At 38.3% G+C, this 288,358-nt stretch overlaps 4 protein-coding genes across 8 annotated transcripts; 1 reads left to right on the forward strand and 3 right to left on the reverse strand.

The window, feature by feature from the left end:
* Positions 1–1,071: 1,071 nt before the first annotated feature.
* Positions 1,072–43,145, reverse strand: Galt (Galactose-1-phosphate uridylyltransferase). Its single transcript, XM_083125179.1, has 7 exons — positions 42,999–43,145; positions 35,408–35,577; positions 32,873–33,078; positions 28,031–28,259; positions 19,882–20,098; positions 15,741–15,849; positions 1,072–1,562 (listed from the first exon to the last, which is right to left on the reverse strand). The coding sequence occupies exons 1-7, from the start codon at positions 43,030–43,032 to the stop codon at positions 1,463–1,465; spliced, it is 1,065 nt and encodes a 354-aa protein (XP_082981305.1). The 5' UTR covers positions 43,033–43,145; the 3' UTR covers positions 1,072–1,462.
* A 13,272-nt stretch (positions 43,146–56,417) lies between these two features.
* Positions 56,418–192,470, reverse strand: Gel (Gelsolin). 2 transcript variants are annotated; one of them, XM_083125181.1, is made up of 19 exons: positions 192,314–192,470; positions 128,700–128,774; positions 127,864–127,929; positions 124,877–125,000; positions 120,549–120,661; positions 117,261–117,438; positions 111,506–111,624; positions 106,806–106,904; positions 99,146–99,283; positions 98,735–98,852; positions 96,198–96,457; positions 91,438–91,576; positions 90,251–90,345; positions 86,305–86,427; positions 85,153–85,401; positions 82,672–82,782; positions 78,227–78,352; positions 67,309–67,355; positions 56,418–59,716 (listed from the first exon to the last, which is right to left on the reverse strand). In XM_083125181.1, the coding sequence occupies exons 1-18, from the start codon at positions 192,365–192,367 to the stop codon at positions 67,353–67,355; spliced, it is 2,190 nt and encodes a 729-aa protein (XP_082981307.1). In that variant the 5' UTR covers positions 192,368–192,470; the 3' UTR covers positions 56,418–59,716; positions 67,309–67,352. The 2 variants fall into 2 exon arrangements, with proteins under 2 accessions (XP_082981307.1, XP_082981306.1); XM_083125180.1 differs by lacking the exon at positions 67,309–67,355.
* A 52,819-nt stretch (positions 192,471–245,289) lies between these two features.
* LOC145990202 (heat shock factor 2-binding protein-like) lies at positions 245,290–260,861 on the forward strand. 4 transcript variants are annotated; one of them, XM_083125868.1, is made up of 7 exons: positions 245,290–245,583; positions 246,306–246,406; positions 249,757–249,937; positions 250,574–250,806; positions 253,906–254,162; positions 258,006–258,214; positions 260,583–260,861. In XM_083125868.1, exons 2-7 carry the CDS (start codon positions 246,326–246,328, stop codon positions 260,603–260,605), a joined length of 984 nt encoding a protein of 327 aa, XP_082981994.1. In that variant the 5' UTR covers positions 245,290–245,583; positions 246,306–246,325; the 3' UTR covers positions 260,606–260,861. The 4 variants fall into 4 exon arrangements, with proteins under 4 accessions (XP_082981994.1, XP_082981991.1, XP_082981993.1 ...); XM_083125865.1 differs by having other exon boundaries at positions 258,006–258,210; XM_083125867.1 differs by having other exon boundaries at positions 250,577–250,806; positions 258,006–258,210.
* Positions 260,862–272,353: 11,492 nt separating this feature from the next.
* Positions 272,354–272,731, reverse strand: LOC145990431 (uncharacterized). The gene has a single exon (XM_083126124.1). The coding sequence runs from the start codon at positions 272,729–272,731 to the stop codon at positions 272,354–272,356; it is 378 nt and encodes a 125-aa protein (XP_082982250.1).
* Positions 272,732–288,358: the final 15,627 nt, after the last annotated feature.

A 288,358-nucleotide genomic window follows, 5' to 3' on the forward strand; every position in this document is an offset into this window, starting at 1 on the left:
TCATTGCTGCGGCTGATTGGCCCTCCAGCAGCCCCGACCTCAGCCCATTGGACTACAGGTTGTGGTCTGTTTTGGAGGACATGGTCTGTAGGAAGAGTCTCAAGTGTTCTCTTGTGAAGGCAGTGGCAGACATTCCCCTCGAGACCATGCGTGCTGCGATCGATGACTGGCCTCAGAGACTTCGGGCCTGTGTGAAGGCCAGAGGTGGCCATTTTGAACAGTGAGTGTTGGCAAGACCTGTACCTTTGTAAGATCCAAATATTAATACATTAGCTTGCTCACTGTGCCTGTAGTTCATTATTAACTTTGTAACAGAATTTATGATATGACTAGGTACTAGAAGGAAAATTAAGTTACTGCAGCTTGTGTAAATCAAAAAAATCTGCTTGACAAGCAGCTCTAGAGTGCTTGTTGAAGTTAGAAGCATGTTGCATGAATCTATATTTTTACACCACTTTTGTACCCACTTTTGGCTAATCATGATGATGAGGGTAAGTGATGATTAGATGAAATTGTTGAAGTGACTCTCATAAAGACGCCCATGCCAAGACTGGGATTTGAATCTAGAAACTTCATTGGCGAGATCAAAAGTCAGCCATATCATGTTGCATAAATCAATCATGCCATGTATCTGAGAGCAGTTTTATTTCCAGCAGGACTGAGCACCTTTCCATGGTGTGAGAGGCCATCTTAAAGAAAATTTTATGATCAGTTGCATTGGGTGAAAAGGTTATTAAACATCACTGAAGGCTTTTTTTTTTAATAGGGGCACATCCATAATGATGTTTACGGCATAAAACAGAACAGCCATTAATTGAAAGCCGCCATCAAATAAGAACCCAAATTACAAGCAAAAATCATTCATGATATTCATAATTTTACTGCTTGTATTATTATGCCTGTATCAAAATGGTTATCAGTTTGAACATTTGCACACCTGATTTTTCATTAATTTAGATCCTAAAACCTAGGTGTGTTTTCATAAGCATTCTCGTTATAATTATTCAAAGTATATGTACATTTTATTTTGGAACACACGTGTTTATATAATGAGAAAGCAACAAATCCCTCACAAAAATCAATATTTATTATGAACACATAATTACAATTTGAAGGCATGCTGTAGACCTTCTGTATATAACATAATTCAACAACATTTTCCCTATACATAAAATAAGCAGTGCACATAATGATTGTCGTTGCACTTCTGCAATCAAAGTATATTCATACTCCCAATTAAAGAATAATTCCATTGATTTTTTTGAGACAAATCAAACCCTTCAGTTTCTTATATATGTACCTAATTAGAGATCAACCTGACTTTCATGTACCTTCATCATGTATAAAATACAACAATGAATATTATGTATGAAGGTAACTCACATTTTCTCAATGAATTTCTTTCTGCACTTCATTAGCAACTTTCACAAGAACCCAACTTTAGTTTTCTCACCTTGGTGTACTATTTTGATAATTTGTAGTGAACTTCTGGTAAATTCCTCAGTCTATCAGCAGCCTGCTCTGCAGTTAAGTCCCTTTGACTTTGGGCTAGCATCTCATACCTGAAAAATAACATACATTACACTCTTTTTTCCAGGTCAGAAGAATTAGTTAGCTCACACTTCTTCCAACATTTCTAAACCATGTTCAGGTTGTATCTCAAGGAATTTCATTACTATTGTTTAAGTAAAACAAGTTAAAGATTGTAAGTAAAATAAGTAAAAGATACTAACTGAAATTACCTGGCAAACCGTAAATATTGGAAACCACATCACTTCATATTCATATTTGAAATTTCAACACATTTCATATGCATATTTTCATCAAGTATGTGGAATGAATGCAGTGATTTGTGATCTTACACCCTTGTTCACATCAAATACAATACCCTGACAAATAATAGTGTTTAAATAATACTAATGAACAACCAAACTTCAAATAACAATACGGAAGTAACCAGGGAAACAATAAGGACACATAGTGCATATTTGACATCACAGTCTTCTAAATATCAACATTGCATCAATGGCATATTAAAAAGGTAAGTAATATTTAAATTAAGTTATATTTGGGATAAAAATTATGAATAAGCATAATGTGACTGGAACTACTGTATAGATTTGCATGAAGTAAAACTGATCTTTGTAAAATATTTCAAGGTTTGTTTTGAGTCCACTTTATGTTCGGATAGAGGAACAGACCTACAGTTTAAAGTGGAATTCAAACTACTGTGCAATGTGTCTCCACCAGGGATTGAACCTGGTACCTCTTGATTACAAGGTGATAGTTTTACCACTACACAATTGCAGAAGCCTTCAAAATGTTTCAACTTTGAAAAACTTAGTACCATTATAAAGACATAGATACCATAAGCATGGTATTGTGTGAAAATGATTAGATCACAGAAGGAAGATTTGCCTAATATGTTCCATTCAAGTAGTTAAAAAACAAAGCAAAATATTGAACTTCTGCATTGGGATAAAGGTAACCAAAAAATACATTTATTGTGGTCATGTAGCAGCCAGCAGTGTTGCCACCTCAATACAAACTTGTGTTTTTAAACGGAACGTGTATAATTTTATGACAGTTTTCAAATCTACTGACAAAAAGTAGTACTGGAAAGTCACAGTAGTTTTACATAGTTTAGAAGTTACTGGAGTCTAAATGTTGTTACAAAAACACTAAATATTAACCTACTGAAGCAAGATAGAAATGGCAGGTTTATGTAGGAACACATTTTAATGCATTGACTATTGCACTACATACTACAGCACAATATATTAGGTTGAAGTAAGACTTGAATCTTTCCTGGCGATGAATGATGAATAGATTCTCTTGGGCTATAGAGCAGGTGAGTTATGGAAAATATTCCAAGCTTTCGAGAGCCAACGTCACTCTCATTTTCAGGGTAGAAGTGCAGTTCTGAGCATCAACCCGGTGTATATACGTTCATGGAGAGGGGATTCTGGTAAAGATGGCAGACCAATCAGGAGGCTCATCTGCTGAGTGCATGCTTCTGGTTAACAAACACTAACCAAGCTGGGTCCAGTTCGAGCCCCGTGTTGCGATTAAGATTATCTTTTTCCTCACGAATGGCTATTGCTTCCTTGATAATGCGGTCCCAGAAGTTTGAAGTTTTGGCTATGATTTCTGTGATGCTGAAATCTGGTCTATGTCCCTTGATTGAATGTTCTGCTAGTCCTGACTTTCCAGGGTGGAAGTACTTGATGTTGCTTTGGTGTTCTTTACAGTGCTGTTCTATTGTCCTATTGTCCTAAAACACAGAAACATCACTCATTTGTCCTTCCGTTGCACTAGGAAGATCTGCCCAAGGCTAATCTGTCACATTTTGATGTACCTCGTAGGAAACTTTTCCCCATCTTGCTACTGCCCTGTTTGGTACTGCAGATTTCTCTCTAGAAGTTCCTGATAAACCTGTCATGCAATCTGACATTTTGAATTTTTATCCAACATCTCTGCTCTGGTTAAAAAAAATATTGCAAATAGACTGGTGTGCAGGGACAGCTCACATCCTTCTCATTACTGCACAGGCGTATGTAAGGGTTTGCCCTGAGATATGGTAGGTATCGAACCATCATATGGTGTAATGTACCAGTATGAGAAAGTATCAGTGGTGTATGCTGGGTTCAAAACCTGGGCTATCTCTTTTTATCATAATGTTCAAATGGGAGATTCTTTTTCGTTCAATTGCTTGGATTTTAAGGTGATGTGACATTGCGATTAAAATACATACATTACAATTTACTAATAATTATAAAAATATCACTGTTTCATTAATATAAAAACAATAAGGAAAATATTTCATGGTTATTTATAAAACATAGAGGCCCATATTGTGAAATATTTATGTAGGCGTACGTGCGAGAATAAAATATACGCGTATAATAAACTTCTTACCTTGAATATTTAATTTGAACAGGAACTCCATTCTTCTCTTGGCAACCTCTGTGGTAAAATGGTTATTAGCACAGCGCACTATGATGCCAGGGGTCCCAGGTTCAAATGCAGGCATGGACATGGATATTCTTTTTGAATGTCCCTTCATGAATTTCATCGTATCGTCACTCATCCTCATCGTCACGATTAGCTAAAGTGGCACAAAAGCAACGCAAAATAACAAATCAAATCCACTCTTCTTCTCTTTGTGATGCCAGAGGCCTGCATATCTTCACGATTTGAAGTTTATCCTCATGCAAAAGCCGAGTAAATTGTTTTGTCAATTTGCAAATAAAATTACCACCTGAGAGCTAGTGTGTTTCCAATATGGCCGCTCTATGTAGGATAAATCTTTGTTTACATTCAGCAGTAGTACGAAATGGCAGCATGTTGTCATGGTTGGTTTGGTAGAAACGTTTAAATTACACGATATTTTTATATATTGCGAATGCGAGGTGAATTGCAGGAACTCTAATGAAGGTGAAGTTGTGCTGAGAATGAAGGGTTTAATTATGATAGGCAAAAATAACACGGAAAATGCAGATGAAACTAATGTATACGCACTGGTTCTTCAAAGTAGTTAGCAAACTTTTTGCTAGGCATCCCCCACCTGTCTCACTGCTACCATGTCAAAGCATTGTTACATTATTGTCTAACATGTGGTATAGGCCGACCATGGCAGAGTAGTTAGCACAGTGCACTATGATGACAGGGGTTGAAATCCTAGCCTGGGCATGGGTGTTTTCGTGTATTCCTTCTTCATAACATAATTCAGGCTCAGTTTTGCAATTAGCCAAAAGTGACAGAAAAGCAAAGTAAAATAAATCAAATCAAACAACAAATTGGAGACAAATTTGTGCACCCATTAGGAGACATTCTATCCCCTCAAAATTCTCTTATACAGATGTTTCAACCTTGCAGAAAACTGAACAAGAATACCCAATGTAACACACAGGTTGATGCCATCAGAGACCTGGTGCAAGTGGAGCTACCAAGCAGAGAGTACAGAAGCCAAGACACAACTTGAGCTCAGTAGTTGTGGCCAAGATCCAACTGGAAATCAGAGATTCAGGCCATCAGAGACCTAATTCAAATGGAGCTCACAAGTAGAGGTCATAAGAAACCAGGGACCAATTGAAGCTCACAAATAGAGGCCAAGGTCCAACTAGAGTTGAGAGGGTGAGGCCATCAGACACCTTGTGCAACTGGAGTTCACAAGTAGAGGACTTCAGGGGCCAAGGTGCAATTGAGGTCAGAAGTTGAGGTCATGAGATACCTGGTGCAACTCGAGCTCACAAGTAGAGGTTATTAGAGGGCAAGGTGCAATTGGAGTTTGGAGGCTGAGGATATCAGAGACCAGGTAGAATTGCAGCTCACAAGTTGAGGCACACAACGTGAAGAAGCAACTGGAGTTCAGGTGCTGAGGCCATGAGAGAACTGGTGAAACTGCGAGTTCACAAGTGGAGGCCAAAATGCAACTGGAGTTTAGAGGTTGTTGCCATGAGATACTTGGTGCAACTGGAGCTCACAAGTAGAGATCATAAAACCTCAGGGACCGGGACCAACTTTAGGTCACAAATAGACGCGAAGGTCCAACTGGAGGTGAGAGAATGAGGCCATCAGAGATCTGGTGCAACTGCAGTTTTGAGGCTGAGGCCATCAGGGACTTTGTGCAACTGGAGTACACAGGTAAGGGCCATCAGATGGCAAGTTCCAACTAGAGTGGGAGGCGGAAGCCATCAGAGATCTGGTGCAACTTGAGCTCACAAGTAGATGTCATAACTTATAAGACACCAGGGGCCAACTGGAGTTCAGAGACCAAAGTCATCAGATACATGGTGGAACTGTAGCTCACAAGTAGAAGCTATCAGATGGCAAGGTACAACTGGAGTTGAGAGGCGGAAGCCATCAGAGACCTGGTGCAACTGGCGATCATAGGTAGAGGCCATCAGAGGCCAAGGTGGAACTGGAGTTCAGATGCTGAGGCCATCAGAGACCTTGTGCAACTGGAGTTCACAAGTAGAGACCATCAGATGATCAATTCCAGCTGGAGTTCAGAGGCTAAAGCCATAAGAGACCAAGTGTAACTGAAGCTCACAAATAGAGGCCAAGGTGCAACTGGAGTTCAGAGGATGATACTACAAGACACTTGGTGAATGGGAGGTCGCAAGTAGAGGTCATCAGATGGTGATATCCAACTGGAGTTCAGAAGACAAAGCCAGCAGACACCTGGTGTAACTGAAACTCAAAGATAGAGGCCAAGTTACAACCAGAGTTCAGAGGTGGTGAGAGGCCAACAGAGACCTTGTGCAATTGAAGCTCACAAATAGAGGTCATCAGATGGAGACATCCAACTGGAGTTCAGAAGCGAAAGCCATCAGAAACCTAGTGTAACTGATGCTCAGAAATAGAGACCAAGGTCTAATTGGAGTGGAGAGGCTGAGACCATCACAGACCTGGTGCAACTGGAACTCACAAGTAGTGGTCATAAGAAACCAGGGACCAACTGGATCTCATAAATAGAGACCAAGTTCCAACTGGAGTTGAGATGCTGAGGCCAACAGAGACCTTGTGCAATTGAAGCTCACAAATAGAGGTCATTAGATGGAGACATCCAACTGGAGTTCAGAAGCGAAAGCCATCAGAGACCTAGTGTAACTGATGCTCAGAAATAGAGACCAAGGTCTAATTGGAGTGGAGAGGCTGAGACCATCACAGACCTGGTGCAACTGGAACTCACAAGTAGTGGTCATAAGAAACCAGGGACCAACTGGATCTCATAAATAGAGACCAAGTTCCAACTGGAGTTGAGATGCTGAGGCCAACAGAGACCTTGTGCAATTGAAGCTCACAAATAGAGGTCATCAGATGGAGACATCCAACTGGAGTTCAGAAGCGAAAGCCATCAGAGACCTAGTGTAACTGATGCTCAGAAATAGAGATCAAGGTCTAATTGGAGTGGAGAGGCTGAGACCATCACAGACCTGGTGCAACTGGAACTCACAAGTAGTGGTCATAAGAAACCAGGGACCAACTGGATCTCATAAATAGAGACCAAGTTCCAACTGGAGTTGAGATGCTGAGGCCAACAGAGACCTTGTGCAATTGAAGCTCACAAATAGAGGTCATCAGATGGAGACATCCCACTGGAGTTCAGAAGCGAAAGCCATCAGATACCTAGTGTAACTGATGCTCAGAAATAGAGACCAAGGTCTAATTGGAGTGGAGAGGCTGAGACCATCACAGACCTGGTGCAACTGGAACTCACAAGTAGTGGTCATAAGAAACCAGGGACCAACTGGATCTCATAAATAGAGACCAAGTTCCAACTGGAGTTGAGATGCTGAGGCCAACAGAGACCTTGTGCAATTGAAGCTCACAAATAGAGGTCATCAGATGGAGACATCCAACTGGAGTTCAGAAGCGAAAGCCATCAGAGACCTAGTGTAACTGATGCTCAGAAATAGAGACCAAGGTCTAATTGGAGTGGAGAGGCTGAGACCATCACAGACCTGGTGCAACTGGAACTCACAAGTAGTTGTCATAAGAAACCAGGGACCAACTGGATCTCATAAATAGAGACCAAGTTCCAACTGGAGTTGAGATGCTGAGGCCAACAGAGACCTTGTGCAATTGAAGCTCACAAATAGAGGTTATCAGATGGAGACATCCAACTGGAGTTCAGAAGCCAAAGCCATCAGAAACCTAGTGTAACTAGAGCTCAGAAATAGAGGCCAAGGTCTAACTGGAGGTTTGAGGCTGAGGCCATCAGAGACTTTGTGCAACTGGAGTTCACAAGTAGAGACCATCAGATGATAACATCCAGCTGGAGTTCAGTGGACAAAGCCATCAGAGACCTGGTGTAACTGAAGCTCACAAATAGAGGCCAAGGTGCAACTGGAGTTCAGAGGATGATATCACAAGATACTTGGTGAATGGGAGGTCGCAAGTAGAGGTCATCAGATTGTGATATCCAACTGGAGTTTAGAAGACAAAGCCATCAGACACCTGGTACAACTGAAGCTCCCAAATGGAGGCTATCAGACAGTGACAATAGCTGGAGTTCAGATGACAAAGCCAGCAGACACCTGTTGTATCTGAAACTCAAAGATAGAGGCCAAGTTACAACCAGAGTTCAGAGGTGGTGGCCACAAGATGCTTGGTTCAACTGGAGTTCAGGAGCTGAGGTCACCAGAAACCTGGTGAAATTGAAGCTCACAAATAGAGGTCATCAGATGGAGACATCCAACTGGAGTTGAGAAGCCAAAGCCATCACACACCTGGTAGAACTGAAGCTCCCAAATGGAGGCTATCAGACAGTGACATCCAGCTGGAGTTCAGAAGACAAAGCCAGCAGACACCTGTTGTAACTGAAACTCAAAGATAGAGGCCAAGTTACAACCAGAGGTCAGAGGTGGTGGCCACAAGATGCTTGGTGCAACTGGAGTTAAGGAGCTGAGGTCACCAGAGACCTGGTGAAATTGAAGCTCACAAATAGGGGTCATCAGATGGAGACATCCAACTGGGGTTCAGAAGCGAAAGCCATCACAGACCTAGTGTAACTGATGCTAAGAAATAGAGGCCAAGGTCTAACTGGAGTTGAGAGGCTGAGGCCATCACAGACCTGGTGCAACTGGAACTCACAAGTAGTGATCATAAGAAACCAGGGACCAACTGGAGCTCACAAATAGAGGCCAAGTTCCAACTGGAGTTGAGAGGCTGAGGCCATCAGAGACCTGGTGCAACTGAAGCTCAGAAGTAGAGGATATTGAGGCCAAGGTGCAATTGGTTCAAAAGTTTGAGGTCATGAGATACCTAGTGCAACCCGAGCTCACAAGTAGAGGTTAATAGAGGTCAAGGTTCAACTGGAGTTCAGTGGCTGAGTACATCAGAGACCTGGTAGAATTGCAACTCACAAGTAGAGACCATCAGAGGGAAAGGTGCAACAGGAGTTTGAGGCCATCAGACTCCTGGTGCAACTAAAGCTGACAAGTGCAGAAGGTTGTTCGCTTTATATCCGACCATTTTCGATTCAGTGCTGCCACCTGGCATATCATGCTGGAACTATGGGTCTGCTGACGGGAGCAATGTTGTGTCTCACCTTGTAGGTGCGTGAGTTTTGTTAGTGAATGTTATCAAATGGTGCCGAAAATCAACCGGTATTGGGAGGGTTACGTAATGGCCCTTTTCCATGATAAGTTTACATACGTACGCATTGTGAAACAGTGTCGGGAGAATGGGTTAACACTTGGGGCGACTACTGCGAAAGCTATTGTGGCCCGTTACACACAACAAGCTCTCCTTGCGAAACATTCACCCACAAAAACCACCAGGAGAAGGGCTGCAAGCAAAGTGTCACTGCTGGTGGTCACATTCAGGTGATCACATACCGTGACATTGAAGGCAAGGAGCGCAGAAACTTTGTTCATCAGTGCAGGGATAGTTTCCATTGTGGCTTTACGGTTGTGACGGGATTCGGATATGAGGGTAAGGTGGATAAAAATGTGAAGGTGAATGCCAGATACTTCCAAGACTCCATTCTGACAACTATCTATTGAAGAGACATCCCACAATTGTATGGAATTGACGCGAACCAGGTGATGAACCATATGGACAAGGCTTCGAGTCATACCACCAGAACATCACTACGTGTTTATCAGGAAATGGCAGAGGAATTAGAAATTCGTGTCATTCCATTTGAAGACATTCCTGTGAAAAGCCCAGATACCAGTCCAATGGATTTTTGCGCATTTGGACTGTTGAAACGACGTCTTCAACATCACCGCCCACGCACCCTGGATGGTCTATGGAACGCTTGCAGGGAGGAGTGGGACAGAATTCCCATGCCTGTCCTGCGCCGGAGCTTGCTGCAATGGAAACTGCGATGCCGGGCAATAGTCCATAATGCTGGGGGTCCAATAGAACATGATCGGTGGCGGCGCGGTATCTCTTAAGGTGAGTACCCGTCAAAAATGGTTGGATATAAAGCGAACAACCCCGTAGAAGCCATCAGATGTCAATGTGGTTGAGACAGTCAGAGGATAAGAACTAAGTAGATGCTGAGGGCTGGAACCATGCCAAAGTAAAGCTGGAGACCACACACTGAAGCTTTAAGAATCCAAGATTCAACTGGAAGTAGGAGACAAGTAGGAAGTAGCCAAAATCTACCTGTCCAGAACTGATGTCTTGAGCATGTCACTGTCGTTGAAATGCTTCGATGCAAGCCACTTTTTTAGGTGAAGAAAAAGAAAGAAATCGCTGGGGGGCAAAGTCAGAGCTGTAAGGGGGATGATTGAATAGTTCCCATCGAAATCGTTGAATTGTCTCAACAGTATGAGCAGCTGTGTGTGGGCGAGCGTTGTCATGGATCAGAAAAAATCCACAGCATAGCATTCATTCCTCTCTGCCGATTTTGGATGTCACGTCACAGATAATTCAGTGTTTCGCAATACACCTCTGCTGTAATTGTTCGTCCTGGTTCCAAGAATTCCACAAAAATCACACCGTTTTGATCCCAAAACACGGTTGCCATGATTTTGTGAGCTGATGGTGTTTGTTTGAATTTTTTTGCTTTAGGAGAACCAGAGTGCCGCCATTAAATTGACTGTTGCTTCGACTCCCCAGTGACGTACGATATCCATGTTTCATCCCCCGTCACTATGTGCGAAAAGAGGTCATCCCCATCCTCCCTGAAGCGGGCCAAAAAATCACGTGCAGCTGTCCTCCTTTGCTTTTTGCGAGCGTCTGTCAGCATTTTTGGTACCCACCTTGCACACAGTTTGTGATACCCCAGGTTGTCAGTCACAATTCGATGCACTGTTTTTGCAGATATATATTGTGAACCGGCGATTGGAACACACTTTCTTGTTAACACGTTCCACCAGATCGTCCATCTGAACATGACAGCCATTTCACCTTACTGCTACTTGCACATACACAACCCCACTCTGATGATTCTATCTCTGTTGCAAGCACAGAATACTAGGGCATGCTCCTGTGCATGCTCAACTTCATCAGTGTTGCCAACCCCACATAAAAAATTATTGGCCCTTTTTTTTTTACATGAACTTTTGTATTAATTTAAAGCATGATTTGAACAAAAAATAAACCTGGTCTGCTTAGATAATACCAGGGACCTGTAACGTAACGCAATTCATTGGTATTTGTCACCGTTCCGCGTTATTTCCGTACCGGGTACCGCATACCAGCCCAAGTGCTATGGACCGTTCCAAGGAAAATACCAGAACCTCTTGGTAAGGCGAACAGTAACGCTTCTGCTATACCGTTCTGTTCGTACCCGAGAGTGCTTTGGGGACGACAGCTTTGGGTACACAGAGTGGAACGTTAAAATACCCGTACCAGAAAGCATGGAACTTGTTCCTTATCTGAATGCCGGTTCTGTTACGGTACATACCTCTCCTTAGAATCATACCGGTACAAATTCATGATGGGTATATCTGAACTTTAGGATCGGGTACAATTGTAACAAAACCTTTTTTCAACAAATCAAATGGGTATTGAATGGATCAGAAAATATATGTCACGTAACTCTTCATTTTAAAACTTTCATTGTTGAATTCTTGAAAAATCGATAAGAACTAATATTAATTGAGGTTGTAGGCAATAAAATATAAATTGTATATATATAAATAAATATGGAATCATGAGATTTGTTACTAATAATGTTACTTTTATATAACCAATACACGTAATATTAGGGTGCAAGGTGAACATATTTAAAAAAAATCTTTTCAAGCAAGATATTGAAAGTTCGACATGATGATAGTTTATGTAATTAGAATATTACCTACTAATACATGTGGAAAAAAGGGAAAGTTAATGTACGACATATTGAAAAATGTTACCATCTAAGTCACAGATCTTAAATTCGGGTTGACCTGGCATTGCCAATCAATATGATTTTGGTAAAACTGGAAATTAGATGCCATATTGAAAAATGTTACTTCTTAAGATAGAGAAGTGAAACTCGGTTTGGTGGTAGATCTTGCAAATTAGTGCATGTTAAATCAACATGATTGTGGAAAACCGGAAGTTCATGGATGACATATTGAAAAATGTCGCTTCTTAAGATAGAGAAGTGAAATTCGGTTTGACGGTAGCTTATGTGAATTAGAGCATGGCAAATTGACATGATTGTGGAAAACCGGAAGTTCATGGACGCCATATTGACAAACGATACTTCTTAATACAGCACCTAGAATAACGTAGTGTGGAAAACGGCATGCTTCTGCGCTCTCTGGATGGTTCCACTAGAAAATGATCCACTAGAGGTGCTGGTGCTTATAATGGAAGTAAATGGAGTTTTCGCTGCACCGTCTGATTCTTTTACATGAAGCATTTCTATGAATGTGATAATTGCTATGATATTTGGTACAGTGGTCGCGAAGATATTAACGAACATTATAGACAGTCGACCATGTCCTGTTATAGTCATACTTTCGTTAATAATACGGGAGAAAAAATACGCGTGGAATGCTCTTGGCAACTAAATTTTTGTGTATGAATTAGGTTCATTATTATGATCATCATCATCATTTCTTTTAAAGATATACACACTGAAGCATTTGTATTTTTTTGGATATTTACTGTCTCTTTTCTTCCGCTTTAAACTAATAGCGGCGATGATGATAATGATGATTGCATGAAACGACAAGGGGAACCCCACAAAACTTTCTTAGTGCCATCGACATGAGTGTAAGGCAACTTTCAAACCAATGGGACAAGCGACACGGGATGTTCACACTGTCACACTAGTGACACACACTTCCAGACTGTAAAATAGCATTCATTGCACATGAGGGATCCAAACAGCAAACGACACGTTCATATGGCGTATTCGCGTGCTACTTGTTACTTCGGTCGGAAAGCTCCTTAAAGGAAGGGTGCTGAGACCGAAGCGACGCGCTACAGGGGGAGTTCCCAACTAAGTGACAAGCGACATGGTGCTTCAGTCTATTAGCAAGCGTTGCTTGCGAACAACAGATAGGCGACACGATAAACCGCACATTACAACTACAGATCTAGGCGACACGATAGGCAACACGTGTCGCTTTGTCGCTTGTGCGTCGCTCAAACTGGGCCATTTCCTCAATACCTTGCAACATGTTTGTTGTTCGCACACGCGATGCAATGAGTGTCTTGCTTTAGTGAGATTGCGCACCAAAGCGACAAGCGGCAAGCGACACTTATCGCTTGAGGATTTCACCAACCGAACGCTGGCCTGCGCTTCCCGTCATGCCGCTACGATGTGAAATGTTGCTTTTGATTGGCTCCTTTCCAAGCAACATGTGTCGCTTCGGTGTGAAAGTTGCCTTGGACCAAAGGACCCGTGTCGCTTTGGTGTGAAATCCTTGTATCGTTTGTCGCGTGTCGCTTTGGTGTAAACTCTCCTTGAGGAAACGGTGCAGTCAGAGCTTGTGTCCCTACGGTTCGAAAGGCTGCATTGATTTCCGACTGCTCGCTTTCAAGCGACATTTGTGGTTTGTCGCCTCGGTATGAAATATCTCTCAGGATACTATTTATATTCTAATAACATAGAAAAATAAACTCTAATACACAGTCCAAGACCTGACGTCCGGAATCACTTTGCGATGTTTCTTCTTGTGTTACACATGCTATTTATTTATTAATTTTATTTTACTTTTCTTTCCAAATTAATGCCATTTCGTGACAGCAAATCACTCCACAAATATAACTGTTTCCATCAATTCACTTACCGCCTTTCTAGAGAAACAAATCTACACAATATATTCCAAAAACTAACTAATCCGCATTACTTTCATAACAAAATTAGCACCTGGGTCGATCGCACTGCCATCTACTTGTCATCGTCTCGGGGAACCAGTTTCTTGGGTCGTTTTCCACACTACGTTATTCAAGGTGCTGTACTACCATCAAGCCGAGTTTCACTCCTCTATCTTAAGAATTAACGTATTTCAATATGGCGTCCATCAACTTCCGGTTTTCCACAATCATGTTGATTTGCCATACTCTAATTCCCATAAGCTACCTTCAAGCCGAATTTCACTTCTCTGTCTTAGAAAATAACATTTTTCAATATGGCGTCCATCAACTTCCGGTTTTCCGGAATCACGTCGATTTGCCATGCTCTAATTCCCATAAGCTACCTTCAAGCCGAATTTCACTTCTCTATCTTAAGAAGTAACATTTTTCAATATGGCGTCCATCAACTTCCGGTTTTCCACAATCATGTTAATTTGCCATGCTCTAATTCCCATAAGCTACCTTCAAGCCAAATTTCACTTCTCTATCTTAAGAAGTAACATTTTTCAATATGGCGTCCACCAACTTCCGGTTTTCCGGAATCACGTTGATTTGCCATGCTCTAATTCCCATAAGCTACCTTCAAGCCGAATTTCACTTCTCTATCTTAAGAAGTAACATTTTTCAATATGGCGTCCATCAACTTCCGGTTTTCCACAATCATGTTAATTTGTCATGCTCTAATTCCCATAAGCTACCTTCAAGCCGAATTTCACTTCTCTATCTTAAGAAGTAACATTTTTCAATATGGTGTCCACCAACTTCCGGTTTTCCGGAATCACGTTGATTTGCCATGCTCTAATTCCCATAAGCTACCTTCAAGCCGAATTTCACTTCTATATCTTAAGAAGTAACATTTTTCAATATGGCATCCATCAACTTCCGGTTTTCCACAATCATGTTAATTTGCCATGCTCTAATTCCCATAAGCTACCTTCAAACTCAATTTCACTTCTCTACCTATTTTAAAAGTAATGGGGCCTACTTACTGCACATGCCTCCTAGTAACAGGTTGCCTGAATGATGAATATCTACCTTCTGCGCAGGTCGTTGTAATTAGTATATTATACATGAGCTTGTTGAAACTAATTGTTTCTATTGTTAATAGTTTGCCAGAGTGACGGTCTTCAAAATTTTTGCATAGCTGATACCATTATTAACAAATTAATGAAAGATAAACTAGATAGCATTTATACATATTTTTCGGATAAATAATATCCAGAAAGATCACGAATTACTTTTTTCTAAAGTTACTATAATTAGTTTTAAACAAAGAAGTGTATATTTATCGGTATTCCATTTGCTGCTGTGGAATTTTGATTGACAGTAAACTGTTATGATACATACTGTAAGTTCACTGTTATGATACATACTGTAAGTTCCTGTTACAAATGTTACCCGCTTCATCCATTTCTATCCACGTACCGGTATTTTAATAACAAGCGCTGGTCATAGTGCTTCAGTACCGGTTACCAACTTGTGGTTCCATTTCGTACCCGGTAGCTACCGTTCAGGTACAGTATGTACGGGTACGATCGTACCCGTTCCATCCGAGACCCGTTCCACTCAGTACCTGAAGCAAATGGGTCGTTGAGTAACGGTACGCCTAATTTACCCAGGTTGTAGGTAGGTCCAATCTGTCCGGTACTGTGTGGAACGCCAATGGCATTGTAACGCATATCGATAGTTCCGTTCGTAACTTGACAGCGTTACAAGTTGGGTTACGTTACAGGTCCCTGGATAATACTTCAGATTGTTTGATTGATTAACTTTATTTTACTTTGCCTTTTGTGCCCCTTTTGGCTTTTTGAAAAGATCGGGATGAGTGAAATTGATGAATGGACACTCACAAACATCCATGCCCAGGCCAGGATTCGAACCCAGAACCCCTGGCATTGTAGCACAATCTGCTAACCACTCAACCACAGATAATACTTCAGATAAAATATTTGTGATAAAAATGGATGCTTATTACTTACCCAACCATGAACTTTTTGATGGTTGCTGATCTTAATAAGGGAGGGTAATATATCCCGTGGAACACCCAATGGCTATTGTCTGCATTTAATCTGTCCCCAGTAGGGGCACCTGGAAACAGAAAAGAATTTCTAACTTAATGCTGCATGTAAGGCAGCTTTCAGACCAAAGTGACAGGTGACACATGACACAAGTAACATGTCTCACTTATAAATAAGCCTTTAAAAATAAAAATGCAAGCTTTTTGTACTGAAGTGAGACAATAAGATGCACATGTTGCTTGTCGCTTGCATGTCCCTCAAATGGGCCAATCTTTTTAATATTGTGCATCATGTAGCATTCACAGGGAATGCTTTTTACAATCAGGAGGTGCCCTTTTTGCTTATCACTTTGGTATCAAACCCTAATGATGCATGTCATTTGTCGCTTTAGACTGAAACTACATTAATAGTATCCAACAACTTCAATAGATTCCCAGATGTTGTAATATTGAAACTGGTTTGGTGTGAAGATGTTGTGGTCAGCACTGAGAGGTAGCAAATCTAGCAATGATACATAGCTTTTATAAGCTTTGAATCACAATATTTGTTGTCTTGTCGAAGTTACAGTTTCACTTGCTTTTTCACATATGGGTCAATCCATATGAAGTGGTACAACATGGTTGCTTGACATTTTTAAAAAAAATTATTTTTTGTGTGGTGTGAGCCTCATATGTTGACAGTTCAGAACCACTGTTATTTTATTTTTACCAACACCAATTTGAAGATGGCGGGCATTTTTTTATCATGGCACGCGTCATTTTCTCCATTCGTAAGCATCAGCGGCAATTTTTTTTATCTCAGCTCTGGTAAGCCCTACAACAATGATTTTGGTTGGTTGATTTAGTGTTTAAGTCCACTTTATGCACAGTAAGGCTAATCGGGACTGGACCTACAGTTTAAAGTGGAATCCGAACCACTATGTGCCTCCACCGGGTATTGAACCCGGGACCCCTTGATTACAAGGCGACGATGCAACCACTGCGCCATCGGGGAGGCCCCCTATGACAATGAGACAAAATCTGTGATGTTAAGCACATTATAGGTTACAATTATATTTGTATATAATATTCTAAATATTATTAATTCATAATAAATTTTAAGGTCAAAATTATGTATTTTAATTGCTCAAAATGACATTTTTGGACATTTTTTTGTGGGGAAACGCAGTTTGTTTGACACTTGAATTTTTTTGTGCAAGTACCTGTGTACCAATAGTGTGTGTCAAAATTATTTGAAGCTTGAGACTTTAATCCTTTTTTTCTACAGGGTCATAAACATGTACTTTTTGTTAAAAAAATCCAAGTTCAGTGTTAAATATCTCTGGTGGACAGTTGTTTAAAAATCTGAAATTTGTACACAATACAGTACTACATGATAAGTAACTTCAGTAAAAATTTTGAGTTTGAGATTCAATTGGTTTAAGAGACACAAAACTCATGAAAAAATAAATATTTTGCATTAAATATGGTATGCCTAATTTCATTTCTTATTAACATTTTGTATTAAAATTCTGCAAACTGTAATTTGCAATGTAAGTCAACAACATTATAGTCCTGAAATGCATCTGCAATAAAGTATATATACGAGGGCATGCTGAAAAGTAAAGCTTCCTATGTTTTTTTGTTTTTGTTACCTTGTAAACGCATTTTGGATTTTGAGTAACCAATTGCACTTATAAGACTTTCCCACTTCTCCTTTGAAGGTTTCAAACTTCTATCGCCAGGGGGTGCTGAACTATAGCGAGGAAAACAGCAGCATGTAACCATGCAATGTCGGTGGAGCGCCTGAAGTAGTGTGCCGTGATCGAGTTTCTAACCACAGAAAATGTGCTACAAATTGACATTCTTCTGAGACTGAAGGCATTTTATGAGGATGAATGCATACACATCAGTACTGTGCAATCTTGGACTGTTCATGCTTGTAAAGAAAACCCAAGCTGAAGAACTCTCAGCGTATCTAAGAGAATGGAGTGGAAACCAGCGTACTGCAACTGAGTAGGGTCATCGGAATCGTGTTCAGCTGGGGTTTTCTTTATGAGCATGAAAAGCCCAAGATCGCACAGTACTGATGTCTACACATTCATCCCCATAAAATGCCTTCAGTTGCAGATGAATGTCAATTTATAGCACATTTTCTGCGGTTAGAAACTCGATCACGGCACGCTATGTCTACCCTGATTAGAAGGAGATTCTCTAGAAGCTTTTCCAACTGGATGACTGACTGAGTGGATATAAACTATCATCGGGAAGCTTGAGGGGAACTTTTAAGAACATACACCTTTCATTGTCTAGCAATACACCAAAATTCCACTTTCTGACAACTTTTCAATGACTGCAGGCAATCAGATACCACTTAGGCATAGAAACCAGATATGTATTGTAGTGATCACATTCTTTGTTTGGCCAAATATTTTCTGTTTGATTCTGAAGACCATATTAGACATGCAGTGAGGATGACAATTCATATTGCTTCTAAAGAAAATAACAATTATATTTACTTCGATTGAATAACAACAATAGGATTCTATTCAAGAGTAAGTAATATCAATTAGATTCAAAATATTTACACAGCTTTTCAGATACAATGCAAACATGTTTTGAGGTAAAAGAGCATGTGTTAAATCCTTCAACCACAGTTGTGGTGAAATAAATTGTATCTTTCAAGCATGTCTTGAAGCTTCAGCATAAGGAAAAATAAAAGACATTTGTTGAATTCTACACCGAATTAATTATTACAAACAAAATTATTTAAGTTATTTACAACACTTCAAACTCAACAAATCTAATGCCCTACTTAAAAAAAATAAAAAAGAGAAAATTGGAGGTTTAAATTTGAACCCACAACATCTAGTTCTTTGGGGGGGGGGGGGAGAAAAAACAGACTCAAGTATTTTACCAACTCCTCTACATCATCACTGATAGCAATTGTCTTGAAACATGACTTTATGATTGCACAAGCAATCACTTTCCCATGTTACGATCATATTTTTGGTGCAAATTGTGGCAAATATTAATTTTTGCGCATTACACAGTACTTTGAAAGGTGTTGTTAAATATATTTAATTTAAACTATTTGTAATTATGCCTCTCTGTGTTTAGACTTGACAGTGATATCCCCCAGCTGGAATCTCTTACCTTGCACCCAAGGTTTATTGAAGCATTCTCACTCACTATGAACACTCACAGCAATATAATGTCACTATTGTCATATACAATACTAACACAACCTCAATTCAACAATCTTTTTTTAAAAATAGTCATTTCCATAAACTTATCATCTTCTCCTATATCTCAATCTTAGTTCTGTGTAATCATCACCTGTTGTCTTGGATACTGACTCAACAATAGATTGTCTCATTGTCAGACTCGGGATATTTCTATAAGCTTCTGGATACCAGAATAGGGTCAACCTCTGGTGCAGATGCCCTAGGATCGTAGACAACTCCATTGTTGGCGCAACAAAGATTCAAAGGGCGATATGGATTTGTGGACCATGTTGTGGCTTCTAGAGTGCTGCAGGAAGAGGATTTTGCTCAAACGACAAATAGTTTGCACAGATAACACTAGATAGTGTAGGAATTGAGAGCTTCTTTGCTTGAGCGAAAAATGCTCACACAGGCAAAACGAGTGGTATACACCAGAAGCCCAGCAGTACATGTATAACTGTAATTTGCCCATGGTGGTGGGACCTCAAATATGGATTGTGAAGTGAAACATGCAGTGAAATTGAAACTTAGCGAACATAGTCACCATATCTATGTTAAAATATAGTTTATCTTAGCAATACAAAGTGATACATGAAAATGAAACAGATGATTGTGTGCTGAAAATTAAAGTATTTTATATATGTATATGTATCTACGATTACTGTTACATTAAAATAATATTCCATTGTGTATGCTTGAGGGTAGGAGACTCAAAGGAGTACGAGAAAAGGATAGTAATCCCATGCAGTAGTTTAATGGCAACCTTTATGCTCTCCCCAGGGTTGTCCCCACGTACTCACTTATTAGAGGCTGGGTGAAACCTAGAGCAAAATAAATTCACTGCATATCAATTCAAAGGTGAAAGAAACCAAGGAATGTAGGTTTGATGTAACTTACCATGCCAGCCCATTGAGTATGGAAATGAAGTTTGAAATAAATTGTCATATTTTGTTGTTATCTTCTTGATCACATCAGCCAGGCTATTTTTCTGGTCGTCAGACAAGTCTGTGAATCGCTGGACATGTTTCTTTGGTAACACCATGGTTTCAAATGGCCACACTGCCCAGAATGGAACCACCACCAACCAATCATCATTTTGCACAACTATTCTCTCCTACAATAAGGAAACAATGTGAATAAAATCAAAGAAGGAGAAAACTAGGCACAAATATTTTCTCAATAACTTTCCTCCAGAAACATGTTAGATGAAATGAATGATCACCCTTTTAGTGCTGCAATAAATGGATACTGTTTGAACAGGTATGTACGAGAGACAGTCAAATGAAAACCTTAATTTGTTTTCGTTTCTATTGTGACATTTTTCTACGCAGATCAGTAATAAAAGTATTATGTCATATTATCACGTAGAAAAACCTCACATTCTTCCTCATCACTTCGGTACACCTTGCATCAGCCTTTTATTAGGGCTAGTTGGTCGAATTGCCGCTAGAGGCCCTCAGTGGCATTTCTTGTTTTACGCGATTATGCATCGAAGAAAAGTTCAGTTGCGAAGGAGCAGTCTCGACTTGATGGAAGCCTGGACACGTTTGGCAAGACATACATCTTCCTACTCCGTTGACCTTCGGTAGCAGTGTGCTATCTTTATCTCTCGAACTCGACAAGAAGCTGTTCTTTTTTAGACTGCATGGTGAACAATACGAGAGAGTGTTGGTGTTCGAGAAATGGGAAGCAAGTAGTGGTGAGGACTACGCGAAGCCCTTTTGACTGTTGACGAATTTGATCCTTGTTCTTTCGTGGACGAAGTGGGATACGCACGATGAAGACGCAATTGAAGAAGTTCGAGGAAAATGACACAAGGCACAGTCCTAGATGTTTGGACGTATTTGGATAAGGACGCGGAGGAAGGCGACGTTTGGCTCTCTAGGTTGCCACCATCAAGAAACCGGACAGTCCAATCGATTCATTATTGAGGTATGTACTTTTATGGCCATTGGATAGTGAATAGTGAAGTGTCGTCGGACGAATGTACATGTTACGTTGGATCATATTGCAAGTCGAAATACCAAGAAATATTGTAAAAGAACGCAAACAAAAAAAAAAGGATTACAGTTGTTTCCTTCGCAATTTCACGACGACGTCACGGTTGCCCCCAGAGTAATGTGATGTGACGTTCGGTTCCTTTTCTTGTTTACGCAAGGCGGATTGGGCTCTAATCGGCACTAATTTGGCACAAAAAAAAAGGAACGCACTTACGTAGCACCAAAAAATAGGGTTTTTCTAAAATGTCATGTGTATGCCAATATCAATGATTAGGCGTTTCTAACTTTAAAAAAAAAAAGAAAATTTTTTACAGAATTGTGTATAATATAATTTGTCAAATTATAATTGGTTAAATGGGGGAATGCGTTGATGTTGTTTTATATTAGGTGTAATGTTAACAATTTGGTCTAGTCTATTGGAGTACCTTCGGGGAGAGTTAGACCATTGAATAGACGCTGGTTTCGTCAAAAAATGTTATGTCGATGTATTTGTTGTACATAAGAGAATATTAGCCATTTCTACATTGCGTGGGCTAATATAATAAATTTGACCACGTGTCGCAAAATATAGATTGCAGTACATATTTATCCTAAGAAAAATCTATACCTTAAATTAAAATTGGGTAAACGAGATTGTAGTTATTTGGACACGGAACCATGGCAGAATTTCAGTTCTAGTTTAAGGAGCTTTTGTCGTGATAAAAAGCAACATCTTCGACATTAGTACGAACGGTATCCCTTTTGTTAAATAGATCGGGTTATCCCGATTGGTTGGTTCTCTCACGAGACTGAGGTGACAGTACAAAATACACGTCATTAGCCTCAAACAAACGACTTTTGTAACTGTTAGGTTTGGGTATGTTTAACCTTGGTTCCACGGCCTCGTTTCACGTCTTCCCTTTTCACCATTATTTGGGTACTCACCTAATCAGTTACACTATCTAGTAGATTTCTGCATTTAGAGTTGCACAATTGATTGATTGAATTTGTGTTCTAAGTGCACTCTATGGACAGTAAGGCTAATCGGGACTGGACCTACAGTTTAACCTTTAGACCGCCGGGCGAGTTTTACAGAAGTAAAATTTCGCCGAGGCTTTTCCAAGCGAATTTTAAATTTGTACACTTTTTGGAGAAAAATCGTAAGAACTCGGGCACTATGAGAGCAATCTACTTCGGATAACTTTTGTTTTGCAGCTAAAAGATCAGGGCATGCAACCATATACAATTTAGAATGCCGAACCATGAGGGGGGGGGGGGGGGGAAGGTCGCGACCACCGAATTTCAATGAAAACCATAAAAATCTAGAGTTTGTCCCCTCTTCCCCCACTATTTTGGGAAGAGAACGTGAACTTGAGTCTTCTTTTCAAAGAATGGACGTTTCCCAAGAGAATGAAACTTGTTTCATATTCCTGGGTGCCATACAAGTTTGAATAATGAGCCAAAATGAGAAACTCTGTTTTTTAACCAAAAATAGCTAATTTTCATATTGCTCAGAAAATAGCTAATTTGCATATTGCTCAGAAAATAGCTAATTTGCATATTGCTCAGAAAATTGTTATAACTTGCGCACTATGGGAGCAATCTACTTCGGATAACTTTTGTTTTGCAGCTAAAACATCAGGGCATGGAACCGTGTACAATTCATGCCAAACCGAGTGGGGTTTGGAGGGAGCACGACCGCCGAATTTCAATTCAATGTGTTTGTTTTGCAGCTGTCAAGGCAAACCTAAGAAATGTGGCATGGATGTGTTGCAGAGGGGTAGGGGGGGGGGTTCATACATGTGACTTTCCCAAGCTTGCTCTAAACTTGTGTCAGTGTTTCAAACCAAACATAAAAGTATCAAGGTCCAAAAAGCACATTAATTTCGTAATCAGCAAAATTATACAAAAACGTATCAAAATCCAAGAGAAGGTTCAAGTGAGATCCAAACCACTTGTGCCTGAACTGGGTACCGAAACCGGGACCCCTTGATTACAAGACAACGACATTATCCCTACGCCATCCTATTAGAGTACAGTTGCACAAGTTTACTGCATTTTAATATATATCCATTGTGATCCACACATATTTTCAAATCTTTTTTTTTTTTTTTTGGAGGGATTAGAGAAGTTGGAGCAACAAAGAGCCAAGTGTGTTGACCTTTGGGGAGAATACGAGCCCGAGTACGAGCCTGAAACTTTCGTACCTGTAGCTAAAGTCCTTCTGGGTTGGGCCGAGAACTTACCAGCCCCCCCCCCCCCTCATTTTTGATATCTAAATGGTGTCCTAAAAAGTTATAAAATAATAAAAAACTTCCCTGTTATCCATATAATGATAGGAAAATGTTCACAATATGCTCCAATCTAGTCAATAAAATATCCTGAAAAGATCCTTTTTAAACATCCAGAAAATGTTAAAAACAAGTCCAAAAATTGTTCTTTTCATATCTAAATAATAACACCATTAAGCCTTGTTTCCATGATATAAAAATTCAATATGCTGACCAAGCCAGTAATTTAATTTTATTATAAAACATAAACTAAACGTAACGTTTCAACCTTATAACAAGGTCTTCTTCAGACTCTGCACCAAGTACAAATGTAACAAGATACAGAAAAAGGACGATTTATATACACAAACATTACTCCCCTCCAGACTATTAGAAAGTTGTTCCAGAACAGGTGGCTAGCAGGTGGCTTTCCCTTGTCAACTGTACTTTCACCTAAAAGGCTATATATAGTATACAAGTATACTTATTAACTTCCATATAGAATGTGGTTGGACTCTTTTATCTCACGCTCTTTTTTTCTTCATTCTTCTTTCCTCTTTCTCTCTTGTCCTTTCCACTCTTTCTAACACCTTTTTCCATTCTTTGTTTAACTTCAGTCCCCCATTCCAGTTCATTGTGTCTTCTTCACCTTTCTTCTCTATTTCCTTGGTCTCCTTCCATTTTCTCACTAGCATTCTCTTCTCCCTTCCTATCTGCATAGCTTCATCCCACTCTATGTCATGTCCTCTTTCTCTCGTGTGTTTAAATATCACATTTCTCTCTCTCTTAAGTCGTACATCATCCCTATGTCGTTTCAACCTGTCTTTCAGCCTCTTCTTTGTTTCTCCTATGTACACACTCTGACATTCTTTACATTTCACTTCGTAGATAATCCCTTCCTCTTCCTCTTCTCTGTTTTCCTTTTTCTTGTTTGCGTTCTTCGCTATTCTTAAGATGCTTCTCCCTCCCTTCCTGCAAGTTTTAATGCCCGCTTTCCTAAGCACTTTGCATATCTTTTCTGTGGTCTTCCCCATACTCCTTATTCCAAACCTCCTCTCATTTTCTTTCTCTTCCTCTTCTTCTTTCTCTTCCAATTCTCCCCTGCCACTTTTCTTCCTTCTTCTTCTGTTTATGTCCAGTCTATCCTCCTTTTCATAGTCATTCTTTTCCAGCTTTTTCCATAGGCTATTTATTTTGCCTTCTTTTTAATATTCTTTCGTGCATATTTTCTTGATTCTGTCCTCCATATTCTTTATAAAATTTCTTTTTGTCACCTCACTTACATCACTTCTTTTGTGGCAGAATATCCCTGCTGCACACTTCTTCTGATGACAAGCGGTTTCAATTTCTTGTCCTCTCTTCTTTTTCATCAATATATCTAGGCAGCTTAACTTGTCTTCTTCTTCTATTTCAAGTTCCAATAATATCCCTCTTTCTTCATCTTGTATTTCTTTGGCAAAAATGTCAAGCTGCCTCTTCGTTCCCTTCCATATGGCAAAACAATCGTCCACATATCTGCAAAACAGAATCACTTTGTCACCTCCTTTTTCTATCACTTTCTTTTCCCATTCATTCATAACCAATTCAGCCAATGCTGGGCTTAGGCTAGAACCTATATTCAGTCCTTCACTCATTAACATTATTTTATCCCCCATTATATTGTAACTGTTATTCCAAATTGTTTCCAGCGCCTCACTACCCTTTCACTATCCCATTCTCCTATAATTTATTTTCCCATTCTCTTTTTAATAATGTCCAAAACGTCCCTCTTGATGCTCGGGAACATACTTTTCATGTCTAAGCTAAACATTGTTGTCTTCATCTCATTCAACTTAAGACCTATTATGAGGTCCACCACTTGTTCACTGTTCTTAACTGCTCTGCTTTCTTGCTGTGTAACTAACACTTCAATAACTTTCTTTAATTTCTTTTCCAAGGGTTCCAAAATATTGTTTCTGCAGTCCATTACTGGTCTCAACTTTATCTCCTCTTTGTGTATCTTTGGAAAGCCTTTCAAACTTGGTAGTCTTCCTGTCTCCTCTATGCACTTCTTGAATCCTTTCCTCCTACAGTCTTGTATGACCCTTTCTCTTATAGTTTGTTCTTCTTCTGTTCCACAAATCTCCTCATATCCATTCTCTTTTAGGTATTCATACTTCCTCTCGTACCATTCTCTTTCCATCACCACAATTGCTCCTCCTTTATCTGCCTGCTCTATCACCACATCACTTCATATATGACATTGAAGAAGTAGTGCTCCATATAAAAGAAGAGCCAGAAAGAGACAAGATTAGAAGAAGAACAGCAGCCATACTGAAGAAAGAAATGGAAAAGCAAGGAAAAGTAGATAATTTGAGTCAAAAAGAAAGGGAAGGGATGAAGAAAATCAAGACAAGAAGTGATGTGGTGTCACAGTACTTTCACAGAAGAAAAAGGGCCCATAAATCTTTTCATTGGAAATGGCACAAAAGGCATTCACTTTGGGAGAATCGCGTTCGTGTTCCACAAATTCATGGGGGTTAGCAGTTCCCCAAATCCTTAAGTTGTGTCTATTCAATTTCCCTGAAAGGTGAAAAGTTGCTTCATCACTGTAAATTAACCTCTCAGAGAACCCATCCGTTTTCATTAATGCGAGGAAATTAGCTCAGAAGGACTCGCGCAAAGCATAATCAGTGTCTTTTAAGGCTTGAACTAGTTGCAAGCAGTAAGGTTTCATTTGTAAACGTTTCCGCAGAACCCGCCAGACAGTTTTCTGTGGAAGTTGAAGTTCTCTTGCTGCCCGGTAGGTGGACTTCTGTGGACTCCGCATGAAACATGTGCGCACTCGTTCCACTGTCTCTTCCCCAGTCGACGGACGGCCAGTCAATTTTCGTTTACAGATGCAGCCCGAAATGTTCATACCACTTACGAATGGCATTCCCCGTAGGTGGTTCTCTCCAATATTTGGTACGGAAATGCCATTGCACACTAATCACAGACTTGTTCACATGATAATCAAGCACACAGAAAGATCTCTGTTCTCCAGTTAACGCCATTTTCCTGCTCGCTGCTGACTCCTAGTGGTAGAAAGTGGAAACACTGAGTGGAAACTAAACTTTGAAAGTTAACCTTTCGAAGCGCATGTCTCAAAATAACATATGTTTATTAGGTTTCACAGAATAAATTTCTGTAATCGGGTCCATCATTTTAACTTAACCTGTAGTTTGATAGATTCAAGATGATGTTAAAAAAATCTCGATTTTAGTAGTTAATAGCAAAAAGTGTCTGTTGTCCATATTGTATCCAAAAGAATTAAAACCAGTGTGAACCTATAATACATTGTAGTACTAATTATTTATCTCACTTGATCAAATGTTATAAGGAAGTAAAAACTATGTAGAAAGTTTGGCAAAAAATGCAAGCTCGACAAGGACTCAAACCAAGGTCTCTCGGATACCATGCCATTGCTCCACCAACTGAACTACTGAGCCAGCCATAGCTTCACCCAATTTTTTGCTATCACTGCTTTACCTGTGTGGAGTTGTCTGTTCTACACAATACATATCCTGTGTGTGTCAAATCATAAAATAAAAACTGTTTGAAATTAGTACAAAATGATGGAATGGAGCCTAAAGCTTTGTCTCTTTTAGAATTGTACAGGGTATTTAATTTGCTCTTGACCCCTGATTTTTGCTTATAAAAATTAAACTATTGGTCATAATGTAATGAAATTTGCTACAGACATACTTTGGTGTATGAGAAGCATGGTGACGCCACATCGAGTGTTGGAAGAGTTGCCATTAGCATCAGTGCATGCCTATACACAGTGGCGTGCCCAAGGGATGGTTGAAAAAAAAAAAAAAGAAAGTCAAATTTAGGAAAATATAACAAAATGAGGGCTGACTACCAAGAAAAAGTATACGTAACCCCTCCCTTTCCAAAATCCTGGGCATGCCACTGCCTACACACACACCTCTCCATGTTACAGAAGGCAGCCACCAACACATCAGGACTCACAGCATCAACTTCCCACCAAATGTTGTCTTGTTGTTCCTTGATAGTCCGTGGCTTGTTGTGATAGACCTTCCCTTTCAGCATGGCCCATAGGAAGAAATCACACACTGTTCCCCTGAGTTCAGACTCGTACTGTACTGCTTTGTTACTGTACTGTAATCATGAACCACTGATTGTAAACATGAACTTTCAACTGAACCTGAACAAACATAAATCACTATCAGGTTCATCACAACAGCAGGGTCAAGAACTGACTGAAAGCACACGCCCATACGATTAGCATTAATGGCATAATGGCCCAGACACATGCCTACGCAAGGACTAGAGAGACTGTGGCGCCATCTCCAATGACATTACCATGCTTCTCATACACCAAGGCATGTCCGCAGCAAATTTCATTACATTATGAACAATAATTTGATTTTTATAAGCAAAAATCAGGGGCCGAAAGTGAGTGAAACATCCTGAACATATTTTAAAAACAACCTTCAAAATAGCCACACATTTTTTTCAAAAATAGAAAAATATTGAACCTTTTTGTAAATATTGCTTTTTTATTGGTAGTACAAATTATGCAAATTTTAGTTAAAATATTGGAAGCTGTGTGGTGTGCATGGATGTGTATGTTCAGAGGTTGAACTTCATAACTCCCAGTTACAAAATATGTTCCAACACCACTGACCACAAGATTCAAAACAAAACTTTGAAACTTGCTGTTCAAAATTTAGGGGGGCATAGGTTAATACATGCCAGTTATGTTCCGAAAATGCTCTGTTCTTTTGTTATTTTATGTGAGAATATTACCTGCTTTGCAATTTCCTTTTCAACATAATCCATAAGTAGTGGTCTTCCATATTTCTCATAATATGATTTCTGGTGATGGTCCTTGATCCTAGGCTCATTGGGTAAGAATGATGATGCCCATATCTGGCAATGAGGATGGGGATTTGAGCAACCCATAATAGCTCCCTTGTTTTCAAAAATTTGGACCCACACAAACTTCTTTCCAAGATCTCTTGCTTCTTCTATCCATCTACAAAAAATATTGAAATTCAAATTTTAAATTGGAAACAGTAATTTTGAAGTACACTTTTGAAAGATCAACAAAGAAACATACAGTAGAGGGATATGGCCACTCTTTTTCTATTTGTCAGTTGAATGGTTAGCATGCTCTCCTTGGGTGCAAGCAGTCCAGGTTTAATCCCTGGTGAGAGCTCCAAAATTTTGGTGATGACCCAGAATCATGAGGACAATTGAGGAGCTACTTGAAACACATGGTGACAATCTCCAATCTGAAAAGCCAAGAGTGATGACAATAATACTGACTGCATTACCCAATGAAAGCAGCTTGGCAGTCCTTAGTCTTTACAGGGATGTAGCAGTAGATGGGAGGAGGTATTTTATTCCCATAAACCCCACTTGGATATGCTTCTGCTTTGTTGCTAGTATACGGTGGAAAATAAATAATACATTTTTAAATACAGTTGTCAATAACTTATTTATTTACTAATTATTTTAATAAAGCCACCCTTTGAAAAATATAGACTGGGACAATTCTCAAAAATTCTAAATGTAGGAAGCACTTTTGAGGAGAAGCAAACAACATTTTCCAAAAGAATTTGGTGTATTGATTCTAAATATTTTATTTGTTACTTGATTTTGACATTACATGAAAAAAAAAGTGACTATGTAAAATGTAATATTAATAACTTCTGAACTAAGAGGATTAATATAACAACCTAGGTGGCAAACAGTAAGCAAATTGATGTGAAAATTCTAAAATTTCATTTTCCAGTCTTGATTTTGATGCTATTTTCAACAAACTGCTAAAGAAACAAAATGGTGGACATACAAAATTTGAAATAACATATTTTTCCATGTATGAAACATTACATAAGGAAATTGGTGAATGGGCTTAACTCTTAAATGGTAGTGTGGGGTCTGGCAGACCCTAGTAGAATTTCATTGGCTGGGCATTTGTGCTACAAAGAGCCACACTACTCTTCCTCCTCGAAAATTATAAAGTTGTTAGAAGTGGGAATGTTATTCTGGGCTCTCTCAAATAAGTTACTGAGCTTGATTTGGGAGTGGGGGCTGTCAGAAAACATGCCACCAACTGTGTTCTAGTATTGGTCTCTCTTTAACACATTCGGGTCTGGCCTCATAATACAGCATTTTTACCTCTGGACTGCGGTTTTTGGTTGTTTTTCAAAAAATCATAGAAAAAATATTTTTAATTTGTTTTTATCTACCACACATTTCTTAAATCTACAAAACTTCCTCTTTTCAATGAACAAAAATTTGTTAAATTTTATTTTCATTTTCAGACATTTTGGAATATTTTTTTCAGCAATGTTTTGTGAAGAAGAAAAAAGTACAACATTGTAACAAATGTTAATATAGAGATATTTTAAGTTCGTAATCTGGAAATTTCAATAATTAACTACATAAACTATCAATACATCTTTTGAATCTTGCATAAGAATACTTCTTATGTAAACGTAACAAAAAATAATTACAAAAATAATTACAAATTACAGGTAATTAGCTTTTGTATGAAAAAGTGGCTGCAGGACAGGACCAGATGATGTATCAGTTGGTTCTGTGTCATCTGTAAAAATTAAACAAATAAATAAATAAACTAAATAAATAAAATAAATTTTCATTTGACATACACTATACAAAATAATAAATGGAAAAACTAAAAATACATCAGTGCATGTAGGAGAATCAAGCAAGAGGCAAGATGAATAGACCCAAAAAAATTACCTCTTCTCACTTCATTCATAAAATACTAGAGTTTGCAACACTGTTTATATTGTCACCAATTAATTATTACGAATATAACCTACCTTCCAAATCTTCAAATTCATCTGCATCATCAAAATCGTTGCTAACTTCAAACTCTGAGGTGGAATTTCCGCTATACAGTCTGGATCTAACGATGCCATTCTAAACAATGCAACGTACATCAACCCGAAAACAAACAGTCGCAGGTGCGAAATAAAAATAGCACATGAGTCACCTAGCGGTCAGAATTTCAACAGAGTGTCTTGAATGAACACGCACATGAGACGAAGTACGAACATAGCCCGTAGTTAATCGGCAAAGTGATTGCATACTGCAGGACAGGCTATGCCCGTCGTTCGTCCACATTGACTTTAAGTGCACTGCAGGCTATGTCCGCCATGAGACCCCAATATGTTAAGAAGAAACATATTTAATTTTAACTTAACAGAATTGGAATTATTATCTATAATTTTACTTTACTTGGTATATAAAGTAAAACACTTCTTATTTAATATATTCTGTGTTTCTTGCAAAAGACATCTAATTATATATGTAAGTAAGAAATTAATTTTAACCACATTTATGCTATGAATTTAAAGTAAAACAAGTTAGTAAAAAGATGCTGAACAAAAATATGTATGTGAACAAAGAAAAAAGGAGATCATTTAGATGGGAACTCAGGAATTAAAGGGATAGAACAAATACAAAAATATTAAATTTAGGTAAAGATAGAACATTTTCAAGCACCTGATAATATAATGAACTTTAGAGTAAGTAAAATAAAAACAGTATCATCCTACTGAAAATTCTGTCTACTGTTTTCAGTAGATCAATGGGTGTTTTGAACATCTACTGTTTTCAGTAGATGAATTGTAATGCTACTGTCTTCTACTGTTTTTAGTAGACTACTGTTTTCAGTAGCTGAATTGTTCTGCTAATGTTTTCTACTATTTTTAGTAGCCCAACTGTTTCTACTGTTTTCAGTAGATGAACTGTACTGCAAATGTTTTCTACTGTTTTTGGTAGTCCAAATATCTTAAGTAGTTGAACTGTACTCTTAACGTTTGCAGTAATATAATTGTTATAATTTATAAAAATTGGACAAAAAAGTGGAGAACTAAAGTAAACCCACTATTCTATTCATGAAGAAAAGGAAACACAGTGCATTAAACTTAAGACTTGGAGGACACAACATCTCTTAACAATCAGAGGCAACATATTTAGGATTAGTGTTCACTGAAGGTCTTACTTTTCGCGAACGCATACATAATATAGTACATAAAGGAAATATGAGACTAAGCCAACTTTATCCATTATTCAGAAATTCTGCATTAACGATTAAAAACAGATTATCGCTATTTAATGTACTAGTAAGATCAATGCCAACTTACACATGTGTTGTGTGGGAACACAGTGACTCATCTTACCAAAAATAGCTGGAAAGTATACAAAACAAAAACTTAAGTATAATAGCTAATGCCGATAGATATGTTTCTAATATACAAATCAGGGAAATGTTAGATCAGAAAACATCATTTTATGATAAGAGAAAAGATCAAATTCTAGAATGAACAACATCATCATCCTAATCCTACTACAAATAATATAGAACAATGGGATTAAGAAGAATTCACAAAATGTCACGAATTAATTACTTAAAATTGCAGTTTAAATATCAAAAGAACAAGATGGGTGTGGAAACAAGCAAATTAAGCAACACAAATCAAGCTGTAGTGGGGATCATCTGACCATCTCCCTCTCTAAAAGAACAAAGGAAAAATAAAAGTAAATCAGGTCGTCTAGTAGCTACCTAGCCTGGTTCAACATATAAGTAAATCATAGCCCATAGGTACAATGTCATATGCTCACTTTGCATGACAGTTGTGCAAAATGGATGACTGTGCCAAAATAGTGAAGAAAACAAGACATGATAATAGGCTGAATTAACAAATAAGAAGGCATGGCAACAAATCTTGCCAAAACTTCAATATGTAAGGGAAACCGCAAGCATTGCAGATGAGATGGGTGAGCTACAATTTTGATGTTTCTACATCAGTTTGGTATGTGCTCAGTGTGATACTGTGAAGTGAAGTGAAGTGCAATGTTGCGATATTTCTACAACTACAAATCCGAATTCAACTTCAATCTTATTGTGCTCATTTTATACAAGCAATGAACACCTTCAGATCTTTTGATCAAGACTGCCACATCCCCGGCAATGAGGGTCACAAAGAAGAAGAAGAAGATGCTCTTAAAGGGTAGAAGACATAACTTTGTTGCCTTCCTGCCACAGCTGCAGAAAACAGAATGGAAGGGGAGGGTATAACTGAAAAACTACATTAGTGCACCAGCAACCATCATTGCCAAAGCTTGCAATAAAAATCTTCACAACCTTGGTAAATTACTGTACAATTGGCAGCTGAGATAACAGCAGGCAAATTGTTCATCGTTGTTTTTTGTTTTCTTCCACATGCTATGTTATTTAAGGAATAGAATTGTGCTGATACTGAATCTGATGTCCTCTACTTGTTGGAATTGTTATTTCATGACCCTCACATTGTGAAAAAACAACAAAAGAAACAAACAAAAAAAACTAAATGAACATGGTGATGGATTATTCGTCTACTGTTACATTTGCTACCAGCTGCAAATGATGTAATCTGGAAATAATTTTGTAAGCAAAATTTCAGTAGTTTTAAACATTTTAAGTTATTTCATGAAACCAAAAAAAAAAACGAGCTCTAACTATGGAGCTTTAGTCCATTCCTGCTAACATAAGTAATCAAGAATTTCTGTAATCTGACTTCCAAACAAGAATGGAACACAGGACACTGGAATAGTTGATTTAAAGATTACCTGTCAATCACTGCCCTGATCTCTGCAAGTGCCATCAGAGGTAGAGTCACATTAGATTTTGGGTGGAAACACATCACTCTACAAGTTCCTTGTGCACCTCCGATTTGGAAAAGCGGATCTTCACTCTCAGGTGGATTTGGTACATCTTCAAGCAATGCAGGGAAGTCATTTGTGAATACAAATGTAGAGTCATATTGAGGGTTTACCTGTAAAATAATTAGTATTTGTATTTTTGTATTTGTAATTTTCTTACTTTACATCATGCTTGAGGTAATTTTGGCCAAACATGACAATAATATGGTATGTAGAATTTTAAGCAAAAGGTGTATGCTCGACCAGGACTTGAACCAGGGACTCTGCCATACTGTGCCATTGCTATTGTGACTAATTAGGTGGGTACTTAAAAATAAGCAAAAAGGGAAGACGCGTAAAGAGGCCGTGGAATCAAAGTTACACGTACCCAAACCTAACAGTTACAAAAGTCGTTTGTTTCAGGTTAATGACAAGTATTTTGTACCGTCACCTCAGTCTCGTGAGAGAACCAACTAATCAGAGTAATCCGATCTATTTAACAAAGGGATACCGTTCGTACTAAAGTCAAAAGATGTTGCTTTTTTTTACACGACAAAAGACTCCTTAAACTAGAACGGAAATTCTGCCATGCTTCCGTGTCCAAATAACTATGATCTCGTTTGCCCAATTTTAATTTTAGGTACAGTTTTTTCTAAGATAAATATGTACTGCAATCTTTAATTTGCAACACGTGGTCAAATTTATGATATTAACCCACGAAACGTTGAGATGGCTAATATTTTCTTATGAATAACAAATACATCGATATAACATTTCTTTTTGACGAAACCAACGTCTATTCAATGGTTTAAAACTCTCCCAGAAAGTATTACAATAGACTAAATCAATCTGTTAACATTTATACCCAATATAAAACAGCTTCAATGCATTTTTCCCATTTAACCAATCCTAATTTGACAAATTATGTTATATACAATTCTGTACAAATGTTACTTTTAAAAGTTAGAAACGTCTAATCATTGACATTGGCTTACACATGACATTTTAGAGAAAACCCTATTTTCTGGTGCTCTTACATGTTTTGCTAAGGTATGTAGTGTACCTATTTAACCCCAACAGTGTAGACTCGAAATTACGTAAGTGCATTTATTTTTTCTTGTGCCAAATTAGTACCAATTATAGCCCAATGCGCCTTGCATAAAACAAAAGTGGAACCGAACGTCACACCACATTACTATGAGGGCAACCGCGACGTTGTCGTGAAATTGCGAAGGAAACAACTAAAATCCCTTTTTGTTTGCGTTCTTTTTACAATCTCTCTTGATATTTCGACTTGCAATTTTTAATCCAGCGTAACAAGTACATTCGTCCGACGACACTTCACTATTCACTATCGAATGGCCATAAAAGTACATACCTCAATAATGAATTAATTGGACTGCGTGGTTTCTTGGTGGTGGCGACCTAGAGAGCCAAACGTCGCCTTCCTACTGGCCCTTATCCACATACGTCCAAACTTCCTGTACTGCGACTTGTGTCCTTTTCCTCGAACTTCTCCAATTGCGTCTTCATCGTACGTGTTCCACTTCGTCCGCGAAAGAACAAGGATCAAAATCGCCAACAGTCAAAAAGGGCTTCACGTAGTCATCACCGCTACTTGCTACCATCTCTCGAAACACCAACTCTCTCACATATTGTTCACATGCAGTCCCAAAAAGGCAAGTTCTTGTCGAGTTCGAGAGATAAAGATAGCCACTGCTACCGAAGGTCAACGGAGTAGGAGGAGGTATGTCTTGCCAAACGTGCCCATGCTTCCATCAAGTCGAGACTGCTCCTTCGCAACTGCTCCTTCGAAACTGACCTTTCCTTTGATGCGTAATCGCGTAAACCAAGAAATGCCACTGAGGGCCTCTAGCAGCAATTCGACCAACTAGCCCTAATAAAAGGCTGACGCAAGGCGTACCGAAGTGATGAGGAAGAATGTGAGGCTTTTCTACGCGATAATATAACGTAATACTTTTATTACTGATCTGCGTAGAAAAACGTCACACTATACCACATGAGCTACTGAACCAGCTCTGGTTTCAATCAATCAATCAACCTGTTCATCCCTTGTGCTGTTTTTCTGTGTGGAATTGTCACCTTCAGTGATGCTACAACGGATTCTGCACATCTCCCATGTGTGTGAAATTATAAGGTAATATACAGTTCCACACTAAGAGATATAAGGCACTATTGGCATCATCAGTGTCTCAAAGAGAATCCATTGCAGTATCACTGACAGAGACGATTCCGCACAGGTAAACAGCGCAAGTGTAAAAATCAGATGAGAGCTATCTTGGTAGCTCAGTTGGTATGGCAATTATGCAGTATGCCGGAGACCCAAGTCAGAGTTCTGGCTGAACCTGCATTTTTCACTTAAAATTCTACATGTTCATCTACTGTGTATGCCAAATTATGAGGTAATAAGATGGTAAGATGGAAATGACAAGATTAACTTACTTTACCATTTGCTCTTGCAACACCCGGACACAGAGGATTGTCAGGATCAAATTCTGGACATTCTTCTTCAGGAACACGTTCTACTTGTCCGCTCCAGGGTCGCTTCATTCTATGTGGAGAAACTAACACCCATTCACCCTTTAATGGGTTGTAGCGCACATGCTGGTGGTCTACAGGGGAAGGAAATTAAATTACACAAATCACACACAAAAAATCATTATAATGCTAAAAAACAAAAACAAAAAACAGGAATACTTATCAAAAGTGCTAAAGCTGGGCTCTTTTGGTGCCAGCATAGCCATAATTTTTAACATTAAAAATAAATAAAATCAATTAATATAACTGGCAATTACATGAGTTTCTTTTCATTTTCATCACTTTGGTTATTTATCAGCCCTTTCTTGTGCCCTCAAGCAATTAGAAACATTGCTTAGAAAAAGTAAAAATCAAGAAAAGATTGTCTGTAGCAACAGAAATAACGTTTCATCTTTTTATAGGACTTTGTATCATTGCATTAGGACACTATCAATGGTTGAAAACTCTGCTGAAAAAATGTATATAGTGGAAGTAATATAGGGGCAAAACTAAAGAAAGGTGAATATTTACTATTCCCCAGGCACAGACCTTTGAGGCTGACAAAACCTTTTTGTATGTACTGTATGTCTGCATATCTTCCTTAAATGGAGGAGCAGGAAGGTGGATGTCTTTGCTTCAGGAACCTAGTTATGCTCTTGTCCCTTTGGTTGATTGATTTGGTTTATTTTACTTCCATTTTCTGCCACTGTTGGCTAATCGGCAAGATGAGGATGAATAGTGATGAGATGAGATGGATGAAGGGACAAACATATTGCGGTGACAAAACACAAGCCTCACACATGATCATACTGGCTTGAGTGAGTGTCTTCAGAAAGGATTACCCCTTACACCCTGTTTCTTTTGTGTGTTACTTCTAAAGAACTGATTATAATAGAGATTGATTGAGCTTGGGGAAGAAATTGTTTGGCTTTCATAATTCCAAATCATAAACAATGAAAGAGATTCTTTCAGATTACTGACCAGTCGAGTTCTGTAAAGCATCATCATGTCTAAAATATATCTTGAAGTTCTCCTGACAAATGACAGCTTAATAAAGACATTTTCTGGTTATGGACCTTGTGTTTTTCAAGAATTTGAGAGCTCACACCACAGTCTCTTTCAAAGATTAATTGAGAGAATAAGAGTGGGGGGATGATCCCAGAGTAGGTGGCAGCCCAGGCAAGTGCTATGTCTGGTTGGTAGCCCACACAAGTCAACATTGCCAGCCAGTCGGGATTAAGTTCAAACCCAGTATTTTTTAAAAAACTTATGTAATAGAAAAACTGAAGAAATCTCTTTATTATTCATCAGAAAAGCTTCAAGACTTATTTCTTTATATTGTACGTAAACCTTAGAGAGTGACTACATAAGGAGTTAAGTAACAGGCTTGTATTCCAAATGTCATGGATTCAAACTCCAGGAGCCAGGCCATCCTATAACAAGTTTATTTGTGGTCACTCCACATGAATGCTCTTCTCGGTCACTTTTCCCACAATTTCTGTACATAATTCTTAAATGTTAAGAATTGGAAAGATTAAAATTGCACCTCCCTGTCCCAGTAATCTAGCGACAAGACTGATGCCTTCAAATCAAGGAATTCCAGGTTCGATCCCCGGTGGAGGCACATTTCATTAAGTAGCTCGGATTCCACTATAAGCTGTAGGTCTTCTCCCAATTAGCCTCTGTGCATATAGTGGACCTTAATATAAATTCACGCAACCAAACATTGCAATACGATGCAAAAACGGCATGCATGAACAATTTTATTGTTTACAGGCCTAGGCCTACATGTTGATTAATTATGATTTGTGAGAGAATCAAATTAATTATGATTTGTGAGAGAATCAATCTTTCAAGCATATCTACAACTAACTATTGATCCATTGCTGATCAGTCTTTATGCGTAACATATTCTGAAATAAAATTATAATCTGTAGTAGTTATTTTCACTAATCAAATGCCCAGTGCAAGAGTTGCAACTGTATTCATTGATTTTATGTCATCTGCTGGTGGAGGTGAATTTGTAGTGAAAATACGCTTGTTCTTTGTTGTTTTAGTGTGACAACCTCATTCTTCAGAAAGGTTACTGTAGGGTGGTATTTTTCACACACACCCTTTTCTAGTTCTAAGTTCTGAATTCTAGTCCTTGAACAAGAAAACGAAAGATACTTCATCTTGGCAGAGAAAATTATATGATTAACTCACTTTCTATTCGAGGATGGTATTGCTTAGTTAATACCTCATCTATTAAGTTAGTGCCAATTTTCTGAAGCACAAAAAACTACAATCTCTCGCCGCTTACTATTGTAATTTGGACAGCGAGAGTTAAAGCTGAATCCAAGTTATGGCACGCTACGAGGCAGAAAGGAAAGTTAAATAAGGACCCCTCAGTAGCTGCTTGCAATGGCTGAAATATTCAAAGTTGCCTTTTACGAACTTCATAAGCTTTGTGGTATTGAAATGAGCAACTCCTTGCGGCAAATCACGTGTTACCTTCAAATTGGTAACAACAGGTTAAGTGCTCTATCTATTCTGTCTTTTGAGAAGAAGTTTGCAAAATCTTTAGATTTAATCAAGTTTGTAGATAATTTTCCAGCTGCTCATAGAAACAGATGTATCTTGTTGTAGTTTCTTGCCATGTTTCTTTTTCTTATTTCAGCAAAAAAGCATCCAGAATCTTTACACGGGTGCCTGATAATGTTCGCATGAGCACGTGAACACTCATGTATATGTTTTAAATTACGTACATATTAAATGCACACACACACACACACACACACACACACACATATATTTATTCGAGAAAATCCTTCTTTGATGACCAAGTATACACACACAATTTACTCTGACACGTCGTCTTGCACGTCTGATAACTTTTTTTAGATAGTTGGTAACACTAACTCCCACGGTGTTCCATGGATTGCATTGTACACAATTGCTGTGCGTGTTGAATCAAACTGGCAGCTAAGAGACTGTTGGCCACTATACACCGAAATAGTTCACTGCGCTGTGCAAACACATCTTGGTGCGAGCCCTGATGCAAGCAGCAATATTTCTTGCATTCGGCACCAGAATGCAGCATTATACAAGGCATGTCTAGGGGGACTCAAGACGGTCTGCACTACCAGTGGTGCAGAAACGTTTTTCATTTGGGGGGTACAAAATTCAGCCTCCCATACACATGCACGCACAACACACACACACACAGACACACACACACACACACATTTTCTACTTCACAGTTGCCTATACCTAGGTATAATGTGAAGGTATGGAAAATTTTACATTTTAGAGCAGTACACATGAATTTCGTGGTTTTTTTTTTTTTTAATGCATAAATATTTTGTATTTCTTTGTTTTTCTTAGAATTTATGCTTACTTTAAAAACAGCTCTTAAGACTAGATAACAATTCCAAAACTCTCAAAGTTCTGGACCTTATTCTGGGCTCATTTTGAATTTAACGGAACGGAAAACCAAGAGTTCGAAATGTGAAAATTGGGAACAAAGATACATCTATTAATTTTAATGCAGAGTGAGATGAAAGGGGCTAAGGAGGATTCCCTCATCCTTTATCTTGATGGATCCCAACCAGGAATAATCATCCTCCACCCACTGAATATAGAAACCATATTATTGAATATATCACACTTATAGAGTTCCATTCAGTTCAGTTCATTTTAATTTGAAAGTCCCATAGCTACACATAAGATATTTAAACCATTTTTGGCTGATGTGTACCACATCCAATGCTTTTTAGAAGCCGGTATTTTCTCAGACATCTAGAGGACGTTGTATTATAAAACAAAACAAAAAGTGAGTTTAGATGGTTACTGATCAACTCGTAAGAGGTCTAACTTTGGAATATTTGTAGAACATTTGACAAAGCATTTAATCATAATAGCTGTACCTAATGATGCTCTCAAGCACTGAAAGTACTACCAGTGGTGTGCCCAGGATTTTCGAAAGGGAGGGGTTATGTATACTTTTTCTTGGTAGTCAACTCTCATTTTGTCATATTTTCCTATCTTTGACGTTCTTTTTTTTAGGAATACTGGGCAAAATGGGGGGTTATAACGCCCATCAACTCCTCTTGGACACATCACTGAGTACTACAGTATCATTCATTTCATGTACAAAACAGAAATCCTTCAGATCTCAGAGCAAGCAAGGAAAACCACACGCTCGAAAGATTTTTCTTCTCAATTTTTGGTGGACAATATGAAGAACCGGCCAAAGTTTATTTTTGTATGTAGTGGTATTAAATGCAGATACATGAGTCTGTTTTAGGCTGACAAGAGTTTCAATCTTCCTCGTATACAGCGCCACCGCTATTCGGGCAATTTCGTGCAGTTTGCAACTTCGTAACTCGTTTGAACATGCACGCGCACTCCCCGTCAAGTGGAATGCTGGTGTAGGTATTGTTGTAGGCCTATCGTCTCTATCAGCGCGTTCGAAATTGGCAAGGTGAAGGAACTTAGTTCCGATCTGAAGGATGTTATTATAAATTTGGCCCTTAGAGGTTATTCTTTAAGAAAAATTGGACAAACAGTCGATAAATCACACTCCACAGTTCAATATATAGTAAACAAATTTAGAGAGGAATTTTTAAAACAGAATGTGCCGAGAAAACCAAAAGAGAGACAGCTGAATAAACTTGATGAATGCTTTATTTTAAAAAGAGTGCGAGAAAAACCCCGACTAAGGCTTCCTCAGTTACAACTGTTAGTAGAAAATGTTGCTGGCAAGATGATGTCCGATCAAACTGTCCTACGTGCCTTGTCGAAGCATGGATCTCATGGCAGAATACCACGAAAGAGGCCATATGTAAATAATATGAATTGCAGGAATATACTTTCATTCGCGAAAGAGCGCATCCACAAGGACCAGGAATTTTGGGATAGTGTCATATGGTCAGACGAGTCCAAGATTAATATATACAGGTCAGATGGGATAAATACGTTCTGGAGAAAATCAAATAAAGACAATGATCACATTAACACAGTTCCAACAGTTAAACACGGTGGTGGGTCATTAATGATTTGGGGCTGTATGTCGTCCAAACGTGTAGGACGACATACGTGCACGACATACGTGTAGGTATCATGGATGCATATGTCTATTTGGACATATTGAAGAACAATGTAAAGCAGAGTGCCCAAAAAATGGACATGCCCCCTATATACAGATTCCAACAAGACAATGACAGTAAGCATAAGGCGCAAGTTAACATGAATTGGCTAATATGGAATGTGCCCAAACTACTACAAACACCAGCTCAAAGTCCAGACTTAAATCCCATTGAGCATTTATGGGCAATTTTGAAGAGGCGAGTCCATAAAGCAGGCGTCAAGTCCAAACAAGAGTTGAAAACTGTTGTGCAAGCCGAATGGAATAAAATAAGCTCTGAAACATGTCGGAAACAGGTTAAATCTATGAAGAACAGGTGTCAAGAAGTAATTAAAGCCATAGGATACTCATCAAAGTATTAGAACTGTCACTCAATTTGCTCTGAATATACCTTTTTATTTTATATTATTAAGTGTACGAATAGAAAAGTTGTACAAAAAATGGCATGTTTCTCTTTCAATTTCATTAACGGCAAGAGGAATAGCTGACATCGTTACACTTTAACAAGATGGCGCTCCACCACATTTTGCTGTGAGTGTCCCCAAACGGCTAAATGAACTGTTTCCAAACCACTGGATTGGACGTGGATCACGAGACCTTCTAGCATCGTTGCCATGGCCTCCACGAAGCCCAGACCTCACCACACTGGACAATGCACTTTGGGGCATAATAAAAGAAGACGTTCGTAAACGACGATCAACTGAAAGACTGAGTTCGTATGGCATTTTAAAGGATCACCCCTGATATGCTGCAGCGGATGCATACAAGAACGTGGTGACGCATCAACCTTTGCATCGAACATGGTGGAGTGCATACTGACGTTGTTGATCAATGAACCTTGAACCTTTGTAACAATGTTAATATTATGTTATTCACAATAAATGTTAATGTTAACCAGAAATTGTTTATTCAAAATAAATGTTGAAATTTTAAAAAAATATACTGTTTTGTATTCATAATATGTCTTACTGTATTATGCTATTAACATGTAAAGGGACTTTTCGCCCACCCTGTACTGTATGCCAGCATTCCGCTTGACGGGGAGCGCGCCTGCATGTTCAAAATTGTTACGAAGTTGCAAACTGCGCGAAATTGCCCGAATAGCGGTGGTGCTGTATGCGAGGAAGATTGAAACTCTTGCCTGTACGAATAACAATGTTGCATGAAACAGCGTGTTTTTCTCTTTTCACACAAATTATATGCTCTGTTTATACACTTTGAACATACATTTTTGTTGACATTTGTTGGTGAAACCTTCATTCTAATTTAGTTTGGGTGGGTGGGTGACATATTAACAATAAGACCGAGTCTGCTGCCACGCACGTGTCAGCAGTAAGAATAAGCGTCAAATTTGCTGCTGCCACGTAATTCGTCTGCTAAGAGGATGTTACAAATCTTAAGAACAGATGAAGAGGAGAAAAATGCAAGTTTGTGATTAGTGTGAATGAATGTATATGTAATTTAGAACCTTTTTCTTTAGAAAGTATTTAGCGATATTATTTTAATGCTAACAGAACCTAACCTAACTACGAGAACATTTAGGTTTATATTAGAAGAATGCTAAGGGACATAATCTTAAAACATTTTTTGTGAAAGTAATCGCTACAACTTCACAGTATGTGTTACAGACGTAATTGCATACATAGCATGATGAAATCACGATAAGACAAAAACCGAGTCTGCTGCCACGCGCATCTTTTTTGAGGTTCCAGCAGAAAAAGAACGTGGCAGCAGAGGATGGGGATGGTTCTAATTGTCCCATAGCGAATGACAAAGACACACTTCTGAAGTATTTCACGTTATTCTTGTTATAGAAGTAAATATTGGCTACGAATATTTTCGCATTGAGTGACACGAAGATATGCTGCTGCTAGAAAGAACATTTTTATATCTCCACAGCTATATTTTCTTCGTCTTTTTTAATATTCGTAATTTGATGCGTATTGCCATCCGGTAATGGATAATTTGTGATAGCTATTATTTCCGTTAGAAAGTAATGTAATATGCAGGGAAGAAAGTATTTTTGTTTATTGCTATTTCTTACGAAATTTAATAAAATAAGCTGTGATTTGATTTAAAGGATTTGTTATTTAACAATATCAGACAGTCTTGCATTTATCTGCGTTTTAACTTAAATGAAGTTGCTTTTACAGAAACTGGTCACCATTACGGATAGGCACTAATGCTATTTACCACATGAAACAAATGTGCATGCATATGTCAAATAAATAAATATGATGTGGTATGCAAATGTGTAGCTATTAGGAAAATTATTTCCTGCTCGATATTCGGAATCGGAATGACGTAAGTTAAGTTTTGTTAATTATGTATTTTCGTAAGCTTACTATAATTATAATAGTTTATGTTTTTTAGTTCTTCATATCATACCTGTCGCATTGAAAAAATTCCCACCTTCCTGCATGATGATGACAAATGCAATGAAAGTAAATGTTGTGGGACGACCTCTTACTGTGTTGTTATTCCGTCTGAAATTTTATCTCCGATTCCGCAGTGAATTGAGCATCTACTCATAGGACCTAACAGTTACATAATCAGATTTGATTATTATCTGAAATATTGTATCTCCTTTTGTATGTGAATGAAAAGCGGGTGGATATTGTTATTACCACGAAAGTGTTACATCAAATGAGTGTAATTTGCCCAGTGCTACATCAAATCAGTGTCATTTGGCCAGTTTTACATCAAACGAGTGTAATTTGGCCATACATACAGACGCAAACACTTGCAACGCCACGGATACAAGACAACACATTGGAAAACGGCCTGTTTACATATTTTTCGTAACCGTGGTATGGAATCAACCACTTTTGATCGCATAAACCAATGCAATTTTTTTCTCAAGAAGAAAAAGCGCTATTGTCGAATGTCCGTTAAGAAAAATCAGAATTACTGTGGGGAACACATGTGTTTCGCGGAAGAAAACTGCAAAACCAAGGAAAACGATTCTGCCGAATCACCACTAAAACGAGTTTCTTGTCCATTCGACAACACTCACACGTGCTATACAAGATACTTGCACAAACATATCAAAAAATGTAACTCAAGGCCCAAAGAGAAACCTTTATTTTATGCCTTGGACATTAATCGTGGTGGTGCTGAGGAACGATCCGAAAAACAAAGATTGTCTGATATAAGTGATGATGAGCTTCTAGACATAATCAATAAGGTGGAACAGGTGTATCGAGATGCTAAACCCAAAATAAAAGAGGAAATACTGAATCATCCAGCATTATCAGAAGAACTAGTAAATCCTGACTATGGTGTCAAAACATTAAAACATTTAAAGCAGAATTCCTCTCTACTTGGCCATATGTCAAAAGCAGGATGGTTGTCTGATGAAACTTGTTTTATTGAGTTCGGAGCTGGAAGAGGTCAGTTGACATACTGGTTGATCCAGGCTATTGAAAATCCGCATACTTGCAAATTCATTCTTGTAGACCGAGCTAGTCCTCGTCATAAACATGAAAACAAATTGAATATGATGGATTCCGTAGTTAGAATTAGGATGGATATTGCTGATTTGAATTTAAGTGCCATAGAGGAAATTAAAAACTTCCAGAAAGTTGTTGCAACGGGCAAGCATTTGTGTGGTGTAGCAACAGATTTAGCCTTACGATGTTTGGTAAACAGCCAAGCTAAAGAAAGGGATGGTTTAAAAGTAACTGGACTTATTTTGTCTTTTTGTTGCCATCATAGGTGTGAATGGGAGAGCTATGTTGGAAAAGAATTCTTACTGGAGTGTAGATTTACGTCATCAGAGTTTCGTGTAATGAAGAACATTGTTAGCTGGGCAACATGTGGAACAGGAAACTGTAGACAGCATGAAAGTGATCAAAAGACTGACACCCCACTTCAAAATAATTCTGCAAATGACAGTACTGCTCATAGCACAAAACTAGAAACTGAAAATAAGTATGATAGATATGTAAGATTGAATTTAGATAAACAACAAAGAGAAGGGATAGGAAGAAAGTGCAAACATATTTTGGATTGGGGAAGACTTCAATATTTGCAGAAACATGGATTTAATGGAAACCTAATTTATTATGTAACATCAGATGTATCTCTTGAAAACGTGTGTGTACTTGCTGAATTGCATAATACATCTAGAAGCTAGCAGTTGTTAGACAGAGATTTATGAATTAATTGTTTCAGTGTTATCAACCAGGTATTAATTAAATATGTGTTACTATTTTAATCAGTCAGATATTTATGTATTAAATACTGCTATGTTAATTCCAAACAAAGACTTTAAATGTGAAGTGATGCATTTTTGAAAATACTTTCAAAAGAGTTGTAGTGTAGCTTTTGTAAAAGTAATGCATTTTATAAAATATCATCATCAAATCTGTTTGTTATTTTGATATTCAACATTGTCTCAGTAATGATATTTTAGGCAACGCAAAACTCCAATACCTTCCTTTGCATATGCACAGAATGATTCACTTGATATCCACTCGGAAATATTTTTAAAAATGAAAAATACTTTGATACTGTGTTAGCATGAAAGTGATCACTGATGACATGAGAGGACATGTAAAATAAAACATGGGTAACAGTTTCATATGGGCACAATATATCTCACTCTTTTATTTCGGCATTTTTAACATTCGTACTTACGTATTCTGCATTGTGAAAGATTCTTCAAGGTTGCATGTTGCTTTTTCCATGAAAATAATTTCAATTTTTCACATTAACAGTAATTATTGTTCTTCCTTTTTTCGCTTGCGTAACACACAATATGGCAGGCTTCACTTGAGTCGCGTTGTGCATTATCAGTGGGTATGCAGTGTTTCCAACTTTCTTCACCAAAATATACCTACTTTCGTGTTCGCCACGTGTGCAAATTGTACACTATGCACCGATTTTTTTTTTTAATTTTAAATATGCTTGCCTAACCTAACCTTACCGGAAATGGTTCGTGAGGCTATCTGTGAATGGTTTTTGGGCTAGCCCCACAAACCATTTCCGGTAAGGTTAGGTTAGGTTGAGTTATGTTAGGCAAGCATAGTTAAGGTGAACATAGTTAAAAATCTTGTTCCAAAACAACAAAAACAATGGTGTGGTTGGAAACACTGACAGGGAGTTACATCATCAAAGGTACGCAACATGCGGTACACGTAGAGGAAGCAAATAAAAGAAACATATATTGTGCATCGGAGAGATATTTTTCTTGAAAAACACATGAATTCCCGGTCACATAGATTGTAAGACGAAAGAAAACACCTCCACGAATTGTCAACATGCTACAGAAACTCATTTCCGTAAGTAGTTTCTTCTGTAAAAATGAGGAAATACGTTGTGCCCATACAAAACTGTTACCAAAACACAAATTTTAGTGGGAGAGTAAAGCTCCAAATCAGTCCTTGAAACAACAAAGGAAGATAACATAGTAGAGGGAGTAGTGATCATGCTATTTAACTCCCCACCTGTGTTCCCATTTTCCTCTACCCTAACCCAGATTTCTTGTTATACTGTATAATCTCTTGCACTTTCAGTTTGTTACTGTGTTCTTCCTTCCTGCCATGTCACTCTCTTGAGTAGAAACAGTGCTTAGCAATTTGGTGATCAGTACTTAACATTTAGGTGTCAAAGCTGATAATTTAATCACTAATTGATTTTCCTTACTTTACTGCCATTTTTGGCTAATCACGAAGAATGATGATAAGGTGAAATTGATGAAAGTAACAGGTGCGGCAGTGAAACGGGCAATTTGGCAACCCTGGAAATAGCAAGTTACATAAGGAATCAGATAACGGGAGTGGTGCCATCTGGACAACAAACCTTTGCCATTGACACTGATATCAGTGTTCAGTCGAGATGGCGTCGTAGACTGGTGAACAACGTGCTTTTGCTGTAAAGGCGTTTCACAAAAATGCTGCGCGGCCACGTAGCTGTCGTTGTTTTTGTGAAACGCCTTTACGGCAAAAGCGCGTTGTTCACCGGTCCATGATGCCATCTCGACTGAACACCGATATTAGTGTCAATGGCAAAGGTTTGTTGTCCAGATGGCACCACTCCCGTTATCTGATTCCTTATGTAACTTGCTATTTCCAGGGTTGCCAAATCGCCTGTTTCACTGCCGCACCTGTTACAATCACAAACAATCAAGGACAAGTCTCTGCGCAAGTAGAGATGTGAGACAGCTCCACCAATGAACACAGAGTGAATGGGATTATAGTTGTGGTAGTGAAATATATAGTTAAATGCAAAATTGAACTTTGCTGCTGCTTAGATTGCGTTTGGAATGTTGTGTTTTCTCCATGCTGCATGGGAGTAATAATTCAAATTATTATTATTGTTATTACTGTCACAGACCTTTGACTCTGATAAATTAGCCATTTTAAAATTTTTCTACAGCATTTTCCATAATATTTCAAATCTCAAAAGGGGGGGGAGGGTTTAAACCCAGTAACCCTGCCCTCCTTGCGTAGGCCACTGGCTATAGAGATAAACTTTCATGGACTGATAGTAGCTTAAAGCAGTGCAAATTAACTGCTTGTGAGAGTCAACAATGTACCATTGCTACGTACTACATTTTTTTTCTGTGTCTATTGTTATGGCCACTGGCATGCCGAATGTGGACGGTAATTTTTGTGGAAGGAGGATGATTGAAAAGATTTTGAGAAATTATGAGATAGAAACGAGGTTGAAAACGTCGTGGCAATTTTTTGCCTTGACTTTTAAAGGTAAGGTAAAAAAAGGTAAAGTGTTCCCCTGTGCATAGCACCACGCCATGAAGGCGTATAGGGGGTGTGGGGGTAACGCCCCACACTTTCTTGATCCGGTCGTGAGTGGGGGTGATGTGATCAGCATCACGCCCCTGACCGCCTTTACCCCCCAGGGTTTCCCCCAGGTACCCATGTTATTCGACGCTGGGTGGGCGCCGGGGCCGCTTTCACCGTTAGCTTTGTATGACTTTTAAAGAAAACTACTTTTTTTTTTTTTGGTGAAATTTTGCCCTACATATTTGTTAGAACATACTGAATTATAAGCTCTTTACTTCACTAGTAAAAATGACTGTAGATTTGAGTTGGTGTGTCATGCTCCACGGAATATCTAGTTATGAAGTGAACCTATCCACAAATACCATTATAAAAAGCTGTGTTAGTGTTGTACAGTGGGATGCATAAGTAATACCAAGCAAAAGTTGACCATCACTATATTTAATCTCTTGTTTTTGAAAATGAGAGCCTCAATAATTCAAACAAAATGCCAAACAAGATGATGATGATGCATATCTACATACGTAAACATTTCTTTAAAATCGCGTAAAAAGCAAGAGAAACGTGAATTAAAATAGTAGTGGACAATTTGCCAAGCAATACTTATGCATCCCACTGTACTTTCGTGCACACGTTTGCACCATGCCATGAGGCATATATAGGAGTAGTGTGGGGTTAGGGTCCCACACATTCTATTGATCTCTGCCATGTTGGAGGTGGTGATCAGCACCATGCTCCAGCTACCTTTACTCCCCTCCCTCTTCAGGGTTGCCCATTTAATTGAGGCTCTGGGAGCCCCAGAGATGTTTAGGCCAGATAAATTTTGATTAGATATTCCATCCTGGGAAGCGAACTCGATCTCTAGCGTGGCAGTCAGATCGACTACAGACTAGAACACCACGGCTCCATTGTACTATATGCATATGACATAGCAAACAGAAGTGGTTTTTATCGAAGTTGCTTTTTCTTAGTCACATATCATGAACTTGTTTGTTTATCTTTCACTAAACGTAATACTTAGAATTTTCTTTTTGTGCATTATGTATGTATTCACGTGTTGAATACAAGGCTCATTCAATATATGTATAACCGGAAATATGTTGTAACAAATATTTATTACAAGCACCAGAAGAACTAGAGGAACTAGAGTACTATGTTTCAACATAGTCCCCCCCCCCCTGTTGATAAGGGCATCGATTCCACAGGAAAAATAATATTTTGGACATGTGCGTAACCAAACCACTTGTGCACCGCTGACTGGACTTTGTCAGTGGGCCAAAGGTGTGGAAATTGGAAGGTGCGAGATCGGGCAGATATGGAGGGTGGGGTAAGCACTCAAACTTTAGGTCCTCTGTGGTAGACAATGTGACACTGGCAGTGTGTGGTCTCGCATTGTCATGGAGGAAAAGCACACCAGACCACGTCGTCTCTGCAGAATGTCTGGTTTCAGTTTTTTGTGCAAAAGGTTGGAGTAGGTGGTACTGTTTACATTATGACCTCTGGGAATGTAATGTTAAAAATTGGCACCTTGTGGTCCCAAAACAAAGTTAACATAACCTTCCTGGCTCTCCGTTGAGCACGCACATTCTTCGGTCTGGGAGACGAAGGATGTCGCCATTCCATTGTCCTCTTACATTCTGGTTCATAGAAATGAACCCAACTTTCATCTTCAGTGACAATACGATGAAGAAATGTGTCACCGTCAGCTTCATAACGGCGCAAAAGCTCCCTGCACACATCAACATGCCTCTCCTTCATTTCCAGTGTCAAATGTTTCGGAACCCACCTCGCACACACTTTCCTGAACCTTAGTATGTCATGATTGATATGATGGTCTGATCCTTCACTTATTTCCATCTGGGAAGCAATTTCACTGACAGTAATAAGCCGGTTCTCCCCAGTGACATAGCAACCTGGACGCGGAGAATCTTCAACACTGGTTATGCCCTGTTTGAACTTCCGCCCACCCGTACACTTGCGATCGACTCCTACAGTTGTCACCGTACTGAACTGTCATGTGGCAATGAATTTCTATCGGATTCATGCCTTCACTCAACAAAAATCTCATGAAACTTTGCTGCTCCAGCTTGGAGCACTCCTGTAAGGGTGCCTCCTCTTTTGTAACTAGAACCAGCTATGACAATAAATTCCTTAGTCATCAGACTTCCTTGGCGTGTGTTAGCTAGCCATGTGAGACAGTTCTGAGTAACTGGTTTAAACTATAGTTTTAATTGGAACCATGCATAAATTTTAGGATATTTAGATGTGCTCACAGTGTAGTATATCCTTTTTGCAGACCCTGTAGGAAGAGTATCTGCCAGTATTTCAGATGAAATTTGAACCTTTACTTTCAGATTCCATTCTACTGATATTGGCTAGTGTTTATAATTCAGCATTGTTAATCCTCTCAGTCCTAAAACCAATTACAAAAGAGATGCAACAGTGTTTTTCAAGGTAGATTATAATTGGGTACCTATATCCAGGGCCGGTCCAGAAGGCCCCAAAGGTACCAAAAGGGATTTTTCGGAGGGAAATTTCCCAAATTATCCCCGATTAGTATCCAATAGTATTGTCAAACAGGATTGTGAAATATTTTTTCCCTCATCCATCATACCTATTGAAGATATTGCAATGAAACTTGGTGGACGCATTACGTATAGACCATAGTATTTTTCAAAGTAGATTATAATCTAGTACCTATATCCAGGGCTGGTCCAGAGGGCCCCAAAGTTACCAAAAGGGATTTTTCGGAGGGAAATTTCCCGATTTCCCTTCCCTCATTCTTGATGTACACATGTGCGTGGTACCATTTGAAGGCCTGTTCTATTCTGAAGAGAGAGACATATGAACCATGATACTCTAATGAATTGTGCTTAAACATTAGCTACTTAAAAATATTACTATGCAAACTCAGAAAAAAAAATACACAGAATGGGAAAGCATTTTGTCAGAAAATTAGACAGGGAAGGGGTTGTCCAAGTCTCTACTCCATACATAATTATTGGTACATAGTATTTGTTATACAGGGTGGCTCAATAAGTCACTTAACACCCTCAGTACAAAGCCACTGCGGCATGGAATGTGAAAATGGCGATGACCAATCATTGCCTGGCCAAGGGGGAACCACATTGACGCCACCCACACAGTCGGCGGCCATCTTGATGTACGCCATCTTGAATTCAACTTCAGAATTTTAAATGGGAAGGGGGTCGTGCGACATATCAAAATGGGCTAGAATTTCACGAGAAATGCAATGGTGAAGGTTTTTTCGACGTATCTTTAACCAGTAAAAAGTTATGACTGAATTCTTGTACCAATTTGCTCCTTTTCGAGGTGTTAGAAAAATGCCTTAAAATTTGTTTAGCGCATCGGTAATGCATCGAGATCAAAGTGACGTCTAGGGAGAGAAGTTCGCATGCCATTGCACACGATTTTAATCTGATACATCCATGAAGAGCTGCACATTATAAATGGTTGTCGCGAACAATTTACAGTGTGACGCTTCCATTGAATTAAAAGTCCTTCACAGTGACAAGGCTAATGTTTATGTTCATAAGGAAGTTCCCCCTTGGCCAGGCAATGATTGGTCATCGCCATTTTCACATTCCATGCTGCAGTGGCCTTGTACTGAGGGTGTTAAGTGACTTATTGAGCCACCCTGTATATTATCTTCTTGCATTTCATAGGTACATACTATGCATTTTATATTATCTTCTTGCATTTCATAGGTACATAGTATAACTAACTAACTCTCTAGCCTTCTTAAACCCGAAGGTTCATGGCTGCAGCAACACAGGCCTTCCATCTGTCCCTATCTTGAGCAAGATCTATATACTCTTTTCCATCCCTACCGATTTCCCTTAGGTCCATCTCAACGTTGTCCCTCCATCTTCGTCTTGGCCTTCCTACTGGTCTCTTACCATCAGGTTTCCCAACAAGAATCCTGAAAACTCCTCTTTCCTCTCCCATTCGTGCCACATGGCCTGCCCATCTAAGTCTTCTTGATTTAATTATTCTAATAATGTCTGGACATGAATACAAATTATGTAGTTCTAAATTATGTAACCTTCTCCACTCACCTGTCTCCTCATCCCTTTTAGGTCCAAATATTTTCCTAAGGATCCTATTTTCAAATACTCTCAATTTATGTTCCTCTTTCAATGTAAGGGACCAAGTTTCACACCCATATAATACTACAGGCAAAATTACTGTTTTGTATATTTTAACTTTTAGATTCTTAGATATTAAACGAGAAGACAAAAGTTTATGAAGAGAGAAGTAACATGCATTTCCTGAATTAAGCCTACTTTTTATTTCCTCTTTAATATAATTTTCATTTGTTAATATTACTCCTAAGTATTTGAATTTGGAAACTGTTTCAAACGAGTTGTTATCAATAATTAGATTTTGATTATTACCTAACACTTGGTTTCGGCCTGTAAGCATATATTTAGTTTTCTCTTTGTTAACTTCCAAACCTATCTCTTTAGCAGTTGTGAAAAATATTTTAGCATTATTCTTAATTGTATTCACATCATCCCCCAGTAAGTCTACATCATCTGCATATGCTAACAACTGAGTCACACCATTTAATTTTAGTCCTTCTTTAGTTTCTTTTACCTTCCTTACAGCATATTCTAAGGCAAAATTAAAGAGCAATGGAGATAATGCATCTCCTTGTTTTAACCCATCATGAATTGTAAATTTGTCAGACATATTAATACCCACACGAATTTTACTTTCTGTTTCACTGGTGCATATTTTTATCATACTAACAAGCTTCTTAGGTATTCCAAACTCTACTAATATATTATATAATTTATCTCTTTTGACCGAATCATATGCTTTTTTGAAATCAATGAATAGCTGATGGACATTTTGATTATATTCCCACTTTTTTTCAAGTGTCTGTCTGATGTGAAAAATTTGATCTGTAGTTGATCTGTTACGTTTAAATCCACATTGATAATCACCTATAATTTCATTAGCATATGGGGTTAGTCTTGTTAAAAGAATGTTAGATAATATTTTATATGTTGTTGAGAGTAGAGAAATTCCACGGTAATTATTGCAGTTCATTTTATCACCTTTTTTAAACACAGGAACAATTATGGATTCTTTCCACTGTTGAGGGATTTCTTCTTTATTCCATATTAAACAAATTAATTTATGAATTTGACAAATTAATGAATTTCCACCATATTTAATTAACTCAGCTGGTATTAAATCAATGCCAGGTGCCTTGTTATTCTTTAGCCTTTTAATAGCATCTTTAACTTCAGTCAAGTTAGGTTCTGGGACTAAAGGTTCTGCTGTGTGTACTTCATTCACTTCTGATTTATCTCCTACATGGACATTTAAAAGGTCATTAAAGTAGTTCTTCCATCTATTTAGAATATCGCTTGGGTCAGCTAGAAAATCACCGTCTTTATCTTTTATCAAGTTTACTTTAGGTTGCCACCCCTTTCTAAACTCATTTACACCTTTATATAAATCTCTGATATTTTTATTTTTGCTGTTTGTTTCAATTTCGTTAATTTTGATTTTCAACTAATCTCTTTTTTTACTTCTAAACGTGCGCTTAACTTCTCGCTTTATTCTATTATAATTGTTTAGATTTGTATCATCAGAGTTATTTAACCACCTAAGTCTAGCCTGATTTCTTATTTCTATTAGATTATGACATTCATTATCAAACCATGGCTTACTTTTTCTCGGTTTATGGTATCCTATACTTTCTTTAGCTGCTGATTCTATTGCATTACGTATGTGCTCCCAATTCTTATTTACGTCTGTTTCATTTATATTTTCATCATCATTTAAATCCTGCAAAACATCAAATCTATTTGACAGTTTAATTTGGTAATCTTTCTTAATTCTTTCATCAGTAAACTTTCCTGTATCAAATTTTAGAACTTTTAGATTTTGTTGCTTATGATTTATCACTGAGAGTCTTTCTCTTATTTTAGCAATTACTAAATAATGGTCACTGGCACAGTCAGCACCTCTATGTGTACGAACGTCAATTATACTAGTATGCCTTCTCTTATCAATGAGAATATGATCTATCTGATTATGAGTTTTACCATCTGGAGAAGACCAGGTATATTTATGGATATCTTTATGTTTAAAAGTGGTACTTTTCACAATTAAATTCTTTGAGGTTGCAAAAGTAATCAATCTTATACCATTATCATTACTTAATTCATGAAGACTTTCTTTACCAATCGTGGGTTTAAATGTCTCTTCTTTCCCAATCTGTGCATTACAGTCACCTAACAGAATTTTCATATCATACTGAGAAAATTTATCAAAGACCTGTTCTAACTCTGTATAAAAATCATCTTTAGTATTATCATCATTATCTTCCGTTGGTGCATGTATGTTTATTAAAATAATTTTACACCACCTACCCTGTAAAACTGCATATGATATCCTATCATTAATAAATTCTATTGTTTTAAGAGCCGAGATAATTCTATTATTTATGAAAAAGCCTGTTCCAAAATTATGATTTTCAGTACCACCATAGAAAAAAGTATAATTTTTAGTTTTACAATTCCCTTCTCCTGGCCACCTAACTTCCTGGACAGCTACTACATCTAATTTATACTTGACTATCTCATTAACTGTACACTGAAATGCCCCAGGCCGGTAAAGGCTCAGAACATTCCAGGTGCCTAATTTAATATTTTTCTTATTCCTAATGTAGATCTTATCCTTAGTCCAGGGACCTCCCAAAGTAGTCCCCACCCGGAGATCCGAACGGGGGACTATTTTACCTCCGGAATATTTTACCTTGGGAACATCCATGGCCTTATATTGCTGATTCTTGACATGGCCTTTTACAGTGCAGAGTTGTCAGCTCTACGCCTAACCCCCAATATGAATGGAGGAACTACTACACAAGACAAACACAAACACATTAGACAGCACAACTACTACACAAGACACACACAAACACTTCACAACTATAACACAATATAAACACAAACACACCACAACTACTACACAAGACAAACACAAACAAATTAGACTTTCAGAAAACTCTGTGAAATATACCTTCATCAATTTAATCTAATCATTACTCATCCTCATCATCTATATTATCTTCTTGCATTTCATAGGTACATAGTATGCATTTTATATTACCTTCTTGCATTTTGTAGGTTCGTTCCTGTTCCATATTAAACTTCGAATGCTTTGATAGAGTCCACCACCCATTTGTCCTCTTCTGTTTACTTCATCTATTCTTACCCTTCTCACAATTATGCTTCCTAGATAGTTGAAGCTCTCCACTACCCTCAACTCTTCAGTGTCCATCTTTATTCTTGGTACATTTTTGGCTCTGTTTCTTGCTGTTAGTAGCACCTCACTCTTTTCTGCATTGAATTTCATTCCTGCTCTTCTGATTTCCTCATTCTTCTTCCCTGTTTCCCCATATTACTAAGTCATCAGCGAACAACAGACAGGGCCTTCATCTGTTCCTCTCCTATCTTCTTCCCCACTTCTTCGTTAATTGCATCCATTGTAATTATTAAGAGCAGTGGGGAAAGAGCACTTCAGTTTTAGTCCATTACTTACACTGAACCACTGTTCTTTCCACTGGTGTCTTCACACAGCTCTGGTTGGACTTGTATGTGCTCTGCACTGTACACACTCTCAGAGCCTAACAATAGATATATAGTTTTGTAATTCTAGTATGTCATACCTTTATATGTATAATAATGAACAAGAGAGGAAACTGAAATATCATGTGTAGTTTTCAAGAAATGATATGTTAATTCCTGCCACGTGGTGCAAGCAAATTTTGAAAATCAGGCCTTTTCCCCTGCATCTCCCCTCCCCCACCCCTTAATGGTTGCACGTTGTTCATTATTGTTGCTCATTATTACATGCAAAATTGAAAATTATCAGAATAAAACAGTGGTTTAGGAGTTACAATCCTTTTTATAAAATATTACAGGAGTAACTTCTTCCAGAGCTCTAAATGGACAATAGGAGACTGGAAAGGCATTCTGGTTCATTATTATTATTTTTTTTAAATATATATTTCACTACATTTTCCTTTTAAGTGTGAACTAAATTGTTAATACTAAGTACATATTATATCATTCATATACGCTTCCCCTTTACATGGACATGTGTTGTTGCCGTGAAGAGATTTAGCAGAGTACGATGATGTATGTTGCCCAAGTTGGATTCAAGTACAGAACCTTGGAATTGCAACTAGCACACTGTCAGCAGTATTTCCTCTTTGGTTGACTTTCCCTTTCTCAGTACCTTTCAGTTGTCATTTTTTCTTTACCCTAATTAACCCAACAGTAAAATTGCAAGTCAGTCATAAAATAAATCAAATCCTTGATGACACGTAAAATAACAATGTGGAAATATTTTTCACTTGTACAAAATATTGAGGATATGTACACTTAATTCAATTTTTACTTGTTTTGGGCAAGCTGACTAGCATTCATGTTTTACGTCAGTCTAAATTTCAAAAAGAAAAAAATTCCAGAAGCATTGTATCCAATGTATTTTGCATTATTTGGTGTTTATATAGATATTTTAATATTAACCATTATTAATTGTAATGCAGAACATCCTTTCACCATGTTAATGAAAGAAACTATTTTTCAGTTTCATGTAAATTTCCATTTCGTCAATCTGCACGTGTTAATAATAGTTACAATGGATATGTTGTTTTCTAATTAGTATACATATGAAGGTATGACATACTGTAATCAACAAAAAAGACCTAACTGAAATATTGCAAGTAGTTCGCATGTTAATTGCTGCCTCTCAGTGTTGGTCGATATTAACCATCTCTCCTCAACAGAAATATCTGTTTGGTCAACATACCAATCATCTGTCTGCTAAAGGTTAACACAGTAATTTTTACCTTTTGACTAGTGTCCACCCCCGTACATGTACTGTATTATTTCTACTGAATCATCTTACATAAATGTGGAGATATTTAGAAACAATTATCAATGCAATGAAATTATGTATACCTTTATAATATTCAAATATGTTGAAAGACATTTGATTAAAACAAATGAAAAACATGGATGGATCTTTATTGGACTTATCATATGCAGAATGAATACAAAATTTTATGCAAGAACAACTTGAATTTTCAATGAACAAGATAATGTTAACCATAAATATACTGTTACTTAAATTTATAAATACAATAAATAGATGTAAAAGGTTTATTGATTTACCAAGGAAATTAGGAATTTTCTGGGACCATTCTTATATCCATTGTAGCATCAGATGATTCTGGCCTGAAATGTCAATGTTCTTTTTTATGGGAAAAGTGAAGGTTTTGTAAATTGAATGCTGATAGAATTAATACAATCCACAAAACTAGCATTGCCTATACAATTGGTTGACATTTTTGGTGCAAGCTTATGATTTTGCACCAAGGGTATAAGAAACAATAGTTACATTTCAAACAAAGAAGTATAACTGCTATGTGCAACATGCAGTTATCTTGGTTGCATAAGTACTGTAGTTAGCACATTTTCTTGAAAAAAAAAAAGGCTGATCAGAAGAGATAGAGTAGCAATATCATGGAGGATTGAACTTTATATTATGTACTGCAGCAGATGTTAAATTCATTCAACCACCTTATATTTCTTCTAAAAGGCACCTTGTTATGGCAGCAAGGAAGAATAGGAATTAATAATAATTGCAGCATATGAGAAACACTTTTAAAAAATAGTTAATATAGTAATTTTAAAGCCATAGTTTTCAGCTGAAAATTTATAATTTGACAAGGCCTGATGCCACGCTGCCAACTACGAGAAATATACTCACATTGTGCATCTGTGAATAAACAACTAATGACCTTGATCCATTCTTATTGCCTTAATTCAAACTCAAGATATTCCTACAATCAGCTACATTTTAAGCTTGTTGCTCATCAAGCAAGATTTGGTTGATACAAGGTACCTATCGACCTGGAAGTGTCAGGCTTTGTATAAAAATATGAGTGCATCAGCACTGAAGCTATTTGCACCCCCTTCTCTTAATTGGAAAAGTCTGGGAAATCAACTGAGAAGTGCAAAAAAGTCAAGGAATTTTGTAAGCATGTTCAAAAACCTCCAAATATGTAAATTGAATAAATTTTTTCTTTTTTTGCTTGCTAGGATTGGAAACTCTTATCACATTTCATTTTTTCCTTCCAATTTGCTCCCCTTTTGGGGATTTTTTTATTTTATAAAATGCCATTTTCTTTTTCATCATATATTTTCAAACTCTTCTCCTTTGATTAACATGCAAACACATTTTTTATTAATATGTTAAAGCATTATAGAGGGATTTGGAAAGTTATGTAAAAGCATCAGGAAAAGTCACGAAATTTGGTTTTGCAAAATGGGTGGGAAGATACAAAATTATTTGTCAACTATTTTTTGTTGAACATGCAACTTGATGCAGCAATAGTTTGTTCGTACACGTGTAAATCATTTCTTTGTAATGTATTTCAAAAATGCAATTTGTACACTTAAATATGGGTTAAACAGTGTGTTTGAATGTAGACCTTGTTGAAGAAAAAAAATTCCTAGTTTGACAGCTAGAATGACGTTCTAGTAGGAAATTAGCTCAGTAGGCAATGGACTTTATTCTAACCTGCACATACAAAAATAGAATATTTTTAATTACATTTAGCTAATCTAGTTATTTACAAAAGCATATATTTTAATGACTAATAAAAAATTAAACAATGGAAAACCATTACTAGTAATAAGTGTGACAAGTTGCTATTAATGCTAATGTGACCATTTTTAATACACAATTTTTACACAAAAACTATAGCATGACAAAGTTAATGTAGCACTTAGCATTTTTGTAGAACTATTATAATTCAAGCAAAAAAAAAAAAAGTGTTTTTTGATTTCTTAGCAAACAACTTTATATAAATAGTTGTTATGAATGGTTAAAATTCTCAAATACTGACTGTAGACGATCCAATTTATTGTCCATAATACAATATAATTTGCTAAACAGTGCAAGGTTAATGAACTCAATTTCTATGTAGTATCTCGCATTGAGAACAATCAGTTGCATTGAAATTTGTCAGGAGTGTTTATATATGTACATTGTAAATTCACTAGCATATCTGATGTGCTGGATAGAGCATGTGCTTTATGTTTTCGGCCAAGACAAGAGAGTATATGTAAAATACACACATTTGATTCAATGCCACCTAGTTACACACCCCCTCAACCTTGAAGAAAAAATGTTCAATGCTCTGCATCTCTTCAAGCAATTAAGAACAAGGTAAGTATAAATTCCAAGCAATTGAAACAATTTCCAATGAGAAACAATATCCATCAATAGTAATTATCAAATTTACAGCCTCTTTCTTTACTGTTTGCCACATGTTATATTCTTTAAAAATAAACAAACTAGAAACCATGATATAACATCTGCAGACAGTCCTGTAGCTATGTGCATATTTCATTAATATGAAATAATGTCATTACATAGTTTGCTAATTGAAGACAATATATTACCTAAAACTACTATGCTCACTATTTCAAGCGTATTACCTCTCTAAACTGTTTAATACCATCTTATAATACAAATATAACTAGAATGTATAAATGAAATGGGTTTAGAAATTAGAAAAACTAAGTACAATGCATAAATTTTACCAAAACCATGCAGGCAGTTCAATTTATGACAAAACTCTTTCTCAAAGGGAAATTCATATACTAATCAAAATTCAAAATTAGCTTCTGCACAAAAACTTTTCTTTGGTACAAAATTTCTTATTTAACAATATAACAAATTAAAATCCTCCCTTCTATGTTTTACTGATATGAAAGGTTTACACATGTTAAACATATAATACCTAATGTAACAATAATAAAAAAAATGCAAAACAGTAGAAAGTTGAATTAATCTAAGCAAATGTAGCTTCATAATAATTATAAAATCCTTAACATACCTTCGCTGACACTGTAGGAGGATGACATAGAATAACAATAATTTATAAACTTTTGCCAAAACATTAGGAGAATAACTGGTTTCCTTTGTATGAGTGTTAGTCCAATTTATGAATAAATAGGCTATTGGGACTGGACCTATGGAGGGGAATAACCAGAAATTAGCTTTGTTCATTTTAAGTATTTCCCAACGTGGTGTAGAAATATATATTTATTACATTCATACCTAAACAACACAATAAAATACTACACTCAAAATAAACCTATCATGCTTTCATCACAAAATCTGTTTCTTTTTGGATGGAAGTGAATTTTCAAACGTCTCAGTCTTATCCCTTTAGGCATCAATATTAGAGTTCCCTTCCAGAATCTCATTCTTGACATCTTCATATGAAGGAAGAGACTGCAATGTAGGAAAAAGGGGAAGAGTATTAGATTTATAAATAACTGGTTCTGAAACAAAAAGTTTATGCAGTGTTAAGATCATGATGTGCATAACATGAAATTTTAACATATATCAATTTCTTGATACACCACAAGAATCAAGGTGAAATATAACATAAGAATAACAAATCATATTTTCAACAGAATTTTCACTTTTCCAGCTCTCAATCCCACTCCCCTCCCTTCCCTCAGTCCCTCTATAAAATGGGGACACTATGTTAAGTTTTCATGGATTAGCAGGTGGGTTACAAGGTAGCTAAGTTATATCCCTTGTGCCATAACTTACTAATTTACATGCTCTGCTTATGAAAACATTATTGCATAACCGAATAATGATTACCCAGAATACTCTCCGAATAATCACAACCATGATAACTTTTTTGATAAGTGATGATGCACAAGGATGTGTGTACCCAAGTTGTCCATTACTCCATGCACTATGTTCTGTGAAATGTGAGGTTCAAGAGCTGAATAATCAACAAAGCATGTGATAGAGTACAACACACATATCATTGCCGTTGCGTAGATACCAATTTTCGTTTCGTCTCCCTCTCTCTTAGCATCACGTGTTCTACCATGCTCGCCAACCTTTGCCATTGTTGCCATATTGTCATTCCATTCCTGGACACACTCGAGAAACATCATTGAAAACAATTGAATAGCGCTCCAGCTCGCGGTTCACACCGTTCGGCAGGGACAGTAATGTGGCAATATAGCACGGCGTAGTGGTTGCTTCTTTTATGCAGTGCATGTTCATTGGCTAGCTAGTAACTAGTGTTGCCAACTGTAATAATCAAGCACTATTTCTGTCACAGAAGGGGAAAGGCAGGTAAAGTGACGGTGAGTTTTGTTGGATTGGAAGCACCATATTTTTATTTTATACTAAGTATTTGACCGGTTTGACATTGTGTGCGAATGCTTCTGAACTGTAGACAATTTACCGAACCCATAGCTGTGTTCAATGTTATCTACTGGTTATAATCAGGGCTAGGATTTATAGGTAAATACATACTTTTAGTTTGACGAAATATCGCTGAATTTTTGTGATATCTTTGCGAATAGTAATGTTTGTAGTGATTTAAGGTACATTTTATTGTCAATATTTTTCCATATTTCAAACTTTAATAAATACTTACTTTTACATATTTAAGGAAAATATACTTAATTTTACATATTTCAACAGGTTTAATTCACAAATTGTTCATATTTCATAATATTGGAATTGTTTAAAATAAATAAATTATGTGGCTCCAACAGCATTTCAACTCTTGGCTCCGGCACGTGTTCTTGTAGAAATGGCTGTCATTTTTGCTGCTTAATGCGATGCATATTGTTTTCTGTGTTAAAATTGCCATGCTTTTGATGGGTGACCAAGTTCATAGCAGGGCCGGTGGAAGGGGAGGGAGCCCGAACCATGCCAAACCCCCCCCCCCCCCCGAGTGGCAAATTTTCAGGGCGGGAAAATTTGAAGAGAAGAAAAAAATAAGCCTATTGAAAACTGTGGTCAAGCGAGATATTCTTTTGTGCTTAATAGTATTGAAATAGCATAAGAAGTCTCATTATTTATTTTATATTTTGATGTTTTACTTAGGAATATATTGATTTTCAATTTCCCGTTCCTGAGTAATGACAGGGGGGGGGGGGGCCGAAATGGAGCGGCATCTGCCGCCACCGCCCAGGGAGGCAAAATGACTAGCGCCGGCCCTGTTTCATAGCAAAAGAAAAAGACGCACAGCTTATCGTCTAGTGGCAGTATATGTTGTTATTGTTTTGGAAGCCGGCATCGTTTGTAAATGTACAACAAAGGCAACCGACTGTCGCCGATCACAGAGAGGAAATAATAATAATACTGCTTGAGGCGGAGTGTTGTGGTCCAATTGTCACGGTTTAAGACGTTGGCATGTTATTATCTGTTGTTGCAGTTCCGTACCAGTGTATACGGGTTTTGGGAGTGAACAGTTAGAATGCCACCAGTGCAATAATGCAATGGAAAATAATATTTTTTTATTTTGTTTGAAGTCACTCAAATAAGGGATCGTATGAAGAAGTCTTCTTTGCTGCATTTTTGGTAATTTTACGTATGTGTTAGTTCATATTTTGCGAATTTTTAGTCCATATGTATGTAGCTACATACAAAGCCACTTGTTAGTACATATTAATCCTAGTTTTGGTATAATGCATGACATTTAAACCTCAACGTTAGATAGACCTGAATTCTCTAATTTTCTTGTTGTACGTAACAGCTGTGCATCGGTGCACTGCAGCGATTTTTCTATCTGCTCATTAGCAACACTGCTTCTTGAGTTGTGTCGCACATCGCACGGCAGAAATATCTGTGCTGGACTCTAACTTCACTATCACCACCATTACAAAACAATGCCTGATAAACATTCTGCACATACAAGAAATATGGATGGAAATTTTGGACAATTTGCTTCCATGTGTCTTTGCACCACATGTGATGTAATGTCAACATATCCATGAGAAGAAAACAGTATGATATGTAGAGAGATTCATAAGCATTACCAAATAAATTGTTCATCGCCAGCTTATTCTCTCTGTTTTATGCAATGAGATCTTCAAGAATTGAAACAGAATGCCGAACAAGCTGTTTGCAACAGCATATGTAAAAATCCAGCCCTTAAAAGCAAAGAATAAAAGAGAAAACTTAATGAAAACAATTTGCCAATAATACTTGTGCATCCTAGTGTACACCTTAATAATTGAATCATTCACACTCAATGTGAAAATTCTTTTCAATTTTCAAGTGGGGGATGAATGGAAGCAAAAATTTTACCACACCACCAATTACGATCTGTGGAAAACATGTAGAAAAAACAAACTTATTACCTTCATACTTCATTACCAATGAGAAAAAAAAGAGTCACTTCTTTGAGGGTGAACAAAAATGGACTAATAAAATATCCACAAAACTAGAAATATTCAAAACATAGGATTACTTTTCAGTTATTCATTCACTTACGAAAAGTATAAACTAAAATTCCCAACAACAGGTTAATGAAACATGCATTCCCTGGAAGAGCATTGCATCATGCACATGCATGTAACAATTCACTTGCAATTATGTGCACTATATCACCTCAAATACCAAACATGTTTATTTGTAATGAATCCTCAAAAATAGCAAGAAGCTGTAATTTTAGTTCCAAAAATCTATTATGTTAAATCCATGTATGTAATAAGTGAATAATTTTCACAAGAAAATAAAAAATGTATTCATAATTTACTTTTTTTTTCTTTTGTGATAAGCATCTTGAATTTTTACTTGCATTGGCTTTTAGGTTCAACGATAGTTTTGTAATGCATCTATTCTTAAAAACAGGCCTGATCAATGTGCTGTAATTGTGGAAGAGCACTCTTGTATACACATGTGGACTGCAGAATGAGCAGGGGTACTGTAGCTTTGCAAGACTTGTAGAAAGAAGTGAGTGAGGCTTCGCCTGTCTTTAGACTTAAAGTAACAGCACACTGTAGCATAGTAATCAAGGGAGAAGAAACAGGAGGAGGAGGGCTTCTCCTGCAGTATTTTCTTTACCTCTGCCACTCCTGCTCTGTTGCTTACTGACCTGGAGATGCATGTACAGGTGAGAAGCTCACACTGCACAGTGTACTCGCTGGCCTCCACAAATGTGAGGTACTCAAATCGGCTTTAAAACATATTCCTAAAAGCAAATATACTAACTGGGCAAAAACAGTAAAAGATGAAAGTGTTCTTAATCTGATAATTAAGAAGTTATATATACAGGGTAAGTCAATAAGAACTTTACACAGTTCTTATGATGTAACTATTTATGATAGAAAATCAAACATGCCGTCAATATAAAGACAAACTCTTGACAGTTGTATTAGCACTTGGCATGCTTATGCTGCTTTGCCACTGCTCCACCAGGATCGCTAGTGTAGCAAAATTTGTTGTTTCATTCTTTTTGACTTACCCTGTATATATTAGTCCCTAAAATAGGGTCTTTTTCAGGATCGATTGATGGACTACTTTTCAAAAACAAAATTTGTGCATCTACACTGAGGCTATTTGTAACCTTGTAATATGGGCTCTCATGACAACAACAGCTAACTTGAGTTATCTAATTAAAACAGCAAGAGTTTTGACTACATTATGAAAATAACTTGTGTCAAGAGAAATGAAAGGTAGAATCACAATGCCTTTGATAATTGATGTTTGAAGTCCACTTTATGCACAGTAAGGCTAATTGGGACTGGACCTACAGTTTAAAGTGGAATCCAAACCATTATGTGCCTCCCCCGGGAATCAAACCCGGGACCCCTTGATTACAAGGCGACGACGCTACCACTGCACCATCGGGGAGAGGGGAGAGGCCTCATTAGCTTACATTATGTCCTTATAAGAAATCCAGTCACTAAAGCACTGAATACTGAGGAGAGGGAAGTTTAGCTCACACAAACAGAGGTAAGATTTACGTAGAAGGTTAAGGAAGCACAGTTGCTAGAGACAGTATGGCTTCAGACAAACCAGAAGTCTTCGCTATGTCAACATAATCTTCAACAGTCTTTGGTATGATTTGAAGGCATCCAAACCCCATGTTGTTGTCTATATGCTTCACAGTTAAGATTGATAAACCTGTGTCCTGCATATTTTAGGTCAACTCCGATGACGAGGGTGAATGATGATTACATGATGAAGAGACTCACAAAATTGAACATCCACATGCACGCTGGAGCTCAAATCCAGAATATTTGAGTCCAACTTGCTTGGCCTAGGAGACAGAAAACGGTGATTATAGTACTGTACACCAGAGAGCAAGAATGAGTTCCAAGTGCATAATGGCGTAACTGTGATTCAAGAATATATCAAGATATCCACCTGCTTGCTTTGAAACTGCACTCTACAATCATAAAGGGAAGAACTGCATTCATTGATGTCTGGTTTTTATTCTTGTTATCTTTAATCATTCATTGTTTCTTTATTTACAACATGGGTACAAGCAATTTTATGAAACCTGTGAACTAAGTATCGAATAATCCTAAACAACTATGTGTATGTATATGAGGAATATAAATATATACAGGGTGCAGCAGAAATAATAAACTGGTTTTAATCATTCATGGTTTCGTTTGTTGCAGTGAAGGGACAGGCATGTAGCGGGTACTTTCGAAAGTAGGTGGCAAGGTTATGTTCCATTAGTGACGTGTGCAGTTAGCCATGGAGTGCTGAACAGTGGTGAAGCGTATTTGTGCTGTAGAGTGCTTTATTAGGAGCGTCTCTCTCACCAACACACAGAACATTTCGACTACAACTGAATCGTTCTGCTTATTAACTGTTCCTGTTAGATGAAAGTGCGCTTCATCACTCATCATCAACGTGTCTAGCAATGTCGGATGTTGCCTTATTAATGCCAGCATCCGCTGACAGCATTCCACAAGGACACCTTATGGCGATCTGACAGACGTGGCACAACTTTCATCTTGCAACGTTGAAAGTTAAGGTCTGCGTGCAACATTCGCCGAATGCTTCAGTCCAATATCTGCAACGCTAAAGCATGTTTACATGCTGATCTGCATGGACTCCGCACTGCAGAGACACGGATGCGTGCCAAGTTTTGTTCTGTTAGCACTGACCGTGATCGGCCAGGTGGTGATTTATTCTTCACACCATTGTCTTACCCAACAACGTATAGCAACAGGAGAAAGTGCACCACGTCGATTCAGTTGTCGTCGAAATGTTCTCTTTATTAGGAGACACACTCCTAATAAAGCACTCTACAGCACAAATACGCTCCGCCACTGTTCAGCGCTCCATTGCTAACTGCACACGTCACTGACAGAACACACACTTGCCACCTACTTTCCAAGATACCCGCTACATGCCTGTCCCTTCTCTGCAACAAATGAAACCATGGATTATTAAAACCAGTTTACTATTTCTGCCGCACCCTGTATATTCCACATGTTCCAACATTTTGAAAACAAGATAAAGTCACAACACGCACCTTGTTTTCTCTTCCAAATTTTCAGTCTGCCCTACATCCTTCAAGAATAGGAGAAAATGGGTAATGGAAAGATTAAAACACTGTTATAATAACCCATGATGCAACAGTCCTTGTGGGATATGGCCTACGTGGGGAAAAGCATAAATTTTCTCCTGAGATTTCTGCCAGTGTATGAGACCAGTGGCCACCCTCCATCGTCAAGAAATTGGGAAGCTATGAATGAGTCATGGAAACACATTTGGTATGTTTGGACCATCAAGATTGAATGTATAATGTGGGAAAATGTAAAATCTTGGAACATAAAATCGGGGTTCTACTGTATAGTTAAAAATGATTGAAAGTATAAAAATGTTGTGGCCTATTCATGCTGCTAAAGGGGTCAGCTAGTCCTTGGCAGTCATATTTTAACTGTTCCATGACACTTTCTTTCCCATCCCTGAAGAAGTATCTAGGTCAGTGAAAATTTGGGCAACAAAACAAGATGTGTGTTGTGATTTTATCTAATTTTCAGATTTCAAGTAGGAGAAAGTGCTGGGAGGCATTAATATATCAAAACCACACATACTTATCTATGAATCTAATCAGTTATGCTCTTAATTTTGGTGTTCACTGCCAATATCCACTTCAGAACTTGTTGCTTTACTGCTTGGTAGGCTGCCAGTTCGCAATTTTCACAAGAGTTGCTGGTGCACTGTAGCCAGGTCATCTATCGAGCACATCTGCAGAGTTTAATTGTCGCAGTAAAGGTATCCTAAATGGTCGAGCGTATCACATTTTGATACTGTTTCTACAACGATTAAAAATCCACCAGTGCAGACTGCCCAGGAGACAACCTAGCAGCTGTTTGGAAAAAGGCTTTGCCAACTGGAAGCCCATCAGACAGGATAGGAACAAGTTCCAAGGTGAAGGTGGCAGCGACAACTAAATTAATTTATCAAAACTAGAGCTGAGCCGATACCACTTTCAACTGATACCCATACCACTGCTTATACTCTTAGTGATTTCCACCTATACCGACACTTGAAAATTGTAACAATTTAAAGCACAATTTAATGTAAAATTTTTCCACTGAACTATATCATAGCAGAGTTTTGTTTTATTATGTATATTCATAATTTCATGTGTGTTATTCAGGAAATCAATTTCTCTCCACAATGTTGAAAAAAAAGTTTAAATGTGCATTTTGCATAATTTACAAGGTGTTTAGACTCCACAAAAGTGCTGTGTGGCATATTTGCAAACCCTGACACACCAGAAAAGTATATGCAAGTATCAGTGATTAAATTCCGACCAATACTTTGTGATTTATCAGCATCTGCTCAGTCCTAATCAAAACTAATAAGATTATGATTAAAGTAAACCTGTTTTAGATATATTAATTTGAATATTTTGTTACAAACTTTGCCAAGTATTGAACAAAAATATTAATTATATTCTGTTTAGATGACAGTTTCCTTAGTTATGCTGATATTTTTAAAATGTCTATTTTAATTATAATAGCATGCTTTTATTTATTGATTATTAATTAAATGGAGGTTTATAAAAATCTTTTAGAACTTCTTACCTTGCACATATTTTCTTCTTGAGCACCTCATAGAACAAAAATTATTACTAAAATGAAAATAAAGGATTCTGTGAGTATGTCGTATTTAAGTGTTGCTAAAAAAATCAAAATAGAGCAAGAGCAGACTAAAATTAAATTTATGAAAACTTCAAGTTACTGTACTATGAACCAATATTTTACGAGTGGTGCACTCAACAGAGCAAGCTTTAATTGCAGAAGCAGGCAGTAAAGCAAAGCAAGGCAAGTAGGTGCTAACCAAAGATCACATTTACAGTGAGGAGTGCCTCAATTAATAAAAATTGCTGAACTCTGTAATATTTGATGAGTCTGAAGATAAATAAAGGCTATCCACCATTTTAATGATCTTCAGCACAAGGAAAAGAGGGTCTTTTATGTAGTAATCATTAGTTCCTTAACCTGAAATCAAATTGCGTACTCCAGAAATTTACAATAAGACTGGTAGAAATCTTGGGAGGGGGGGGGAAACAGTTGTTTTCAAACTAATAGGTGAATCTGTATTTTGAATGCTGATCACGGAAATGACATCAATTTCTTTCCATTGCATCAGGATTTTTCCTAGGCCAGGAATTTTCTCCATGTTACAAAGATCAATCAACCTACCATATTATAATATTAAGTATTGGGAATTTTGTGAAGGAAATTTTTACGAGTGATTTCGAGAGTAAAATTTATGTAATCAAAGTCCATACAATTTTTATACCAATTGGTTATGTGAAGGTGGAAGGTACATGAAATGCTTACAATTATATATGCATTTGCATTTCAAAATTGGAGGATTTGAACTGTAGAAAACCAAAATTTCACCATAATCTAAACAGAACCATTTATTGGAAAAATAATGGAACTACACATTTTATTGTGAAATTATGGCAGTTAATATATTGCTGTTTTCTGTAAAAACTAGATGTGATGGGTAGAAATGGATTTCATATTTGAAATCAACATGCTGAAATTATTCAGAGACAACAGTCATCTGCGAGACATCCAAACCAGTGTAATTAATCACTATTTTGAAGCAAATTGGCATTAACAATTCGATTGTTCAAAATAGAATATTGAGTATAGAAAACCAATTCTTAGCCGTTCTATGCACTGAAAAACATGAAATACTGATTAATGTGTTTGCTGTGGACAGCACTGATAGACACTTGCATGCTGTTGCACAATATGTGGCAGATGCTTTTTAGTGTTTTGTACAGCATTCATTTTAGCAACAAACAAGCACAACAGTCTTATTGCTCCTGTTGTAAGATCACATAAGACAGAAGATCTGGCGAAGTTTCAATTAACCATTGCATCCATTCGCAAGTGCTGAAATTTTCATGTCGAATATTATTATCACAGAATGTTGATATTGGAACATAACCAAAATTATTCTGGATCGTAAATAACTGTAATTACTATCCCTAAAATAATTTTAGAGGCAATACTGATGCCAGTGACATCAGTTTTGGTAAGTATTGGTTTGAATTTATTCAATGATAGCAGGTGATACATTTCCAAAGTTCGACTATTTTGCAGTCTACAAAAAAGCCACATGCCACTTGCAGTGTAAGTTACGCATAATTCAGGGTTTGCATTTATTTTGCACCAGTATTGTGTGGAGAAAATGAATTTTGTGATTAAATGACAGTTATTTTAATAATTAGTTTTAATTCTTGAATATTTTAAAGCAAAACTTTGGTAAATTGATGCATATAATTGCAGTGGAATATGTATTAATGATAATAGATTATCACTTTTTAATAGAATATTGAAGTATCAGTAGGAATCATTAAAAAAAGATTGACATCCATCATAACTTTTATAATATTACTTGGAAATGTAGCCATGTATACTATGGAGGACAACACCAGCAAAAGCACCGAAGACAGCACAAAAAAGTGTAGTGCTAACGGCATTTATATTAATGTTAACTTTTAGTGCATAAAAGATTTGTTTTTCATTGACTGTAGTCAACAACAGATCGTAATAGTACCTAGTCATATCATAAATTCTGTTACAAAGTTAATAATGAACTACAGGCACAGTGAGCAAGCTAATGTATTAATACCAATCACCAATCACTGTTCAAAATGGCCACCTTTGGTCTTTACACAGGCCTGAAGTCTCTGAGGCCAGTCATCGATCGCAGCACACACGGTCTCGAGGGGAAAGTCCACCACTGCCTTCACAAGAGAACGTTTGAGACTCGCAAGGTTTGAATGCCTCTTCCTACAGACCATGCCCTCCAAAATGGACCACAACCTGTAGCCCAATGGGCTGCTGGAGGGCCAATCAGCTGGAGCAATGAAATCAGGCACATTCCTCTGAAGCCACTCCTGTGTGGTCTTTGCCTCGTGGGCCGGTGCTGAGACCTGCTGGAAGCTCCACGGCTCATTGTTGAACATGGTGCGGGTTGACGATTAACAAGTGGCTCCAACACTGTCGCTTGGTACACTTTTGCAGATGTTTTCACACCATGTTCACAGAAGTGGAGGTCAGTTGTGCCATCGTACGAAACCCCCCACCAAACCATCACTGAGGCAGGATGATGGCCTCTGAGGATCCGTGGCATGTTTTCACGAGCTTGCTGGGATGTCGAGGCAAAAACACTGTCGTTTTGACGATTGTAAGACTCTTCAATTGTGAAGATTTTTTCGTCCGTGAAAAGGATCCTCCTGTGGTCACCATTTGCATAACGCTGAAGGTCTTTTTGTTTTCTGCTCTCTCTGGACCTTAAGCTGTGGAGTGAGGAAGTGACCAGTACTTCGCCGATAAGCAGAGTCCTAGGTCACTTCGGAGCACACGCGACATTGACATTCTCGAAATGTTCAGCTCTCGAGCCATCACTGCTTGTTTCTGGACAGAATTTTATCGAAACCGCACCGCCACTGCTTTAACAAGCTTCTGGCTTCTCACGCTGCGCGGTCTACCTTTTCTGGGGCGGTCATCAATTGTCCCTGTGTCACAGTATCTGTTGATGGTCCGATGCACGAACATCCTGCTGATATTCAGATTTATCAGGGTGTTGAAAATGTCCGATGTTTATTTGCCAACTTCGTGCAGTGTGATTACTGCCACACTGTTCTCGTATACACCCCACTCCATTCTACTCGCAGTGAAATTCAGCCAAACACACGATGATACTGGTTGTTGTTTGATCCAACATTGTGGGGTTACCTTGCCAACCAGTGTTGCCATCCCTGTCTAAACTTTGTAACAGAATTTATGATATGACTAGGTATATAGTGTTTAAAATTTTCAACACCTTGAGAAGTATTCAGTTTTTGATCAGCAGCAAGCATGCAACCAAAACTGATAGATGATACAAATAATTTTCATAAATTATGTCTCGAAATTAAATAATGGAAAAGCTAATGAAATAAATTAAATATCAAGACTTTTCACAACGGCATGGTGGCCGCGGTGGCTCAGTTGGTAACGCGTCTGACTACCATGCTCAAGGTCCCGGATTCGATCCCCGGCCGGTTCAAATCCGGGAACTTTTCTAACGTTGGGAGCGGTCTCGGTGCCCACCAGCATCGAATGACATTGGTACCTGGGTGAAACCCTGGGGGGTAAAGGTGGTCAGGGGCGTGATGCTGATCACATCACCCCCTCCCATGACCGGATCAAGAAAGTGTGGGGCGCTACCCCCTATATGCCTTCATGGCATAGTGCTAAGCACACAACGGCATGATCATACTTTCTGGTGATTTGGGTCATGTTGAAGTGTGTGTGGGAACAATGATTATGAAAAATAGTTTTAGTGGAGTATTATCTCGCCTGGGAATACTGCAAGTTAAATAAATGACTTCAGATATATGAAATACGTTCCTACATATTGACAATATATTTGTAGGGAAAATACAGAATTTTACACTGCAATTTCTAGCTTACAAAATGACTATTACTAGAGGCATGCATATTCAGTTTTTGACAAAAACACGAAATTTGAAATAACACTTTGTAATCTTAATTTTTCATGTTTGTGAAAGGTGTGAGGTGCATTTTCCTACCTTGTTTTGTTATGAAATGATGCGAAATGAACTGCAAAATGCTAAATAGACTCAAACACGAAATTTAGAGTTTATTTACTGATGCGACACTTTCTGAAGTCTGAAGTATCCTGTGAGTTATGCAATTCACGGAAAATTGATTAATTCTGCTGTAAATATTTGAGAAGCAAAAATGGAACCCTTTATACAGGAATAAACTTAATACTCTGGTATCTACATAAATGTGCTATTAGAAGGAATATGTTTATTTTGTGTAATAAGGGCATTTTTTTAAATCAAATTTAGGATTATATTCACAATATTAAAACCAAAAAGTAATTTTATATAGCACTTTTAATCTAATTTTTCACCGCTATAGCACAGAAATTTTATTTTATTTTGAACCTGAAGTTGACTGTTCTTGTACTGAAATTTTGCTTTTTTTTTTTTATTTACCAAAAAATTGTGCCTCTATTATTATATTTTTCCTATTTAGTAGTGGTTATAATTAAACTGACTGTGTTCAGGGTGGTACAGCATGGGTTGTAATGAGCGTAGTAGTCTGAAACTTCGTAGATATGCTAATGAAGCAATATGCTTGCGAATTATGAAGAAAGAAAAAAAAATGTTCTAATTCTTGCCACCAGGTTAAAATATGGTGCTGTAAGCAGTCAGAATGTGGTATGGGTACAGGAAAAAGGCAGGAATGATCAAACACATGATAACAGTGGTTCTGGCACATTTATTAGGAACTATGGTTACAGGAACTGTTCAATATGGCCTCCCAACTCGGCAACATGCTGCATCGGTAACACGGCATTGCTCACAGCATGTCTGGTGAAATCTGAGCGACATGTCGTTTTATGCTAGCCTTCAGATCAGGCAGACCGGATATGTCCCTGATAGACACGATCTTTTAAATATCCGCACAACCAGAAGTCGCATGGATTTAGGTTGTGGGACCTGGAAGGCCACACATCTGGAAATTGCTTAGAGATGATGGGGTTGGTCATTAGTGAAGGTTTCTCGCAGCAAATCTTTCACTTGACGAGCGACATGTGGTGTTGCCCCATCTTGCATGAAAATGGTGGTGTGGTCACAGTTCCGTTCTTGCAAAGCTGAAATCACGTGTTGCACAAGGAGGTCCCTATAACGTGCAGATGTCAATGTATAGCCAACAGGCTCTAGAGGTGTCATCTCCTCAAAGAAAAACAGACCAAGAATGAAGGAGTTAGGGAACCCACACCAAACAGTCACGTAAACTGAGTGCAATGGTTGTTCCTGCAGAACATGTGGATGAGTGGAATTCTATATGCGACAGTTCTGTGTATTCACTGCACCGTCCAGAGTAAAATGTGCTTCGTCAGTCCACATAATATTCCCCAGCCACATCCACTTCCATGCATGCCAAAAACCGATGGGCAAACTCACGGCATTCTGGAATATCTTGGGGTGTCAATTGGTGCAAAGTATGAATCTTGTAGAGATACTAGTGTAAAATGCACCGCAAAACGTTGTGAACTGTTGACCAGGGAAGAGACAATTCACGTGCCACAGCTCGAGCACTGCTTGCAGAAGTTGAGGCATGTGCTGCATGGTCAGCTACAGCAACTTCGTCCACAATTTCCATGGGGATGGGCCGCCTTCCTCTCCCTGGTGCAACACCCAATTCACCTGTTTCCTCGAATATTTTCATCATGTTCTTTAGCCCATTAATTGACATGGGCCCTCTTCCCAGCCTTTTCTGTCTGCGATATTCCCGCAATGCAGCGTTGCTATTGCTCACATTCTGGTAAAACAACTTCACTAGCAGGGCACGGTCTTTCTTCGCAATAGCCATTGTGTTTTACATGAACAAATTCAACCTTTTTAATTTTCAAAGAACATTCACATCACAAAAGGAATCATCAACAAGTGTCACCAACAACAACCAGGGAGCTCTCACAACTGTTAGGCAATGTCATCGATGTCGGAATAACATACTGATGTCAGAGTTATGGAAATATCCACGTTCTAACTGCTTACAGTGCCATATTTTAACCTGGTGGCGAGAATTGGAACTACTACTTTTTTATATTAATTTTATATATAATTCGCGAGCGCATTGCTTCATTAGCATATCTACGAAGTTTCAGACTCTTACGCTCATTACAGCCTGTGCTGTACCACTCTGAACACAGTTTAATCATAACCACCTGGTACAAGAGAAATGTAGGACATTTATTTCATATACTTGGCCGATATAATTTCTATTGTGTGAAGCAATGGTATCAAGAGATCTGTTGTGTTGGAAGGGCTCATTGAATCACCATAAGTGAAAGAACACAAGCATTTTTAAAAACAGCAGTATCAGAAAAAAAAAGTGAAGATTCATGCATAGGAGTAACTAATTGTGATAAAGCAACCAGAGAGGTTACAATGGCGATGAGTCATACCTGCACAAAATTGCCCATACATAATAGTACATATGTTGGTTTTCACATGTGATTCATTCACAGCAATTGCTGCAATAGCAACTGCATTTTTTCATGCAGATTCCATTGCATTTGTCTAGCAGAGTTGGTGCACTGCTATCCCATTCTGTTGCAAACATAACCTTAAATATTGCTCACATGTACATCCTAGGGGTGTGGGATATTTAAATATTGATAATGAGTCTGCTATATTGAGTATCAAAACTGAAGGTTGTGTTACCCATTGAATAGGTGAAAAAAAAATGGGAGTCCAAAATCACAATTGAGTACAGTGGTTCACTCTGCACTTTAGTTCTCAACCCCTCCTCCTCCCCTTAAATTATTGAGTAACTAAAAAAAGGGTTGTTACAATCATCATGTACAAGTCAAGCACAAAGTTTTTGCGAGGGCCATTGTCGATCTTTATAATATTGGAACCGTCAATAATAATTATTAATATCATTGATATCAATCTGGAACTCAATGCTAATAATTCACACATATTTTTGAGGTTATTTGTCCACTATTTTAGTTATTTCAAAGTGAATATATTTATAGTAAAGAGAAACAACTGCTTAACATTAAAAACATAGAAGGGAGACCACAGATGGGCTATGAAGTCACATTTTTCTCCCAACTGAGTCAGCCTTAAAAACATAAAACGAAATATTTTGTACAGAGAATGTACTCCATGCTAGTTACTAAAACAAACATGTTTACACATAAATTAACTGGTATTGACACAAAGGGGGGATAAAAAGGTTGACCTAATATGGAACAACATTCTGGATGTAACAGAAGCATGCAGTCCACAGACATAAATTTGTACTTACTGCTGACATTTCCACTATAAATGGGTAATAATTATGTTGATCAAGCTTATAGTAGGTATAATTGATATTCAGATACCAGGTGGGAAAATATACTTAGTGATTCAAGAGTAATTTTTTTGTACATGGGAGGTCACACTAGTTGCCAGCAGATGAAGATAGCTGTGGAAACAGTAAACATTGCCAGTATCATCCATAGAATATAATTTTCAAAATAAGGTACAAGAAGATGCACACTGTATTTTCATCAATATTGAAGTATAAAGCCCAAACCATTACTTTTCTCTTCATATTTCATTCTGAAAACTCCATTAACATTAATGTATAATCATGCACTTAATCTATGTTTACAAAATATAACAGTTGCCAGTTAAGAAGTTTCATTCTTCATGCTGGATAAATACACTGCTTCAAAGGGCATGGTTGTTGGAAATAGTTGTGGAAAGAACATTCTGCACTTTGAAGTTGTTATAGGAATGCTTAAATGTCATTGTTACAGGTTTGTATGTTCAAGAGAATATTGCCGTTGTTAGGGACTTATTGTTACAACTTACACCCTATCTTAAAAAGTGTGTGTGTGTGTATAAAAGCAAGGAGGGCCAAAAGGCATAAGTAAAAATCAAAGAAGGTAAAAGGAAACACTCACCGGACAGTAGAAAAATTCAAAATTTTTCGCTAACTTCGTAGCATCATCGGTGTGAGGAGAAAGAGACGGAACCGGAAGTTGGGGCCCTGCAGAGTTGGCAGGTCCCCATCTAAGAAGAAGCAGTGCGTAGAACGAAAACAACACTGTTTCGTCACCAGGCTCATCGTAAACTGTGAGTGTGTGGGATGAGTTGCGAGGGAGGGCGGGAGGGATGGGATGGCTTGGGAGGGATGGTCTGTGAGGGATGGGCATTACTGGGTGGCCTTGTTCAGGCCAGGTGGAGTGGTTGCACTCATGGCCGATATATAGGCCCTCTCCAATCTTCTGGGAACAAAGGTGTTGGCTGGATGGGGTAGGAGATGGATGATCGCTACCCGGAAGCAGTCGTTGAAACTGATGTTGTGGTGGTTGGTGTGGATGGCGACAGTGAAGTCCAGGTTGTGGGTGGAGGAGCGGTGGTTATTCATGCGGAGGTTAAGGGCCGTTGATGTTTCCCCCAGGTAAAAATCACCACAGATGTTGCAGGTGAGGATGTAGATAAGGTTTGAGGTATGGCAGGTCCCTTTGGGATGGAGGGTAAATTTGCCAGTGGTCGTGTGCACCTGGTGGGTGTGAGAAGTAATGAGGATGGAGCAGGTCTTGCACCTGGGGCAGTTGCATTTATGGGCCGGGGGGTATTGGATGTGTGGTGAAGGAGTGTTGTGGACCAGGATGTTTAGGAGGTTGGGGGCCCGTTTGAAACCCACTCTGGGTTTGTCGGGAAATATGTTTTTAGTTTCAGGATCACTGTGGAGAATTGGGAGAAGAGTGTGCAGTGTGTTCCTGATTTTGTTGAGGTGGGGATGATATTGGGTGATGAGTGCAGGTGGGTTGGTTGCAGCAGGTTTCTTGGTGTTAGTGGTGTGTGAGGCAGCTCGCGATATTTGCTTGGTGACCAGGATGGAGGGATATCCATGGTTGACCAGGGCCTGGTGTAGGCGGAGGATATAGTTCTGGCGGGAGGTGGGTGAAGTGTTCAGGCGCTGTCCCCTGAGGGCCAGAGAGAATGGAATGGCTTTTTTTGGTGTGGAACAGGTGGGAGCTGGAGAAGTGTAGGTATTGCATGTGGTTGGTGGGTTTTATGTGGATGGAGGTAGTCAGGTGTCCTACCTCGATGTGCACGTTCACATCCAGGAAGGTGATCTGGTTGGGGGAGTGCGTCCAGGTGAATTTTAGGGAACGGAAGTGGTTAAGTTGGTCCAGGAAAGCTGACAAGGATGGTTCTCCATGTGTCCAGAGCATGAAGATGTCGAAGCGGAGCCAGAGGAGGGGTTGGGTAGCCAAAAACTCTTGCTCAAGTTTGCCCATGAAGAGGTTTGCATAGGATGGGGCCATTCTGGTACCCATGGCTGTACCTCAGAACAACAGTTTGAAATGATCCAGTCAGTATCCCTTACTCACAAAATGTATACCTAATCATTGTCTACAATCAGAATTCATTCTGACCTGGTGGGAAAAACTGGTTGGGTGACATGTAATAGTTTTGATATTTGGTTTTTCTTAGCTTTCCTTTTTTCCTCATTTACAATAGCTAATAAAAACTCTTACTGGAATTCGCATTATCATTCATAAAAGACATGCTTGTCTAAATGTTTAGTGGAGAAATTTGATGTGTATATTTGTTTAAAAAGCCTTAAGCAAACGATTTTAAGAGAAGCAAATTTGTTTCCAAGTCCATGCATGTGAAGCAAAGCTTATGAAAGTAAGCAAGTGTACCATATATGAAGCAATAAAGCAGCACCAATATTTATCAATGCAATTCATATCTTAACCCAAAATTCACAACTACAAAAACAATATACAGTAATTTTGTGTTAATGCTAATATCATGCAATTGAACAAATTAAAATAATTGTTAATAACCAGGATAAATTACATGCTTATTCAACCCTTTGTAGAAATTTCTAATAAATGGTTTTATACATACTTTCACCATGTGCCAGAAATACAAAAATGTTGTTTCCAATGTTATATCAAAATAATGTAAAAAAAAATATCGCTGCATGTTGAATTTACAATACTCGCCATTGAAATTTCATGCATTAAACAATAACATTAATTTAAACAGAATTCTAATACATAATATTACACATTCAGTTCATGCCACATAGCAGAAGGTATAGCAGGCAGATTTCACAACCTCAGCAGAAAAGATTTAAACATTCCAATGTTTCATCTAACATTAGTTTTATGAATTTATATGAGATCTAATAGTTTGACTAGTAATTATTTGTTACATGTTATTCATCTTTGATGTATAAGAAACTACTCTCTCTACCTTACGAAGACAATCTGCATGACATGAAAACTGGCATCAGGAGTCCGGTCAGATATTAGTTAAATGAAATATAGCAATGGCTCATGGGTTATGTGGCTCAAACCATCTTCCAGCAATCACCAGAAAAAATGTGAGATATCAATGAAGAAGCATACTGTTATGTTTAATAATGATTACTCACGCTAAAAATAGAAGTGTAGTATATAATTCACCAAAAATGATAATTTCAAGAAATGCATTTCAGATGCGAACTCTTACTCTAAAGACAATTGTGTTTTCAAGGGTTTGACCTGAAACTGCTTCTTTGAAGCAAAATGCGTGTCTAAGACAATACTTCCCTTTTTTTGCATAAACACATGATCTCATGGCATTATTGAAAGAAAATGCAGTCTTCACCAAGACTCAAACCCAAGTATGACATACTCTGCCATTGCTCTAGCATGTCAGCCATGGCATGGATTAATTTTTCTGCAGTGACAATGGTACAGTATGCTAGAGACCCAGATTCAAGTCCTCGAACCAGCATATTTCATTATATTTCTGTGGCAATACATATCCTGCATAAATGTAATCTTACTAGCTCTCTCAAAGACATTCACTGGAAAGAAAAGAAATTTGCATATTAAACTATGCAAATGGACTTCGTGCAATTTTAAACTACATATACTCACATCCCATAAATCTGGATTCCAGCTCGGAAATATTGATTTGAAACTCTCTGGCTCTTCTCCTTGTTTCACAGCAAAAATCAGTGTTAAGTCAGCACTGCGTGGGCTTGGATCAGTTTCCAAATATTTCTGTTGAAATAAAACAAAATAAATAAACAAGAGAATTCACTAAAGAGAAGAACCAGTGTGTTGTGACAAATACTGTTTCAATAAAATTTAAACTTTTGTGCATTATGATGCATACACAATAATTATTTAACATTATGGAAGGACAAATATAAAATTTCAACAAGGCTGACAAAGTACTGATACAATATTTAATACCTACATTCTTTTGTACTTACTTACCCGATACAGTTCTGGGTGAACCTTGGCCTACCCAATTACACCTCTCCTTCTCTATTCTTTTGCTGTCACCTTATAATCAAAGTACTGGGTGGAAACACATTGTACAGTGATCCATATATCACTTTCAACTGTAGGCCCAGTACTGATAGCCTATCTGTTCATGCGCACCAACTATGTGGGTGCTCTGGGGCTCGAGCACCCACATAAATAATCAAGATTTTTAGTTTGATAAAAACAAAATAAAATAAATATTTCTCACTTGCCATTATCAAAAAATAATAAGCAATTAAAACATTGAGATGGAAGTTAAAATTTCTAACCTCTAAAACATAATTGTTTCAAATGTGTTTGTGCAAAGGCAACCAAGCAACACATTCCCCCCTTCCTTGCCTGTCTCTGGCCAAGTCAAAGGCAGTCCCCACAATAACAATGGAAGTATATTGTATTGTGAATAGAATCCCGTCTTTTCGGCTTGCTTTGATGTTTCCTTACAAGTGACACACTACAATACGCCCACTCCATTTGTCAACAATTGTTTTAAAATAACTACTTGCCGATATTGAGCACTAATAAAAAATAAACCGAAACACAAGGAAGACGATTGTGACCGACTACCTCAATGGTTGATTTTTTTCTTCTTTTGTTTGTTTCAATCAGGTAAATAGTGGCGTGGTTTACGATTTCAGTGAAGTTGTTTTAATGTAATCTGGATTGTTATCGTTTTGTTTGTTCTCCAAGAGACAATGGCTTGGAAGGATGCGGGAACTTAGATTGTAGACTAGGAAGTTCTCATTTTCAAAAAAAGGGGTGTTTCCATGTTAATAGTTAGTACAAAGAAGAGGGTCTACTGACCGGATGCGTGGAGCAAAGGCTCTTCGCTGGGCAAAAATTTTCGCAATTTTCAAACGTGGCACTGGACGCATGTGGAAAGGTGAAACACAATATTGAGTATTGCTTCTTTACATACTTTCGAATTCGAACAGTAGGTTTGCTAGTCGCTATGGATAAATTCGTCATACGTTTGTCGTCGTCATCACAGGTGGATATTACTGACACTGAACATAGTGAAAAGCATGTTCAGTCAAAAAATAAGGAACCCGAGAATGTGTCTTCTGCCAATTCCTGTAGTACATTAGCAACAAATGTCAAGAAATCGTCAGGCAGGTCATACCATGAAGGATGGAAAAAAGACATTTCCTTGGATTTATTAGGACAAAGATTTGGACAAAGTGTTCTGTAGTGTGTGTAAAAATGCTTTTGATTCCAGTATAGTGCTTCCGTCGGCAACTGCTACTTCTGCAGACAGGGATTCGTGTAATGCATTTGTTCGAAATGGATTTTCCCAGTGGCAATGTTGATAATATCATTGCCTCTTGCAATCATTGTGCATGTAAGTTGTTTAAAGTATACAATACATATCTAACCGCCATTGATATGCACCCACAGAAATTTTGGAAAGTCTGTGCCCTTGTATCTGTGCATGAAGTGGACTTAAAACTTATCTTTTCTTTGCAGCATTTCTCCAAGTTCTACTCCTAGGGTTTTCAGATCATTCTCCAATTCATCCAGCTAACAGTTCCATACCCTCTATTCTACCAATATCTTATTAAATAGTAAACATTTCACGAAGACCTTGAATGGTTCCAAGTTTGGCAATATTTGTTTTAGTCCATTTGATGCTGAGATAGGATAATTAGGACTGGACCTACAGTTTAAATGGAATAACCTCCAGTGGGATAAGAAACCAGGACAGCTTGCTTGTAACTATTAATAATAACTGGGTGAGTGCAATGATTTTGCATTTTGAACAAGCTTTCTAGTGATATATAACAAGCCTACCTTTGGATAAAAATATAATTTTGCCACGTGACCTTGGCCTATGACCTTGAATATCTCAAAATATGTCATCACCAAAAATCATGAAAAAAATATATTTGGTCCCTCATGCCATACTACAAAACATATCAAAAAATCATTCTGGGACTGCAATGGGATCAGAAGATACAAAATAATATGTGTAACTATGTGACTGATAAAAGCCTCATTACATGAACTATGACGAGTGAAAAGTATTTTAACACCCACTACAAAATGTAAAGGAGTTATCCTGGTCATGAAAGAAATAGGTTGGGTACAGGGAGATCTCTAGCTGTGTGTGTCAAGCGCAGGTCCGGCATACTGTTGACCGCCATATTGAATTCAACGCAAAAATTTCAAAGGAAAGGGAGTAATGTGAAATATCAAATCAGGCTAGAATTTCACAAGAAATGAAGCGGCAAAGGTTTTTCCAACTTATCTTTAGCCAGCAAAAAGTTATACGCATATCTTTCACTTACGATATATGCACATTATAATGTTGTCAATATACCTGTGAGCACCCTTGTTGATGTCTCTCACACTCACATAGAACATTTGGCAATGTAGCAGGTGCAACATCATTGCAAGCAGTAACTATGCCTTCTCTCAGATGTTCAATATCATGGACTTTTAGTGCATGCATGCATTTTAGTCAAATGTTTCTGAAGGTAAAAGTCCTCCTAAGATGTTAGATCTGGGGAATGTGCAGGCCTTTTAATAGATCCCCGTCTGCCCATCAATCTATCTAGAAATTTACCATGAAGAAATTGCCAAAATGTCCACATAATGTGGTCATACCTTGTCCTGTTTCAAAACTCTGGAAAAAGTGCCATATCCCGTAAGCAAGGATGAAAAACCTGTTCACTTAACAAATCCAAGAAGCCCTCACCATTTAAGGTTCCTTGTTGAATATGGACCAACCATTCCCGTTCTCCATATACTATACCACATCATTAGCTTACCAGCAACAACCGTTCGGCTGGGATCTGTCTACTGTAGATTATCAAATCACAGGTATTGCATATTATTTTTATTAACTTCACCGTGAACATAAAAAATAGCCTCATCACTGAAGAATTTTTCATTCCAAAGGAAGTGTCACGTAATTGTTTGAGATATTTTTCCCACTATTCTTCACTATTCAACTATTTGATGAATGTTGCTGATTAAAATCATATGCAATGGTGCGTATACTTCTTTCTCTCACAAGATGTCAGCATGATCTCGATGAGTTCCTAACACGTTAGGAGCATTCTAATGCTTTCTCCTCGAAAAGGAGAAAATAGTTACAAGCATGCAGTAATAACTTTTTGCCGCTTCATTTCTCGTGAAATTCTAGCCTGATTTGATATTTCACATCACCCCCTTTCCTTTGAAACTTTTGCGTTGAATTCAATATGGCGGTCAACAGTATGCCGGACCTGCGCTTGACACACACAGCAAGAGATCTCCCTGTACCCAACCTATTTTTTTCATGACCAGGATAACTCGTTTACATTTTGTAGAGGGTGTTAAAAGACTATTCACTCGTCATAGTTCATGTAATGAGGCTTTTATCAGTCACATAGTTACACATATTATTTTGTATCTTCTGATCCCATTGCAGTCCCAGAATGATTTTTTGATATGTTTTGTAGTATGGCATGAGAGACCAAATATATTTTTTTTCATGATTTTTGGTGATGACATGTTTTGAGATATTCAAGTTCATAGGCCAAGGTCACGTGGCAAAATTATATTTTTATCCAAAGGTAGGCTTGTTATATATCACTTGAAAACTTGTTCAATTCCCTGTACAATAAGCTTTATTTGAGCTTCCTAGGTGAAATAGGGGCGGAGGTACAGCACATTTAATTTAGCTAAGGGGGCTCAAAAAGAGCAATTTCTGCTAACTTTGACCTTGAATAATTTAACAATTACAAGACGCACAAAACTAAAAATTTTCATAGTTACTAAGTTCCATGCATAGTTTCAACTCCCCAAATTTCATGAAAATCGGAGATGGTCAGGTTGGAAATTGCACATTTCTGTGTTGATTTGGCATGGAATGACTTATATGTTATTATTCAAATCAAGTAATGTTTTTTTCAGTAGGGTTCAAATATTGTTACATAAAATTGACTTTTTTAACTTCGTACACATGACATTTCACACTTATTCAGCAAAAGTGTTCTATATATTTACTAAGTATGAAATTTGAATTATGTATTTGTAACATGATATATAAATGTTGTAACACTTACCGTTGCCATCTTCAAACCATGTTCTTTTTCTTCTGATGTAGCATCATTGCCAATCCAAACATATATTTCATCTCCAGAATCTAAGACCATGATGTCATCTGTGTCAAGATCCTTAAAATAAACAAAGTTATTAAACATCACCATATGTTTGGCTGAATGCTAGTGACAATAGATCTTTATTGACATTTAGGTTTCACCGACATAGCGAGGCATAGGCTCACTAGGACCAGGTCCCTTCCAATTTTGCCAAATAATCTAGAATAATTGGGCAATGAATTGCGAACGTTAGGAAAATACTTTATAACACAGTGTCAAACTTTAAAACCATGCTTTCATTTTTTTGCGCTAAAATTTCAGTTTGGAAGCAAACAATGGAAAAAATTACAATGGGGCGACAAACTAATGTTACACAAGAACTTAATTAGTGCAACAAACAATTTTTTACTAAATGTCAAAGAATAACACCTGGATGGTAGACGACGAGAACTGTGTACAAGGACTTACAGATCACACCACAAAAAGTGTTAAATGTGTTTCTATGAGCAAAGATGCATATGTAAGGGACAATTTTGAAACATCGACAATTACAATTAACATTTCATCTGATTGTACTAATGTTTTAACCAAATCAATCATATCATTATCCCACTACATAAGAAGGGCAGTAGCTATGACTGTAATAACTACAGAGCAATTTGCCTCTCATCAGTCGCTTATAAATTATACACAAGGATACTAGAAAGACGTCTCAGAAAAGTGGTGGAGGAAGATATGGAGGAGGAGCAGGCAGCATTCCGCCCTAAAAGGCAAACACAAGATCATATATATACTATAAGAACGATTATGGAAAAAAGAATTGTCAAGAACAAGGACACACATCTAGCTTTTATAGACCTAAAAGCTGCTTTTGATTCAGTCCCTAGGCAATATGTATGGGAAGCATTGGAGTCAAAGAAAGTACCAGTAAGATTATTGAATGCAATAAAAATTGTATATAATAATCCTGTAGGAACAATTAGAGTAGATGGCGAACACTCAGGTAAATTTGACATTGAGAAAGGCATAAAACAAGGAGACAGCCTCAGTCCAATCCTATTTAATGTATTTTTAGACGAAATTGCTAAAATATGCAAACGACGAACACACAGAATGAAGATAGGCATGTGGAGATTAAGGCCAGTATATATCCAAGCACTATTATATGCCGATGATATCGTACTGATATCAGATACACCTGAGAGACTTCAGCAAGCAGTGGAAGAATGGTATGAAGAACTTAAAAGGAAAGGCATGAAGATTAATATAGGAAAGAGTAAGATCATGCGGGTGACTAAAGAGGACAAGGAAAATGAAGCCCTGAATATAATATGCGAAGGGAAACAACTAGAGAAAGTAGAAACATATGAATACTTAGGAACTATCATAAGTAGCAGTAGGAAAATTGATCAAGAGATAATGAATAGGACAAAGAAGGCAGCATATTATCAAATGAGTAATACTTTAGTGGGAAAAAGAGAGATCAGTATAAAAACAAAAATGCAACTCTACAACTCAATTGTAGTTCCCATCATGGGCTATGGCACAGAAAGCTTAGCACTCCAAGATAAACATCTAAGTAAATTTCAAGCAATAGAGATGAAATATCTTAGAAGAACAGTGGGGAAAACTCGAAGAGACAGAATAAGAAATGAAAGAATAAGAGAAGAGGTAAAACAAAAGAAGACAATGACTGAAGTAGTAGAGGAATGCCAGCTGAAGTGGTATGGACATGTAAATAGAATGAATGAGGATAGGAAAGTCAAGCAAGTGATGGAGATGAGGGTTGAGGGAAGAGTAGGAAGAGGCAGGCCAAGAAATACATGGGAAGATAGAATAGAAAAGATAGGATTAAAATATGGAAAAACTAAGAACGAAATGAGAAGAATGAGTCGAGACCGGACGGAGTGGATGAGATGGACAGAACGAGGTACCCGACGCTTAACGGCATAAGGGAATGGAAGAGAAGAAGAAGAAGAAGTACTAATGTTTAGATTTAGCATTTTATCAATACAGTAGTCACGATTGTCATGTTAAGTGACAGGTACCTTGTGCATTTAAAAAAAAAAAATGAAAGGTGGGTCTCACCTGAAGAAAAATGCTGGCTAGAACAATGGCAGTTTTAATAGGACATTAGCCACTGTCCATTTGTCTCTTGAAACATTGAGATCACATTCTCATATTTTAAAATTCTTAGTTACAAATAAATGTAAATGTAAGATTTACTGATACTGATAACCAATAGTACCTATCCGATATAAAATTCCAAATGTTGTATAAAGAGCCTGAAGGGCTTATCCACATCTTTATTTAATGTATTAACAGGAGAGAACAGTAATTTTGCCAATTACAATCAAACTGCTGATTGTACATGTATCTTTGTACTTGACTGTACTAGAAATGTGATATTTACAAAACCAAGACAATGAATGAGAAAAAGCTTACATCTTGCTTGAAGTCTGGGATTTCTTCCACTCGTAGCCTTCCAGCTGCTGTGAGCAGGCAGTGGAAGAGACGAGGCAGGAGCAGTGGATTGCTGTCTGCATTGAAGCTCTTTGGATAATCTCCCTGTCCTCCAATAGCACTCCAGAATTCATCAGGTTCCTCCCCTTCAATTACATCCTGGGACTCTCTCTCTGGTGAGAGAATGGCTGCAGCGTTACGAGCCATTTCCTTCTCATCGTCAGAAGCTCCCTGTGTAACAGAAAATCAGTTAAATAACTTACTGAAGATCTACAGTGTTTATAATGGTACAGTATTTATGCTATTGTATTGACGCTCTGCAGTACATGAAGATTATTTTTGTTTGTTAAAACATGATGAACCTCTTGTGTGATAAAAGTATTAGCTCTTTATTGAAAACTTGTGCCTGTTGTTAAAAGATATAAAGTGCCCTTAGTGGGATATGGGCCTGCCAAAGAGACATGGTAAGTGAGCATCAGTCACATTTGCTAGTCTATTATTTCCTGTATTTAATCTAGGCTTCGGAGATAGCCTAGCTAGCCTAGAATATACATGCCTGGTGCCCTCCCCAACACATAAGAAAAGCCTCACTTCCACGTTGTACACCCTGGACTGCAGACTAATGAGGCTCTGGCGACTGGCCCCCTGGCCAGTATAATTCTGTCTCGTCCTGTGTTTTGTCCTTATTTGTGCTGAGCGCCCTTTTTAGCCTCAGCTTTTAACTAAGGTAAGGACATTTTAGTTTTCAGATACATTTTTATTTTTGTTATGATATGAGGCTGGAGCCTCAGTGCTGACGCACCCAAAAAATTTTAATTCAAAATTCACAAATTCAAACATAAGAAAAGCTACATAAATACAGGTTTTTTTCTAACCAAAATATGCATTTTTGTAACATATTTGGGGGTATATCAAATATGACACCCCAGAAATGATGCTCCCACTCTGCCTTCACACTTTTTTAAAATAATTTTTTGGTGACATCTCTCTCTCCCTAAGTGGTCAACAAATTATTAGAGATTGAACAGAGAACAACAATCGGGAACAAGGATACACACATAATGGAGGATCCAAAAGTCTAACAAACAGTCATGTCTATAATAACAGTGAGAGATATGGATCATGAAAATTTACCTGTCCAAACCACAGATACGTTGCAGACGGAGTCTCCAAAACAAAAACATCATCAGAATTAAGAGAGGCAGCTACTTCTGGCACTTGAAGAGCCCTCACGTCATCTTCACATGTACCACGAACCTAAGAAAATAAAGAATGTAATATACAACCATACAGTTTCCACAATCAGTGTGGAAACAGTGATAAGATTTGAAAATGAGGTAACCAAACATAACTTTAAAGCATAGATTACACCTTGTGCAAACAGTATTATTAGAGACTGGATTTTAAAGGGAAAAATTTTACTCTAAAAAGGACAAAAAAAAGGGGGAAATTATTGCCAAAAAAGGAAATAAAAAAGGACTACAGTTTATTTTTGCACTCCACTAAAATATTATTTTAAATGAGAGCACAATATATATCATTCATATGTAAAAAGGGATACATTAAATTTCGTATGAAGCAAAGTAAAAAAATGCAAGAAATTTAATGCTTTTGTTACTGCTTAAGCCCAGATTGCAACAATCGCTGCAACGTACTCCCAACACTCATGGAGGGAAGGTAAGGTAGAAACCCCTTGTTCTTTCTTTCCTCTAAGCTGGACCAAATAGACAACTGTTGAATATTTTGTTTAGGGGAAAATACAGTCTTTCAAAATATTTGATATCTTGATAATAAAAGGACCAAAGAAGATTTTTTTTTTTAAAAAAAAAAAGGGGGAGGAAGGAATGTAGGCTGAAAAACTACTATCAGTGACAAAAATATTGAGCCCTTGGTTTACGCGCTTGTAAAATTGTACTCCGTGGGAGGAAAAAGTCAAATATACCTCATTGGATACCGCTTCAGGTATCTACTTTTTAATAAGTTATCTGAATTTTTTTTAAACTTAGTTTTCTTGCTATAATGAAAAATTCACTGAAAAGTGTAGTTTTTCCTTCCAATTTTCACGAATGGGGAACTTAACACCATACAGTTCATAATCGACTGTACATAAAATTTTAAGATTTTGTGTACTTGAAGTTTGATTATTTTTGCACCTCTGTAGAAAAAAATCAAATGCGCATTTTTACTAGTAACTTCAAAAATTGACATTTTAGGGAAACTTGCAAACTTTAAATACATAATTACAAATTCAATTAAATTGCAAAAAGCTGTTGATATAAAGCATTTGATCAAATTCCAGAAGTTTGGTGTCTGTACATCAAATATGGTTCCAGATATTAATTATTCTTTTGCACGCCTAATATGGTAAACAGGTGCATGACGTATGGCAGAGTGCGGCCAATCTCAGACTCTGCCGGCAGCAGGAGACTTCCACAGCGTTGCCGCTTCACTGCAAGAATTGCGCAAGTGCGTTCCGTCGAGCCGGTCCAAAGTATTGTCATTTTCCCAGTATTATTTTATGTCGCACATTTAAACAGATATATTGAGTAAAACGATGTTCGATGAGGACGATTTGAATGAAGTCTATGAGAGATCCCGTCTTATCTGTATACAATAATAATCCACCTGCTGTGTACAGCGATTTCATAAGAAAGGGAAACAGAGTGAGGTGCATACTAGCGATAGCAACACATATAAATTATATTTAAAAAATTGCGCATTTGAAGCCTTCACGCCAACTAACATTTTAAGAAAATATATTTCGAGCAAAAACGCATGTAAATTGTGTTTATCTCATAAAATTCACTTAATCATCGTATCGAGTAGTGGTGGTGGTTTCAGCATTTAATGCACCTGAAATATTGCTTTTATATTTTGGTCTGTTTCACAGCTGCAACTCTTGTAATAAGCAAGGAGTTGTGGTTTAATTAAGAGAGACAAAAGACTAAAAACATTAATGAATTTTCAATAAATATGAGTGAAAGGTAAAAGTAGAAAATGCTGTTCATAATGGATTCTGTTGAACTGGATAATTAAAATAAAAGTCGTGTATCTTTCTTCTCACCACACCTTGGAAAAACTCTCCCAATAAAATATTGGGTCGATGCAAATTTTTGTTGTTCTTTTTCTTTACATACTTTTTTCACTGTGCTGACGTAACCCCCAAACACTCAGACGTGCACTTGACACCTTGGTTTATGTCATTAGATGCGTCTATTCGTTTCCCCTGGTCGAAATATCTCTTGGCACTGACTATAATTTCTTTTGCACCACTATGATATTACCGTCTTGCCATTTTCACGCAACAAAAAAATCACTTCACAGAACCGCCATCACTCAATACAGTGCGTACGAACAAACACGTAAACTTGTGAGAGACCGATTACCTGGATAGAATGCACGTAATTATTATGGCTATGTGGGAGTTCAGGCAATAATTCAGAAATGCAGAAATGTAAACACAAAAGTGGCAAAAGAAAATTTCGGCATCTCTACAATGCTTTCCTTTGCGCAACACATTGTTTCGGCTCATGTCCAGTGTCAAAGCTGCTTGGACGTGGAGCGGCGATGCTTGGCAACGCTCTACATGCATACTTAGCAACGATGTGAATTGCGCGGGAACTGGTTGCCAAGAAAAACAATTCTCTCTGTTGTTTTCAATTCGCACAGTGTACAAGAATGACATACGAAACTTTAATTTTTATTCCACGGCCATCATTTTGATATGCATTTCATGACCATTGGGCTGACAATTACCAACATTGCAACATCATAATTAATCATTAATTGTGACTGTTCCACAGATGATAGTACCATTATATTTGGCTCAGATGTTTCCACATAAACAAGGTTCAATCGCAAAAATAAATCATATTTTTACGACTGTTTTACACGAAGCTACACACAATTGAATTTGACTTACGTAAAAAACACCCGAAAAAACTACACTTTTACAAACATTTTTGTCTGAATAGAAAACAGACAGAGCTAAAATCACTGTCTTGCTTTTGTCTAAAAGCAGACACTTGTAGCTTTCCAATGAGATATATTTGACTTTTTTCCTCCCACGGAGTACAATTTTACAAGCACGCGAACCGAGGGCTCAATATTTTTGTCATGGATAGTAGTCAATAAAGGGACCAGAAAGGAAAATGTATTTAAAAAATGGGAATGTGTGCTCAAAAAGGGAAATCAAAACCATGTAATCTTGTTGGTGAAAGATAATTATCAACTCTGTTGTTATTTTTTCCATGGTCAGTGTTGAAAAATAAGAAAAGGAATTCCCTTTAAAATCCAGCCTATAATTTTTTATGGATAAAGAATATACACGATTAGATTTATTATGTTAGTGAGTGGAAACTAATCACTTGTATTATTTATTCTTATAACAAGTAAGATATTTTGACAAGTTAGGAAAACATTTAAAGACAACTTATCCTAACTCTTTGAAATAGACTAGTTGCTACGAATAATAAAGAAATGTGTGTGTGTAATGATCAGCAGAGATTGTGTGCTCTATATTCATCTGGGGGTATTATTGTAAAAGGTGCATTTACTCTGATATATATCAAACTTAAGTTAATAATTTATCAATAAGAGTTTTTTTTTTAAAAAAAAGCATGGCTTCAAAAAATTAATTATCCTCAATATTGATGATTCTCCTGTTTCATTAACATTTCAAATAAAAGAAAACCCCATTTTGGAAACAATCATGTGATTTCATGGTTTGGTGTGGTAAGCACAGTTAAGGTATTGTGTAAATAAAGTTTCACATTTCCGCATTGCCATTGTTATTTGTCCCAGTGATGTGATACAATCTCCACTATGAACATCATAACCTGTGTTATTGAAAGCAGTGATCCTTTACAATTAATCAGACAATCAATAAAGACTGGAATGTGGAAATACAAAACTTAATCCACACAAAACCAGGTGATCGTTCATGCTTTCTCTAAAATTTCCAAAAATAATTTCAGTCGAATGATACGGGCATTTTAATATTGCACAGCCTATGGCAAGCAAGTAACTATGAAAAGAAATATTAAATATATACAAAAATTGAATATATTTATCCACTTACTTGGAACATTCTGGTTCCATCAACATCATAAGTATCATGATCATGGATGTTACGGAAGCCACTGGCATGTCCACCCATGAATATTATTAACTTGCCTGTAAAATATTACCAAATGCAAATGAGAGATAAGTCAAGAAAAATATTGTAATTTTAGCATAGACGAAACAAATACACAGTGGCGTAAATAACACCTCCTCAACCCCCGCAGCATGGCAGTAATAATGAAAAATTAAGAAAGACTGATAGTTCAGAAAAGTTTACCTTTCGGCGTTAAAATATATTTTCAATCCAACACATTATATATTTATGCCCCTCAAACTGCAAACAGAAAATGTTCATCACTAGAAAAGTAGAAAGTGAATTTCCAGGTTAGAAGAAAACCTTCATTAGCTGAATACTTCAAGCCCTAAATTATGTCGCCAAAGAAAATGTGCTGGAATTGTTTTCGCCCGCGATTTAGCAAGGTTTGGTGAAATTGTGCTGCTGTTAAGTTTCTTTTGTAATTGTTGTAGGGGAATCTGCTACAAATTTCTGGGAGAAGTATGAACAAGATCTTGCACTATAGCTAAATTGTTTCATTTCAGAATGTAGTGTCAACTGAAATCTTAAGAAGAACGCTGCTAAGCATTGAAAGCGATCATGCTCAAAAACTGGACTTGAAGAAACTTAGCACAAGAATTTGCTCCCATCAAAAAACGCAGAGGACTGGTAATGGGCATTTATCAATATCATAATTTTTGTAGTAACAGTGTATTTTCATTTGTAATTGTAACACAATTTTTAGTTTGTCTTTTAAAACCTTCCATACCAGTTTTTAAATAAATTAAAATTACATGTTATGTATTTTCATATTTGAAAATACCTAATAGAAATGCAGAAGTGAATTCATATTTTAGAAAAGAAAGATTTTTTTTAAAAAAAATACATAGGGGCGCACAACTAAGTTGCAGGGAGGTGCAGAACATGTTAGTTACGCTACTGCAAATACAGTTAAAATTTAAGATCTTAAGAAACTATTTTATGTGTTTGAAATAAGCTTGTTTAAGCATGTACATGTTATATTCCTTAAATTAAGAAAAAATAATTTCGACAGAAGAAAGAATTCAAACTAATGAAGTTAACAGATGTGAAATTGCTGCATCCAGTCTCTAAGATTTAAAAACATAATCACTATGTATATCACATACCTTTGAAAATCCTCAAGAAGTGTCGTGGTTCATTACCCTGGGTTACCCTGACCTGCACGGCTTTACCTCCTACCTCATCATCAAGCTTCACAGCATTAATGGCTGATGCTGCCTTCTCATCCTGGGTGCTGTTATTGCCCTAGGGGGAAACATGCCTAGGTTAATTATTTTTATTATAGTCTTACAATTTATTATATCATTTGTCCAAGTGTAATAAATACTAATTATTATGGATGTACAGTCACGGACAGTGATCAGAATGCTACAGCTACATTTACCAAAAAGTAGCCTCGCTACAGCTACATTTCCCAAAAAAGTAGCCTCGCTACAGCTACATTTCCCAAAAAAGTAGCCTCGCTACAGCTACATTTCCCAAAAAAGTAGCCTCGCTACAGCTACATTTCCCAAAAAAGTAGCCTCGCTACAGCTACATTTCCCAAAAAAGTAGCCTCGCTACAGCTACATTTCCCAAAAAAGTAGCCTCGCTACAGCTACATTTCCCAAAAAAGTAGCCTCGCTACAGCTACATTTCCCAAAAAAGTAGCCTCGCTACAGCTACATTTCCCAAAAAAGTAGCCTCGCTACAGCTACATTTCCCAAAAAAGTAGCCTCGCTACAGCTACATTTCCCAAAAAAGTAGCCTCGCTACGCTACTCCTGTTCGATACTCGCTACTTTTTGTGCTACTTCTGCATAAAAAGAAACAACCATATGGGTATTAAAAAATCTCCTACTACTGGTATTTATTATCATGATTCCAGTCATTCAATAATGTTGATAGCAGTGTTACTTCGGTTACTTATTTTTACTATAGTTTTTGAGAATACCATACCTATGCAAGTGGCATATCAATTCAAATTTGATATATGAATATTGCAATTAGGGTGTTACCCAAATTAATTATTACAACTATACACAAATAAAATTTGGTAGGATTACGTATTTATGTTCACATCAACATATTTTTCTTGAGAATAAATATTTCATTTTTTATAGACTGATATGAAGACAGCATTTTGAATGGAAAGTACCTGAAGCCCTTTGACTACAAAAGGGCCCCAGGTTCGATTCCCAGTGGAGGCACAAAGTGGTTCGGATCCAGTCTCGATCAGCTTATCTATGCTTAAAATGGACTCAAAACAAAAACTAGGAAAGATGCCAAGTTGGGAGGATGGGATCCTCCTGCTCCTCCATTCCCCACACTGCCCATCATTCATCATTCTTCCTCGTTCTCACAATTAGCCGAAAGTGGCAGAAAGTGACTATAGATAATAGAATATTTAAATAAACCATTCATCCTCATTGTCATGATTGAGAGAAGTGGAAGAATAGATGAGGAGGTAAACAGAAGAGGACAAATGGGTGGTGGACTATATCAAAGCATTTGAAGATTAATATGCAACAGGGATGTACCTATGAAACCCATACTATGTGCCAATAATTACGTAAGGAACAGAGACTTGGACAATGACAGAGAGAGACAAAAGATAGATACAGGCAGTGGAGATAAATTTTTTAAGGATTATATTGGGGAAGACTAGAAGGGATAGAATAAGGAATGAGGAGATCCGACACACAGTGGGTGTAGTGAAGCTTCAGGACAGAATAGATAAGGCACAGATGAGATGGTTCGGACACATGAAGAGGATGGATGCAGAAAGACTACCAGTAAGAGCTTAGAATGCACAAAGAGTGGAAATAAGGTCAAGGGGGAGACCAAGATGTTGGTGGAAAGAGCAGATAGCGGCGAGTGTTAAGAGAAGAGGACAAGATTGGAACACCGTGGAAAGAGGGGAGTGGTGGAAGACCAGGAAAAAATGGAGAGGCTTGACTTTTATGCCGACCCAGCCAGAGGCAGGAAACAGTGAAGGACTATGATGATGATGTCATGATTAGCAAAAGTTACAGAAAAGTGACGCAAAAGTAGGAGAAATACATAAATTTGAAAACTATGTATACATGTTAACTAAGGAAAATTGTCGTTTCTGTAGGAAAGTCAATAACTCGTACATACTTTTTGCAATATTCTAACATTATTGAGGAAACTGTCGTGTAAATCTGACTGTTCTAAACATATTGTAATTTTAAAATTTGTGAACAAATACTATCGTGAAAATAATTGTAATTTCAGAAATTCTTATCATTCTTGTAACAATAATTTCCTGCTGGTGAGATCCTATATACTGACGATGATCAATGACCGTATTAATAAAGATAAGCTGGTGCTCATATGATAATTCAGTAATTGCTCAAACAGTCCTCTACTTTCATATGAATAAAGTCCTTCCTTGCACAGTTTTCAATCTAGGGACTTCTCACATACATCAATATTTTTAACAGGGTTGAGCTAATACAAAACCAATGTATGAGCTTCCAAAAGTTTTGGTTGAAATACTTTTGGCTGATACTTTTCCAGCTTTTTGGCATTTCACAGGTTCCATAAAAATGTGCAACACTTTTGCAGAGTTACTTATCCTGGAAATTGTGCCAAATTTGAAGTTTTGAGTTATATTGCACTAGTATTATGGGGGGAAAATGGATTTTGAGATTACATAACAAGTATTGTAGTATCCTGATGTAATTCTTCGATACTTTAAAGCTACATGAAGAATTTCTGCATATAAGAACCTGACAATTATAGTTAATAATTATTTTATAAGGAGTGATTGCCCTTTGATTTTCCATTTATCCAATTTTGAGTCTGTCATATAATTTGTGCAAGTTGTAAAAAAGTAGTCAAAGAATTACTGTAAAAAATAATAACTTAAGCAAAGGAAAATATATGGCTAAAAAATTAGAACAAGAGGCAGCTTTATTGTTTTGGAAAATAGGCTTGACACTGTTAGTAGGTTGAGCATTAGCAGTTTTTTGCTGCAATGCCTGCTTATCTATTACTACTACTTGTTTTTGTGGTAGCTGAGGTAAAATAGCTTGTACCAGTATTTTAAGCTTCAATGTAGATCTTGCAGTTTGCATAACATTTTACTATTCATTTCTTAGTTTGTTGATTTCGGAACTCTGGTAAATTAATGCATATAATTGGAGCGAAATACTTACACAATAATACTGATCAATATTTTTAACTCTTACAATTTTCAAAAATTGGTATTCATGGAAATAAAAAAAGAGTATCAGTATCGGTATTGGTTCAAAGTGGTATCACTCAGCTGAAATTTTTATGACCTTGCAACATATGTACATATGTATGCACTTGCACATGGAAGCTCTAGATAAAGAGAAACGTTAAAAAGATCAAAGATCAATTACTTACGTGTGTTTGTATGAAAGGTCTATCAAAACAACGTTTCAGAGGTCATGACTGCCTCCTTCAGGTTAATGCGTATTCTTAGACACCTGACATGGTGTCACGTTAAGAAAGTGTTAGTTGAGGATACAGGTTAAAGGTTATGGTAAAAACACTTATGGAAAAAAAACCGCATTGTAGCTGTAAAAAACCTTCACACTAATAAAACTCATATCTAAAACCGCAAGTTTCCTAATTTAAAAACACTTAAAAGAAACGTCCTAAGCGGCTGTTAGAAGCCACCTGGCCAGTGCTTGGGAGAAGCAAATGTGCAGCGTATGCTCAATACTGAGAAGGAAGCTCCTCCATAGTTTTTTCCCCTTGAAACTGGTGTCACCAGTTCAAAGTGAACTCAATTTCGACCTTGGCGGCCCTCTTGACCTCGGATGTAACATGGAAACCCATCTTTGCATTATTACTTACAGCTTTATCCCATTTTTTTGAAAAATGCAATCCATCAGTCTTCCAAATTGCCATCGTCTCTTAAGTTTATTCCAATTATCTGTGCATATACAGGATGTTTCATAGACATTCCTATCCAATTTGTTGTTCACTTTCCTGATAACTTCCCTTGTTGCGATCTTACGTCAACTAACTAATATGTGCTCTGATAGTCCTGTTTTGGGTATGCCCTCCTTTATATCCTTGTCGTGTTCACCCCACATAACGCACATGCTTCTCTCCGTCTGTCCCACGTATTCTTTCCAGCATTCGCATCCAATCTTATAAACTCCCTTTTGCCCTTCTGGGTTATCATGCTTATCCCCTCCCCCTTCTTTATATCCTGTGAAATGTTTTTCAATGCTCCGAGGTTCTTTCATCCCGCATTTTACACCATATTCTCTCACTGTTTTTTCAATTCTTTTGGAAACACCTTTCCGATAGGGGATTCTGACAAAATGAGTTTCATATTCGCCCTTTCCTACCCCGGTTTCCATAAGTGTGTTTTTTTTTGTTTTTTTTTACCATAACCTTTAACCTGTATCCTCAACTAACACTTTCTTAACGTGACACCATGTCAGGTGTCTAAGAATACGCATTAACCTGAAGAAGGCAGTCATGACCTCTGAAACGTTGTTTTGATCGACATTTCGTACTCACACATGTAAGTAATTGATCTTTGATCTTTTTAAAGTTTCTCTTTATTTAGCTGTGAGTAATACGCACATCACAATATGTTTGTAAGCTCTAGGTGAAAGCTTCAATGTTTCATGGAGAGCTTCCATACGGCATTCAGCAAGAACCAGCGCCTATGGTAGAAATAATCTATATTGCAATGTTATTCTTTACTTTAATCACATTTGCAGAACATTGTATTTTTTTCAACAGTGCACTTTGAAGCATCCATGCTTGTATATCATCTGCAATGGTACAAGAATGAACTTCACAATCTTAACTCTTGAGAGTTTTGGAACATGCCCAAAATAAGAAAAATGCACGAGTAGAATGTTTCTAACCTGCCAAAAGTAAACTATATAATGTTCACGGCCTTCCTTTTCATATGTATACTTCATCACATATGAATCTCCTCCAAAAAACCTGCCATAGGTGGCCTCATCAACCGGGCTCAATTCGAAGTTCTCCACACGGAATATCTCGAGAGATCCAGAGCCATCATCTGGCATAAACCCAAAAGCTTTTCCACCACTCTTTGCCAAGGAGCGTAACTTGTCTCCATGAAGAGAACTAACATCAAAGTCTCCCTCTGGTGCACTTGCTGTAACATTAAAAGAAGGGAATAAATTTCATTATTATAGGTAAAGTTATTTTTCAATAGTTTGGAAAAATTAAGTAAAATCATTTTGAGTGATTGATGCATTACTGCTGACCTCTGTACATAAGGATCAGCCCTGGTTGGTCCTTAAGGAGAAGTGAAATTTTGTCTTCATTTAGTATATGTGGGTAGAGTATTGCAACAATTTTGCATGCAAATGTTAATGCCCAAATACATGAGAAATATTCATGATGGTTGCGGTAAACGCGGTTTAAAATTACTTACGTGAAATTTACAAGATTTCACACTTCCGCATGACACGGTACCATCTCCACTTCAAACGCCGTACCCTTTTGTGAATGAAGACAGTGGATCTTCGAAATTAATAGGATTGAACCATTAAATTGTGCAACGCAGAAGTGTGAAATCTTCTAAATTTCACGTAGGTAACATGAGAAAGAGTTGTTACTTTCAAACACATGCACATATTGCCCAATTGAAAAAAACAGAATTATCTTAAGTGAGAAAGTAAATCAGGAAATGGGAATTTGTGTTCAATTGTGACATTTCTTTACATTTGCATAGTGCAACATAGTCACACAGATTTCTGCAGCAGTTTACCTTACAACCAGAAAATATTGTCAGAACAACAAAAAATTGATCTTTTTACTTCTGACATCCTTGATATGCCTGGACTGCAACAATGTACTTCAAGATAAGAACCATAACAATTAAATTCAGAAGCACTTAACAACTAACAACTCTATGGCAACAATTTCAAAGAGCTGGTAGATGAAGAAATCTGAAATTTTAAAAATTTGTGTCCATGTAATTTCATTGCATCAAAATTGTGAAGCTGATTGTCTAAGCATGCCTATGTGTATTTCTTTGAAGTTTCATTATGTCGAACAAGGACAACAGAAGAATCTGGAAAGTAAGTTCATTCCTTTTTATGTATCATATAATGACAGCTCGAAGAACATTCAGAATATCTTAGTGAACCTGCACACATTACACAACTGCTAAATAAACTTTACGATAAATCCATCTTTGGTATTATTGCAGGGGACCTTATATATGTATTTCTAAACAATTCAGCTACATACATACATGTCTACAGACACATGTAAAAAAATACTATACCTTTAACAATAAAATAAACAAAAAACATATATTTCCCAAAGAAATTGAAGAAAAACAATTTGTATTAACGAAAATAATTTACAGTTATTAAAAAATAGAAACTTCAATATCCAAAAATTAAAGGAAAATCATAATTACGGATGAAAACATGAAATGAAGAACATTGAACCCTAGTGGAAATTTGCATACAAATCCACATTGAAAACCAAATTTCGACCTGGCAATACTGTGTGTTTGCAACATGGATTTCGATACAGGAAAGCAGCTAACGTAAGTAATGTAAGAAAGTTTTTGTTATTTCACAAACAGGAACTTCTAAGTGAAAAATGCACAGTGCCAATTCAAAGCATGAATTAAGTACTACTGATGAACATAATTTTCTTTTACGCCGAAAGAGTAAAAAACAAGGGTCGCTTGTGCAGTAGAGCCACAACTAGAATTCAGGTAACATCATTGGCCCATCTCTCTCAGTGCCTCTCTGAGCCGGCACACCCATTGGCTATCATGTGGCAAGCTGTATAGTACCCTAAAATTCATTATTTTTATTGGTATGTGACTGTCAACATCAAGATTTAGTTCCATGCAAGAATAAGGATGATTCTAGAGTATCTGAATTTTTGTTTCTCCCTACTAAGGGGGTGCAATCGCATGTAAGCAGACCATGAAACGATGAAAGATTAACTCAAGAAAGTTTTACATTGCATTATGTGTAGAATCAACATTGAAAAATGTTAAATAACTTCAACTTCACGGAGCAGAAGTAGTTCTGCTAAGTACTTTCAATTTATGTTTCTTTATGGTGCTGGATGCTACCAGTCTCTTAAAATCGCTTTTTGTAATGTCAGGTAATTTTATCAGAAGGTGGATCTTTCCTGTACAGAGTTCTGTAAGGACACTGCTTTGTGATACATTATTTGAAAATCTTATATTGCTTTCTCTTGAATGGTCGCCATGTTGTAGTATGGCAGCATAATCTGCCAGACAGCACTGCCAAATAAAATTTTCCAAGTTATATTATGTTGGCAGTTTTATTATGTCATTTCAGGCTTGCAAATTATATGCTATGGAAATCCCAGTAATAATTTTGAAACACTGTAGTATAATGTAATATTATAGTCATTCAAGACATCCACTCACCTGCAATCTGTTCCATGGTGTAAACCCTGCCTAAGGCAATCTGGTCTTGTGCTTCCCTCCAGCCCTTGAAGTATTGCTTGAATGTTGAGGGTTCACCATCTTCAACTATTCTTTGGATCTGAAAAAGACAATAGAATTTATGTTTAGGGAATAATTTGAAGTAAAAATAGCTTCAAAGTAATTCTGCAGAACACTGCCATGGCAATATATTTACCGTCTTATGTTCCATGTCCAGTCTGGGATTTGAACCCTGGACCTCGGGCATCATGCTGTGCTATGTTAACCACTCGGCCACAGATGTTGGCAATAGTTCTAATTCTAAAATAATATGAATCATAGCTGTTTGGAGACTACAGGGAACAATTAGAAATGAAAAATTTGATCTTTTCTTTCCAAGTTAAGTGAACTTACTGTAGTCCATTCTGGGTAGTTCTTCGTATCAATGAACTTTTGAGCAGTCTTCATTGCTGCAACCTTCTCATCCTTAGTGCATTGTTTTCCAATCCAAACATAGAGTCCAGACGTCACAGTATCCAGGATGAAGCAATCCTATGAATGAAGATAAAATTTATTTAAAATATGTACAAAAGGAAAGCAACATAAACATGTCCAAATACTTCGTTATAAGCCTTTCGAAAATGCCATTACTGTTTTCACAGGTAAATAAATCATTAAGGACAACTTCTAACAATAACTACATACTTATATGATGGAAAGATACAACTACAAATACAACCACCAGGAAATACTGTCAGCATGAAAATATATGGATTGTTGAAATGGAAAAGGTGAATGATTCACTAATTGTGATCAGCAGCAAAAGTCAAGTCTCCCCAAAATGGAAAGGTACAAAATTAGTTATGTATAATAAAAAAATTATGAATATGGCAATAGAAGTATCGTTTTAACGGTGGCAATGATAGGGTAGTAATGCTGCACCAATACCAGCCATGCTGCAGCAACATAGTAGTGCTGCAAGCATGGCAGCAACTTAGATAGTAGTGCTGCAAGCATGGCAGCAACATAGATAGTAGTGCTGAAAAGCATGACAGCAACATAGATAGTAGTGCTGCAAGCATGACAGCAACATAGATAGTAGTGCTGCAAGCATGGCAGCAACATAGATAGTAGTGCTGAAAAGCATGACAGCAACATAGATAGTAGTGCTGCAAGCATGACAGCAACATAGATAGTAATGCTGCAAATGTGGCAGCAATATAGATAGCAGTGCTGCAAATGTGGCAGCAATATAGATAGCAGTGCTGCAAATGTGGCAGCAATATAGATAGCAGTGCTGCAAATGTGGCAGCAATATAGATAGCAGTGCTGCAAATGTGGCAGCAATATAGATAGCAGTGCTGCAAATGTGGCAGCAATATAGATAGCAGTGCTGCAAATGTGGCAGCAATATAGATAGCAGTGCTGCAAATGTGGCAGCAATATAGATAGTAGTGCTGCAAATGTGGCAGCAATATAGATAGTAGTGCTGCAAATGTGGCAGCAATATAGATAGTAGTGCTGCAAGCAGACAGTAGTGCTGCAAGCATAGCACCAATATACACAGTAGTGCTGCAAGCAGACAGTAGTGCTGCAAGCATAGCAGCAATACATACAGTAGTGCTGCAAGTATAGCAGCAATACATACAGTAGTGCTGCAAGTATAGCAGCAATACAGACAGTAGTGCTGCAAGTATAGCAGCAATACAGACAGTAGTGCTGCAAGTATAGCAGCAATACAGACAGTAGTGCTGCAAGTATAGCAGCAATACAGACAGTAGTGCTGCAAGCATAGCAGCAATACAGACAGTAGTGCTGCAAGCATAGCAGCAATATAGACAGTAGTGCTGCAAGCATAGCAGCAATATAGACAGTAGTGCTGCAAGCATAGCAGCAATATAGACAGTAGTGCTGCAAGCATAGCAGCAATATAGACAGTAGTGTTGCAAGCATAGCAGCAATATAGACAGTAGTGCTGCAAGCATAGCAGCAATATAGACAGTAGTGCAATGGAGAAGAGAGAGAAGATGGTAGTGCTGCAGGCACTGCAGCGATGGAGAAGACAGTGATGCCTGTACTGCACCGATGGAGAAGACAGTGATGCCTGTACTGCACCGATGGAGAAGACAGTGATGCCTGTACTGCACCGATGGAGAAGACATAGAAGATGGTAGGGCTGCAAGCTCTGTAGCGAAGGAGATGGTAGGGCTGCAAGCACTGCATCAAGCACTGCAGCAATGGAGATCGTAGGGTAGTGTGCAAGCACTGCATCAGTGGGGATGGTAGGGCTGCCTACACTGCAGCAGTGGGGATGGTAAGGCTGCCTACATTGAAGCGGTGGAGAAGACAGTCCTGCAAGCACTGCATCGATGGAGATGGTAGGGCTACAAGCACTGCAGCGATGGAGATGGTAGGGCTGCAAGCACTGCAGCGATGGAGATGGTAGGTCTGCAAGCACTGCAGCGATGGAGATGGTAGGTCTGCAAGCACTGCAGCGATGGAGATGGTAGGTCTGCAAGCACTGCAGCGATGGAGATGGTAGGTCTGCAAGCACTGCAGCGATGGAGATGGTAGGTCTGCAAGCACTGCAGCGATGGAGATGGTAGGTCTGCAAGCACTGCAGCGATGGAGATGGTAGGTCTGCAAGCACTGCAGCAATGGAGATGGTAGGTCTGCAAGCACTGCAGCAATGGAGATGGTAGGTCTGCAAGCACTGCAGCAATGGAGATTGTAGGTCTGCAAGCACTGCAGCGATGGAGAAGACAGAGAAGATGGTAGGTCTGCAAGCACTGCAGCGATGGAGAAGACAGAAGATGGTAGGGCTGCAAGCACTGCAGCAATGGAGATGGTAGGGCTGCAAGCACTGCAGCAATGGAGATGGTAGGGCTGCAAGCACTGCAGCAATGGAGATGGTAGGGCTGCAAGCACTGCAGCGATTGAGATGGTAGGGCTGCAAGCACTGCAGCGATTGAGATGGTAGGGCTGCAAGCACTGCAGCGATTGAGATGGTAGGGCTGCAAGCACTGCAGCGATTGAGATGGTAGGGCTGCAAGCACTGCAGCGATTGAGATGGTAGGGCTGCAAGCACTGCAGCGATTGAGATGGTAGGGCTGCAAGCACTGCAGCGATTGAGATGGTAGGGCTGCAAGCACTGCAGCGATTGAGATGGTAGGGCTGCAAGCACTGCAGCGATTGAGATGGTAGGGCTGCAAGCACTGCAGCGATTGAGATGGTAGGGCTGCAAGCACTGCAGCGATTGAGATGGTAGGGCTGCAAGCACTGCAGCGATTGAGATGGTAGGGCTGCAAGCACTGCAGCGATTGAGATGGTAGGGCTGCAAGCACTGCAGCGATTGAGATGGTAGGGCTGCAAGCACTGCAGCGATTGAGATGGTAGGGCTGCAAGCACTGCAGCGATTGAGATGGTAGGGCTGCAAGCACTGCAGCGATTGAGATGGTAGGGCTGCAAGCACTGCAGCGATTGAGATGGTAGGGCTGCAAGCACTGCAGCGATTGAGATGGTAGGGCTGCCAGCACTGCAGCGATTGAGATGGTAGGGCTGCCAGCACTGCAGCGATTGAGATGGTAGGGCTGCCAGCACTGCAGCGATTGAGATGGTAGGGCTGCCAGCACTGCAGCGATTGAGATGGTAGGGCTGCCAGCACTGCAGCGATTGAGATGGTAGGGCTGCCAGCACTGCAGCGATTGAGATCGGGAGCTGCAACCACTGCAGCGATTGAGATCGGGAGCTGCAACCACTGCAGCGATTGAGATCGGGAGCTGCAACCACTGCAGCCATTGAGATCGGGAGCTGCAACCACTGCAGCCATTGAGATCGGGAGCTGCAACCACTGCAGCAATTGAGATCGGGAGCTGCAACCACTGCAGCAATTGAGATCGGGAGCTGCAACCACTGCAGCAATTGAGATAGGGAGCAGCAACCACTGCAGCAATTGAGATAGGGAGCTGCAACCACTGCAGCAATTGAGATAGGGAGCTGCAACCACTGCAGCAATTGAGATAGGGAGCTGCAACCACTGCAGCAATTGAGATCGGGAGCTGCAACCACTGCAGCAATTGAGATCGGGAGCTGCAACCACTGCAGCAATTGAGATTGGGAGCTGCAACCACTGCAGCAATTGAGATTGGGAGCTGCAACCACTGCAGCGATTGAGATCGGGAGCTGCAACCACTGCAGCGATTGAGATCGGGAGCTGCAACCACTGCAGCGATTGAGATCGGGAGCTGCAACCACTGCAGCGATTGAGATGGTGGAGCTGCAACCACTGCAGCGATTGAGATGGTGGAGCTGCAACCACTGCAGCGATTGAGATGGTGGAGCTGCAAGCACTGCAGTGATGGAGGTAGTAGTGCTACAAGCATTGCAGCAATAGAGGTAGTAGTGCTACAAGCATTGCAGCAATATAGGTAGTACTGCTGCAAGCATGGCAATAGTTACTAAAAAAACATTCTGAATGGAATGTGAATAAAATTAATGAGTGAACAAGTACTCCTTTGTAGTCCCCTGGTGATGCTGAAGTGAAATCTAAAATATACTGGTTCTCTGTATTGATATGTAATATAATCCAAATCATAGACTCCAACAGCCAATTGAATGGTGACAGATTATAAAAAGAACCCAGAGAATTAATTAATTTGACATAACGTTTGAATTTTTGTTTTAAGATTATTCTGAACCTTTGCCCTCCACCAGCAAAGTAATTTTTCAAAAATTTTCCTTTTAGAAAACTGCTATGGTGTTCCAAATTCTCATAAATAAATAAACCTGTTCAAAATTCCTACTACAGCTTTCAAGTGAATTCTCGTGTGGTTTGCTTTTCCTGTTGTCTAGGTATTTGTGACAGAAAATATAGGCTTGTGCTGCCATGTAACTATTGCAGATATCTCAACAATAGTATAAGCAAACTACATGATGGTACACTAAGAATGCTCTAGAAGGAATTCTAATGAGACGTAATTTTTCAGAATTTAGAATATCATAGTAGTTATTCAAAAGGAGAGGAATTTTCAAAAATGTTTTTGCTGGAAGGCAAATGCCCAGTGCAGCCATAAAAGTACGATCACCATAAATAGAAATCATACTTACCCTGTAATATCAATAAATTAGAATTAATTTTATATTTTGAATTATGAAGTTTATATGAGCAAAGCAAGAATAGGACATTGCTTTAAGAAGTCACAGCCATTAATTATATTTTGCCAATACAGTAAGCTTTGAAGAAAACAACAAATACACAAGAACCAAGCACAAGCAACAGAAAACAATTAAAAAACTAAATTCTTCTGGCAAAATTAACTGAAAAGTGTAAAAAGTGAATCAGTGAAAAGAGATAAATGCAGTTTGCTGTGCAAATGATTCATGAAAAACAAGTTTATGTGAAGACAATTAGTGTATAGAAGATTTAAGACAAATATAAGATTTTGATTGCGATATGAAGTGTCACAGTCAATAGTGCACAAGAAATTCCACAGACAGCAACCTGATTGCAATATTTACACCTTAACAGACTTTCTGAAAAATAAATGTGAATATTAAAAGGAGGGGAAAAAAGCATTGTGTAGCTGCATTAAAAATTATTTTACGGAAGAAGAATTTCCTAACAGCTCTCCAATCACCATGAAGCTACTATTTAAGATAATTACCTGTCCACTTCCTTCCTGTATTAATAAAAATAAATATAATAATTAGTACATTAGCTATACTTATAATTTCACAAGTTTTAAATTACCAATAATTTTTCTTAAGTATTAAGTCTTTCAGTTAATAACTAACAACAGCATAAATCATACTAAAATTATGCTATTTTTGTTAGTGATGCAAGCACTAGCACTATTTTAATAAAAAACAATTGCATTTGACATATTTTAGATTTCAAGAAACACTTTAATGACAAGCAGGTGGGACTAGAAAACCATATTAAATAATGAAATCTATCTATATGTATAATTTGAATTGCATATATAATCAATTTCGATAAACACACACACACACACAAGCAAATGAATCTGTAGTAAATGAACACAAATTACTATTCTGTAATATTATTATTTTTAATATACAAGTTCAGTGCTGTAAATTACGTATTTCAAAAACTAATCTACATTGTTGACAATTTGAACCTCAGCAATACTAATCTAATAGATTGTATAGCATATTGATTCTGAATTGTATAATCATGATTTGTGTGGTAAAGTACTTTATAGTGATCAAGAATATATGAATCTGATTAAATACTTTGAACTATAAATTTGTAGGGCTTGGAAAAAAACTGTCATGTGCAATGATGACAGAGGTGAAGTGAAAAGCTAGGACACACTTTTAAAGTGTTTCATATTGTATTCATTTGTTTTGAGTGGTTTTGTTTTTAACAAGAATATACATTTTTAGTTATTATTTTTTAGAGAAATTAAAGATAAGATTGTTATCTTAAAATTTTACATGTGAATCTTGCTGTGCATCATGGCCGTAGGCAAGAAAAATTTTCGGGGGGGGGTTCATTCATAATTGTTCCCATGGGCGTCGCCAGAAATTTGAATAATAGAAATAATAACAATAATTATACAATAATAATTAAAATTTCATAATAATAAAACAATTTTATTCGAAAATAATAATAATAATAATAATTATTATTATTATTATATCCTTAAGAGGGCTTACTCAATTCAGCAGATGAGTGAATATCGAGCACAAGTTTTTTTTTGTTTTTGTTTTGTTTTTTTTACGTTTCGTACAGTGTGTACTGAAATGCACAATTATTATACTTTGTTATCAAATTTTAAGATACCTTCAAGAAAAAGCTCTAAAATTTAGATAGAAATTTTAGTCATAAAGTTTTTGTTGTTTAACCTTATAACTTAATTTTTGGAATTTGAAAAGTGTGGAACCAGTTACTCTCTTTAAAAACAGCCTGGTGCATGGATTGTAACCTCAATCGCGTAATGCGCTACGAAACTGGAGATCCTAGGTTTGAACTCCTATCAAGGGGGATTTTCAACTTTATCGGACAGGGAATTTAAAAGTTGGAAAGGGAATTTTGGGACAATCATAAGGGAATTTTCAGTGTATATTCCTTGTGACGCAGGAACTAAACTGGAAAGAGGACAGCATAAATGAAAATGGAGGGGTCATGGGTAGACTGCAATTCCGAGAATAAATCCTGTTTCACTCAACTTTCAGAATTCCAAATGTATGAAAATTCTAGCTCTATCGTTTCAACATTGTCTCCTTGTATTTGTGTGATTCTTCGAAAAAAAAATTGAAAATACAGATTTTGGTTTCTGAACTTCCATTAATCCAACATGTCAGATGTTTCGGGGGGGGTTTGAACCCTAGAAACCCCCCCTCTAAATACGGCCATGCTGTGCATGTTATTGACAAATCCATGTGAAAATTAGTAAACACTGAAAATTAATGGACCCCAGCTCGAGTCGAGTTGACCACCAACCTTTCAAGATTTTCTAATAGGTATTTCTGGTTGTATTATTTGCTTCATAGCTGTCACTATTCTTACATGTGAACAATAGGACAATGGCAGTGGGAAATTGCAACATTTCTGGACTGGATATAATTGAAACAGTGGGAACGGTTTACTTGGTTTAGAATACTGGCACAGAATATTGAAGAGACAGATAAAAACCTTTGTCCAGTCACAATTTCCTTTTTCCCTAAATTCTCAATCAATTGTATTTTGCTCACTGTAATCTTTCTTATCTATGTTGAGGCAGTTAAAGGGTTGTTTATTTTGCATATTTTCTGATAGAGAAAAATCTTTAAAGATTACCAAATGAGAATATGTAGCATTTGCAAAGAAACCTTAATTACTGTGTTACAGAGAAGCAATTTTTAACAAAATTTGCACATCAAATTCTATTACTATTCCAAAACATGTACATAAATCTTACATGAATATACAAAGTGCTGAAATATGAAATAGGTCCTATTTAAATTTATGAAATTGATCCTATTTAAATGGATGAAATAAATTCTATATCCAAAGTATATTTGGGTAGCTGTCTATAGCAAATGAGATTCAGAGCAAAATAATACTTACTTCTGGAACTAGCATCACCTGGTGCAGTGGCTTCTCACCAACTTTGTCGACAGTAATTTCTCCACTTGCATCACTGACCTTGTACAAAGTAACAACTTCCTGAAATAATAATATATATTTTAGGGATGGAACAGATTAATCAATATCAACTGATATTGTTGTGTTATAGTTTATCAGTAAAATTGTTTATAATTGTACCCATTCAATATTTATCTAAACAACCTGTTATTTCATGTAATGCGCTACAATATTATTTTTAGTGAACATAAAAGTGTAATTCATGTACCCTGGTTTATAAACTAAATGTGTGAATACAGAGTTCATTTTTACAAGGCAAACCAAATTGCAGATCCTTCTCTATTTCTCTCCTTCCTTTAGGTTACGTGTATTAACCCACAGTATATTCTAAAATTAGGCCTTTTTTGCAGAGCATCTATATATAGATGGTATTTCAAAATTAACAGTTCTTGTATTGCTGCAAGTCATTTTTATAGACACCACTTTCTTGTGCTATTATTAGTCTATGTGGGCTACTGGCTATCAAATAGCCCATTGTTGATGTTTTGAGAGTTCCTGAAAAATATTTTTTTGCAATATGGAATTAGAGCCATGGTGTCTAGTTGGTAGGGTGTCTGACTGGAGACCCAGGTTTAATTTGTGGGGTGGGTCTTCCGAGGTCGGAATTTTACTGGCCTAGTCCCTGCATAAAGTGGCTCTGGAGCTCACCCAGCCTCAAATCAATGTGTACTTTGGGGCAACCCTGGAGGGTAAAGGCATCTAAAAAATTGCTGAGATCGATAATATGTAGTGGGGGTGTTGGGCCCTACTCCCACATCCCCTAAATGTACCTTCAAGGCATGGTACTACATGCAGGGAGAACCTTACCTTTGACCTTACCTAATGTCGACAGAGTCTATATATAGATTGTTTTCCTTAGCTTCATTTTGCGGCAAGACTTTTTTCAAGTTCATTTTTGCAATATTTATTACGACATGAATTGCGGTTGCATTTATATATAGATATATTTTTTTTGGTCGTACTTCCCTTAACCCCAGGGAAGGGGTTAAGGAGGTAAATGGACAATTTGAGTTATTCGCAGAATTTTCATAATTTTGTATCAGATTGGTAAGCTACAGCATACCAAATTCCCTCTGGAGATTTTACACACTATTTCATCATTTTTGCTAGAAATAACCATTTCTCAGTAACTGGTGTCTTTGCACTTTAAAGCCTTCTGATATCCCTTAAAAACACCTGTTCTATATGTCAGGTAAATATTTTCGAGAAATTCGAAGAGGGGAGTTTTGTATACTGGTCCTAAATATCTGTTATTGGGAAGTTTTGTAGTGGAAATTTCATATCTTAAAGTAATTTTGCCCACATTACTTCTAGATGGTTACATGAATGTATGTCTACTGTTCTCTGTAGTCTACAAAATAATGAACATTCATGTTTCAAGAAGAGGTAATTGCTCTTGAAATATTATAAACATGAAGCATAAACTTATGTTATCCACATGTTTATTATTTGGAATTTTATCAATTCCAGTGCATTTGCTGCCATCCAAATTGGAACTCTAATTTCTCAATGGCACAAAAGGAACAAATAACCAACCATAACACAACAACAATGTTTACATCTCCGAAAATATATTAAAGAATTATTTTCAAAATTCACTTGCTTTTCTGTATTAAACTTGCATTCAATTTACACAGTCAATGCTCTCAAGGAGACAACTCCACTTAACCATGGGGAGGTACATCATTCAATGCTCATCACACCTCATCAAGAATTATCTACCTTATTTTGCATATTTACATTGACTAATTTGACATTATTTTGTTTTTAAAGAGCATACCATTTAAACTGCCAAGAAACAAACTTGACATGTCCAGTCAAAAAATGTTGCAGGATTCTACAAAGCACGTGTACTTTTGTTGCTATAGATATTCCAACAATATGTTTTATTAAATCATTGTTAACAGAAAGAAGTTTCATATCTAACCATTTCTTTGAAGTATTGAAGAATGTAAGAATGTTTTGATAATTCATTTGTTAACACACGTTCTACACAGAAACAGTTATTTGAGGAAGAAAATGTTTTCTGCAACCATTTTATATAACAAATACAAATTATGTGTATTCAACTGTTCTCCAGATTTTTAAAAATGTACTGAATTGATCTCATACTAACCCTCCTACTGAAATATTACTTTCAATTGATGTAATAAAATTTGAATTTAACACTGATTTTAGTTATTCTAGTATTTTATGCAAGATTCTATCTAGGCTAGCTCCTGCTCTCCAGAAGTCATATAGTACCTTAAAATTGGTTCTCCAAAACTGAATACTATGTTTCAACTTATGGGCCTGTTCAAAAAGTGTGATGTAAAAAAAGGCCTGTAACCAACCATTCAAAGAACGAAATTTTTGCCCCAAAAAACTGTGCGTGTGTGTTACCCATATCATAGAACAATTTTAACAGCTAACATGAAACCACACATGTTTTCATTAACACTGTGATAGTTGAGTATCAACAGACCCATGAGTTTTCCAACATTCGCAACTTCATTAAAAATTGCTTCCACAGTGTAAAATTTTACTATCAGGCGTTTCTACCTTTATTCTTCAGAATTTTATGCATATAGATTAGGGAAGCCAGCCAAATTGAGTTTCTTTAGCAATAATCTACATATATTTTTTTAGGGCTGAGCTGATACCAATGTATCAGTATCAGCCAATACTGGTGGTATCAGCATCAGTAAGTATCCATTGATTTTTATCTACCAATACCATCCAATAGCAAAGATTTTCAGTGGCTAGAAAAGCAGGCAAACAACAGCTCTTCTCAACATTTGTCCTTTTTTGTTCACCTTTCCTTGCGACAGATTGGGAGACCAGCACTAGAAGTTCCATAGATTTTCCTAGAAACACTGGGTAATAAACCCCCACCCTCATGGAAGCAGATGACAAGCTGAACCCAAACATGACCATGAAGGCATGTAACTGCTTACTTAATAAATCATTCATTACCAATTCTTGCTTGAAAGCTCATGGGGGTAAGATAGGTGGATGTTTTCAAACCACACACTGCGCTAATGCCGGGTCAGGTAGTTGCAGAGTTCTTGGAAAAGAGGGACAAAGTCGTTAAATTAGCTTATTTTATCTACATTCAAGTCTGAAGTGGATTCAGTAATTTCTTGTATTCTTCCCTTCTATGTAAGTCTTTCATAGTTATTGCTGCTATCAGCCAATTAAGGATTATTTATTTAAGCAGAGATTAGATTGGGACCCTATGGCTTTGAATGACAGTACTAAAGAACAATGACTTCGAGTTTGAGTTATAAATCCACTTCATACACAGATAGGCTAATCAGGACTGTACCTACAGTTTAAAGTGGGATTTGAACCACTTTTTGCCTCCACCGGGTATCGAATCTTTGATTTGAATTTGAATTTTATTTTCTTCTGTTGACCCTTGATTAAAAGGGCATGGAAAACGTCAAGATACATAATGAAATAATAATTAGTTTAGTACACGATGATAAAAAAGATGAAACATTGTGTAGCACATTACATCACTACACCAAAGTAAAAATTGAAAAATACACTTCATTACACTACAATAAAAATAAAAACACATTATCTTTGTTGCATGATTGAAATAAAAATACAATTACAATAGGCTACATATTGTTTAGTACATGGCCTTGTATTGTCTTGTTCCATGAATTCTCTGATAGATCTCTGTCAAATATTTTTTTATTGTTTGTATTTGTTTATTTTTTGGAGATATCAGTTTTATGTCATGAGGCAGCTGGTTGTAGAATATTTTCCCGCCATTCATTGGTGATTGTTTTGAGATATTGAGTCTGTGTTGGTTCTGGTAATAATTATCTTTATTAATTACAAGGTGATGACGTTACCACTATGCCATCGTGGAGGCCCCTCTAAAGATTTATGTACATTACTACTTATAATAATGTACAAAAATTATTAATCAGGAAGTTGACTTTTCATGAACTGGATGTGACATAATTTTTTTTTTGTTATTCAATAAATATTTAATTTTTTTACTTTTCTGACATTAATTTCCATGCCAGGACAGTTGTAAACAGATTTTAACAGTCTTAACTACACGTAAGCTAGATAACAAATACATGCTATTATATATCTATTCTTAAGCATCTTTTTACGTATTCATGCAATAATACCAACAACAATAACAATACTTTTAGTCAAGAAACAAAGAACAAAATAGGTATTAGCATTGTCTATCCTCCGATTCTTAGTCTGTGGTTACATACAATATTACTCCATATGCATTGCAGTAATTAAGTACCAATTAATTAATTTACATATTAGTATTACAAATAGATCAATATATATTATATTAACGAATTAAATAGAAACACTTATTATTGTATTTCTGAGACACTTTGCTCCGACAGGCTCCCCAAATTATATTTGTAGGTATCTGTCTGGATATGTGACGAGTTAGTATGACTTGGTAACTAGCCTTTGTTATTATGTACTGGAAAAATTATACAAGTATCGTTATTGGCAACAGTATCGGTAGGAATTGGTCAGGGTATTGGATTGGCTCAGCTCTAATTATATTAAATGTATAAAAGTGAAATAGCTGTTTATCATGATTTTTCACCTCCTATTGTTGAATCTTAACGTAAATACGTGCTTACCTCTCGTTTCTTCTCAAATTCCTCATCATCCTCAGTGCTTTCCTCAGGCACTTCTCCAGGAGATCCTGATCCAAGAGCTTCAAAGAACTTGGCATGCTCTTGGACATTGCTGTATTCATCTAAAAATAATAATAATAATAGCAAGAATAAGAACAAAGCACTCAAATTTTAACAATATTTAATAGCAATAGATATGACAATAGTAACCATAACAACAATAATGATAATTTAATTCAATATTTTTTAAAATAAAACAGTATATCGGACAAACTGGAAGAAGCATGCATATAAGATGGGGGAAACATGAGGATGACATTAGAGACCGCAAACATTTGCACTGGGAGAAATATAAAACTTAACAGGGATGATGGTAATTTAGAGAAAGGATGGGTAAAACTTTTTAAAAAAAATGGGACAGAGCAATGAAAAAAGAACGAAAGATAGGATTCCATGTTACTCCGGAAGTTGTCAGAGCGGCCGGGAGTTCAAATTGGAATGGTGACATAATGGAGGGAAAGGTGGAACAGCGATGGAGGGGAAATAACCTTCATGACTTCTCGAACTGGAGTTGATCGCCAGTGCTGGCTGTGCAACTGAACGTGTTTTACAGATTTTATAAGACTCCGGGTCTAAGAGGTCTCATGGGAAATGGGGAATTTTTTAAAACTGGATTTTTAACTGGTTGTTTTTAGACAGGAATGTTGGCAGTGATTGGTTCAAGTGTTTCTTAACCAAACCTCTAGCCTAATCCTTTTTTAACACTTAGTGACGCAGCATTATGATTAGTGCCTAGAGAAAATATGAACCTGTCCCAGTAGTACCCTGAAACATTGTTTTCTAAACATCATACTCACTCACGTAAGTAAGTTCAATTTTAATCTAAGTTAGTATTACTTATTTTTAAAATAATTTTTAGTGCTAAAAACAACTATGTAACAGAATAATGAACTCTTACCAGCTCCTGTGATGATTCTTCCATTCCAATTCTGAATATATTTAAATCTGGCCACATACAACAGTGTGTGGTGCTGCTATACTTTAGTATTATCCTATACCAGCTAACTGTAGACCAGGCGAACGAGAACAAGTCTCTGCACAAGTAGTGACACGAGACGGCTCAACCAATGAACAGTGAGGGGAACGGGATTGTGTAATGGGCGACGGGAGTTTTCCCGATTTCCTCCTGACTTCCTCCTTCGATATGCAGCATTGCAAACTTTGAAAAGTATAATACCAAACATACATGGCAAACGGACCGTATTTTTGTCTCCAGGTCTGTACAATTGGTTTAAGAATTTCTTAGGGAAATATTAAGGATAAAATTGCAAGAGCAAATTTTGACAAGCCTTTCATTTAGCGTACGGACTAAGGTCTGGACTGTACATGTATGGTTAGGACCGTACGGTTGGCAATGCTGCACTTTCACCACATGATTTTCCTCCTCTGCCGATATGCACGGCCCTGCTCTACAGTTAGCTGGGACAGGGTATACACAGGTGTTTGTGATGAAATTCCATTTTACTGCTTTGTAAGTGTTTAATCTTTTTATTGAAAGCACCTGGCTCTTCAAGATGGGATATAGTTTTCTCATGCGCTGTGAAGCTTTGTTGACTGTGCCTTAGATGTATTGCCTGAAGGTTAATCGTCTGTCAAGAGTAATGTCCAAGTAACATATGGTTTCCTGAAGCAGATCACTACACCAGTTCAGTACAACTGCATGAGGACTTGGAAACACTATACAAGTTCATGCTACGACAGAAGATATAAAGTTTTGGATTTCCCAAACCTTACAGTAAATCTCGTCAGACAAGAATCGCACAGACGAATGTCCAGATTACCTAGACTATAGCGAAGAAAGAACAATCGTCGATAACCCTATCATCCTTCTAATGACTGGCTCAAATAGACATTTTCAGGTGAGTCACCTCAATAATAAAACCCTACACTCACTCTTACAACAGCAGTAAGAAGATATCACTAAATGGCAGAGAAAAGGGGCTTCGTGCATGAAGAAAATAAACCTCGATCCAAGAGAAATAAGTCTGCAAAAGAGCAAAAATCCTATAAGGGTAAATTGTAGTGGAAATTTTCGACAATGATGGAAAAACTAGCACAATTGTGCTGAACAGCTTAATTCTGATATTTTATAATATATAAATATTACACTGACATAAGTAAGTCACCCTTCTATCTTGTTTGCGACATTCCAATGATGACAAAAATGTCTGAAACATTCTCGCATGAAGTACAACTTCAGCTGATTGAAGCTGCCTCAGCAGAATGGAAATGCACTTATTTGTCTTCTAGCAGAACTGTTTTCCACTGTCTCTACATAAATTTTCTTGGACAAAAGATGGTATATTTCCAATTTCCATCACGTACAATCACCCAAAATTCGTTGTTTTAAACTATGAGAATAAAACTTCTAGTTATGGGAAGTACATTACTGTTTTTGTTTCTGTTATGATTATTATTATTATTTTTCCAAGTGGACAAGTAGACAAGTGGTACTTATTTTTTTGTAATTTCTTGATTCTTTCCAAGCTTGGGGGATGTTGCGCTTTTTGGAGACTTCAAGCTGTCTGTTGACTGGCAAGACCCTGGTAATGGAATCGCAAATTGTGCAAATGACTTATGGTTCATTGAAACTTTCATTTCTGGTTTAAAGCTAAAGCAGCACAATTTGTTCAACACCAGGAAGGACAGTAACCTGGATTATGTTGTGTCCACATTGGACAATATAAACAGTACGTTGCATAAGAACCTCCTGAGCTCCAACCACGATAGTTTGGATGTGTCTATTTCCATCCTCCCACCTACTAGAAGAGGTAATCACCCCTCGATCGAGAAGCTCTACCTGTGGAACCAAGCACCATGGGAGGAGATAAAGACTTTCCCTCGACTCCTTCCCCTGGGGCCTTCTGAAAGATGGAACCATCATCGATACAGCTGTCATTCATGCAACAGTGAACAACCTCGTCCCTACGGGAAAAACAGCATCTCACAGATTTCCATGTTGGTTCGACTCCGAAGTGTGAGATGTACTGGCTAACAAGAACCGAGCCTGGCAACTTTGGAAGGACTTCCTGAGTGAACACACTTACAATACTTTCACTGCTCGTCAAAGGCACTCAAAGTATCTTCTTCGAAACAAATACAAAGAATACATAAACAATATCTGCAACAATCCAGGAAAATCCTAAGAACTTCTTCAGTCTAATAAACTCGAGAAGAAACAACAGCAGAATTCCTCTTGAAATTACACACAATAGTGAAAGTGTGATAGGTGACATTTCCACAGTAACTTCTGTCTGCAATGTTGCCAAACGTAAGATCAGTCTGTTCTTTCTAACAAAGCTTGCCACTACAACCGATGAAGTGAAAAATCTATTGTCTCTCCCAGTTCACTGTGCATCAGGGCCAGACAATATCAACACCATGTTCCTAAGGAAAAGTGAGGAATCCCTGTCTTATCCACTCTACATTCTTCTGAATAGATGTTTCTTGGAAGGCATTTTTCCTCCCCATTCACAACAGTGGCAACAAAAACCTTGCTTCTTCCTATAGGCCAATCTCCTTACTCTCTCCTCTGTCCATCATTTGAGAAAAAATCATCAAAGACAGGCTATATAAATTTGTTTCGCTGTACCTAAGCTCAAAATCAACATGGTTTTCTTTATGGTAGTTCCTGTCTTACGAACCTATCTATCTTTCTCTCACATGGTATGAAATGTATTTCAAACAATCCACAACTGGACGTAATATATTTTGATCTAGCCAAAGCTTTCGATACTGTTAGTCATTGTCTTTTGGTTCACAAATTATACAATAGATTCAACATTCATGGCAACTTTCATAACTTGCTCACAGATTACCTTAGCAATTGCCAACAACATGTAGTCCTTCCAGGAGCTATATCCAACTTTCTTTATGTCCTTCTGGAGTACCACCAGGCAGTGTTCTAGGACTCCTCTTATTCATATTATTCGTATATGACCTTGCTGACCATCTCACAGCTGGCTATAGTAACTACCTTCTTTTCGGAGATGACTAAAATTTTCAGAGAAATCTCCACTTCCAACTATACTCATCTTCTCCAGAATGACAAAACATTTATTTCATATTGCCTGACATGGAACCTTACATTAAATCCTGAAAAATGTACTACTCTCACCATCTCTCTCAAAAAAAAACCTATTAAAGTTATCTTACTCCATCTTTGGCAATAACATCAAAGCAGTATCCTCTCACAAAGACGTAGGCATTGTTTTAGACCAAAAACTCACATTTGAAGAACATATTAGAAGCACCAAAAAAAGGAAAGGCATCTCATTTACTGTATAGTTTCACTGAAATTAGTGCCTCTTAGCCCTCACCTTATACTTCAAGTCATTAAGACCCCAATAATGGAATACTGCTCTTCAATATGGTCCATGGCAGCTATCTAGAATCAATTCTGTTCTTCACTTTTTCCTGGCTTTGTTACAGGGTTCACTCATTATGAAATTTTTCAACACTGCATCTCCTGTCCTATTACACTTACAGACTCCCTATCAGCACCATTTACTGAATGATTTCAGTTATCTTTACAAAATTGTCAATGGCAAAATCCGTTGCAACACGGTCCTCCACGAATTCCATTTTTGAGTGCCTATGCAGACAGCACTTAATACGAATCTATTTTACACAGAAAATCCTAGACTGGAAATTAAAAAAAGATCGCTCTTCCACAGACTTCCCACTCAATATAACGACCTTCCATCAATTGCTGATGTATTTTCCACAGAGTACGCCTTTCGGTCTACCATCAGAACATATGTTGCTAAATAATATTTAATTGTGCCATCTTGACTTATTTATGTAAATGCTTTTGTGTTATTTTTATTTTTATTCTTTTCATTGTTGATGATTACAGTATAAAATAACTACGTGCTGGATCTGAAATTTTCTCAATAAATAAATTTAATAGGGGAGCATTCCCTTACATTATTAGAGCTTTGCAGTGATCATGTCAACAAATCGTCAGATGTTAGTATGACGCTCATGTGTCGACCAATCGTGGGACTGTTTTTTTTTTCCATTTGTTTATTTTTTGTTTTCGTGAATTGTATTGGTCTTGGGTTTAAGTGACTTTCTTCATGATTGACAATATTCATATATTGCAATGGTTAATGGACGATACAGACTATGAAAGTGTATGTGAGGAGCAGAGCGATATACTTTATTCAGAAGATAGTGATCATGATAGTAACAGTAAAGTATCAGCTGTGAAAGATGACAAATTCAAAGAAATGTTCACAGGCCACAGTACACTGAGCGTGATGAAAGAACAATGTGTAATATTCACATAACGAAGTAAAAATGATATTGAGAACCAAGAAAGATCAACGGAATTTTAAAAATGTAGGTGTTAGTGTCAACCATCGGCATTGCTCTGAGATAGTCGACAAGTGCCAGGTTAAAAAAAATAACTAGTTTGTTTTTGAACACCTAACTGTGTATTTTCTGTACTGTATTAAAAGATATAAGTTATACTTGTAAAGAAATCCGAATGGGAGTTGCATTTAATCTTATCCTAATTACACAATAATAAGTGAGAGAAATTTCTATTTAATATATTTTGTAAACAGATTCTCAGTATGAATCTTAATTAAAGTCAAATCCTTAAAGAAATAAAAAAAAATTGAAAACATTATAAAATCCTTTAAGAAGATATTAGAACATTACATTATTTAGAATAAATCTTTGCACTCACCAATAATATGTACACGTGCTCTCCCAGCATGGTCCTGATCTCTGATTTGATTGGCAGCTGTGATGCCTTTTAGCCTCTCCACACGCTTGCTTTTTTGCCCAACATATACATAAATGTCTTTCCCACAATCCAGAATAAAGCAATCACCTTTGTTCATTGAAGACACATCAGTGGCAACCTGTAAGGGAGGTAAGTAATTCATTCATGCGATTTCCATGAAATATTTCTAGTAATTTCGCACACATTTTGAAAATAAATAAATACTTTTTTCGAGTGGCTTCAAGGGCTATTTTTACAACAGGACCTTGATTATGATGAAACTAACATAACAATACATGAAAAATAACAAAACCTTACAAAATCAACATTTAATATCTAAGAAACTAAAAGTTAAAATATACAAAACAGTAATTTTGCCTGTAGTATTGTGAAACTTGGTCCCTTACATTGAAAGAGGAACATACATTGAGAGTATTTGAAAATAAGATCCTTAGGAAAATATTTGGACCTAAAAGGGATGAGGAGACAGGTGAGTGGAGAAGGTTACATAATTTAGAACTACATAATTTGTATTCATGTCCAGATATTATCAGAATAATTAAATCAAGAAGACTTAGGTGGGCAGGCCATGTGGCATGAATGGGAGAGGAAAGAGGAGTTTACAGGATTCTTGTTGGGAAACCTGATGGTAAGAGACCAGTAGGAAAGCCAAGATAGGGACAACGTTGAGATGGACCTAAGGGAAATCGGTAGGGATGGAAAAGAGTATATAGATATTGCTCAAGATAGGGACAGATGGAAGGCCTGTGTTGCTGCAGCCATGAACCTTCAGGTTTAAGAAGGCTAGAGAGTTAGTTAGTTACAAAATCAACAATAATAAAAAACATATCTAACACTAAAAAGGTGGTTTGGATCCCACATCCAGTAAGAATTAGCCTATCTCTGAATAAAGTGGGCTTCAAACAAACTTTTATTTAAACTTTGAGCAACATTAACTTTGTAAATAAATGTTTTTAACTAACTGTCTGCCATCAGTGCTCAAAGTGGAAATTCCTAACTGGGGGATCCTTGGTCAAGTTTACGGATAGGTGGAGTGATGCTTATATGAATCAACATGGAGATAATGCAGTGGATGGGGGGATGCTTTATGAAAATGTTCTTAACTGGAGGGATAGCATCCCCCTCTGTCCCCTCCCACTTTGAGGAATGACTGCAATGTACCTTTACCTTTCAAAAAGTAAATTCATATCTTCATATCTAGACATTTCCTTTACAAATCCAGGGTATATGAATTACATGTTTATGTTCATAAAAATAACAAAATTGCTAAAATTTGAACAACATTAGAGGCTGTTTATAGGTAGATCAGTAAGATTATCAGTAATTTTACAAATACACCAATATGCCTGCCTACATCAGCAGATACAAATAGAGTAAGGAGACTCAATACCTCAGTTGGTAGGGCATTTGGCTACCATGTGGAAGACCTGGGTTCGAATCCTGGGGCACGTGATCTGGACCAGAAAATTTTCCAGTCATTTGACTGTTTCTGTGCAGGTCCAAGGCCCACCCAGCCTCATATCATTGGGTACCTTGAGGCAACCCTGGGGGGTAAAGATAAATGAGCATGATGCTGATCACATCATCTCAAATATGGCCATGAGCTCTACCTTCACATCCACCCCATATGTCTTCATGGCATGTGTGGGCATGCACAGGGGTATGCTATACTTTTTCTTTACCTTTACCAGTAGAGAACCAATTAAGCTGCCCCATTCTTATGTCTACACTTTTTATACATGTAGTAAAACCACAAAACATGGAAAAACCACAACAAAGTAGGCAGACAGGATGATATGAAACAAATCCCTCACAATACAAAATTCAGATAGTGATTATATATATATATATATATATATATATGTAAGTTACCTGAACCCAATATGGCCTACCTAAGGTTTGAGATTGTTTCTAAAGGTGTACAAAGTCAGAAAGGTAAAACTAATTGCAAGATTCACAAGAGGGAACATTTCTGGATGTTTACTGAGCATTGGAGTCGGTTCCAAATAAAAATATGAGTTGCCAACCAGAGTTGGAGTAGGAAGGAGTGACAGGGCACTGCTTTGTCTTGAACTTTTTAAAGTATTTTTATCTTTTTAACCTTTAACTTACCTTCCCATGTCTTAAATCTTTACTATACTTGTCCTATCTTCTGAGGAAGCCACATGATGTAGTGAAAGCTTGAGAATAAAGTAAGTACATGCCAAAACGGGTCTTTATTACTTAGTGAAATGATGATATGTGGTGTAAGTTATGCTTTATCTAATAATATAGGTGCAGTGAAGATTTTGTTAAAAAGTAATGTTTAGGCTATATTGGGTACATATGTACCCAGTATGACCTACCAATATATTGCGTTCTTTCACATCAAAAAAATGCAACAGAAATTGTAAAGGAAGTACCACAATGTTACTTTTATAGGTAGATAAGTATATTTATGCACTTACATTTTATTTACATAACATAATGAGATTAAATAATAAATAAATATTGTTTACAACCCAATAAACAAGGAAGTGATGTATCAACTTGTCAGCAGAAGACCATGGAATACACATCACAGTCTGGGCAAATGATAGGTCCTTCATCATCTTTAGTGACTTCCAGACACATTACGTGAACATAAGAGTAACAAATGTCACATTTGCACATGCCCTTTATGATATATTCCTGTGTAGGCCACATTGAGTCTACCTTACACAGTGTTAGTTTTTCTTTCCTTTTAAACAGGACTTTAGATTGAAGTTTAAACTAAGTACATTGTTGTAAAGTACAAATTATAAGCTATCATAATATGTACTAGAGATGGAAACACCTATCACTTGGAAGATACAGTTAAAGTAATAATTTACATATGCAATATTAGATCACAGAGAACACAATCACGAGGTCCAGCTATTTCACTTCTTTGTCCTCAAGTTACTGCACTATATGTACAGCCAACAGGTTCTTTCATGTCATTTGGACAGTCTAAATGACATACCAACGTCATCTGTTGAATTCACGACGTAACTACTTGAAACAGCAAATAGGCCATATTAGGTAGTGGGCCATATTATATTCAGGTACCTTGATATAAAACAATCTCAGTTCAAAGAGCAGAGACTAAAATAGCCAACAGCTAGTAGACTATGCAATGCTTAGTGACCAACAAGCATTTTGGAACATTAGCATGATGACTCGCAAGTTATTTGAAAAACACAAATAAAAACACACTTGTCTACATACCTCTCTCACACGAACATTTCTTTTCCCCTTGACCTGGAAGAGCCTTATTTGCACATCATCTGGATCAAAGTGCTTAAATCCACTGGCTACCCCACCAGGAAGATACCGAATGCCTGCAGACAAATTAGAATTGACATATTTTAAATTTCTTTCAGATAAAAAACAACAAATAAAGAAAAATCTGGTTTGTGTGTGCTGACTACATTTTACAAGTTGTGAAGGAAGATGAGAATATAGCAAGGCAATGTTAAATAATAACTCAGTGTGGTCATGATCTGTGTGAATGCAAAATTTCCAAGCAAAATACGCCATGATATGAAACTGAATTGTGAAATACTGTGGGTCGAGGTTTCACTGACCGATACAAAAAATCTTTTCCTTGGCTCTTTCTACAGACCACATAGAAACAGTCCTTTGTATCTCCTGGAAGAATGCCGCGATTCTTTACTTGCCGCATTTCCTCTTGGGGATGTTGCCTTTTTCGGAGACTTCAACCTCTCTATTGACTGGCAAGACCCCGTGAATGGAACAGCAAAGTGTACGAATGACGCATGGTTTATTGAAACTTTCACTTGTGGTTTAAACCTGAAACAACAATTTGTTCAACATCAGGAAGGATAGCAACCTGGACTATGTTCTGTCCACCCTGAACGAAATTAGTATCACGCCACATAAGAACATCCTGAATTCAGACCACGACAGTTTAGACGTGTCAATTTTCATTCCCCCACCCCCCTAGAAGAGGACATCCACTCCCGATCCAGAAGAAGCGCTACCTGTGGAACCGAGCGCTGTGGGAGGAGATAAGACTTTCCCTCGACTTCTTCCCCTGCGGCCTTTTGGAAGATGGAGCCGTCGACGATGCAGCTGACCTATTTGCAGCTGTCATTCAAGCAACAGTGACAGACCTCGTCCCTACAGGGAAGATAGCTTCTCATAGATTTCCGTGCTGGATATATTGGCCAACAAGACACAAGCATGGCAACTTTGGAAGGACTTCCCGAGTGAACACACGCACAACACCTTTGCTGCTCTGCGATGGCACTCAAAGTATCTTCTTTGGAAAAAATACAAGGAACATATAGACAATATCACTGTAATAACCCCAGAAAACCCAGAAAACTTTTAATCTAATAAACTCAAAAAAAATAATAGTAGGATTGCAACTGAAATTACACATGATAGTGAAAGTGCCACAGACGACCAAAGGGCAGAAATCTTCAACACTTATTTTCACGGTAACTTCCGCCCACCGTCCTCCCTTGCAGCATTGCCAAACGTAAGGCCAGTCTATTTCTCCTATCTAACGACGCTTGCCATTACACCCAATGAGGTGGAAAATCTATTGTCGTCTCTTTCAGCTCACCGTGCCCTAGGTCCGGATGAAAGCAACACCGTGTTCCTCAGGAAAAAAGTGCAATCCTTGTGTTATCCCCTCTCCATTCTCTTGAACAGATGTTTCTCGTAAGGCGTGTTTCCTCACACTTGGAAACAACCTAACATCACACAGATTCACAAAAGTGGTAACAAAAATCTTGTTTCTTCTTACAGACCAATCTACTTACTCTCTCCTCTGTCCATCATCTGTGAAAAAGTAATCAAAGACAGACTGTACAAATTTGTTTCACCATACTTAAGCTCAAACCAACATGGCTTTCTTCCTGGTAGCTCCTGTCTTACAAACCTGTCTGTTTTTCTCTCGCATGCTATGAAATGGAGGGATAAAGTTACAGTGGTGTAGGTCACTTTCTTAAAAAAGAAAAAAACAGTCCGACTCGCAGCACTTTGCTGATCAACACAGCAGGTGTTTCCTTTATTACGAGACCTTAAACTGTCATCTGTTGACAGTTGAATGAATCTGATTTACTTCACGTTTTCTGTTAACAGATTGACTTATATAGATCTGGTTTCTGTGTCTGTATTTTTTTTTTTAAAAAAAAGTGACTTACACCACTGTAACTTTAACCCATCCAAATGTATTTCAAATAATTCACAATTAGATGTAATATACTTTGATCTAGCCAAAGCCTTTGATACTGTTAGTCACCACCTTTTGATTCACAATTATGCAATATATTCAACATTCATGACAAATTTCTAACCTGTCTCACAGGGTACCTTAGCGATTGCCAACAACGTGTCGTTCTTCCAGGGACTGTATCTAACTTTCTTCCTGTCCTCTCTGGAGTTTCACAGGGCAATGTTCTAGGACCTCTCTTATTCATACTATTCGTTGACGACATTGCCGACCATCTCACAGCTCCCTCTAGTAACTACCTTCTTTTCGCAGTTGACTAAAATTTTCAGAGAAATCTCCACTTCCGACGATTCACATCTTCTTCAGAATGACATAACATTTACTTCCTGGTATCTGACATGGGGCCTTACATTACATCCTGAAAAGTGTACTACTCTCACCATCTCTCTCAAGAAGAACCTGTTAAAGTCATCTTATACCGTCTCTGGCAATAACATCCAAGCAGTATCCTCCGACGAAGACCTAGGCATTGTTTTGAACCAAAAGCTCACAATTGAGGAACAAATTTTAGGCACCACTAAAAAGGCCATGCGTCTCTTAGGTTTACTCTACCGTTTCACTGAAATTAGTGACATCTCAGCCCTCACCTTGTACTTGAAATCATTCATTTCCAATAATAGAATACTGCTCTCCCATCTGGTCCATGGCATGTCCCACTCATCTCTCTAGAATCGATTCAGTCTTTCACTTCATCCTAGCTATAGTTCGATACAGGGTTCCCTCATTACGCAATTTTTCATCTCCGCATCTCTTGTCTTTTCTAAACTTACCAACTGCTTATCAGCGATGTTTGCAGAATGATTTCAGTTATTTATACAAAATTGTGAATGGCAAACTCTGCTGCAACACACTTCTTGAGGAATTCCACTTTAGAGTACCTATGAGGTCAACTCGCAATACAAGACTATTTTATACAGAAAAACCTAGACTTGAAATTCAAAAAAGATCTATCTTTTACAGACTTGCCACACAATACTATGATATATCATCAAGAATCGATATATTTTCCTCAGAGTTTGCCTTTCGGTCATCTATTAGAAGAAATCTTTGTAAATAATATCAAATAGTGCCATCTTTTACTTATTTTTTGTTAATTTGCTATTCACTTGTGTTATTTTGTTACTTTTATTATTTTTTTAATATTTTTTTTCTTATTATCATCATCATTGAATTTTCATTGTTGACAATTTCAGTGTAAAATGGCCAACTGTGCTGTATCTGGAATTTTCTCAATAAATAAATTGCTTTCTGCAAAATATTCTTTGTATTACTTGTAATTAATATTATCAAACATACTGTGTTTAGAAAGTTAATGAAAAATGCAAGACTCAAACCAGGTCTTTGTCTTTGGCATACATACCATTACTTCACCAACTGATCTTCCAAGCCAAACTGAGCTTAAACTGATTTTTAAGTGAAATTGTCTCAACAGGTGATACTTTGTACTTTCAACATCACTAATGAGTCAAATATGACATACATTATTGCATTAGCTCTGATACGATAATATCTGCAGAACCAAAAAATCATGAAGAGTAGGACTGCTTTGGAAGGTAAGTTGGCAGAGCAATGGCACCGTATGCCACACACCAGTGTTTTGCTACTCATCAAGACCTCCACCCCTTTCACTCCCCCCTCTCTCTCACACACACACACACACACACACACACACACATATTTATACACTCAATAGCTTCTACAATAGTGCATCTCGTGTGCACCATATGTCATGTTACAATCATTGGAAAATATTGAGAAATATTTTTTCTCTAAGCTTTGAGAACGTAATTTTGGTATTTTTTGAATATCACAGAAACTTAATTTTTAATAAATTCAATCCTAAAAAGTAACTTGTGATGCCTATTATCATGCAGTAGTTTCAAACTTGTTCAAGTTTTATGTGTAAATAGTATAAATGCATAGGAAAAGGGAAGAATTTGCAGAAATACTAAGGCAAGCACAGAATAGAATAGTATTTTTATTTACTTCAGAGTGAGATTCAGCCTTGGGCGTAACCTAATTTAAATGTATGAATGCCATGAACATAAAATCTAAAATAATGACAAGCAATCAGCAATTGAAAGATTGATCATGATCGAAGACCCAGAAGAAGGTAATGAATCAAAAAAAATATAAAAGGATCTCATACGTTAGTTGTGTAATGTAATTAACAGCTATCATGCAGACTTCGGCATTATAGAATGTGTCACTATTATTATTAATCCTGTTTCTAGATAAGTGCTTATGTACAAAACCAATATAAGATGACGAATTAGCAAACCATACTTACCATTTTTAAAATGAGACAGGAACTGCTGGGATTCATGGTCCTGCACTTCCCTGTACTGTACTGGAGCACCTCCCAGGGAATCGTCAAGTTCCACGGACAAGATTGCTGCTGAGCCAGCTTCATCCTAAATCAAAAGAGAAGCAATTCTCATCAGATCATCATTTTTCTTTCAATTAATTTGACTTGTCTAAATCTCCTTGGAAAGTTGAAAATACTTAAAAGATGAACAAATAGATGTAAAACATGCTGTGTGCGACACATTACTCGGACATGGGAAAGCAATATCTTTGAAATACACCAAACACATATGTCAATGTTCACATGTTCAGAGACTACGAAAAGTAAAAAAGTAGTTACATGCCCATATAATTTATAACACTGCAAGTGAATATATGGGAGAGTCAAATAAAAATCCTTAAAAGTCTGAAAAAATTATAGAACAAATTGTATACAGCTCAAATTTACATGAGGCATCAACTGTTATTTTCAAAATGACATCAAGGCTGCAAGAAAAAATGTCATTTATGTCATTTAAAAGACAATGTCTCCTCTACACACACGCACCAGTGAAGAACAGTGGTTCCTTGCCCTCAGGAAGCCAAACATTTATATAAATTCTCCAGCAAACAAAAATTGAATATTTCTATGCATGTTTACCACTTCAGCAAGTTTAGAAATTGAGAAGTTCAACAAGGGGCTTAATTCATAGGCAGATTGGTGGAAAGACCAGACCTTCGCAGCAGCTTGCTTATTAAATGACTGGATGTCCCATACAGCACACATCTCCAAGGGACGTCCACAATGTCCAATTCAGATCGATCGATATTGTGGATGTCTATAAGACATCCTACGGATGTCCCGTTCTGGATATCCAAAATGGGATATCCATGTGACGTCTATGGGATATCCCATCCTGGATATCCAGAGAATCTCTCATCCTGGATATCCATAGGACGTCTTGTTCTGGATATTCATGGGATATGTGGTATTACGTCCACGTGTTATCACAAATTTGACATAAATGTTTTGATATCCATGTAAACATTCAGTCATAGTACTCAAACTCTGTTATGCAGTAATAAATCGTAAATCAAAAACATCTCCCACAGGAATTGAGTTGCCCATAGGCCCATTGTCTTTTCAGCGAGTCACGCATGTGCGCCAAGCAGGTGAAAGTTGCCACGAGGCTTTCTTTGTGTCTCATCTCGAACACAATGGCAGTTTGCATGTGGACGTTGCCTTGCGTGGTAGTCAAGAATAAGCACTGCTTACTATGCTTATGCGTGTGAATACAAAGCACTTTTCGGATGTGTAGATACGTGTGTGTGTGTGAATTTATGTGCGTAAGTGCATGTGTGTGTGTGTGTGTGAGAGTGAGTGAGTGAGTGAGTGACTGACTGACTGACTGACTGAGTGAGTGAGTGATTGAGTGAGTGAGAAAGAGAGAGAGAGTGGAGTTCTTGTTATAAGCATATGTGTACTCGAGGTCTTCGATTTGTGTAAATCTAGCCCAGGAATGTTCTTTTCATATCCAAAGTATGTGCGAGTAATATCATCATAATGTCCAGATTAGGTACAATTTTAGTCCAGAATATATCCTTATCTAAAATGAAATAAAAACATCACATGATTTCATGTCCGAAACATGTCAAAAAGTCATCCATGTAATGTCCAAAACACATCCAAAAATGATCCACAGGATGTCAAATACACATTCAAAAATTATCCACAGAATGTTCAAAACACGTTCTTCCTAGATATCCTATGGACGGACATATGGATATCCAGGGGACGTCCTATGGATGTCTACTAAACATTCCGGGACATCCTATGAATATCCAGAGGACGTCCATTACACATCTCCTGGATATGTTTGTGCTGTATGGCATCATCCCCAAAGATTATTATTCTTGACATGTGCAGGCACAAACTCGAAGACTTGATCAGTAATGAGTCTGTGCTAAAATGCAGCAAACTTATACAATTCTACATACAGAAAGTTAGTAGATAAAAACAAAAAGAAATTCAAGTTTTCAGTTGACTCTCCCTCATACAATATTTATCCATAATCAGTTTGTTATTTTCTTTCAATAATGTGCTGCAACAGCTGTATTTGTAAAAGAAGTGCCTATTAATGTCTTCACACATTGCATTGTTTATGTGACAAGAAGGCATGCATGCATGCCTCAAGCAGTTCTTGTAAAGCACTTTCCATCTGTCAGGGTAGCCATCACAACCGAGAAAGTTAAAATTATGTAAAAAATTCAGTAAGGCAAATAATAATGATGCATTTGATTTTGCATACATACCTGTAACATTATTATGCTCACTATAACATGAAAAGAATGGATATGTTTCAAAGATTTGACATGTAAGAAAATGTGCTCTGGTGTCCCATTTGTGCAAATTCGTGCAGAACACACATATAAACACATATAATGTCTGAAAAAGAGTGAATATTTAAAATAACCATCTTTGTGTTTGAGAAGATTAACTTACGTCTCTCCAACACATACATTCCTGAAATAAAATAGTCGAGCTTTATTTCTGTTCATTCACTCAATAGTAACCTAAAACTGGCATGTGTAAACTATATAGTGGAAAATTACATGTGATGCTTTTGGAACTTTTGATGATACAAATGTGTACATCAATATGATCATGTTTCTTGGCAGGGTGGATTTGGCGGAAATATGTTTATGCGGTTCCCATTTTGCAGAAATTGAATTCTCACAGACTATATCTGTTGTGTTGTATTATCAACAACTTAAGTCAGTGTACCACTTATGGAAATACCGGATACGTAACAATTGCCAGCCAATAATAACTGTAATCATGTCACTGAATAATTCCACCTCTACAGCATTTATTCTCTTCAAAATCTTACCAACAGTTATGCTTAACCAATAACCATATAATTTAATTTAATATCTAATTTGAATTCTGCTGCTACATTTTATTATGTACGTACTAATTATACTACTTACTTGAGAAGTGTCTTTTCCTAGCCAGAAATGTATGTCCCAGCGCAATTTCCCATATTGCTCCCATGTCTGAAAAAGAATGAAAATTTAATACTGAGAAGTTACTTCAGATTGAATTAAATCAGTCAATTTCGCCAGTGGATGCAATAACACTAGTTTACAACAAAATGAAGTGCATGCAAATTAAAACTTTTTTTTGTATGACCAAATTATATTTTTGGCTTATTTTCCAAGCCACCAATAATCCAATACAAAGTCTGGTCATGCGCAGGTAATGGCAGTCCTTGCATTTATTAGTAGTTACACTATATCCATTCGAAATTTTACATAAATACATGCAAGATCTGTTATGACTTTCTTTTTTTTATGCAAGATCAATCTTATGTCTAAATTGTATGATAAGAATGAACTTATAGTCTATCCCGCAGAAAAGGGGGGCAGAGTGAAGCTGTACACACTCCTGCTTGTAGTTGAAGTCACTTTTTCCCCTACATGCAATCCTGTTCCCTTGTAAGTGTTCGACCCCCATGGTGGAGTGGTTAGCACATCGTGCTACGATGTTAGGAGTCCCGGGTTCTAATCCTGGCCTGGTTGTTTCCGAGTGCTCATTCATCAATTTCATCTATCATCACTCATCCCCATCTTCGCAAATTAGCCAAAAGTGGCACATAAAGTGAAGTGTTAATTGTTTGGGCCTCTTGAATCATTACTTGTGCAGACACCTGCTTTCATTTGCTCACTCCAGAGATTCACAGATATTCCATACATCTGATCCAAAATTACTTTAATGTATCACCTTTATTGTCCCATATTAATTCATATAAATTGTTCATACTTACAAACAAGACAATGTATGAATCTCCCGAATAAAATTTGCCATGATCTTCCTTTGGATAGGGAACTGCTTCAAAGTTCTGTAAAAAGAAAAAGAGCATGTGTTAATTTTGATCAGTTCAACTTTAATTTCATAATTATTCTATACACAAAATACCTGATGCAGGATATTTTCCTATGCACTTACTGCACATCATCTGGAATGTGTTACAAAGAATCATGGTCATAGCCAAATTTTTTTTGTAAAGGTGGGGGAGAGGGGTGTCTAGGTGTTGATGCAAAATCGAAGAGTACAAAAAACATAAAATAACTATTACCATTGTTGTTATTGTTGTATCCTTGGGGAAACTCTTCTAGTCTATACATCAGAGCAGTGACAATATGGAACAATTTTTTTCCTTTATTTTTTCAAATTTCATTCTGTTAAAATATTGAAATACATGTTTATTCTATTTTGTCATTAACCTTTATCTCCTTCAATAAATATCTTAGAAAGTTAGTCGTGAGGTTTAAACTGTGTGGCATTTAAAAAAGAACTTTTTTTTAAAAAAAATTTAAAAGTAATGGAATCATTGTCCCCTTGGTTAAGTGGTAAAATATGAAAACACCACCGAAATTTCCATGTGTCCCTCAAAGTGTGCAGGGTACTCGCCAGCTTGTACAAGAACAAACACCAGTTACCCAAGCCTACTTTAAATAATAGTAAACATTTCTAGTTTGAACTTTGGATGGAAGAGTCTACTAATAGCAGGGGCGATTCCTCCATGTAGGAAGTGAGGAACTTCCTACAGTTTATTTAGACTTCATTCCAGTTCTCTACTTTTTAGGAGTTTAATAATAATGTGCGTTATAAAATTATGAGCGCAATGTACATACAATTGACTAGGTTAGCTACTGTCAAGAGTTGACTGGTGCTGCTTGGCTCCTTCCAGCTGCGCCCAAAGATGAGGGACACACAGGCTTGACTGTCGCTCGCAAGGAATATCAGCGGTCATCCTACAGACAGACAGGTGAGGAGTGGAAAAGGGGCAGGGGGAAAAGGTTGCGGTTTTCAAAGATCCAGCGAGGAAGCATCGAGGGGTTCCTACATCAGTGGTGCCAACCCCATTCAAATGGTACTAAACGTAGCACAGTTTGATCTTCGTTGGCCCCTAGCATCCTGCTTTTGGCATAATGGTTAAATCTAGTAAAATCTGCAAACGCGAGTCCCTGGGAGAGGGAAATCGAATTCAAAGAAATGGGTATTCAGGAAATTGAAATAAAATTACGTCCAAATCTTATTTATACTTCACCAGCGGACTTGTTTCAAATAAAAGGGAGTATGCATACACAGCTACACTCTTTTTTACACACACACACAACCATGCAACGATCCATCCTCTATCTTTTCTTTATCCTGTCGATTTTGTTCCTGAGATTTTATAAATCGATAGAAGGTTGGGGGTAAACAAACCATTTTCTCAAACAGTTTCAAGTTCTATGCTGAACCCATCTCGTTTGTTGAGCCATTCTACACAATTTTGTGTAGTGAATAATAAGTAACGCAAGTTCAAAACTCGAAAAATATATACATAGCCTAATTGAACTTAAAACTGTAGTTATCCGAAAAAAAGTAATTAATAATAAATCCTAGCACAATTTAGAAGCATTTAGCATAATTTCAGAGTTTCAGCAGCCCTTTTTATTATCCTCAATCCACAAGACAGGGAGAGGGGACGAAATCGAAATTCTTGGAAAATCTGAAATATCATCATGTATTTTCGTTGGTTTTTATAGGTTCACATTAAAAAAAATCATAGTTAAGGGTGCAAGGGCCCCTTGCCCTACCTTGTGCGTGTGCCTGCAGGTAACATTCTAAATGCAATGGATAATACGAGCGATTTGTGCGACTGTAATTGAACACATTTTTCAAACCTTCCTCAGTTTACCATAACTTCTTCCTACACTTCAAAAAAGCCACGAGTCACCACTGACTAATAGTGACTATTCAAGTAAACTTATTATTTCAATGTTCCGTGTGTAACATCTTAAATTTTCCTGGGAACAAAGTCGTCCAGGACCCCTGGTTAACCAAATGGTTAACTTCTCACCATTGACGTGAATGATCCTGGGTAATATCTTAGGTGGATCTAAAATTGTTGGTGTGAGAAATAGGTATGAGAGCAACGCGGTGGTGGGACTGGATTCATTGACCACGCGTCAATGAAAACCTCTTGGAAAGATAACTTGGTCATCAAAAAGGTTTCGTAGCATAGATACAGAGTTCCCTTTTGATTTTAGTAGACCTCCGTATGAATCATATCTTATTATGGATGTCTTTTTCATGCACTAACACTTTCTTCAGACTTTCGAAAAAAGGAGGCCCCCCTTTTCCTTTCCTTTTTTTAAACAGAGCGTAGTCAATACTTTCATTGACACACTACAAATGAGAAAGTGGATCGATGGAAATGTCACTAAAACTTCGATTTGGAATATAAATCAATTCAAAATTCAGCTGACCCATCTCCAAGCAAAAGAGAGAAAAAAGGAACTTCACAAAATCACATAAATAATGACATTTAACTCCAGTGGGGGTGCCCAAGGAGGGGTTGGTGGGGGTCATAACTCTTCCGTTGGCCAGTATCCCATCCCCCCCAAAAGAAGGTAAAAGGCAGAAAGAGATGCCAAAATGAGGGTTGACTACTAAAAAAGTATATGTAACCCCATCCCTTTCGAAAATCCTGGACACTCTACTGTCTAACTTATACCTTTGACTCGCAAGAGTGATAGAATACACAACTGACTATTGCAGATATTGTCGAATCTTATGTTACTGGAAGAAACTCGACCGCCTGTTTGGCACAAAAATAAAAAGTGGTGGAGTTAATTGTGACACCCGTAGACGTTGAATAATAATTCAGTAGTCTCCCACGTTCGCCGACAGCAAACAGTAAGAGAGGATCGTTCTATTCCGTTTTCGTTCCAAACAATTTCCAGCTAGAATTGTCGCACTGTTGTCCCAGCAAGGTTTATTATGAGTTTTTTTTTCTTCCGAAGAAATACAGCATTTTCATACATTCGCACCCTCACAAGGACGCAGCACATGTTTCTTAACCCCATTTAATTTCGGGGAATTATACAAAATTTTGAGATCGCAGAAAACGTTTCGGGGCAGCTAAATCTCGACCAGCGGCCGTTACGACACCGTAACTTCATTAACGTTTTGTTTGTTTGAAGCTTAGTTTCGCCACTACGAGTTTTCAAAGTGGGGGATTTTATCCTTCATGAATATGCACTGCGCCGCTGCGGAAGTTCAGAATGGATTGACTTTGGAATTTATTGGCATAATAACATTATATCTTTACACAAATTATCTTTACACATTACTTACGGACACCCTATATTATGTATGTTCGTGGTATTTGCTGTATAATATATAATGTAAATATCAAAGTTTTAATTGACATTGCCGTTGTTTGTTTCTGGTGTCCCACTGATGTAGCAGGCTGTGTATGTATTATGCAAAAGTGGTCCCTGCAAGAGAAAGCGCACTTCGTCTCATGGTCCATCGAAACAAAATCTGATAGGCAAAGCAGCGACATTATATTAGGTGACAGACTTCAGTAATGTGATCTTCCTACGCGATGTTGCATTCCATAAACACTTTCTGCAAGTGCCTTCTATTGACAATTAATGCAAACAAAACGATTCTCTCGCGTTTCCTGGTGCCAAAATATACCTGTCCGAATGCCAAGAAATTGAAATTCCAAGATCAATGCCTGATACACGTACTGTACACCTTCCCGTATGGCCAATGACCATTTTGTCTGCGTGAGTCCCAAAAGAAATATTAAAGCTCTCGCCACGAAAACAGTCAAGGTCGGAGCTTCCCCTTGGTTCCTTCACACCCATGGCCTTCCAGGGTTGCCACACTTTAAGCTGATCGGTCGACACTTCACGCGTTGTACGTATGTGGTTGATTTTGTCTGTTGAAATTGTTGCTCATTGGCAACACTGTAGGTGGGTGGCGTGACCTTGACTGGACCGTTTTCGTGGCGAGAACTCTAGTCCACAAAGACTGAAGAAAGTCTTGAATAGGCAGATGCCACTCCTTGGCTACTGTGGCACATGTGGAAGAATGCCGAATGCGGTCTCACTCGTCGTCTTGATCCAAGGGGATGCACTTGGCAGTGCTAGATCCACAAACTTTGGGCCCTTCCGCAAAGTATTACTAAAGGATCCTTGTACGTATATCAAATACACGTACTTATGAAAGGAACTGTCAAAGCTTTTGTTTTGATTGATTGAGTGATTTGGTGTTTTAAATTCACTTTATGCACAATAAGGCTAATTGGGACTGGACCTACAGTTTAAAGTGGGATCCGAACCACTATGTGCCTCCACCGACCACCGGGTGTCGAACCCGGGACTCCTTGATTACAAGGCGACGACGATACCACTGCGTCATCGGGGAGGCCCTCAAAGCTTTTGTTATTATTCAGTTTCTTCAGTGTGTGTGTACCTCTGGAAATAATTGTTTTTTTTGTTTTTTTTAGCGTCACTTTTCTGCCTTTTTTTTTTTTGGTTAATCGTGACGATTAGGATGAGTGATCATAGGATGAAGTCCTCCTCCGTAGCCGAGCGGGTTAAGGCGTTCACTCGTCTTGAGATCGTTCGCTGCGGGACGGCGTAGGTTCGAATCCGGCTCTGGTCGGAATTTATTCGGCCTGCGTATAGGGCCGGTGGCAACCCACCATCGTGAGGAAATTGGGGAGCTCCGAGTGAGTGAGCGTAATCCGGTCGAGAAGACCTACTATAACGGCTGGGGATACGTCGGGCTGACCCCCCGACTATTCCAATACTGGTTGAAGATCTCCATGCTTAGAGGTGACGAAGGAAAGCGTGGGAGGGAGATCGGCAGTCGGTAGGTATGCCTAGGCCCTTCATGGGCTGTTGCGCAACGGATTATTATCGGATCATAGGATGAAATTCATGAAGGAGCCTCACAAATAACAACTATGCGCAGGTAGGGATTCGAACCTGGTTTTCCTGGACCCATAACACGCTGTGCTAACCACTCCGCCACGGAGGTCTGAAGAACTAGGTAGAAATTCTACTTATTACAGAATTTTTGCAAAATCGTGTACAGACGAAAACTTTGATAAGTCACTTTTGAGAGCTACTTGAAGAGACAATTCAAAGAATGATGGACCAATATCTACCGGTTTCATAATATTCTTAACGTAACTAAACGTACATTAGACGTTTAGTTACGATTAAAGGGTGTGATGAGAAAAAAGTTCAAGAACCGCTGCCTTAACTTAACCTAGGTACAGTCATGGACGTCCGCAGGATTTTTTCCAGGGAGGGGCAAGGAAGGTATTTTTTCCAGGGGGGGGGGCGAACGAAGACAAATTTTTCCCAAAAATAGTGTTGTTCCCTAAAAAACATTGCTTAAATTTGAATTTATGGTGTTCATGCAATAATTAACACATATTATTGTGGCTAAAATGAAATTATATGTGTGAAATACATATTTTTTGGTTGACTTTCATTTTCCAGGGGGGGCCACGGCCCCCCCTTGCCCCCCTTCCGGACGCCCATGGGTACAGTACAATCTCAACTAGTAATCCCGCACCCACAGAGCTAGGAAAGAAAAACTGGCGGTTAGAAAGAATGCATGCTATTTATTTATTTATTTGTTTTCTGTATTTATGCTGATATTATCCTGCTGAAAAACAGCTGACGAGCCTTAGTACAGCAGTACGTATACATGTAAAGATATACAAGTTACAAATTTATAATACAAGATTTGATGAAAATATGTAAATGTAAAAGAGAAATACTAAATACATTAAAATATACCTGATGAATACATTAAAATACAATTGATCTTTTGGATCGGTGAAAATCATTATAATTGCTGACTATAGAGTTTAGAAAATCAGTGTTTTTATAATCTGTACATGTCGTTAATAAAGGAACCTTTTGTTCTAACACGATATGGCCTCATAGGCCCGGAGGCCGGGCCTACCTTAATATATTTGGCTATTAAGGATTATTTTATTACTTATTATTTCATTAAACGACGCCTTAATACAAGAAACTGAAATTCTAAGTCTTACGATAATTTCCACAAATTTCCATCCCTGCCAGAGGCTCTATCGTCGCATGTCGAGACACTTCTCCGAGGGCCTCAGCTGGTCCCATAACATTCTATGTGATTTATGAGGGAAAGCATAATTTCAGGGGCACGTTCGCCCGAAATGGACACCGCGAGTCCGGCCTCACGCAGTGATGCCAACCCTAGCATAATTGTGCTAAACGTAGTACAATTTGAACTTTGTTGGTTCACCTAGCGCCCTGTGATTGGGGTAATGGTAAAATATAGCATCTATAAACATGCGCCCCTGGGAGACAGATAAATTGAATTCAGAGGAATATATTTTTAAAAAAATCAATTTAAAAAAAATCGCAGATCTTATTTGTTTCAAACAAGAGGTCGTCGTCTTTTCATCTTTTCTTTATCTTTCCTTACTTAAAAACGAGGAACATTTTATTGAAGGAAATTGCTAGAAAGTTGGGGTCACAGATAAAACAAGCCTCCGCCTTTTGTAGTCGTCGAATTTTCTCAAACATTTTCAAGCGTTATATTGAACCAATTATAGTGGTTGAACCATCGTAATTATTTTAATGGGGGAAGTTACAAATATTGTTTAACTAATCAACGACGCATGTTCACATCACAATTCCCCCCAAAATAGATACATTAAAATGAACTTAAGACCTAAGTCAACCGAGCACAATTTATTTGCATTTAGCAAAATTTAAGAGATTAATCAGCAAACTTTTCCTGATTGGGAGGTTGGCAACGCTGGACACACGGTATAAACTGGGCTTCACATCTGTTTCTTGTCCAACGAGGTGGAAAGGGAAGGTGGTAAGGGTAGAAAGACAACTTGTTCCGAGGGCGAAAAAAAATGTTTGTCACAGTATTCTGAGTTTTCGTTAGCTTCTCGTAGGGGTGTGCGGGATCCCGAGCAGTCGGGAAATTCCGAATCGTCATTTTTAAAAGTCGTTAATTCTCGACGTTTTCTGCATTGTAAATGTCTGGAACTTATCAAAAATTGTTCGTTTTTGTACCAGAAATGTGAAAATGAAAATGATGTGTAGAATTCGAGATTTCCAGAGCTCCGGGAAATTTTGAACATTTCCCCATCCCGAAAATTTCCCGACTTTGTAGAGAAATTGAGAATTTTTCCCGTCCCGATCCTGTCCCTCACACCCCTAGTTTCTCGATTTACTCCTGTTGCGTTGTTGTTTTATTGTTATATTTTATCTTGTCTCTTGCTTTTCGTTCACTTATTTTTTATTGTTCTTTGATTGTTTTTTTTTTTTTTTACTTCGCTTCTTGTGCCACTTTTGGCTAATTTGCGAAGATGGGGATGAGTGATGATATGATGAAATTGACGAATAGACACTCAGAAATATCCATGCCCAATCCAAGACTCGAACCCAGGACCCCTTGCGTCGTAGCGCAATGTGTTAACCACTCCGCCACGGGGGCTGGCTTTCATTGTTGTGAGCGTGAAGTGAGCAAGGGGAATAATGACTTGTATTATTCTGGAATGCCACAAAAACAAGCATAAAAGCCTATTACCGGGGATCGGAACATTGAGGACTGCCACTCGAATAACATCTAAAGCACCAATTTACAATAAAATCAAGAAATACGATTTACGAGTTAGCACACATCAAGAGTTACTATTCAGGTACGTTAATAGATGCAATAATATGTTTTTATATTTTCAAAAACAACTTTAAAGGTTATATTTTACATATTTTAAAAAAGTTGCACCCATAACAACACCTGTGCCTACCCTTCCAGCGACACCACGCTTCGCCACTGGATATGGCATAACTCGAATAGATATTCTGGACAGGGATGCCCATCCCCCCCAGGCCCATGACGCACTCCCCCCAAAAAGGTAGAACATATCCTCCCCCCCCCCCGTTTATGCCGAATTAATTACTCAAATTATTCTTGTCAGACACAATTTGCGAAAAAATATAATACCAGAGGTGCAACCACGAATTTTGTCTGGGGGGGGGGCATGTACCAGGACAAACGTACAAATAATAATAACAACATTAATAATGTAAATAACATTAACACTTTTTCAATTTTTACAGTAAAGTTGAAAAGTGTGAATTACGGGGAATACCCACCCCCGTACGGGTATTCCTTTTAAAATGAAAAAAAGTGGTAGCGTCGTCACCTTGTAATCAAGGAGTACCGTGTTCGAAGCCCGGTGGAGGCACATAGTAGTTCGGATCCCACTTTAAAATGAAGTCCAGTCCTAATTAGCCTTACTGCGCATAAAAGTGGACTTAAGATACCAAATCAACCAACCAACCAATATTGATTTAATAGGGCGCAAATAATTTCACTTAACGCCATGGCATTCTCTCTTTTACAACTTTTTTTTCCATTTAGATCATTCGGCGCCCCTGGCCGACTCCCATCACCCCTAGCTAAAGCTCTGAACTTGACGAAAACAAGAAAAACAGATAATGCGAGCGAAGCAAGCAAGAAAATTTAAAAAATGTATTTTTATTTGCATAAAATTTGAAATCGAAGGGGGTAATTCCTCCTTTGTGTTCCCCCTTGCTACCATAGAATTGACTTCCGTGGAAGGTTGGGGGGAGGAGCAATGATTCCCTGCTACCCCTGTGGTTGCGTCACTATATAATACACATATTTAAGCAATATATGTTTACTTTAGACACTTTAGGTTCACTGCCATTGTTAGTCAACCTTATTCTGCACAGTTTGTCTGATCGACTAACCTTGTATTTATGCGAATACCACGCCCCCCCCCCCATCCAAACCGATTCTAAAGGCATAAGAGGTGGTGTTTCATTTCAACCCTATCGCCGCGATTACCCACAGGTAGCTAGACAAACTGTACATAATAACCAAAACTAAAAAACAATAACAAGTCAATCAAACGATACCATCCCCCCATTTTTGTGTGAAGATATATAGAATTGGTATAAAATTTTGTCTCCCCCAAAAATTCCCATGACGCACGCGCGTCATGAAACCCCCATGTGGGCACCCCTGATTCTGGATATAAACGTTGGTACAGAGTAATTTTTTTGCAACTTAAAATGAATAAGAAATCCTTTCGCAATATTTAGGTGGTCCTTTCTTCTGTTTTACAATATATATATATATATATATATATATATATAAAAGTATTTAAAAGACATGGCAAGGGCCCCTTAAAGGCTTGCTCATCGCCGCCGCACCCCCCCCCCCCCGCACTGCGAGGTTTTGCGTGCGGTTTATAAATCCGGCACTGGCACTTGGTCTTCCAACTGGAGAGTTTTCAAGTCGAAATGAGTGCTCTAGGTTAAGTCATTTTCCAGATTTCTAATTGCTTTAATTCGTCTTTTGAAGCAGCGACGAGTTTGTCTCATTGCTCCCCCCACCCTTGAATGTACGGGAGGGTGTCCGGACGACACCGGCGCGGAGCGGGGGGGAAGGGTCGGACCCTCCGCTATAGCTCGACCACAAGGAAAAAAACCTTCCCTCAAAAGCGTTCGCGCATCATCCCTGCCGTTATCGGTGCTCGGGGCAGTGTTGCCAGGTCAGACTTGAAAAAATCGGGAGATTGTTCCTTGGGAAACCAGAAGATCTGCTACAAAATCCGATGATCTAATAGTAGCGGATGAACGACGTTCTCGGGGGCGGCATAGGTGTGCGCACTGGGGGGCAAGAGGATGTCTGCAAATTTTTTCCAGCGAGGGGGAAACAATGTATTTTTATCAGGCGGGTAAACGAGGCATATTACCCCGTATAGCCTAATGTTGGCCTCTCAGAAAACACCACTTGAGTTTGAAATTATCACGTTCCTACATCCCTATTATAATAATGGATGTAAATTACTTTAACTGAAATCAACTCATACGTCTGAAATAATAAGTACTTTTATGTCAACATTCATTTTCCAGAAGGGGAGGGGGTGGCGACCATCCTTGCACTTCCTTCTGGACGTCCATGCCGCTTTATAATTTTGTAGAAAATTAAGTATTTAACTGTAGAATAGTATAGTAAGGATAGAAAATTAAGTATTTTCAAGCCGATGAAAGTTCCAAGCAACTACGGGGGAGGGGGTGCATTATTTCCTTTGTAATTGAAGTATGCCGCTTCGTTCTCTAGCAAATTTCTTGTTAGTAACACCCGCATGCTTTATTCGTTATTTATGCTGCCTCTGTGTTGCTGCATTTAATATATAATAGACACACACACACACACACACACACACATATAAAATAATTTGCCCATGCTACGAAGTCAGTATTTCTACTTAGTAAGGCAAGGACGTTTCACTGTGTTTGTGTCACTTCATTCATTTCATCAGTTTTTCATTCATCCTTGTTGTCGTACTTACCCGTAGAGGCACAAAAGCGAAGAAAAATACCTAAAATAGAAAGAGATTTTCGGGTGGGATAAAATACAACCATCTAAAAATAGTAATGTACATGGACGTCCGCAGGATTTTTTCCAGGCAGGGGCAAGGAAGGTATTTTTTTCCAGGGGGGCAAAGAATGCACATTTTCTCCAATAATAGTGTTGTTCCCTCAAAAAACATTGCTTAAATTTCAATGTATCATATTCATGCAATAATTAACACACATTATTGCAGCTGAAATGAAATTATGTGAAAAATATATAATTTTTGGTTGACTTTCATTTTCCAGAGGGGCCACGCCCCCCCCCCCTCCGGACGCTCATTGTAATGTAGTAATAGTAATAAAATAATAATAATAATGTCCTAGCACATCGTTTGGCATAATTTCACAGTTCAAACAGCACTTTTCATGGCTGAGTGGAGTTCCACTCTCCCCTCCATGTTCAAGTAAGGTGACCAGGAAACTTGTTTTTGAGCAGGCCATCGGAGGTGCCATAGCAATAGTTTATTATGGTATCCTACCGAGAAATCAATAGGTCTGGCAACACTGACGGTGGCCGCTCTGAAGGGTCCTTCCTCCTGTCTTTTTCCCCCACCTGCCAGCGCGATGGGGTCTGCGCAGGTTTCTTTCCTTGTGGTTCCACTATAGTTACGCCTATAAAACTACATATATACATTCAAATTTCATTTAGCTACATTTTAGCAGATTTTATGTGGAAATCGAGTGACTTCCGTGTTCCATTTGTCATTTGTTGGCAACACTGAGCATGTAAAATCAACTACATTTACATCCTCAACTCATTACAGCTGTACGTTCTGAAAGAAGTAAAATGCATATCAGCTCGGGCATGCTATTAGCGATGGGCATTCAGTCCATTTAACAAGAGGAAATGCACCAAACTCTCCGTACAAAAAAGGGTGTGATTTGCTATGCCCTTGAGAGTGATTTACATTAACTTGTCTCACAAGTTCTGCTTGGGTAGTTCTCACATCAACCTTGACTGCAGATACACTTACTGTACTTTTACAGCCCCTGTCTACAATCACAACAAAGAAGTTGTAAGAGAGTGCATGCGTCGGTGACAGGGGTGCCCACAAGGGGGTTTCATGACGCGCGTGCGTCATGGGAATTTTTGGGGGAGACAAAATTTTACACCAATTCTATATATCTTCACACAAAAATGGGGGGATCGTATCGTTTGATTGACTTGTTATTGATTTTTAGTTTTGGTTATTATGTATAGTTTTTCTACCTACCTGTGGGTGATCGCGGCGATACGGTTGAAATGAAACACCACCTCTTATTCCTTTAGAATCGGTTTGGATGGAGGGGGAAGGGGGGGCGTGGTATTCGCATTAATACAATGTTACTCGGGCAGACAAACTGTGCAGAATAAGGTTAACGAACAATGGCAGTGAGCCTAAAGTGTCTAAAGTAAACATATATTGCTTAAATATGTCTGTATTATACAGTGACGCAACCACAGGGGTGGCAGGGGGTCTTACCCTCCCCCCAACCTTCCACGGAAGTCAATTCTAGGGTAGCAAGGGGGAGTACAAAAGGACAATTACTACCCCTTAGATTTCAAATTTTATGCAAATAAAAATACATTTTGTAAAATTTTCTTGCTTGCTTCGCTCGCATTATCTGTTTTTCTTGTTTTCGTCAAGGTCAGAGCTTTAGCTAGGGGCGATGGGAGTCCGCCAGGTTCACCGAATGATCTAAATGAAAAAAAAGTTGTAAAAGAGAGAATGCCATGGTGTTAAGTGAAATTATTTGCGCCCTATTAAATCAATATTGGTTGGTTGGTTGATTTGGTATCTTAAGTCCACTTTTATGCGCAGTAAGGCTAATTGGGACTGGACCTACAGTTTAAAGTGGGATCCGAACTACTATGTGCCTCCACCGGGTATCGAACCCGGGATCCCTTGATTACAAGGCGACGACGCTACCACTTGTTTTCCATTTTAAAAGGAATACTCCTACGTTTGGGTATTCCCCGTCATTCACACTTTTTAACTTTAACACTTTTTCAATTTTTACAGTATTCTCAGTTTATCACGTTTGGACAAACACAAATACCCATGCCTTACCCGGGACTCGAACTCTGAACCCCTGGCGTTGCAGCGCGCCGTGCTAACCATTCCGCCACGGAGGTCGACAACCACTGCGCCATCGGGGAGGCTATTAAATCAATATTGTTTTAAATTGCAAAAATTGGATCTAAAAATTTTCTTGGTCGCTTCGCTCGCATTCTACTTATTTTCTGTAATATAATGTATTTAAATAATATGTGTTGTATATTTGTATTGAATAAGCTTTCAATACGTACACAATTTAGTGTTAGCTTGTTGCATATGCAGGGTGGCTACAAACAAGCAGAAATGAAATTCCCTGACTTTTCCAGGTTTTCCAGGACAAAATTTACATTTTTCCCTGACAATTACAAACTAAACTAAATCGATGTTTTTGCAAATGGAAATAATAAACTCACACAGATCCACGTATGGTTTTGTTAAGTACCAATATTATCTTCTATGAAATTGACTCAATTTCTCTATTCTCTATTACTTGAATTCAAACTGCAAAATAGTGAATTTGGAAAATTATTACAATTCACAAGCTAGGGAAGGATTACGGAATTTTGTCATACGCAGTAAGTTTAAAATAAAATATTTGATTATTTTTAAAGTTACGACTAAATGAAATTAGAGTGATTGATTTAAGAAATACAATTTGTAATTTATCAGTCTCCTTATACATTCTCGGTACTATATGTTGATATTTCCACTGAGGTTCGGAACCCTCTGCTTGCAAGAACCATGAGTGCGGACTCATTTTTCAATGCATAAAGCTCTCTTCTCTGTAAAACAAACAACTTAACTCTTGCATGTAAGTGAAACAATTGAATCGAACAAAATAAAGTGTCATATTTCCTTACATTATCAATGGGATTTCTGCTTGAGTATAGTATATCCAAGTGAAGTACTGTGAAACTGACAACATGCAGTTATACCATTAATGCTGACGAAAAGGGTATGTAGGTATTAGAAATTTAACGCAAGGAATTTATAGAATTGCATTGTATAGGTACCTGATTTAGCTAACCATACATTAAAACAGGAACACTCTAATAATAAAAGCTCCTGAAAGTTCATATACGAGGGGTATCCTGAAAAAAGCTCCAATGGTGCCTATACGGAGCACTGGTGGTCAGAGATAGACACACACCCATGCAGGCAGGAAGAAGTGGCATGTAGCAGTAATCTGGTACAGTTGCAATGCAGCCGTTTTAGGACAGTTCTAGGTTAAAGATTGCAGCTGTCATACAGTCTCCCACCGAGCCTAGCCTACAATGCACACTCAGAATTTGGCACAGAGCCACCAGCAATTGTGTGAGGTGTGCAGACAGGATGTCGTGTATGGTCAGACGATGGTGCAGACAATTCACGGAAGGCCAATAGAAAGTGCACAACCCCATACAGCTGAGTACACACGGGCCCTTTGCATCACTTCAGGTGAGAGATCTTGGACCACTCCCTGTACAGACCTGGCCTTGAATGTACCGACTTTCATCTCTTTGTTTAACTAAAGAGGTTTCTGGCAGGGTAAGGATATGACAGTTACATTGCGGTAGAGATAGTTCCAGTCTTTGCTGTCCGACACATATACCATGGGCATACAAAATTTAGTGGCATGCTACTACAAATGCCAGAATAACGGTGGTGATTATGCCAAAAATTAGGTTAAGATTGACTATTTCTAATGCAATAAATTACAACTGATATTCATATTTATGCCTAATCGCTAGGGACCTTGATATTTTGTTATTTTTTTTTCAAATTGGTGTATTTTCTTATTTTTTATTTTTTACTATACGGTGTTATTTTTCTCAAAATTCACATTTTCATTTTAGCGCATTTTCTGGCAAATATCTGAAATTATTCCTTCATGGTATTTTTAAACTACTGTTTCATATTGTAAGTCACATGGCTTACGCCTCTTTGTGAGAGTTTGATATCTTGAAAGTTCTTTTGGGAAAGTTATTTTCCATACACCTTTTTTTAATTTTAAGGTAAGGATTTTAGATAATGGAATTTCCCCCGTATATTCTGAAGGGTGCATAATGACCATAAGTTGCAATGAACCCATACAATTAAAATCAATCAATCTCACAGGACAGATACCGATATATTATGGCACCAAAAATTGGCATTATCTTTTTTTTGACTTGTCAGTATTACGTTTCCCAAAATTCGCGTTTTTGTTTTAGAACTTTTATCTGCCAAATATACCGAGACTTAATACTCCATTGTGCTTTTAAACGATTATTTAAAATTGTAGATCACACGGTCTATGTATTTTCGTGACAGTTTGATATGTTGGAACAGATTTTTGAGGAAGTAAAAGTAAAGTGCTCCCCTGCATTTTTCCATGAAGGTGTATAAGGGTGATCATGGCTAAAGGTGGGGGTGATGTGATCAGCACCATGCTCCTGGCTACCTTTATCCCTCAAAGTTTCCTCAAGGTACCAGCTTCATATGATGCTGGATGGGTGCCGAAGCAGTTCGAATAGGTGGAAAACATCCCGGTTCTCCCCCGCAGGGGATCGACATCGACATTCAAAACATATCTCGTGCGACAAATACGAGGATGTGGACCCCGAGTGACAGTAGATATGCACTCGATCTCCTGTTAGAACCCTGCCACTTTGCTCTGTGATGCAAATGGTTTTGATAGAAGTTCAAAAAATCGTGGGAAATACATGATTTAATGTGGCTGTCGGAATTATTCCATGTAATTATAACTCAATAGTTTACTCTTGAGTAAAATGTTGAAAAACTTGCATGTTCTATGTACACAAACATGGCTTACAAAAGACAAGAATTTTGGATTTCATGGAATTTTTTGTTGTTTTAGGTCATTTCTTTTAAAAAAATTGCTAAAAAACACCAAGAATTCACGTTTTATGCCAAATTCGCATTATTTCGATATTTAGAAAGGGCGAAAAATGTGTCCAGACATCACTGCACATTCCTAAACATAACTTCGCAGCAATTACCATTTTTCACGGTTTTGGCGTCTGCGAAAAATCAATCGAAAATTGCTTTCTGGCCACCCCTCGTATAAATCAGTAGATGGAAAGTGAAAATTTAGCAGGGCTGGCAGAAAAAAGCCATTTCTTGAAGTGATTTGCTTTTATGATTGAATGATTCGAGTAAATATGATATTAAAATATTTACGTATTTATTATTAGTATTTTATTTCATAATATTGGACATTAACCTTACTCAGTGAGAGATTAATGACCATCTCTCACGAGTTTAAACAGACAGGACAGAGAATGGTGTTAATTTCATTGCAATACTAGTGTTGCAGTAAATTTGAGGTTGGGAGCATGCACTTGCCAATTTTTATAACGTTCACTAATGCAGATTTATGTTTCACTTTTTCGTGATAGTATTCAATATATATCCAGTTTTGTTGGATTCTTCTTGATATCTAAGAATGGTGCAATGTGTTTGTAAACGTATGTTAACTTGTGCGAAACCAGTAATACATCAGGATGATGAAAGAAAACCTTTGTAAGCACTGCTACATTAAATAAGGTGAAGTGAGCCAGAAGAGTAATAAAATTCCAGCAGCATATTTGCAGTCTAAAGCTTTTCTTGTTTATGCATACTATTTTTGTTGGATGTGCAGTCTGAAGACATTGAACAAAAAATTCGACAAAAATCGTATGTATCAATGGAACCTATTTGTTTCCATGTTCCTTCAGTTTGCCCAACAAAATGCTTACTACGACATCCGACAACTATCGGACGGCGCCACCCGCTCCCATCCCCTCCATCTGTTGACAGTTCTGTCTCCTTACTACTCCCATACGGACAAGAAAAAAATGATAATTCAATGCATTTTTCATGTAATGTTTAGAGGCTTAACCTTTACTCCCCCGATGATATTATATGGTATCATCAGAGTGAGGTCGTTCTGGCCCAAAGAAACCATATGGTATCATGGTGCAGATTACGAAATGAATGTGCTTTTTGGAACTCTTCTGTTTGGGTTGAAACTGACACAGGTCTGGAGCATGCCTGGGTAAATTCATATTGATGACCAACCTCCCCCCCTCCGCAACATATCCATGAAACATTTCCGAATAGTCTCACATTTTGGCTCATTATTCAACTTGTATGGCACCAAGGAACATGAAACAAGTTTCAATCTCTTTGGAATCGTCCACTCTTTGAAGAGAATACTAAGGTTTGTGCCTTCTCCCGAAAATAGCGAGAGAAGAGGGGGGCAAACTCCAGATTTTTTTTCATTGAAATTCGGTGGTCATGCCCCCAACCCCCCTTCCTCGGTTCGGAGATCTTAATTGTACACGGTTGCATGCTATGATGTTTTAGCTGCAAAACAAAAATTATCTGAAGTAGATTGCTCCCATAGTGCCCGAGTTATATCAATTTTCCTCCAAAAATGCTAATTACCTATTTTTCGTAAAAAAAAAAAATAATCACATTTTGGCTTATTATTCAACTTGTATGGCACCCAAGAACATGAAACATGTTTCATTCTCTTGAGAAATGTCCATTCTTTGAAAAGAATACTAAAGTTTGTGCCTTCTCCCCAAAATAACAGGAGAAGAGGGGACAAACTTCAGATTTTTGTTTTTTCATTGAAATTCGGGGGCCGTGCCCCCCAAGCCCCCTTCCTCGGTCCGGTGTTCTAAATTGTACACGGTTGCATGCGCTGATGTTCTAGCTGCAAAACAAAAGTTATCCGAAGTAGATTGCTCCCATAGTGCCCGAGTTATAACAATTTTCGTCAAAAGAGTGTTCGAAGTCAATGAAGACGATATTCCCTGACATTTCCCTGACTTTTTTTGACACCTCAAATTCCCTGACATTTCCCGGTTTTCCAGGTTTTCCAGGTCTGTCGCCACCCTGATATGTATTTTCTATTTCATGTCGCTCCAAGTTGCATTATGTGTAAAACATATGTTGTACATGAAAGTTACACATGTATCTTCGGCATTTATCATTCATTTTCTGCCATTCAAAAATACAGTTTGTGTGCTTGTTTTCCATTATTAGCTAATGTGAAATTGACGGTGTTGAAAAAATATTTCAAATCGTTTGTTCCGAACAAATGCTTCAACCCCTTTTTTTGCATAATTTATGACGATAATAACGTCTTTGATACTACTAGGCCTACTGATAGTAGTAGTAGTAGTAGTAGTAGTAATAATAATAATAATAATAATAATAATAAATGCATTATTAATGTTATTTTTATTATTTACAAGAATAATTTGAGTAATTAATTCGTCATAAACGGAGGGGAGGAAATGTTCTACCTTTTTGGGGGGATTGCGTCATGGGCTTTGGGGAGGATGGGCACCCCTGGTCGGTGGCACTTCTGTAACGCGTAGCCGAAAAATAAATGGCATAATAATAATAATAATAATAATAATAATAATAATAATAATAATAATAATAATAGGGATGTCCTGGACAGAATCTATTTTGGTGGCGACGGGGTTTTAAATAATCTATCCTGATGTTGATCACAAGAAATTCATTCCAATAGAAACAGTGTTCGAATGTGTTCAGGAATAAATTTCCATATTTAAAGCTTTATGATCTACTCAACTGAAATAATTTCAAATTGTGTTATTGGTATATTAATTGTAATCTGCGGGCTATTTTTATTTTAAAATTAAAATTTTGTTTAAATATAAATTATATATTTGCATATATTATAATTTCGTAATTGCAGAAGTTTCAATATTTTCACAAAGGCTTGATATTGTTGTAGTGCACAGCATAGGCGCACCGATACCTCCTTTTTTTTCTATTTGATTTTCTTGAAAAATCCGATCAATATAATTATTAAAGACTGTCTTTCGAGTTGAAAATATCTCTCGTTCTTTGTCTCGTCTCGAATTATATCGTAATAAACACAGGCCTCCACTTCCTTAAACGTCCTTCGTCTCTCCCATCGTAGGGAAATCCACAGTCATAATATTTTTGGTGAAAGGCTTGTTTGGAGTTGCTAAAACCTCTTGCCACTCTTTCCCCCATTAAACAAGACAGAGGAAGGGTGACGAAGAAGTGTTCGTGTCCTTTTTGTTCCATTGATACCTTCTTCCAGTCTCGAAATATCCAATCCATTCCGTTTCAGCGTCAACGCTTTCGGCTGTCAACTGTGGCATGCGATGTGGTTTCGGCAGGAAGGGGGATAGAGTAAAAACGTTCATCGGTCGCACAATCTTTCACAGTGTAGAGATCATTAATGGCAACACATTTTCTTAATAACGTTTTTTTTTCTGTTGGACGATCCGAGTCGACGATACGGACCATGGAAAACTGAATTTTATCCACAATATATGTACATATATGCAACCACGCAGCATACGCTCACAATTGGCACTATTAGATTAATTTCGTAATTGTTATAAACAAAATATACGACTCAAGTATTAAAAATTAGGTAGATTGATATATATGAAGAAGACTCAAAGTAGTTTTTAAAACAACAGTCCAAGTCTAACGAGACCTAGAGACTGACAGTAGGCCTAAGTCTTTGTCTAGTTTCCATTCTATCAAGGCCATCTTGGTCTCAGTACAATTCCTATTTTACTCCATCTTCCTACCCTTAATAGCATTCAAAATTAATTTTTAAGCAACCTGAACCCCCTTGTAAAAATGCGCGCGCATACCCACACTATCACTTTCCCCATCTTAAAATGAAGTTCTGAAATGAGTTTAATAATGTAGAATCTGGGAAAGAAAATCCAAATATGGTGAAATTCCCTAACCCTTTCAATTAGAATACTCACTTATAAATTAAAACAAGACAACTTCAATTCGAACCATTAAGATAGGCAACCCAAACTGCATTGCATAGAAATGAGAATTCTGATGAGAAAGGTGAATATATTATGGTGAACTATATTTTCTTTCTGAAGTGCCTTGGCTACAGTAGCTATAGCATCAGATGTTCCATCGCTTATGTAAGACAAAGTCATTGATTTTCTAAATCTGACATAATTTGTCAAAAATAACTCCTTAGTGCTTGGAATAGTCCTGCAAGACTCGCAATTGATTGCTGAAGCAACATGCACATCTCCCTCTTCGCATGTCATTCGCCGAGGAGGCGAGTCATGCACAATAGACATGATTCGTGTGAAATTTACGAACAAGAAAAGTAGCGCTGAAGAGATTTCGAGAGGCTGAACCACTATTTTGATGATCGTACTTAAGGGCAAATTGTCCGCAATGCTGCCGTTTCTCTATATTTACGGAAATTGTCTGGAAGAAAACAGTTCGTTTCAAAACAAAGAACACAACGTGATATCTGGCATGCTATAATGGGAACTTTCGTGGCAATGCTTATCGCAAAATGTCCATCTCTGAGCGTGACGTAACCTCGAGATTATATTATGGGATAAAACTCGTCACTCCTTCCGAAACAATCTTATGCTCGTTTATTTTTCGTCCCAACGTTTGGATGATCTGTAAGAGCCTTTGTCTTTCATTTATCATGCTAAGCAGACATGTTAGATACCACAGTAGGTGAAACAACAATGATAATATGCTATAAAAGCATATCAACGGCGTGCTTCAGAAACATTAGTTGTTCATTTTGTTGCTAGATTGACCTATAATTAACACGTTGAGCACACGATATAGCAGATGTATTTTGAGTTATTACTCAGGTCAGACATCACGTCAAGAAGTAAACAATAGAACCACGGAAATATCTTTCAAGAGCTCTGCTAGCAATCGACTGATACAACATGCACTTGCAAATGAGCCACAATCTGCATAACGTAATAAAGGTTACGGTGTAAATATAAGTCCATTTCTTATGCGAGTGTTGCTAAAATGGCACTTCTATCTCCTTCGCGTGGATTGTTAAGTGAGGAGCAAGTTATGATAACACAAAGCCTCTTAATCTCTCCAGAAATCTAAGTAATTTATTGCTTCGGGATCCATTGCATATTTCCACAATGAAGCTGTATAAAGTAATTCTGATAATGGAATTGATTGCATGCTACGTATCTTATATCAAATTAATTTATTGTACTTGGCAAATTGTAACACTTGCACGCTCACATATTGTTATAGGCGCCTTGGCTGCTGTGAACCTAGACACGCTCGCTCGCTCGCTTTCGCTCTCGCTCTCTCTCTCTCTGTGTGTGTCTGTCTGTCTGTCTATGTCTCTCTCTCTGTCTGTCTCTCTCTCTCGCTCTTTCTTCATATTATATGCTTAGATTTACAATATCTACGTCCACATAGATAAACGAGAGCATCAGTTCTAAAATAAAATTAGAACTACTGGGAAGTACTCTGCTGACCAAGTATGATATTAATCAAGGATTGAAAAATTACACTTATGCCACAGATATGGCCATGTGTTCCAATTATCTATATCTCAAAGTACCAGAGTTACAAAAACTAAATAATCCTATCAAATAATAACTCAATACCCTCAAACGGCTGGTTTCGTACCACCTTTGTTTTAGCTATTGGTAATTTCGTATATTTAAAAGATACGACATTTTCAAATAATGTGTTTGGAAAGTTATGAAACTAAATTTATACAGGGCCCTTTATTCAGTTCTGCAAGGGATTCAATGCTGGTATCGCCGCTACTAGGGAGAAACCTTATGTATAGGGTGGGTACAAAATAGCTGCGCAACATTATATTTAACATTAATATTTTGCCTGTTTCAGATTCATTGACTGTCATTATCGCTGTTACGAGTGTCAATACCATAAGACTAGATGAAAGATATAGCCAGTGCGATGGGCGCTAGAGAAGGTAGAAGTTTGGAATATATACGGGCATGGTGTTCACAGTCGTTCCCTGCCCCAAACCGTGACACCCTGTATTCTTGGGTGAAGGCTTTTAATAATCGAAGTGTCCTTGACGCAAAATGATCTGGCCGTCCAGCAACACGAGAATGTCCTGTTTATACACTGGAGGCATCATGCACCGCTTACAGACTTAACATTCTGCAAACAATATGCAGCCATCAACGTGAACGAATATGTCCCAAAGAACGTGGGAAAAAATATTGATAATGAACAACATACAGACATTATTCAAAGTTAGTTACGCTAAAACATTTTGCTCACTTTGAAGTAATCTTTAAAATTACCATCACGTCATTGGCCTGTAGCGATTCAGGGGAAATTGGATCAATTATTTCACATCGATACTTTTGTATCAACAGGTAACTTTAAAAAGAACGTTCGTGATTCTTTCTCCGTGCGCTAGCAAGGTCTCTCTTTCCGTGAACGAAATTCTTGTGAAATATTCTGAAAGATGGTGAAAGAGCACAGTATTTACGAAATGATTTATGATAAAATTCAAAGCAGCAACCAACTGAAGAAATCAATACTCCTCACTCTCAACGTACTCTAGCATGGATTTAGGAAGCTCAATTGAATCCTTCCTCATTCCTGAAGATGCGAATTCGATGTTCATGAACCACTGGACAAAATTTTAAGTGTTTAGTGCTATATATTACTTGAAGAAACATTAATTACATGTTACATTGTTTGATTTCACGTCCTGATTTATTAAGAAATAGATTTCTCTTCTGTGGTACAGTGGGATGCATAAGAATTACCAAGCAAATCGTCCATCACTATATTTCATCAATCTAATTTACGCCAAGAGCTTCAAGAATTGAAACTTAACGCCAAACTTTGGCACATTCAAATTTAATTGCTTTAAAACGCGTAGAATGCAATCAAATATTAATGAAAATAGGCAAGGTAAAGTTCCTCGTGCCGTGTCATGAAGGCACATTTAGGTAATGTGGGTGTAGGGCCCCACACATTCTCTATCTCGGCCATTTTGGAAGTGATGTGATCAACACCACGCTCAGGCCCGCTTTACCCCAGGGTTGCCTCCCAGTGTCCTTTGATTTGGGGCTGGGTGAGCCCCAGAAAAAAGACCTGCACAATTTGCTGAGCAATACTTGTGCATCCCACGTACATATTGCTCAATGCCAACACGTATGACAGTTGACCAGTCCTGCGACGTCACAGAAGGTGATGCGAGGCCCGTGCTTACGGAGATTTCGTTCGTATAATAATTTTCTTCCCTTTACTATCAGAATGAAAAATAATTACATGCCTAAAAATAATGGTTGTATTTACAGTAATTGCATCTATCATGTAGGCCTATACAAAAAAATAAAACTGTGTGTGAATGTATAAGCTTCAACATTTATTTTAAAATTCTGTGACTTTAAATTATCTTGCCGATTTACTTTATTTTACTTCGTTTTTTGCGCCACTTTTGGCTAATTTGCGAAGATGGGGATGAGTGATATGATGAAATTGATGGACACTCACAAACATCATTCCCAGACCGGGATTCGAACCCGGGACCCTTGGCGTCGTAGCATTAGATTTTCTTATCTCTTGCCAACACGTGTATGTATCAATTTAGGTGAGCAGTAATTGTCAAATCCAGATTCAACCAAGCTCTATAACATTTGATACTACGTATTAAAGCACTCTGGCAGTCTTCGATGGGCTACTTTTGTCTCAGTTTTGCCTGTATCATGAATCTGCCACTTCCCAACTTTTCGGAAACAAAACTGGCGGAATTCCACGTAAATTACGTTATGCACCATTATAGTTTGCCTTGAAGTTCACCTTTATCTCTATGGTACTCTCAAATTACGTGTTCACGCGGTTCGGACAGTAGCAGACTGAAAGACATTAGCAGCAGGTACAAAATTACGTGCGGTGATTAGGAGTAACGAACTATTGTACTTGAAAGGCAAATACCAAATTACCAACGCATTTGGGATGACGTCAGGGCCGGCCCTAAGTCGGTGTGGATCCTAGGGAATACAATATATACGGGGGACCGGTAACCAACATTTTTCAGAGATAGAGATTTTTGTTAGATCTACCTACCGACCGCCGGCCTGACTCCAACATGTCTCAACAGAAGTGGAAGATCATCCTACCAGTTACGAGGTGAGGTGTGGTCAGCACGACGAATCCCCAATCGTTGTTGTAGGTTTTCCATGACCGGGTTCCGCTACTCATTCATAGCTCCCCACTTTCCTCGATGGTGGATGGCCTCATACACTGGCCGAAATCTCAGGAGAAAAGATGTTACGCTTCCCCCCAGAAGACTCGAACCAGCGTGCGTCCCGTAGCCCGAGCCCAAAGCCTGGTGCCTTAGTCCGCACGGCCAAGGACCGGGACACAATGAATAAACAATTCGTTTATATATTACGTAGAGGCACGTATCCAAGGGGAGATAAAATTTTATGAATGTCGAGGAGAGAAAGCAAGAAGATGTTGCATATGTAGACATTTTAGCGGAAATTGAAGCTCTACCAGGACCCGAATCAGGGATCTGGTATACCGTGCCATTGCTCTACCAACTGAGCCACCCTTGACTTAGACTGATTTTTTGCTAAAATGTATACATAGTGCATGTCCTGCTGTGTATGCCAAATCGTTAAGATGTTGCCTCTTTAATTAAAAAGCACAGAATAAAGGAGAAATAAGAAAATTGAGGGACATTTCCACCGGTTGAGGAGACATTTTACTTCTGTAGTCAACACGAGCTGCAAATGGGGTTATGACCGCAACAACACTCCCTTCGGCACGCCACTGGAGATATGAGTAAGCATTAGATCATATTGGGAGACGAAACATTAGATGTGCTGGGCATTAATTGTTTCGCGATCCAGCTGTATTCGAGAAGACTTCCTTTGTTTCGTGCCGATATATGACAAGACTGCGGAAGCTGTGACGGACAATTTTGAACACTTGCGAGTGCTTGGGACTGAATTTGGTGCGTTTCTAAGAATTACAAACATGGGAGGACAAGACACATTAGTGGTGTTCAGGCTCGAATCAGAGAAAAATATTCTAGAACTGTCTGCGTCCAGTTCGCAGCCCACAGTTTGAATCTCGCCTTGTCCAGTGTATGCGTAACAGCTTCGTAAAAACACTCAAAGACACCATAGATGTTTTGATGCCTGATGAGAAGAAATGGACACACACACATACTGAGATGGTTCCGGCACACATGTTAATGAATGGAAACAGAGGAGTCGAGTGGTTAAAAACGTTCCGATTAAAATGGCAGTCTTAAACAGTGGCGACGATTTAGGGGACAGTTGCCCCCCTTTCTTTTCGCCTCCACACTATGGCATCTTAATGTTAAGCCTTAACCCCCCCCCTCCGGTTTTGGAACCCAATCGCCACCACTAGCCTTAAAAATATGATTGTGATGTTCTATCTATACCCATTAAAATGATTGTGTTCAGCCCCATCCCCGAAAGGAATTCCTGGATACGTGCCTGATTACGTATTATTTATTCTACCAGGGTTTCGGAGTGGAGTCGGAGTGGTTCTAAAGAGCGCCAAGGAACGATTCTGAAACGTCGGTTCTGCGTACTACACCTTCTCCCTTCGGAACGGAGCGTGGCACAATAGCACTCCGATCCGGAAACAAGCGATTAGGTATATTTTGCATGCAAGCTCAGAACCAGAGCGGAGAAAGTTACTTTTACATAGGAGTGCTGCAACGCAACCATGAATAATAGGTAAATGTGTAAAAAAAATAATGTGCAGTAAACAGATTCAGGTCTGGAATGTTAAAAGCGACATGTGCATTATAGTATGGGCGTATTGTATTTAATATTCCAAGCGATTCCCAACACCATGAATACATCTCATTCTAACCTCAACACAGAGACATGAATGGACATGCGCTCACAAAAAGACGGATGGACCGACCTCCATGGCAGAGTGGTTAGCTCTGTGCGCTAAACCACCAGGGCTGGGGGGGGGGGGGCAGAGTACAAAAGTAACATAAAATCGAAGTAAAATAAACCAAATCAATCACAAAGACTGTTGCATCACGTTTTTGTCTATTAACAGGCAGACTCAAAATTTAACGGTAGAATATTGTAAATTTTACGATAACTTCTAACCAGGTTGCGAAATCTCGGGGGGACGTGGGGGATTCCCCCCACCAACGATCTTGTCATGAAATCCCTCCACTAAACTCTTCCGGAGGGGGGGGGGAGTTTTGTTTTAACAACGAACATAAACAATTAGTTTGGGATTCGAATCCTACTTGACTGGAATAATATCGATAACATACAAAAAGAACGGACAACGAAGAGCCTCATCTCTTAGGACACTGACTCCAGCAATCCCCAGAACACAGAAACCGACTTGTTATTTCCTATCCATTTCTCATCGCCTTTCGTTAGCAACCACGAAGTATACAAATATATTAATATAACACGTAATAGCACTTAATAGTCTCCTGTATAAAATTCACATATTATCTTCTTAATGTCTCATTTTTTGTCCCTCCTCCCTTACGCAAATCATTGTTCATAGAATCAGTAGTACATCAAAATCTTCAATTTGCAATTACATTTTGAATGAAAGACAGTCGATATAATATATTGTATATTTTATAATATGATTATTTAATAATTGACACATATTTAATGACATTATATATACCACTGCATGCGGGATCTTCAGTTTTCATCATAGCAACTTTAATGTAAACATTATAAGCTGCTCGTCAAGTCAACCTTGCAGCAGGTTTTATGTATCAATCCGCGCGAGAACTGAGCTCAGAATCTTCCGTGCCAGTCTTTCCTCAACCGCCGAACTGCTTACATCGCAGACACTGAGAAAATCCACAGTATTGCCAACCGCACAACACATCAAAACCCGCATGCATGTCAAGTGGAATCTATTTTTGCTTCTCTTTGTCTCCTGAAACATAAAATTTTAAAAGTACTTTCTGCGCATAGATTATTTAATAAATGTGTCATTACTTAATATAAATGCGAAATATCTTCGAAACATGAGAGCGTGTGTGTATATTTCGAGCACGCAAAAATAAAAATGAACAAAGATAAAAGTAATCAACGATAGGCCCTCTTGAATTTAATGACAATTTTTTTTTTTTTTGGTTTAGAAAGAAATACATTTATGAAAAACGTGGTTGCTTCGTCCGCAATACATCCGTTCCTGTAAGACACACGCAATTCAAGTTATACCACCAAAAAAGCATCATTTGTTATTGGTGATATATACAATCAGGTGCATTGTCTGTCGCTATTACTCTGGTTTCAATTTATGAATCACTTCACTAAACCAGGATTCAAATCTTGGTCTGTCCATTTCTTGCGGATAATCACCCTTCCCTTTCTTTGCGCGGAACAGTAAATATGCACCTTCAACAAAGCTTTCATTGCCGCCAGTGGGTGAAACAATAAGCCTCCCCCTTCCCCTCATCGTTGGTTTCTTCAGCCCTGGCGTGGTTTTGCATGCTGGTATCCTTCCATGTTTTATTCCCCCTTCCCCCACCCACCGACTTGAAGGACGTCTCGTCCAAATAATAAACATGTTTCTTCTCACTGCGATATCTTTTAATACCGCGGAGATTCTTTTGTCGTCAAAAAACAAACAATCGTTTCCTCTTGCTAAACTCAAACAGCAAATCATTCAACACCCGTGATACAATTCGTGCGCACATTGACGGCAAATCACCTCACGCCCTGTTTTACTTTGATCTTGTTGCCGCAAGGAGGATTATGCATTCAAAACAACTTGCTTGTCTTTGAAGAAAATTTCCCTTCGGACGAAGTCCAAAATAACATTCGGGTAAAACCGCGCGCTGAACAGTAGATTCAGCCATTCTCGCCGCTCTACAATAAACATAGGGTTAAAATAGTGGGATGTGCAACACTGGTATCGCCGATTTCACGCGTTCTGCAACGCATTCAGTCTCGCTCGACTCGCTCTAAAGTTTCAGTGTCTCTTCAACGCACTACACATTGCAGTTGGCGAATCTACGGTTCCAAGTTCGTCTGCACAGTGATTGCAACCAATTAAGTCCATACCTGCTAATGGATGTACTATTTTGTCTGTATATTACAAATTAAATAACTGTTTTCTTGCAAGTATGCAGTTGTGTCGGAATAGAACCCGTCTCAGTGGAACTATGTTCTTGCGCGCACGTTTGGAACTACATATGCTAAAACCTGCTGCAAGGTTGACCTGCTATTGTTTACACGTCCGTCTAACACCGTTCATTAGCATTACCTTACTCCAAAAGCCCTGGATACATTTCAGGGTTACTGGCTCCAAGGTCAGTCTCATCCACGTGTCCTCTTTCACTTTCTCGGTTGGAGGCTTGCCAAAGGAGACCGTGCTTACTAGGCAGGAAACCACATTGCTTCCTCCCTGCTCGTTGTGTTGGAGGAAATTCCTTTTAGTATGGAAGTTGTCCATACTCAAGGGAAGTGAAGTATACGTGCTCATTCCAAGATCAAGGACGTTGGTTAGTTCCTCATTTAGATTATGCTAACCGCAACGGAAAGTGAGAGTACGTGGAATGGAAGGAAGAAGTGAAGTGGATGCGTCGCTTTGGGGGAATGCCCCGTCAGTGCACGGTGCGAAATCATTCCAAACTGGTGGGGGGGAGAGAAAGTTCTTCAAACCCCCCTCCCAAAATTATACTATATACATATTTGTCATGTTATTAAAAGTAAAAAAATACTCAAAAATTATTAATTACATAAAGGAAATTAATTTGTTACTTTTATACATATCAGATATTGTATACTTAGTAATTGCCAGGTTCGTTATGTTGAAATTCCATTTCCGACCATACTGACAGAGTTAGCAAAAGCAAATCATTTTCCCATGTAGCCTAATTAAGTCTTGGTCTGGTCTCGAAATTTGAGAAAGAGATCGGATTCTTCGATACTCTCGGTCTGGTTCGAGACTTTGGTATGATTCTTCAAAAACTTTCCTAAACCAAATTTTCTTTAACATGGGACTTATTCAGACACGCCAAGCGGATGTGTACATGATTATGCATAAATAAATCATCTTGTTTATAGTAACAAAGTCAATTCAGTGTTGCACACAAATATTCGCGATAAAATTCCGATTTTCGGGGACTTGTAGCGTCGAAACGAGGAGTCAAACAGAAAAACTTCATCAATGAAAGTTGTTTCTCGTTATGACATCTACATGCTGTGAAAGTGTGTGTGGCTCCCCTTTTTTTGTATTCCTTATATTATAGATTTATAAACTCTGTACGGATATATATAACTCGAAATGACACCGAGAGAATGCCTAGTCTATACTCTAGATACAATCCCTAAGTCTAGGAGCCCAAAAGTAACAAAAATCAGTTTTCCCTTCATTGCCAGATTCGAAAACATATTACCGTACGATATTACTGCTTGAAAATTGTTAGTCGACCTCCCAGATGGTGAAGTGCTGGGTTCAATTCCCGATGGACGCAGTGTTTCCGATCCCACTTGAAACTCTAAGTTAGTGGTTCTCAACCTTTTTCAGTCCAGGACCCACCTTGAAGCAGAGTTCGAAATCACTGCAGATTGGTGGGGGGGGGGGGAGGAACAGACACAAACATGTCCTTCATTCAAAATTAGATTGTAAATTGAAGATTTTAATTTTCTACTAATGCTATGAACGGTGATTTGTGAGACTAGGGGGAGGGGCAAAAATTAAGAGACATTAAGAAGATAATAAGTTTCCGATATAAAATTCACATCTAAATGCTATTACATTTTCTATTTATAAATTTATATACTTTGCGGTAGCTGACGAAATGTGATGAGACATGGTAGAAGAATTGACAATCCGAACTAATTTCTGTGTTCTGGATTTTAGTGGCCTTAGTGTACTTGGAGTTGAGGTTCTTTGTTGTTCGTTCTTTTTGTGCGTTTTCGATATTGTTCCAGTAAAGTTTATTCAACTTAAAAAATAATTATTTATCTTGGTTGTTAGAACAAAAACTGTCCCCCCCGGAAAAGTTTGGTGGGGGGAAATTTTTTAGGACAAGATCGTTGGTGGGGGGAATTCCCCCTGTCCCCCCTGGGATTTCACACTCTGCCTTGAAGGATATTATTACACTTCATGGAACCCATAAGCATGGGCGCCGGCAGAATTACTTGTAGGGCTGTGCACCCAGTTATAATATTTTTTTTGCTAATCTGTGCTAATATCAAGTACTTTAACAAGCCCTCTTGAAGACTAATATATTCTAGTCTAACATCTAACTAAACGCACACGCTGAAATTGAAAAATAAAAATAAAAAATACTCACCGAACTAATGTCATGGTTGGGGCTGCCTTTTCCTCATAAGCTGGGGTGTGTTGGGTTCAATGGTAAGTTAACTTAAGTCGTAAATCTGAGTGCGCGTCAAGTTATTTCTGTACTTGCTTTTAATTTGATTCATAAATGAAAATCCCTTTTCACACAAATATGAGGTTGAGAACGGCATGAGCAACTTTAATGCCTCATCCGAAAGTTCAGGATACTCATTTCCTAAGAACTCATTTCTGCGACCGAAACGAAAACTACAGATAGGTATCCGATCCATTGAATTAAACATCAGAAACATGCCGTTAACAGCAATGGTAGAGCGGGAATAACATAAATGTAGAGTTTAGGCTACGTACAACACGGGCTGAATTTAAATTGTTAAAACAACATATCTTAGTAATTTAAATGTAATAGGTTTCTAAGACACATTACGTACATTTTCTAACCAGACTTTGCGACCCACCAAAACGCCCTCTCGAAACCCTGCAGTAGATCACGCTCCATAGGTTGGGAAACTATGCTCTAAGTCAAGTCCCTATTAGTCTATCTAAGCGTAAAGTTTACTTAAAACAAATTTGACGAATTTAAAAATGGTTAGCAACACTGCTCCCAAGGTGTTACAGCTGGGTGTGAAGCAAACCATCAATGCATTGCGTGAGAACAGGAAAACGTGATGGAGAGACGCACCGAAAGGTCAGTGTAGTAAAGAGCATTTTGCGTGAACGTGTCTCGAACAAGTTTAATGCGCCAGTCAAACTTTTCAAGGAACGTACATTTTAAGCCAAGCTTAGAGGTAAGCTAAGATTCACACAGCCTTGTAGCGTTGCACGTGATTAGCCGTTCTTCATTTACGACACGAAGAGCTGTGATCGAATGATAAGTCAGAAGAAAAAGCTATGGAGACTTCTATCTTGGAAGTCAAAAATTATATTCGCTTGGGGTACTAGGGGTGACCTAATGGGATCGCACTCTACGTGTTTGCTAACGAAGCTCTGACGGTCTGGACACACGGCCTAATCTTATGTGGAGCTTGTATTGTTTGCTATAAGATGCTGTTTAAAGAAATTGCTTTACAATTATTTCTAGGTTCCATAAACATGGGAAATTCCATTTTTAGAACAGGACTCATACGTAATTCTTAATTTAAAGAAATAAAATTTGCATAAACTTATACTACCAAGTAATATTCACAAAATAAATTTGAATTTTTAATATATTGTATGGCAATTTTCATGATAATCTTTAAAAACACGAACAAATCAGAACAGATGACATGAGCTCTAGGCTTCATTCCATTGTTTTGCATTCATTTCAAAGTATTTACCTTCTTAGATAAAATAGTTTTTTGGATTTAGCTACTAAAAAGGATAATGTTTGAACGGTAGCATCTTGCATGTCAAATTATTTGAAGGGGGGACAAGGTAACAAGGGTAAAATTCGGGTCAAAATGTTACGAGTAATTTACACACCTCTAAAAAGTTTGGTATTGGCACATTGTACCCCTTCCCACCCCCTAGCTAGCCAAAAGTGACAAATACGAGAATAATAAAGCGTTATCCATGGCAACAACAAAACCTCCAAGGGATAGCTCCTGTCTATGCCAATCTCGATTGACGCCACGATAGTACGGTAGCTAGATATGTAAAAGGAAAAGAGATGGGATTCTTCATCTGGATACTACACCTTTCTCTCTCTGCAAAATTTCAACCTTTGTGGGGTTATATTTGGTCTATTTTGACTGATTTCGTTTATTTTTACTTCGCTTTTCTGCCACTTTTGGCCAATCACGAAAATGATGAAGAGACACTCACAAAGAAAACCCATACCCAGGTCAGGATTCGAACCCGGGGCTATGTATATCACATGTGCTTCGAAAGAAGCTAAAATGAAATCCTCCCTCCCTGAGAAACATGCGTCACATGATCACAATTTATACGATAATAAGTAAAACATTTGCAGAGGGGCTCCTCGGTGGCGTACATGTAATAGGTGCATAATGGTTCGGTTCCCAGTCCCGATTAGCCTATATGTGCATAAAGTGGACTTAAAACTTAACTAAATAAAATTTGTACGAGTGTGATAATTGTGCGCAAGCATCACCTCGCATCCCGCAACATCGCCACTGGCAAGATTTAACGTTATTTTTAAAACACGGGAAACTTTTCAACCATTAAAGGGACAGTATTCTTGCGACTATCAGAAGCTCCACACTAAACGTTCCAAGACAGAACTGCCTCCTTGCATGCAAACCTCTGTCATAGAACACATCACGAAATTTTCGTGCATCAGAACAAAGCCGATCCATCAATTCCAACTGAGACAGGTCTCCTCTTGTTAGTGAAATTGCGACAATTGCCGGAAACAATTTGGCTGCGACATACGAGGTGGGGCTCATTTATCAGAAGAGGTGTGGAGCGTGCACTACCCACCTGTACGTCTACAATAGAACCTTGTCATTTTGGCGAAAGTAAATAGAAAGGCGAGGAAGGAAAATCTATATTTCAATTAAGAATTCAGCTATGAATTTGAAATAACGCATAAACTGTCATATCTACATACGAGTTGCAATTGCTACGAAAAGGAATAGAAGTCATATATATACGTATACGTATAATAAGGTCAGGTAAAGTTCCCCGTGCATACAGCACTGTGCAAAGGCACATTTAGGGGATGTAGGGGTAGAGTTCCTCACATTCTCGATCTCGGCCATTCTGGAGGTAATGTGATCAGCACCACGCTCCGCCTCCCCCCTCAGGTTTGCCCCCATTGATTTGAGGTTGGGTGAGCCCCAGAGGCGCTTTATACGGGGACAAGGCCAAATAATTTCCGACAGATCAGGGGTGCCCACAGGAGGGATTCATGACGCGCCTCCGTCATGGGATTTTTTTTTGGGGGGGGCACTTTTTTATAGTTTAGCTACCAATTCTATATATCTTCACTCAAAAATGTCGGGATAGTTTCGTTTGATTGACTTATTGATTTTTAATTATGTTTATTATCTACAGTTTTTCTACCCGCTTGTGGCGGGTGATCGCGGCGATGGGGTTGAAATTAAACACCACCTCTTCTGCCTTTAGAATCGGTTTGGAAGGGGGGAGACGTGCTGTTCGCATTAAAAGAAGGTTAGTCAAGCAGAAAAACTATTAAGAATAAGGTTCGGCAGTGATCCTGAGCAGTTTTGTACGTTTTATGTTAACAAACATGAAAGTGAGCCGTGCCTTTTCTTTAATTAGTCTTTTAATTTCTGCGTAAATTAAACATATATTGCTTAAATATGTCTGTATTATATTGTTCCGCAAATTTTATCTGATCAAATAATTTGAGTAAATAATTCGGCATAAAGGTGGTGTTCTACCTTTTGGGGGGGGGGAGTGCGTCATAGGCCTTGGAGGGTTGGGCACCCCTGCGACGATCACCCACCACAGGAATCGAACCCGGGTCTCTCGCGTGGCAGTCGGGCACCCTGCCGACTAGACCATCCGAGGCAAATTTACAGAAAAGAATCAACAACATGACCGAATGAATGAATGAATTCAATTTTTCATCCTTTGATGTACACGGGGGAAATATCCCCCTCATCTAAAATCCTTGCCTGAGAGTTAAATAGGGTGTAAAAAGCCCCTTCAGAAAGGGTAGAAGGGCAAGATTGTAAAGAGACCTGCAGAGGACAATACATTAGAAATAGAAAGATGCACTAAAAACTTCCTCGGAGACAGTGGAAGAGGCAGTTCTTCTCAAGAAACTGAAAACATACCTAAAAGTGTAAAGCAACACACATTATTGCATAACTTTATTTCTCTTTAAAAATACAACGTTGAATGTATTTGGACCTAACAATAAGAGACTGTAGAAGGTTACGTAATATTGAACTTGTAACGAGTGCACCCACGGTCCCCGAAATGACGTGTCAATCATACCCCGGCACGGGGCCAAACGTCGTTATGTGTACGGGAAACCGGTCGTGACTCACGGTCCAGTTATCAAGTTCGGTACTGAGACGGTCGTTTATTGTCATACTATTGCGAGGCGGAGATTAATACCTTGAAAAGTTACACTGTTTTGTTTACCTTTGATATGTAGATTCGAACAATCATAAAACACTAATAGTATAATATCCGGTACCTGAAAAACGTCAAATAACAACACTGACGAACGGTAAAAAGTGAATATATATTGTAACAACAAAAATATTGCAATCAACAACTCTTTACAAAGCCTCCTCACTCTCACAACATTCACTCTATCTCTCTTTCACACACATGAGGTATTTTTACATGTGAAGTATGGATACAAATCATGGATCTCATTAACATATCATTCCTTTTAATTTTTAAACCTTTATGTGAATTTAGGGCATTTGTCTGCCAGCTCCTGTGCTCTTTTAAATTAACTTAAGTGCCAGCCCTCGGAAAGCGGTTAACTAAGACAATTGGGTCGGCGTGGTTAAATCTTTCGTTCCAATGAACGTATGCATCGAATCGTAAGCACGGCATTATACAAGTTTCTTGGACGGGGGTATTACACATAAGCCTCTCTCGTCCAATGAGAACAACTACTCAATTACATAGTGATGCAACTACTTAATTGGCTCCAGCTGCCGGAATACACTAATCAATCGTCGGCGCGAGCAAAAATTACCTTAAAAACCACTATGCAACAAATAATACTATTTCACGCACACGACCTTGCAATAAAAACAACTACGCTTTCCACAATTAAAAGGACTCATCAGTCAACTATTGACAAATTAAATGGCGCGACGGGGCGGTCGATTACACAAGAAATGGAGCACACTTTGACAATTTACACTAAATATTAAAGAAATGAAATGGAGCTTCTAACGCTGAATGCAGACAATTAAATTAGAACATCTGAACATGAAATTACCCTTTTTTATAACAATACCAAAACAATTTTTAGACGCGGAAGTTAGGTTTGGGTTTTCCTGAGTAACTTTGCAAATAAGTGAGACGTCGGCGTTAACTGTACGGTGTTGATAATAACGGCGCACGTTTACATGTACATGAGACCCTCTGAAGTATACTGTACCAGACTCTGCTACATGGCGTGGTCCTTCATCTCTCCTGGACGCGGGACTTGCACACGGTTCCTTTGTGGCGAAATTGTCCTCCGAGGTCGATCGCGACGAAGAATAATTGCGACGATATGGTGTACTTGCACCCCCTCAGAACTTCGGGCGTTCCTCTTGTCACTAGCGTCGGGTGTACGTGGTCACGCGTCGGTTCGGAATCTCTCTGGTGGCGGGCTTCGATTCGGCGTCGTTCTGGAGTCGTCCTTCAATCTCTCCCTCTGGCTTCGATCGGCGTCGTTCTGGAGTCGTCCTTCAATCTCTCTCTCTGGTGGCGGGCTTCGATCGGCGTCGTTCTGAAGGCGTCCTTCGGGCTTTGGGCAGTGTTTGGCTTTGATGTCGTCTTTGGCGTTGGCTGACTGGCTTCATCGGAAGATGGCAATGCATCGTTGCGGGCGTCAGGGAAGTCGACAGACTCCCTTCTCAATCTCCTTTAGCCGCCCATAATTATGTAGTTGACGCTTGGCAAAAAACAAATCACCGCGTAATCTTCACCAAAATAAGGCGCACACTGGTAACCCTCTATCTGCGATTCGCTCACGGTACGTAAGGAAACAAAGTCCACGGACACAAAACAATAATCACGCGAGAGTGTAGCGCGGAGATGCTCTCTCGGTGAAATCCGGGTAAAAACTGTGTCTGGAATCATAGTACTGCCTATATATAAGAGATTCAAATTCTTCCGTTGAACGGGACGCTCTAGTGGCTTGGCTTCTGTTTCAGAGGGATGGAAATGACCTCTCTCCATTGTCTTGAAACGCGGTCAAGTGCGCGTCGTCGATCCTTGCAGGCTTGAGCTCCAGCTGATCTCTCTGGTCATCCGTGAACATGGGTTCGAACGCCTGCTGCGACTCAAGCCCGGTAGCGGCGAAAATAATCCTTCCATTTCTCTGTGTTGGTGCAAATATGTCATGTTCTAAGCGGCGGCTGTCACTCAAGAAAAACCCTTCTCCCAACTCCCGACGTCTGGCTCGGATACAAGTTTATCCACAAAATAAGATCAAACCTCACACTTTCATGTTTGTGCATAAAATGAATCAATAAACAAAAATTAATTTATATCGAACTGCGTTTCACATGTCACTAGATACCGTGACAAACTGCATAATCTTTATTCATTTCCTGATATTATTAGAAGTTAAATCAATATTTCTGTTGGCAGGCCCTGGGGAAATATCCCTTCCTAACCCCCCAACACATTCGAGAACTGGGAATAACAATATGTGATGGACCTGAAGAATAGTGTTAGGGATAGCAAAGACTGCAGTGATCTTGCTCAGATAGAGACAAGCAGAAAACATATGTTGCTGCGGCAATAAACCTTCGTGTTTTGGAATGCCAGAGTGTTCGTATACCTTATAGTATTATTATCGCATCTAACATTATGCATGTTTGCACCTCTTCGAATTTACTTTATCTGATCAACAACGACAGAGCTTGAAGTAATTTAAAGTATATTGGGGTAGATTTAAATTCACAAGTATCATAAGAAGTCAGAATTGCACATTAATACAATAAATAGATATATGTTCCCAGGGACGTATTTAGAGGGGGATCGAGACAGTTCGTCCCCCTTCCCCGCAATAGTTGGCAAAGTGAAAATAATTAATAGGCAAAATATTTGTGAGTTTATCATAACGCGAGTTTAAGTTCCCTTGTGTCTGCCATTCTCAATCACGACGGTTATGGGTCTAGAACAAAAATCGTTTTGTCATTTAATCTGGTCAGGTTTGTACCTCAACGCAGTCCTTTGGGGGACATGAGCGAGCGAGGGCCGAAATCATTAGGGCTTCGACACTGTATGTGCAGAACTAACTACTGATTAACCTGAATTAGCTGAAGATTAAGTTTAACGGCGTTCATAAAGGGCAGACGATGCCTACTTACAAGTTGATATATTTTACGGTATTAAGCAGAAGTAAGCCATCTAAATCACGAATTTATTATATTTCGATTTTTCATATTCATGCTCTATATTGTAATACTAGTAATAAATTGGTGAATTCTTCTCATCTGTGATTCAAGTGCCTACAAGAACCTCTCCCGACGTATTTTTCTGTTCCATAGAATCTGAAGTTATCCACTCCATATATACACAAAGCTTTCAACAAATAAATAAAATATCTCTAAGCATTGATCATTGTATATGCCAGAAAAACTGCTTCAAAACCTCTGAAAAATATAATTCAAGGTTTAAGGCTTTTGAAAGACAGTGCTAAAAATGAATGCAAATCTAAAGGCATTTAACTATGCAGAGCTGTAAACCACAATAAATAAATAGAATATACAGTGGAACCCCGATTTTAGATTTTCCCGCATTATACATTCAATCTTGATTGTCCCAAGATAGCATTTTGCATTTTCCCGCATTGTAAGTTTTCTTTTTTAGATTGTGCCCTGAAAAAAATTAAATCGAGGTTCCACTGTATTTCCTTTGTTCACCGTAACTTCGCTTGCCCTTGCACTTCTACTGAAAGATTCAAATGTCACTATCAACCTAATTTTCTAAGGAAGATGGCACGATGCGAGGAACTTTTGCTTTATTTAACCATCAGCTTCCCAGAGATAAGAATTGTAGAAAGGCACTAGAAGAAGAAAAAAATAATCTCTTCGCGTGCTGAGACGCCCCTGCAGTCACGATCCAATTCTGTCTGCACCTCAAACAGTTGAAACCTTCATTAACGGTCTATCTTTGTACTTGACGCTTATGTATAGCTGCAACTTATCATATCCTGAAATCTAGCAGGTAACAGCTCCGGGGCTATAAAAACTGCTGGAATGCAGTGTTCATGCTTAATCACGAATTCAAATCCCTGCACTACAAAAGGATTCCTTGGCGTATTATGAGTTCTATCTCCTGATAGGCCGTAGTTCGTTGCACGGGGTTGGTTAAATTTACTGGCACAATGAAAATTGCGGAAATGTTCACTCGTGCCATGATGTGAACTTCTTAAATTCACGAAACTAGGATTGTGTTATCACATGACGTGTCTGCTATCAGATAGCGTGTGTCTTCTCTTCAAGTCTCTCGGGAAATATATAAACACCAGCATAAACGTCTAAGTAAATTTTGCAAATATGTCATTTTAATAGCATGTTTCAGCAGGATGAAGTTGCACCAAGGTCGACACAGAACGGTGCGGAAACCTGAAACGCCGGGTTCAGAAAATCACATGCAAATTCACCTCCATTTTCTGTCTTCCTCATTATGACCCTATGATATAGCTCCATTCGAACCAGAACAAGCAGGTTGTTCTTTTTCTTTCACAGCACATCAATTTTTGCACATTTTCTCACTGCTTTAGCTTTTCGATCTCTTTGGCTTTCAGAAATTCCAGGTAACGAGAATGTAACTCATTCTTCACGAATGAAATTTGAAAACCACACAGTCGCTTGCACACTTCAAATTTATCAAATCTTCATTAATATCCGCAGTAAAGGAGATCCTTCTCTGTTGCCTAACAAATGATGCCATGTAATATCTGAATACGAGAGAGAGACAACGGGAACGTTTTGTAGGTACACATTTCCTTCTTTCGCGTCTATCAGTCCACAAGCCCCAGTCGCTAAAAAACAGGGCCGGCGGAAAGGATGGGGGCGAACCGTACCGCCGCCCACAGCGGCAAATTTGGAAGAGAAGAAAAAATAAGCCAATTGAAAACTTGGAAGTATAATATTACTGATAAAACTTGTTCGAAATAGGCTCAATTTTACTCCACATAAATGTAGTGAGTAAATATCTACAAAACATTAATCTCGATGTGATAGATGCTGCTAGATAACTTGCAAATATATCAGAGCACTCTGAAATAAGAAGTGATGAAAAATTCCAGTTACTTAGTCAGTGGCGGCGACTGGGTTCCAAAAACAGAGGGGGGGGGGGCAAGGTGCCAAAATTGGTGAGGAGGAAGATAGTATATTTCCCTTTGTAGATAAGGTTTAACATAGTGCTGAGGCACAAGTGGCGAGAAGTGGGGGGGGGGGACTGCCCCCTCTAATCGCACCACTGTACTTAGTTGATGCGAAAGAATGGCATCAAATTTACGAATATAGACGATCCAAAGATAGGCAATACTGTACAGGTCCAAAATCGGAAAAAGAAGTAGTTCCTGTATGAGGAAACTTGTCGAAGATCCGCAAACACGGTACAAAGTCTATTTCTTGCTTGATATTAGTAAGCTTAAAGACATGCCATCTGAATATGGGCGACGGGAGGGGTTTCGAACCGGTCCGTCGATCACTCCTAGAAATTGGCATAGTTTATTTAAAGTTCGGAAAAAAGTTTTGTCAGATCTGGAGCTCGTTACTTTTATTGTTAATTGAAGAAATAACGACCAGAATAACCAAAGTAAAAACAGCGTTAGATCGAAAATGCAGTAGTGTAAAATACAGAAACCAGGTTATGTTTTCATATTTTACCCTTTAAACTAAAATAATAAATGGTCCTGCAGTTTTCAAAAATCCAAAAAATGTGAGTTCTATCAGTTCTATGGGGTGAGGCGAACCAACAAAACTTTATTACTAACATTTTCCCAAATATTTATATTTTTCTTGGACAAGTTATGCAGAAGTTAACAACAAAATAAAATAGCTATGCATTTCAGAACACTAACTGTATGAAGTGGATATTTACTAATTCGGTGGATCGATTAGAAGTCTCTCCCCAACGATATAATAATAAATTTGGAAAAAAGTGGGTTTATTTTCATTGGTTTATAATAGGTATTATATCAAAATAATCAAGAGAATGATAATTATTATTGTTGTTATTTGTACTATTCCAAGTTTTATCAATGGCCTGACCGCCCCTATAAAAAATTCTGGCGACGCCCATGTACCTGATCTGTCTCTCAAAAGTGTACAAAACTTGCCTGTATATTAACACATGAAGGCTCCAAATATATTTACCCAACTGATTTAAAAAATGAACTGAAAGTACTTTAGGCAGTCATAAAAGAGAACAGTGCACCAAACGAGACCATACGAAAAATTACATGTATTTTTTTTAAAAAAAATCCAATCATATCATAGGCCTTCAATGGTAAAAATATGAGCTCAATTCTTCAAGGCATTTCTTTCCTAATACTTGTCACATTTAAGATGCGTATAATGAAATTGAATTGGGGTCCTGGGTTCCATACCCGGTGGAGGCACATAGTGGTTCGAATCCCACTTTAAACTGTAGGTCCAGTCCCGATTAGCCTTACTGTGCATAAAGTGGACTTAAAACACCAAATCAATCAATCAATATTTTATGGTTTGATGTTTTACTTAGGAATATATTGATTTTGATATTCAATTTCCCGTTGCTGAGGAAATTACGGGGGGAAGGGGTCGAAAGGGAGCGGAACTGCTAAAAGGAACAATACTCTGCCACGCTGTGTGTTTACAGAATATGGAACGTAAACAAATTTGTTCAGTTCTGGCTGCAACAAAACAACTGAAAGGAAACAACCACGAAGAGCAAAACCTTGAGACACTGGAGCTACGCCTCCTCTTCGGATGACGTCACTTTTCGAGACTTCACGGCAGATTCCTCCGCAACAATGCTGCTAACCTTGTCCGGTTTCTGTCTCGCACGCTCTTTGGAAATACCTTCATCTTTCTCCACTCCAAAGCTCACTTCGCTGATGCAATGGAAAACATTTACGCAGTGGCGTATGAATGAACCTACCATAAATGCCACTGAACCAAAGTGTGTTATTTTGTAAAATCCTGCTTTTAAATTATCTTTGTCTTAAGGTACAGTTGGAAAAGAAAAACTTTAACCGAGTCCCTGAAATTAAATTGTAAATACGCCATTGTAGACATTAACTTTGACTATTCTTTGCTGCTGTAGACAGTGGCGCCGCGTGCGGTTCGCATACGAGTGTTCACAATAATGTTTTTGTACTGAATGCAGATTTACTCCTCTCCTTGTAACTTCATCTTCAACTGAAAAAGTGAGAATATCAGTTCAATTTATTTTCAACAATTTTCCCCCAAAATCACGCTATATTTGAAGTAATGCAAGAAGAACCTAGGGGAAATTGTCCCCCTCCTCCTTAAAATCTGCCAGGTTTAGCGAATTCTCGCTAAAGTTTGCAACTATGTAGCACAAGACATTTTCGAGTCCCCCTAGACATGCCTTGCATATGCTGCCATCTGGTGCCAAATGTAAGAAGTATTTCCGCTTTCATCAGTGTTCGCACAGAGAAGTGAACATCTTCGGGGTATAGTGCCAACAGCCCCTTAGCTGTCAGCTCTATGCAACACGCACAGAAATTGTGTTCAACGCCCTCCGTGGAACACCATGGGGGTCAGGGTTACCAACTATCTAGAGAAGTTATCAGACGGGAAAGAAGTCGTGTCAGAGTAAATTGTGTATATATACTCGTACATCAAACATAGTATTCTTTCGAATAAATATACGTATGTGTGTGTGCATTTAATATGTAGGCTACGTAATTTAAGAACATACACGAGTGTTCATGTGCTCATGCGAACATTATCAGGCGACGCGCCTGGCTGTAGAGCAATTTAACACATCACCAGGCCACATTATCACAAGCCGATACGTGTTGCAAGCTGTGGCAGACCAGACCCGGATTTAGGGAAAGGAAGGGGGCTTGAGGGGGGTTTCAATCCCTGGTCTCCATCTGCAAAGCTTATCACGGCAATAAGAAATCGGTAAAATTTATGTAATACTCGCAAAGATACCCGCTTGGCAAGACACTTTAAAAGATGTATATTAATTTCTCCGAACATCAGACATCTACTCCCACGTTCATTTTCAGTTTTCCAAACCCCTTTCTCAGCCTCCTATGTTGCTTGTAAAAATCATCACACAATCTAAATTGAATTTTCAAGATACTATCTGTATAATTTGATTGATTGATTGAATTGGTATTTCAAGTCCACTTTATGCACAGGAAGGATAATCGGAACTGGACCTACAGTTTAAAGTGGGATCCGAACCACTACGTGCCTCCACCGGGTCGAACCCTAGACCCCTTGACTGTATAATTTTAATTTTACAGATTGGGGCATATCATGTAAGCTTAGATGCTCTGAAGGAACTGAAATCAGCAATATGAAACATGTTTCACGTGTTGAAACTTGAAATCCACAAAAGCTCAACTCAGAATGTGCATCTCCGCCAAATTTCATTCACCCAGGACTATGCGCGAGCGAAGAAGCACGACTTGCAAAAAAAAAAAAAGTTTTCTGTCTGTTAATTAGAGATCTGTGGTCCTTGCCAGTCCACCGAAATAACTTATGTTATGGCAGTCAACATAATAGCATTGTTTCTGGTGAAAATCTTCTCTCGTTATTTTGTTCGATATGACAATAACTGCTGTCAACTTACACAGTGCAAGTCGCAGAAAACAATACTATTTGTAATAAAATATGACTACAATTTCACCATTCAAATTACGTGAATTTTCCCAGATATCTCAGGGATGGAAAGTGCCTCCCTGCTCCCCGTCTGCGGGTGCCCTTGAAAGCAAGCCGAAAGAGTAAACTGAAACATAGGAAAAGCAATACTCGTATAGCATTTTGTGCACAGTGGAAACCTTGTCAAAAATATTTCCTGGACCGATTTGCAATGGTTAGCTATTTTTAGCTGCGATGACAATAAATGAATCCCACCAGTATGCAATGGCTCTATCTTCTAGCGGATGTCCCAGTTCCTGCTCCTCCCATTGAAACCGTGACCTTCGGATCGACAGAAAAATTCGAAGTGACTCACACTAACGCGTTATTTGGAACTCCCACAAAGCCTTTACTACAGTAGCGATAACCTTGAAGCTAAAAGAGTGAAAATCAGCCGGTATACCCACCACAAGTCGAACAACAGCGTCATTTTCAAAGCGGGGGATAGTAAATAAGTTCATAAGTGTGTGAAAGGAGAAAGGGTAGTACACACAATATCGTAGTTAAGGCAAATCTGTGCAGTTTTCGGTGGAGTTTTGATATTTCAGTTATACGTCACTAGTTTTGGGCTGATAGGGTTAAATGTAGGGCTGAGTCGATGCCGATACTCTCACCGATACCAATGCTTGAAAATTGTAATAATTAAAAGTTATTTAAATATTCATTAACAATAGTGTGTAAATATTCTACTCTAATTATATGGACCAATTAACCAAGATTTTTGCTTTAAAATATACAAAAATTACATTAGAATATTACATCACATGTTATGTCATCACAAAATTAAGTTTTTTCACACTAAACTGGTACAAATAACTAGAAACTTCGAATTTTGCATAATTTCCATGATAATTAGACTCTGCGAAAGTGTCGAGAGGCATTTTCGTGAAAGACCAAAATCCCGGAAAGGTATCGTTCGGTATCGGCTCAGTTCTAGTTAAATGTGATGTTCGGATGGCATGAATCATGTCGGACTTATGGACTCCAGAAAACTTTTCGACCTCCCTGTCCCCAAAGTATATTGTACAGTCACAGACACTTCTGGATTGTAACAATCCTATTACTTTTCAATTGAATCGTTACAACTCCGTGACTGTACGCTCAGGAGTGTATTGTCGTTGTTAAGGACTTACTGAAAAGCACGCTCAAATTCCTACAACTTACAACTTATCATGAAAAACAACACTTGATAGTATGAGTTTAATTGAAAATACTGGTAATCTCTTTCATAATATTGTCCTGATTTTGGAAACATATTGTCCCTTATTTTTTCTGAAATATCTGGGAATCCTAGATAAAACGTAACTCTTTGGGTTCCAAATTTGGCGCGATGATTATGTTCCCTGAAAAAAAAACTATTTTGAATTTCACTGTTAAATATATGTTTGGAGTGGAGTTGAGACACTTGCAAAAGAAGGTGTAAAAATAGTTCAAAATTCAGGGTATTCTCGTGGCCAAATCCAGTCTAAAGTGTGTAAGGTGTAAACCTACGAACAACTATTTTCTGCAGAAATATCGTCCTCGGCTATTCACAGCAACATAAAGCAAAAACCTTGACAAGGTTTAATTTTAATGTTGCGTAAAATGTATCACCAATTGCTATGTGTAATACATACAGCTAGTTATTTGTTTGCATTGCATCTTGTCGTAAAAACATAGAAGACGTGGAGGTAGGCTCCAACTCATTCATGACCTAGGTCATACTGGAGGTGATGTGATCAGCACCACCCTCCAGCCACCTCTGCTCGCAGCGTTGCCCACAGAAACACATTGATTAGAGAATGGATGAGCCAGGACGACCGTTTACATGGGCATTGTTGGAAAAATCCCCACATTCTCAGTGATTCGAAGCCGGGTCTCCAGTGTAGCATTACAAAACTTCTTCAGAGTGACCGAAATACTGTACCTATATAATGAAATGTAGAGGCCTATGCTTTAAACATACGTTTTCATGAACTACAAAAAACGCCCATTTGCATAAAAAAATACTGCCTCGAAATTTTGAATATTGTAATGTTGTTATTCGTAACGTACTATACAACCGCAATCAAATTGTGCTACATTAATTTCCAATTCCTAGAAATAGAAAATACGAAAGTGAGTGGAGAAGGATTGAAGGGGCAGTGAAACATGTGCGCATTCCAAAACTGCTTGGGAAACTTGCCAGCATCCACATATGTGCAAATCCTTCACGCCACAGACGAAGCGTCCCAGACAAGCACTATTAAAAAAAAGCTAAATTTGCTGGCCAGGACAAACGAAAAAGCAGCGCTTGTGTAACAATCATGTTTGAAGAACGTTCATCACAGCTATTTGGCATGGCAAGGAGCTAGAAGATTTTATCTACCAACAAATTACAGGTCAACTCGGGCCACCGTTGATCATTTATTCAGCGAGATTCCTTCAGATTTAAGCTTTCCACAGAATCTTGAATGAATCACCAAACCTTTCCAATTTAAATACAATCAATCATGGTGCCAACGAGTGCATGAGAAAAAAGGAGTTCTGTTGCCAATCGAAGACATTGAGCAATCACCGCTATGGATTTTTAAAGAATATTCACGCACTGAGGTCGAAGGGAAACTTATAAGCACGCAACTGCTTTGTAAATACAAGAATTTTTCTCCTTTCGAATATGGAAAACTCCGAAACCAGACGTCAGTAATGGCTGCCAAATCAAAACTCATCCATTCATCATGCAGAAGTTCCCATGTAACGTCAAGAAATACTACTTTAACCTACGAACATTCAGAAAGTGCTCCATCATATTATTTTTTCCCGGAACCTTCTATCTTGGGCTTTCAAATATTTTCATTATCCCTTAAGATTTGATATGGAAGGCAAGGTTTCCTATCAGAGTTATTTTCAGTACAATCTTTCTCTTTTTAGTTTCTTGGAAGTGTAAACTATCTACTCAGATGAAAAGTTTCATTTCCATGAAAGTTAAAAAATGATAGCCAAGAGTTTATTAAAGCTTGGGCATGAGAAGTATAAAAACCCACAATAAACTTTCAATTAACGGAAGAGAAACGATAGGGGGGAGAAGGTCGTACCCACGACCCATGAAATTAAATGGTCGCCTCAGTGAGAGCATAATCTGGTTTGAATCTGCGACACCAACTTTCTTCGTTCTTTCACTATTTCATCCAATCTTCTCTCTTTATTACGACGATTAACCTTAAGAAGTATAGTATAAAAAGAGCGATATTAAATAATACAAATGAAATTAGCAATAAATATTAGTAGAAGGCAGCTAAATAAGTCATCCTCCAAATTAAAAAGAACGTGGGCCTCCCCGATGGCGCAGTGGTAGCGTCATCGCCTTGAAATCAGGGGGTGTTCGGATCCCACTTTAAACTGTATGTCCAGTCCCTATTAGCCTTACTGTGCATAAAGTGAACTTAAACAACAATTCAATCAATCATAAAAAGAACGTTTCTATCCATTGATTACTCACACGCACGGAGCATAACAGAGTGAATACTCACATGTGAATCAGTCGTGCTAATTTTCTACTTTATTCAAAATGTCGATGAAATTTTAAGTGCGTTTATTCAAGACCATCTTCCGGAAAGGCCACACTTTGTACATATAATATTTTCCCGTACCACTGCCATTGTTTATGGATTGATATGATTATCATAAATGATCAAACATTGTAAAATCCTGGTTAAGCCTGTCGTAGGCCTGATATGATACATAATATTCTGGGGATGTTTGTGAATAACGTTTTCTAGAAGACTTTTGCCTAATCCAGAAGAATTGGCGATGCAGTACAGTCACAGGTACAGTGCCGACGAAACTTAGTGTTATCGAATTGTTAAAATCATGTTAATGAGCTAATTAGGTGCCAAATGCATATTTTCACACAAACCGTATCGACACGACTCACTCGATAGCAGTTAAACAAACGATCATCTTTCTAGTCATGTGCGTAACTTTAGAATATCCCAACTATTCTCCTCGCCACGTTAATTCTACAACAAAAAACGTTCAACTGTTACAATACCAGTCGAAGGCCAGAAAGATAAAGCACAAGTTAGAATCTCAAAATTATATACGCACATGGTATTCGTGTAAGGTTGAACCTATTAATTCGGTAATAGCTTTTGTTAAAATATAACACCGTGCTTTGTAGCTATAAAATTAACACTACTTACGAACATAAACTCAATCTTGATGTAACACAATTTCTCCCCAACATTTATTTCGCATCATATTTTTAAATGAAAGCCGCATAACACTCTTTCCACAAAGCTACCTATCGGCACGCCACTTTTGCACTGCGGTGATAAACGGAATTATCAAACAGAGAATACCACAGAATATTACATTTCTGTCCTGGAAGCCTGTGATTATAAACCAGTCACGAAAGAGAAATAACTCGAATGTATTATTCAAGCAGCAAGGCCACAAAGATCCATTCATGGGATTATATTTAGCCTGACATTTCATGTCTGTGAAATTCTCTTGCCATTAATTACAGAGTTTCCAGAAATTCAAAGTGAAGTATTTTCTGTAGATATATATATATAAAAAAAATCAAATGACTGATTAACTTTGCAAAACATGAACGAATATGTTTCCTCTACCGAATTATATGTGGCAAGAAAATTAACATAAGTTTTGAATATAAATGTTCCTTGATAAAAAGATCAAGGTAAGATTTCATTTTCAGCTTGTATTTAAGATCTACGGCAATGACCAACTTTGATTGCTGTTGCATGCAAAACATGATTAATCGCATTCCTCACTACTATTATCCATTTGACACAGTCACAAAGAATGGCATTCTTGTACTCTGATAATAATCAGAAGGTTTAAAATGTAGAATTTGAAAGAAAGCATCATAAACCTGTCTGTAGCTAAATTTGGATTTTAAAAAACACAAAATATATTAAAGAATATAAAGTGATAGTACGAGTATCTGCTATAATTTAAAGAAGTGGGCTCTTTCAGTTGCCTAGCCCAATTATCTAAACTGTTTTAGTTTTGCAGGTACCGGGCAGTAATGTGATACTACTCAATTGTCAAAAGAAAGTAACTCATGACTTGAGTTACGTTGCCCCAATTTTGCATTTGTGTCAGGGGGTGCTCGTTGCTATGTGAAGTACGTATGCATTACGTCATCTGGGAGGATCGGGTTTGACGGTGCTCGTTGCTATGTGCAGTAAGTTTGGTGCGGGGTACATTTAGCTACTAACACGTCGCAAAAATCGGAACAAGCAGGTTATTGATTTTGTAGCGTTCGATTTATTTTTATTGTATTTTTGTACTTGTAGACTGCAATCATGTCTAATTGTGCTGCAGCAAGCTATGAAAACTATCACCAGAAAACTAAAGGAACTGACATAAAATATCATAGATTTCCAGTCGATAATTGCGTAAGTAAACAGTGGACTCATGCTTGTAGACGAAATGTAAAAAAATGCAAGTGTGCAGTGCCAATTATTGTGCGAGATCTAAAAGCAGAATTTCTGTATTTTCCACCAAAGAACGTGCTGAAGCCAACTGCAGTGCCATCGCTAAAATTACACCCAATTTAAGAAATTTACCTACTTTAGTACCAAAAAATCGAGGAAGACGTGCCATAAACAAGCTAAAGAATATGCTGCCAGAAAAGAGAAAAATATATAGACTAAGGTATATACACAAACTGCAAGTAATGTTTCGTAGTTGGAAAACATATTCGATCGTTTACAAAGGAGAAACACACGTCTGCATTCAGAAGCAAATAAATTAAAGATTACAAACAACCTCTATCAACCTGCTTTAACTAAATAAATAATTTCAAAATCTAAAACGTAACCTAACCGACAGTACCACAAGAAAAGTCATCAATATCTTGAAAATGTGTTCAACTAGTGCGAAGTACGTAGTGAGCCTAACTGATTTGTTATGTACATTTTATGTAAGTCGGATTTATAATTACTAACAAATTCATTTACTTAACACAAACCGATGTTGATTGTGATTTGTACGTTCACATTATTGTGAAAAACGTTGTCGAAAATGTGCATTTCGAAGATCGCGTACTAACTTCCACGCTATTGGAAATTAAATTCACTTAGTACATCTTCAATTCGAGTTACGTAGAGTTGTATGCACGATGGTAAATATTGCATGAGTGAATATTACACCCATCATTGAAATTTTTGCAACTTTGTTCAATTTTGGTATTTCACAAATACATTGTAAATAATTTTGTACCCTTGTACTCAATATAAACCAATGGAACTTACATTATTTCTTTGTAGTACATTTCTGTCAAAAAGAGCAAGATATAAGATTAGTGTAATGCAAGTTACTTCGTTAATGTACAAATGTGTGTCACATATCAACCTTGGAGTATATTTTCCGGTTATACAACTCGGACACACATGGAAATGGAAATGAAAAATCTGCGGACAAAGTCCTTTAACGAATAATGATTCGTACACTTGCACAGTCAATCATTGTGAGTTCATGTAACTTTTCTCCTTTATTGTTTAATTAAACTAAGATATTTTCATCGATATTCTCAAAGCGTTTCATTTACCGTGTGATCATAAATCTATTTCTATTGGCTTGAATTTAGTAGGTTAAGACATTTAAGTTTGATGTTCCTAGCACTCATCAAGTATTTAGAGCAGGTTAAGTTAGTTAAATTAGTACTTGTACACTTTGGCTCGTCTTCTGAACGCGTTTGTTTGTAAAGTTCTTAATACGAAACAATACTTTTCAGAACTATGACAACGATAATTTGCAGCCAAATTTGAACCAGAGAAATTTAAAATATCTGCAAATTACAAACTGGAATTGCGTTTTCAAAGTCTGAAACTACTATCTTACAAACTATTTCGTCATTCTTCCTCCACATAAAACTTTCCAAAAAAAATTTGCATGTGGGACTTTGATCCGTAAATTATCGTACAGTAAATAAATGTATGAAGAAGGTTGAGGATTCTTTCGAATTTAGAGTAAGTTTCAAATGCAGAGTAAAATTTTATCTAGATTGTATATTGCTTCTTTCACTTGATAATTTGAGAAATAAAGTTACATTATGTAGAACGGTAAAGATTGGATTTTAAGTATATCAGTATTATTTTAATACTTTCTGATGTTATGTAAAATTTGAAATGTTCTTGGAAATGATTGCAACGTTCTGAATGAATAAGAAGGAACGATTCAGTCAGAAAACGAACTATTAGGCTTTTGTACTGCGTTGTGTTATATGTTGTAAATAAATTATACCGGACTACTATCGGATTAAAAATTACGGATATTCAAATTTGGACTCCAATTAAAAGTTAACCAGTAGAACCAGTAGAAGGCAATTACGTGACATTTTACTATCTTGTCTTCGCGATTAGCCCAAAGTAGCAGAAAAGCGGAGTGAAACAAATAAACAAAATAAATCTATGAAACGATCATTTCCTTTTTAACTCTTTCATTCATGCAATTCTTCTTTAGCATGTTAAAATTATAGTATACTATGATTATAAAATGAAGACATGGTAAATGAGAACATGCGCAACTATCTTTGTAACATCGATCAGAAAGTTTGAAAAATATGGATTTTCACAATACGTTTGCGAGTTTTCAATTATGTTACTACTAGTGCCTCCCCGATGGCGAAATGGTAGCGTCGTTGCCTTGTAATCAAGGGATCCCGGGTTCTATACTCGGTGGAGGGACATAGTAGTTCGGATACCACTTTAAACTGTAGATCCAGTCCCGATTAGCCTTTCTGTGCATAAAGTGGACTTTTGAAACACCAACTGAATCAATCAGTCATGTTACTAATCATTAAAGGAATGCCTCAATACCATCCCAAAATTTCGATATTTAATAATTCCCCCTCCTCAAAGTAATAAAACACTTTCCCTCTCTGAACCTCGCATAGAAATTATAGCGGCCGTTTGCTTCGGCCAAGCCCCGAACGAACATAACCGAAGGGGCACCGAGCGTAACCGATCCTCCCACAAGACGTCACGCGCTCGTGCATGATCGGCAATTTTCGGATGGCGCTACCTTATATAAAATTACCTTGCATTTGTGTGTGTCCGGAGAACTCGACGATAATATTGAAAATTACATTTTTTTTTAAATGTCGAACTACTAAAATACGTTACGAAATCTTTCCACCTACATTGAACGTAACAAAGTTGAAAAAAAATACATATTAAATATTTTATTCGCTTTTTATTGAAGGCATTTAAACACATTGGTTATTGGAGAAGAAACGAGCTTTATGAAATGGGAGGAACCAGATGTCACTTTTACGGATAAAATCAATTATATTTGAACTGACTAACGAATACTACGTAAATTTATTTGAATATCGAACTCTTATATATTCTCACTGGATATGAACATGTGGTAGAACTTGGCAATGAATGCCTTTATCTTAAGCTCAGAACAGTAAACTTGCGACTTTTACTAGCAAGTAAAGAATACAATAAATAACTTCTTGTCGTTTCCAAAAGGCAAGCTAAAAAAATGTTACAACTCGTGCTTAATGTTGCATGTAGAAGGTCCTTGATCACGAAAGGAATATTCTTACATGCCTATTTAAAAACGAATGCTATGTTGAACGCACACATACGTATATATCAAAATAGCACAATAAGGGTTATTTATGGACCTTTTCCGGTTGCTATTTTTCCATCACGTAGTACGTGCTAACCAACCGTTATTATGAAGAGTAGTTCCGTGCCCAACATTCACTTTTAAAAAGTGATGGCGTGATGCTGTGTGAGAGCGGCGGATTGGATCTTTTCGATCCTGGCCGAGAGACTCATCTTGTACTGACGAAGGCCACTCCAAGTTTCGTTTTAGGCAATTATTTAACGTCAACAGACTCTGGATTCATCTGCAAAAGAGCTGCGTCTGTCATTCTGCTAAAAGAGCAACTTTGTGAGCTATATTTAGAGTGCATGAATTGGCCAGCGAGGTCTAGTTGATTTATGAAATCTCGACTACTAATTCTCCAGCATAAACGTTCGCATAGATTTTTCGTTTTCGTACGTGCGGTGATAAGCATAGATTTGTGAAGTCTTCACGTGAAGTAGATCTAGTTCCCGTGTACAGTCATGTAAAAAAATACTTCCCCCATAGTCTCTTAATAGTCTTATGGGGAAGTATTTCTTTCCACGACCGTACACTAACTGCACTAACACCCATTAATTATTGTGACAAATTCACAGCCTGAGAAAACATTATGTTCGTCTCCATAATATTTATTGCATACGTAAGAAAGTAATATTCAGCTTAATTTTTGCTAAGGCATGTGGATGCATTCACGTTAAAAATTATGGAGAATTTTTCAATGGCTATCTTCAAAAAGGTCGAGAAACAATTACTACAGGGTGATCCCAAAGTTTAGAACCAATGGCAGAAATGTTCTCTGATTACAGGTGAACTATTTCGGTTGCCGAGCGCGTTGAGATGTAGACTTTCTATCTCGTCACCGTAGTTTCCGGGTTCGAGTCACGGCCTTGGGTTGCAAGTTCTTCGCGAAAGTCCTTCTTACAACGCCAGGAGTTCCAGGTTCTTCGGGGCATGGGTGTTTGTGAGAGTCCCTTCATCAATTTCATCCTCATCTTCGCGATAACCCAAAAGTGGCAGAAAATCGAAGTAAAAAAGAACAAAATCAATCAATCAAAGCGAACGTCCTTTATTAACTTCATCTGGGGTCTAAGAGGTGGCCGTCTGCGAAGGCACCCGAGAGTCAACCTCACTTTCACGTAGTGCACCCAGGTAAGTGCAAGGTTTCAGGTTAACGAGGCTCTGGCGTCTAAACTTGCAGACAATATAATCTTCTGCAGTGTTGTATGTTGTCCTCTGTTTTGTCATGTGACTAGTGGTCCTTTACAGCCTGAGCTTTTAACCAGTTTACTCCTCACAGACACGTGTTGATTTTGGTTATGGTAAGGGACTGGACCCTGTATCATGTGACGGGCGCAAATTACCAAAGTGATGACGCACCCAAAATTGTCACTTCAATCAATGAATTAATTTGATCTAATCATCACTCGTCCTCATCGCCACGAGTAGCGAAAAGCAACAGAACAAGTGACAAAATACAAATATACAGAGTGTCCCAAAATAGTGTTTACACTCTTTGAAAGTTAATAGCAGAGAAATTATTAAAGATAACTTCACTGGGCTTTTTGGAATTTTAGTATACGAGAGAGCGTGTAGGCATTCTGTTTTTTTTTTGTTCCGTCACAACCCGCCAGATTGTAGGCATTAGTGTAAACAAAATAGTAGAGGTGGGAAAGTTTTATTTCGAGCAACGTACGAAGTGTCGAATATACACCCAGATCTCCCGATTTAACGCTATTAGATTTCTATCTGTGGGGAACTGTGTAAGCCACCTGACTTCAACTCCATGGTCTTTGCCATATGGGGGGAACTTTCAAATCTGAGTTGTATGCTGTGAAAATCCAGGATCTGAATCATCTCTGGGAATGGAAGAGATTTCAAAGAAACATGTTCAAACGTAAAACTTTAGTTTAGACGCCCATCTTGAAAAGTAGGAACATACTCTGAACTTAGCCAAGAGGAAAGTGCTTCACGATGAGCAGCTCGAACAGGAAAAACAGGATTCACAGCACAATATTGGAAAATTTCCCCGTTCATATGGCTGTGCGCCAAAGAACAAGAGCATCCGACCCACGTTGATGCGATGACGTCATTTGAGGGTGTATAACGACGGAAATGCACCTTTGACTAAATAACCTACATTTTTTTTTTTTTTTTTTTTGAAGAGCGCAATGTAAGTCTATCCTAACCCATTAGTTTCAGAAAACCTGTTAGGCTCGTGTTGTAGCTTTTGATATGATACGACCCACGATGTAGAGCACCAAAATTATGCAGACGGCTATACAGAGTAATATATCGCATAAAAAAGCAAATTCTTGAATTCAAAAGGAAAGCTAGCAGTTTTGACAATATATTAAAAATTACTAATTGTTGAAAATCTCTAATATTCAAATTTACAAGAAACAAAAAAGTCAACATTACAATCATACGTTCAATATGTGATAAATTATAGTACTTATGTGTTCAACAGATATCAAATTACATTCTTTTGTTTTCATATTTAGACTTTACAATATAACATTGTCTTGCACATAGTTCACAGACTCTTGTATTCTTTCAAATTACATCAATAGTAATAGTAAATATATGAACAACAAACGCTTACTAATTTTCTTTACAATAAAACAATGTATGAACAAAGTCTTGCAAAAACAAAATATTAAGAATTCAGTTTGGATATAATAAAACAAATTCTTTCCTTTTTTTACATATAAAGGATGTTCGTTGCTTGGATAAACCAATCACAGATTTCATTTATTTTAATAATATTTAGTATATCATTTCACTCTTCTGAAGTTTTGTTACACTTCTATAATCGGAAATGGAAGTTCTTTATGCTTTTCAACCGACGAAATAGTCGCATCTATTGTGCTGTAAATTTATTTGCTGTAAGTGTTTTGCAATAAAATTTTATGTAGATTTTAATGTATTCGTCCTGTAATGTAAAGACAAAAACTCTAGTAGTCTGAGTGCAATTAGGCTCACAGACGTGACACGTTACAAGCGCATATTTCGCCTTAGTGGAATTGGTGCGCAAATAAGAGTTAAGTACGAACAGAACAACAAAAAGTAAAACATATTATTACTTTATTATTTTAACATTCACGAGTAAAATTCATTCTCCTGGAAACCGTCAGCATTGGGAAAGTCCAGACAACTGGCATCCTGTTGAGTGAGGATGAAGCAAGAGGTTACTTTAAACGTCTCCCCCCCCCCCCCAAATAGGCACATCGCCAGCTGGATAGTCCAATGACTATAGAGCGACCACAAGGAAAAGAACCTTCGGAGAAAAGTGTCGGGAGTTTTAATGCACTTTCTACTGTTCTTTTAGGTTATTTCAGTTAATTCGGACTTTCGTTACACCGGTCAACTTATCCCCCCCCCATAGTCCGTATTAATGATGCTTTACTGTATTCTCTCGGCACTATCTATTATCATAGTAACTATTTTATTATGTTAGGCCATAACATACATAACAAAACTAGATATTTGCTGCAATGTTGTTTATCAATAAATCTCTGCTGAATGTTCGTGACAATGGTTCTACGTTAGCATGCAATATTAATTATGTTGTTGATTTTATGTTTTAAGTCCACTTTATGCACAGTAAGGTTAATCAAGACTGGACCTACATTACAAGGCGACGATTCTACCACTGTGCCATCGGGGAGGCCGCAATGTTAATTAGACATTATCCATTGTCTAGTGCTTTAAACTAGCCTATACTTATCGTTTATAGATATTGTAAGACTAATTCTGAAGACGGGAGAAGGGACGCTATCTCGAAACGTAGTGTTAGAAAAAAAAAGCACTAGACAGTGGATAATGCCCAATTAACACTGCATGCTAATATTGTATATTAGTTATTTTACATTGCTTTTCTACCTATAAGTTAAATCACAACGACGATAATTATGAATTGATGAAAGGACAACCAGAAATGCATATATGCATGGCATGTATACATGCATGGATATATGCCATAGCAGGTATTCAAACTCAAAAACATAGGGATAAAAGAAAGTAAAATGCTGCTTAAAGGGAAAGATAGAATCGAATCACAGAGACATCGCAGATTCAAGATTAAAGGGGAAATATCGTTCCGGCAGCAGTCGATATCTGACATTTGTACGACCATGAGAAATGTCAATGTTCATAAATACACAAGGAAGAAGGGGAAAGGTTTAATTGTGCGGATTTGCCTTCATATAGGCTACTATACAGTTAGAAGTGACCGTAAAATGTACAGCATTCTATCATGTTTGTACCGTTAGAATTTATCAATCCTTTAATTTACAAAAAAAAAAAAACAAAAAAAAAACCAACAGGACAACAGTTTTTTAATTTAAATGTGAATATTTTGTCATGCATAGGGATACACAATGATTATAATTTGCAGTTTCGTGCAACAAATATAGTTCTTGAAACAATTGTTAAAATTATCTTAATTGGGCTTACTGTGTAATGACACTTAAGAACGGTCAAGGTCATTCTCCTTACGGTACGTAATTAGATAGCAGCGAAAATTGACGGTCTTATACCCTCGCTCTCTTAATCAACTTTTTTACAACTTACTCCATATATGCTACTTTCTTTGATGTAAAAAAAAAAACATACCTCTGAATTGGGACTGCAGATATGAATCATTGTAATGCAACTATGCTTTGAATATCGATATTTCTAAGATACAGTCAGCGGCAATAAAAATGAGACACCTACATCCTGAAATGCTCTTTTCCCTGCAAAGTGTTATGTATGCTGCCTAACTCTACGGCGGTGGTAGAAGTTCCCATGAAAATTTGCTATTAGAACCCACTTACTCGCAAAATAAATGAGATACGTAAATCGTGAAATTATCGCTTCCCAGCCTAACTTTGCGGCTGGTGAAGACTTCCTCTTGAAGTTCGCTCATCGCTGTAGTTAGACAACACACGCAATGGATTGTAGGGAAGTCAGGATTTCAGGATTTATGTATCTCACTTTCATTGCTGGTGGCTGTCCTGCACTAAATGTTATCATAAATGGATCTGGATTGTTATCCTCTACTGTCTTACGTTTCCCTAGTGCGAAGTTCCAGCTTCCACACGAAGGGCTGAGGGAGATCACAGTACAGACAAGAGATTTTGAACATAAGGCTCCATTTTTTATTCTGTTTTCAGAATCCCGAAGGAGAGAGACGAATGCCTGAATACAGAATTGCAAATGCCTATCTCTTCCTGCACCGTGGCGTCATGCTTTGGGCTCCGACTGCGGGACGCGTGCAGGTTCGAGCAGGGGCGCCGACTTGTCAAAATTATTAAGGGGGCTCTGATCACTGAAATAAATTAATGAATGACACACTCTCTCCCTTTTTTAAGTTTTGGCCTCAGAGTTCGGAATCTCGTAAAAGCCCACGAATTCCTCAAAAATATCAAAATTTTTATTCACAGTTCGAATGCAGAATATTAATTGTCCACAGATGGATATATGTCAAGTTTCGTCAACCATAATAGCAAAATATTCCCGACTTTTAATATCTGCTACCACGGAGCGCAAAACAGATCTCCATCAATGATCTCGTTCTGAATGTCATGTGAGAGCCATTTGTAGCCCGAACGTCCCATCCACTACCCTAGTTCATGCACATCGTCTTTTGAAACTCTTTTTAGTAAAAATCTTAACAATACTCATAATTACATACTTAGTATATAGTAATAAGTCTCGGGTCATAGCCCCCCCCCCCCCCCAAAGTTGATGGTTTAGCGGTCTCAGACTCCCAAAGTTGATGGTCTAGAACATTTCAAATGTGTATTTAAAGTTAAGTTCATGTGGCACAATTCAGAGTAAACTTTACAAGAGAAGCAAAATAATACATTAGATCCTCTAAAGCAAAATTATTTGGGGGGCTCTGTCCCCACATCGTTAACATTGGGGTGGCTCGAGCCTCCCAAGCCCCGTGGATTTGGCGCCTATGGGTTTAGTGTCAACGGGGCAAACGTAACAACTTTTCTCCTGAGATTTCGGCCAGTGTATGGAACAGGCCACCTACCATCGTGAGGAAATTGGGGAGCTACGAATGAGTAGCGTAACCCGGTCATGGAAACCTACAACGACGACTGGCGGGTTCGTCGTGCTGACCACACGTCACCCCGTAACTGGTTGGATGAACTCCTACCTCGGGTGAATGAGTGGGTAGGAGGCCGGCAGTCGGTAGGTAGGCCTGGGCCCTCAATGGGCTCTTTATTCAATGCCTATCTCGTTCCCAGTCTTCGAAAACATGTAAGGATCATCAGCACCTCACTGTACAAACATTTGCAGTGTGTAGAGGTCATTAAGGCAAAAAACTTTCTCTTGACGAAATTTTTATGCTTCACGCCTCGTTTCGATACTAAAAACTCTCAAGAAATGAGATTTTGTTCTGAATGCATGTGATCATGTTGCACAAGTTCCCAGTAATGAATTAACTTTGCAATACAATAAACAAATACTATATGACATACCTATAAATAATGGGGGGAAATATCCGCTTGGTACGTCTCAAGAAGTCGCATACAGTAATTCTCGAACGAGGCTGCGAGTCTGTCTCGCCTCAATTTTACAGACATCTGGTGTAGTTCTCATGTCGAGTTTTAAAATGCAGTCTCGGTAACATCCCTCTTGAGCTTAGGCTCGTCTCTGTACTATACTATGACACTGGGTCACCAATTTCGTGGCCAACACCGAAAGCACTGTTTAAAAGTAGAGACTAAAACGAGACAGAGGTCGGTAAAACAGAGAGAGGCTCTTCTAAAAGCTCCTCCATTTCCAGACTTGAGTCCCATAAGTTTGCCCAAGTTAGAATTAATTTACTAAGAGAGTTATTCTGACATATTAAGTGCCTTGCCTTATGTGCAAGTAATCAACACGTGATCAAGACTTGCCCCGTTGAGAACGAGACCTGCCCCGCTGACAACTAGACGAAGCTGAGACAGGCTTTCTCATTCTCGAGACAGAGCCAAATATCGTCTCAGTACAATCCTTACTTGAAAAACAAAAGACTCCCATATCACATTCTCACCGTTGGACATAATATGACGTACATGCCAAAAGAAAGACTTAAATCTTCGTGAGCGAAGAAGTTTACTTCCGTCAGTAAAGGAAGGGGCGAAAAGCAGCGGAATTCCTTCTTCCTGTCGTGTGGCATGCAAAGGAATCGAAGGACGAAGATCCCAGCCCGAGACCGTATGTAGTGCAGAGTACATAAAGCGATCACATGTGAATATTTGGGCATGGTCCATGACTTATGAGTGGCGCAGGAAGGTTCTGGTTTGGAAGTGGATGGGGAATCAAATACTTCAACCTCCATAAACACACACGTATACAGCGAGTGCCTCCCCGATGACGCAGTGGTAGCATCGTTGCCTTGTAATCAAGGGGTCCTGGGTTCGATACCCGGTGGAGGCACGTGGTGGTTCGGATCCCACTTTAAATTGTAGGTCCAGTCCTGATTAGCCTTATCGTTCATAAAGTGGACTTAAATCACCAACTCAATCAATCAACGTATACAGGGTGTCATTAAATAGGCACTAGTTTTCACGTTGATTCTGGCCGCCCATATGTTTGCAACCCAATGTCACATTGATCGTATCTCTGACGCTTCTTCCTGTCTTGAAACGGCATGTGCCAGTGTTGCAAAAAAAAAAAAAAAAAAAAAAAAATCCATACTCTGCGAAAAATGACAAACTGGAAACCACATTATGTGTTGTAAAACAGGGAAGGCATGCGTTCAGTGACCTAACGGGAAGCAAACCAACGATATGAAAAAGGCGGAAAAACTACGTATCTAAAAGGATGTGCTGGAAACTGAGGCACAAGGAAAAGAAATTAAACCTTTCCTCAAGCGTGTCCAGGTGCGGAACCAAAAATTGCCGTCGGCCAATATACAGTAGAGCGTCGATTATCCGAACGTCGGTCAACCGAACGAATGCTTAACCGAACTGTGTACTCGCTCACTTTCAGATATCTGTAGTAATGAAAAAAGTACGTGACTTAGCTCCTCGTAAGCGTGTAGGCTTGCTTAGACAGACCAAAATAAAGGATTTTTTTAAACGTTAATTTTGTGTACTGTGTGTATTGTTCATGCAAAATGCGTATGTAATATGTACATATTTTTGTTTAATAAACTGTACCACATACTATATATTCCTACTAAAGTTGCCTTTGTACGTTACTTTGTAATACATACTTAAAGAGATGCCTGTTTTTATGAATAAATTTACTGTACAGTACTTCTTTTTGGCAAATAAACATGTACAGTTCGATTATCCGAACAAACCAGTTTTCCGAACACCCATGTCCCGCAATTACTTCGGATAATCGACGCTCTACTGTATATTGCTTAGCGTTATTTCTTGAGCACCAAAAATTTGTATTGTTGAATTTCGTCTCTTAACCCACATTTCATTTCTCGTATGTGCAAATTAAACTTTCAAGTTATGTTTTTTTTAACGTTCATAGAGCCGAACCGACATACTAACGACAGAACTTGTACTGACACAAGTTGTTTGTTTTGATGTCCTCTATGTTTGTGGTCCGCGGGCGCCATTTTAATGACATCCTATACAGTATATATTCTATTTTACAACAGGTCACACGGCGTTCAATTTTGAAAGTAGAATTTGCAATACCTTGTACTGCCAACATAAAAAGCAATATCCATATTTTTTTTGGAAAATTTTAAAAGAAATTATGGCTATTTAAGACGTTATAATAATGTGTACAATTCCATCGTCTTGCACTCATTTTAATCAGTTTTACTTCCTCAAAAAACTTTCCGAGAGCAGAGGGAGATAATGTAGCGAAAAATAAACTCTTTCGAGATTAACTGCTAAAAAAGAGATTCTTTGAACGGCAGTCTCTTGCTTCCGTCAAATTTTTAAGGACGGTACAAGGGGTACAATTCGGACCAAAGGATTTACGGGGTATTGTACCCCTTCCCAAAAATTACAGCGAGAGGTGCAATGTTCCTGCACCAGTACACGCTGTATGCAATTTCAGTAAAAAAAACATTCAGGTCAAGTTGTGGTAGATGACTAGTGTGTAATACATAATGTTTTTACATTTTAAATATATCCATTCTGTGCCCTATTCAAAGCAATTTTTCACAAGCTGTTGTAAAACCCTCCCTAAATCGGGGTCTGAGCGAGCTGTGGAAATTTGACGGTGTTTAAGGGCCATTAAGGGTCACAACCTGAATAAGTGGACAAAGGGGAAGCCAGAAAGAGTTCCCTTCCCAGTGGAATCGAACTTATAGCCCTTTAATTCGAGCCACTTTTGTATCAGACCAACATGTTCCGAATCAGCCCTTGTGCGTCAACGTATGACGTAATATACATAGTCATTGGATAGAGTATTGCCATCACCGAGATACGTCACTGGTTCCGCCGCTTAGCGCACCTTTAAAAATGTTACACTTCGTCATTTATTGGGAGTGCTGTCTCCCCTCCAGTCATTCGCCCACACTCAATTTTCCTAAAACGAGACCAAACGCGAAAATTTTGCGGTAACATCTGGCTCTCCTACAGAGATGCACTAAATCCATTGTCTGCGTCTGAGGAATCGTAGCAGACCAGACACCCACATCGGTTCTGCCTATTTCTCCCCGTGTCCTGGTTTACCCGCAGCTGACATTACTGGGTTGGTGAGTCATCGACGGCTTTCTCTTGGGACTAGGCACCGCGCTGAAGGGGCAAGAGACGAAGAAGACGAAAGATAACTGCCGTGCAGTGACGTAACATTCCAGTTCTCATGGCCTTCCCTTGAGGAATACACTCATACCTTTGTCATGTTGTATTTGAAAGAATGAGGTTTATTCATAGTTCTACGATCGCACATTGGCGCAATGAGTACACCGTATAAAAGCAACAAACATTAAATACACATTTCATTAGAAGTTGGTTGCTTGCAGTCAGAAACCTATTTAACCGATATTAAGAATACCATTATAGTTAAGTGTGGGATTAAGGCTAAGTCACCCTTTTCTTTTGTGCGACAATGAATCAGATGTACATATCATGGCTGATAAATTATTTTTAAAACTTGAAACTTTGATTAGGTAACTCAGTGGAGAAGAAGCACATCTCTGAACTTTCAGTTTCGTGCAATTAAGTCTCAACGAAGCATCAGACTTTTGTCGAATACACACACTCACACACCCAGTGAAATTAAGGTAGAAACCAAAATGGGCTTCCCCACAATAAAAGCATGAGAAACCCCGTATCTTCCTTGGAAATCTTCTAAATTTCCAAACGAAGTTCACAAAATAAAAAATAGTCGCAGATCTGACTTTCGTTATGTGAAATAAAGGTTCGCGGGAGTCGTGCAGGACTATGAAAGCGTTTGTCTTTGTAGCAGGGGCGGCGCCAGGGGTTGCAAATGGTTGCTTGCGCACCCCTTTAGCCCATCTTTTCAAAACCTACTTTAAACCTAAAACACTTAACTCTTGCAGTGTCATATTCAGCGCAGGATGTTAAGTATTGAAGCCGCTATTATGATATACAACAGGCGAGCTATTGTAATTCTACTCTGGAAGGGATGCCGCCGCACTTACTTTCCTCTGCTCGTGGCAGTCTCTAGAAATATCAGCTTCAGTTGTTTTTCTTTCGTCAGTAATATTGTTAAGAATTGTTTTTTTCAAGTGACCTGGTTGTGGTTTTCGATTTTTGCCTGTAGCTCAGTTCGAGTTGCGTTATGTTTTATTTTTTAGAATTTTTGATAAGAAACACTTTATTTTCCGCCTATTTGTTCTTCCTCTTTTCTCGAAGTCGCACTGCAACATAAATTTCAGTTGCTTTCAAGACATTATCTTGTCGTGCTCGATAAATTATTACAGCTAAAAATTTAGTCAATATCACCATTTAAAATATAGTTGCGGTGTCAACGTAAAGACCTAATAAAGCAAGGTTAAAAAAGCGAACATCAGTAAGTGTAAAAGCCGGCTTGCGCCATTTTTAAGGCAATACTAAAGTTTCATCGGTTTCCAGTTCAGTGCACTTGAATACACACGACTGGCTTTCGGATCTTGTGTTCAGTGTAGCAAAAATAATTGGGGCACGACGAAACATACCCTCGCTGGACATCGAACTCTGCTCCCCTTAAGCGTGAAGCCGCAATCAATTACAATTAAAAGTCTGTGTAATGGTCCAGATTTATTGCGAGCTCATTGCCCGTAAAGCTTCCGTTAATGCGACCATCTGAACAGTTTTACCCAGTTACAAGTAGTAGATCTTCTGGTCAGTACGTTGAAAACTTTAATCTCCATCTATTCTAAGAATGAAATTAATGTAAACTAAACACTGTAAATATATTGGTCGTACCTGTACACCTCATAATATAAGGTCCCAGAACTTCGATACAGCAGTTACGTTTAGTTGTATGGCTTTATCACATGCCCTATATTCCTACGCGCAAGATTTCAGCAGAGCTGCCATTCGAATAACCAATAGGATTTCTCGCAAGCCACGTATCTTTGTTTACATTGACTTCAATCTTACAGCGAACATACAATAGTTCGCCGCATATTATTTCGGATATGGCTATAGTCTGTGATGACACTGTAGTGAGGGCTGGGGGGGGGGGGGGCGGGGGAGGCGGACTCTGACATATAAGTAGATAGGTGTTTTAACAAAGCAGGATTAGAGCCTAGGATCTATGGCTTTGTAGCTTGTTAAGCTCTCCGTTTAAATCAAGAAGAGTCTTAATCTGAGATTTAAATGTAACTACAATATATTATCGACCGCCCCAATCACTATTTCCCTAGTTATAGGGCACTGATCTGATCCCTCGTGAAGAACATTTTGTGAAAACATTTAACATAAATGAATTAAACATTAGCTTTAAAAATAAGGGGCAGTTAGATACAATCGCGACGATGAGGATAAAATGGATGATGAGGCAAACACATGGTTCGAACCTAGCACCTCTGGCTTCGTAACGCTTTACGTTAACCATCCCGCCAGGAAGGCTTACACCACTTCTTACATCCTGCATTAAAATGTAATTATTAAAATATGTTTACAGTCCTTTTTCCCAGTTTTCGAAATTGTCGATTTTTACGGCTTGGAAAATGCATCCAAGAGTTGCTTAACAAATTCGTTGTTTGCCAAAGGGGCCAGCTGTCAAAAATTCTCAGAAAATTGACCCGTTTCTCGCACATTTCTTATTACATACTCCCGTTATTTGAACAGTAAAAGTGCAAAACAAGAGTTTTTTAAAGAAAAATATTCATGTTACGTACTATGTTTCTTACTCATATTACTGACGGTTATATTGGCCATAAGTATTAGTTTTGTATTTGCGCATTTCAAATTTAATGAATGAACTTTTTGAACGCAAAATATTTTTCTCACCTTAGAATTTTTTATCGACTTTTCGATGCAGGTAAGGATACAACAATGTATATAATGAAGGCTTTCCTTTGCAACATATACATGTCTGTTTAATGTATCCACAAACACCGTTACAAAACTTGTTAAAAATTTGTAAAATCAACTACAAAACAATATATAACTGTTGACACGAAGATAACTTTGCATCGTACTTTTCTTGCCCTTTTTTAAATTTTGGCGAACTTGACATTTCGAAGCAATGTTCGTGGTACGTCATCGTACAAGACGACACACAACTGTTGCATCGTTCTTGACCTATTCGTTGTTTTCAAACTAGAAGCTGTTCGACGATGAGATTAATCCGATAGAGTTCCATTATACCGAAAAAAGAAACGCAAGCGGTACTTTGGCGTGTGAAAACAAGATCTTGTGTTTCGATGAACACGAACTACGATGCCGCTGCTCATTTCTGTTGTTTTCAAGGTCCCTTTGAACACAATGACAAGTTTGAAGTTAAAGTTTTTTACGCATTAAATGTACTCACCTCGATTCTCCACACTTGCAATCCTGGACTCTTGCCGGCGTCTTCGAATGACATTTCGCTGCTTACTGGATTTCACTGGTTTCCAATGGCAACTGGATCACTAAACTCCCGTGCGTCTGGTCGCAACGTCTGACGGGCTCTTTATACGAGACTCCTCTGCTCGGGGAGGTGTGGCATCTGACGTCATGAGAGTGACGTCATTGCAGACTCGCTTCGTATCCTCGTCACACCGGCCGGCGGAATGCTTTTGTGGATGCTCACACACCGATGCGTATCTTGAATGTAAATTATTTTGTGTATGTCTCCGTTTATTCTTTGATCAACGTTATTTCTTCTCGCATCATACTTGACTAGATTGATTGATTGATTTTGTTTATTTTATTTCGCTTTTCTGCCACTTTTGGTTAATCGCGAAGATGAGTATGAGTGATGATATGATGAAATTGATGAAGGGAAACTCACAATGAACACCCACGCCCAGGCCGGGATTCGAACTCAAGACCCCTGCGTCGTAGTGCGCTGTGATAACCACTGCGGCACGGAGGGCGGCTGGTCTAAGTAAAACTCATCATGTTTAATCCGTTATTCAATATCACTTTCGCATTTAATCCTTTTCGTGCCGTGGTTGTTCCTTGATACGTCATGATCTGGTGCAGACATGGAATCGATCAAGGGACACTCACAAAATAACATCCATTGTCTGGCCGGGATTCGAACCTGTGGACTTCGGTGACGTGATCTAGCCTTAACTAATTATCGCGCTCGACTGTGCTGCATGCAGTGGCGTAGCAACAAATCGCCCTGGGCGAGATTAGAATGCGAGGCCCCCATCCATTATTTAAATGTGAAATCTTTTCGCAGGTGACTGTAAGATTTTCAGGCAGATCTCCACTTCCAACGATACTCATCTTCTGCAGAATGACATAAAAACGTTTTTTCATGTTGGCTGACATGGAAACTTACATTAAATACTGAAAAATGTACTACTCTCACCATCTCTCTCAAAAAGAACCTGTTAAAGTCAGCTTACTCCATCTTTGGCAATAACATCAAAGCAGTATCCTGTCATAAAGACCTGGGTCTTGTTTTCGACCAAAAACTCACATTTGAAGAATATATTACAGGCACGACAAAAAAGGCTATGCGTCTCTTAGGTTTACTGTATCGTTTCACCGAAATTAGTGACATCTCAGCCCTCACCTTGTACTTCAAACCATTCATTTCCCAAATAATAGAATACTGCTCTCCCGTCTGGTCCATGGCATGTCCCACTCAGCTCTCCAGAATCGATTCTGTTCTTAACTTTTTCCTTGCTATAGTTCGTTACAGGGTTCCCTCATTACGCAATTTTTCAACACCACATCTCCTGTCCTTTCTAAACTTACAGACTTCCTATCAGCGCCTTTTACTGAATGATTTTAGCAGGTATCTTTACAAAATTGTCAATGGCAAAATCCGTTGCAACACGCTCCTCCAGGAATTCCACTTTTGAGTGCCTATGCGCACAACACGCAACACAAATCTTATTTTACACAAAAAAGCCTAGACTGGAAATTCAAAGAAGATCGCTCTTCCACAGAGACTTCCCACTCAAACTCAATATAACGACCTCCCATCAAGTGCTGATGTATTTTCCACAGAGTACGCCTTTCGGTCAACCATCAGAACATATGTTGCTAAATAATATGTAATTGTGCTATATTGACTTATTTATATTAATATTTTCTCATATTTTGTTATTTTAATTTTTGTTCTTTTTTGTTCTTTTCATTGTTACTGATTTCAGTGTAAAATGGCTACGTGCTGTATCTGAAATTTTCTCAATAAATTTTTCTCAATAATACTTAATTTGAATCGATACAAAATCTTCATGGATATGTTAGTAAATTACCATATTTAAATAATAATAACAAATTACTGACGAAAGTGATATTTAATAATTTAATTCAACCTGAAAATGTATTTCTCTGTCCCGGAAGCTGAACTCTGAAGCTGTAGGAAGGTAGGAAGAACTGCTAATGTTACGCAGTCCTCCTCGGGTTGAAAACAACGCAAGCATTTAAATGCCTTGCACTTGCTTCGTGGCAGTTGGAGGTTTTTTATTGTTAAAATATTAAATTTGGGAGTGCAAGGTCAAGAGAAAGAAGAAAATTCAAGACAATGTGCTCTTTATACAAGAAAATAATAAATGAGTAAAAATGTCCAAGCAAGTTAGCGTGAATTTTTGCGTAAACGTTTCAAATGAGAAATAGGACAATAATATTTACTTTGCTAGGGCCCCTTTAAGCTTAGGGGCCGCCAGCATGTATGTTACGCCCCTGATTTGACGTACATAACGTTTAACTAGAATTTAAAGCCAGATAAAAATAGAATGTAATTTTATTGGGCTCAACAATTTGCCTTTTCCATTTATTTTTCTCACTTCTATGTATTATATTTTTCGTATCAATCCCGACACGACTCCCCTTCAGGCGCGAGGCGCCGTGCGGTCGCCCACTTCGCTTTCCCCTTGCTACGCCACTGGCTGCATGGTTGTGGATATATATTCAGGATAAAAATCCAGTTTTCTGAGGTCTTATAGCGTCGAAACAAGGCGTCAAACAGAAAAATGTTGTGAAGAAAAGTTGTTATTTATTATATGTAATCTTTATCTCTCTACGCTATGAAAGTGTATCGCGGTGATATGCTGTGTGTATTGTTTATAGTACTACATATTTCCAGACGAGAACGAGGCTTGGCTTCGAGACAGACAGATATTTATAAATCGAGACGGGAACGGGAACAGGCATTTGTACGGACAACTAATTTAGTAACAAGATGTGTTTTATACAGCGTATATTGATACAATTGTAGGTTGAATTGTAGCTTCTGTAAATACGCTGTATAAAGAAGCAAACTGCCGGAGTACTAAGTGAGGTGAGCGTACACTCACATATTTGCATAAGATACAATTCAACCTACAATTGTTTGTATCAATATACGCTGTATAAAACACACCTTATTTAACTTCGTTGACTGTACAGGTCTCCGTGGTGTAGTGGTTAGCACAGCGTCCTACGACGCCGAATCCCGGGTTCGAATCCCAGCCTGGACATGGGTGTTATTTGTGAGTGTCCCTTCACCAATTTCATCATCACTCATCCTCATCGTCGCGATTAACCAAAAGAGGCAGAAAAGAAACGCTAAATGACAAAAATCAAATAAAAATCATACTAGAACGTAAACGAATCAGATATTTTCAACTCGTTCTTCGTGTTCTAAGTAAATCTCACGATTCATCCGTTATTCAATCCTTTGTTCCTTTAAAGGTCACGATCTCGTGCAGCACATTCAAATCTTGCTTGTGTATCAGTGGCGCAGCGGCCGCCCCCGCAACCCCCGCAATGCATGGGGGCCCCGAGGTGTATGGGGCCCACAATGTGCTCCTGAAATATTATATAATTGCAGAAATTCCACAGAGAGTGTCGGTTATAAAAAAATCGATTTACGAAAAGAAACAGAAATTTGATTCCCAGTAACATCATATGACGACGTCTGCGATAATAAGCAGTGGGGTGTATTGTCTCAGCCAGGGTGGCCCGGGTAACTTGTAAGGTGGGTCCCCTCCGAAATGTAGAATTAACTTACTTGCTCCGCAGATAGAAATCGATAGGAAAATATCCCTAATCTCATACCTTTATAGCTACGCAGTTTGTCGTAAACGCAGTGTAGTGTGTCAATTGTCTACAGTTATGAATCCAGTAGAAAGATTCAGTTGCTCAACCGGTCGATGTCATATTACTACACAATAAACATCGAACTTGGTAATGCATGACCTTTTACCGCTAATGTTAGTTTTATACGTGATATTGAAAATGTAATTTCACACTAAATATTGTCAAGGGGGCCCAAGCCTTTTCATATTGAAATAAGAGCTGAAATGAATTTCCCACATTATCTACACCTGTTACATTTGAATTCGAAGGGGCCCACAAACTCAGTAGGAGGTGGAGTCCAGGGGCAATTACTCTTTGCCCTAAGGGCCATCGCGTACTCTGCCACGCAGGGTACACCGTGTGAGTTAAAGGTGGCCATTATTTTGTGTAAATTTGTAAGTTCATTTTGTGGACTAGCTAACTATTGTACGTCCGTCTCACTCTGGCATCATAATTTTTTTGTCACTAAGGGGCCCCCAATATTTTACTTGCAGGGGGGCCCCAGAGAACTGCGGTACGCCACTGCTGTGTGTTGTTTTTTTCCATTCAATTCAATAGACTTTATTCTAGGGCGAGATCCAGCAAATGCTGCTCTACCACCTAGCGTATTCACGTAAGCTATGCGGATGGAGCAAGGCAGACACGTAGCCAAAGGGAGGGCTAAGGAGGCTGCAGCCCCCTCACGAAATCCTACAAATATCTAATTCAAATGTTATTTTTATTGTTAATAACAGAAATAAAGTTATAACCACAGTAAAAACTGCATTACATAGAAAAAGGTTTAGTGTATAATAGAGGAACCAGGTTTTATTTTTATATTCTATCATTTAATCCAAAGAATAAATGGATCCACAGCTTCCAAAACTTATAGTTTTCTTTGTGAGAGGTCACAGAATATAAACTTTATGAGTAAAATACTACTAAGTGTTAAAGCCTTTTTTTGAACGATTTTGTAAAAGTTAATATGATTTTCAGTGCACTAACTGTACAAAATATAAGAAAAATAATGGACAACAATTGTGTTAGATATTCACTAATACGGTGTATAAAATAGCAAATCTCTCCATTTATGTAATAAATACAATAAATTTGGATTGAAATTGGTATAATTTTATAACATATAAAAGTTATTATTGTAAAATAACAATAATTATTATTGTCATCATTATTTGTACTGATCAAGTTTTATGTATGGCCTGACCCCCCCTCTATAAATATTTCTGGCGACGCCCGTGCTGATAAAGGATGAAACCCGCCTCCCCCCGAAATAAAATTCTGGCTACGGGCCTGGCGGAAGGCTTCTTCATGAGTTTCCCTGTGATCTCTACCACCGAGCCTTTATTCCGCTTTAAGCTTAATCCTCTCGCTTTCATTTTATCCTTCCATCTCTCCAGGGTGTAACCTCCCATACAAACAATGCTGACAACCAGGAGATAAGATTATCCCAAATTACCGACGCCTATGTCCACTTTGTTTACTCTGCTCTTCGCCAGAGTTCGTTTCCGATCATGTGGTACCGGGATTCGTCTCGGTCTCGTTTCGAAATGCCAGACGAGACCGAGGTAACCATTTAAAAAATCGACAAGAGAAAATAAGCAATTTTTACATGTCCAGAGGGTGAGGATTATGGGTTCTGTTGCGGAGTAGTTCATAGTGTTTGGAACTTTACTACAGTTGATTTGCCTAAAAACCTAACTCTAAGGGAGAATTCACACCGAAGCGACAAGCGTCGCTTTGGAACGAGCCAATCAGCAGCGACATTTGACACCGTAGCGATAAGGCCGGCCTCACAAGCCTGCGTTCGATTTGTTAATTCCTCAAGCGACACGTGTGTCGCCTGTCGCGTCCGTGTCAATTCTCTCTAAGAACGTGTTGCATGCATGTGCTAAAAGCGAACTGTTTCATTTTCTTCACTGATGATAATCTAAATTGAACATCAATTTTCATTAAATTTTAATAATTGTCGTGTTAAATATTAAAATATAGAGACAAGAAAATTAAAAAAACAACTTTTCCATGAAACATTGGATTGATTTGGTGTTTTAAGTCCACTTTATGCACAGTAAGGCTAATCCGGACTGGACCCACAGTTTAAAGTGGAATCCGAACCACTATGTGCTTCCACCGGGAATCGAACCCGGTACCCCTTTTTTCCATGAAACAATTGCACCACATAAAACAATTTATCGAATTATTGTTTAAAATCCACTTTATGCACATGTAGGCTAATCGGGACTGAACCTACAGTTTAAAGTGCGATCCGAACCAGTGTGCATCCACCGAACTCCTTGATTACAAGGCGACGACGTTACCACTACGCCATCGGGGAGTCCCTCACATGAAACAATTGTTGTTGTTTTTGTTTAATCTATAGGGTGGCGCATATTGTATCTACCAATATAAGTTGGCAACCCTGTCGGAACGCAGGTGCGCATGCGCAGAAATTTCCCATGCTTAGGCAGCTGCAAGTCTCGCAATAAGTCTGCCATGGAACGTTGGCCGGTTCAGACACGAATCGTGGCAGTAGAGACACTGCGACGAAGGCCCAATGAGGGTCGCAATCAACCAGTGCCAGAGCGTCACAACATGATACGATGGGTCACACAATAGAGAGCCAATGGCAGCGTGCAGAAACAGAAGTCTTCAGGTCGAAGGAGGTGGATTCTCTGGCGCCCTGATGCTTCCCAGTGCAGTACCTACTGCGTATCCCGAATGGGACCCGTTCGGATGAACGCCCCTACTGCCAACGTTCCATGGCAGACTAATTGCGAGACTTGCAGCTGCCTAAGCATGGGAAACTTCTGCGCATGCGCACCTGTGTTCCGACAGGGTTGCCAACTTATATTGGTAGATACAATATGCGCCACCCTGTATATATAAAGATTATAATTTTTGTTTGTATTTTTTAAAATTATTGAAACGTGCAGAAAAGTAACTGTAAAAGTAAATCGTTAATTTTGTTACTTGTTACATGAAAAAAGTAACGGAGTTTTAGTTACTTATTTTGAAAAGTAACTAGTTACGTTACAATTATTTTTACTTTTGATTGCGTAACTTCAGACTCCGTTAGCGTAACGAACTACATAGTCGGGGGCTTAAGTTGGAATAATGGGAAATGCAGATAGGTATAGAATGGATGGTATCGAGAAAAGACTTGACAGAATCTCGGTCACGTCTCGAATTGCATGTTTTGTTCTCATTCTCGTGTCGATTTATAATTATCTGCCTTGAGTGTAGGCGGAAGGAAAACATACTACAACGTGTCACTTAATAAACCGTCACAGATTGCGGAGGTGGTGTCAATAAGGTAAACAAATTTTCTCGTTTTTATGATTGACGACACATTTAAACGGAATTTTCTCAGCAATGTCCTTCCTAGAGAGTCTTTGTGGTTCACCCAGTGTGTCACCGGCTTCCGCGCCGTAGTGGCTAGCACATCACGCTACGACGCCAGGGGTTCCTGGTTCGAATCCCGGCCTGAGTATGTGCGTTCTTTGTGAGTGTCCCTTCATCAATTTCATCGTATCATCACTCATCCTCATCTTTGCGATTAGCCGAAAGTGACAGAAAAGCGAAGTAAAATTAACCAAATCAATTAATCAATCAAACCAGTCTGAAATCATTGGGTACTTACGGGCATTTTCCCCCTTTCCTCCCCCTTTTTCTTTTGTCACGTCCACGTCGTTCAATTGTTAGTTCGATGAGCGTTCAATGGACGTCCGCAGGATTTTTTCCAGGGAGTGACAAACAAGGCATTTTTTTCAACGGGAAAACGAGGCTTATTTCCCCACCCCATAACAGCGTTAGCCCTTAAAATAACACTACTTCAGTCTACTAGTTATTATGTTCCCGCATATGTTAACATAAATTACTGTGACTGAATTTTGTTTTAATTTTAGGTTGACATTTATTTTCCAGGAGGGTGGTGGCCCCCTTGCCCCCCTTCCGCGTGTCCTATTAAGAGTCACTAACGCCATCTGTTGATATAGAGTTCATTTACAAGATATTCCTTCATGATTTCATCTTCAACTTCATCATCACAAGCCTTCCAGAGTTTAGAATTGTTTTGCAGCGTGTTACAGACTTTTGAGGCATCCTGTATTAGGTGGTATTGAATCCCTATGCACACACAAGAGATAAGGTTGGTTTGGTATGTTGGTGGCATGCTCATGATTAGATACCTTATCTTGCAAAGGCAGCTCAGGTTGCCTGTTTCGTATAATTTAAACACGGCCACACACTGTTAAGGCATTTAATTACATACCACACTTGCTGCCAGTGTTGCCAGGAAAGGTTCCCGGAAGTGTTGCATGCGAGTTCAAACTTGCCATCTAATCTTCATTCAAGTAACTTGTGAACACTTTAATACTTGTAAAATATCAACACTATGCTATGAAAACGTACGTGAAAAAAAGTACTGCCGTCTCGGCTTAGCAAGGCTAGTCAGTTTCAGAATGGTGCCCATCTTTAATCAACAAGGCTGCATACTTTGTGACGGAATTTTTTGATGACTGGACCATGAATGGACACGAATGATTTTGTTTGTTTGTTTGATTGATTGATTTGCTTTATTTTACTTCGCTTTTTGTTCCACTTTTGGCTAATTTGCGAAGATGGGGATGAGTGATGATATGATGAAATTGATGATTAGCCATGCCCAGGCTAGGATTCGAATCCGGGACCTATGGCGTCGTAGCGCGATGTGCTAACCACTCCGCCACGGGGGCTTGTTTGTTTGTTGCATAGTTAATAAGTGGTATACTGTATGCTTTCAATCCCATTTCTTTAAGGGGGCAGTGGCGGCGATTGGAATCCACAGTATATTTCCCTTTGTATATAAGGTTTAGCATAGTGAAGGGGGCAAAAGTGGTGAACATTTGGGGGGAACTGCACCCTCGTCCCCCTAATCGCCGCCACTGGGGGGATAAAAACATCCCTGGCAGGGATAAAAATAATTATCCTTTGCCGGTGATAAAATTTTTCCCTCCCCCCTTCCCCCGTTAATTCGCACACTTAGTTCAGTAATTTATCCACACACCCCTAACACCCTCCCAAATTTTGACGAACACCCCCAAGCAGAAAAGTGCAACACCCCCCTGCAGGGGGGTGTAAATATGGATTTTTATATCAACAATAGAATAACAATACTTCAACATAAAGGAACCATTTGTAGCTCTACAAAAAGCGAAGTCCAATGGACCTTTCGATCAACTACAACCAAAGTGTCAAAGAAGGAGGGTGGAATGTTCAGCGTGGTGATTTTCTGGGAACACCAGCTCCTTTGACAAGGCTTCACTAGGGAAGGGACCAGTGGCGCAGGAACAGGGGGGTACAGGGGTACATTGTACCCCCCTAAAGTTTTGAAGGGGGGGTACTGTACCCCCTAAATCCGTAAATCGAGTTGTACCCCCTGTACCCCTATTGTTAATTTGACACCAGACGCAAGGTGAAATAACCTATTTTAAGTTCACCCAATAAAAAAGTGTACAGTATACTCGCGATTAACCAAGTCCCGATTAACCGAGGCTCCGGGTTAACCGAGGGAGTGGTTGGAAAACATCGCGCTTCATAACGCAACCCCCTGTTTGTTTATGTAGTCAAGTCACCGTCCGCGCAGCACGTGTTCGTTACATTGTCGGTGTATCCGATTGTTACGATGGTGTTTAAGTCTCTGTAGGCCTATTCTAAGCGGAAAAAGTAATCTTCTCATTTATGTTGTACTAGTAATAAATAATTACGATACAGTTTTAAGTGTTGTTTCGTCATTTACGACCTATTAGCACATTATCTCCGTATTATCCTAGTTTTTCCGTATCCGAGGCAATCTCGGTCCCAATTAGCTCGGATAATCGCGAGTCTACTGTATATTGTTAATAACTTATAGGCCTAAGCATTATCTTCCTTACCACAGAAATTGAAACCATTGTAAACTTATTCTACTACATTGTGGTTGCTACTAGTTAGTTCATTGACCTAACTTCTTGGAAACCTCTTTAAGGGATGAAAATGTGTGGAACGATGGAATCAGATTTGCTCTCAGACAATCACACTTCAGACGAATGCTCCTTTGCGTAAGGGGTGGGGGTGGGGGTAAGATACAAATCTTCATCAGAAGAGTATATGACTGATCCCATTTTCTTTTGAATATTTAAAATGGAATTTTCCAAAACAAAATACTTACACGAACGAGACGAGACACTACAGACCAACTTGGGGGTACAATGTACTGCTGAACCTCACCCATATTTATCATAACTTTGTAAGAGGGTGTTCGGAAAAAGTATACTTAAACCTACTATATATTAATAAGAGATTTTGAAAATAGAGTCGCGATTACCCTATCTGAGCATGAAGTGAATCTAGAATAAGTTTTAATAACTTCTGAGTGGAAACCGAAACAAAAATAAACACAAACATGAACGAGAAGGACCTCGCCACACAGGAGACGAGATGAGGCTGTGACAATCCTCGACTCATCGCTTCGCGATATCATTCCTAGGTGAAATGAAATTTTTCCTAGACATTTAAACAGGGTTCAATTTGCGATATTATCAGAGGAGGGGGGGGGAGGGAATTATTTTTACCTATGTATTAGGTATACTTATAATTGGACATTAATCACTTAAAATCTAATTTTTGTATCGAATACAACACAAACACAACGCCATTTTAAGTTATACCCTAAAGTTAAACTGTAAGAAAATTACATTAGTCAGATGACTGCACGAGATAAATTAAACTCACTGCAGGTTCTATTGGTAGATTTTGGATTGAATTCGCAAGGTCTTTGAGTGAGATGGGAATGTTTGATTGATGTATTTGGTTTATTTTACTTCGCATATCTGCCACTTTTGGCTAATCGCAAAGATGAGGATGGGTGATGATATGATGAAATTGATGAACACTCACATGCCCAACCTGGGACCTCTGGCGTCAAAGCGCGCTATGCTAACCCCTCCGCTACGGAGGCCAGCGAGGTGGGAATGAATGTGTCTTGGATTTTCTTTGTAGATGCGAAAATCTTTAACTGTGAGGTGCACATGCTTTTGCTTACATTAAAGTTTACCTTTTCACATAAACGAGAAATTGACATGTCACCCTAAAACACACGCATGTATCTGCATTTAATACTACTCTATACGAAAAGAAACCTTGGGCGGTTCTTCATATTGACCACCAAAGATTGAAATGAGTTGGGTTGGGTTGGTGTTTTAAGTCCACTTTATGCACAGTAAGGCTAATCGGCACTGGACCTACAGTTTAAAGTGGGATCCGAACCACTTGTGCCTCCACCGGGTATCGAACCCGGGACCCCTTCATTGCAAGGCAATGACGCTACCACTGCGCCATGGGGGAGGCCCGAAAGATTGAAATGAAAAAGAAAAAAAAACTTTTGAGCGTATGCCTTTCCTTGCTTCCTCTGACATCTCCAGGATTTCGGTTTTGTATATGTAATGATAGTACTTTCAGTGCTTGAAGAGTGTTATTAGGTACAGCTAATTATATAACAGATAAATGCTTTGTCAAATGTTTCACAAATATTTCAAAGTTAGACTTTTTACGAGTTGATCGGGAACCATCTCAACTCAGTTTTTTTCTTTTTTTAATACAACGCCCTATAGATGTCTGAGTAAATACCAAATACATGGCTTCTAAAATACATTGGATGTGGTACACATCTGCCATAAATTGTTTAAAGATATTTTTATGCGTAGCTATGGGAATTTAAAATTAGAATGAACTCAAGTGGAACTCTATAAGTATGATATATTCAAAAATGTGGTTTCTATATCCAGTGGGTGGGAGATGATTATTCCTGGTTGGGGTGGCTCAAGATCCTCCTCACCCCTTTTAATCTCAACCTGCATTAAAATGAATAGATGTATCATTGTTCGCAATTTTCACATTTCGAACTCCTGAGTTTCCGTTCCGTTAAATTCAAATAAGCCCAGAACGAAGTCCAGAGCTATATATGTTTCAGAATTGTTATCTGGTTTTAAAATCTGTTTAAAAAAACATAAATTCTAAGAAAAACAAAGAAAAAATAGGTATGCAAATTTTGCATTAAATAACAGGACATTCGTGTGTGCTGTTCTAAAATAGAATATTTCCCATGTCTTCACATTATTCTTAAGTATCAAGGACGTATTTAGGAGGGGGTCCGGACACTTCCCCGAAAGATTTACCAAGAAGTAAAAGTAAATAATCAAAATATAATTGTTTAGCATTTGTTATATAATCGATGGTTATTTCCGCTGAACTTATTGGAAGGCAATGAATTTGGCTCATACGGCTCTGAAAGGTTCCAAAGATTTATGCACACAACTAATGATAATATCCATAAAATATTAATCAGAAACTGTACTTTTCGTTAATTGGATCTAACTTTTGTTTCTTATTCAATAAATATTCAATTATTTTTCTATTTGACATTAAATTCCTTGCCAGGGCAGTTGTTTTTATGCAAATCTTGGCGATCTTAACTACATGCAAGCTAGATGCTGTTACATCTCTATTCTTTTACTATATTTTAACTATTCACGTAATAACAACAATACAATATTAATTAACTTACATATTTAATTAATATTTTAATTTAATTAAACATAATTTTTATTATTATTATTATTATTATTATTATTGCAACACTTGGTTGGACCCCCCGAAATGTATTTCTAGGTGCAGTAGTATGTGTGTTTATATATATGGGACGCTGAATTTTGTACCCCCCCCAAATGAAAAACGTTCCTGCGCCACTGGAAGGGACACTGCCATCTGGAAAATGTCAAACTGACCTCTAGCCTTCCTTCTAGGGAGCACATACCGCACACAGTGTTGGTATTTCTTAAATACGTTACAGGTTTGTAAATTCAACCACTGAGTCAATGAAATTTACATTTCGTTTCATTTTCCTTTCAAACTTTCCATGGGCGTCCGGAAGGCCCCCGGAATATGAAAGTCAACCAAAAATTATATATTTTTGACATATAATTTCATTTCAGCCATAATAATATGCGTTAATTTATTGCATGAATGTGATAAATTCAAATTTAAGCAATGTTTTTGGAGGGAACAATACTATTATTTGGGAAAATGTGCCTTGTTTGCCTACCCTGGAAAAAATACCTTCCTTATCCCTGGAAAAAATCCTGCGGACGTCCATGATTCTTTCATGTGAAAAATGTAAGATAAAAGTAAGGGAAGAAATTAAAAGATACGGGTTTGACTCCTTATAGTGAATTGTTTTACTGTGGTTAGCAACACTATTTTCTGTAACTTGGGCGAGATGGATGATTTTGAAGTGGTAGAGAAGAGAACAGTCAAATAAATGCCTTAGGTCAGTCTCAGTGTAGCATCTCATTTCGTGTGTTGTCGTTCTGCTTATGTCAATGTCTAAAACTTTACTGCAAAATTGGCTGAAGAAGATAGAGAAATTGAAACCAGACAGAAAGAAACCGAAAGTGGCGAGTAGAAAGGCAGTGACACTATATGTAGGTATAATTTATGCCAACGGATATTCATAAATTACCAATATAAAATTTAGTGACCGAGGATTCGATATAAAACGGCAAGTATTTCATGAAGAACCTAATTGATTCATTCGTCTATAGTCGATGTGTGTGACCATTTTTGTGGCTCTAAGAGTTCTTACCTTTGTAAAAGAAATTATATTTTATAAGAAATTAGAAAGAGAGTTGTAAAGGGGGGGAGGTCGCGCGGGATTTGCCTGGGCGCAAAGGACAAATGGGCTGCAGAACAAACAAAACATATATAAATAGAAAAGTGAAAATACTGGCACCCTATTAAAGTTATTGCCAGTTGGCATAGATATAGATTTAGTAAAAATTGTCTTCCTCTTTTTATCTAGTCTTCCCTGACATAATGACATATTTAATTTTTTCCAACTTTTCAGAGAAAGCAAAGGAAGTATAAGGAATTAAACATAAAAAGAAATTTTGTTTACATTAAGTCCCAAATTTATATCTGACCATAGGCGCACCAGTGGGGACACGACGGAGCTTGCCACTGCCTGCTGGAAAACGTGGAGAGAAAAAAAATGCTTGTTTCATTGTGCTATTTGTGTTGGAAAGTGAAATAAATGCTATTCAATTTTTAAATAATTCAAAATAAAGCATTACCTGAAATTAGAAGTGAAAATTCCTTGCCTTCCCTTTGCAGCTAACATGCCATGCGTTTATTTGCACATGTTATTTAGTTTTCTTTTAAGGCAAAGAGGCACAATTCCCTAGAGTCTCGTTCTCGTATAAGACTTCAATATGAAATTCCTTGACCGATTTCATTCAAAAGCAATACCAGATGTCTATCAAAGGTGCATTTCAACTTCCCACTATATTTTAAAGTCTTCATGGCCATGCTCTAGAGTTTCATTATTTTATTTCAGTTTGTATTTATTGTTTAAACAGAGATTTGAAAACACCAACAGCATTTGGAACACACTCGCAACATATAACTTTTAAAATTATATATATGCATATTTTCTAACTGAAGCTAGAACAGGAGCAGGCAGGGGGCATGTGCTGAGGTAAAGAGGACACCGAACGAGCAAAGCAAGATTGTAAAGAGTACACATGGTGGGATACTGTGAAATGAAAGTATTGTCACTATGTTTAATTAATAATATGCATTATCAGTTTACAAATGAATACTTCTAAAAAATTTCTTGCTCGTTTCGCTCGCAGTGTGGTCATTTATTTAAGACTCATATTATATCTGCAGATACATGTATTTATTACTACTACTTCAGACAGACAAGAGTACACGCACCCACCCATGCAATGCATTCTCACCGACATTTCATCAATGAATTGGGCACCCCCAAGATAATATCTGTGTTACACCTACGATAAGAACCATACAAATACAGTAAAAGAATATTGCGCAAGTGTTCCTAATTTTTTTATAACTAGCTTAAGATTTGCATGAAATGATCCCTGGTAATAATATGTTTAAATTTGTGTTTTTCAATGTACTGAACTGTAGACTGAAATGTTAACATTATCACAAAAATATATTTTCCATCTTTTCCAGCATTTGATATCTTCTTTCTTCTGAAATGTTACGTGAAGGGAAGGGGGGGGGGGGGTTAATCTCTGGAAACATCTATGAACAAATTGAATTAGGGCAAACATTCCCAAACTTACACCCCCCAAAAGTTTCCAACACCCCCCCCCCCCCCAAGGGAAAAATCCTGGATAAACCCCTGCTTGAGTTGAATCGTTATTTTGTCCCTCTTTGAAACATTTTAGGCTTTTATAAGCATTATGGAATTAACGTATAATGATTGTAATGTAACACCCTGAAACCTACTTCTGTACTGCAAAGCATACGAATCTGATCACAGAAACAAAATAGGCGTTGACAAACCACATTTCAATTCGAAACGGTTGCCAACAAGCATTGTAAACGAGGAAAGTACAGGATTGAAGCCGACAAACCAGGAAGGAACTTACAATGAATGAATCGTGTTCGTGTCCAGAGGGAAGTGGTAAAGGTGTCCGCAGTGCTGATTATTTTATCCACAAATTTCCTTTTCGATAACTAAGCGAGTGACAACAAAAGTGACTCATTGATGTACTGCTAGAGTACAAACGTGCAGGAAATATCGTTACGGAAACTTCAGACTCAATTCCTGTGCACTCAGTATACTTGTCCTCACAAATTCGTGAGACTCCCCGACAGGTGTCCAGGGGCGTGTTCAAGATGGTTTATAGGGTAGGGCACAAACTTGAATTACGAAGTGTATTGTTGGATAATTGTTAAGAGAAGATAGTACTGAAATAAGAACTTGCAATGTATATGCCTAAAAAACTCTCAAAATGCAACATTTGCATTGTTTCGCGACTTCGTATAAATTAAAAGTTCGATTGGTATGCTATTTTATCCACGTTAATGCAATTTCGAGCAAAGACTGATGTTTTGTTTGTTATCGCAATTGCAAAAAAAAAAAAAAAAAAGGCCCCAATCAAGGATTAACTTAGAGGGGGTCCAGAGAGTGAGGATCCCCCTCCACGAAAGACTTACCAAGTACAACATGAAGTAAGCGAAATACTTCTTTACTGTTGTATAAGCTAATACGACGTTCATTTACTTGAATGGTAAGGATGAGATTGTGATTATGCATTTTTGCGGTGACGATCGTTTTGCACCAGACACTGTGGTTTTGTAATAGTTCAACAGAGTTAGAGAGTGCCATGCTTATATGCCTTCATGGCGTGGTGCTATGCACAGGGGAACACTTTACCTTTTTTTTTTTTTTTACCATGCTTACGAAAATACATTAGGCAATGAACTAATGTATTTAGGAAGAAAAACTGATTCAAGTTTGAAACATGCAATGCCGCAATTTCTTTGGCGTAATCAACAGCTATCTTCTTGTTGTCACAGACTACTCATCGCTTTCTTCTTCTATCTATGAATCAATCACCTTTGTAAAAGTTCACATTCACAGAAAAAGTTAAACGTGTTCGTGGTCAAGGGCAAGTTGGGACACTAGTGTAGTTTCCGACAAAAAAAAGAAAAAGTTTTCGCCTCAGGCAGGGTTTGATGATTTGGTGTGACCAGTAGAATAATGATATCTAGCACAGTCTAGGTCTTTCTTATTTCTTACATTTACGAAATAAAGAAATAAGAACGCGTGAAGAGGAAATAAAGAGTTTATACAGAATACTTGTTGGGAAACCTAGTGGTAAGAGATCTGTAAGAAGACCAAGACAAAGATAGAAGGATCATGTTAAGATAAACTTAAAGAAAATTATCAAGATTTGAATTGGCCTTGCCTAGTATAGGGAGAAATGTAAAGGCTTGTTTACTTGCAGCGATGTATCTTCGGGTTTAGGAATGCAACACAGATTTACTTCATGTAAAGTAAGGCCAGGTTCCCAATAACTAAGACACAGAGAGCATTTGCCTAGAGACGAAGGGGAATCTCCATCTGTATACTTATATCCCCTCTTCTTATTTCAAAAATATCTTGCCTTGCTATCTGGGGTCGACAGATACAAAGTGGGTTCAACCATCCACAAAGTTCATATGAGGCGTTGCGGATACGAAGGGCGAACTCAACAAACGTGCATTGTGAGAGAAATGCATATGAAGTTGTCAGACACAGTGATAACTCCACAAAAAACTTTGGAAAACACGCATGAAACATTCCGATCTACGGTTACCAAGTTTTTGTGGAGTTCGCGCTGTGCCTGACAACTTAAAACGCATTTCCCTCACAATGTACGTTTGTTGAGTTCGCCTCATATATTTGTGAGATATATATAAGTTGGATAAATGTATAGTGCCTTTTATGCAGCAGCCTATAACGTTTTGTTTCTTTCTAATCCATAATTTCTAATCGGGTTCTTGTACAGTACTATCAAATACGACTCCACCAAGATGAGAAAAACCCCGGCAAACTCGACACCTAAGGCATGTATTTTGTCTTCTCACTTCCCCTCCGCTTGTGCACGAGTGTCCAGTGTTGCCATATTTGTAACTTCCCTCTCTTGCTTCATTGTCAAGAAAATCAACAACGTTAAATGAGGACTGAAAGTGGTATACGTTGTAAGTGCCAAAAGCGAATGTTTTGGGAAATCGCATCGTTCCGCACATCAGCCCGTAAGAACGTGCACACTAGTGACCTCTTTACATGCCATTTGAACTACTTAGAGGGCTACCAGCCACATTTCACGTTTACCACATTATAAAGCATGGCACATTTCACAGTTTAACGTGGAAAACGGTGTTTGAATTATTGTGGCACTTACAGCGTTTACCAATTTTAGTCTTCAAATATTACGTCTCAGCTTTCACAGTGTACGGTTCACAATTATACAGTGAATAAAGTTGACGATGATGTGTTGAAGAGTGCTGCGCATTTTGGCAATGGAGGGGCATGATTACATGGCAAGCAGCTGATTGCATTGGCCATGCTCCATCCGCTCAACTACGGTTGAAAATTCGACAACAGGTTCAGAGGTTTTTCTCTTCTTGATCGAACTATATTAACAGAGTTAAAGAACCAAAATAACTCAAACAGCTTGGTCATACAGGTGTATATATACTATAAAGAACATAACATATTTGATAAATTCATTTATACAATTCCGGGAATTTTGAGAGGATGACTCAAGTCAGGCATTATATGTAAGAAGTCTCATTGGAATCCCCCTTCCCCACTTTCGCCACTGGCAAGTTTGACACAGTACTCAGAGAGAATGTAAATATTATTGGATTATTTTGGGCAGATGTCAGTACTGCACATTACGCCGATTCCTCAAATAAACTGTAATGAATCCACTTGGAGTAACTTCGAGCTGGCAATGTGATTTCTTAGCTCCCGTTTGATGTGGTAGGAAGAAAAGAAACCGATAATTTTTGTTTCAAGGCGAGTCACAAGACACGGTATGCTTCTTACCATAGAAGAAGTCACGCCCCGCATAATGACTGTAAATCATGCGTTTCCCACCCTGAGAGTGGGTGCACGACTCCTTAGAACAATTTAACCAAATTGACGTTTCCATGAAAGTAATTGTTCAAGGACGTGACCTTGTGATCAAGGTTTGATTTCCGGTCAGGACAAAGAATTAGATTCTGTGTGCAAACTAAATGTGAACACTTAGTTCTGGAGGTATGAAATAGTTTTATAGTTGCATTTTAGAATGTTTTTTTTTCTTTAGAGGGGAGGTCATTCTCATTCAACTTTTGTCTTGCATTTTACACCGAAGCTGAAGTGCAGAGATTGTCAACTCATTCACTGACTTTTTTTCGACTCCTGAACCTTGCATTGCGTAAAACAAAGTGATTGAACATGACGATTGATATCCTGTGTGGCAATATTTATGTATTCTACTCTACAACTCAATGAACTATCCAAAGCAACTTTCATCGTCTCGATTAGCTAAAAATGGTAGACAAGCGACGTAAAATGAACCAAATACAACAACAAAGAAACATGCCTCAAGCATGTTGTGTTGTAAATTTAATCGATGATATTCTGGCGTAAAATGTATTTTTACTGTATCCAGAATTTGTCAAGTCAATACAAATTAAATAAATTAATGCTGTCTTCATATTGCATTCATCAGCATTTTTTGGTACCATAAATTGAAACAATATTATTCTTCACGAGGTTAATTCATTTTGATATTTATTATAAACCGGGCAACAAATTGGAAGTTAGTATCTTACTTTTAACTCTTTATAAGGTAGCAATTGGATCAATAACTTTCAATGCTTTCTCAAATTAAAAACAATCCTGTCCTCGATATGGTTATGCTACTTTTATTGCGATTGTTAAGCCTATAAAGAACTTGCGAGTGAGAAGTAACTCAATTCAACTCATGAAAAAGTATGACTTAATTGCGACTCTACATGTCCATAAAAATCTATGCCCTCTTGAGTATATTAATCGTCACTATTTCACCTTGCAGTGTTGCCATAAAAAACGCTCAGCGCCATCTGGAAATGAGTTTAAAAAAAAAGCAATAAGGCTTACTAAGAAAGAGTTCGTTACTAAGATCCATTTATTGTCATACCTCTAAGGAATTTCATTACAATCATGGCGTGCAGTATTCAAAATGGAAAGTGTGTTCATAAAATTGCTTTGCGTGTGACCTTTTCTTCCGTTTTCGAACGATTCATATTCAGTTTGGACACAATCTTTTCCTTCGACGCGAAGCAACGAGCAATCTATTACGACATCTCGGCAACGATGCAGACTGGGAATTGAATATTTTATCACGAATTACTCGATCATCAAGGCATTGATTTTTACCCTACCCTCTATTTCTTTCAAACTTGTAGAAGCGTGATTCAGAATTGGAGAACGATTTTCTTGTTAGCGGATAGCGCAGTGTGCAGAGTCGTAGCTCGAGATTTCTACGCCCGGAACGATTGATTGATTTGGTTTATTTTACTTCGCTTTTCTGCCATGTTTGGCTACTCGCGGAGATAAGGACGAGTGATGATATGATGAAGCTTTTATGAAGGGAAACACAAACATCATACATACACACGCCGGGATTCGAATCCGGTATCCCTGGCGTCGTAGCGTGCTGTGCTAACCATTCCGCCACGAACGTCGGTTCGCTAGGAACGAAAATTGAAATTAGGAATAAAAGGGGTATTTTGCATACTTTTCTCACTAGTCGATCCCATATTTCTTCCTGCATTTCATGTCTTTCGGGAAGAACTGAAGTGAACCAAAAGAGACTGGGAATTCAACATATACCCCCTCCAATTTGCAAAGCCAAGAAATAACAATGAAGTCCAAAGGAATATGAAAAGGAAGATATACATGCATAAATATAATTACTAATGCTAAATTACTAAAATTATTTTCTTCCCATACAACTCTATACCTAACCGACGAAATGTCCCATGGATTGAGTAGTTTGGAGAAATCACTTTCCTTTTTAGGCAACTATCTATCGTGTGTGCCGTCTTGTATGTAATCAAGAGGTCCCGGGTTCTATACCCGGTGGAGGCTCCCACTTTAAACTGTAGGTCAAGTCCCGATTAACCTTACTGTGCATAAAGTTGACTTAACACACAACATCAATCAATCGATCAATCTCTATCTACCTACCGTATGTGTTATTAACTAGAAATGTGCAGAGATTCAAGTAGAAAACTGGAATTGATCCGTTAGTCACATAAACTGTTGAGGCTGGCGTTTTTTATTTTGGGACTAATTTCCTTTTAGTGTGAAAATTGGTGGATTTTACGAGGTATATTTTTATTACCATGTGAGTTTTCAATTACAACACAGTGCAGTGTTTTTATAACACTTCTACTTTGTCCGTCGGGAAATGAAGAGTTTTGGGATTTAAACATTACGATATAAATTAAATGAACAAAGAAAACTACTTCTTGAAGTTTTTCTGGCTTCAATAATGGTGAGACTCTCGAGTTCCAGAAAAGCAGGACCGGCCATTGGCGTGTGCGGGGTCATACGCCTGAAAAATTAGAAATGTTTGCTCCTTAGTCTTAAGTACAGGTGTCTTATAATTATAATATAAATATTATTATAATTAATAAACAATTTATATATTTCGTATTAATACCTAAGAGAAATAAGCAGAACGTGTTAAAGATTTATGTGAGGCTAATAAAATTACCAAATTTCATTTCCGACGTGTGCCTTATATTTAATTACAAAACTGGGGGTGTTCAATTAAAACTATCATTTTACCTATTGAAGTGGCAATTTTGAATCGTATAAAATTATATTCTCTATTATAATTCCCCTTTCATTACTTTACATTCAATTTTGACGCTCTTCTGAATATACATGGTTTCAAATAAAATAATATTTTCACTTCACGATTTAATTATATAGTTAAACGAATAGTGCATATTAACTTTTTTTACTAACTATTTGAACGCGATTCTTTTTGTAGTAGTTCTTCGTTTAGAATATGATTTCAGTAATTTTGGATATTTTTAAGTATGTCAAAACAATCCATGAAGTCAGGAGACATCACATTATTTGCTTACTTGGAAGTACCAGGGGAACACGTAGCAAACCATACACAAGCAATTATTTTAATCTGGGATAGGTCTCCCGGGCGCAGGGGGTTGCTCCCGAGCTTTTGTCAGCTAACGTCATCTCAGTGACATTAACTCTCGAAAGCTCACAAACATATCCGGAACTGACCTGGGGATATCCCAGAGAATGACATGGGGATATACGCTCCCTCTTCTCAGCAAAGGCATCAAGGAAAGCGGAAAGCTGTTTTTTCATTCTTCAATTTCCATGTGTACTATAATTTCGAAGATTTTTCGGAGAGGTTTGGACCCTAAATCTCATACCCCATTTTGGCACGCCTAATTTCCTAACAACACCGAGTCGCTAATGATGGCCAAAATAATGTAGTAGAAAAAATTGAAAAGCATGAGTTTCAGCAACGTAAATAGAGTTCTGGTTGATTAATAAAGAGTATTTGCCTTCAGTAACATTGAGTCGTTCTTCCGTTAGTAATTTCACTACTATTATTTGGTGGCAGTTATAAATCATCAAGAAAAAGAAAAAAACAATGCTCATAAGTGAGGTAGTATTGAATATTTATTCAACAATACCTTTAAATGTTACTATAGTTTCTAGTGCATAGAAAAATGAACGAGGAACACCTATATGGCTGGAAGGTAATTTACAAGTTCTTATCTTACACTAAGGTAATCAGATCATGCTAAAATGATTCAATGTTAAACAATTTGAAACTTTTTAATCTTAATATTAGCCTGCACGTATATTTGATATTAGGCAAGTAATTTAAGTAGTGTTCAGTTCTAACTCATTAGTTAGTAGCTCCATGAAGGGATGTCGCCATTCATATAGTCTACATAGTCTGTAATGCCATTCTTGGGGACACGGGCAAGACCGTTCGATTTACAACCTGTCAGTCACTAATTGCCCGGGTACCGGAGGAGGCGTGCTCTGGGGAACCTCACCAAAGCGGGCTAGGCCAAAACATCTGGTGTTGTAAAACGCTCTGCGTTCCCTACAGGCAGGTAGCAGGCGAATTCGCAAAAGACTCTTCCATGATATACAGTCTTAAAGTAGAGAAAAATCACTCAGAGATAAAGAGATGAAAAGAAGGAGAGAACTTATGAGATAAAAAGTAAAGAGAGAAATCGCAGAGAAGTAGAGGAAGAAAAACACACAGAGAGAGAGAGAGAGAGAGAGAGAGAGAGAGAGAGAGAGAGAGAGAGAGAGAGAGAGAGAGAGAGAGAGAGGTTGGGGAGCAAGATAGAGAGGGAGGAAAGAGAGCATGAGAACAAGAGGTAGAGAAAGAGAGAGTTAAAGAGAAAAAATAAGATAATAAAGCACAAAGAGAGAGAAAAAGATAGAAAGAAAATGCGGAACAGAGGAAGAAAAGGGTAAGAGAGAAGAGGAAGAAAATGAACTTCACAAAATACCCCAAAATTATGGTGACATATAACTCATGTATTGTGCGACAGAAGAAGAGGGGGTTCTGGCCCTAAGAGCAAGGCTATAATTGCCACCTGAGCCCCACCTCCTACTGATTTTTAGGGCCCCTTTGAAGTGCTTAACAGTTCAAAGAAAAATCAACTACCGATCTCCGTGGCGGAATAGTTATCACCATGCGCTACGACGCCAAGGGAATTCCGCCATCGGGATGGGTGTTCTTTATGAGTGTCCATCAATTTCATCATATCATTACTCACTCTCATCTTCGCGATTAGCCGAGAGTGGCACAAAAGCGAATTCAATGAACCAAATCAAAATCAAACAACAAATCAACCAGGAGAGGACCACCGGCTGGAGATTATGTGCTAGTTCAACATTAAACACCAGAGGAGGACCACCGGTTGGAGATTATGTGCTAGTTCAAAATCTAACACCAGGGGAGGCCCATCGGATGGAGATTATGTGCTAGCTCAACATCAAACACCAGGAGAGGCCCAACGGTTGGAGATTATGTGCTAGTTCAACATCAAACACCAGAGGAGGACCACCGGTTGGAGATTATGTGCTAGTTCAACATCAAACACCAGGGGAGGCCAATCGGATGGAGATTATGTGCTAGTTCAATATCAAATAACAGGGGAGAGCCATCAGGTGGAGATTATGTGCTAGTTCAACATCAAACACCAGGGGAGGCCAATCGGATGGAGATTATGTGCTAGTTCAACATCAAACAACAGGGGAGGCCCATCGGGTGGAGATTATGTGCTAGTTCAACATCAAACACCAGGAAAGGACCACCGGTTGGAGATTATGTGATAGTTCAACATCAAACACCAGGGGAGGCCAATCGGGTGGAGATTATGTGCTAGTTCAACATCAAACAACAGGGGACGCCCATCGGGTGGAGATTATGTGCTAGTTCAACATCAAACACCAGGAGAGATCCATCGGTTGGAGATTATATGCTAGTTCAACATCAAACACCAGGTGAGGCCAATCGGGTGGAGATTATGTGCTAGTTCAACATCAAACACCAGGAGAGGCCCATCGGTTGGAGATTATGTGCTAGTTCAACATCAAACACCAGGAGAGCCTCGGCGGATGTAGATTATTTGCTAGTTCAAAATCGAACACCAGGAGAGGACCACCGGTTAGAGATTATGTGCTAGTTCAACAACAAACAACAGGGGAGGCCCACCGGGTGAAGATTATGTGCTAGTTCAACATCAAACACCAGGGGAGGCCCATCGGTTGGAGATTATGTGCTAGTTCAACATCGAACACCAGGAGAGGACCACCGGTTGGAGGTGGTGCGCTAGTTCCACATCGAACACCAGGACAGACTCACCGGATGTAGATTATGCGCTAGTTCAGCATCGAACACCAAGATAGGACCAGTGGTCTGATATTATGTGCTAGTTCAACATCAAACACCAGGAGGCCATCGGGTGGAGATTATGTGCTAGTTCAACATCAAACACCAGGAGGCCATCGGGTGGAGATTATGTGCTAGTTCAACATCAAACACCAGGAGACCATCGTGTGGAGATTATGTGCTAGTTCAACATCAAACACCAGGAGAGGACCACCGGATGGAGATTATGCGCTAGTTCAACATCGAACACCAGGAGAGACTCAGCGAATGTAGATTATGTGCTAGTTCAACATCAAACACCAGGGGAGGCTCATCGGGTGGAGATTATGTGCTAGTTCAACATCAAACACCAGGGGAGGCCCATCGGTTGGAGATTATGTGATAGTTCAACATCAAACACCAGAGGAGGACCATCGGGTGGAGATTATGCGGTAGTTCAACATCGAACATCAGGAGAGGACCACCGGTCGGGGATTATGCGCTAGTTCAACATCGAACACTAGGAGAGGCCCACCGGGTAGAGATTATGTGCTAGTTCAACATCAAACACCAGGGGAGGCCCATCGTTTGGAGATTATGTAATAGTTCAACATCAAACACCAGGGGAGGCCCATCGGTTGGAGATTATGTGCTAGTTCAACATCAAACACCAGGGTAGGCCCATCCTTTGTAGATTATGTGCTAGTTCAACATCAAACACCAGGGGAAGCTCATCGGGTGGAGATTATGTGCTAGTTCAACATCCAACACCAGGGGAGGCCCATCGGTTGGAGATTATGTGCTAGTTTAACATCAAATACCAGGGGAGGCTCATCGGGTGGAGATTATGTGCTAGTTCAACATCGAACACCAGGAGTGGACCATCGGTTTGAGATTATGTACTAGTTCAACATCAAATACCAGGGGAGGCCCATCGGGTGGAGATTATGTGCTAGTTCAACATCAAACACCAGGAGAGGACCACCGGTTGGAGATTGTGCGCAAGTTCAACATCGAACACCAGGAGAGATACGCCGGATGTAGATTACGTGCTAGTTCAACATCAAGCACCAGGAGAGATCCACAAGATGGAGATTATGCGCTAGTTCAACATCAAACACCAGGGGAAGCTCATCGGGTGGAGATTATGTGCTAGTTCAACATCCAACACCAGGGGAGGCCCATCGGTTGGAGATTATGTGCTAGTTTAACATCAAATACCAGGGGAGGCTCATCGGGTGGAGATTATGTGGTAGTTCAACATCGAACACCAGGAGAGACTCACCGGATGTAGATTATGCGCTAGTTCAACATCGAACACCAGGAGAGGACAACCGGTCGAAGATTTAGTGCTAGTTCAAAATCAAACACCAGGGGAGGCCGATCCGATGGAGATTATGTGCTAGTTCAACATCAAACACCAGAAGAGGACCATCGGTTGGAGATTGTGCGCTAGTTCATCATCGAACACCAGGAGGGGACCACCGGTTGGAGATTGTGCGCAAGTTCAACATCGAACACCAGGAGAGACTCACCGGATGTAGATTACGTGCTAGTTCAACATCAAGCACCAGGTGAGGCCCATCGTTTGGAGATTATGTGCTAGTTCAACATCAAACACCTGGGGAGTCCCATCGGTTGGAGCTTATGTGCTAGTTCAACATCAAATACCAGGGGAGGCTCATCGGGTGGAGATTATGTGCTAGTTCAACATCGAACACCAGGAATGGACCATCGGTTTGAGATTATGTACTAGTTCAACATCAAACACCAGGGGAGGCCGATCCGATGGAGATTATGTGCTAGTTCAACATCAAACACCAGAAGAGGACCATCGGTTGGAGATTGTGCGCTAGTTCATCATCGAACACCAGGAGGGGACCACCGGTTGGAGATTGTGCGCAAGTTCAACATCGAACACCAGGAGAGACTCACCGGATGTAGATTACGTGCTAGTTCAACATCAAGCACCAGGTGAGGCCCATCGTTTGGAGATTATGTGCTAGTTCAACATCAAACACCTGGGGAGTCCCATCGGTTGGAGCTTATGTGCTAGTTCAACATCAAATACCAGGGGAGGCTCATCGGGTGGAGATTATGTGCTAGTTCAACATCGAACACCAGGAATGGACCATCGGTTTGAGATTATGTACTAGTTCAACATCAAATACCAGGGGAGGCCCATCGGGTGGAGATTATGTGCTAGTTCAACATCAAACACCAGGAGAGGACCACCGGTTGGAGATTGTGCGCAAGTTCAACATCGAACACCAGGAGAGATTCGCCGGATGTAGATTACGTGCTAGTTCAACATCAAGCACCAGGAGAGATCCACAAGATGGAGATTATGCGCTAGTTCAACATCGAACACCAAGAGATGCCTACCAGGTGGTGATTATGGACTAGTTCAAGAGACCTACTGGGTCCCTATTACGTTCAAATCCCCCTTACAAAATTATGTACCATTGTAAAGTTAATGAAATTTCCAATAAATTATGTTTGAACATACTTTCACCATAACACTTTCTTATGGAATGACAAACGACAGCTGTAATAGTTATGTATTTCAATCTTCGTTTTAAAGAAAACGAACGCCCCTAGAGAACAGATGGAAATAATATTTTATATTCGACATAATGTAAGGAAAACTTTTTTTAAAATACCGAATGTCTTTGTTTATGGTTTGGGAGGTATGACGGAAAAACGAAAGTGATTCAGAAAATCCAACATGACCGAGGTTATTTTCAAAATGGCGGAAATCGTGGCACCCGATTTTTTAAAATTTTCTTCTGGTTTATGGGGAATCGTTGGGTATCACATTCCCCAATGTTTCATCTTTTTGTTCCAAAGGTTTACGTCGAGCCATGTTTGTCGCTTTTCTGCCACTTTTGGCTAGTCGCGACGAGGCTGAGTGATAATTGGATGAAATTGATGAAGGGCCTCTCACAAGTAACTCTATGCCCAGGTAGGGACTCGAATCCGAGAACTTCGGTTGCGAGATCGGAAGTCGACCACTAAACGCGCTCAGCTATTCAACCGGCCTAGGCAACTAAATGAGAGTGGCTTAGCCATTGGCTTGTCACGGATTTAACCCTCCCCGCAGGTAAAATGTGAGGTGCCTTAATAAGAGTGCTATATGTCTCCTTTGCTAATAAAGGACACACACTCATCAACAATGTAAAAACGAGCTTTTGTTTACGAACACACAACAGTGATGTAGGGGGTGTCTCAAGAGTAACTATAAGAAAAAAAGAAGTACGAAAAACAGGTTTGAGACATGAAAATATATTTATTTTTAAGTATGTGCCGCAAGGAATCAGTGCTCCAATTGTGCCAAACATTCACTTTCGGTGTCTCCCATTCAAGAAAATGTTGGTTTCCCATCTGACCAAATGTGACAGTTATACGGAATAACCTTTCCACCGTAGCGAGGGGAAGGCTAGGGATACTGAAGCCTAGGACGCCAATCACAAAGTTTTTTTTTTAAAAAAAATGTGTATGACAACAAAGTCAAAATATGCGACGAAGAAATTTACACTTGGAATTTTATATTTCTTAAATTAGTAGTGACAGTACGTAAAGACAAGACATTAATGAAATAAGTCATTCTAAAAAAGGGGGGTTAGAAACCTTGACCGGAAGTCATCAAAAATGTTTTAAAAATATTTACGTATTTTTTTTCAGTGGGAGATCATTTAGTTACTACTTACAAGATTCATCAGCTTTATTTCTTCCAGAAATAATTTTTCCTCACTTCATCATTTTACACAATATGTCGATTTTCCCCTCTGTGGACTGTCCGCACTCAAAATTTATGGATATGGAATGTTTTAACATCATTTCCTTTATGCAAGTTAAGTTTTAAATATATTTCGATTAATTTCATAATCACCTTAGAACCCACTAAGAACATCAAAAAATAATTAAAAAAATATCTTAAAAATATAATGTCCCAGGGGGAAATTTCCACTCCGTGGACACTGGTAAAAAGTTCCTATAAAAATCCACAGATTGCATCACTGTTCACTCCACATCAGGAATGGCCTGATGGTAGCAGTGGTAGCTTCCTCGCCTTGTAATCAAGGGGTCCCGGGTTCGATACCCGGGGGAGGCACAAGTGGTATGGATCCCACTTTCAACTGTAGGTCCAGTCCCGATTAGCCTTACTGTGCATAAAGTGGACTTAAAACACCAAATCAATCAATCACATCAGGAATGGACGCCATTGTGATTTCAAGAGACAGTTGGAGGTGCATGTATTGCGTTTTGTGAGAGATTTGTGGGACCAAGTTTAAAGGTTCCAACATTGTTGAGATCACATTTTCACTCCTTGGACAAACTTCTCGAGGTGAGGAATTTTGCAAACCATTCATTAATACGATTTGAGTCATAAGCATTATGTACAGAGCTCATCTGAAAATTTCGGTTTGTTTATCTTGAATTGCCATGAAGTAATACAACAAAAGAAAACATATTGTATCCTACTTGGAATTCATCTCGGGAAAATTTCATGTTTTTATCATTTGTTGAATCCAAATTAATAAAATTATTTGTAATTTTAGGCTCGGCTATCCTTTTAAAGTGTTTTTTTTTGTAGATTCGAATATATTTTTTCATTTTCTTGTATCTCTTGTTTACCAAATGAATAATTTAACTTATTGATAAGTAAATTTGTCATTATTTCCATTTTTCTAAAAAAGTCAAACTTGCCATTCTAATCAAGGTTTTCCTAATACCTATACTGCAATTTTTCTTTTTACGGATTACATGTAAACAATTTCTGAAAATCATGTCTGATGTAATTTACTTCTGCTCCTCCTCCTCCAAGCCAATCTTACAAATTTTAATTTTCTGATTAACTATGGAGATATGATCTTGGCCAAGATTAGTATTTGATTAGGTTCCTTAAGGACAGAATATTTCATTATTTTTACAAATTTTTAAATAATTTTATTATTTTTGTGAAATCATCTCGTTTCTAGCACCCTTTTCTTAGAATGACCCAAATATTCTTAAATATGCTAAACTTATTTTAAAAGACAGAAATGCAAACAACGAATCTTTAAATATAACCTATTATTATGTTTTATGAGTTTTTCTTTGTTCCCTCATTTCAAAATTTGTAGGATGTAAATATCACAAAGAGAATAAAATATCGAAATATTCACATAAAATGTAGGTTCTCGGTAGTGCGGGCTGGAGGGGCAGGCCCGTAGCGAGAGGGGCGCAGTGGGGGGGGGGGGCGCAACTGCCCCCCCTACTGCCCCTCCTGTGAAAAGTGCAGAACACATTCCTACCTGGAATTCTCACTAATCTTTACAATTATATCCTGTATTACTCTAGCAACATAACAAATACATTTATTGATTTTGTGATTTATGAAGGTGTGTGGGATTCCGTATAATGTCGTATCAGGATTGAAGGGAAAACATTCACATCCAGATTCAGACTTCGGGAAATGATTTCGCAATTTTCAGTATCTAGAACAGTTGTGACATTTTGAGTAGCCTTGTATGAAAGGTGCCTAATGTATTTGAATGTTTTTCTTGGATGTGTTGCTATGAAGTTTGAACTGCATATTTTTTTGTTTCCCAAGTCTATCTTTTGAATAGCGATTCACGTGATAGAGAGAGGGAGTGGATATTTGATTTTTGTTACTTAGTGTTGCTTTTCTGCCACTTCTAGCTAATCGTGACAATGAGTGATGACGTGAAATTGATGAAGAGACACTCACAAACAGTGCTGCAACCAAAGGGTGGCAGGGGGAGAGGCATTGTTCCCCCCACCCAATCTTGGACGGAAGTCCAATCTAGGGGCGGGGGCAAACATTGAAGTAAAGAAACATGACTAGCAGAATCTAAGAATAGCAGGGCAAATGGATACTCAAGATGAAATTAGTTTTCAAGCGTTTCTTGCATTTTTCTTCCAGACGGCTAAGGGCACTTGCAGGGGGCACAGCGGGCCACCCTCGATTTCCAATTTTATACAAATATTAGTACATTTCTTAAACATATACACAAATATGATGATTCCAATAACACGTTATATGCATACTCTCATAAAAATGCACTTTTTTGCATATTTTTTCAACTATAGCATGTCTAAAGTAATAATTGAAGTTGGGATTGTTATAACTTCAGGAGGCACGGCTCTATAAATGTGCGATATGAAATAAATGCAGGTTTGCCTTCAATACGTGGTGGTTTTGTCACGTTTCTTCGCTTCGTGAAACATACACTTTTGCAGGAAAGGCTTCTTGCATCCACCTGGGGCCTTTGCTCTAGCTAAACACAAAATAGTACGTACATTTGTTTAGCATAATCGAGGGTTGCTTATTCCTGCCGAACTTACTAGAAAAGATTTTTGTACACTACTACTTATAATAATGAGCATAAAATATTAATTAGGAACTTTCTTTTTCGTCAACTGGATTATACATCCTTTCTAATTATTCAGCAAATATTCAATTCATCACCTTTTTTTACATTAATTTCCTTGCCCGGACAGCTGTTTTTATGCAAATTTTGGTGATCATAAGTACACGTAAGCCAGATATTAGCTAATATTCGTGCTGTTATATTACTATTCTTGTACCGTCTTTGTAACATTTCATGTAATAATAATAATAATAATAATAATAATAATAATAATAATAATAATAATAATAATAATATGCAGAATTGCTTAATTTACATATTCAAGTGAATAGACCTATGAATTATATTAATGTATTAATTTAAACATTTGCTTCTGTTGTTGTCGTTAATGTTATTATTATCCTTTTTTCTGAAACGCTTGGCTCGGACACCCTCCCCCGACATATATTTCTAGATGTGTGCCTGCCGAAGGATAAAAGTTTTCAAGCGGTGGTGCTACCGGGCTTAAAGGTTAAAGGGAAAACAAACAAGTATGTGCGTCGTAAGCTGAAAACAAGAAACAGCACAATATCACAAAGAAACACTTTATGAAACTTATGTCATAGAAGGGGATCTTTAACAACATTAAGAACAATAAATGCTTCCTATTTGTAATGTAGTAAGTATTGCAATTTTGAATAGTCTTTTGTGTTCGTACTACACATTTAAAAACTTTTTTGTTGCTCCCAGAATTTGCTTAGAATTTAAAGAAAAAATGTAAATTTTCATAGTGCACGGAAGTTCGACATTCAGAAAGAAAGAAGGTCCAGAGGAAAACATTTCAAAACTTCCAAAAGATATAGCATTAATGAAAAAGAGACTCACTTAAATGTACGATGGATAGACAGTTGTATGGAAGCGAGAAAAAACACAAGGTAGATTTCATAAGATACCTAGCAATCAATAACCAAGAAACTGCATTTTTAATATTAATGTCCTCATGATTAACGCACCTTATTTATTCTCACCACGCAATGGTAAATATTTGGAGCTTTATCCCAATTTCCAGAAAAATATTTTGTGTTTCTGCTACTTTTGACTTTTTTTTGGCATGATATCCCGGATCAATTTTACGAGACGAGACGAGACAGAACCCTTCGAGACGGGACACGAGACGGGACAATCGAATATTTTCGAGACGAGACACGAGACGAGACAGCGTTTTCACGAGACGGGACGAGACAGACCAAAGTCTCGTCTCGTCTCGTCTCGTGGGCAACACTACATACTGGAAACTAGAGGGAAACATTATGAAGCACGGTTTTTAAAGGACTTCTTCAATCAGTTCTGCAGAGAAGCCCAAAGCTGTTGGTACATATTAATCGTCTATTAACATTATTGACCTGTAAATATAAAGTAAATACAGTCCCGATTAGCCTATTTATGTTAAACTTTATCTTTGCATTCTTTGGTAGTCCGAAAGGTCATTATCGAAATATTGTTATTTCATGTTGCTCGAACTTTCTTTTTGTTCATTGGAGTTTCAAGATATCATCCCTTTTCTGTTAATTATCACTTTTGGAGGAGGGAAGTGCCCCTCTGTACCCTGCTATATCTGCCAATGCAACACAATATATTAAACTTTTGCCCCCTCTAGGACAGACTTCGCCCCCCTCCCCTTACTAAGAATTCCTGGCTACGGCCTGTGGAGGGGTGGGGGTGAAGAGCAAACCACAATCCTGCCTAGGCCGCCAGAATATATACGTAGCTACGGCGCCGAGTCTTCTACATTCATCATCTGTGATATTGGTGTGAAATGAAAAATTTAATAATTAAACAAAATTGGACACAAAACAATAAACGGTATGTTACTCGTAATAGAGACATTTTCACTAAAGATACACACATATCCTTATGGCAGCATATTTTTTTTTAAATCTAATGTCCCAGATATAGCATTTTGAGAACCCTGTTTATTTATATATTCTAATAAATTATATTATATTAAAATAATATGTAATATAAACTTTCACAGGATATACCTCTTACTGCAAACTGAAAATTCGCCGGAAATGAAAATGGGACACATATATCCTGAAATACTCACTTCCCTGTGGTGTTATGTGTGTTGCCTAACTCTAGTATGATGAGCGAACCTCAATAGCAAATCTCCAATGGCAGGTTCTGCTTCGGCCATCGCCGCAGATTTAGGCAACACGCATGACGCCATACTGGGAAACGAGTGTTTTAGAATCTAGGTGTCTCAGCTTTATTGCCGGCCACTGAGCATAAGTAGCGAAATTAATGCGAGAATTCTTCTTAATCGTTGTTATTTTTTTAAAAGAAAAGTGAATTCAGTAACATTTCGTGGCGCACACCACTGAACTGATGTAATCGAAGCAATCTGAAAACAATCTTTGCTTAATTCTGTATTCATTATTGTAAACTTAACAAGCTCTGAGTTAAGTGATGTTTATTTGAAATAATAATAATAATAATAAAAAAAATGTGGAATGAAACATCTAAACAGAACCGAACCTTCTTTAGCGATTCCTTAAGGAGCTCTGTTCCCACCAATCAGTCAAGAGAACGTCATGTTGAAACTGTATCTGGGTCAGTGGAGCCACTCACGATGAATATCAATGGCACTGTTGCAGCACGGAAAACTGATGTAGGAGAAGTGCAAGGCGATATTGCGTGGGACTTGCGGGTCGACCTCGATCATCGCTTGCACCGGGAAGAAGGTATATTTCTTGCTCTTGGATCTGTTCGTCACGACATCATAATGTTTGCTATTCAGTCTGTTTGAAGTGGTGCAATATGTCTGCACAGACAACCAGGCTTCCTTTTTCAGGAGGTGTAGGGAAGGCTGTCTATCCTGGTCTCAAGTGTAAGCAGGAAATACAATTCTCCTATAACTTTCGCTCCAATTTCACTGTTTTGTCGTTTTGTTTTGTTTGTCACTGTTCTGGTGTACTCTGACCGAATGTTCGGATACTGAATCCTGGATCCGAGGTTCCTACGGTTCGGGATTCAGATTCTGAAAATTTTAGATTCGATTCGAACACTAACATCCAAACAATCATTTTTACATAGGGTATATGCGTTGCTTGGAATTAGAAACTTAGTTCATTAAAGCTAAAGCCATGAAAATAGTCCAATCAAGGTCACGCCGCACACCTACAGTGTTGCCAATAAGCAACAATTTCAATCAACGAAATCAACCGCATGCGTACAAAGCGCAAAGTGTCGACTGAGCAACTTAGAAGAAGTGTGGCAACCCTGGTGGGCAAGGGGTTGTGGAGAATTCAAGGGGAAGCTCCGACCTTGACTGGTTTATTTTCGTGGAGAGAGCAATAGTGGTAATTGTGACTGTGAACCTGTATATCGTGGTTGCATACACACAGGATAAAAGTAGGTTTTTCGAGAGTTCACAGCGTGAAAACGAGGCACGAAACATAAGAACTTTGTTAAGGAAAGTTGTTTCCTTCAACAATCTCTACACCCTGCCACTGGCGTACGCAGGAGGGGAGCTGATGGGGTTGCAGCCCCTCCCGAAATTTTGAAAAAATGAAAATTTTCAAATGAAAGTAGTAAAGAACTCGGGAAAAGCCAAATTGGTAAACCTACCTTAAAATGGCCCCGATTGCCATTTTTCTGTTTCGACAATTTTTAAAACTAAAATGGTAACTACAAAATATTTTATAGTGTAAAACTCCCACTCCCTAGAAAACAGCTATATAATATCCACCTTTACAATTCCAGCCTCCTACGAAAAAATTTTGCGTACGCTAGTGTACCCTGCGAAAATTTGTTGCTTACATTTCGAGACTCGAAACGATACCGAGCAGGTGGGCTTACACTTAATATGTTCTAGTTAAATTTATGTCATTATATGGCAAAAATTCGTAAACAACTTCAAAGTTCAAATCGGGTCGACACCAGTGTTCGAGATCCTGTTTGTTAGGTTCTGAATTTTGCCTTACAAATTTCTGACTGCGAGCGAGCAATGCCTACCGTATATGGATGGAGAAGAGCAAGGAATATAGGGAGAAGAGCGGCCAAAACACTACGTGTGTAAACCTTCGGCCAGAGGCTTACAGCAGGGTTGCAAATCTCATGTTTAGAAAAAGTGTTGTTCTTGGATGTCGCAGTATTTATTTCCACGAGGGAGGATTAAGCATAGTAAATTTCCAGGGGTGGGGGGTAAACTAGGTATATATTTCCCCCATAATAAAGTTGCCTCCTCAAAAGATACAAATTCAACATTTTTCTGCAACGCCCTTACAATAATTAACATAATTTGATGTGACTGAAATGAAATTATATGTGTGAAATATATTATTTTGTGGTTGACATTCATTTTCCAGGAACGGCTTCCTCCCCTTGCCCCTTCTGGACATCCATGGTGTCGTTTAAACTTCGTAATTATGCTACATACTACTAAATTGTTCTGCGATCTACATTCATATTAATTTTTAACAAAACGTAAATATAAATTCGAATGGTTCAACCAACGGGATGAGTTTGATGTTATACGTGACAAGTTTGAGAAAATTCAACTACCACGAACAGCGGCCCTCTTGTTTTATTTATATCCCCAACTTCCAAAGGACTTTTTAAACTTGTGCGAGATTTAGCACCATTATGCTTGGGTTGGCTTCAGTGGCTAACCGTGAATACGCGCCAGCAAGACCCAGGTCCTGCAAGAGGAGGGTTCTCCAGCGTTCAGCGTTGTCGGGTATATGAATGAATGGTTGTTGCCTGCAAAGGAAATTTGAGCCAGTGGTGTTTCAAGGAGTTTTTTTTTTTTTCCAAGAACAAGGAATTTTGAAGCAAAAAACTAACAGGAAGGGAAAAATTGAGAAACACCTAAAAATGAGCGAGAAACGGGGAAATTAGATATACATTAATGTGCTAAACGCTTGTTTCTGTTTCTTGCTTGTAGGAGAGAAATATTAAGATCTCTGTTTTCCGTTTATATTTGAACTCAGCTGGTAGGAATTGCGCTAAAAAGTGAGATAACTTTTTCAAAAATTAAAATGTTTAATTGTTTTACAAATCTCATGTCAAATGTGAACAAGATATTATTAATTACATTTAATTACATAGTCCGTGGTTTAAACACTCTTCGAACAACGTACGAAAAGCCTGTTTATGGTTTTTCAGGTGCTAGATTTTCCTTTACACTACCCTAAGAAAGCACTTACATCTCCTATCACAGAAATTTCTGGATAAATCCTTAGAATTAGCGAGCATTTGTTTTATATTTTATTTTGTCTTTCTTTTTTTTACGAAATACAAGGGAATTTTAAGGCAAGAGAGGGAACTTGTTTATGTCCGAAAGGGATGTTCCCCTCTGAGTAAGAAACATCACTGCTTTGAGCAGTGGCCGCTTTTGGATGTGGTTTGTTTTTGTTTCCCCCTTTCTTGTGTTGTGTGCGTGGTTAAAGTCTCGCGGAATTTCTTTGCTACTTCCATCCATTGAAAAGCGGGCTGTTATTCCTCTGCTGTGGTGTGATAGTGAACAACAACTGCATTAAGGAAGAAAATGAGTGTGATTGTGCGGTGGGGTGGAGAACTTGTTGAAGACGCCGTTTTCCAGCAAGTATTTTGCTACCAAGAAGAACTTGTGGATGTAGGTAGGCCCACCACTTCTCTAGCAGGCACGGTAACAGAAACGAAAAATAAAGTGCGCCGATTTTGTGATTCATGGTACGAGCTGATACTTGGTTATGCGGTTGTAAAAAGTATTCAGCACATTTCTCTTTCTTTCTGTTTTCGTTTCTTTATTATCATTATTCTTCATTTTATTTAACTTTGAATTTTTTTATGGTTACGTTACTCATTGTGATAGAAATAAAACTGACGTAATTATCAGTTGAAATGTACGAGATATACAGCCTAGCAAAGAAAACACCAGGCTCAGGGATTTATCAAGAATATTTAATCTGATGTAGTGTAACTTCGTTTTTTAAGGGGTGTAAGGTTAAATTTAGTGCCAAAATTAGGGTTTTGTGAAAAATTTCAGGGAAGTGTTCTGAAAAAATGGGGAAGGGTCGATGTGTGTGGATAAATCACTGACCTAGCCCAAAAATAAGCACAACGGGAAGTAGCTTTCATAGGCTTACACTGTTGGAAAGGTCACGCTCCGCCACTGATACCGAGACTTGACCTTTGAGAGCGAGACGAGAATGAGACGTGTGCCAATAAATCGAGAGGAAACCGAAAATGAGACAGAGGAGACGACACTGGTAAATATCGTCTCGTTTCGATATCCTTGCCTAATTATTTGTTGTATCCTTTTCTAGTATAATTTAGCAAGCATCACGGATGTCCTCCCCATGATGTCATTGTTAATTTCATTGCTTACATTTTTATTATTTTACCCGATTCAATTTATTTTTTAACTATTTAACGCCAGTAATAATTCATCTCTGCTTTTCTAATTAATTTCTTTTTCAAAAAAATAAAAGAAGAAAACATTGCATGTTATGCACAATCTTCAGATTTCGTTATTTATGTTAGTACACCTTGGCCTATGGGTGCATGTAAAATTCCTTCGCAGTAATGTTCTCATGAATATCGTGTTGGATGAAATCAATCAATGTAGATTTGAAACGTTTGGCCTTATTTTTTTCTTAAAATATTAATCTGTAATGATCGTGCCAATGCGCATACTTTAGATGAGGAATGTAGATTAGAATACTCCCATGTGCGGATAAGGTATATATAAGAGTATTTTAACTCTTACTGGAAATCAAACTAATAATAATATATCAATTATTTTAATAATAAATATACCAGTAAAGAAAATGACGTTGTGACGTTTCTTTACATTTAATGCTTTTTGCTGTAATAGGATTCCCTTGTAGGTAAAGATGGATTGAATAGATACTATCTAATAACGAAGTCCATCTAAATTATAAAAAAAAACATAAGGAAAACTACATAGAATTTATAAATAAAGGAATTGTTCGTAAAAGTATGCACCAGTGAAACAGAAAGTAAAATTCGTGTGGGTATTAATATGTCTGACAAATTTACAATTCATGATGGGTTAAAACAAGGAGATGCATTATCTCCATTGCTCTTTAATTTTGCCTTAGAATATGCTGTTAGGAAGGTAAAAGAAACTAACGAAGGACTAAATTAAATGGTATTCTCAGTTGTTGGCATATGCAGATGATGTAGACTTACTGGGGGATGATATAAATACAATTAAGAATAATGCTAAAATATTTTTCAAAACTGCTAAAGAGATAGGTTTGGAAGTTAACAAAGAGAAAACTAAATATATGCTTACAGGCCGAAACCAAGTGTTAGGTAATAATCAAAATCTAATTATTGATAACGACTTGTTTGAACCAGTTTCCAAATTCAAATACTTAGGAGTAATATTAACAAATGAAAATTATATTAAAGAGGAAATAAAAAGTAGGCTTAATTCAGGAAATGCATGTTACTTCTCTCTTCATAAACTTTTGTCTTCTCGTTTAATATCTAAGAAACTAAAAGTTAAAATATACAAAACAGTAATTTTGCCTGTAGTATTATATGGGTGTGAAACTTGGTCCCTTACATTGAAAGAGGAACATAAATTGAGAGTATTTGAAAATAAGATCCTTAGGAAAATATTTGGACCTAAAAGGGATGAGGAGACAGGTGAGTGGAGAAGGTTACATAATTTAGAACTACATAATTTGTATTCATGTCCAGATATTATTAGAATAATTAAATCAAGAAGACTTAGTTGGGCAGGCCATGTGGCACGAATGGGAGAGGAAAGAGGAGTTTACAGGATTCTTGTTGGGAAACCTGATGGTAAGAGACCTGTAGGAAGGCCAAGACGAAGATGGAGGGACAACGTTGAGATGTACCTAAAGGAAATCGGTAGGGATGGAGAAGAGCATATAGATCTTGCTCAAGATAGGGACAGATGGATGACCTGTGTTGCTGCAGCCATGAACCTTCGGGTGTAAGAAGGCTAAAGAGTTAGTTAGTTAGTTATTGTTCGTAAAATTATACAGTGTAACTCTATATATTTTACACTTTAGAAAAATGGAATAAACGATATTCAAATCTGCTCATTCTCTCTCAAACTTATCACATATATCAGTCCCTGAATTGAAAGTGAATGACGTCAGATTTTGAAATTGTAGAAAAAACATTCCACAAATTGCGACCGATCTCTTCATCTGAAGCACACATTTTATTTTAAGATAAATTTGTGTTTGCTTTAAGTTTTTAAACCGATTTAAGAAACCATCTGCGAATTTGGGATTCCCCTTCCACTCAAGAGTTGAAATTAAAATTCCAATTACAAACAATTCTGTAGGTCTAGCCATGAGAAGAATGTGTGCATAAGATAATTTTTTTTAAAAAAATCTTGACTTATGATAATCTTTTGTCGTGATCATGAGTTGTAACGAGTGCACTCACGGTCCCCGAAATGACGTGTCATTCATACCCCGGCACGGGGCCAAACGTCGTTATGTGTACGGGAAACCGGTCGTGACTCTTACGGTCCAGGTTTTCAAGTTCGCTACTGACACGGTCGTTTATTGTAGTACTATTGCGAGGCGGAGATATATATACCTGGGAATGTTACACTGTTTTGTTTACCTTTGATATGTAGATTCGAACAATCATAACACACTAATAGCATAATATCCGGTACCTGAAAAACGTCAAATAACAACACTGACGAACGGTAAAATGTTAATATATATTGTAACAACAAAAAAATATTGCAATCAACAACTGTTTACATAGCCTCCTCAATCTCTCACTCATTCACTCTCTCTCTCTTTCACACATCTGAGGTATTTTTACATGTGAAGTATAGATACAAATCATGGATCTCATTAACATATCATTCCTTTTTAGTTTTAAACCTTTATGTGAATTTAGGATATTTGTCTGCCAACTCCTGTTCTCTTTTAAATTAATTTATGTGCCAGTCCTCAGAAAGCGGTTAACTAAGACAATTGGGTCGGCGTGGTTAAATCTCTCGTTCAAATGAACGTATGCATCCAGTCGTAAGCACGACATTTAACAAGTTTCTCGGATGGGGGTAATACACATAAGCCTCTCTCGTCCAATGAGAACAACTACACCATTACATAGTGCTGTAAAACTTAATCGGCTCCAGCTGACGGAATACACAAATCAATCGTCGGCGCGAGCAAAAATTACATAAAAAACCACTATGAAATAAATAATACTACTTCACGCGCACGACCTTGCAATATAAAATACGCTTTCCACAATTAAAAAGGACTCATCAGTCAACTATTGACAAATTAAATGGCGCGACGGGGCGGTCGGTTACACAAAAATTGGAGCACACTTTGACAATTTACACTAAATATTAAAGTAATGAAATGGATCTTCTAACCCTGAATGCAGACAATTAAATTAGAACATCTGAACTTGAAATGACCCTTTTTTATAACAATACCAAATAACTATCAGACACGGAAGTTAGGTTCGAGGTTTCCTGAGTCACTTTGCAAATACGTGAGACTTCGGCGTTAACAGTACGGTGTTGATACTAACAATGCACGTTTACATGGACATAGACCATCTGAAGAATACTCTACCGGACTCTGCTACATTTCGTGGTCATTCATCTCTCCTGGACGCGGGACTTGCAGACGGTTCCTTTGCGGCGAAATTGTTCTCCGAGGTCGATCGCGACGAATGATGATTGCGACGATATGGTGTACTTGCACCTCCTCAGTACTTCGGTCGTTCCTCTTGTCACTAGCGTCGGGTGTACGTGGTCACGCGCCGGTCCGGAATCTCTCTAGTGTCGGGCATCAATTGGACGTCGATCTGGAGTCGTCCTTCCCTCTCTCTCTCTCTCTCTCTGGTAACGGGGTTCGGTTGGAACGTCGAACTGGAACGTCCTTCGGGCTTTGGGCAGTGGTTGGCTTTGGTGTCGTTTTTGGCGCTGGCTGGCTGGCTTCACCGGATGACGGCGATGCATCGTTGCAGGTGTCAGGGAAGTCGACGGACTCCCTTCTCTATCTCCTTTAGCCGCCCATTATTATGTAGTCTACGCTTGGCGAAAACAAATCACCGCGTAATACTTCACCAAAATAAGGCGCACACTGGTAACTCTCTATCTGCAATTCGCTCACGGTACGTAAGAAACGCGGAGATGCTCTCTATATGAAATCCGGGTAAAAACTGTGTCTGGAATCGTAGTACTCTTGATTTTATGTCCCTTTCGAATTTGTCCGTTGGGAAGCACGCTAAGGTGGCTTGGCTTCGGTTTTCGAGGAGATGGAAATGACCTCTGTCTATTGTCTTGAAACGCGATCACCAGCGCGTCCTCGATCCTTTCAGGCTTGGGCTCCAGCTGATTTTTCTGGTCATCCGTGAAGAATGGGTTCGCCCACCCGCTGTGACTTCTAGCCCGGATCCGATGAAAATAATCCTTCCTTTTCTCCGTGTTGGTGCAAATATGTCATCTTCTAAGCCGCGGCTGTCACTCAGAAAAAACTCGTCTCCCAACTCCCAACGTCTGGCTCGGATACAAATTTGTCCACAAAATAAATCAAACCTCACACTTTTATATCTGAACATAAAATGAATCGATAAACAAAAATAATTTATATCGAACTGCGTTTCACATGTCACTAGATACCGTGACAGAGTTACATTTTAAGTATTCGCTGTTGTTTGAATATGAGTATTTGCAATTCCTTGCGTACAATGTTTAAATACAATTCAAAAGAGTCGAAGTGTGTGATACAAGAACTAGTGTGCCACTCTTTGAATTCGTCTCCTTTTGTCTACGTGTTTTAATAAAATTGCAGTCAACTAGAAATATCAACCAATCAGCATGTGCAAAGTAAAATCAGACACGTAAGTGCCGTAGCGTATTTCTTTATATACCGGATGGCCAGAATTAAAGTTACCCAACTCAGAGCCCTCTGTAGACTGTTTGAGGCATCGTAGAACTCTGAAATTTGGTGAATCCACTATGCAGACCATGGGGAAGAGGATGGCGATAAAGAAAATAGTTCAATTTTCCGCCACTAGGTTGAAATGTGGTGCTGTACTTCCATGATGGGTTGTACAAATAATCACGTTACGTGATTTAGCTGAGTTATTAAGTAGAAAGACATTTGTTAGTGGCTGGAAGTTGCGAGAAAATAATCTCTCGTTTATTGCAAGATTACAAGGTAAAGGCAAATATATAACCATATGATATAACCAATTGGAGCAGTTTATGTCATTATTACAACCCATCCTGGAAGTACAGCGCCAGATTTCAACCTGGTGGCAGAAAATTTAACTTTTTTTATTAATCGACATTCTCTTCCCCATGGTCTGCATAGTGGATTCACCAAATTTCAGAGTTCTACCATGCCTCAAACTGGCTACAGAGGGCTCTGAGTTGGGTAACTTTAATTCTGGCCACCCGCTACATCACACTACAGTCTCAACCTTTCAGTCTTCTCCGGGAGGGTAAAATATGTTTAATCAATTCAGTGTTGGAAGTGTGAAAACATATGAACGAATATCACGCTGTATAAATTACAGTGTTATAAATTTCTTGAATATATAAGGGATGGAAAACAAGCATCAAAGAATAAGAATTCTTTTTATTTAGAAAAAAAATCGTCCAGCATAAATTGTACAACACTAAGACGATACAAATAAGCCTCAGAAAGTACCACTCACAAGCTCTCCAGTCCTAAAAAAAGTGATAATGGAAGGATAAAGATCATCCTGGCCTTGCTTCGTTCCACTCATGCACACACTATGAATTGCTGGCCTACAGACAGTTAAAAAGTGCGAAGCCAAACAATTACCAGGATGCATTAGCATGAAAGTGCAGGTTAACAAATAGGCGTGACGAAAAATGTAACGCAAATGCATCCATCTAATTGCTAGGAAAAACTTAAAACCTTTGTTATGCATTGGAGGTAGGCAATGCAGTGCAATTCTACGTTTTGAAATATTCTGCATACGAAAGAGGAATTTTACTCGTTTTCCCTGCACCACAAAATATTTGCATGTTCGTAGAAAGGTCTGTTAGACTTGACGCAAGGCACTTATCTGCACTTCAAATCAATTTTAAGCTACAGTTCGGAACGGTTGGCTAGGTCTTAAAAAATTTAGCTATTACTACAAGGAATAAAAAGAAAGTTAATGCAAAAGTGCAGACTTCGGGTCTGTTGTATAGACTAGTTCGTGACACAGTTCGCCTCGACCTTCTTCAAGTACATAAAAGTTGCATGTGAAAACGGCGTTGCATCGGGTGTAATGCTTGCTGCATGAAACGCTGTAGGCGGAGACTTCAGGAAAGAGATTGAACTATATTGAAGAAGATATGCTGTATTATGCAATGATCTATTGTTGTTTCCTTTAGTTTTATTTCCTTTTCGGTTGGTAGAAGGGGAATCAAAGGGAGTTGAATTTTATTCTTCATGCAATAAAAAACACTGAAAGTAGATCAGTAGTTCGAAAATTCGAGGTGAAATGTTCGCTAGAATGGGTTCGAATGCAAGGTGCAATTCCGCTGAGGCAACATGTAGCATGCACCTATCGCATTCTGCCGGTTCCTGTCGCCTTAAACAAGATATGAGCTGAATCAACTTGCCCCATACCCACGCTGTTGCGTGATCCTTCTCTCCTTTTTTTATCTCCAGTTGAAATATTCCAACAGTGTGCGTCGCAGTTGTATGCTGCATGTTACTTCGCTGGAGCTTCAGTACTGCCAGATAATATTTTTTGTCGTAGAAAAAAGGGTCTATCAATGCAAAGTTATGAAAGGAGCAAAGGACAAATTCCCGTGGAACCATTCAAAACCCATAGTTCGATTTTCATATTTCGAAATGTAAAAAGAAATAAAACTAAGTATTATCTCGAAGTGTTTAGCGTTGGGAGAAAAAAAATAAGGGCGTCATCATCGCCTTGAAACAATTTGGACCCGGGTTCGATACCCGGTGGAGGCACATAGTGATTCGGATCCCACTTTAAACTGTAGGTCCAGTAGCGATTAGCCTTCCTGGGCATAAAGTGGACTTAAGACACCTTTCACTTTTACTACAAAGGAACTCGCGGTCAAACAATCAATTAGGCCTAGTGCTTGGGCAAGAAGCGACAACTTTAAAAATCTCCCCCTCCCCAAAGCAGCCAGTAGGTTGATTGATTTGCCTTATTTTACTTCGCTTTTTGTGCCACTTTTGGCTAATTTGCGAAGATGGCGATGAGTGACTGATGATATGATGAATGGACACTCACAAACACCCATGCCCATGCCAGGATTTAAACCCGGGACCCCTGGCGTCGTAACAGCCAGTAGGGAAACAGGATTTTGTCAAAACAACCGTTCTGCGCTGTGATTGCACACCGGTTGCTACGCCGTCCCGGGAATAGAAACTTCGTGAACAAGACACTCAAATTGGTCAAGTTGGTGCTAGATTTCAGTTTGCTAGTTTTCGCCTCACACGGTACTTGTTACACCGTACTTGTCGATAGTCTTTCGTTCCCATAATGGCGGCCGCGTGAGATGTAAACAACGTATCACTTCACACTTTTAAAATACGATAACTATTCAACCGAGAGGAATGTCGCTTCGTATTAAATGGTTTTAGGTAGAGAAGAACGGCGCTGATAAAATACATACTTTACAACGTTTACTGTACACGTATGGAAGATTATTTTAGCTTTTTCAATTGTAAACATGCCTTTCGAGCTGTATGCACTCGGAAACCACAGACAAAAAACGCTAGTTTGCGAACTCACAGATTATCTTCACATGGGCAAACTTTGCTCTGAATGGCTGTTCCACAGAATCTAGTCGAAGAAAGTTAGTAGCAATTAGAACATGTCCTGTTCCTCAAAACCAGTCAAGCAGTCAGCCAGGCGGCCATGATTTCTACCTAGAAAGTCAGTTCATAGCCACGTAGGGCATTCCAACTAAATATCCAGTTCCGTGTGATAGGGGCTTTAGGGCCAATCACACGGAACTGGATATTCAGTTAGTTGGCGCTTAAGAGTGGCCTGGAGGTTGGCATGAAAGTAGTTTCCTGGCCCGATGCGATACAGAGACACCTAGCGACATATCAGAGGACTAGGAAGAGAACCTTCCTCCCTTCACCACCCCCTCCCCTCCGCGTGACTCCCGCAGTGAGGTTTCCAGGAAAAGGACACCCACCTGTTTCTTTTCATTCTGGTTTTGGAGGCTAAAATTTCTCCACTGGCAAAGCAATTCGCATTTCACTGCTTGCTGGCTGACTCTTGCATGGAGCGAGACGAGTGGCAGGCTCTCGAAACGGAATCTTCATCGCTGCAGTTTTGATTGAATAAATTTGGTTGATTACAGTGGCTACTATAATCATGTTGAATTTTCTTGTTGAGGTTAGAATTATCAATTGAGAGTAAAGAAGGAGGTAGAGAATATCAGTTGAAAGAAAGTATTTTTTTTGAAGGGGGTGTTTTTTATACAAAATCTATATATATATATATATATATATATATATATATATAATGATAATAATAAGGCAAGAATTAGTAACAATTATTATTTCAACTATTTACGAATCGAGTCCCTATTAGAGATGGGCAGGAGCGAAACTACCTGGAATTTAAAAAGGAGAAACGTGGACATGCGTAATGACATATGAAAAACTGAAAAGGAGAAAACGGACAAAACAATGTAACAAAATGTACAGTAGTAACAAAGATGTCAGGAAACAATAGTATAATATTGAACTTACACTTTGATGAAGTAGTTTTCTTTGTTATGATCTGAATGAAGTCCCTTTGCACAGTTCTCATCGTTGGAGTTCACAGCAGCTTTAATCGGCCAAGATTGATTGATTTTGTTTATTTTACTTCGCCTTTCTGACACTCTTGGCTAATGATGATATGATGTAATCGATGAAGAGACGCTCACGAAGGACACGTATGCCCAGACCGGATTCGAACCCGGGACCACTGGCGTCGTAGCGAAATGAGATAAATACTCCGCCACGGGGCAGACTAATCGGCCAAGGGTGGGGACAAACTCTCAGTGGTGATGGGAATCCCCTGTGGAAACATATGACCAGTTGCATTTAACAAGTTCCTGCATCACATTAGTTGCTTTCTCCTATTGTGATTTTTCCCAATGTTAATTGATTGCTTCCCAAGTGAAATTTCAGTCCAACTAATTATAGTATGATCTTCAAGATCAGCACTATACGTGTTACAAAGTACTCTTAAAAAAATCCCAGTGAATTGGTCAAAATAAAGTGACAGAATTTCGAGGAGAGGCCGAGCCTCTGTGAACCCACACATGGCTACGCCAATATACGTAAGTAAACCCGTGGTGCTACAGCCCCTGAGGGCCAGAGCCCACCTACCGACTGCCGGCCTCACTTCCAGTTCAACCAGTTATGTGCGGTCAGCACGACGAACCCCTAATCTTTGTTGTAGGTTTCCGTGACTCATTCATAGCTTCCCAATCTCCTCACGATGGTGGGTGGCAACCGGTCCTATACACAGGCCGAAATCTCAGGAGAAAAGTTGATACGTTTCTCCTAAGAGACTCGAACCTGCGCGCGTCCCGTAGACGGAGCTCAAAGCATGATGCATCGGACCATACAGTCACGATGCAGAACAGCAGGCCCGTAGCCAGAATTTTTTTTCAGGGGGAAGGCTCATCCCTTATCAGCAGCTGCCATCTAAGGGCGAAAAAGTGAAGAATAGAACCCCTGAAAATGAATTTCTCAGTATATTACAAGTTATTGTACAAGATGTTTAATGTAAGTAAAATTAATCACCGCTATACCCTATTTTAATTACATATTTGTAGGATTTCGGAACGGTCTTCAGCCTCACCCCCCCCCCCCCGGTCACGTGCCTGCGGGAGAAAATATACATAAGTGCCGATCTCTTATTCTGATTGGCGTTTTAAGAATAAAATATCCTTCAGAGCATCTCTAAGACATGGTCTTTTAAAATATCAGGAGAAAAGTTCTTACGCTTCATCCACGAGACTCGAACCTGCGCGCGTCCCGTAGCTGGAGCCCAAAGCATGAAGCCTTAGACCGTACGGTCACGATGCAGAATAGCATCTAATGGCGAAAAAGTGGGGAATACCTGAAGATGAGTTTTTGTTTCCTAATTTTGATTTGGCAAAGGGGGCTCTCTCACAGCACCAAGCGCCGTCAACCCTATGCCGGTCGTTTGAGTATCTTGAGTTTGAGTTTCTGTAAGTATACTTTATGTATAGATAGGCTAATCGGGACTGGACCTACATTTATAGTGGGATTGAACTATTGGGCGTCCACCAGGTACCAAACTCGGGACCTTTTGACATTATGAGGGTCATCTTTACCATTACGCTATAGGGGTGGCAAAATATATCCGAAACTAAGAAGACATTTTGAATGGACATGTAGAATGTAGGAGGCAGGGTTTGCGCTGAAGAGGAAGAAGACAGGGAATTCTCCCTCCCCTTTCCTAACCTGTACATCTCTAATGTAATTCTCAACCAAGCCAAGAATCTTGTCCTTCTACATTTTATGTCGCTTTTGTTATTGTTAATGAAGAATTCAAACTAATAATTTCTTTAAATCTCAAGTTAGCAAGTCAGCCAAAATTATGTTTTTATACTAAATTTTACATTAATTGAAGATTTGCAAAGAAACAGTAGACCTTTTCATGATCTTTCCACTCCAAAAACAAATGTTTTGTAAGAGTCACATCAAGTTTATGATTGGAAGTAGTGAAGTTCTAGGAACCACACACACACACACACATATATGTAAGCAACAACAATAGTAGGCTATTGTAATTTGGAGAGGATGTGATTTGTGAGCGGAACAAGCATGGGAATTTAACGAAGTTCCTTTGCGAATCATCAATTATGTGTGTGTGTGTACACGTATTTCCTATCTGCACCGTTGACTCACAAAGTACTACATGTGAGGTAAAACTATCGAAATGTAAAAAGAGGAAGCGCTACCACCCTCCCCGCCATTTCTACATTTTATTCAAATCGAACACGAGGCACGTATCGAGATATATATTTCGGAGGGGCGTCCTAACGTAATGTCTCAAAATAATAATATTAATAATGTTAAATTAAAATAAGTATAATTATATTAAATTAATTAATATTTTTATTACATAAATAGGTAAAGGCGGTATAACAACAGTGATACAGTATAACATCACGTATTCATTATCTAGCTTACGTGTAGTTAAGGTCGGCAAAATTTGTAAAAAATAGAAACTGCCCTGGCAAGGAAATTAATGTCAAATAGATAAAGAATATAATATTTATTGAGTATGAAAAAATGATGTTAGATCCAGTTGACGAAAGTAAAATTCGTGGTAATATTTTGCATGTTATTATAAGTAGTAATAATTCTTGCATAAATCTTCTTTGGTAATGTCATTCAAAGTCGTATTGCTTTTCAATATTTTTGCGGAAATAAACAAATTGCGATTAAACAACAACCTTATTTTCATTACTTAATTGAAGTTATTTTATGATCTCATTATTTTCATTATTTAATTTTTGTACTTGGTAAGTCTTTCGGGGGGAGGTTGGGACACCTGGACCTCCTAAATACGTCCTTCGCGGTAGGGGTCGAGATAAAGTTACTGTGTCACTAGTTCCAATTCACGGTAAATATGCTCTGCTTCTCTACACTCAAACATACACAAACTCATGGCCTTCCTGCTTTCTTGCCTGGGAAAGAGGCAATAAATCAAGCTGTGACAGCTACGGGACCTTCTGACGAGGGGATGGAACCCAGCTGTGCAGAGGATTCAAACACCCGCGAGAACTAGCCCTCACCGTCAGCCTGAGGCAATTCGAACAGAGACATCTAGTGGCCAAGTGGTGAACTATGCTCGCTGCCGCGGCCGTATCTTTCGCCATTGATAATACATGACATTTTTAAACAATCATTTTGGGCTGTGCAAGTGACTTTTGAAAGAAAAGCCCTCCCTAGCTTAGTCGTAAAAGGATTGAGCATTACGGTAGTATGCATCATAATGGCCATTTTCGTTGGTGCTACCCACAAATCGTATAACCATTCTGTGCTTATTTACGTATTTCCTTATGGGAAATTGAAAAAAAATAATGGAATTTGTGCACATTTATCGAACTGAAATTGCATAAATGTGTCATGTACTCAAAGTTTCATAAAGTAAGTTCACATCTACTGCGTGTTTTCCGGCAAATTTTTGCCCTAAAACGTTATATTCAACAAAATGCAAAAAAGCCCATGTTAAATTTAAGCACTTTCCACGGCGACCTTCGCCAAACTCCACCTCCCTCTTAACTGGCTCCCTGACCGGATGTGATGGCTGCCTGGCTGACTGCTTGACTGGTTTCGAGGAATAGGACATGTTCTAATTGCTACTGACTTTTCTCGACTGGATTCTGTGGAACAGCCAATCAGAGCAAAGGGGAGTTTTTGTCTGTTTGTTAGTTTTGTTAGTTTCTCGATAAAAAAGAAAGGAAAGAGATGACGCGTGCAGTGCATTCGTGTTCAGTTAATTAATATTTAGGTATTTATACAAAGCGATGAGATGTGTTCGTGACAAATATCATTAGCCGAAAATGAAAATCATTATTACAAGTGTATTAATTTAAATGTTTGATTTTTTAAAAAATTAATAAATCTTGCGAATCTCATGTATGAATATGCATACGAGAGTTAATTAAAAAGCTTGTTCAGTATGCATTGATTACCATATTTTTTTTCGATCCAATCTCTAGTCCATACTTTCCTTTTTTAATTTTTAATAAAGGCACAAAGCAGTAATTCTCCTACAGCATTCTTCAAATTGCTCGTCCATCTTCACAGATTGTCTGCTCTGCGCAATGTGTTATGCGAACAAAAGTCTATCGACAAGTTAACAAGTATCGTGTGAGGCGAAAAGTAGCAAATGGGTAGCCAGTTCAGCGGCAACTAGGGCATTCCTACTTGAAATTCAGTTACGTGTTATCCAGAACTTTCCATTTGTTGAGGAGGAGAGTAAGTTCGTGTTTAGGGGCGAAAGGGTATATTTAGAGCCAAAATGACTATAAACTAGCCATTGTGAAGAAAAAAAATTATGGGTGTTGAGGAAATTTGAGGGGGTTATTTGGAAAAATCGCTGGAAATGACGCATGTTCAAAGTAGTGTTGCCCACGAGACGGGGAGAGACTTACCACCTGTCTCGTCTCGTTTTCGAGACGAGACACGAGACGGGACAAGACGGCTCCTGAAAAGTCTCGTCTCGTCTCGAAAGTCGCGAAAACAAAATAACTATAATCAATTGCAAACATTTATTTATTCGGAATAAAGCATTTTCTTTGGAAACCCAAAACAGCTTCTATTACATGAATAAAGATCTGTAAGATTTCACCTCGAAAAATCCTAATTCGTCACACGTTGTCCGTAACGAATTTGCCCGGACTTTTTAGCCTCGTGTCCCAGCTATCTAAACTTGTAAAATTCCTGTATCTTCCTACTGACATTTTCTCAGAATACCTTAAATCTGGCAACTATCTGCTACCCCAAGAGCTCTCTTCCATTCATCCTTGCGCAAAACGATCCGGAGGTAGTCACTGCCATTGTTTACTACGGCCCTCTTCCAGCCATACTGGCGACAATCGTCAAAAAATTTCTCGCCCAAACAGACCCTTCTTTCATTTGCGACCCTCTTCTCAAAAGCCACAGCAGCCTCGAGTGCTGGTTGCAAACTCCAAAGATTTCGCACTAAAAACCTAGGTAAAGGTAAAGTTCCAAGTGCATATAACAAAGTACTATGAAGGCACATTTACGGGATGTGGGGGAAAGGTCATTTTGGAGGCTAAGTGATCAGCATCACTACTCGGGCCGCTTTCACCCTCCAGAATTGCCCCTATGCACCAATTGATATGAGGCTGTTGAGCCCCGGAGCTGCTTTGTGCGGGGACAATATGGAATAATTCCGACCTTTATTCACCCACTCCGGGAAACGAACCCGGGTCTCCCACCTGGCAGTCAGACGCCAAAACGACTACACCACCGCGGCTCTAAAAACCTAGTAAAAAGCTAGTACTCTGCTTAATCGTAACGAACATAAAATTGCCCGAAGTCATAGGAGTAATAAGCGACATGCAACAGCAACAAGTGTCGCTTGAAAACAAACCCACAGTAATAAATGCAACCTTCCGAAAGGAAGCGACTAGACCGGCAAGCGGACGCTTTGTCGCTTGCGTGTCGTTCGGACTGGGCCGTTTTTTAATAGCGTGCATTGTGTCGCCTCTGTCAGTTGGTAGTGAATTCACAGTGAAGGGCTGCTTATAGACTAAGGGAGATTTCACATCGAAGCGACACGCGACCCGTAACACGTGTCGATTCAGGATTTCACCAATCGAACGCAGGTTTGTGTGGTCTGCCATGCTCCTACGCTGTGAAACGTTGCTATTGATTGGCTCGTTCCAAAGCAACATGTGTTACGTGTCGCTTGTCGCTCCAGTCTGAAATCTCCCTCAAGGAGCGTGTCGTTTGTTGCTTTGGTGCGAAAACCCTGTGTCGCCTGTCGCTTCAACCTGAAAGCTATCTTGTGGAAATTTCACACCGAAGCGACAAGCGACACGTATAATTCACACCCAAGCGACAAGCATCACAATCCCCTTCAGTTTGAAGTAAAACATTCACCCCGCATCCGTGAACAACGGACCGAGGCGACAAGAGTCACGTGCAGCTTTTCGTGTGCCTTCTGTTCGAAAGGTTGCATTGACTACTGAAAGTTCACTTTCAAGCAGCTCGTGTCGCTTGTCGCCTGTAACTTTGGTGTGAAGAAATCTTCCTTCCTCACAGGAAACTCTTCGAACCGAAGCTGCACGTCTCGCTTGTCGCTTGCTTGTTGTTCTGATTAAACCGTTTTCTGGATACCGTGTATAGTCGCGAGGGTTGTTATCCGCGCATGTGCAATGAATGGTTGCTTATAAACTAAAGTGTCCCTGTCGTTCGTTTGCTTCAGTGTGATACTTTCACGTCGCTTGTCACATTGAACAAGCCACAGAAGAGAAGCGACAAGCAACATGTTTCGCTTGGATACAAACCCTCCGTAAACGTAACCTTCCGAACCAAAGTACCACGTGTGTCTTGTCGCTTGCGTGTCGCTCAAATTGGGTCGTTTTCTTAATATCGAGCGTAAAATTGCCTCGATCTGTTGGCACTGCCCTTGTGGTGAATACTTTTATCATAGACGGGACGGAAGGGGATCCTGTCGATTGTCACTTCAGTATGGCTTGTCTTCTGTCGCCTATCTGAAAGCTCCCTGCGTGTACGATGGATAAAGAGTGGATGGGAGCTAGAAAAACAAAGCAGATTCTATACATTATCTAGCTATTGATAATCAACAAACTTTATTTGATATACTCATGTTCTCATGATTAAGGAATCATATTTATTCTCACTATAGCTACAGTGAGTAAAGTGATTACAGGTTTAACCCATTTTCGAGAATAATATTTTGTGATGTTATAACTTTTGTTGGCATAATATCCTGCATTACTTTTACGAGACGAGACGAGACAGAACCCTTCGAGACGAGACGGGACAAACGAATATTTTCGAGACGAGACGAGACAGACCAAAGTCTCGTCTCGTTTTGTGGGCAACACTAGTTCAAAGTAACCTGCATTGTTGCCAATTCTTGTCTCGTAAGAATAAAACGGACTATGTCAACTCACACCTATGGGCCCCGGTCTCCCCTATTATTGGCAAGTTATCGCTAATCTTAATTGTTTCGGGAATGAGCTATCGCCCCTCAGCTTCTCCCCTTAATCGGCCAATGTTATGACTAAACTTTATTTTTCTTTTGCTAATCAGGGCATAAATTTACCATCTTCTCACGTTCCTTTTTTCTCTCTCTCCCCCCTTTTTTTATTTATTTGGAGGTGGAGATTCTGGGTATGTTCAGAGTGAGAAAATGCAACTCCCATAACCCACCGTTAGCAAGACACCAATACCTGTGAGTAGGGGTGTGCGGGATCCCGAAATGTCGGGACCGGGATCGGGAAAGAAATTTCTCGTCCCGATCCCGACTTCGGGAAATTACTTCCCGACTTTTCGAGATCCTGAGAAGTCGGGATATACCGATTGGTCATTTTAAAAAGTCGTTAATTCTCGACGTTTCCTGCATTGTAAGTGTCTGGAAATTATCGTAATTTGTTAGTTTTTATTCCAACAAAGTGAAAATGACTTGTATAATTCGAGATTTCCAGATGTTCGAGAAACTTCGAACATTTCCCGACTTCGTCGGGATATTGCGAATTTTTCCCGTCCCGAATGTCGGGATTTAAAAAAAATTCCCGTCCCGACCAAAATAATTCTACCCCGCACACCCCTACCTGTGAGCCAGCTCAAAATTTTCCAACTCTTCAAGAGCCGTAATAAAACCGTAGCCGTGGGAAATCGGTGTAATTACGAAAACATACTTCAATTTGACATTTTCTTTACAACTTCGTTCTGTTTAAGGGTTAGAGAGATATATTGGTTTCAGTGACGTGAGTGTGGCATACACAGACTGCTTGTTTGGGGCGGCTAATGAACGTACATCAAAAGGTTATGGTGCAACCTTGCTTATTACATCTTGACGAGAAAAAAAATGACGATCTTCGCATGATAAGTAAAATAGGGAACGTGTCAATTTTTTGGTTAAAGTTGAAGATGACACAGTTTGATTTGTAAACTGTATATCCAAGCCCATAAATGGGTAAACAATTTGAATCGCCATTTGTAAACTGACGCTCTTGTAGGTTTAGGTTTATATCTTTTTATGTTGTACATGTTTGACTACAACTACCAATATTCGTCCAAAAATCTCCACTGACAGTCTCCAAAGTAAGGATATACATCATACACGTTTTTTATTAAAAAAAAAACGTATTACTGCAAATGTATTTTTTTTAGGTAAGTCTTGATAAAATCTTACTTCAACTGATATTTATTTAATGTTGAAAAATGGAGCAAATGCATAAACTTGTTTTTGGTTCTACAAACAATGTTTACAAAATATCACATATTCGCAATGTACTTTGTAAAAGCATCCCATTCCTACAATTATTTCAATGACATCAAATCTGATAAGATAAAACAAGGAACCTACAATATTATCATACTGTTAATATACATTTATAAAATCCTGGTTCTATATTTGATCCTTTAGTTTTTGAGGTTCCCCGTAATTATTAATAATGTTTAATAATGAGATTGCAACTTTTCTGTCAGTGACCACACCAAGGGAAGGGGTTTATACTTCCACACAGTTAGTCTGCCCATTCCCCAACTCCAAAGGACAAGATCAATTTGGCAATTTAACTTAACACAACGTTTACCGCAAATATATAGGCTATATTTCCATACATTTTTATTAGGGTGATAAATCTGATACCCTTACCACCCAACTCACATTTTACTTGTAACTTTACTGTTGTCAGCCTGTTAAAACCTACCAAATCTTATTTTTTCTAAATGAGGATGTGTAAGGTTTGTTATTTTCAGTTCACAGTATAAAAGAAAGTTATTTTCATCCTTTTTGTTGCCTTAATGTAATATACTGTTTTTGCTCATTATAAATATATTAATCTTTCTCATGAGCTTTGTTACTCATTGGATACAAATTTACACCATAGGAATGTAAAATCTACAAAACATGGCAGCAAGTAGAAAACAACAGGAGCCTGAAGTTACTGCGTATCAGATATCTTTGGAGGAAAATAATTTTAAAATGTTGGTAAGTCCTATTATCACACAATTTTCATCAGTATTTATTGCAATGAAAGGCAATCGTGTGCAAGGAAAAATATTGTTATATGGTTGCAAAACGTTTTCCTCTCTCTTCGAACTACAGTAACTCTGAAACTGTTACAGATGAATGTGATGAGAGTTTTATGATGTCCAAGTATTATCATCCTTTGACCCACATGTCAAAAATATGTAAATTTTAAAACTTAAAAAAAGTGCATCTTTGATGCTTGATCAAAAGTGATCTGCTTGGCAGATTTTATTCTTGTTGTTCAACCAGCGATTGCTCATGCTGTTAGATATCTAATTATCATGAATTTGTTGTTATATATTGCTTGTTGTTGAGGCTATGGAGGTCACATGCTAGCAATGCCTCCTACTAATGATGCATAACTGAAACAAGCCTGTTGATAGTGGTATTACTCAAAGCAGTGTTTGTTGTATGCTAAAGGTGTAAGTTCTAGCTACACACCCATCAGCCACCCTAGAGTTATCATGTTTATTCAGCCAGGTGAGATGATGGGCGGTAAAGAAATTTTCATTGTGCGAATTGTTCTAAGATTTTATAAAAGATTTTCTTTTTTAAAAAGTCTGTTTTCTATATTTGGTTTTTGTTCCAATATTATTATAGGAAAAATCAAGAAAATATTACACTCAGTGGCGTGCCCAGGATTTTTGAAAGGGGGGGGGGGGTTATGTACACTTTTCCTGGTAGTCGGCTCTCATTTTGCCATCTTTTCCTACCTTTGATGTTTTTTTTTAGGAATGCTGGGCTAAAGGGGGGGTTTATAATACCCACCAACCCCCCTTGGGCACGCCACTGATTACACTATACCTTCATACTTTATAACAAATACAACAGTAATTATTCTGAAGTACTCGTGTATGCTCGAAGGGGTAAACATGAGCGGCAATTGCACCCTTCCAGTATTTTCACTTAGAAAATTTAGTGTAGAGGAATCTTATAGTTGTTAGTAAACAATAGACGGTGTTAAAGGCGGAGCTACTGCGGAGCATGCACACTCGTCTGGTCCCCCTCGAACATCCGGTTACGCTTAGGATGCTATGGACGTTAATACGAAAGGGCAATGTGGTGATTCTTTTACAAGGAAATAGGGTGTCAGCTGTGTAGCATATGGTTGCACAGTTCGATCGGGAACAAATTTATTGAGTCAAGTATCACTTCATAGGTTTCTGAAGGACGTAGAGAGACGAAACCTGTTGATACAAGCAGAACGAGAAAGGACTGGTACCCGGAAAGGATTTTTACGACTTGCATTTTGTTACAAACATGTTGATCGTTTATCTGCGTATTGTGTTGTGGTGAAAAGCACGCCTCTTAGTGAGGTTTCAAACCGAAGCGACACGCAACAGCAGTGGTTTGTACCTAAAGTGACAAGCGACACAGGCCCATTTAGTCTATAAATAAGCATGTACCGCTCATGGGAAATCAAGTCTCAGGCGGCACAATGCATGCCATTGGGAATCTGAGCGACACGTGCAGCTTGTCGCGTCGCTTCAGTTCGAAAAATTTAATTGATCACTGAGGATTCACTTTATTTTAAGTGGCACGGAGATTACACACCGAAGCGACAAGCACCAGCCCCTTTACTCTAAAGGAAACAATTCTTCTTGCATACGAGTACAACAGAGCGAGGCGACACGATGTATGGTACTGAGAACAACAGTCCAGTCCAAGCGACACGTAAGGAAGCTTTCAGACTGCAGGGATACGTGTCTCTTGGAAATCAATATTAAAAAAACAATACCTTCCGAACGACAAATTGCAGGTGTCGCTTGTCGCTTGGAATGGGCCGCTTTATCAATACCGTGCATTGTGTTGCCCCGGCCTGTTATTTGCGCAAGCGTGACTTGTGAATGGTTTGCTTTAGATCGAATGCTTCTGTGCGAAACCCCAATATCGCTTGACGCTTAAATCTGAAAACTCTCTTGTTGCTTGAAGTAAATTCGTGCAAGTGAAAGTGGCATGCCATATCATAGGTTTTCCCCAAATCGCTCAGGCAGAAAGGCGACATTGAAAGCACATATATTTACTAGCATTTGTTATGTGTCATTACTTCTGCAGATTTGTTGGCAAAGATTCACTTAAGCATAGTTTATAATATAATAATATCACTTATTTTATAGAATTATCTTTCTCTCACTTTTCCATTTACAAAATAATTCAATATATTTAAACGTTTGTCGTGCGTGTACATGAGATACTTGAATGTATGTCGATTCTGTAGTACATAGTGTGCTATACAACTGGCGGCCACAAAGACACATCATATTTTAATAATCTGCTCTGCAGTTGATCATCCGACGGATTCTAGACGTCCACTCCTTCATAGTAGAAGTTTAACAAATACCTTTCTTGACTATCGTTGCATAACTGATGAAAACAAGTGCTCATTTCTTACTTTGTATGCTGGTGAATCTGCACTAGCAACAAAGGGAACTGGCCTAAACCGGAAGTTCCGGGGGGACCGGGCAAGACCTCACCAATGTTTATGTTTACATTTTTAACATGGTCTATATTACACTCTTGATGAAGCATTTTCAAGATACAAGATGTTTGCCCCACCTCCAATCAGAAGGTGTGAGCACTATTTGTATGCTAAATATATCTATTTATGCAAACATGAACTAAGAAACACAAAAATAATGTCTGTTAGAAAAATCTAACCTACGAATCATCAAATGACAACTAAGAGGGATCCCAAGTTAAGTGCTCTTTATGTCAAGGAACCAAATAAATTATTCTGCAGTCAGATATAAGTAATACAACTAATGAAGAATGCATGCAAGAATGTTAGGGTACTAATTGGATAGTCCAATTACATTAGAAATAATGCCTCTCCCACTCCCCCTCCTGGTTGCTTGGAACTCTCTTTGGCTTAAAAATGCTTCATCAAGAGTATAATGTTGTTTACTAACAACTAAAGATTCCTCTACAGTAAGTGAAAATACTGGAGGGAGGCAACTGCCCCTCATGTTCACCCCTTCGAGCATACAGAGTACTTTTGAATAATTACTGTTGTATTTGTTAAAAAGTATGAACAGATAGTGTGATAAAGTTTGCACTAAACACTTCTTTTAATGGCATAATAATGTTTTTCATGGATTTTATTGGAAACTTGTTAATTAATAATTTGTTAGGTTGGCAAATTCTTACCAGTGGCTTTGCAGATAGCTTAGCTAGCCTAGAATATATACTCCAGTAATGAGGTGTGAATTTTTAGACCATGTACCTGCATAAGGTAAATCTAGGGTCCACTGTGTCAGTGTGTGTGTGTTGTATCTAATAAGATTTTCCAAGGTTAATATTATTTATAGGATCAAGTGGAGGATCTACTGAAAGTTTTCTCAGTTAACTTGGAAGATTTGCATGGTAATCTTATTTCATCAACAATTCCTGACCTTGGTCCAGATTTGGATCGTCTGCAGAAAGAAACTCAACAGCTAAAATGCAATCTGGAATCTCTCTGTACTGAACAGTTTCAGACTGGCAAGCAAAGTAAGTATTTGGTAGTCAGAGCTTTCATTACCTTACATTTTGCATAATTACAGGATAGTTAGACACTGCGAAAGTGTTGTGCAGCATTTTTGCAGACCCCCTGCTAGAAATTTATACTGTTATGAACTGTACTCTACAGTCTGTCTCGGAAATCTACTGAAATTCAATGATTTCCTATTGAACAAGTTCAGTAGGCCTACTGTACATGTACAGTAGAAGAAATACAAGTGAAATATTCTCTTCAATATTACATGTAATATTGTATAGTGTATGTAACTCAACATATTGGCTGTAAATATAACTTTCCATTCTGCCTGATATTCAATTTGTTTTTATATCTATTTGAAAATCTAAACACGGTAGATGTTTCAAAACACCTATAGATCTACAGTATTATAATATTCTAGACATACGATTGAAACGAAGTGTGCGAAATATGAGGTTGGTGGTTTCAGTGAAGATGGACGACTAGCTGGACAGTTGATAAAGAGAACAACCAAAAAAGAAATATCCGTTCTTTCCTTGATTTTCAACTCACGGTCCATTAGTCTGCAGTGCGGAATGATAACCACCAAACTGCAGGGTTTAGCTATAAAATAAGTTTTACATTAAATTGTGTTTCCTCGTGCATTGCAGCAGCTCTACAACTGAAAGCAGAACTAGCCCAGTGCCACAAAAAATGCGACCTCATCAAAACAGAAAGGGAAAAGGAACAACTGGAAGTTTCAAAACTCCGAGGAGAGGTCCAGGAACTGCAGGACCAGCTGCTGCAACAAAGTGAGTTCTGTGCTTCTCTTGGGTCTGTGTTAGGAACACTCCTGTGGAAGGCTTCTCGCAGCAACAGTGTTGTGGACACCATAATGGCAGGGGTAAGGTTAACAAGTTTCTAAAATCTAATACACTGTAGTGCATAGATGACTCAAAATTGATCCTTAACATTAAGAACTGCTTGTTTACACCCATATTATACATACATTTTTCATTAATTTTACATGAAAATTTTAATAGTTTTTATCAAATGATCATTTTCTTCAAGTCCGCTTTACGGATGTACAGTTTGAAGTGGGATTTGAACCACCAAAGTCTACCCTAATTGATAATTGAAATAAGAGTAAAAATATATATATATATTATTTATTTCGATCAAATTGTATCCAGATTTCAGAAATTTGCATTAGATATTTATTTACAACTCATCCAAATACCAGGACTACCTACATGTGTTACGTGCCATCCAGATTACCCATTAATTTTAAAATGGACACTAACAAATTATAAATCTATTTTCCATCTGGATTTCTAGGTAAAGCCTATTTGGGAGGTAAAGTGTACATCTCAAATGACTTACAACTCTGTAAAATACTTCATTCTATAATTATAAAATATAATGTACCTGTGCAAAATAGAAGTTACCAAAAATTCATAGACAAAATTCTATTACTAACATTACTGGATATTTCTAATGTCCTTGCCTGCACCTCGGACAAAGGAACAACACATTCGGAATCTAAATTGTATGGAAACTGTTTGAATAAAGCTTGCTAACAACAGTAACAAGAAGTAGTAGTTTAACACCTGTTAAAAGGTGTCCAGTTTTTCACAAATATCATGTTTCCATCATTCGGCTCTGAAAGGATCTACATCAAATGAAACTGCAACTAGCCCACCAAATCTAATCAAGATAAAAATATTTAGAGGAGACGGAATTAGCAAGTGCATCTTGTTACAAGCCCACTTTATGTCCGGATAGGCTAATTCAGACTGGATCTACAGTTTCAAGTGATCTAAGCTACTGTGTGTTCACTCTCCACCAAGGATCAAACCTGACACCACTAGATTACAACTATTACGCAGCATAGCCATTGGAGAGGCCATAAAGTGCAACATCTTCTAAAACAATGATGTTCCCTGCTTGCAGATGAAATTAAAAACTGTGGATTTTTTTGTCTAGGTAACGATAACACAGAACATCAATACTGAAAAGTAGTGACTTGACATGGGATGGGGTCAGTAGTCACAGGCAGAAAAATTGTCCCTTCATAATTAGATCTAAGCACTACCTCTTAATTATTTTATTTATTTATTTTTGTTTTAACATTTTACAAATAACAGTGATTTGGACTCCTAGCGTCATGCTTCAAAGTCAGCTGTGCTTCAAACTAAAGAGCCATCACATGAATTAAAAATTAAATAAATTGTACTGTTTACTACCCAATATCCTTTCTTGAAAATCTTGAGAAATTTAGCAGGAGTTCATCATTTTTATGGCACAAAATATGGAAATATGCTATTAACTTTTTCATTTATGTATTTTGATGAAAATTAGGAATAAACTGAGAAAACACTCTTATCTGTTTTGAGTGAAAATTTTGATTGGCAAGAAGTTTATAATGTATTTTTTTTTAAAAAAAAAAAACAAAGATTACATAAAACAGGCACATTTGAATGGAAGTTAGTATGAAAATAACTTGGAAATCATTTTAAAATGCACTAATTCTAACAGTGATGGAAGGTTGTTGCAACATGTTTTGATTTATTGAAGTGAATTTAGTATGGCTGAGCCGATACCACTTTGAACCGATACCCATACTTTCACCAATAGCCACCGATACTGATACTGATACTTGAAAATTGAAATAATAGAAACTTGTTCAAAATATTTATCACTACTGGTGTGTTAAGTATTCTTCTCCAATTATATGCATCAATTTACCAAGAACTTTCCTTTAGAATATTCGAGACTTACACCAGAATATCAAAACAGATGTTAAGTAACCACAAAATGCAGTTTTCTCTGCTGAATTGGTGAAAAAAAAAGAAATCATGAGTATCCAATCGTCCTGCTATTCTTAGATTCTCCTAGTCTTATTTTTTTTACTTCAATGTTTGCTTCCCCTAGAATGGACTTCCGTCCAAGGTTGTGGGGGACAATGCCCCCGACTCTCTGTGGTTGCGGCACTGTTTCTGAGTGTGTCTTCATCAATCACTTATTGTTGCGATTAGCTAGAAGTGGCAGAAAAGCAACGCACTATTACCAAAGGTAAACAAAGTTCCAAGTTCTTTAGCAACACATCCAAGAAAAACATCCGAACACATTAGGCACCTTTAATACAAGAGTACTCAAAATGTCACAAACATTCTAGATATTGAAAATTGCGAAATCATTTCCTGAAGCCTGAATCTGGAAGAGAATCCCCCCCCCAATCCTGATATGACATTATACGGAATCCCATACACCCTAATACATCACAAACTCAATAAGTGTCTTTGTTGCTAGAGTAACACATGATATAATTGTAGAGATTAGTGAGAATTCCAGGTAGGAATGTGTTCTGTATTTTTCCCCAAGGGGGTGGAGGAGTACAAAGCAGGCGCTCAGGGGGAGGAAGTTGCCCCCCACTGCCCCCCTCTAGATACGGGCCTGTGAACTAAGGGAAGTGGGAAGTCGGTGCATGTTTAACAGTCATGCAGGATGAATGTGACCCAGCATGAACAGCATCCTTATGTTAAAACAGCAGGTGTCCGTGGAAGGAATGCGAGAGAATGTCACACTGAGCTTGTGGAAACTTTTGGAAATGATGCTCTACCATACCAAACTCTTGCAAGGTGGGCAGCAGCATTTGGGTGTGGAAGAGAAGCAACTACCAACATGCAATGTTAAGGATGACATTTGTAACGAACGATTGATGTTTCTTATTTTGTCTTCTTCTCTATCCTGATACAGATCTCTATGTTATTCAAAATTCATGCATTAAACGTTAGCATATTTCGTGAGCTTCCAAATATATTTTACAATTTATTTCCTGACCCACATTATCGTGGTAAAAAATAGTTGCCATGACTTTCGCTGTAACCCTCGTATCTTTGGGATAACAGTTAGAAAAACATTATGGTACACTTTCCAGTTATCACATGTAATAAAATCAGTTTGTAAAATAAAATGAAAAAATATTCTGTTTCTCTTGTAGACAAAAATAACTGAGCTCATCTGCATAGTTTCTGGAACTCTCGAGTCTTTCATGGAGGCTTACGTAAAACACCTGCCCACACAGCAGAGCGAGGAGTATCAGTTCATGATGTCTTTGTGTGGCACGATCACAAACATTGCTGCAACTCCAACAGGGCGACAGTTTCTTGCGACCAGTGCCAATGGAAAAGAGCTACTCTCAAAGTTCATAAAGGCCCTTGCATTGATGGAGTCATCTACAGGAGGGTCCCTTAAAAAGTAGGTTTCACTAAGATATGTCCTGGATAGAATACCTTAATTTTAACTGAAGCAATCAATGAATTTAAAAAATTGTATGCAACAAAGTAGACTTCACTAAATTTGATTTGGTATTATTTAGAAGAGAAGTGAAGAAGTGTTGCAGGTTGCTATGAAGTTGAACTGTTAGCCTTTAGTATAAAGTCAGTGGATTAACAGGTACTGTATTAGTATGGGTTGCTATAGGCATACCAGTCTGATATATCTATAAATAGGATGTAATTCAGTGCAAAATTCAAACATTTTGTTGAAAATAATATGAATATACACCAGTGGCGATGCTACATAAAGGGCAACTAGGGCACTGCCCCACAACAATTTTAACATAAAAAGTTCATCTGAAGAGACGATCGGTATATACGCGTAAATATTTTTTTTGTTTTTTTCCCTCAACCCCTACGTTGCTGCAACCAGACTTACAGGGTATGCACCCTGTGCGAGGTTAATATATTTCTCCGTCCTGTTGGAGAGAGTAAAATCTCGGCTCTGCCCCGGAGACGTGACGTCACTGACTGATCCAAACATTTACAGCATAGGCAAGGGACAGTCCCCTCACAATGGAAAAGCGAAAAAATTCGTAGCCGTCTCTGGGCAGGGAACGAGGTGCCCTACCCATTCATGTTTGCCTCTTTCACCGTTCAGTGTTTCCAACGCTTGGCAGGCAGTTCATTCGTTCTTTAAGCCTGCAGCAATAAGATAGAAAAAAATCCCTCGAATGCTTTTCTTCGCGCTTGTTCCGGCGAGCTGAAAACTTGACAACACTTTTTATTGCACAAACTAGTCCCTCGTATTTTTAAAAAGATCCTCCTTTCTTCCCATTGTAATACGGATTTGGATTTGAGTTAGTGTGTGAGTTTGCGTTGCGTTACGTCTGTGCGTATTGGTCGCTTATGAAATAATTAGTTTTTCGCGATTTTATAGTTACTGTACGTGTTTATTTATTTGTATAATTGTGTCTGTGTTCCAGCAACTTGACATGCAGAATATCTTCGTAAGTATAAACGAACTTTTTGGGGGTACATGGCCAATGTAAAGTGTTGTAACTGAACTTAACGGTGCATCATCTTCCTAGTTAGTCATTGATATTAGTGGATACTTGGTGAATATGACATTGAATCATGTAGAAACTTTAATATCTACGCCTTTCAATTCATTGACAATGGAAGAGAAACTGCAGTGTAACATTTTCCTAATCATTCCAGTATCTACCCAAAGTTTAGTTACTGCAAGCGTATAGGGTTCCGACGTCAGTATTCGAGTTTTTTTTTATTCATGTAATTTGTTCCATATGTTGCTGATTTTTCGTATTCCTACGTAGTGAGCATTTAATGCTCTTTGGAGAGATATCTTGATCAGAATGTTAATTTTATTCCAAATTGTTCGAACAATTTACTTACTCCATATCAAGGAACTCCCCTCACAAACCTTAAAGAGGAATATAGAGGTAAACTGCCCCCCCTCCCCACCCAAAAGAAAAATGTGCCCTGCCTGACTGAAAAGGCACGCGCCGCCCCTGATATACACATATAATTCATGTGCCCTGGTTACATACATGAACCCCTTCAGTTCTTCATGGAACATTTCCTACTTCATATTGGATCAGTAGATTATTGGTTATCAGTATCAGTAAATTTTATCTCAAAACTGGCAAAATGCACAGGGTGGTGCATATCATATCCACCAATATCAGTTGACAGCCCTGTCGGAACGGAGGTGTGCATGTGCAGAAATTTCCCATGCTTAGGCAGATGGAAGTCTGGCAATCAGTCTGCCATGGAATGTTATCTTGTTCAGACACAAATCGTGGCAGTGGAGGTGTTCATTTGAACGGGTTTCTTTCAGAAGATGCAGCAGGCACTGCACTGAGAAGCATCGGGACATCAGAGAATACGCCTCCTCCAACCTGGAGACTTCTGTTTCTGCACGTTGCCATTGACTTTCTATTGTCCGACCCATCGTATCATGTTGTGATGCTCTGACATGAGTTGATGGTGACCCTCATTGGCCCGTCATCGCAGTGTCTGCTGCATCTCCTGAATGCAACCCATTCAGATTAACGTGTCCACTGCCACGATTCGTGTCTATAGAAGTGAACATTCCACGGCAGGCTGATTACGAGACTTCGATCTGCCTAAGCATGGGATACTGCTGTGCATGTTCACCTGTGTTCCGTCAGGGTTGCCAACTGATATTAATAGACACAATATGTGCCACCCTGTATTAGTCCACCCATAATATAATATATATATCTATAAGTCAGCTATGATCCATTTGTTGCAGCTGTCATTCAATTGCCAAGTTTACCCGACATTTTTTTCCAGAATATAGTTGAACCAGGGACGACAGATTCTTCGGGACTAGAAACTCACTTGAATTTGTATTCAATGTGTGAATTAAAGAATGCTGCGTATCACATTTTCAATCATATCGATATGTACAATATGGCAGCAAGCACATGTGATAAAACTCTATTTTTGAGACCACTTGTAACTTGCAGGAAAATGGATATACCTTCTGAGAATGGATTTGAACACTTCTTGTGAAAGAGAAAGTATAGTAAGTGATCTTTCTGTGAGTTTCATAAACATAAGCATAAAACCACTATTAACATCTATGCCCAAATTTTGTCTCTTGTTGCCGAATTTCTGTAGATGCTTATTGATATTTCTCTACAATCCTCCATATTTTGCATGCCAAATTAACCAGTCACTTGCTATCCACCTAGTCCTGTTAAAACTCCTTTACAAAATGAATGGGACTGTGTTTTTACATTAGTTCACCATTTCCGACATGCAAGCATTCACAATAGTATATTTTATGAATCAACATCCACGTAATGTGAAACAATGATGATTTTACTACACTTGAAAAGGCTCATGGTATTTTAAAAATATACAAAAACAACTTAATTGTTTATAATAAATGAGCTTATAGAACATAACTTGAATTTAGCCAGTTTTCACTGCATACATTCAATATGAAATCTTCCTCATAATCGATTCTCCAGTTACACACCTCGAACACATAGCTGCAATCAAAGGCCTCTAGATACCAGATTGGAAACGTGGGTTAACTTGGAAGTAAAAAATTTCAAACCTGGAGCATACTATCATGGCTGTGAGCATAACTTCATATTTCCAACTATCTTGAAGATTGTGAGTCATTGCACCACACAAGATTACAATTTTTAAGATTACTAATAAGGATATATTCCACTCCACAAGTGAGAATAATTTCTTCATAAATATGAAAACAATAACAAGCTATAATGTGCAGCTCCACCATATTTCTATCCCCTGGATATGCGCGAGTGAAGATGTGTGGCTTCAAACAAAAGCACACTGTTTCCAGTCTGTATCTAGAGGTCTGTGGCTGCAATGTACTCGAAACAAAGTCGTCTCTGGTTGAACAGAGCATTTAATTTTGAGTGTTGTAGCTCTTTGGTTGTCAAGCAATTCCTCATGTGGGGAACCATAGTGGCACATCATAGTGACAATTCCATACAGGTAAAACATCAAGAGCAAAACTTCGTCCAAAACCAGGGCTGGCTCAGTAGCACAGTTGGTAGAGCAGTATGGCAGAAACTTAGGTTAAAATCCTGAATTTTTTGCTGAAATTTCTATTTCTATATAGTGTGAAAAATAGTAAGATAATTAAGAAAGTTTTATCAGTAATTTAAATCCATATTATTTAGTTTTCTGGCACACACATTACTACATGCCATTATTATTGGAATTATAAACTTATGAACATAGGCATATGACCAACAATAAAGGAGTAAAATTAAGCCTCTTTTTTTTCCAGGTTAATGCTAATGGCACTGTATAACATTAGCATAAATGAAAATGGTCTTGCCTTTCTCCATGATCAACCTGATTTACTGCATGTGATAAGTTCCTCTGTTCAATCAGACAGCGTGCATGAGTGCAAGATAATGTGCTTAAAGCTGCTGCAATCCATTACTTATGATATCAAAGATGGCGAGACTTTAATAAAGATAACCAACAATGTAAGTACGTGCTTTTGTTGATTCTATGTACCACAATAAAAGTATATACTCGCTTCTACAAAATATTGGGTAATATTGTAAGATATCATTCTTGATATGGAAGAGTGGTCTTACGTTCTTGAATATAGATTATGATGTATAATGGGAAACATTTCATGAAGAAACTGAATGAGACATTTGTCTCTGTATGCCACCATCCTCAAACAAAAAAGAATTTGTTTTGCAAAGGTTCAGTGGGATGCTTAGATAATACCAGGAAAATGGTCTATTATTAACATTTTTATTAATTTTTCTCTTACAGCTTACATGTTTTTAAGAAATGGAATTGTACTGATGTTGGTGCTGAGGGGTCAACTGCTTCCTTGGCATTTGGTTTTAATGCTTGAACCTCGAATTGTGTATAATGACACATTCATGAAAAATATATCAGTCACGGAATTATATTGATACAAAATGAACTCTTTAAGAAGTCGAGTTACAGGCTGCATGGTATATTGCCACTTAATTCTTCATTGATATCTGGATTATTTACCAGAAAGTGTTATAAACTGAACAAATTTATAGCAATTTATGTAACTACTGACTGTATTTTAATCTCCTCTTATTAACTATATATGAATCTGAATATAACCTCTATTTTTCATAACTACAAACTGGCAGAATATTTATAGAAATATCAGACCAGTAAACTTATCAAGGAACTGGTTTTCTACTTTTAGCCAAGAACAACAGAATATGGAGAAATCTTTTACAGCTCTAACACAGGGTGCTTACAAATTATACAACACTAAACTGATTGACATTCATCGACAACTGTGTAAAGATGTGATGAGTGAAAGTGGAGTGAGATGTTGGTGCCTCATGTTTAAAGATGGCCGCACAAACATTCACGATGAAGACCAAAGTGGGCGACCGAGTATTGTGACATGAACTGGTCACAAAAATCAATGACAAGATTCGTGAAAATCGCCGTTTTACGATAACAAAACTCTCGTTTGAGTTTCCGCAAATTTCACGGAGCTTATTGCATGAAGTTTTGACCCAAAAGTTAGGCTACCGTAAGTTTTGTGCAAGATGGGTTCCAAAAATTTTGACAGAGGAACACAAAACTCAGTGGATGGTAGCCGCCTTGAAATTCCTTGAGGCCTATAACAATGACGGCGATTCCTTTATTGATCGTATTGTTACTGGGGAAGCATGTTAATTGTGAAAAAAAAAAATCAGTCCATGGAGTGGGGACACACCAGATCACCAAAAAAAAAACAAGAAAATTCATGCAAACCATGTCTGCAAGAAAACTTATGGCTACTGTGTTTTGGGATAGGGAAGGTGTACTGCTAGTAGACTTTTTGGAATGTGGTGCAACAATTACGACTGACAAATATTGTGAAACATCATAGAAGTTGCGAAGAGCAATTCAAAACACAAACGGTGATGAAAACTGAGTGCAAAAGTCCTGCTGTTTCATGACAACCAGACACAGGAACTTTTCCAGACCTTTCATTGGGAGGTTTTCGACCATCCGCCATATCGCCCAGATCTCGCACCAAGTGACTACCACTTGTTTTCCCACATGAAGACCTGGCTAGCAACGCAGTGCTTTGATGACGACGCAGACCTTCAGGCTAGTGTGCAGAAATGGTTGAAGTCACAGGCACCAACTTTTTATGACAATGGACTTTGTAAGCTTGTTCATCGCTATGATAAGTGCCTAAACTCGTACGGCGACTATGTCAAAAAGTAGTGCAAGAGTGTCGCTTCAAAATGTCTATAATAAAAAATGTCTAAAACGTGAGTTACTTTCTGGATAGCCCACTCATTCTAATCAAATAGCAGTGAACACAGTGTGTGTATATATACATAAACCTTAAAAACAAGTTTCAAAGCATTCCAATGTGTGTCCCATTTGTGGCAGGTGCATATATTGTCTATATTAAGTTATTGCCATGCATTCCCAGTAGTTTGGGTGATGTTGTTCCAATTACTTCTATTATTCATTTTGTAAGTTGAACAGTGTTCCTATTAAAAGTGTCAAGAAGTAGAAAACATATTTAATAAACTTTGTTACCCATGTGAACTGCAACCTCAGAATGATCATCGCTTTCTCCTTAACAGATGGCATTTTGATATGTCTGCTTTGCACAATGGCCTTCTAATGGTGGAGTCAACAATTAAAAATTGTTCAAACTGCTGCTCCTTGACTAATCATATCTTAAATGCATTCAGTAACTTGAAACTGCAATGTATAGGCTCTGCACTCTTTCTTGTAAACAATTGGCAATGAATAATTTTAGATAATACTCACACAAATTTAGTTTTGTGTTCATTGCAATCAACAAAATCAAGCTAATTAGTACCTCTTTCTATTCTAGGTTCCAATGGCTGTTTTACATAGCATAGTTTCCAGTTCTAATGAGGAACTCAGGACAGAAGCTCAAGAAATTATTGTGAACTTGCAAACTGCACATTATAATTTAAAACAATGAAAAGCATATGAGTGGCGTCCTCTCAAAAGCACCTACTAATGAACAATATACTAATATAAGGAAGTGAAACATTATTTTTATTATATCTAGGACATATTCTTATATTTATTGCATTATTCTAATACAGAGTGTATTAAAAATACTAAAAAGACGTAAACATTTAAAGAGTGACCAATCGTTTTGTCTTTAGTATACTGTTTAACAAAACTCCATACTAATACTATCTATCTATACAGAGTGATTCAAAATTCCTATTACACACTTATAGAGTTTGTAAAGGGGACATAGTAGATCAAGTTTTGATAAGGAACCCATGTCCGGAAACATACCATTTTGGTACTACACAGATGACAAGATCACATAATTTCACATCTCCTGCTTCACGGTACGCAAACCACATTGACGGAGGGCGACGTCTTCAGTCACCTGATGTCATGTGTGCTGCTTCCAACGTCCTCTGTTTACAATCTGTTTACACAGCACATGTGGTTCCAACATGATGGCACACCAGCAAACTTTCCCCTTGACGTCCGACAACATCTCAATCAAACATAAGAGGACAGGTGGATAGGTCGGGGTGGACCAACTCCTTGGCCACCACGATCGCTGGATCTAACTCCTCTTGACTTTTTTGTATGGGGCCACATGGAAAGTCTTGTTTATGAGACTCCTGCAGTGTTGGAGGAAGACCTGGTTGCATGAGTTCTGCCTGCAGCAGACATGATTCAGGACACACGAGGTATTTTGGAGCGTGTGTATCCAAACATCTTTCGGAGGTACACTGTTTGCAATGAACTTGAGGGTCGCCACATCGAGTAGCTCTTGTAGTGATGCAGATAAAGTGGGATATGTGAAATTATGTGATCTTGTCATCTATGTAGTACCAAAATGGTACGTTTCCGGACATGGGTTCCTTATAAAAACTTAATCTACTAAGTCCCCTCTACAACACCTAGAAGTGTGTAATAGGAATTCTGAATCACCCTGTATATATTTGGGAGCGGCTGAGGTGGCTATTAAAGTATTGATACAAAATTTTTCCAAAAACCGTTATTCTTCGGATCCGATACAAAATTACAAACATTCCATGAGGAACCTCAATGTTTCACTCACCTCTTTAACTAATGGATGTAACAAGATGACTGCATTGGATTTCCAAATTAGAAAAAGGAACTAGTTATTTTAGACAATTACTTTACAAAACAAAGGTATACAAATTTACATGAACTAAATTAACAAGATTAAAAAAATAACAGCAACATTAACAATAAACCTATACGAGCTGAAACTGAGTGCCCACTCATTAATCTCTGTTGTCATCCCTAAAATATACATGGGATATTCAGAAAGTAAGTTCCAATGCTGGCAATTTTACCAATCAGATATTTGTACAAATGATTTGTAATCTAGAGCAAAATTCTTTCAATAAACATTGAGGTATAATTCATAAACCTTAAGTTTGTAAAGCAAATATTTAAATACAAATAATATTTTGATGCAGTCACCTTACTACATACATTAATATCGGCCAGTAAATTTTTCATTGGTACTTTATTGATGTCAGTAAGAATTTTTGATTGGTGTATCCTAAATATATTGAGAGTACAGCTTATTGGCTGAACAAAATAAAATAGCAAAATTTTGAAACTTACCACAGTTTAATAGAAGCTTGGTATAAAGTCATCCATTGTTTAGCATACTCGACAAAATTCATTATGTCAATCCAGTGATATGAGATGTGTGATGCGCTTGACCGCTGACAACATTTGGCTCCCGCTACTGCAGCAATTGAACCAAATACGTGCATCAAATGTGGCAGACGAACTGCCTACACTATCACTCCTAGCGACACGCAGAGAGACAAGAACCGGAAATCCAGCCCAGCAATGAAGCAACAAGTTCAAAAGTGGATGGTGGTAGAAGCCACGGAAATTAATAGAACCTTTAAAAGTAAGTCTTGCGGAAAACGTTACTAACCTGTTCATGTATATTTATTATACAACCACATATTTTATTCCACAATCATGAATTACAAATATTATCAAATATATGAGGGAAAGTCATTAAATAACAGGAATTTTATTCAACAGTGCATGGAATAGGATGCACACAGTAGTGTACGCAGGATTTCATCAGAGAGGGGGGTGGGTTATTTCTAAAACTTTCTCCAAATTGTTTTATTATACTTTAATTAAATAATAATAATAATCGCAATTAATTAAAAATACTTATAATTAATTAATTAGCTGAATTACTACTACTACCACTACTACTATTAAGTAGTAGAAATCTACATCAATAGAACAAAATTACTTTCTAGTCATTTGATTTTTATCAAATCCTGGGAGCATTTTTTTGGTTTCTTTGTTACGAAATAATTGTCTGGTCAACGAGGTGAGACATTTTAAGGGTGAAGAAAATCCATAAAAAGAAGAAAATATATTAAAACAAATTGAAATAATCAAAGTATGGAACTCATCCAAGGAGCTGTGGTGGTCTGGTCGGTAGAGCATCTGACAATCACGCGGGAGATCCGGATTCGATTCCCGAAATTGGTTGGAATTTTTCCAGCTTCTTCACCGCATAAGTGTCCCCGATAATTCACATCTGGATTGTCTCGCTGTTCTAACAAACAAAACATTTTACAATAGTTAAGCCTATTGTTGTTTGAATAATTGAAGCATTCCACAGAATAACGCTGTATGGCACTTTTGGGAATGTGCTGAGATACCAGTGAAATCATGCTGTGGCTCTGCTTCTACAGGCTACAAGCTGGCCAGTCATAAGGTCGGATGTTGCCCAAAGGTTGCTACTGTGTTTGCATAAGGTTTTATGTTGTTTCTACTGTAGTCCAGTAACATACAACAGGTTTCATCCGTTGTTCTCGCATTCACTGAAATGTGCTATACAGCATTATTCGGTGGAATGATTCAATTGTCTAGTCAACAAGGTGAGACATTTTAAAGAGACACATTCACACGTGCTGCGGTAAACATACAATGGGAAGGCAGACTGGTGACTGTATTCTTGTCTGCCTAGCCTTTGTCTATACATTAGCCTCTTACAACGAACCAGGAACTTTAGTTAATTCTCATTGTTGACACAAAAAATACATATTAGTTGAACACTGGCATATGTAGAGGGGTGGCCGATGGTGTTACAGCCCCTAGCGAAATTTTGAGAAAATCAGAACTTTCAAATAAAAATCCGTTAAGAACTTTAAAAAAATCAAAAATGTGTAAATGCGAAACCTCTTTTAAAATGAGTCCCGATTACCATTTTTGTCTTCGAATTCAATTTTAATAGACTGAAAAGCTCTAAAAATACGAAATATTTTATTATGCACCCTGCCCTCCAAAACGAAGCCATGTGCTAGCCACATTTACTATTCCAGCCCCTCCCAAAAAAAATCCTGCATACGCCAAGGTATTGAACATTGTTGCAACTGAGAAACAAAACATTTTTTTCTCTCTTAAATCATAGTTACCCTCATATTTTATTTTCAAGAACTCGTGTTTATTTTCAAGGCATCACTCTGAAAGACATGTGTGTTTGGAATGCATTTCTTTTCTACATGCTGCATGGAAATAATAATTCAAATTATTATTATTAGTAGTAGTAGTAGTAGTAGAAGTAGTACTAGTAATGTCCCAGATCTTTGACTGTGATAAATTGGCCATTCAAATTTTTTTCCACAGCATTTTTCATAATATTTCACAAGCTCAAGGGGGGTTTAAACCCCATAACCCCCCCCCCTTGCGTACACCATTGGATGCACATAAGGAATTCTTATTTCAGGACACAAAATGTCCCCTTAGCAAAAACTTTATATGACAATCGATTAGTATATACCAATGCAGCTCACACAAAATTGCCACTCCACCATCGAATTGTATTGAGGAAGAGCAACAAATCCTTATTCATTTATTCTGGTCAGAGAGTGTGAAACCTTCCGAAATCTACAGAAGAAAGAAGATTGAGTATGCAGACAGTTCCTTGAGTCCGGGAAGAGTGCATGAATGGGTGTAAAAATTTAAAAACAGAAGACAACAGAGATCAGTTGGCATGGCATCTGAGGCAATGAATTCACGACTGCAAGTGAGTCTCTATTGATGAAGTTCCCGTACAATTTAACGCGACTCATGGCTCTACATACAATATTGTCCATGATGAACTCGCATATTGGAAAGATTGATCACAAGGCAGCTGTCCAATGATCACAAGTGTGCATGGGAGATGAGTTATCAGGAGCATTTGGTCCATTATTCTTGTGAAGGAGATGCTTTTCTTGATTGAATTGTAATTGAGACAAGACTTAGGTACATCATTATAAACCAGAGTCAGAGACAATCAATGCAGTGGAAGTACCCGACATCTCCCCCCCCCCCCCGCACACAAAAGGGCCTAAGCTAGAAGAGTGATTGATTGATTTGGTGTTTTAAGTTCACTTTATGCATAGTAAGGCTAATCGGGACTGGACATACAGTTTAAAGTGCGATCTGAAGCACTATGTGTCTCCACCGGGTATTGAACCCGTGACCCCTTGATTACAAAGTGACAACGCTACCAGTGCGCTATCAGGGAACCTCTGCTAGAAGAGTCATGATGGCTATCTTTTGGGATGGATGTCAATGGCCGTATATTGGTGCACTTCCAGGAATAGAGTAAAATTGTGACTTGTGCTTGATACAGTGACATGATAATGAACAAATCGAAGCCTGCGATACAATCAAAATGCCAGGGACTTCTAAAAAAGAAGTATCGTTGCTTCACAACAATGCCTGCCCCCATACAGTTTGGACTTGGCACCATCTGACCTTGACTTGTTTGGACCTTTGAAAGAACATTTGTAGGTTTAGAGGTTTGCAGATGAAAATTAGGTAATGGAGGTTGTGCAAAGTTGGCTTAAAGCAACACCAACAAACGTTTTTTCTAGCAGGGATCCACAACATTGCGAACAGGTGGACCAAGTGTGTTGTGAGTCAGGGTGATTATGTTGTAAAATAAGACACAAACAATTTCTGTAAGTACTCTTGTAAGAAAGTTCTTAATAAAATTCCTATTATTTAATAACTTTCCCTCACAATTTATTTGTAGGTTAACCTGAAAAACAACATGGGTGAAAAAATATTCCAAAATTATTTTACTTATAATTTATTTGCTTTTTTTGTATAATATCCATATAAAAATAACAGCCCTGTATACATACCCCGTTTGTAATTATTATGAAACTGAATACAGTGTCTTAAAAAAAAAGCTTCCTCCATTGCAAACAAATTTAAGAACAATTTCTTGCTAACATGACACAAGATAATCAGGTTGTGCCTCCTGCCACAGATCAGTGATTCACTACATTTCACATAAGGAAATGTGTGATTAATGCTGTCATAAGAAAACATAATGTAGCAGCATCATCTGCATACCACAACAGCAACTAAAATGGAATGGCTGGTTTGTTGTCCAGGTATTGACAATGAAATGAAAAAATGGAAAAGAAATGTTACAAATTACATGAATTTGTCTCCCTTGGACAACAACAACATTCCAATAGAACCTCAATGATATGTTCTCAAGGGCCTAGGTGGGAAAATGTAATTCTGTGAAATATTCATAATATTACGCTGTATTGGGATGACCAAAGTTATGTACAGTCGCGAACACTTCTGGGTTGTAATGATTCCATTGGAAGTCAATGTATTCATTACAACCCAGAAGTGTCCATGACTGTACAATCAGAGCTCCACTGTAAATACAGTGAAACCCTAATTTTACATTTTTCCACTTTATTTTGGGAAGCAGAATGTTATAAAACTTTCTCAGTTTAGCTATGGTCCCTTGAAGAATGATAAGTCTGTAGAAGTTCACACCTAGTAACACTCATTAAAAGAATTTCAAGACAAAATCCTTTCGTGAAACAAATTATCTAGAACTCAAAATATCAAATTAGTACAGCAAGATTTCCTGAAAAGAGAATTTAGTTATCTGCATGTTGGTGTGAAGAGAGACAATGATTTGAAGAAGGCAATAAAACAGTTTGGTGGTCTGACAAAATATAATTAAATTCACTGCCACTTGTTCAATATTCAAGATTTTATGTATCAATCACTTTTTGACATTTAGTATTATTGTTACTTACTGGAGAAACTCTGAGAGAATTCTTGAAGTGGAGGTTGTTATCCACAAGCAGTGATGGTATACTGAGGGCCTTTTTGTAACCACGTTTCAGCCCCATTGGGTTATTTCAAAATAGAAAGTTTGGGGAATTGGTAGCACACTGAAGAGTGAGTATGACATCATTTGGAAGAGGAACTGCTTGCGAGTACCAACTTTTTATTGTGTAATGGTTGCTATGCAAACTTTCAAAAAAATCTTGTATAAAAAAAAAAACACTTTTGAAACGATACAGTCTAAACATAAAAGTTTTTAAAGAGATTAAACCTGTATGAGACAGATGGTGACAATTTTGATTAACTCTTTGACTGTACAGGTGAAGTCTTTACTAAAGCCCACATTTTTATGTGGTCAAAATATGTGAAATATGTACATAAATATGCACAAAACATAACTGTAATATGTAAGTGTAACATGGTAACATGTAATATATTTTTGATAGTCTGGTTATATTCTGCAACCTGTCCTATTTTTCTTCGGTTGCTGACGGAAGAAGTAATTACAGTTGAACCTCAATTTTATGTTTTTTAGGGGAACCTAAAATGCGGGAAAATGTAAAATCCAGTAAAGTTTTATAGCATTTTGCTCTATTGGGACCATAAACATTGAAAGTATAATGCAAGAAAATGTAAAACCGGGGAACATAAAATCAGTGTTTCACTGTATATTAAATTCATTTTTTCTATTTTAAGAAGTAATTTTGAAATAATGGAATTGTAATGTGCTAATTTCGGCTGCATGCATTAGGTGTCCCACTTCCGACATTTCAATTTTTTTGTTACTTTATCCATGATCAGGTAAAAAATACCTACTTTGTGGAAAATCATATTTTCAAGTTTGTTCCGCAAATATGTCTGCATTACTCAATGATGATAAAAACTAGAAATATCATGCAAATACTGAATTTTTGTGTAAAAGCATGTGCTCTAAATGGAAAATGTAATATACACCTGAGATTATGTGGAAAAAAGTAACATTGAAACAATGTAAAACATGTTTCTGTCCGAACATAAAAATGTACTAAAATTTGTCATTTTTTCTTGACGACATATAAAGGAAAGAAATATGTAACTCAAACAAAAATAAGGCCCTAGTGATTACAAACTTAAATTCTTTTGGTATCAAAAACTTATGACAACATTTCTTGGCATAAAGATAACAAAGTATATATAATACTCAAGAGCATCCACTGATTCATTCATGATCTACATTCATTATATTATAGTTGGAATACTTTAGATATCACATAAAATCATTCCATGTTTTTCTTTCTTAAATAATGGCAACAGCCAACAAAAAATGTTTTCTCTCCTGTAGACAAAAACTGAGCTCATCTGCATAGTTTCGGGAACTGTAGTATTTCATGGAAGTTTATGTTTAACACCTGGCCATACAGCACAGGAAGGAGTACCATTTCACAATGTTCTTGTGTGGTACAGTCACAAACATTGCTGCAACTCTAACAAGTCCAAAGACCATGTGGAAAAGAGATACTCTCCAAGCTCATAGAGGCTGCCGTATTCACAGAATTATACTGAAGTGGTTCCCTAAAAATTTAAGATATGTCATTATTCCTCATTGCTCAGCCAAAATAATAATAAACAGCACACAATACAAGGCACTGTTTTTTAATTGTATCAAGCTAAAAATAGTACCTATAGGTGTCATTTATGTTCATCCATCTGTGCAAACTAGCAATATCACAGAAACTAATACAGGGTAGATATAAAGTATCGATACACAGGCAAATATAGAGCAGCGGTGCTCTAGTTTGGTAGAGCATCTGACTGCCCACGGGAGACCGACCTGGTTTCAATTCCCAGGGTGGGTGATCGATCTAAGGTCAGAATTTTTCCAACCTTGTCCCTGCATAAAGCGACTCTGGGGCTCACCCAGCCTCAAATTAATGGGTACCTGGGGAGCAGTCCTGGAGGGTAAAGGTGGTCAGAGTGTAGTGCTGATCACATTACCTCCAAAATGGCCAAGATCGAGAATGTGTGGGGTCTTACCACAGAGGCGCAACCACAACTTTTTGTACCAGGATAAATGTACCAATAATAATAATGTATTAATAATGTTAATATTATAACATTATTATTATTATTATTGATTTGCTTTATTTTACTTCACTTTTTGTGCCACTTTTGGCTAATTTGCGAAGATGGGGATGAGTGTTGACATGATGAAACTGATGAATGAACACTCGCAAACATCCATGCCCAAGCCAGGATTCGAACCCAGGACCAACATTATTATTATATTAGCAGTAGTAGTAGTAGTATCAAATACGTTATTACCCTCATAAATTATGCAAAAAGGGGGAGAGAGAGAGAGAGAGAGAGAGAGAGAGAGAGAGAGAGAGAGAGAGAGAGAGAGAGAGAGAGAGTGTGTGTGTGTGTGTATGTGTATTCATGTCACACAGTGGTACCAATCATTGAAAATGGAACTTTTACAGGATCGTGTTAAAAACTGAGGACCGGATTTTCTCCCCAATTATCCAGAGAGGGCAAGGGAGCTGGAGAAAATGTGGGCACATCAGTTCCACCACTGGAATCAGCATTTACGGTAGTAAACTGCTTGTTCCTTTCTGTTTCTGTGACACGCTTGGCAGATGAAGTGTTGCTACATTAAGGGAATAGATATCCAGGTCCAATTTTCGATGAAAAGGGAAATTGCCATAAAATTTGAAGATGTTGAACTTGTATTTTTGTTCTACTTGCATGACTGTTTTGTACCTATTATATCTATTTCATCTAGATAGGGAGGAGGAGGGGAATCTATACTAAATACAAGGTAAATAAAAAATACATTTTAATCAAAAAGTATTTTATTGAGAAAATTGAAATTACTGCTGAAAAGTACTCTAGAATAGAAGACAAACTGAGTACATTTCAATGTGCTGGCCCTGTACATCTAGGCATAGCACCCACAGTCAGGTCTGGAGAGCAAGCTGCCCAAAGTCTTTGTGAGCTTGCACCTATCGGTGAAGGGGTCAAGAGGTAGTCTTGAATGATTCTCACGAAATGGGGTGTTGTACCATCTTGTTGGAAAACAACAGTGTATTTTATCCCATCCTGAAAACCATCCATTAGCGATATAAAAAAATGTCAAGATACTTTTGAATCACCCTGTAAACACAATAAATAAGCATTATTGTGGTAAAGCAGGTCAAATTTTCAGGATACACCAGTGGATGGCATTAGTGTTCCCTTGTCCAAGAGTGCCCAATATACTTGGAATGGGCATTACAGGGAAAATTTCAGACCCATGAGACATGGAGGTTTCACACAAAAGTGAGAAGTTACACAGGCTCCATCCCAGTATGTAAAGCATTCACCAGACCGAGGCAACATGATGCAAGATATTGAGAAAACAGTGCAGTCAATGCAACGTACAAGCAACATTTGCAGCTTGTCATGTGTTGCTTCAGTCTGAAACTCCACATATATTTACACATAACTTGTGGAAAGGGTGGGGGAGTAGGATTGAAAAACAAAGACCCATTTCATCCTCAATTTTCACATGAATTTTCAGTATGTTGGGAGAAATTATTGTCACACAAAACTACAGGCTGTTTAATGGAAATACTATTGAAAATGTAATTTCTGATTTTAGGTTGCTTTCTTGTCATAATCATGAGGATGAATGATGGTTATATGAAATTGACGAAGGGACATTCACAAAGGAACATCCATGCTCAAGCTGGGATTTCAACCTAGAAACTTTTGTTGGTGAAACTGAGAATTAACCCCTCAACATGCTTAACCACTGAGGTGACTTATCATCAATATTACACAATTCATCAGAACTGAATATAATATAAGCATTATTCATAGCTAGAGGCACGCATATTTTGTTTTTGATGAAAACACGAAATGTAAATAACAGGCTGTAATTTTTTTTGTTTCTGAAAGGTGTGAGGTGCAATTTCCTACCATGTTTTGTCTCGAAATGAATTACAAAATGCAAAATAGACTCAAACACGAAATTTAGAGTTTATTTACTGACACAACACTTTCTGAAGTTTGAATTATCTTGTGTGTTATGCAATTCACAGAAAATTGATTAATTCTGCTGTAAATAACCCCTTTATACATGAATAAACTTAATACTCTGGTAACTACATAAATGTGCTATTAGAAGGGATATGATTATTTTGTGTAATAAGTACAGTTTTGAAATCATATTTTGGATTATACTCACAATTTTAAAACCAAAATGTCAATTTATACGAGGGCTATTTTTTTTTCAAGGTCCGATGGGTCGCAAAATAAAAACCACAGTGAAATCAAAAATGTTTTTATTTGCAACATTTAGCTACACCTTCCAGCTACTTCTCTACATAGTCGCTGCCCAGGTTTAGACATTTGTCGTAGCGTGGTACCAACTTTCCAATACCCACGTCATAGAAGGCAGCCGCCTGTGCTTTCGGCCAATTCTCTGCGCTGGTCTGCAGCTCGTTGTCTGTGCCAAAATGCTGTCCTCCTAGCCAGCGTTTCATGTGCGTAAAGAGATGAAACTCTGAGGGAGCCAAGTCTGGGCTGTAAGGTGGGTGATAAACACCTCCCATCGAAAACGCTGCAGGAGTGTCTGTGTTGCAGCTGCAGTGTGCGGCCGAGCATTGTCATGAAGAAGGACAATGCCTGATGTCAACATGATGTCGCTTGTTCTGAATTGTCCTTCGTAGACGTTGAAGCATCACGCTGTATGAGGCTGCAGTGATGGTCGTGCCACGTTCCATGAATTCCACCATCAACACTCCTTTTCTGTCCTAGAACACAGTAGTCATACACTTTCTGATGGAGAAGGTTCGCTTGCACTTCTTTGGTATACCTGGGGAATCGGAATGCATCCACTGTTTGCATTGCTCTTTTGTTTCTTCATATTCGAAATGGACCACCCATGTCTCGTCCCCTGTGACAATTTTGTTCAAAAGATACTTTCATTCGTCGATGAATTGCACCCCTCAGCATGAAGAAATCGATTGACTGCACGCACTTCACACTTGGTGTGTGACTAATGTTCTAGGCATGTTTCCGTGCTCACTGCGCGCTTCGAACTGACTCGATCAACGGGCATACTAGACACACTGCGCAACACATCCGCGCACAGCTTCATCAGATTTTCAATGTGGTTTTTATTTCGCGACCAATTGGACATTGATAAAAAAATAGCCCTTGTATACTGCTTTTGATGAGATTTTTCACCGCTATAACACCAAATTTTATTTTATTTACCACATTTGAACGCAAAATTGACTGATTTTGTATCGAAATTTTGCTTTTTTATTTGCCAAAAATAAGTGTGTGTATTCATAGCTTACCACACATTTTGCAACATGGAGGAGGTGTAGTATGTGAAAATTCAAGCAAAAAAATGCAGGCTTGACAAGTATTCAAACATACTCTACATGATCAGAAGTGTCCGGACACCCACCTGAAAATAAAGTACAAGTTTTGCCAACCCTCCATCGGGAACACTGGCAGTCAATACACTGTTGGCCCACTCTTAGCATGAAGCAAGATATTGCCTGAAGACAGCATGCCTCTCCGTTTGTTCTGGATGGCTCTGCATAGTCTGCGCAATGTCTCACAGTATGCAGCCCCATTGATTGTGGTCCCTGGCTCCATAAAGTCTTCCAGTAACACAACTTGCTGGTCCCAAAACACTGTAGCCATGAGCTTCTTGTTGCTGAATGTGTGCCTAAACCTTTTGGGCTTGTTTGGAGAAGTGGGGTCCATCCCATGTTTCATCACCTCACCTAGCACAATTGTTTGCAAAAACCGTTCTCCATTGTCCTTGTAACATAACAGAAACATTAAGGCTGATGCCATTTGCTGCTTCTTGTGGTTGTCAGTCAGCATTTTGGGTACCCGTCGTGCACAAATTTTTCGGTATCCAAGGTTGGTTGATTGATTGATTGATTGATTGATTTAGTTTATTTTACTTTGCATTTTGTGCCTCTTGGCTAATTTGCGAAGATGGGGATGAGTGACGAAATGATGAAATTGATGAATGGACATTCACAAACAACCAAGCCCGACCGGGATTCGAACCCGGGACCCTTGGCATCGCAGCGCAATGTGCTAACCATTCGGCCACAGGGTCGGGCTCGGTATCCAAGGTGTTTTGTAACAATGGTGTAGAGGGCTGACCGTGAAATTTCAGGAAAGTCTTCGGACAGTTCCGATATCGTGAACCGATGCCTCGTCCGAACCACTTTCATCATGAACATCCATTCGACCATTTTGAAATTTCCTGCACCATTCGCAAACCACGCCATCACTCTGAAAGTTTTCATCGTACACACGGCTCATTCAACGGTGAATTTCTCCTGCATTGTGCCCCTCTGCCTGTAGAAATCACATTATGCACCTTGCACTTGGCGCGAGTGTCAATTGTAGCAGACATCTCTATGTGCCTGTTGCTCAGCTTCAACTGAAGCATTGGCCTTGGCAGTGGTGGTGGTGGTAATGGCAGGGAGGATGCCAATCATGCTGAGTAATGCCTCGCTTCCTAGCGTTTACGCCACCAGGCGGTGCCATCGGAGGTTGAAAAGAAAATAGCCCTTGTATTACCTAACGTTCTTTGCACACTTTGCATCGCAATCAAAAATGCTAACTGGAATGTTACAGAAAATGCTTCTGTGTAAAGTATTGTCTGTTGTAAAAAATGCTACAAGACTTTTGGAAGCATTTATGCTAGCAAAAATGCCATGGGAAATGCTTCCGTCTAAAGCGTAAGTAAGGCCTTACTTATATAATTTTCTATGAGTGTCCAAAGACACATGCAGCGTCATAGTGTGCTGGTGGAACACAATGCCTTTCCCAATAACCTGCTCTGGTCTTTTGTTTTGATGGAATTTCAGTATTTTAACTCAGTACACATGAATTGATTGTCCGATTTTGTGTGAGCAGCTCACAGCACAGAATGCTCTTGAAATCTGGCAAAACATCTTCCAATTGCTTATTCACTGATAGCGTTGTCGCCATATGTCACAAATTGGCTTGCACCTCTTGTGGTGTGCGGAAGTTTAGTGTATTTTATCCCCCCCCCCCACTCCCTTCCTTATCAGCACTAACACATGTGAGAAAATCACGATCCACAGTACTTCTCTTGAGATTGTCCTTGATCTGGGAGCTTGTCTTGTTACGACGGGAGTAAGTCTTATCAGTTCGACTTCAGTACAGTTCTACAGTTTTCGTTCTCCAGACACCAGTGCTTGGCTTCAACGCTTGCATAGTAGTTGCTTCTCGTAATCGGTTTCTTTCGCCGCAAGCAGGCAATTCCTTGATCGCTGCGTGTATCTCACTCGTGGTTATGGGTGAGGTATCCGACAAGATGTTTCCCCGACTGGTGGCAGTGTTAGATTCGTAAATTGTCAAGTGGAGTTTTTGTTCAATTCAATATTTGGTCATTTTTTTTATAACATATTTAGCTTCAACTACTCCACGTGACGATCCTTAGAATTCAGACAAAACAGTGTGTTTCCACTGGGCACGGCACAATGATTTTCTGACACGGGTCGAATCTACAAACATAAGAATGATTATATTTTGTAAAACAATATATACAGGGTGACTGGTAATTAGATGTATTCCCTGAAAGGGGTTAAAGTAGAGACCATTTGCAATAAATCTTAACAGCTGGTCAATACATCAAGGACACCATCACATCACGAGTTACGAGACCAAATGTCCGTAAAAACCTGCGTGCCTGCATTCGTAATGGAGGTGCCCACTTTGAGCAAGACGTGTAATGTTCTTTAATTGTATTGTTCATTGATTCCATTCACATGAAGATGAATGAAGTATTATTTATTGTACACAAATGTGAATGTTAGCAACATTTGTACCTTGTTGGATAGCAGATGACACAAGGAAGTAATTTAAGTAATTTGTACGCTTCGTGTCATACCATTTTTGTTATTAATACATTGCCAAGTAAACTAAGAGTGAATTTTTTTATCATCACTTGTAGGTTTAGACCCACCTGTTACTTACATGTGATTGTTATTTGGGAAAAACTTTTTTTTTAAACGAACCACTTATTTGTTAGCTATCAGAAAACGCTGAAATAAGTTCCATACAATGAGCAGTTTTTTCTCAATTCATCTTTTTATGTGGAAAATTGTAATTTTTTTCAAAAACAATTGAAATTCGATTATCTCGAAAACTACTAATTTTCGGACAGGGTATCATATGGTCAAATTTATTGCAAATTGTCTCTACTTTAACCCCTTTCAGGGAATACATCTAATTACCAGTCACCCTATATATATATATATATATATATATATATATTATTAGGGTTGAAGTTGAATGTTGCTGTAGAGAAAGGGGTTGAGCTATTGTATCAGTGTGGATAATGTATATTTCCCCTCTAGTCACTCTGGCTCGTTAAATGAAGTTTGCGCAACTTGTTGAATCATTTTTATAAATATTATTTTGAATTGCAGCGACATATTTTTACTAATCACTTCAATCAAATTACACATAACTGTTTCTGTCACACATAAGTGACTTCTTTCGTTTTGGCCAGCAAAACTATTGCAATCTTAACTTATCTCAATTATATTTATCATGTCATCTACAACTTTCAACAAACTCACGTAATTTTCAAATTACGTAATCAACGGATGCATGCCTTCAAGTTACAGTTACAAGGGTCGTTCAAGGTTGACCGGGATTTTCGTACGTGAAAAATCGATGAATAGCCGGATCATGATGAAACGTGCGGGTGACGTAATGTATTCCTTCGCGAGTAACTAGCGCCCGGCATGACATATTTCGCGCATGCGCAGCAGTTGCAGCGAACATGGCGGCAAGCAGCGTGTCTGTGGCTGTGGAGCAGCGGTGTGTAATCAAATTTCTCGTGAAGGAGAAAGTGAAACCAGCTGAGATTTTCAGACGATTGCAAGCACAGTATGGTGAACAAGCGTGTATGAATGGTGTGAGCAGTTTCGCGAAGGACGGGAGCTGGTGACAAATGAAGTGCATGGACACATTCGCCCGACTGCAGTCACACCAGTGAATATCGCACGTGTTGAGCAAATGATTCTTGAGAACCGGTGAGTAACAGTGCGGGATATTGCTGCCGATGTGAATATCAGTGTCGGGAGTGTTGAGACAATCATTCACGACCACTTACGCTTCCGCAAAATCTGTGCAAGGTGGGTTTCCCGCCAGCTGACATTCGATCAGAAGTGGACACGCAGGACGGTCTGTGAACAGCTTCTGAATCGGTTTCGAACAGAAGGTGATGAATTGTTGCAATCCATCATCATGTGTGATGAAACATGGTTGCACAATTCAACCCCAGAGACCAAAAGACGCAGCATGGAGTGGTGGCATAAAGGTTCCCCGCCCCCCAAGAAAAGCAAAATGCAGCCGTTCGATGGAAAGATCATGGCAAGTGTCTTCTGGGATATGAAGGGCGTTATCCATGTGGATTTTCTGGACAAAGGGAGCACGATTAATGCCCAGTATTACTCCACATTGTTGAGTGGTGCTGTACGAAAGTTCATTCGCAAGAAAAGTCCTGGGATGTTGTCTGGAAATGTCATTCTTCTCCATGACAATGCCTGCCCTCATACGGCCAATGTGACAACAACAACTCTGGCCGACATGCGCTGGGAAGTTCTGCCCCATCCCCCCTACAGTCTGGATTTAGCCCCCAGTGATTATCATTTGTTTGCACCCCTTAAAGACCATCTGGGAGGGAAGAAATTCACGACAGACGAAGCACTGCGGAGTGATGTCCTCCAGTGGCTACGACAACAACCAAGTTCTTTCTACGCCAAAGGAATTCGGGAGCTGCCAGAACGATGGCAACGGTGCCTCGGCGTGCACGGAGAATACCTTGAAAAACTGACATAGTTTGGTGTTTCTTCTGCTACCTATTTCCTCTGCAGAAATAAAAGTCCCAGTCAACCTTGAACGACCCTTGTACAATAATAATATCAAATTAACTAGATTCTCATAAAAAGGGAAGCAAATCCATAAATTGTAAAGATTGAAAGTCGCACTACGAGACTGTCGCGATGTGCCAGATTTGTATTTTAGCGACGAATAGAGTAAATTTTCATTTTTATCAAATGCAAATCGTTAATTTAATACATGCCGTTTCTAATCTTAATGTACGCATACTAATATCCAACAATCACTCGTAACCTTTTTTACGTACAATCAATGCAAAGTTATCGGCAAATTGCAAATCACTAAATTATTCCGGCTTCTTCTTTACTGTCACGTAATTTATCACTCAAAAGTACGACTGCAAATCAAATCCCACGTACTTGTGCTATTTCAGCCTTCGACGAAATTTCAAAAGGTCGACAAAACCACACACGTTGCACTATAAAGTTCACTGCTCATACCTGTATAGTAATGGGACGAGTCCTAGGCACGAGACTTCCAATTTTCCATGTATCAGCAAACGTGGTCAAATGGCTTCCTTCGTGAAATGAAGTCCCAAATTACGTCTTCCCATCGTAATTTTGCCTGGCTTCTAAGGGAAGAAGCTCTTCCCAAATTCTCCTTTGTTTTCTTCACCAAGCGTCATCCAAGTGCTTTCTTCACCAAGCACGGCCTCCGTGGATCGTACGTTCCGTATTCTTCCTAGTCAAGTAACGTACTTGTTGACTCTTGCGTGATCGAAGGGCGAGTGCGATTATCAGGTGACGCTGTTACGTCATACACACGCTACCTAGCCTAGTGCTGCCATCTCGTATCATTTCAATGAACTACATGGTCCTTATACACAAATATAGGAGCAATCAGGCGACAACGAAATTTATGTAATAATATGTATTTTAAATTTCACTAAATGCAGAAATACGTTACACAGTATAAAACAGATTGGATTTTGAGCTGCCTACACATGCAGTACATTTCCAAAAAAGTAGCTGGGAGTTTGCGCTACAAAAAGATAGCAGAGTCATGTCTACCATAATAGATGTGCTACAAGTGGTAGCAGTAACACCAAAACGACATGCTACACTCTGTACAGTTTTTCCACCTTTTCTGTTTCATGTATAACACACAATACAGAAATACAGCTTTGGTCTCACGTGACAAAAAGTCTCTGACCGATGCAGTAGAATGTCTGCTTTTCAGTGCCACCAACATTTTCTCCTAAGATGTGGTTCCACAGGGTGGGGTGGAGGGGAGGGTGCAATAAATATACCCATGTCAAAAATGCTCAGACCTTCCCAGACAACCCAATATTTAACCTTCTGCAACCCGAACGTCTCGACTGAGATCCTACATGTAACCCCTTGCATCCCGAGCATCTCGATTGAGATCCTCTAGCATGCTCGAAGTTGTTACATTATAATGTCGCTTTGGCTGGATTTGGGATTTTCTTCTTTTACATTATTGTTAACACACATATTAAACAATTATGACTCTTGCACGTCTTGGTGTCGAACAAAAATGGCAGTAAAATGGCAGCTTTTTTTGTGCAGCTTCCTCACAAAGGAAAAAGAATTCCGACAAACAAAGGCCGGATTTGCTAGCAATTCTTTTCTTCCACCACTGGAAACTAGACTGGTGAAAAGTTTGCTTCCCAGTTCGAAAGGTCACAAGGAATTTTTCCCATGTCACCACAAGTGGGGGGGGGGGGAGGCATTTAGGAAAACTGCACTATTATAAAGAAAAGTTCGAAAGCAAGACCAAAACAGGTCTTTGTTGCCAAGCACATGTTTTTCAAGTTGCTGCAATGTGACCTGCATTGTCTAAAAATAGAAAGGTGCCGCAGATGCAAGAAAGGTGAAGATCTGGCATGCTTTCGTTCTAGCAACATCCCGTAGATCAGCGGTGGTGGTTTCGTGCGTGCATCAGTTGGCTTTTCTTTGTGTGAAGTTTGTTATATGACCTCATCAATTAGTTTGTGAGTGTGTGTGTTTGGGGGAACAAGCTGTTCAAGTGCCGTTAGTGCTAATAGTGCCTGCAGTGTTTCCAAAAGGCTTATAGTCGACCATGGCTTCTCCAAGTGATCTCCGTTTGGATGAAATTCGAGATGAGCTTGAGGCAATGGACAAGGACTCTGAGTGGGAAGACGAACAACTTAACAATCCCTCTGACATATCATCAGAATCTGATTCTGATGATATGTCACAAAGACGTGACACACGTTCCCCTTCTACTTCTTTTCCGATGACTTTTTGACCAAATGTGCACTTACGTATATTCTGAGTCAGTGGCACGCAGACATGTCGTTTTGGGGGTACAAGTCGTGTTATATTGGTCATATGATAATAGTGCAATTATTTTCGTGTTCCTAAAACTCTAGTGATTATTTCCATATGTATTGTTACAATGTCTTGTACTTTTTTCGGGGTGGGGGATGAAACCCCCTTTTCTTCCGAAAACATTCTCAAATCTCCCTCCCTCCATATATACACCGAATGTGCATAAATTTTATATAGTCCAAATCTATGGTTCATTCCGAGTAAAACGATATATCATTTGTCTGTCTACGGCAATTAGCGTCTGATCTACAGTCATTTTTATAAAACTCTGCTTTTTGCTGATAATCAGCTCGGGCAGCAAGGTGGTTACATGCAAAAGATGCTCGGGCCGGCTAAAGGTTAAAGGATAATTAGAAGACAAATACATGACTTCAATACAATGTTTCAAGCATAAGTAATAATTACTGACACGCATCAATAATAATTATTGACACATACAGTGAAATCCCAATAATAATGATCCTGGATTTTATATTTTCCAGTTTACTGTTGTGGTTCCAGCAAAGCAAAATGTTATAAATTCTTTCCAGATTTTCTGCATTATGTTTAGCCACAGTACCCTGAAAAATGTATCATCAAGGTTCCACTGTATTTCTTGCTAGAGTTGACGAGCTGTATATTTGCGGGTGGTCTTGGCTACTCCGCCAGAGTGTGAGAGAGATATGTTTATGTAGTTGCCACCTATTCGCCCTTTGGGTGGTCGACAGCAAGGACAGAACGCAAGGGTAATGACTCGCAGCCGGTAGCTCCTCCCCCTTGCTACTGCGCAGCCAGGCTTGGGCAGGGTTCACCCGCAAAGATACAGCTCGTCAACTCTAAATGCTTACATTAAAATAAAAGTGAAAAAACTTTTTGCTTTGCATTTTATTTTAAATATAAATTATTACCTGAAAAATTACATGGTTGGAAACACATCACAAACTACTCTTACTTGCCCAGACCAGAAAAATAACAATTATTTTTTATTTGTGTTGTGGTTTGGAAATGAAAGAAATCCAAGCCCACAAAATGTGTGTACTTTTGATGCATACAATTTTGTATGGAATGTAGTCTGGACATTAGAATTAGCATATTATTCCCTTGTACTATCACTTGGTGCATTTTACTACACATACATGATTCCTACTCAAGTTGTGCCATATACACTGTCACACACAAAAAAATGTAACATCTAATCAAATTTCACAAATGTGATTAAATTTTTCAGCTTTACGAAACAATTATAAATTGACAAAAAATTTTCAACTAACTACACAGCATTTTAATCAAAATGAAAAAAAAATATATCAAAAGAGATCTAAATATCCACACACAACTAAATGTTCTGCAACTATTACAAGATTTCCCAATGATACCCTCCCAGGGAACAAATTACAAGAAAATATATACCAAATTATCACATAAATATATGTATCAAAATATTACATAAATATGAAATTTGCTGGGAGAAGTTTTAATTACCATGAATACTGGTGATGAGGATGAAGTTGAGCAGCTGTTTACTGAAGGTGGGAAGAGAATTTGGCAGACAAGGCAGAGAACAATTCACTGCCACATTTGAGTAGTCATCAAGAAGCCCTGATCTCAATCTTGACTGTAATTTGTAGACAGAGATGGAAGCTATAGCTTGCAGGCTTGATTTGGTAAAAATAAGTCTTTTGCTCTAGAAATTATGCACTCGATACAACTGCAGAAGTTAAAGAAAACAGATGCTAAATATTGTGAACAATTCCATCATGATAGGGATACTACTAGACATAATCTTACAAAAATTTTGTCGCTGCTAACAAAAAAGACAGATACAACCCATGTTATAAAATGATCTTCATCCACTATCAGTGTTCACAAACATCTCAATAATACTTTGGATATCACATATAATGTGCATTGGTTTCTTAAAATAATGTTATCAAAAAATACATTGTCTCTCCTATAGAAAAAAATAACAGCATATCTACATAGTTTCTGGAACACTAGAATAGAACACCTGCCCTCACAGCAGTGAGGATGTTCTTGTGTGGCACAATTACAAACATTGTTACAACTCTGACAGTTACTTGCATCCAGTGCGACAATTCCTTCTGACAGTGTGAACCACTGTCCCCAAGTTCATAAAGGCTCTGGAATTAAATTGAGGTGGTTACCTAAAAAGGAAAATTTTTATAAAATATTTTGACTAAAATATGGTCTGATATTACATGATGGATAGAAAATGTTTTTGCTTGTAATTTAACACAATAATAAGTATTAGATGTGGACCAATGTCAAATATTTCCTGATACTAATGACTAGGGAGCAGAAGTTTATGACCTAAAAATATAGGTATATGACCTATAGAATGTCCTAAAAAATGGGAAAAAATGACATAAAAAATTCAAAAAATGACCATTAAATTTGTTAGTTTCAGGTTAAAAATTGAAAAGGATGCAATCTTGTTTTTTTTTTTAAAAAAAAAGGCACCAAATGATACCACATGCACATTCAATTAACATATGCAAATAGGATTTCCAAAACAATTTAAATGAAAAAGTCGTAGTCTAAATTAAATGATGTAAAATGCATTAATTTACCGCATCTTTGCCTGGTGATGTAGTGTGGTGTGTTTCTGTGGCACTGTAAGGAAAAATAAATTATCACAATCCACGTAAGACATTTTGTTTAGAAATTTAACAAATTGTATAAAAAATAGGGAATCCAAAATCAGGGACGCATCTGGGAAATGGTTCATAGACATGCCCCCCCCCCCCCAGAAAAAGTAATTTTTAACATCAGAAATTGTTTGAAATATCTGAGTTTGCCCCAGACGGGCACCTGGTGGTTTCCCTCGACACAACAAAGACTGTCACCAGTTCAGCATTTCTTTTGCTCGTAAATTGCAGCAATCCTGTGAGATATATATATATAGGCCTATGTTCACCTTGGTGAAAAGACTCAAGAATATTACCAAAATGAAAGAAGTGACAAAATATGATGAAACAATAGACCAAATATTGCGACAAATGATGGAAAAATGCTGAAAATTGGGGAAAATGACCTAAAACCTGAAAATTGGCAAAAAATGCAAAAAAAATGCACTTTAAAATTACCTTTTTTGGGTTCTAGACGAAGTGTAATATTGTGTATATTTAATGGGCATCGTGTCCGAGATGTCAAAAAAAAGATGACATTTCATCAACTTCCGCTCCCTACTAATGACAGTCATCTCTAATATTTATTACTGTGTTCTAATCCTGATAAAAGACTGAGCATAATAGTAACATATAAAGATTACCACAACACGGCAGACATGCACTGAGGATTCACAGATTTCATCGTAACAAAAATTACCTAACTGTGGGCATTCTGGAAAAAAAAAAACCATAACTTTTAAGTGAAACTTGAATTAGTGATTCTGAGAAATTTAGGAATTTCATAGGTAGAAAACACTCTCAATGAGGGACAACAGGAAAAGTGTGTTCAAGCTTTTCCTAACATAACAATCAGATAGTTAAGGTTTAATACTTATTCTAATTTATTATGTACAAAAAACCACAAACTGAAATTTGATCGTCACCTTTCTTTTGAGACCTGAGTAGCAACATATAAATTCTTTGCCTATGTACAGTGTTTGCAAGAGTAGTGCAACCCAGATTTTGATCACTTAGCATGAAAATCACAAGATATTTACACCGGGTTTCCTCATTTGTTCAGATATTTCAATACTTAACTTTATCAGCTTACTTCAAACAGAAAATTATATAAAGTAATCAATGGTGAAAGTCAAGTTAATTTTTTTCCAGAATGCCACTTCTGGGTGAAAAAAAGAGTAAAAAACTATTGAAGGGTTATAATTAGACATCTGATGATTCATGCCATGTTAACATGCCATTTGCAACCAATATAGGTAACACGTGCAGTATTTGATGGGTTAAGTGAAAAAGTGAAATTTTAAGGGCATATCACCTTAGCTGGTAAGACAAATTATTGTAACAAAATGTCATGTGTGGTTTAAAACTTTGCATATGTTTTACAAAATATAAATAATCATTTAAGAGACACATCCATAACCTTCACGTTTATCAGATATGTTAATCCATCAATTTGCATTATAAGTGCTAAAATGCTAAGTCATTTCTCATTTTTCAAGTACCTTTTTCCCAATGACACAGATCCACCACCACATTTGAAACCCTGGCCTGGAAGCAGTGGTGTTAGTCTTAGTTTGTATTTGGTCTAGGAATTAATTCGTGCGCCTGGACAAGAGAAGATGAAGAATTGAGAGCATTGCTCGATCAGGATTCATGTCAAACGCAGGAAGAACTTGCAGAAGCATTAGGCGTTGATCAAACAACAGTTTCCAAACGCCTCAAAGCCATGGGAATGATTAAAAAAAAGTCACATTGGGTTCCACATGAATTGAAAGACAGAGACGTTGAAAGATGAAAAACCATTTGCGAATTGCTGCTTCAAAGACAGAAAAGAAAGGGGTTTTTGCATCGCATTGTTACTGGCGATGAGAAGTGGATCCATTACGAGAACCCAAAACTAAAAAAGGCCTGGGTGAAGCCAGGTGAACCAGGTCCATCACAACCGAAACGAGATATTCACTGTGCAAAGGTTATGCTGTGCATATGGTGGGATATTAAAGGTGTGGTGTACTATGAGCTGCTGCAACCGGGTGAAACTATTAATGGAGAATGTTATCGACGACAATTAATGTGTTTGAAGCAAGCTCTGGCCAGGAAACGACCAGAATGGGAGAACAGACATGATAAACTTATTTTTCAACATGATAACGCTCGCCCACATGTCGCAAAACCGGTCAAAACCTATTTAGAAAATGTTGGATTGGAAGTTTTACCGCACCCGCCGTATTCACCAGACGTTGCTCCTTCGGACTACTACTTGTTCATTTGCATGAATAACGATTTGATTGGACAGAGGTTCACTTCTTCAGAAGATATCGAAAAATGGGTCTCTGACTGGATTGCTTCAAAGGATGAGGACTTCTTTTGCCACGGAATCCGTAACTTGCCTGACAGATGGGCGAAAGTGGTGGCTCGCGATGGACAATATTTTTCTTAAGGTATTTATGTATTTTGTGTTTGAACTACAGCTTCAATGTGTGCGTAACAACCGCACGAATTAATTCCTAGACCAAATACTTCGCATATTTTTCGAGGTTTCAGAAAGCTTGATGCTACTATAGTGAATGTGTTTTAAGGCAATGTTATATATTTTCAAAAAGTTTACCATGCATATTGTCAAGCCCCTGGAAAATGTACAGAAAGAAAATTCTGCTCCACTTAATTATTCTACATGTAACACCAATAATTACGTTACAACCAACTTTACATATATACAAAAGTTTAAGTAAAATGTGTTGAGTGGTCAACTCATGATTTTACCACCGATGGCCTCATGTGAGCGCAAGCAGGACTGGCTCCGTAGCTCGGTTGGTAAGAGTAATGGCAAGGTATACTTGAAACCTGGGCTCGAGTCCTGTTCAAGTCTGTATTTTTAACTGAAATTTCTACGTAGTACATACCCTGTGCGTGCCAAACAGTAAGGATTTGGTATTGTATCAGGGGTTATTATTGATTACAGATAAGTTGTTAGAGCATATAATCATAGAACATGTGGCAGGGCAATGAGATTGTAACAAGAGAGAACCTGAAAAATACAGAAACATAAAAACAATAAAACATCTCATACATCACAACTCAAAGGCTCTGAGCAAGCCATGACTGATATAATCATAATACATTACAAAATACTTTACGTAAAGGACTAACCACTTGAATATATACAGTGGAACACCGATTTTACATTTTCCTATATTATACATTTAATCTTGATGGTCCCAAATAGCAAAATGTTATAAAATTTTCCTCGATTATACATTTTGCCATATTTTAAGTTTTGTCAGCTTGGACCCATGAAAAACATTAAATCAAAGTTCCACTGTATATGCATATGCACATTAGTAGTGTATGCTGAGTTCAAGATCTGGACTATCTAATTAGGACACGACTCCTAGGCTATGGAGGAAGGATGAAGACTAGGTCCATGTAAACGCCATGTACAAATTGTTAGATACATTATTTTGCTTCTTTTCGGCATCTTCAAGAAAGTCAGTTTGCCATGCCAATGGCAACCATGTTGCTAACTCCAGTTTGATTGAATTGGTTTATTTTACTTCGCTTTTCTGTCATTGTTGGCTAAGACGAAGATGAGGATGAATGATGATGACAATCAAAAACACACATGGACGTGAGCCCCACGGAGAATTATACTGGCTGTAAGTTCAGCCACTAGAGCCTAGTTAGTCTGCAAAATGCAGTCCAGGATGTACGATGTGGAAAGGAAGTTAACATTTGGTTATCTTCAGAACGGGTCACCCCTTACACCCTTGCTAACTCCATAATCACCATCTTCTTGTTGAAATGAACAATTTTATTCACAATTTCCAATTGATTTTTCTTCTGTATTTTAGTTTCACAGATAGCCTACCTAACCTACAAAACATATTTATTCTGTTTCATCCACTTACCTAAACATGCAAAACCTTATTTTGTGACATAAACAAAAACTACATATATATATATATATATATATATATATATAACACAGGAATAGGATCAGAAAAGGTGCCAGAAGGGCGGATAAACGCTAACGATGAAGGAGACAGTAAACACCACACGAAGAGAAATTATTCTATATTTCGCGATCAATGTCGCATTTTCAAGTTGAAGAAGAAAGATCGGCGTTACGAAGAGTAGAGGCACAGAATACTGACCGTAGCGTCTCTACGATCAGTGTTGCCAGAAACAGTTGATAGATGACGAGAAGTACTTTCACCAGTGTTTACTGTAAGGTGGGTGGGTAATTTTGGGAAGGAGAGGAAAGGGTTACTGGTTGGCTAGGTTGAGTCCGGGGGGTATAGTGGCGTGCGTGCCTGTTATGTAGGCCCTTTCCCAGCGCCTGCGGAAAGATGTATCAGAGGGGGGGGGGGGGGTAAAAGATGGATGATGGCAACACGGAAGCAGTTATTGAAGGTGGTGTTATGGCTGTTGGTGTGGATGGCAACAGTGAAATCGGAGTTTTGGGTGGAGGAACGGTGATTATTAATCCTTAGGTTCAAGGGGGTGGAGGTTTCGCCTATGTAGAAGTTGCCGCAGATTTGGCAGATGAGAGTGTAAATTAGGTTGGATGAGTGGCAGGTGCCCTTAGGGTGAAGGGTGAACTCGCCTCCGCTGTGGGGATCAGGAGGGTGGAGGAGGTGATGAGTATGGGGCAGGTCTTGCATCTGGGTTTGTTGCACCTGTGAGCTGGGGGAGTGGTGTGGATGGGGTGGGAGTGTTTCGGACCAAGATGTTTTGGAGGTTAGGGGGGCGACGGAAGACGACCCTGGGTTTATCCCGAAAGATGTCCCTCCTATCAGGATCACTGTGCAGGATGGGGAGGAGGGAGTGGAGGGTATGTCCGATTTTCGTAATATGGGGGTGGTATTGGGTGATCGGGGTTGGAGGGTTGGTTTTAGGTTGTTTGGTGCGGTTGTGGGAGTTGGCTCTGGTGATTTGTTTGTTGATGAGGGTGGAGGGATAGCCACGGTTGGTTAGGTGCTTGGTGCAGGTGTAGGTTGTAGTTTTGGCAGGATGAGGGGGATGAGTTGAGGCGCTGGCCTCTGAGGGCAAGGGAGAATGGGATGGCTTTTTTGGTGTGGTAGGGGTGTGAGCTGGAGCAGGGTGGCTACAAACAAGCAGAAATGAAATTCCCTGACTTTTCCAGGTTTTCCAGGACAAAATTTACAAAATTTCCCTGACAATTATAAACAAAACTAAATCGATGTTTTTGCAAATGGAAATAATAAACAGATCCACGTATGCTTTTGTTAAGTACCAATATTACCTTCTATGAAATTGTCTTAATGTCTCTATTCTCTATGATTTGAATTCAAACTGCAAAATAGTGAATTTGGAAAATTATTACAATTCACAAGCTAGGGAAGGATTACGGAATTTTGTCATACGCAGTAAGACAAGAACCCCATGGAATTCAATATACAGCTTCACTAATATTAACGATAAGCTTAATGAATTAAATAGTCTAATCTTACACCTTTTCGACAAGCATGCTCCACTAAAGAAAAAACGCGTCACGCGGCCTGCTTCCCCCTGGATGACTGACAGCATTCTCGCACTTATGGCGGAGCGCGATTCGGCTCACCGCAGGTTTAAAACTGACAAGCGCCTCAAATCTCCAAGTACTTTAAATAGTTTTAATAACTACCGCGTGTTGAGAAATCGATGTAATCAGGCCGTGCGCAACGCAAAGAGGAGGCTTTCTTACGAATTATTAAATATGCAAGGCAACCCCCGAATGTTGTGGAATAACTTAAGAAACCTAGGGCTAGGAGTGAAACGTAACGTAGATCCTACACGTGTTTCGTCCCTTGATGAATTAAATACACATTTCTCTCTCTCTAATTCAATGAATAACGATGCTAAAAATGTTACTATTAGAGCTTTAGCAAACCACAAAACAGAAATGATAGAGTTTAATTTTAACCCAGTCTATGAGTTTCAAGTTGCAACTGCAATCGGTCGGATCAAATCTGGTTCTGAAGGAGCCGACAACCTCCCATTGCGACTAATAAAGCTGATTTTACCTCATGTATTGCCATACATCACTGACATTTTTAATCTTTCTCTGCGCTCTGATATTTTTCCAGATAAGTGGAAAATAGCACACGTTCTTCCTCTCGCCAAGACTGACCCCGCCACTTCCATTGACAATTTCCGACCTATCAGTATTCTTCCCGCGCTATCGAAAGCATTAGAATACATTGCTCACGACCAAATCAGCCGACATACAAATGAAGTTCTGGCTCCGTTTCAGTCGGGATTTAGACCTAATCACAGCACTAGCACCGCCATGACTCACATAACCGACGACGTCAGACAAGCTATGGACTGCAGACAGGCGACAGTTTTAGTTTTATTGGACTACACAAAAGCTTTCCAGTCACTCGACCATGATATTCTCATTTCCAAGCTAAAATAATTTTTTAATTTCACCACCTCTGCAACCGACTGGGTTAAATCCTACTTAACTGGACGTAAACAAAGGGTGGTTTATGGTGGCAAGTGCTCGGCGCTATCTGAGATCACTTGTGGCGTTCCGCAAGGAAGTGTACTCGGCCCTTTAAATTTTTTCTTTATACATTAATGACCTGCCAAATATCTTAAAACACTGC

Source organism: Lepisma saccharinum, chromosome 7 (genome assembly GCF_977018435.1).
Source record: "Lepisma saccharinum chromosome 7, izLepSacc3.1, whole genome shotgun sequence".
In the NCBI taxonomy this organism is placed as follows: domain Eukaryota; kingdom Metazoa; phylum Arthropoda; class Insecta; order Zygentoma; family Lepismatidae; genus Lepisma; species Lepisma saccharinum.

Excerpts from the sequence above, each read along its gene's own strand:
- Galt (XM_083125179.1), bottom strand. The coding sequence starts at position 43,032 with ATGCAGGAAGGTGGGAATTTTTTCAATGCGACAG. Across the intron at positions 33,079-35,407 it reads TTGCAAGAGCAAATGGTAAA|GTAAACCCTCAATATGACTC; the intron begins GTAAGTTAATCT and ends ATTATTTTACAG. Across the intron at positions 20,099-28,030 it reads AAAAGGAAATTGCAAAGCAG|GAGAGAATAGTTGTGCAAAA; the intron begins GTAATATTCTCA and ends TCCTTATTGTAG.
- Gel (XM_083125180.1), bottom strand. The coding sequence starts at position 192,367 with ATGTCATTCGAAGACGCCGGCAAGAGTCCAGGATTGCAAGTGTGGAGA. Across the intron at positions 127,930-128,699 it reads ATTCATACATTGTCTTGTTT|ACATGGGAGCAATATGGGAA; the intron begins GTAAGTATGAAC and ends ATTCTTTTTCAG. Across the intron at positions 98,853-99,145 it reads ACTACCCAGAATGGACTACA|ATCCAAAGAATAGTTGAAGA; the intron begins GTAAGTTCACTT and ends TGTCTTTTTCAG.
- LOC145990202 (XM_083125865.1), top strand. The coding sequence starts at position 246,326 with ATGGCAGCAAGTAGAAAACAACAGGAGCCTGAAGTTACTGCGTATCAG. Across the intron at positions 246,407-249,756 it reads AAAATAATTTTAAAATGTTG|GATCAAGTGGAGGATCTACT; the intron begins GTAAGTCCTATT and ends TATTATTTATAG. Across the intron at positions 250,807-253,905 it reads TGGACACCATAATGGCAGGG|ACAAAAATAACTGAGCTCAT; the intron begins GTAAGGTTAACA and ends TTTCTCTTGTAG.
- LOC145990431 (XM_083126124.1), bottom strand. The coding sequence starts at position 272,731 with ATGCTGACTGACAACCACAAGAAGCAGCAAATGGCATCAGCCTTAATG.